At 28.3% G+C, this 288,358-nt stretch overlaps 1 protein-coding gene across 1 annotated transcript; it reads right to left on the reverse strand.

The window, feature by feature from the left end:
• Positions 1 to 22,023: 22,023 nt before the first annotated feature.
• LOC107446015 (cell adhesion molecule Dscam1) lies at positions 22,024 to 217,555 on the reverse strand. The gene is made up of 27 exons (XM_043052767.3): positions 216,239 to 217,555; positions 184,231 to 184,551; positions 138,216 to 138,377; positions 135,621 to 135,767; positions 134,334 to 134,627; positions 130,396 to 130,665; positions 128,338 to 128,748; positions 84,153 to 84,314; positions 80,365 to 80,655; positions 78,617 to 78,736; positions 77,983 to 78,156; positions 75,714 to 75,861; positions 73,773 to 73,921; positions 72,022 to 72,153; positions 68,024 to 68,185; positions 64,509 to 64,579; positions 57,247 to 57,481; positions 54,562 to 54,660; positions 50,486 to 50,671; positions 40,554 to 40,847; positions 38,685 to 38,855; positions 37,576 to 37,799; positions 35,804 to 35,867; positions 32,920 to 33,025; positions 28,534 to 28,646; positions 22,523 to 22,620; positions 22,024 to 22,310 (listed from the first exon to the last, which is right to left on the reverse strand). Exons 1-26 carry the CDS (start codon positions 216,288 to 216,290, stop codon positions 22,550 to 22,552), a joined length of 4,629 nt encoding a protein of 1,542 aa, XP_042908701.3. The 5' UTR covers positions 216,291 to 217,555; the 3' UTR covers positions 22,024 to 22,310; positions 22,523 to 22,549.
• Between the last annotated feature and the right edge of the window lie 70,803 nt (positions 217,556 to 288,358).

The raw sequence follows: 288,358 nt of genomic DNA on the forward strand, positions 1-288,358 counted from the left end.
CCAAAGTGCGTATAATTTATACTTTAATTTAATCAGTAATTTTTTATAGTTTAGAGACAATATTTAATTTTATTGGAAGTTTAGGTGATCTCATTCCCTACTTTCATAGTTTCATTTGGATTGCTTCGCAATTTGAGCTTGTTTCGCATGCTTATTGAAAACTTATTTAATTCCAGTTTCGTAAATTTTTGTTTAGACGAGATTTTTATTTAGAAAATTCCAACAAAATCAAAAGAGTCAACTATGCAACCCTGCCTGATTCTTACAAAAAACTGACTCTTAGGAAAATAATGTTAGAATAGCTTTTGCGGCTAAAAATATTTCATTACACATGGATACAAACAAAACTATTGTGTATTCCCCTAGTTTTAATAAAAAAGATGAAATTTGAGTTTTTGTAGTAAGATGAACGTTTGTAAAAAATAGATAATAATTGGCTTTTCCTGTAATTGATTTGATACTTTTCGGTTAGGCGGGAGCAAGCGAAAAATTGCCAAAAAATATATACCTCCAACAAATTGTTTTTATTAAATTTCTTTTTCTATTTCTTTATTTTATTTCTTTAAACACTGTACAAAATGACTGTTCACGAAAAAATTAAATAAAAAAAAGTAGAATTCAATTGCGCCCTGTTAATAGAAAATTAACATTGATTTTTATTTCTTTATAACGATAAAAAATAATTAAAAAATATTAAGGTAAGCGTAAAATATATAAAAGTTAAAAAAGAAGAAATATTTTTCAAAAATTTGTATTGTCTAAGTTTCAGAATTCGCATTTACTTTTTTAATCGAATAAACAAGTAAAAAACAGAATTTTCAAAATCAGTGAAAATATAACAAGTGAGAAAAACGGGAAAGAGATATTTTTGTCAGTATCAAAAACTTGCTAAATAAATATAAACTTCAAAAAAAAAATATTTTGATCTGGTTTTTCCAGCGAAAGAATCTTACATATGTAGTACCTCTTCTAACGAGGATTCAGCTTAGACTGTTTATTCTGAAGTTGATTGATGACAATAGTTTCTCGGGAAATTGAGAAAAGATATCGTTTACTTCAAAGAATGTGAAGTCTCATCGACGATGTTGTTTGCCTGTGAAGTGCATATGTAGCGATTTTACGTCTGAATTGATCCTCAAGTTCAATGTTTTCTTGAACCATCATCAGAGCACAGGTGCCTGGAGATGTTTATGCAGGAAATCGATCTCCAATGGATCTATTTCTACGGAAGTCGATTTCTTCATTTCTGAAAGAAATGTTTCCTCGTCAAATGTTTCAGAAAATAATGAGATTTCTTTTTTGAATATCTTTAGATGTATCTATCTGTACAGCAGTTTTCTTTAGACATATATATATATATTCTTACGTTAAGCACTTGAATTTAAAATAAAATTTTGATTAAGTTTTGATAAAAATCGATGCATAAAATTGGAAAATCGATGCGCATAATTTGAGTTTTAATGTATTAAAATGAGTATTATTTTAAACAATTGTTGTTAGTTTATTGTTGTTAGTTATTGTTAGCTGTTATGCTTTAGTTATAGAATACTTTAGTTTAAGATTTCATTGGAAGTGATAAAAAATAACCTAGGTTTTGATTTTTCTACAAGGACATAAATCAAGTTTTGAAGAATAATCTTGATAGCTTAATAAATCATTATATATTGTTTTAGACGAAGTTTTTAATTAGTAATAATAATATTGATAACTTTGAAAATATTATTACAGATAAAAATTGTTCTTTGTTTTAAAAAATCAAAATTGATCTTGACATTTAATGCATATAAATTTGTTAGGTTTTGATTTATCTACGAGGACATAAATCAATTTTTGAACAATAATCTTGATAGTTTAATGAATCATTATATATTGTTTTAGACAAAGTTTTTAATTAGTAATAATAATATAGATAACTTTGAAAATATAATTACAATTAAAAAATTATTCTTTCTTTTTAAAAATCAAAATTGATTTTGACATTTCATGCTTATAAATTTGTTAGGTTTTGATTTATCTGCAAGGACATAAATCAATTTTTGAACAATAATCTTGATAGTTTAATGAATCATTATGTATTGTTTTAGACAAAGTTTTTAATTAGTAATATTAATATAGATAACTTTGAAAATATAAATACAGATAAAAAATTATTATTTGTTTTAAAAAATCGAAATTGATTTTGACATTTCCTGCATGTAAATTTGTTAGGCTTTGATGTATCTTCACGGACATAAATGAATTTTTGAGCAATAATCTTTATAGTTTAATGAATTATTATTGTTTTAGATAAAGTTTTTAATTAATAATAATGTAGATAACTTAGAAAATATAATTACAGTTAAAAATTATTCTTTTTTTAAAAAAAATTATAATTGATTTTAACATTTCATGCATATAAATTTTATTTTGTATAATGATTTCAAAAATATAATTGCTCATTTTGGGTTTTAAAGGAAATATAAGCTAAAAAATATTTTTTCTGCAAAGGCATACAATTAACTTTAAAAAGTTATTAGTGATTTTTGACAATTCATTAACTAGCTTTAGAAAGAGTAATTATCTTTGAAGTGTATTCTTAGAGCTTTCTTATTTTTTTAACTTGTAATTAATAAGGAAACAATTCTTAAACGATAAGCTTAAAGTAAACACTTAGAAGTAATTTTGAAAGGCTCATTCATTAAAAATTTGTTTCGATACCAAAAATTTAAAATGTCTCTAGCTAAACATTTACGAAAAATTTAAAAACAAATAGTACTTTTTTATTATTAAAAATTTATTAAATTATTTAGTATTAAAAAAGCTATGAGAGCTATTATCAAAATTTTATCTGATTTTTATTTCAATTAAAAATGTTAAGATTCTAGAATCAGAATATCTAAGTAAAAAAACACAAACGTGGTAATAACGTTTCAGATAAGTTAAAAATATTGTTAAATTGTGCAATTTCAACTTTTAAGATCTCTATACAATTTACTTAACGTTTTTTCAAACATACTTAAATGTAGTTTCGAAAAGTTTTTCTTTCGATGACAAAAAAGCGTTTCCTTGGTGATATTTAAAAAAAAAAAAAATGACATTTCTCATATTTTCAGAAAAATTTTAATGTGATTTCAAATCTAATATTTTTGCGTTTTAAGAACTAAATAAAAAAATTTCTGTTAATTATAGTAGCGATTTAGCTTCGAGTACTTATAGCATTGAGGCATTTGTTACTTATCTGAAATGCTATTGGGTAATAACAATTCAAGAAGAACATATATATCCACACACGTGACCTATGACGTCAGTGCCAACTGATCGCTTGTAAGGAAAATGGCGTGTTAAAGTTCAGCTAAACTTCTCAACATAAATTTAAATGTTAATTGAACTGAAGTTAATTAAATACAATGCCGTATCGCAAATAAAATATGTTCAAATATAATTCTTTCTCATCTACATCTTTTACTTCACTTATATTTATTATTTACGTATTTTACTGTAACCGTGACGCATTGTTGTTTTGTGTGGTTTATGTTCTACGTGACTACGGGACGGTCTTTGTTTTAAGTTAGAAATATAAAGTGAAAGAATTGAAATCTTTGTGAAAGAATATTGTATGCGTCAGGTAAAATAATTGATACTTGAAGGGCGTGGCTTACTCGAAGTAGAATGGAAGGAATAGTTACTCAAGTAAACAAATGCCACGTTTCAACAACCAATCTGGATCAAGTTACCCACACTGCGTCACTTGCATACATCCCATTATGACGTTTCGAATGGGGCATAAAAAGGGATTAATGTTTTATTGTTACCAAGCATCAGTCATTTTTCAATTTTAAATGATTATGTTTTATAACTATTAATGTTTACGCTGAGAAAAAAAGTATTGCCAAAACTACCAGAATATGGTAAAGTATGGGAACACCAAAAAGCATGGTAATTTTTACGGAAGTGCTTTTGTATTGGTTTTAGTAGAATTAACAATAAAATATGCTTTTATAATGTATTATAAAACTGTTAAAAGTTTCATTCTAAAATTATGGTAGAATAACTGGCAGCTGTCTGTCCATCCGATTAACCTTAAAGTTTATGGTAAAGATAATTTTTTTCCCTTCATGGTTTTGAAACCATTTGCAAAAAGTATGGTTTTAAAACCATGAATATAAAACTAAAAATTTTTTTTAACATTTTGCAACTAGCATTTTTCAAATACGTAAAAAAAAACTATTTCACTAGACATAGGAGGTCGGCTTTTCGTAAGGTAATGGACATGGGTCGGTGCCGGACACTGGAAATTTTTTATGTGTATGGAGGAAATATTGTGGTGTTAATACTAGGACTCGAACTCCAGTTCTGCCGGTCACAAGATTGACAAATAAGCCCCCTCGGCTATGATATGTACGTAGTTGCAAAGAACTAAGTATTTTCATTAGGTGGTTTTAGTTGGTACTATTATATTCAGGTTGGTTAACCGTATTAGGTGAAAGCAGTTAATAAACAGTTTTTCTCAAACTTAATAGTTTGATTACCATTTCATTTATAGTTATATGACTACTTTGATTAAATATGGTAAAATAACCATTCAATAAATTGTTATTTAACCATTTTTTTCGAAAAATTTCTAACAGTGTACTTTTATCATGATAACCTACAGCATGGTAAACCTTTTATTTATTTAGATTTATTCTTCAGTTTGTATTTTTACTAAATGTGTGATAACTAGATCTAAAATGTTTGAAAATCAGAAATTCTGGTAAATCGCTACCATATGAATAAAAAAATTACCAAATAAATGGTTTAAATACCGTATATTTCGGTATTATTACCAAAAAAGTCTTAATCTAGAAATGATTTTACCAAAATTTTTTTCAAGATGTACATTTATTTATTTCTTATGCTTTATCATTATTCATAATTATTGCTCTAAAATTATTAATATGCCTTTTGTTTTTACAATTTATTATTATTACTGTTTGAAAAAACAAATTTTATAATTATTTTTCTCCAGTGCGCGCGCTAAGAAATAGGTTGTAGTTTATATTTAATGAACTCAATTCTTTTAAAAATTAATCGAACACATGTAAATTCTAATAGAAAAACGAAGTGACTCATTATTCATGAGTAAAATTTTTCTTTAATTTAAGAACGCATTATATTTAAAAGCCTAAATATTAATTAATGAAGTGCTTTTAGCTTATTACTAAGCTTTAGAGACATTCATATCTATGTCACGTCTATGTTATTACGTAAAGGGTGTATCCACATCTGAAATAAACAATAAATCACTAAAGTAGGTGCATCGCAGAAAACAGTCAATGCATTATTAAAGCAAATACATAACTGGGGGAAAATATATATTTTATCCTTGGTTCTGCTATAATCGATTTATTGAATAAATTGTTTACTTTATGTATTAGATATATAACGAAAGTAGATGAAATAACCAAAAAAGGAGAATGTATTTGCTTGATTTAGTTTTACTTTAATTTCACTTCGTGCAATTTAACGTGTATTTTAAGATATCCGACTAGTTTCAACACCTTTTTTTTGAAATATTAAGATAAAATTAAAAAAAAATCTAGTTAATTTGTTTTATTACGTGTAAAAACTTATAAAACTAGTGAAAAAAGTTACTATTTTATAAATGGCTATTTTTAGGTAAAAAAAGGCATTTTTTTGCATGTACGCTAAACACAGTATAAAATTTTCTATCGCTTAAAACTAAAAATACTCTAAAGATTTTTATTTAAAAGGCTATCTACTGTACTTTGAACTATTACCTTAGAAGCAAGTGCATATACTACTGAGTTAGGGATCAATGTAATTAAAAAAGCAAGTGTTTAAAAATTTTTGTATTTGCAAAAACACATGCATAAAAAATGAAAATTTACTTTTTTTTGAAATCTTAATTGTAGTTTAAAACACGCTTGCTATAATTGTAAACAGTCTTGAAAAATTGTTGACAGTTATTTTAAAAGCATGAGATATCATGTTTAAAGTGGTGTAAAATAGGAAAAATCTGATTTTGACATAAAGACTTTTTTTGAGATAAAGATATTTAAAGACTTAAAATCGTTAGTCAATCCACTTTTATCACGTTGAACAAAAACTGCTATAACTTTGTAAATAATTGCAGTAGAAATAAAGGTAAAGCATTTTTCGAAAGCTAAGAAAACAGGAATTCTAAATTTGGAATAAAATCATTTTCGAAAAATTTGACCAAAATCATGTTTTTGTACTAGTAAGATACCTTAATTTATAGAACTAGATATTTCATATAATCATGTATTTTCTTCATAGGTTATTTGTTGTTACTTGTTGTAGGATGGAATGATAAAGTTAAAGTTTTATAGTAACCGTATCTCAGCATGTGCACCGTATCGCAGCATCTTGCAGGTGTTTTATGGGGCAAAAATTTTAATAAAAGGATATCACTAAGTAACAAATTTTTTGTCGCTTTCATAAATATATTTGATCTTTTTTAATTCGAATGTGGGCATTTCACATTTGAATTTAGTTTTGTGTCTAAAACTACCGATTTTCTTTAAATGACGTTTTTAGTTCATTTTTCGTTGAAATATACAAGCTTAAAAACGTTATGTACAACGAGTATTAATAACAAACTTCAGGTGGAAGTGGGGCACATCATCATGATTAACATTGCAAAGGAATCGATGCTAGCAACCCAAGTGATTGCGCGTGGCTTGGGGAGCTTTCCTATTATCACTCGGTCAGAAGCACACAAAAAACAAACAAACAAAAAACTGTTCATATCAGGAAAGCGTCTCTAGCGGCATATCACGACATTTCCGGACATGGGTTCCTATGCAATTGTAATCCTGATGATGTGTCTTAACTGCTTTAGAAATGTGTTGTAATATTTATGTGATTTCTGGCTACGCATAACAGTTTTAAACTTGTAAATTTCGTCGAAAAATAGACTAAAAATGTCGTAAAAAACTTAAACTTGGAGAGAGCAACCGATTGCAGATTTAAAATCAGTAAGATAGCATAAAGGATCTTTTAAAAAAATGTTTTGCAAGAGAAAAAAAAATGTTCCACTGTGTAATTTTTAAATCGCCAACGTGAGTATTTTGAAACATTTATTCAAAATGCTGAATGTAATGGATTTTTATGTTACTTAAAAAAATATTTTGAGTAAAGATATACTTTTTTTTATATTTCAAGTATTTTATAACAACAATTTTTCAAAATGAATGAACTCTTAAAGTTAATTTTAACAGATCTTGTAAATGTAATGTGAAGATTAAGGTTTAAGTAAACACACCAGTATCATACGTTATAGGTGTGATTCAAAATAATTTAACTCAAATATTCTTCCGTGTTCGAGTTTAAGTACATATTAAGCTCCTTTAATTGAATATGTAAATGATTTTTATTAAAAATGTAAATAACGTTTTAAATAATTTTACATAAGTATCTTGTAGATTATTAAAACTTTAAATTACGTTTAACGAAACTTTTAAAACAAATATGAAGATAAGGTCTTATAACCTTAAATGATGTATGTTCGTATAATGCGTAATAAACGTGATTCGAAATCATTTAAATATATTTGAATATTTGAGATAAAGTATGCTGCAAAAAATTCCAGATCAAATTACAGTAAAAAGCAATTTAGATTATGGATTTTTACTTTAAAATTCATTTTTACCGGAATATGTTACGGAATAAATCTGATGTACCGTAATTTTTTCACAATTATAATAACAGTAAAATCAGTGAATAACTCTTATTAAATAAATAATTCTGAATAACTATAGCATAACATTTTACGGTGAAAGTGGATTTTACGGTAGAATGGATTTTACAATACTTTCTACGTTGCATGGAATTTTAAAGTTTATTTTAGCATAAATTCTTAACAAAAATGTCAACATAGAGATTCCATAATTTCAAAAAAATATCTGTTCGTATTACATGCAATAATTGTGACTTAACAATTTTAACAAAAGAAGTATATTACATTTATACTATATGGATTAAGAAATATACTTAATTAAATTTTAAATAAAATGTTAAACTTTTTTATGAAAATGATATGCTAGCTGCTAAAACTTTCGATATTATTTTTAACACACTTTCGTAAAAAAGGAAATGTGAAGCTTTTTAAGCCTCACCTCATGAGAAAGTATGCTTGAGTTTCTCTTTTGATTAAAAAATTTCACAATTTTGAATATTTACAAGTTTGAATTTCTCGCATTAACAGCGAATATTTGATTTAAACTTTGTTTGAAAAGATACTTTTTGAGATAAAAATGTTTTACGTCAAATACATTTACATAAATATATTTGTAAGGTGTAACAAGTTTTAGCATATTTTCTTAAATGAAATGTAATGAGAGAGAAATATTACACGCTTGAATCCCACTTAATAACAGCGATCTAAAATGACTTTACTTATAATAGAAGAACATTTGAGTTAAATTATTTTGCTTCAAAATATACCTTTTGACTAGCAAATTATTTTACATCAATACTTTTTAATTTTTCTAAGATATTCAAGCATTGATTTCTTTAAATAGATGCGCAAAACAGAGTTTACAGCATAAAATACTTCGCATTCGAATCACACATCATAATCAAAATAATCGATATAATACAACAAGTTATTTCCAGTACATTAGTGTCGAAAAATATAAATTAAATTCTATTCTATCCCTCCAAGTTTAAGAGCCATAAAAGCACTTAGAAAAGTGCTCAAAAACCCTTAAATGCTTCTTTTTCCCCATTATTTCTCCCACTCCAGAATTCCAGAATTCTTCGTTGATTACGGTGTCTTTTCGGTTCAATATCATGCTCATCACGTGAGAAGCTTAAAAGCGGACGTTGCATTTTAAGATCTCATTTCTTTTTCTTAATTGCAGAGGGGTGGTTTGAAAAAAAGAAATGAAAATTAGAGAAGAATATGTCTCAAGAAAATTCTCAGACTTAATCTTCGAGTGAGTGGTAATTTTCGCTCAGCTTCAAATTAGGGCTTCAGCCTTAATTTTGCACATCTGGCAATGGCTGATGGGATACTAGAGAAGTTCGTAATTGCTTTAAAATCGTCTGCGTGCGATTTACATTTTGTTTTAGAAGAATTTGGAATACCTTGTCGCATTAATGGTTTTTAAAAGTTAATTTAAATTGCGGCGTGAGCAAGTTGTCAGGCTTCTCACTCGTGATTGAAGAAAGCTGAAAATTGTCATATTCATTTACGAAGGAGATTAAAATATTTTGTATGTTCTTTTAGGTGCCAGAATTTGATATAAGTTACAAGATTTGTTCTTAAAAATTGTCCAATAATAATAAAGTATTTGAACTATAATTAGAGTGGATCGAAAAAGTATGTTTTTATGTTTTTAGAAATAGTTTGGCGAAATTGCAAACTACTATCATTAGGAACTATTTAAAATTAAATAAATATTAAGCAAATCTAATTTAATGAGTTCGGACACCTTAATTGGCGAAAATTAGTGCAAATATAACTAAAACTTCTAAAAATGAACTAAAACTACAGATTTTGTTGATCAGCTTGAACTAGTGCTTAAATGATCATTTCTTTATAACGATATTTAAGAACAACTTTAGAATTATAAACAAACATAGTCAGCCATCTCCTTGAAACCGAGATTTTCATTGGTCCATTAAACCGGCAGAGTTGAATCTTCTAGATTGATATTTATTCGCTTTTTTTTGTTCGCTCACTAATTTTGCTATATTTATTTTTAAATGTTTATGTTTTTCTCTCCATGTCTCTCAATTTATTGTTAAATATTTTTGTTCTTTAATTACGATTTAGAAAACTCTATATAAAACACTATATAAAAGTTAATTCTCTTAAGGTCTCTTTGTTTAACCTTAAATGCATCTTACATTCTTCTAAGGTTAATAGAATTAAAAGTAGTTACTAGTTATTATAGCCCTAAGGAAAGTACCAGTAATCGTATCTCCAAAAATTTCAAATATATCATAAACCTAATATATCATAGCCCTGAATATTTCACATTCGAATCACAAATGATAACTAAAATAATCGATATGAAGCAACAAATTATTTCCAGTACATTAGTGTCAAAAAATATAAATTAAATTCTATTCTATCCCTTCAAGTTTAAAAGCCATAAAAGAACTTAGGAAAGTGCTTAAAAAACCTTAAATGCTTCTTTTTACCCATTATTTATCTCACTCCAGAATTCTTCGCTGATCGCCGTGTCTTTTCGGTTCAATGTAATGCTCATCACGTGAGAAGCTTAAAAGCGGACGTTGAATTTTAAGATTTCATTTCTTTTTCTTAATTGCAGAGGGGTGGTTTGAAAAAGAGAAAGGAAAATTAGAGTCGAATATGTCTCCAGAAATTTCTCAGACTTAATGTTCGAGTGAGTGGTAATTTTCGCTCAGCTTTAATTTAGGGCTTCAGCTTTAATTTTGCACATCTGGCAATGGCTGATGGGATACTAGAGAAGTTCGTAATTGCTTTAAAATCGTCTGCGTGCGATTTACATTTTGTTTTAGAAGAATTTGGAACACCTTGTCGCATTAATGGTTTTTAAAAGTTAATTTAAATTGCAGCGCGATCAAGTTGCCCGGCTTTTCAACCGTGATTAAAGAAATCTAAAAATTGTCATATTCATTTACGACGAATAATAAATGTTTCGTATGTTATTTCATGTGCCAGAATTCAAAATAAGTAAAAGGATTTGTTCTTAAAAATTGTGTTATAAGGATGAAGTATTTGAATTAGTATTGAGTGGGTGGAAAATATAAAATTTCCTGATGCTTTTAGAAATAGTGTGGCATAATTTGCCAACTACTATCATTAGGGACTTTATAAAATTAAATAAATATTAAATAAATCTGATTTAATGTCTTCTGACACTTCAGTTGGCCAAACATCGTGCAGATTTAACAACAAACTCCTAAAAGGAACTAAATTTATAAATTCTGTTGATAAGTTTGCTTTAGCGCTTAAAAGTCACCATGAGAAGGAAAAATTTTTAGAATTATAAACAAATATATTTTGCCATCTACTTGGTACCGAATTAAGATTTAGCCATTTAAGCCGGTAGAGTTGAATCTTCTAAATTGGTATCTTTTCTAGTTACTTTATTCACTCATTAACATCCTACATTCTTTCCTACATTTATAATAAATTTTTCTTTTCTTCCCGTAATAGCACTCAACTTACTTATATTTCAGTTCTTCTATTTAGATTTTCCATCAAGGTTTTTTAATTTATTGTAAAATAATTCTGTTTTTCTCTGATGGCCTCTCTTATTAGCCTGAAATGTATCTTTTACTCCATTAAGGCTCCTTATCATTAAATGTCGTTATCGTTAAATGTATCTCTGTTCAGCCATTAAGATCTTTCTATTCATCATGAGATGCTTTTTATCTTCTACTAAGCTCTCACTATTAATCTTTATATTTTAATAATTAATCTTATTTCGCCTACATATTAAGTATTGCTAATTGCATTATTTAAAATTGTATTAAAAATATGTAAATAATATATTAAAACAGCATATGACGTCAAATAAAGAGATTAATGGCATTTTTTTTTATTTAACTGGCTTGATGGAAGCAAAGTTTGAATGGCATTAATAATTGTGAAAAATGATGGGGATGGACACGGCTTTTATAAGTTTTAGACCATCACACAACAAGATTCATCAATATTTATGTTGTTGTTTTCTGATGTTGCTACAAACTTCAAATCCAAACTTCAATTTATAAGATGTGTTGGAAGAAAAAAAACTTAAAATTTTCGACAAATTTGCAAACGAATCTGTAGAAGAACTTGCATCTCAATTTAGATTCTTGATACTGCCATACTTCATGTCGTGTATATTCTTTTATCAGGTCATAAAGAAATATAATAAAAGAACATACTCAGCATCTTTTCCGTCTGTGCACCGTAATAACCACTCTTATATAATTTTTTAATTAATTTTTTCATGTTAAAATGACGCAAGTTCGTATAATGTCATCCTCATAGATGGCTGAACTAGGACTCAACTCTCAGAGTGTGCACAGAAATATTTCCTCCATTTTAATATTTAAGAGGAGTTTCCACGTGACATATTTTTTGCAATCGTATATACTGCTAATCACACTGAGATGAAAAATTACTTACGTCAAGTATTATACAAAAAAAAATTACAATAGAATTTCTCGAATTTCTTGCTCGTTTTGTGATGCTTTAACTACAGATTCTTCACTGAAATTAACTTTGTTTTCAATGTTTTATCAGTAATAAGTTATTTTCTATTCTGCATTAGTTAAGAAGTGCATTCATATTTTGTTTTTCTAAAATAACCTAACAAGCATTTAATTGTTTCTTTTTAAAGTTCAGTATGAACTTCTTTTTTCAAGAACACAGAATCCTCTGCTTTAAGGTAAGAATAAAAAAAATAACTTATTATTATTTTAAATATAAATATTTCCTTATTTTTCTTATTTAAAATTTCTCATTATTTTTTCTTTTGTTTACTGAAAATACACATAACTGTATTATACATTAGAAAATCGCCCACAAAACAGCAATTCATTAAACAACAATTCATCTAAAGTTTTTCACTAGTAATATTATATTTGTAATAGTCAATTGCTGAATTGCCAAAGATTAAAGTTTATATATATATATATATATATATATATATATATATATATATATATATATATATATATATATATATATATATATATATATATATATATATTTAACAGACACTATACTAAGATCATCTGAAATTGATTAAGGATATTAAAATTGCTTTGTTAGATAATGTTTGAAAATGTCACCAAAGATGATCAAAATTTCCACCATTGCTTGCAATATGCGTTGCACCATCGGGTCATGGATTGGCTGACTAACTCTAAATCACTTGGATTTTGTTGGTTATCCTCAACAGCACAGACGATTCTTGCAACCATATTACAGATCTTGCATACGCAGCATTTTTCAGTGCACCCCAAAGAAAAAAGTTCATGCTGCTTAAATAAGGAGGATGTGGTGGCCAAGGATCTAATCCACCAAGTTCAATATATCTTCTGAACAACAACACCTAGAGGTGACCTTTCTGCTCTGAATCTTGGTGATGTCCCCTACCTCCACTTAGCTTTTCCTAATAATCCTGGGATACCCTGTATATAAAAACTAACATTAAATCACAACTAAAATGGCACGGGCCTGTTCTTGAAAATTTTGACTTTATATAAAATAACGCTTTTCAGCAAAAGGCATGCGTTTGTGATCTTAGATTTTATCCAAGCATTGAGAATCACTAACTTAATGCTTTTAAGTGGATATACTCTCCAATCTGGCACTTTGTTTAAAACTATTTCAAAATTTATTTTGCCCGTTTTAAAGTTATGACAATTGCTTCCATTAAGATTGCGCATAAAGTTTTAAATATTAGTTCTTGCTTTAAGTGAAAGGCATTCAAAATATGTTAATTTTTTTATTTTTCTTTGTGAAAGAGCTTAGATGAATCTCTTTGAAAAAACTCACTCTCCAGTTTTAATATTAAAAACACGTTTTTATAATCATTATTTCTACTGAAAATATTCATTATCTTTTGCGAAAAAAATTAATCTGAAATTTCTGCGAACGTTTAAAGCCTCTGATAACAAAATACTTTCCAGGCCGGAGGCAAGATGAGATTGTATTATTTATGATAACTTTTTTTTCTGCATAAAAAGTTATTTTCGACCAGCTATTTAAATTTTTTTCCTATCCTGTTTTCAATTTCTTGTGTGAAATAAGAGTCTATATAAATACTCAAGAATTAATTAAAAAATTTATGACTCAAAACATATTTGTTATGTTTGGTTCATTACATTTATATAACTTATATGCTCAACATAAATACAAGTAGACAATAACTTTTTTTTAGTTTTTAAGATTTATATTGATGTCTTGCAATATTTATATATTACACTCCTCTCTGTTACTAATGTTCGTAAAAATTGCAACACCATGAAGGAATTATCGGAAATTTATGAAATTTATTCCCCATAATTATTGATAGTGGTACAAATAAACGATCAAATTTACAAGAAAAAAAAACAAAAAGGACTTCAGAAATCAGGGATTTTATGTGCTAGCCACGCTGAGTAATGAAAGCTTATGCACGTCGTACATTCAATCAAACAGGTACTGAATATAATCTTGAGGAGTGGCATTCCATATGGCTTCAAATTGACACCGAAGTTCGGTCTTACTGTGTGCTCCATCACCTGCTCGAGCAAGACACCGACTGATGAAATTCCAGACGTGCGACATATCTGGGGAATAAATGGACCAAGAAAGAAGCGATACCAACTGTTCACTAAAGAAGACTTGTGAAATCCATTATCCTACATTAACACGGGCATTATCCTGCTGAAATACAACACTCGGAATGCATCGAAGAATGGCAAGGATCGCTGACTTCCCGATTTCCCTTATTTAACGATCACTGTTGAGGTTGCTTGCAGTTTTCACTAGATGGGATCGACAATTATACTCCAAAGTTAGCTCTCCAAACCATAATGTCAGGCGCTTGTGTGATATGAAGTTGGATAAGATACCATAGGAGCAGACGTTCTTCTCCGTAACATCTGACCTGTACTTTCACATCATTGTACTCCAGATTGTAGCTAGATTCGTCAGAAAAAGCAACTTGTTGTCTCTGGGAATGCCATGGACTGTGTTGCCGTGCCCACTGAAGTCGGAAGGGTAGGTGATTCTGGGACGAGAAGAATCCTGTCTGGAGGAATCTTTCCATGCATTTGATACTGCAGCAGATGGCAACGAACCATCGCGCTAAATAATCAAACACCTTTAGCCGTGCTCAAACGTTTTGCTAAATCATGAGATTAGGCTATATGGTCCATCTCAACCAATCAGATGAGGTTTCTATCATGTATTTAGATTTATAATTCTGATTACTCAGTACCAGCCCTGGAGGGCTCGCACTGATTCATTGGATCTGACGTCACTCAAAGAGATAAGATAATGATATGGCTAGGCATATAGTCTAGTATATGGGGCATATACACGGAACAAGCGGCTGATAAGGAGTCGGTTCTCGGTGAACGCATGTGCAATCACTTTGTAGCTTTAATTATTTGCATGTCTGACTTCACTTATAATTTCATGCCAGTTTGGTTCAATTTGCACTTTTTCTTGGTGTTGCACTTTTCAAAAACATGAGTGTGCTATATTTACATTAACTTTAAACATGAACAACGGTCAAAAACTAATTTTATTACCAAATAGTGAAAATGCATTGTAGACAATTCTCCTCTGAATAAGTTAGAAGGTAATTCATCATTCTTTACATTAGTTGCTAATCGAAATTAAATGGATAGTTAAATAATATATTTACATTTATTAGAAAAAATGAAAATAAAGAAGTAGTAATTAAATTGTCAGTGACTTAAAGGAGAACAAATTAGCATGAGCTCTTCACGCTAATTCTTTAAGATGAAGTATTACGAATCAGATAACAATATCGATAATATGCCTTAATTACAAAAGCTATATAACAATCCATTTTCAAGATTCCTGACTCGCAAATGAGTCTAGCAGGGTTCTTAGGTATTACTTGACGTAAGATATTGAAATTGATTATAAATACTCGTAAGATGAAAATGCATTACTCGTTTGCATTAACTAAGTTAGAGTTATCTTTAACTTATCAGTACAGCTCTCTGGTGTTGAAGGTAGTTTACTACGAAATTTCAGCCGAGCATAATTCTGAAGATTAGTGTTGATAATTGGATAGAAATTATGATCAGTCACTTGAATTCTCGGAATAAATCTCTGTAGGAATATCCTGAGATTTGCAAATTGGAGTGCTGGTGATTTATTCCATTCAAGTGATGTATTGTCTTTCGAAATGGTATGTAAATTATTGTTAACAAAGGAAATGGAGAATATTTTTGATTTAAAGTTACGTTTTAAAATGCTTGTTGATTATTCCAATTACCGTTTTGATAAAGGATTAAAGTACATTTTCAAATTATCTTTTTAAAATATTTAATATTTGTAAAGAATTTAGAAAAACATTTGCTTATTATTTCAATTATCTTTTTAATGCATACTTTTATTATTTCATTTGAATGCAAAAATGAATCTGATATTTTAATTAACTTAAATAACTATCAAGCTGTTATTAAATTGCTTAAGTCTTGAAGTGATAAATATCTTGTGAATAAGTTGGATACAGGAGTAAATTCTATTACACGAAATTGACCGGGCAAGTATGTCATATATTTATATTTATCCAAAAAAACAATAACCATCAAGCAGTAATTAAATTGTCAAACGCCTAAATTAGTGCTCATTAGTATGAACTCGTTGGATTTATTCTTTAAGATGACGTATTATGCTTCAGATAACAATATCGATAACATACCTTAATTACAGAAGCTATGTAACAGCTATCTATTTTAAAAATTCTTCACTCGCAAATGAGCGAAGAAGGGATTTTAGGTAATGCTTGATGTAAGATATTGATATTGATTATAAATTTTCATAACATGAAAATTCATTTCACTGTTGGATTAACTAAGTTAGAGTTGTCTTTAACTTATCAGTATTGCATTTTGATGCAGAGTGTAGTTTGCTACAAAATTTCCACCGAGAATAATTCCGAAGATTAGTGTTGATAATTGGATAGAAATTAGAATTAATCAGTTATTTTAATTCTGAGAATAATCCTCAGCAGGGACTTTTCAGATGTTTTCTAAATTACAGTGTTGCTGATTTATTTCCCTTCCAGTACATTATTGTCTTTCTAAATAGTAAGTTAATTACTGTACACTTAAAATATTTTTATACTTTGAAGGTTAATAATCTTTTTAAAATATTTCAATTTTATTTTAATCATCATTCTAAAGTATTCCTAATTATTGTTTTGGCATATATGTTATATATGTAATATGTTCTATATGTAATATATTACTAATAATAAGTTAATTAAAACTCAATACTAAGTTCTTTTGTTATTGTTAATAAAGAAACTATTTTGTGTAGCAATGTAATAAACTATTGTTTAATTTTATTACGATATAATTAAATAAATGTTTTTTAAAAAAAATTATTTCCTCTATCCCTTTGGAGGAACATTCAGAGATTTGCAAAAGTGAACGTTGGAGATATGTTTTTCCAAATAGTAATTAAATTATTGAGCACTAAAAAATGGTTTATGGTTACGATTTCAAAATTTTTAAAGATATTTTCTCACTTTGAATGAATAATTGTATTTATTATTTTAATTTTTATTTTTAAATATATTTTAAAATCATCCTATTGCAGTTCAAACTGAGTAATTATTTTATTCAATACTAAGAGGTCATTTCTAAGTAATGAATAAACATTTCTTTAGACATTTCTAAGTAAAAAAAAGGTTAATAATTTTAGCTTTGTATCGAACTATTGGATGGCATTATAACGCTTTACTAAGTATAAGAATAGTTTTTATAATGGAGTGCTTTTTTTATTTTGTTTTATTTTAAACTTTGAAGAAACAAACTGAGATTTTCAAATTGAAATGAAGATTTATTTTATATAAATAGCATATTGTTTTTCTACAAGTTAGTAAACTATTGTGAGCAAAGAAAATAGCTTAAATGAATGATTTCAAATATTACATTAAAATATTTCTTTTTATTACTTTCATTATTGTTTAAAATTTCAGTTTTCAATTTTCAATTATAATATTAGAATATTTAAATAGTTTCAGAGTATATATTGTTCTCTTTAATTAGTTTTATTTGAAGATAATTTGATTTGCTGTGTGATTAAGTCTACAACTGATGAAAGTTAGTATACCCTGTAAAAAATTCCGGATCACGTTACGATATAAAATACTGAAATTTTAGATATACGTTATCCGCAAAATTCATTTTACTGCAAAAAACAGTTTATAACATAAAATATTACACCTTAATTTTTGCAGTAATACGAGTATTTATTTAATGATTCAGTGATTTTACTGTAAAAATTTCGGTATACAAGATTTTTTGTTCCGTAACATGTTCCAGTAAAAAAGGATTTTTAGGGAAAAAGTACCGGCACTTATTCCCGGTACTATCACCTTATTTTGATTCGGAATTTTTCATACTGAACAAAAAGAAGCATATTAATCATTAGCTTTGAAACAAATTGCTGGAAAACTTTGTAGCTATTTAATTAATTACTGGAATGATTTTTATAATAAAAAAAAAACAACAACTTTAGTTCTAGATAGAAGTCTCTCGTAAAAACAGTACGTCCTATGTTTTTCGTTCTAGATCTGTCGAGAGTAAAAAATTTCTTCCTTTTAAATCTACTTAAGAAACGCAGTTTTGAAGAAATGATTATTTTTTTTCTAAATTTCTATTAATTCGTTTATGTAAGAAAGTGATATAAATTTGGAATGGAGAAAAAATAATAAATTCTGCTTGCAAGAAACCAATTTTAATTTCTACAGCTATCAGATATTTTTATTTTATTTTCAATGAGCTGTACAATCAGTTTTTCCCGATGGGCAGACCTAGTGCGTTTTCCAGAGGTGGTATCCACTGTTTCAGGACCACCACAATGGTGTGAGATACCACTGGTCATGTTAATTTGGACGTCTAGTTTCTGCCACACTAGATGGCAGCACCGAGACTCTATTTGGATGCTAAAGTGCACTAGGAATTTAATTTTGCCCGAAATGCCAAGAGCCAATAAGGCACTCTAGGGATCTTTTACATGCCGGATAATCATACGACATGGCCGCTGAGGATTTTCGGCATCCCGAAAATCCGGTGTCTGGGCCGGGGATCGAATCCGCAGACTTGGGCTCAGAAGGCCGACGACAAACAAACTGCGCCACCCAGCCACCTGCTATCAGATATAAAACTATCAATAAAAATTAAAGTATTGTAGCTAATCAGAAGGTGTGGAAAAATATTAGCATAACCTTAACATTGATTTTACGGTAACTTGGCAAAATAAATTCTTCTTTTAGTGGTTTAAAATTTTTTGAAGTTTTATTATTATCAAGCCCAGAGTTTTAGATAAAATTTAGGCAAACAAGCTTAGAGTTACACTTCAGTTTTGAACATTCTAACTAGTATGTGGTTCATATACGAATTAACTATGAACTACTTTTTGTTTATATGCGGTAATCAATGTAGCTAATAACATTCAGGAACCATTAAAATTCACTTTGTCATACAACACAGAATTTATATTAAAATTTGGGTATACTAAATAGCTATAAAGTGGTCAAAATTTTGATTCATGATAAGTATTGCTTGGCGAAATATGACTATTAACTTTTAGAGGTTCAAAATTGATTGAAACTTGCATTGCGCTGTTAGAATTTTCATTCTAAAATTATAGTAAAATAACTGGCAGCTGTCTGTCCATCCGATTAACCGTAAGGTTTACGGTAAAGAACATTTTTTATTTTGATGGTTTCGTAACCATTTACAAATGGTATGGTTGTAAAACCATAATTACAAAACTATACGGTTTCTTAACCATTTACAACTAGGAGCTCGGCTTTTCGTAAGGTAATAGGCATTGGAGAGTGCCGGACACTGGAAATTCTTCATGTGTTGAAGAGAAGGGAGGAAATATTTTGGTGTCAATAGTGGATCTCGAACCCGAGTTCTGCCGGTCATAAGATTGACAGATTAGCCCGCTCGGCTATGATAAGTACGTAGTTGCTAAGAATTAAGTGACTTCATCAGATGGTCTTAGTTGGTGCTATAAAATTCTGATTGCTTAACCGTATTGGGTGAAAGCAGTTAATAAACTGTTTTTCTTACGCTTAACAGTTTGATTATTATTTCATTTATGATTATTTGACTCTTTTGATTGAATATGGTAAAATAACCATTAAATAAATCGTTATTTAACCATTTTTTTCAAGAAATTTCTAAGAGTGCGTCATTACAACCACAGCTCTGATTTGAATTTGAGCTCACTACACAGTGAAAAAAAATTGGTAAAAATTACACTACATGAATATGGTGAAATTTTTCCAGCTTTATGGGAATACCAAGTACGATAATTTTTAGCGTAGTGCTTTGGTAATGACTTTTGGTAAAATTACAAATAAAATATGCTTTTATTATTATATTGGTAGGTAGTTAATTTTGGTTAAATTACTTTCTGAAAAGTAATTACTGCGAAAGAAACCATAATTTCTAACAGTTCTAATATAATTTGAGGTAATGCAAAAATGTTCAGTTAAGAAGTAAGCTATAAGCCAATGCCTACCTACCTTTAAAACTACAAAAATATGCCTAGTTCTGAAATATACATATACCTGAAAACACTGATTTAGATAAATAACTTAACTGTTAAATAGCTGACTGTCCCAACATAAAACAGAAGCGTGGAGGTAGTGAATTTAAATGTTGCCATAACTCCTGGGTTCATATCCTGGACAAGGCATGGGTGTTCCTTCATTCTCTGTACTATCTGTTCCTACTGTGGGAGCAACGTAGACCCATTTAATATGAGGCTCTTAATATGGGGGTTAGATTAGTTTATCAGCTCAGTGGATTGAAAAAAAAAGATGGTAGTTCCTTTTGGTGGCTTATAATCAGATTTCAAATGGAATGTTATCTCAGAAACTTTGTAATTTTAGCGTTCTCTAGTTTAGAAGATGATAAACTTTCTTCCGAATACTATGCCCCTCCACATACAAAATGAGGCAACTATGCAGCAGCAAGAAAATTTTCATATATCATTTATAAAGAGATAGTAAAGATTTCTACGAAAAAAAAATTTGGGGGTATGATTTCTTTAAATAGAAAAAGTTTATCTGTACCGTTGGGCTACGCGATAAATTCCACTACGCGACAAATTCTATTACATAAACTCTCTATTCAAAATTATGCCGTAATTTTTTTCTCCAAAAACAGAGATTAAAAGAGATAGCTCCCTTAATATTTTGATACTTTTTTCTAATTATAAGAAATTATTAACTAGAAGAGAGTCGAAAAAAGAACAATAATATTAATTTAGTAAAAAATTTCTTAAATTTTAAGGTAGGTAATGAAGTTTCGTTTCAATAAAAAAAAGTACCCTTCATGCGTAGGGGAGAGTGGGGTCAATTGTAACGTTTTTTACTTAACTATTTTTAACTAACAAAAATCCAATATATTATTAGTATTAATTGACAGACGAGTAAAGTAGACTATCCTCTACTAGAAAAAAAAATAAATATCTTATTTTAAATGTTATTATTTTAGTTATTAAAAATTTTTGACAGTCGTGCACTTGTTACAATTGTCCCCACTTACAGGGTCAATTGTAACAGTTCATAAATTCAACTAAAACATAGTTAATTATGCATATTATCATAGTTGTGATAGATTTTTTTATTGATCAAAATAGTAGTGATATTTTAGGAGTAAAAATAATAATGAGCAGAGACCTAAAGGGTTAAACTTTTAACTTTAAGGGGCTAAAAATTTTAATTTATGCTGTGAAAGGTGACAAATAAAATAATGCACATGCAACATAATATAAATGATATAGGAAACTATTGGTGGTTCTTTAAGAGTTAAGTAATGGTTTGTTACTTATTTTCAGCTGTTGCAATCGTCTCTTTACTTATAGTTACAATCGTCCCCAAGACGCGATTTGTTAAAAACAATGCTAGTTAATTAACAAAACTAATCTTTTTTTTTTAAATGTTAATTAAGATGTCCACTTGCATATTCGGTTAATAATTTTTATTTGTTTAAACAAAATTACTTTGTTACACTATAATATTCTAATACCAAAAAAAAAATACTTACGTAGCGTGAAAATATGTTTTGTGATGTAACTCGTTCAAAAGTACATAAAAATGGTTGCCAGCAGGGGTGTACATGTAGGGGTGTAAATACACCTTGTGCGCCACCTAGGAACCAAATCTAGAACCCGACACTCGAAAGTTTTGCTCTGTTACAATCGTGCCCAGTTACAATTGACCCCACTCTCCCCTACTAAAGAGTACTAGAAAGTACCCTCCAAATATAACTTAGACATTCTAATTGAAATAAAACATAAGCATAGTAGTTCAAGAAATTATTTATTAGATTAAAACACTTTATGCAGATCTGGATCCTTTCTAATTCCAATAAGCTCATTAACGTATCACATAAGCTCCATCAAAAACAATAACATATCCAGTTCACAACAGAACACATTCTTTAATCCTTCTCTGTAATTATCAAGGGTTCTCCAGCAATTGATGAGTATTAAATTTATGAGAAAATACAAACAAAATTCAAAAAGTTTATGTATATATATATTCCTCAGTTCATCACTTTATGAATAGTTTTGGCACAGATTTCTGTACCTGAAAAAATAAGATTTGGTTGTTTAATTTGTTTCATCAGAAATCCCTTGTTTCTTAAGAAATGTTAAAAGAGTCAATTTATATTAAAATTAATAAAGGAAATAAGAAAAAATTTAGTTAATAAATATACATTTTGTAGGTAGTAGGCTCAATAATTTTGATACCAAAAGGTAAAATTACTTGTTAAGAGAAAAAAAAATAGGTTTTCTCACATTTGATCCAATAATAATCTTTTCGTACTAACTGAGTACAGTATGATTTGCTGTCCATCGCTTTGATTCTTCGTATTGACAACTTTCATACGCCTTCCCTGAAAGTCAATCAAAAGGTACTATTTAAAGTTCAAAAATTGAAATTCTTTTAGTTGCATTTAAAGTACTAATAACTCATTATAATAAGTACCGGGTATACCAAAAATTAAAAAATTTTTAAGAAATCGATTAAGAAAAATGAAAGTTTTCATGCATTCTCTTTGGCACGCATTATTCTTTACAAAATTCGAAATCGCATTCAAAATTCAATTTTCTACAGTAGATTAACTTAAAAATTCTTCAATTGGCATGACAGTCCTTTGTGGGCCAGAGCCTTCCCTACAACTTTCCTCCGTTCTGCTGTTTTCTTTACGATTGTTCTCCACAGTTAGTAATTCTTAGGGTTTTGAAATCCTCTTCCACACAGTCAAGCTATCTGATCTCAGGCCTACCTCTAACTCCAGTTTCCATTCGTTTTTAATTGAAGATCTTAAACGTCAAGTAAGAAGGATCCATTCGAATAACTTTAAGATTAATTAATTGAAAAACAATTAACTTTGAGAATAGATAAGAAAAATTTCTGGTTTCTTAAGCACAATGCTGCAAGGCATATATTTCTATTTCCTCCTATGTTTCTTCAATTTTTTTATTCAATATGTTGGTCATTTTTTGATATACAGCAAAAATATTTATTTATGAATAATTTTTAAACACCTGCTCCATTTTTAATGGATGACTTTACCAAATATTAATGGAAAAATAATTTAATTCTTCAATTGCCTTCAATTTCTTTTAAAATAAGGTTTGTTTCGAAATGATTGGACTAATCAAACAAAATATAACAAACCATTAACATATTTACACAATTCTTTTTCTAGTGCCCTTATACTAGCCAGTACTGATTTCCACAAACAGTTTTATTACCAAAATATTTAATAAAGTTTGAAATATTTAGATTTTTATCTATTTCGCACCGACAATTATAAGAAAGATTTGCCCCCCCCCCCCGAAAAAAAAAAATCTCGCCTAAAAGTTACAGTAAATAATATTATTTTTTAACCAGTTAACTTTCAAGGCATTGATAAACTATGGTGAAATACGTTTTTTTATCAAGTGCTTCATAAAAAGCTTAATCAAATACAATATCTAAAAGAATCTGAACTGGAAAAAAATTACTATAAGAACGGAGATCGGAATATTCATTTATTTCGATTTATTCAAAGAAAGAATCATATATCATTTTCTTCTCTCTATAAACTCATTCACAAAAATAATAAAAATACAAACGAAAGAGATAAAAAAAAAACGAAAAATAAGTGTATACAGACGAAATGCAACAGAAAATTGGTTTGGTATTATTTTTGTTGGGTGGCTTCAAATAGAGACGAAATAAAAACGATGGTTTGTCAAAGACAGTCTTGTTGCCAAAATGTGATCTATAAAAATTGCTTTCTAAGCGTGTGACAGTTCATTTGAAAGACTCAAATGAAATGATTGATGCTGGGTAAACTCTATAGAATGGAGGTTTTTCGGTTAACTTTTTTTGTATTGTTTTTTATAAGATTTTTTTCATGAATTCATTAACTTTCTATCTGTTTTGACATATTTTGTGATGGATTTGTATTTTGTTCAATTGCGTGGTTGGTGTTAAAATATTGATTTAGTCGCAAATTATAAAATTGCTTTTAAATGTGTTAGAACCGTAATTTATTCGCAATTCCGCAAATTCAATTTATTGGCAATTTAAGAAGTGTTATTTGTTATGTATATGTTACCGTTGAAGAGCATAATTCAGTTATTTCATCGAATAACTAGATATTTCATGAAATAACTAGAAATGTCAAAGCATGTAACAGATGAAAAATTTTATACTTTGCATAGACATTCTATGAAATTCTTAATGATAGACCGTAACAGTAAAAAATAAACAATTTCAAAGTTATTTTGCAAACTAATTGATCATGAATAGTTAATATCTTTAGAAAAATACATTTTATACCTACTGTGGATGATTAATTGATAAATAGTCCGTAACAGTAAGAAATAAACAATTTCAAAGTTATTCTGCAAACTAATTGATCATGAATAGCTAATATCTTTAGAAAAATACATTTTATGCCTACTGTGGATGATTAATTGATAAATAGTCCGTAACAGTAAAAAATAAACAATTTCAAAGTTATTTTGCAATCTAATTGATCATGAATAGCTATTATCTTTCAAAAAATACATTTTATACTTATTGTGGATGATTAATTGATAAATAATAAGGTAAATCATATGATATTATTTATCATTGCTCAGATTGATAACTACGTTTTAGAGCAACGGAATAAAGTCTCACATGGCATTGCAAAGCAGCGATAAGCGATTCAAAGCTGACTAAAAGCAGCTAACATTGCTTCGAAATACTTTCGAGTGCTGCATTATATAATTTAACGATCAGAAAATCGCTATTCTATTGAGTACCTAGTTAAATCTTGTAATTTTATAGACTTTAACTGATTTGACTAGTTATTTTGTAGAATACCTAGCTATTCTATGAAATAACGGATTTCACACTTTAACTGTAACATATGTATAATAAAAATAGTGATAATATATAACTTAATTTAATAAACTTTAACTGATTTGACTAGTTATTTTGTAGAATACCTAGCTATTCTATGAAATAACGGATTTCACACTTTAACTGTAACATATGTATAATAAAAATAGTGATAATACACTATTTTTATATTACTCAGAGCTGATATTGAAAAAATTCTTAATGTTGAAAAGCAATCTTTGCTTCATTTTTTCTTACACTTTCAATTTATAAATGAGTTAAATACATTTTTCATTATTGCATTTATATTTTTTTTTCCACCAAATTTTAAAAAAATAAATCAATACGTTTTTACACATGCGCACAAGGCACTAAAAAAATTTCCATAAATTATTGTCACGACTATCAAATACGACTATCAACCAAGACAACCATTGTCATATACTTACAAATTGAAAATGTTTAATATATTTAAAAATGCAATTGATGCATCTGCAAAAGTTATTTAAAAATAATTATTTCCTTGAGATAAATTTGAAAAAAAAAATAGCTTTTGTATACATGATTTCATATTTGAAATGCTAAATAATTCTTAAATTAATAATTATGAGTATATCAACCAAATCTAAATATTTTACTACTTTATTTATTTTAAACTGATGTTTTATTAATTGCAGAATGTTATAGAAATTTAAACGCGAAAACATGGATTTTTTATGCAGGAGTAAAAATTAATAAAAAAATTAGTTTGCAAAATTTGTCTTCGTTTGAATCTTACCTTCTTTTCAGAGCATTAGTTTTTTTAAATAAATTTTTACTCTCCCTCCGAAGTAACATTAAATTTCTATAGTTGAAACCCCCGCAATTATATGATTATTTTAAAATTATTGTACTTAAAAGAAAGAGTATAAACATTTTGACTTTAATTGCTAAAGTCAAAGAATCATAATCACTTCATTTTTAATGCCGTGTGAAAATAAATAGTTGATATGCCAAAGAATTCGCATTAGATTTCTACAGTTATGACATCCATAATGATATGACTATTGCCAATTCATTGTACTTACAAAAAAAGTCAGACTGCATTGAGGCAAAATTTCGGAAAATAATTCTGTTTTAAAGAATAATTCTTCTGCTTCATGAGCAAAAAGCAGCGAAAAAACAGTGTAAAAATTTTGTCTTTGATTGTTGCAGTCATCAATTCATAATCACTTCATTTTTATTGCAGTGTGAAAATGACTAATTGCTTTCACAAAGAATTTGAACCGAACAGATATAACATTATTGACAATTCTCTATGCTTACGAAAACAAGAAAAAAATCATAATTATTTCTTGGCAACATTTTTGACGAATAATTCAAAGATAATTTTAGGAATTTCTTTCCGTTACTACGTATACAAGAGTTTAGTAAAAGTTTTTTTTTCTGCATTTATACTAAATTTGCAACAATTGCAGCTAACTAATGGTTTTATACTTAATAAAAATCTTTCCTAAAAGCCGTAAAGTGTTTAGATTAGTTAGCATTATGATTGACTTTGCTTTTAAGCATTATAATTGATTGGGGATTTAGTTTTGCTTATTAAAAGTTTAGTTACGATTAGCACCATCTAAATTGTTCACGCTTCATTACTTTAAAAGAAATTGAAAAAAAAGTTTCATCTCATCAGAGTAGATCCTGAAAGTAGTTTATATTCAGATTCCTGATTATTTGATTCTGATGATGATCTTATTCATTATAAGACTAAACATCTCAAATTTACTAAAATGATACTTTAACACGATCTTCCACTTAGCTCTTCATTTACGGAATGTTACAAAACTGTATACATTAAGTATTTTGACGCTAATGTGATGTGAAGCATTATTTTTCTAGACCGTGAGAGAAAATGGTGCTGCAACACTTAATTCAATTTGGTAAAATATTTTATACGTTGTTAGAGTAGCTAAAGTAATAATAAAACATCAAATATAGAATGTAGACGGAGGTCGAGGTATTTTTTTCGGATAAGTAACTTGTTTGGTTTTACTTTTTAATTTATAAAGTTTATACGTTTTTTTCTCCTTTATTCAACAAATTACTTTATTAAATTCTATTATTTTATTTTTTACCATTCTTTCTATAGTTGACAACAAATTTGCATTTGTGAGCTTTGTTTGCAACTTTTTTTCAAGAACAAACATTAATTCCGTGATGCCACAATTGGCATTACATATTAATTTCCTATCCTTTAAAATATCTTTAATTACTTAAGCTTTTTCATTAATAGAGCTATATATTTAAAATAAATCAAAGACTTAAGCTTTTAAAACGAACCTAAAATATGTATTCCTTTTTTTTTGTATAGATCAATGTAACGGATACTTTTTATTTCATTACTAACGCAGACTTATTAATTCACTGTCGCACCTAATCGAAAACAAAAATCTATTTATAGCTTTGTAATTCTAAATTTCTAACCGAAAATATGTTTCAGTTGCATGGTTGTAATAATTCTCATAAATTTGTTCGCGACTCGTGATCGCCAAGGTATTTTTTTAAACCCAATATTGATATGCGGGGTTGGCTTTGTATTGGCTATGTTATATTTTAATGAATCGCCAACTTTGGATCTCCTACCCTTGTTTCTCCTGTGTCCGTTAGGAATAATTGTATTCACTTTTAATTTCTAATTTGTAGCGACTGGGAGTGCCCTTTCGGGCCTCCGCATTCTCAATTTCTAACAGTCAGAAATGATATTCTGGCTGCATGATCTCTTGATGTGAGAGTATTCTGATTTGATCCCTGTAGGGGATTTCCTTTTTTCTGGATGTTGAAAATGGCCGTTATCTATCATACCAATTCTGCTTAATAAACAAATTTTCACTAAACGATTTAGATTTATTTCCTGGAGATGATCATCTTACCACAACCATAATTTTGGATGTATTTTTGTACGGCTAAGTAAAATCCATGATGAATTTTCCTATACTATCACGAATGGCCATCATCCCCACCAAAAATTCCGTGGTGATTAATGTTTGTAGACTGCAATGTAAACAATTCCAGAACTAATTGTGTTATTAAGTACCGGCACTTTGGATGTCTCACATGTAAAACCTATTTTACCGTAAACTAATATACAGTAGATTTTCACTAACATTTATTAAATTGTAGTGATTGAGTGATTTTACGGTAATTATATGTGTAAAAATGATAGTATATTAGGCTTTTCACTGTAATTTCATTCGGAACTTTTTGCATCTTATAATTATTCTAGAATGCTGAGTTTCAAAGTTGCGGTAAGGCGAGCAATATTTAAGGAGAATGTTTTTTTATAGGGTTTTGAAATAGGGTTTAGACAAATTTCTGGAGGTAGAAAATTAAGAAAGGAGTGGATCTTCTTACTATCATTCAAATTACTTTTAAATATTTGTTTACTTACATAGCCTATCGCATTCTGTTTCAGATTCTCTAGCCTCATCTCTGAATATTCTATCATCAGAAGCATGGACGGCATAAACAATATCTTCTGTTTCAGATTCTGTGCTAGAATTTCTGAGTGGATCATAACATATTAAATATACGCTTTGAAATAAAAAAATAGAAATGCACATCATATTTAAACGAGAATAGATATAAGGAATTAAAAATTTATTATATTTATGAATTGATAGTATGCAAGAAATTGAAATACTATATGAATGCAACAAAACGTTGCTGAGGAAGGTGGAACTGAAAAAATGAAGGAATGTTGGATTATTGGAGCTAATGGAAGAGATTAAGACGAATTTTATCTTAAAAAAACTTTCAAATTTCTACTAGCAAACAAGCAGGTTTTAAGGCTTTCAGTTTTATCTCCTACGGCAGTAATTTGCTGAATTTCGATAGTATCTGATTAATTTTAATGAAAATATCAATTTCCTACCCTAGGTTGATTGATTTTATTTTTGACAAGAATTTAAAAAAAATATATAAAGGCCGTTACTTATGTAGCTCCTCGTGTTTGTTAAAGATAAGTTATAATTTTTTTTTCATTAGAAAGTGAGAAAAAGATGGATATTATGTTGAAAATTGTATATTCAACAGAACCTCTAGTATCTGAAACTCTTTTATCTGAATACTGAAGTTGATACCGACGCGTTTTTAATGTATAAAATATTGCTAATGGATTTAAAAGGAAACATTTTTATACCTTGTCGTCAAAATCCAGTACATTAAATGAGAATAATACCTCAAGTTCTTTAGTTTAACTTTTAAATTTACGAAATTTACAAGCAATTTAATATTGCTCGATTCCTAAATATTTATAAATATTCAATTGAATGCAATATTCAATTCATAAATATCCAATTCACTGCAATAGACTACGATGACTTGGACGTCTATTCCAATTTGATAACACAACAATAAAAAAGTTCACTTTTACTAACCCCATAAGAAATAAAAAGAGGGGAAAGACAACCAATTAGGTGGGTTTACTCGGTGAAGAAGTGAGTCGATGCAAAAAGATTAAAAATCGATGTCACCTCTATTATCCGAATGTCCAGTCTATCCGAATTAAGTCAAGTGCTAATTATTTTGGATATCTTAGTTCCACCGTATTCCCTGTCATTAAAGAAAATATGAAAGAAAATATATGAAGGAAGAGATAAAAAAATAGTGATAAAAAAATGAAGAATGTATGACATGCATGTGGTAGCGCAGGAAGTGATTTTTTAACATAATAAATGTTAAGTCATCAGATAAATAAGAAGTTAAGAAACTACTGTGAGCATGCTAATTAAATCTGACACATTAATTAATCATTAAAGCCAGGAACCAATTACAATTGATGCAGTCTGCGTTTGCAAGTGTTATGGTTCACCACTTTACCCTTTCTATTAAATGAACCATAGATGAAGTTTAATTTGCTATTCCATAGACGGAAAGTTATTTTTACGCTCATAAAAAGGCCCGAACTAATACGTTTTTCCCAATATAGCGACCAAAATTTCGTTTAACTTTTTACATATTCCTAGAGCATTACTTCACAGACAGATGTTAAAAATTTTAGAATTTTCAAAACAAACATTAAACCGTTGACAACGAATTGATGGCAGCAACAGACTTCAGAATATGATTGAAACCATTATTTCTTTTGATGTCACTATGCAAATAAACGAGAAATATCTGGAATTCTTTAAGAATGCAGACAGAGGGACAGGTCAAGAGGCATTTATATTTATTCAATGCAGTCTTATGCATAATCTACGGTAAAAAAGACGATGGTAATATCGATTACTCCACATAATGGAACTAAAGACACACATTCATCTTTGTGTGGAAAGTGAAGTTTCCTGTATGCATTCACAACCTCTGCGAATCAATTTACAAGAGGTAAAATAATTTCGAATAAGTTTCTTTGTTTGTAAAAAATAATCACTCTCTTTCGTACAGAATTATAAGACAGAATTTAATCAAGCTTCAGCACGGGCTACCATAGACAAGAAATTTGACCTTTTAGTTGTCCAAACGTAATGACATCTTTTGTAATTTTTAATTCCCAGCTTAATGGCCCGCACGTAGTAACATCTTTCTTATTTCCTCCTTTGCGCAGTTCTCTTATCTCTTTATGTTCGTTAAGTGGGACTACTAAACAGATTCGTGCTGAGGTTTTTTCTTTTTTATGATATGCTGGTCCATCTCGGAGATAAAACGTGGTACTTACATTCTTCGTTATTTTAATTTTGCTTAGACTCAGCAGGTCTCAACACGTATGTTATTTACCGAAAATAGCTACTTATAACCAATTCAATATCATATGCTCAGAACAGAAATTTAAAAAAATGAAGGAAGTTGATATCGTAAAAATGTTTGTTATCGAAAAAAGAATTATTTATTTATTATGAGTAAATATACGATATGGTTTTGTGTACTTACGGTGCAGTGAACCTTGCGTTACAACACCCCTTTTCATTTTGACTTATATCAGGACATATATTAGGGTCGTTATATCAAGACCCGGCTGCATTTGTATATTTGACTTAACTCACCTTCTCACAAAAAAATATTGAACTATATTTTGGGAAGATGATTCATAAAGCAACTTTGCTTAAGAATTAAATTTCCGTATGGACCGGCAGGTTTTGGGCTCTGTCCATGCCACTTTTGCAAACCCATTTTTTTTGCATAATCCCATTTATGGAACCGAGATTTCACGAGTTTGCAACTCTCTTATATAAGCTTACATAGACAGTATCACAAAACCACTTACTGCATCCGAACTCTTTTAATGTTCATTCACCAAACCATATTTATTCACAGTTGTTTTGACTGTCAACCGAAAGTGTTCGTGCAAAAAAATTCGAGACCTAATGTGCCAAGGACATGTTGATTAGCAAAGCATTGCCTTCGATAATATTTTGAATTTAGGGAAATATAGATGTAAAATAGCGATAAATACTTAGTTACAATTTAGTGTTTATTACCCAAGTCAAAATTATTGATGGACCAAAATAATCTTGGTGGTAACCATCAATAATTCCATCATTAACCATTATATTTTTGATGATAACCAACATAAGTAACCAATACTTGCATGTGGGAATTCGAACTGATTTATGATGGTCCAACATAAAAAAACCAAAATTGTTCTGATGGTATATTCCTGAAACCCAACAAGAAACCATCATCGAAATGTATAGTTGGAACCATCATTGATTGTTGGTCCATGACAATCAAACTTCTCTTGATGGTTAACCATCATAGTATTAAAGTAGCATTTTCAATTATGGAAAGAGGGAAAGTTTGTTGGCATATCAAAAACGATGAACGCATAATGGAAAATGTTGGATGATGGTGACAATCAAATGATGTTGGATCATCATAAATCGCACTGAAATCTACATAAACCATCAAAATAACCATCATGGAAATGTATAGTTGGAACCATCATTGATTGTTGGTCCATGGCAATCAAACTTCTCTTGATGGTTGATCATCATAGTATTAAAGTAGCATTTTCCATGATGGAATGATGGAAAGTTTGCTGACATATAAAAAACAATGAACGTATAATGGAAAATGTTGGATGATGGTGACAATCAAATGATATTGGACCATCATAAATCGCACTGAAACCTACATAAACCATCAAAATAACCATCATGGAAATGTATAGTTGGAACCATCATTGATTGTTGGTCCATGACAATCAAATTTCTCTTGATGGTTAACCATCATAGTATTAAAGTAGCATTTTCCATTATGGAATGATGGAAAGTTTGTTGGCATATCAAAAACGATGAACGTATAATGGAAAATGTTGGATGATGGTGACAATCAAATGATTTTGGACCATCATAATCCAACATAAACCATCAAAATGTTTTGATGGGACAATCAAGAATTTTGAATTGGGTGAAAAAGCTCATTAATTTTAAATTTCACTTAAATTCTTATTTTGTAGTAATTTTTAATAAAAAGTATTAAAGAATATACTTTATACTTATTATAAAGTAAATTCTTCAATATACTTTATATATACTTTATACTATACTTTATTGGCGCAATATTAAATACTACATAATCTACAATAGTTTCAAGTAGATATGAAAATAAAGTCTTGAAAATGGTTGATATAGACAACATGGCAATAGTGAAGAAACAGAAAATAGATAAAAAAAAAAAGATAAGATGTGCAAAAACAAAAGAGAAGACATCAAAAGAGCGTATAAAAATAATTAGGGGCTGAAAACAAGAAGCACTATTTTTAAATTTAAGTGTCAAAGTTATGATCAATAAAACTAAGATAGTGCTAAAAATATGTGGCGTGAAAATGGCTACTAACCCATCTCCAGGTTCTCGCCAAGGTCTCTTTTTATCGAGTTTTCTTCTGCTTTTTTCGGAGACACTGTAAATAATTCTTTCCCTTCGAGACTGCATCACCTCAACGCCTGTGGGGAAAAATAAATATCGATTTCATGTTCAAAGAAAACGTTTTTAATCTTATCAAAAAACTGAAAATAAACACATGCCCTAACGTTTCTTTATTATTACTTCAGAAACACATTCTTTTATTTCCTGTTTATAAATAAATAAAAAAAATCAAGTGCAATTTTTTTTTGTAAGAATCTAAAAGAATAAAAAGACGCTGATTGTATTAGCAGAGAATATTTGAAGAATTTCATAGCTGATAAAAGATTGAAAGTTCAAGTTTCTTAAAGAGAGTATATGCAATAAAATTTTAGTTGTTTTAAAAGGTAGGATTTCAAGATATAGCCTTATGAGCCAAGAAAAAAATAATTTGAAAGAAAAAAAATATCTGATAACAGTAATGTTGTTGTTTTAAAAATTTATATTTTCTTATTTCTTGTTTTTAGTCACAAATAAAATGCATTGTCACAGCAAATTATAACTTTTAGCAATGTTTAAAATAGGTTTTATTATTCTGCCGTTTTGAAATAACTTTTAATAATATTGCCCGTAATATTGTCCAAGGATTTTAACGATATTATAAGCAATAAAATAGTAGTTGTTTTTAAAGGTGCGATTTCGAAATATAGCATTATGAGCCAAAAAGAAAAATACTTTTGAAGGAAAAACAATATTTGATAACATTAATATTTTCGTTTTAAAAATTTATATTTTTATATTTATTGGTTTTGCTCACAGATAAAATGCATTATCACAGCAAATTAAATATTTTAGTACTGCTTAATATAGATTATAATGTTCTGCTGTCTTAAAATAGCTTGCAATAGTATTGTTCATAATAGCGTTAAATGATTTTAAGGAGATTATTTGCAATAATTTTAGTTGTTTCGAAAAGTAGGATTCCCAGATATAACATTATGAACCAAAAAAAAAAAAGAAAAATACTTTGAAAGATAAAATTTATTTGATAACATTAAAGTTTTCATTTTAAATGTTTATATTTTGATATTTGCTATGTTTGCATACAGATAAATGTATAATACAGTAATTAAATCTTTGAGCATTGTTTTAAGTATAGGTTATGTTTCGCTGTTTTAAAATATCTAGCAATAATACTGTTAAAGGAGGATGTAGCAAAATTACACTATAATAAATGGTATCCAAATGACTAAGCACAAGTTTCCAAGGTAAAAGTTTTCTTTCTTGCAGTCCTAAAAATTTTATCACTAAGTTTATTTCGTCCCTGTCAGTGTCAATATTTTTCAGAACTGAGAACTGTCCAATCATCTAGATTTTGTATTTTTTTTGTGTTACGTTTTTATTTTTTCAGATGGTTATTCATGTCATGATTGGTAATTGTAGCTTAAATACTCAGGTATCTTTTATTTAAAAAGCTGAGAGGAAGAATAGTGTAAGTGAAATTTTTTTAAAAAAAGGATTTACATGAGAAAGTTCTTATTTCAGTTTTATTTAACTGTACAACATTGATTTAGTTAGCTGAACATAGATATCCTTAAAATATCAGTGAACGAAGGTTCTAAATTTCTTACCTCATCAGCCACGAGATTAAGATTGAATTATGTTTGAAAAAAAGGAATGTAATCAGCATTTACAATAATAAGAAAAATTACTTCAGTCACATCGAATCGCAATGTATTTATATTATATGTTTATTACACTATATGTTTATCATATTACATGTTTATTACATTGTATGTTTATTATATTACGTGTTTATTACATTATATGTTTATCATATTACATGTTTATCACATTATAGGTTTATTATATTACATGTTTATTACATTATATGTTCTTTTATATATGTTTATTATATTATATATTTAGAGTGATAAAAAGATAGGCAACGCTACTAATTTTAGTTTCGATAGCACAGTCAGACTGCTTTGGCGAAATTTTCTATGATGGATTTGCTTAAATGAGGCTATATTTTGTTGATACAGCACTTAGTTGTTTTCTTCTAGGTGAGGGTAGATCTAAGTTTGATGATATAAACTTTACATGAAATTAATAAAGCAAATAAAGTAAAGTAAATAAGTTAAATAAATAAATAAAGCAAATAAAGGAAACAAATGAATTGAATAAATTAAATAAACAAATGAAATAAGCAAATGAAATAAATAAATAAATAAAATAAATAAGCAAATAAAATAAATTATTAATTTACATAAATTAAATAAATAAATAAATAAATAAATAAATAAATAAATAAATAAATAAATAAATAAATAAATAAATAAATAAATAAATAAATAAATAAATACGGATTTAAATTGCTTGATGTGGGTAGCTAATTCTAATAATCAAAACAAGAAATGAAATGATCAGGGTTCCAGGAAATGTCTTAACAAAGCTCAAAATACTGCTTATCAATGAAAACGCAATGCTCTTGATTGTGCTTTTTATAATAAAACTGACCGTTTAGAAGTCTGCTTTTTTTAAAGAAAAAAACAAACATTTTAAGACAAAAATGATGTACGATTCGAATAAATTCCATGCATCTTTTGTCATTTTATAAACACACTTATTCTAGTCATTTAATAAATAAATTTTACTATGTAACAACAAATACATAAAACGTTTTCGTGATTTTTTTTACCCTATAAAAACCGAACTCAATTCATGTATATTTTTTTTATACATGAAAGCAAATCACAGAAATACCAAGATAGTTATAGTGGATAAATATTTACTGGGGATGATTTAAGACTTGTTTGCATAACTAAAAGCAACTAAAAATATCAATACGAAACTACAGGAAAAGTATGGGTAAATACCTGTATGATGATATGCAGGAAAATAAATGGCTGGGGACTCGTATTTTCCTTCGGTTTTCTCCGACTGAAAGACATGAAATATAGTTTCACCGACTTTGCCGATACATCAAACAGCATCTTCAGTATTATTGTCAAAATGTGCCCAGCATAGATTATTCGCTTCGGAGATAAAATATTGGGAATGGAAATATTGGATATGAGAAAAGAAGCACAAAAGTCGTATATTTATTTGGCGACAAGTATTTTATTCATACGTTATTTATTTGTAGATGGAAAAATCTCCCTTTTTTATTGACGTTTGTGTAAGTGTTGCGGCACACTGAAGTGCCATTGAATTAAAGGATATCTAAATAGTTCAGAGAGAAGTAACAGTTATCTTCTAGGAATACGTCACGAAATCAGTACAAATTAACTGTGAAAAATAGCTGTTCTAATATAATAGTCTTCAAAGTATTGTTGAAAGTGATATTTTTAGATTTTACTCATTCTCAAAAAACCAACATAACGATATTATTAATGTTTTTTTAAAAATTTATCTGAAGATGCAAAGTATTTACGTCAAACGATATTTATTAGTAGATGGGAAAAATCTTCCATTTTTTACTGATAATTTTGTAAGTGTTGCGACAAACTGAAGTGCCATTGAATTTCGGATATCTGAATAGTTCAGCTGAGAAGTAACAGTTATTTTTATGGAACAGGTTGTAAAACCTATACAAATTAACTGTGAAAAATAGCTCTCTCAATATAATAGTTTTTAAGGTATTGTTAAACTTGATTTGTAGATGTGATAGTTACTAATACTGGAAAAACTAACGCAATGATATTATTCAGATGTAAAATTTTATTTTTTAAAATTAATTTATGTTTGTTTTTAAGTTTTCCGGTAAATTGAAGAGGAATTTAATGACATTAGCATATTTAAATAGTTGATGTAAGGAGATCTTTCAGGTACACATATCAAATCTGATGTAAAATAACTATCTCAAAATAATAGTTTTAGGATATTATTTAACTTTATAGTTCTTGGGGTTGTTTAACAGTAAAAAGCACGCGTCAACAATTTTATTGTTTTGCTATCTAATTATGGTTGGTAATATCTAATTATGGTTGGTATTTTACATAAAAATGATATTTGGTTTTGTGAGCATTGTGTCAAACTAAAAGGGCATTGAACTAAATACATCTGGTTTAATGGTTGTTTAAAAAACCATAAGTTGCAAGTTTTATACAAAATAATATTCAAACCATTAAGAACCGTTTACTGTTAGTTAAAATCTTGTTTTCTCGAGATCTGTAGACGTTTCTTCAGATTTACTTAGACTAATTGGATATTTCTTTGGTTTATAGCTAAAGTTTTTTTATGTGATTAATTTATTCAAATAGTAGCTAAATGTGGTAGCAGATTTCTTAAAAATAGCTTATCATAAAATGACATGTCTTTTTATACGTTGTTTTTTAATAAGACAGTATGTGTTTAGAATGAAGCCCTTTGCAAACAATACAAGACAAAATCGGATAAAATCAAATTCAGAGAGAAATAATATATGAATTTAATGAATATGAATTTAATTTCATTTTCCGAATATGAATTTAATTTTCCGAAGTTTTTTTTAATAATTTAGTTATCAAAAGCGCACAAAACTCTATTATAATCAGTTGCAAACTTTTAAATCATTTTTTAATGAATTGGCTTAGTTGATGCAAGCTGAATATGCTTAATATATGTAATTTTTTTTCACATTAAGAATGCATAGAATGAACCAACTTACATTTCTTGGGGGATAAGGTATATCATACGTATACCCTGTTCTGGAATTTCCAAAAGTTCCTGTATTTTTGTGGCTCACATTAGTGTTTTGTACGCAATGCTCACTGTAGCTTGGTACCCGATGACTAGCGTAAGGAGCTGGATAATACGTTGGTTCTTGGTGACTATCATACGTCACAGCTAATGGTACATTTTCTGGTTTCACAAGGTCATTACTATCGACGCCTGTAAAAATAAAGTATTATATGTCAGCTTTTAAACATCTAATTCTTAGTTTGCTTACACTTAAGTATTTATAAAATGATAAAAAATGAAGATTAAGAAGGGAAATATCTGAACGTTAAAGTCTAGCAGAGAACTAATCATAAATACACTGTTCCCACTCGAATACCATAGTCAAGCATCACTGGTTGTGGCTAGTTAGATGGTGAGTGGCCACTTTGATGAGCCTGCGTAGGACCGAGGGTGCGCGATATCGGGCCTCTTTAAACTGTTCTACCGTAAAGTGCTCCACTTCAGGTCATCGGACTACCAACGAGGGTAAGCCCTTCCCTCTGTTGAGGGTTGAAATAGTGATGGATCATTCTCAGGAATGTTTCCCAAGCCATCGCCAATAGCCCATTGTGCATCTCTAGTGCAGCGTAAATAAATTTCCTACTTACCTGATAGTCCAAAACGATAATTTTTTTAAAGAAAGTAAAAGAAATAAAATAAAAACTCTTGAAATTCTGATACTGACAGCGTTTTTTGATTTTACTGTTTTTGCAAATGGTCCTCTCTTCACTGTGCAACCGCTCACCAGCCACCGCTTGCATTAACTCTGTCTGGCAGATTGCAATATTCATTTCTTCTCGTGCGGCACATTAAACCAGCTTTTTGCCGATTCTTTTCTTTAGTAACTACCGGGGGTGCGCTTTTAAGTGTTCTTCAATTTGTTCACTTTGGCACGTATGCCATTTTGCGTACGAAAAAAAGAAAAAGAAAAAATGTACTTCCATTGTTTTTTTTTGTAATTTTATATTTAGGTCTTAAATATTCTCATCAATGAATTTATTAAACTCAAATTAAGAAAGAGACTTCGATATTTTTGTAAATGAATAATCATCTTACCGTCCGATGTTCTGGGATTTCTGTCTGGTAACCTTCTTCTTGTAACAAAACAGACTGCGCACATGATGACGATGAGCACAATCGCTGAGCTTACAACGGGAACTGTGATTGTCAAGTGGCGATAAAATGTGCTGTTCATATCGCTTATTTCAGAAGGACGGGGTGGATGCTCTAAGAGAAATAATTTTTTTAATAAAATAACTTGTGTAATTAAATAACTTGAGTAAAAGTAATTAAAGTAGTTTCTAGAAGTACGAGGATCAGACATTTCTGCTTTACATCGAGTATCATGATTACGAAAGCAAAATTATTAGTAAAAAGATGAATGTATCTCTAAAATAATGCTAGTAATTTTATTTACATTTAGTTTCAAATTTCTGGGAAATAAAAATATCTCTATGTAATAAAAAATATATACGCCACACAGTCTTTAATTTGTTTTAATACATCGTCTTTTTGATTTGACATTTTTTTTCAATAAATAAGATTGCCACGCTGATTTACCGTCTTTATAATCATGTGTTGAAAACCGTTTATTTGAAATCTATTTTTCAAAAGGTTTGTAAAAAACGTAAGTGGAATTCAAGTTTCTATAATTCTTACGCTGCTGCAAAATTTTATTGTAAAATTACAGTAAAGTAACCGGAAGCAATCTGTCTATTCAAATTAACCATAAAGTTTACGGTTAATATCATATCTTTAACTTTAAGGTTTTGAAACCGTTTTTAATTTATGGAGTTAAAAAATCGTGAATACAAAACGATTCAGTTTTGTAACTGTTTACAGCTAGAAAGATTTTAAAACCGTAAAAATGATATTTAACTAGACATTGGAGTTAGGTTATGGTAAGGTTTTTCGTTTTGTAACGGACATTGGAGTTGCAGTTGAAATACGTTCTGTCAAATGAATCTGGAATATGGCTTAATTAGGTATCTAGGTTGTAATATCTTTCATGAGAGATGGACTAAATCTTTGTTTTGTTTCAAGAAACTTTGAGGTGTTGCCAGTTATGCGTGAAGCCGAGTTTCGCATTCTAACAGCCCAGTGCTGTCTATTGGAGAGTTGTCATGTCTTCATGTGTTGAAGGAATAAAAGAAAGAATGTAGCGTAAATGTTAAGATTCGAACCCCCGTTTAGCCGGCCATATCATTGATGGATCAGCCCTTTCAGCTGCAGTACGAATTCAATTTTTAAGGAACTAAGAAGCTTCATAATTCCTAGGTGAATTCATAAGGTAGGCCCAGTTGGTGGGGATAAAATTCTGGTCCTTTAACAGTATTAGGTGTAAACAGTCAGCAAACGCTTTTTCTCGCAGTTAACAGTTTGGATATCATATTTTTTATGTTTTTTTGGTTGTTTTGGTTGAAAATAGCAAATTTTTATTTAATTTCATGCTGAGTGTCTTTTTTTATTTATATAAAAGGAAAAGTTTTCTAAATCTCCAAAAATAATTTTTTTGTATAATTTTGCTTATAGGCTTGTTTTTTGGTATGGTGAATTATTAATAGAATTATTAATAGAATTTTGAAACTTTTCGGTCGAATTTTTTCAAATGTAGCTCCATTGTAGCAAATAATGCTTTTAAATCAGTTGATTACATATGTTGCTATGTTTAAACTACAGTTGAGGTAAAAAAAACAATGTAAAATAAGTTAACGGGAAATACATTTGCTATATTTACTACCTTACACAAATGTAAAATAAGAGCTATTAAAATGCCTTTTATTTATAGTTTCAATCTAAAACATAATAAACATTTCTATAACTTATAGATGCAGTATGAAACCACGATTACGAAAATTATCATACTATTATTATAATAATATTTATAATGAGGATAATTAATGTACAATAATAATTAGTACTTACCACCAGACAAAGTCAACGTTGCAAATAAATACTCTGAATCTGTCGTGCCCGCGTCATTGCGAGCTGTCATAAACAAAGTATACCAAGTTCCAGGACTAAGGTCAGTTATAGTTATATTTTGTTGCTCCGGTATAATATTATTGCTGACCAATGTCCATTCTGGTTGGCTGTTGGCTCGATACTGTATGACGAAGAAAGTTATGGGACATCCACCATTGTGCCAACTGTTTAAGTTGATGCACACGCTCGTAGAATTCACAGTAAGAAGTCGTTCTTTTTCTGGTGTTACCGGAGCTGGAAAGAAAGGAAATTTTCTCATTTTTTAAACTGATTCAGTTTCTTCAACTCATTAAAAGAGCAATTTTTTCAAGTAATATAATGTTAAAATATTTTTGTGAGTGTGATTGATTTAAAAACAAAATTTATTTAGTTCATTACATTAAAAAAAGGATGATCAAAACTACCAGAATATGGTAACATTCATCATGTTTCTAGCTCTATGAGATCATCAAAAAGCTCTGTAATTTTTGCTGAAAGGCTTTGGCAACGATTTGGGTAAAATTAACAATAAAATATGGTTTTATAATGTGGAACAAATTGGATAATTTAGCACGATATCTTAGAGCATGGAATAAAAACAATTTATTCGATTAAATTTCCTTCTCAGTTTTGAAATTTTTACTAAATGTGGATGAAATAAGAACAATAATTTTGACAAACAGAATTTCTGATAGAAAAGTTACCATATGAACAGAAAAATTACCTAATAAATGGTTTAAATATCACATATTTTGATTTTATTAGCAAGAATTATGGTTTATTTTACCAGAAATGTCATTACCTTACAGTACGGTAGTTTTATCAGTATTGTTTTCTCTGTCTATGTAAAAATAACTTGATTTTCAGATTATATTACGTACCGTAAGGATTGGGTCAAAGAATTGTATTTCTGTGCTTATTAATAACAGAATTAGTAATAACCGATATGTATGCAAATAAACTAAATGAGAAAGGATAAAATAAAAAAAAACAAAACATGCAAAAGGAAATTGTCCCCAGTATTAGTTTATATTTTGTTAAAGTTTTTTTCTGAAGTTTACAGCAGATAGATAGATAAATATGTCTTAAAATAGCCTCCAATTTAGCTTCCAATAGACATTGGAGAGAAATATACTTCCCTAAATATATTAAAGACTGTTAATTTGCCTTAATATCTTTAACAAATAATACAATATTTTCAAGTGGACTCTTAAGGCGACAATAATTTATTTTTGTCATACCTAAATCCAAGACCAGAGGAGCGTTATTTACATTATAAAACTAAATATTTCTTTTTATTTTCGTTTATTTTTTAAAATTATCTCAAAAATACAACTCTTATTGGACAGAACAATCTTAATAACTAATCATAATCAGTCTTACGGCTTAAACTGTTCTTATTTGACTCATTATTTCGTAATCGTTTGATATTACTTTGTTGTACTAAAGATATGTAGTTAACGTTTTACATTTATGGAACGATTAGTAAGTTGTATTTCTTTTCGTAATAAATTTTATGTATTACCTCTCAAGCTAGAATATGCAATGAAAATAATGAATACAAAATAACTATTTAGAATTGGAAATAAACATTAGGATTAGTTTACTTTTTACAATTCAGTTGAACAACCATTTCGGCAAACAAAAAACATTTAACTAGTTTTTATAGTTAAAAAAATTAAAGAAAAAGGTTGAAAGTTAAACTTCTGTAGAAACTGAAAAGTATCATTATGTTTAAATTTTGTTCTAAAAGAATCATAAACTAAATCTGTGGAGCCATAGATATGTTATTATAATAAAAATCTTGGGATCTTTAGATTGGATAATTATTAATTTTTATGTAAAAATTTATTTACCATCAAGAAATAAAAAAAAATATTGAAAAAGTGAGCAAGAGCAGAGACCTTTATTGCTATTTAAGGTATTTACTATTTTATGGAGTTTTCTGTTGGTTTAAGCAATAAGTACTAATTAAGTCACTAAAACAATTTTAATATGTTCAAGATAAGAATCTATGCAAATTAAAAAGAACATATCTAATAAAACCATGCTAAACATTTGATGCCTCATAGTTCACCGTATCTTCCACATTCCTGAGTTATCTTCTTCATCATAATATTCTTTTTATGATTCAGTTTACTTTATGATAAGTTTTAATGTTACACTGCCAAGTTAAAGCTTGAGTATTATCTTCATAAAATCAGATATAGTTATTTTCTTATCTAAATTTTAGAATTAAAAATGTAAGGGATATGCTTATGAAAAAAGAAGCGTTTTCTAATAGAAAAGGTAATTTAGAGAAGATAGAGAGAGGTTTAGAGAATAACAATTGGGAGAACTATACCTATAGATAAGGTTACTAATTGCTTAGCTTTTTTTTAAGGATTAGCGTAGCGAAAATGTTTTTTTGGAACTCAGCCAGAAATCGACTGTTAGGGCTATGTTGATTGTCGTGAAAATGAAATTAGCAAAATTGGATAATATTAGCTATTAATTTTAAAAGAAATAAAAACAATTCGAAATTCGCACTGAATTAATAGTTTCCGAATTTGTTTGCATCGATAATAATGAAGTGAAAATTTTGTTTCCTTGTGTGTATTTGTCTTATAACTCAAGAAACTGAAATTTTCAAATTTAGTTCGCTCAATAGACACTTATGAAAGACATAATTTTTTCATTATCTTACTAGGTGCCATTGATAAAAATGAGACTGCAGACGATTTTCTTTCTTTCAAATATTTTGAAGATTACGTCAGTGATGTTTGCTAGTTTATAACTCTCATCGAAAAAAATAGTTTTTTGCACGTTCCTTAATTTGCAATTTTTTTTTTTATTCGTTATGCTTTATCAGTGTGAACATGACAGAATTGGCTGATTACGGCACAAAATTAGTATTTTTAATGTTAATTGAAACCACAGGTTTATTTCGTTCATAGTGATGCTTTGAATGCATGAAATGCATATTTATAAAATGCATATTTTAATTATAAAATGTTTATTTTAATTTATATTAAATATATATTTTATTATAAATGATTATTTTAATGCATATTTATAAAACTACAAATAATTTAAAATCAACAGTAATTGAAAGATAAAATAATAAGCTATGTATTGAAAAGCAAAATTAATGAAGAATTAGCATTAATTTGTATAGAATAAACGTAAAAAATCATCATTCGTATTGACGTCACTGTTAATTGATTAAATATGCTATTAGGTAATAATTTAATCAAAAAAATAATAGTTATGTTCTAGGAAGCAAAATAAATGAACAAATATATCTACTCTTTTAGGGAAACTGTGTGAAATCGCTATACTGTTATTGACTCTAATGAGGTTTAATCAATTTTGCTAATATGTACAAATTGAATTAAAAAAAGTTGTGTACTAAAAAGAAAAATTATGATACTAATTCGCTTAAGAGAAACGTGAAAAAATCAAACTATTATGGACACCAAAGATGCATAGTTAGTTTTAGTAAACAGTAATAATTGAAATAAAAAAAATATGCTATATATAAATTTGCATGATTGCTGTCAATTTTGACCACCATAAGTTAACCTTAAGCAACAACTTCATGCTAAATAATTTTGAATATAGTTAATCGGGATTTTGATGGGATGAACTTCTGAAAACATGTTTCGCTTAATCGAACAACATGAAGCATTTGGAAAGGAAAAATATTAATAAATTTAAAAATTGGAATTATTTCTGCTTTATTAATTGTGTTGGTTTATGTCTTTCAGTTTTACGCAGGATTTTAATGTTTAGTTCAGTATTGACATATTGATTGTTTATATTGCTCCACCAGGCACGTAAAACGGGTAGTCAGCAAGTAAATTAATAAATTTAATGTGATTTATAATAAAGATAAGATATTTTAATCCATTAAATCTAAACATGTAAGTAATATAAAAATGATAAGATATTAAATAGTGAATATCAAGCACAATATATACATTAAGTAATTTCCAAGCCTCATAGACTTTTGTTTGAATTCGAGCCGACTTCTGCCCAAAATTATTTAATTTTGATGGCAGAAAAACTGATTTTAGACAGTTAGATGATCTTAAATAATTAAAATTATTTGTTCCCCCATCAAAAAGGGAAACAAAAGGGAAATTAGAAAATAATATTTCAAACACCTATGAGAAAATTGAGCAAAAAAAACTATTTTTATTAACAGAGTGGAATCAAGAGCTTTGACTATGTGCTCAAGTCTTGTATTTATTGGATTAGCTAATTTGACTACAAAACTAGTTCAATTCATTTAGGATTGTAATTAAAAAAAATCCGACTACACTTTAGTTTAATTGCGTTACTTTTTACTTCAATCAAATATTGCTTTTTTGTTAGTTAAACTAGTTAAAAATAGTTGTTAACTACCTAGAAATTATTCATAAACAACAAAATATTTATTAATAAAGGAGAGACAATATGAAAGGAATAAATAATGACACTTGTACATTTTTACCTAATTACTTCCAAGGGATGCTCAAATTGCTGTAAACATTGTTACTGACATTGTTACTTATTAAATAATTTGCATTGCTTCTTCCCCGATGATTTAAACATTGCAATCAAATAGAAATATTTGCAGTTTTTTTAAACAAAATATTAAGCAATTATCCTTGAACATGCAATTTTGAGAGAAAATTGCGAGTAGAAATTAATTTCTCCCGTCTCTAAATGGGACGGAATATTTGATTTTAATAAATCAACCATGTATGAAATCGACAGAAATGAATTGGAAACAATTGAAGATAGAATTCTAGGTATAAAGTATTTGGAACAAATGAGGTTATCCCAAAGAATGCTAGAAAAGGTTTCCGATAAATTATTTTAAGAGGAATTTATCGTCTGTTATGAAGATATTTATAAAGATTCTGTATATTCGTGCGATAAACATAATTTTAAAGCATTCTATGAATAGAATAAGGAATTTTATATTTTCCTTCGAGTGATTGTTTAGAAGTAAGATACAATGTTTGGATTGATTGTTTCTTTTTGAAAGTTAAACTAGTGAACTACTAGTTAATGACTGTTGTTTATAAGTGCATTTATAAACAATATAACGTTTGTATAAATAAAGTTGAAACAAAATAAAAAGTGCAAATGTTAGCATTTGTAATTTTTTACATTGTCATTGGGACTTTGTTTTTTATGCAAAGTAAAATTAATCCTCTTATATTTCCAAGCAAAGTGCGAGAGAAAATGAATAAAATAAAATATCTTTCTAACTTTCCATCTAATGATCAGATTTCCGCTCACTCCGTGAAAAATTTTGCAACAAAATTATTGGCACTTTGGGTGCTGTAAAATTCTTTTTCTCTCATAAATTTTAAAACGAAATTTCACAGTAAGTTTACGGTAATTCAGTAATTTTAAGGTAATTACTACTGTAAAAATTATTGTAATATTTATTTATTTAGAGTGATGAAGTGATTTTACAGTAATTATTACTGTAAAAATTGCGATACATTATGTTTTTTGTTATGTAACATGTTCCGATTAAAATAGAGATAACGGTAAAGAATATTGGGACCCTGAGTTACTAGGATTTAATCTTAGTGGTTTGAAGCGAAGACTTAGCATTAATTTAATTGATTTTTGGAGGGCAAGTTTTAATTAAAACACGAAATCAGATACAAAAGAGTACTTTCTCTGAATGAAAGTGCTTTTTTTCCCGACAAATTTCAAGTCAAGATATGAGGTCAGATATGCTATCTGAAAAACATGGTTGAAATGTTTTAGGTAAGGGAACCATGGACTCTTTAGCTTGAACTCCTAAATATTATTTCACCTTTTTGCGTTTTTTTCCACATATCCGTAATTAGTTAAGCTGTCAAAAATCTTTTGTACACAGCTTTTAAACTTGATTATCTAAACATAATTCCATGTAAATTAATTTTTATTACCGGTTTAATATTTTCTAGTACTTGATTTATCTGATTATGAAAAAATTTTAATAGTAAGGCCAAAACTTTTTTGTGCCAATTTAATGAACACAAGTTTAATTGAAAAATTATCTAAGGCTTGGAGAAATTGGTGAGATAATTCTTTCGAAAGAAAATTTCCGTAATTAATGAAGCATCTCACTGAAAATACTAGAAATACTCAAAAATGGAAATTAATATCAAGTGTTCCAATTTTCCGACAGCTTTCTTTCTTATATTTATGAGATTATAATATTTGGATTATAGTCACACCTCACTATTCAAATCCAAATCTGCCAAAAAAATGTAAGTTTATCAACGCTCATTTGTAACTTAAAAAGCCGTCTGCACCAATTGATTAACATATTTAAGGTTTTGCATGGAGCCATTAAGATAGAGTCCTAATACGTGAATATCCCATGATTAGACGCGAAGTTATTAAACTGCTCTTTTTTTATTTCCTTACAATATTTATTAGCAATTTCTATAAAACATAACTTACATTATTAGGTAAACAATGTGATATTGTAACATTAACAGTGCAACTTATATTGATGTGCATTTAATTAGTTAAAACGTTTCGTCTCATTAAATTCGGCATTAATATAAATAAGCAATTAGGTGCAATTTTCTTCATAAAAATACTGAGAAATTTTGTATGAAAATGCATTTTAGAATTCAAACATTTGGAATTATTTCTTCCAACAATAAATGAGACGGATTATTTGGATTTAATAAATCAACCATGTAAGAAATCGTCTGAAATGAAAACAGAAACTACTGGAAATCGAATACTCCACGATATAAAGTTTCAGTAGGAATGGGGTTTTTTCAAAGAATGCTGGAAAAGGTTTTCGATAAATTATTTTAAGAGAAATTTATCGTCTGCTACGGAGAGATTAATAACGATCTTGTATATCGTTCGATAAACATAATTTGGAAGCATTCAAGAAATAGAATAAGAAATTTAATCTTTTTCCTCGAATAATAGTTTAGAAAGGACGATTTCATGTTTAGAGTTTTTTTTAATGTTTACTCTCTCTTTACTAGTTTACTAGTTAGAATAGAAAGCAATTTTTTTCTTTGATAGCTAAACTAGTAAATGGAAAGAGCTGGTTTATTTCTACATGTCTTTTAAAAATTGTTTAAGCAATTTATAATACAACTCCGTGTACTTAATATATTATTTATTTAAGCTTGTTGAAATGTTTTAAAATGAATTATGCGAATCAACTCTTTAGTTACGTTTTATGTTTTTGTAAAGAAAAAAAATAATAGATATAAAAAGCTTAGAAAAGCTCTTTAAATTATAAAATGCTTTATTATATTAGAAATAAATAATAGTAATCAGCACTAGGAGTTTAGGCAAAATATTTAAACACTGAATTGGTAAACAATTTTCCTATTCAGTCAATTTTCCAATTTAAAATATTTTCCAATAATAATAATTGGAAAACAAAAAAGTAGCTATGTTTTAGAAAGTGAAAAAAACGGAGAAAAGGCACTTAGACTTTTAAGCTTTTTTACTCCTTTTTTGAATGAATTTTCAAATAATTACAATTAAAAAAAATAGCTATGTTTTAGGAAATAAAATAAACAAAGAAAAGGTACTTACGTTTTTAAGCTTTTAATGCTTTTTTTTAATTAATTTTTAAATAATAATTGGAAAAAAATAGCTATGTTCTAAGAAGCAAAATAATTATTTCTTGCTGTATAATTTCATTTCTGCGCATCATTTACTTATACGAATCTTGTGTATTGTTAACATTAAGCTGTTCTTAATTTCAAATATTGTGTCTCATTCTTCATTATTAAAAGCATATTACGCTAAAAATTGCGTATTTAAAGATCTGCAGAATATTTTTAAATACTGAAGCAGAACCTTTATATTGATCTGCAGCCTCATGGAGAGATTCAAAAATTTATTTGCCGGGAAGTAGTAAGTAAAATATTTCGTATTCAAATTTTGTACTTTGAAGGTTTGGAAGTCCTCAAAGGCAATAATGTGAAACACATGATAAAATAACTGCACTACTAAAGGAAAGTATTTGAAATTAATTAACTGAAACTTATTTTAAGAAGATGAAAACTTACCTTATGAATATTAAAGATAAGCTGTTAATTCTGGGGAGAGAAATTATTTTAATTTTCTGATTCTTAGATTATTCATTTCCAAACTCATTGAATAATCAATTATTTTAGATTTGCTAGCTATTTTTTAAACTATAGATATCATCTTCCTGTAAAAGAATTATCGGGGCTTTAAGACCTACAAATAACTTATTTAAGTTGAAAAGTTACAAACTTTTTTTTAAAAAAAAAGTTGCCAATTTGGCGAGTTTTACCACCTACATAAATTAATCAGAATAAATCAATCATTCTCAATTGGGTACTTGAAACTCGAGAAAAAGTGAAGTGATAGCCGGTCACCATTTAATACACGGCGATTAAATGGTGGGATAGTCACCATTTAATCCCCTCGTATTAAATGGTGACTGGATCCCGTTACATCTGTCGGAGTCACAAAGTCCTCCAAGTTCGCATGACAAATCAAAACCTCTGGGGGTACTGATTCAGGAGCTCCCTTGTCTTCTGGATTGGGTTTTAAATTACAAGCTTACGGAATTTAACATTGGTAGCCGTAAACTCAAATTTGGTTCGGTTGTTCAACGACGATTAAAATATGATAAAATTATGCCAAACCATGTGATTTAAATCAGATTTTAATGGACACTTGTGAGGACGTGTGTTGAATCTGATTGTCTTCTGAATCGACAAATGTCATGATTTACCATCAACGACGTCACTTGTAGGTATCCATATTTAAAAAAATAAATAATAAATTAGAGCCTAAATGAGGCAGCATTGAAGTAACATTTTAAAGATTAAAAAGTTGAAATTTCAGACGCTTTAACTTTTCAAAGAACTGTGGAATTTCCTTATACTAGAGGGCTGCGCCCCTTACTCGCTAACGCTCGCCAACCCCCGAAAATTGATACGCAATCTTATATGGTTTGCTTCGCGAATCAAGCTCGCTTCGATCGCTACTAGCTTTGGTATACATTGCAAATGCACAAAATTCTAAGAATTCAAAACAATCATTCAAATCCATATAAAAACTTTTTTTTAGAAAAAAATTACATCTTTTTAGTAAATACTAAGTCATTAAAATAAATTTCAATTCAAATAAATGACTGATTCAGGAGCTGATTCAGGATGATGGTAATTCGTTAAACCTATTAGAAATGTGCTATAGTATAATTCGTGATATAAATCAAAAATCGTCAAATAAATTCGTAATACATAAATTCGTGAAAAAAAGGGCTTTCGACAAAATACTAAACTAGAGATATATCGACAAAGACGACACACTTCTGCCTAGCTTAATAGTATGACATTGCCGCAGTTGATGCTCTTTGATTATTTCAGTTTCCGCTATTAAAAGCGCTATATGTTGAGCCACCTCAGCTAGATTTGGCATGTGACATTTTTAGCGGCAATCATTGGTCGATTCTCCGTGTAAGAGAAATAGTGACGTAAACAAAACGAAGCAAACGTTGCCACCGGCGGAAAAGAAATACAGCCAAAATTTGGGAGCCACGTAAGAGAATTATATATATTAGATTAACGTTTTGCTCCATTTTCCAGATCAGGATAGATTACTCTGGCTAACATAAGGCTGTCATTGATCTAGCAGTCAGACTGCAAAGTCATAGCAGTTGTAAAATAGCAAATTATTTGCAAAGAAAGCGTTTTTTTTTCATTTGGCGGCAGAGCCTTCAAAAATCGGCCAAAGTTTAGCGTATATTCGATTCTAGTAACTCATAACTGAAAGAAACATGTCGATAGGCGCTGTTACTATTACTAATATTTTTGAGTCATGAAATACCTACACGTAGAAGTTAAGTATACTCACAGTCACGTAAGGAGGGGGTAGAAAGGCTGGACACTTACCAATTCCATCTGTTTTGGCAGACAATATCTCGCTGTCGTTTCCGTGACCGGCGCTGTTGAAAGCGACCAAATAAAAAGAATAAGATGTTCCACATTGTAACTCGTGTAAGGTATAAGAAGTTCTTTCTCCAGTTAAATGAACTTCATTCCAGTCTTTGCCGTCCATTCGGTGGTGAAGAATATAACCTTTAAAGAAAACGAAGAAGAAACTTCACACTCCATTTAGCAATAAAACACCCATTCACGCAATCACGTCATAGAAGATTTTATTCTTTCTTATAGAAATGTATGAACCAACTGAAATATATATTTTTTTGCTCTCTGATAAGGTGGTGAAGATGTGATATATGCTTTGAGCATCAAGGTATTTATTAAACTGTTATACCTTCGTATTAAGGTAACACCATCTTTATACAAAGCCATAGCGTGAAAAATGTGACGTCACGTATCGAGGGCTTCCGTGTTGAAGTTAGACGAAGAAGCTATGATGTCTTCCAGTGAAAGAAAGATTTATTTTCTTTGAAAATTCTTTGATTTCATTTTAAATTAGTCGGTAAAACATAAATGAATATATAAATAATCAAAACAATTTTCAACTATGATGGTTTTTGATTTTATTTTGCAAATATAATTCATTAAAAATAATAATGTACAAGTAATAGTCATTAAAAAAACTACAAAATGGTATTCATTAAATAAATTGTAGCATTCATTAAATATACTGTGCATTTGTATTGAAAATTTCCGGATCAGATTGCGGTATTAAGTATGAGCACTTTAAGTACATCGTTCATAAAATCCATTTTACAGTAAAATATTATACCGTAATTTTTACAGTAATAATTATTTATTTAGAGTGATTCAGTGATTTTACAGCAATTATTACTGTAAAAATTAGGGTATATCAGATTTTTTGGTCCGCAGTATGTTCTGGAAAGAGCACTGGCACCTTGAGTTCCGGAACATAGCACAGTAATTTTATCCTGAATTTTTTACAATGTAGAAACGGTATTTAAAATAAGAGTTTGTTTCACAAAACTGAAAATTACTGATTAAACTTAATTAGATTTTGAAAGTGAAAAGATTTAACAAATATCAATACATAAAAATTTAATTTAGATAAAAATTTAACAAATTATCAATAAAAAATTTCTGTTTTGAAAATTAATGGAATAGCATCTTCATGTGATAAAAATTAAAGGAAAAATTAATTTTTCGTTTCCTGGGAAAGATTTAAATAACTAAATATTTAAATGAATTATTTATAAATCAATGTATGCAGAAATTGTGATTATTCTACATAAAAATATTATTATAATCATAATATGATTAATATATATTAAAATATGATTATTATTTGAAATAAATAATTATTTTAAATAAAAATATAAGAGTTTTGAAAATTCAATACATTACAAAGCATATTGTTTCTAGGCATTAGAAATTACTATTATAAAATTAGAATTTTATAAAAGAATTCCTTCATTATTTTTAATCCTTATTTAAAAGAATGAAGAGTATAGTAGATTTACCTCTTGTTAAAAATATATCTTAGCAGAGATTATGATTTTATTTTAATAAAAATGAAATAGGTTAAAATAGTTTTTTACTAAGATTGCTTTCCCTCTTTCATAATTTCATTATAATTTTGCAAGTAAATAATAAATTATTCATGTCAGAAGAAGTTGAATTAAGAAAAACACTGAAACATTTGAATTATAGAGTAAAAAGACATTGAGAACATTGCATTTAACATAAATAGTAAATATTTAATTCATGTGAAAAAAGAACTCGACTATTTCAGGAAATTAATTTAATGTTGTATTTTGCATTTTGCATATAATAAGTTTAATGCTTCGCGATATTGCATAAATTATCAAAATGTTGTTATGTTATATTTGTTATTTTAATAAATGTTAAATGTTAATAATGTTTCGTAAAATTACTCAGTTACGTATAAAAATATTATTAATGAAACTTTGAATATCGTATACCCTATAGAATAGTAAAAATAATATATCAAAATTGTGGATATTAAATCAATATTATTTGTACAGATATAATAGAGATTTTGAACAATTTAAATCAAAGTTTAGTTTAAATATGCATATAAGAGAAACTCAAACAGTCTACAAGCGTTTCAGAACTTATAGTGCAAATTTTTGAAAACTGAAGTTATTTTTTCCCCTATGCAATCACTTGTATTTACATTAGAAATTCATGATTTATTCTTAGAGAAAATTAATTACTTTATGGTATTAAAAACGGGATTGCCATCAAATAAACATTTATTTACATACTTAGAATTTTAAAAGCATACTTGAAAATGCTATAATAAAATTATCTTAATTTTCTTTTCAAAATCAGGAAAAAATGACCTATAGTTTGTTTATTACGAACAAAAAATTAATTAGTTCAGTTTCTCGGAGAAGCTTAATTTTATGTAGGGTAAAGAGTTACTCAGATCAACGAAAAACTAGAATATCGTCAAATATACATTTATTTACAAATTTAAAATTTTAAAAGCATACATACGCGCGCAATTTTATATAAAAAAAATATATTAAGCTTTTTTATTAAAGCCGGAAACATTGCTATTAGTTTATTTATTACTAATAAATAAAAAGACATGTCTAAAAACACATCTAAAGATATTTATATAATAGAATTGTCCAAATCTTTTTTAAAAGCAGGAACTAAAAATATTTTATTTACTACTAATAAATTATAAATAAATTGAATTTTTCCAAAAAAGTTAATTCTATTTAGGGTTAAGCGGTACTTAGCTAAACAAAAAACTAGATAAAAGATTTGTTTACATATTTAGAATTTTAAAAACATACACGCGCAATTCGATAAAGAAGTTATATTAAGCTTTTTTTTTTATCAAAGCAGGAAACATTACTATTAGTTGATTTATTACTAATAAATAAAAAAGACATCTAGTTTCTCAGAGAGAGTTAATTCTATTTAGGGTTAAGAGTAAAACAGTTCTACAATGCTAATGTTCTAATGTATTTGATAAAATGAAAAAATATAACAAAGAATAAAATCCCCAAACAACTACATCATGATGATTGTGCAACACAGTTAATCAGAATTATAATCATAAGCGTCAAAAAAATATTACAAAAATTACTTTTGTCAATTCCATTTTCATTCTGCAACTCCACAAAATAAGTTGACTTAGGAGACCACCATTAGTTACGTGATGATTAATGAAAAATATCAGGTGTAGGATTTCGATTGAGATAATGTTGATTAATAAGGTACTATTTATCTCTCTAAAAATTTGAATTGTGTTTTTGGAAAAATATATTGTTCATTTTTAATGTCTCTACAATAGTATTACTACAATCAATATTACTGCATTTCGCGGCAGGCGAACGTAGCTACAATGTCAAAATATAGTTACAAAGTTTGTCAACAGAGGGCACTGAAAATTTAAAACTATAAAACAATATTTACTTTTGCAGGTCAAACTACTCCATTTTAAATATTTGCATGGATGTCTTTTAATTTTGAGCTTAAATTTTTAGCCAGAGAGAATTTACAGCTTGTAACTGATTTTGATACTCGTAGGATGAAAGATTGGTTTATAAGCAGAGCGTAAAAATCTGTCTTTTCATTTTTTCTTTTATAATTTTATTCAAGATTTCTGTTACTTTTGGTACACCTGTTACTTTAGATATTACAATATTATTCATATATGATCTATATTTTCAAACTATTTAACTTTTAACTTTGAAACTAAATAAAAAACGAAAATTAAAATTATCTTCGTTGAAATGAAAACCATTTAATGTTTTCCAAATTGCCATCTAACTTTAATTTGCATTTCTTTTACATTTATTTACTATGTGTCTATAAGGCTCTTCAAAATTAAAGAAAAATACAGCTGCAAAATTAAAAGGAAGAATAACATATTTTATGAAGTTTGCATATTATAGTACGTTCTATTTTGTTATAACATTGATAAAAATCACATTATAAATTTATCGCATTATCAATCGCATTATTGATAAAAATCTTAACTTTTACTTTAATGTGCAAATACTTTATTGTTTACTACTTACCGGAAATGGGTGAATGAGGAGAAGTTTGTGGGTCCCAAGTAATTTTTATTGTTCTTGAGGTCGCATAGTAGGTTTTTATCACAGGAGGTTCTGGTTTGTCTGAAACAAAATATTTCAATGTTGATTTTTCTCATACATTGATTACATCACAGCGAAGATTAAAGTTGAGATTAAGTTAATAGAGCTAAACATGACACACCATTGATACATGGACGGGCGTGAATGATCAATATATTTTGCTTATTTTTTATTATATTATTAATTTTGTTAAAAATTTAATTTAGAACATTTTTTTTTTGTAAGTTGAAAGAAATGAATAAATTGTTATTATATATATATATATATATATATATATATATATATATATATATATATATATATATATATATATATATATATATATATATATATATATATATATATATATATATATATATATATATATATATATATATATTGTTATTGGAAGTTGTTTTAAATGTATTAATTCCTTTTTGAGTTTTTAACTTTGAGAAAAATTGAATATATTTTTAAAATATCACAACTATATTTTCCTTTTTTGAAGCTCTTGAAGAATAATTAATTCTCTGAAAGATTTTTAAAATACTGAACACTTTTGTGGACTTCATATAAACTTGAACTATATATACTGTAAAAAAAAAGAGATCCTATTACAATTTTTAATTAATCGTGGAGTGACGAAAAATGATAAAATATTTATTTCGCTTAAAACTCAAGAGTTCTGAGACCACTTAAAGCAAACTAACTAGTATAATGATTTAATAACTTTGATAAAAAATCTATTATTGTACTTACTCAAGAATAATTTTATATTAAACAAAACATGCTTTACGTAATGCTAGTTATAATTGAAACATCTTTTTTATGCTATTATCAAGGTCGCTAAAAAAAGGTATTTGATAGTGTGTTTCTTAAATTAGCAGGGGCAATATATTTTTTTAAAAATATGCCAAATACTTACAACTTCAAAGAAACAATATCCTTCGATCAAAGAAAATTTCATCTATATTTAGTAGCAATTACTATCTCTTACAAAAAGTATAAATAATTCAATAAATGAAATGAACAGCGGAAATTAACATTTACTTTAAGGCGCCTATTGTTCTAATTAAAAGTTTCTAGTTTCGGTTTTTTTTTATAAATAAAATATTATAAGCTAATGATTAAAGCTTGTTTAGTACTAATTAAGAAACTTATCAAGATTCATTTTTCCTTTTGAAGTTGAAATCTCGAAGCAATTACGATACCGAGAATTAAAAGATTAAAAAATATAAATTGGACTGCTTATTAAGATAGTGAACTTTTTATTACAATTTTTCAAGTATCAAAAAAATGTATCATTTGAAAAGTAGTGTTTTTTATTAATATTTTAAATCGTCAAGAGTAATTATATTACACACGAGGATAATTACTCCAACCTTTTTGATTTTATTTAAAATTTGAATTGAGAGAAAAATGTTATGTTTATTTTAGTGCTTTTAAAAAAAATAAACTTAAGTAGCATTTGAAATTAATATTCTGAAAATAAAAATGAAAAAAAAGAACGTTTTTCTTTGAATTTAAACTTAGTAGTGCTTTGGGTACCTTCCTAATAAGTCTCACATTGGGTTTTAATTAAAATAAACACATTTTGTTTTTCAAAAGTGAACGAACAGAATTTTTTTTCCAATAATATTTTATCTTATAACCTTCGTTTTTGCGTTACATGTATAGGAAGACCACGAGAACCTCCTACGGTTAGCCTGATGGCAAAGGGAGTCTAACACATGATCCGTCTATCACTGAGGATGTGTCACGTCTCCACTGTGGTCGGTGCAAGCCGAATGCGGATTCATATCTACCGGAAAATCGCTGGGATTCGAACCCGGAACACCTGACTGGAAGGCGAGCGCTCTATCCCCGGAGTCATCACGTCTCTTTTCAAATAATAAGCGAATCTCAACAATGCTAGGATTTTCGTTTAAATAATAACAATGCTTAACAATTTTAGAATTATTTTTAAAATATTAAGGAAAGCTCCACAATGTTAAGATTTTTGTTTAAATAAGGAATATCAAAAGTGTTAGGATCTTTGTGCTTAAATAATGAGCAAATATCAACATTGTTAGTATTTATTATTAAATAATGAGCAATTCTCAACAACGTTAAGATTTATCTTTAAATAATGAAAATTACAACAATGTTAAGATATTTGCTTAAATATTGTGCAAATCTTGGAATTTTAATGATTTAAATAATAACAAAGCTCAACAATTTTAGAATTTTTGTTTAAATAATAAGGAAAGCTCAACAATGTTAAGATTTTTGTTTAAATAAGGAATATCAAAAGTGTTAGGATCTTTGTGCTTAAGTAATGAGCAAATATCAACATCGTTAGAATTTATTCTCAAATAATGAGCAATTCTCAACAACGTTAAGATTTATCTTCAAATAATGAAAAGTTACAACAATGTTAAGATTTTTGCTCAAATATTGTGCAAATCCAATGATTTTTCTCTTTGCTTTAAAAAAATATTATTATTATTATTACTTTAAAAAATATTATTTCTTTATTTTTAAATTACGCGAAATTATACTTATATTATACGCGAAATTATAAGAAATTGAAAAATAAAATTATGTAGGGACAGAGGTAAAAAATTTAGTATTTATAGTGAAATTTACCGAATTCTAGAGTTCTCACAATGACAGGTTCTGAGGGTGGACCTGCTCCTCTACCATTATAGGCTTGCACTATTACATTATAGTCTGTTAGAGGAGACAATTCCTTGACGACAAAATGAGAAAAAACAGCATTCGAAATGTTGATGGCTTTGAAGTTATAAGGTTCTGATTTAAGATGGGGCTTGTATCCAATATAGTAGCCATCAATACTGTCTGGCTCATTATCCTTGGGTATCTGCAAAAAACGAGCCTCATTACTACACAAATTAATTTGTTTCAATAAAATGTATGAATAAACAGTTTATGATATAATATTTATGAAAAATGCATGATATAAAATAATATCAAAATAATATTATATAATAATATTATACACCGAAGAGCCATTACATTATGACCACCCTGCTTATTACATGTAGGACCACCTTTAGCCCTCAAAACGGCATTGATTCCACAAGGTGCTGATAGGTAGTCTGAGGTATCTGGTTCCAAGAGCTCACCAACTGGTCCTGCAATTCCCTCACATGGCGAGGGGGTAGCGTGGCAGTAAGAATTTGGTTTCCCAACTAGGACCACAAATGCTCTATTTGATTAAGATCAGGTGAATTTGGGGGTCAAGACATGACTTGAAAGTCACTGGAATGTTCCTCGAACCAATCCATGACGATTCGACCCTTATGACATGGTGCATTATCCTGTTGGTAAACACCATCATCCGCAGGAAAAAAAACTGTTGCTATGAATGGGTGAACCTGGTCTACAACTATGTTCAAGTAGCTTACAGACGTTAGGGATTGTTCTATAAGGATTATGGGTCCTAATGTGCCCCGTGAAAACATTGTACCTGGGCGAGAATTCATGAAAACCTTGGTGGGGTCATTGCTATAGATCGAGGGTGGTCATATTGTAATGTCTCTTCGGTGTATAATAGTATGATGTAATAATATTTATATAATAATATTATATACTAATATTTATATAATAATTATAATATTATATACTAATATTTATATAATAATTATAATATTATATACAAATATTTAGATAATATTTAAGAAAAATTTGTGAATAAACAATGAACAAACAACAACATAATGGGAATAGGCATTAAAATATCAAATCGCTTATAGCAGCGTTTCTCAACCTTTCAGTATTCGCGGCCCAGTTTTCAATCATAATTTTCATTGCGCCCCCCGCTTACAGTAAAATGTATACAACAATAATGTATATTGAGTATTTTTAATTGTCTTTAAATTATTTTTAACTAACTACCAAAACAAAAGTAAAGTAAAACTCAGGAGCAATTGAGATTGTAGAAACTATGTTTGGAGTTAATTTTTCAAAAAAATTACAGTCCATACCTCTTTCAAATTATACTGTTGCTCGTCGAATTGGTGATACAGCTGAAAATGTAGTGTCAGCTTTTCTCGATGTTGCGTGACAAAATGTTTTCAATAAACTATGAAGCAAGAGTTATTAATAAAGATGCTCATTTCATTGCCAATGTTTGATTTTGTGATAATATGTCAGTGGTAGAACTACTTTTCTGCAAATCATTAGAACTCAAAACAACAGCGCTAGCACTATTTGCTATTTTAAATGATGTTATGAATGATGCAAACGCAGAATGCAAAAATTGCACTAGAATATGCATCGGAATATGCTTGTTCAATATCCGGAAGGTTCGAAAGTATACGAGCACTAGTAAAACAAAAATCACCTCAATGCGCCTGGACACATTGCATGATCCACAGAGAAGCTTTGGGTTCGAAAGAAATACGTCCTGGTTTAAATATTGCATTAACTGCGAGTGTAACCATTTAAAATTATATAAAAATGAGAACCCTGAGATCGAGAACTTTTTCTGCTCTTTGTAATGGCATGGGTTCAGTACATTCAGAGTTACTATTTAAATGTGAGGCAAGATGTTTATCATGTGAGAAATTTTTGCAACGTGCTCATGAATTAAGAGAAAAAATCATCATTTTTTTTGAAGATAACAGACCGGAAACCGGGAATTTACACTATTGTTTATTTGCGATGAAATTGAGATACTTGGTCGTCATATTCGAGAAATTAAATAACTTGAATCTTAAACTCCAAGGAGCAAATACACATATGTTGGATACGAGTGATGAAGTTAATGCTTTTTGTAGAAAATTAGAATTGTGGGGCAGAAATTTAAAGCAAAAAAACCTAACAATGTTTGCAAATGTGAATAATTGAACTAAAACTTAAAAGGCTGAAAAAGAATATATGAAAGTTACGTTTGTAACCATTGAAAATCATTTAGCCATTCTGGCAAAGAATTTTAAAAAGTATTTTCCTGCTCATGACAAACTGCTAGCAAGTTACGAGTGGGTTAGGAATCCATTTCATAAGACTCCCGAAGGACTCTCAATTGATGAGGAAGAAAAATTCATAGACTTCACGACAAGTTGCGAAACTGAAATGCAATTTAGTAATAAATCACTATTTGAATTTTGGTAGAAGGAGGATTTTTCTGCACTGAAACAAAGGGCATTTCGCATTCTATTACCGTTTTCAATATCCTACCTTTGTGAAACAGGATTTTCTGCTGTGGCATCTTTGAAGACAAAATATAGATCACGGCTAAATATAGAAACAAGACAGAGAGTGGCTATTTGTAATATTAAGCCTCACCTCAAAAAACTTTGCTCTGCAGGACAAACCCAAGGAAGTCACTAAAAATTATTAATTTTTTTTAAAAATTTAGTATGTTTGATTAAGTAAGGTGGGTAAGCCAAAGGTGGCCAGTGCTCCTAACGTAGCCCCCCCCCCAAAGTAAAATGAAATTTATTTTGAATCATAAGATGTCCTTTCTGCATTGTAAATCTTGTATCTGAGGTGCACGAGGCTGAATTGGAAGATATTTCCTTGAATGGCCTCCATTGTATGAAGTGATTTAATTATTTGCAGTTGTCGTTCTAATTTCCAGGTGAGAAGATAATGTGTTTAAATTCTTAGAACTTTAAGTTATAATATGTTTTTTGAAACCACATTACTTTAACCACCTTTTTCTTTAACCACATTACTTTAATTCGAATTAATCTATCAGATTAATAGTTTTATGTCGTGCAAATGTTCCCAAGTGGCGCAACACTCGGGCCACCTGCGGAAGCAAACGTGAAATCTATAAAAGAGTTAATTATAAATCATTACGTAGCATATTATTTCTCAAAAAGGAATGTTTGAATTAAATGCCAATTGATTTATTTCGCTTTAAGCAAATGTGGAACTTTGGTATTTTTTTAATTTTTATAATATTGTGACGTTCTATGCACTTTAGTAGACTTTGCGATATTTTGTTTCAAGTTTTTTGGTTTGTTTGCATTTTAAAGTCCTTTTTCAGGTATTTTTTTTATTTTCGTGGTAGTTATGAATGTTTTTGCGGTCGATTCTGATATTTTCTTGCAAATTTGGGTATTTTTAGATTAGTTATGGGTTTAGTTAGTTAACTCTAGTATGGTTATTTAACTTTTACTTGTTGGCTAATCCTTCTGAAAAAATTAACTCAATAATTCTTGATTAATTCTAATGAGTGAACTCAAAAGAATCGCTAGTGACTTCACACAAGAACTATCAAAGTAAAATCAATAAACAAATTATACACTCTGAAAACAAATATCTTTTTTAAAGTCGGGAAACTTGTTCCTACCAGCAAGACATTTAAAGTGCCTTTTTAAAAGAAGTTTGCCAGTTCAAGTGTTTTTTCTAAAGATAATTTGAGTAAGTGAAAAAGTGATTTCAAAACATGGCTCACCTTTGGAACCTGTGCGAAACCTTAGGTGCAGAAGCTAAAATTTTAAAATTGTACTATAAAATAAATGAAATTTTGTTTTACAATTAAAAGTATACGTGATATATGTTAGAGATAGGTGTAAGATGTTACAGAAAAAATTCAGATACACAGACTTAATCAGAAAATTATAAAAAAATCCTTAAGGCCAAGCCACCCTTGGCTCCCCACCTTAAATTTTGATTTAATAAGTTGTTTCACTTTAATAATTTTTAAATATGTCAAAATGTATTTTGTTTTCTATGTATATGTGAGCTTTCCTTTCATCCAGTTAATCACTTTTTTTAAATAATATTTTCTCTTGAATATTCTCGCGCCACCCCTCTGGCGTGCTCGCGACCCCCTAGGGGGGCGCGCCCCACAGGTTGAGAATCGCTGGCTTATAGCTATGAAAATAGTTTTAGTGAAGATACTTTTTTCTGATTAATTAAATTATTATTGGTAGACTGTTAAAAATGTTATGTTTAAAATGGTAGAAATGCTATGGTACAATATTTTATGGCGAAAACATAGTTTTGCCAATTTTAAATATTAATAATTAACTTCAGAAGGAAAAAATATCTATATAAAAGTGCGAAAAACGGCGTTTTGATTCGATAAATTTTCGTTAAAAACGTTGTTTTATTTGTTTATCGTGCATAACTATGTCTGTTTATTATGTATATTATGTATAACTATCTGCAACAGGAAAATGTATAGTAAAATACTAAGTATGTCGTTAAAAAATTTTTGACAAATTATTCTTCTGTCTATTTAAAATTTGAATTAGTAACTGAAGAATAAGGATATTTTTATTATATTAAGTTGTTTATTTTTATAATAAAAGTATGACTTATTTTTGTGACGATTTTACGAAGTCATTATTTTTTCTACGCAAAATACGAATCATTGATTCAAAAATTATACATTAAATTATTAAGTGCATCAAAAATATGGCTTATAGATAAAAGAAATATTATTGACGAATATATTGGTTTTCAATTTAAAGTATGCCCTCCTACCTGCAAAATGAAGTATACAAGGCGTTCTGTAAATAAGTCTCTTAATGAGTATTTTTAGAATATTTATAAAAAGGAAAGCAAAAAGTATCCGCATTTGCAAATTTCAAAATAGAATTTAATATGGAGAAAATTAAAACACTATCGAAATCTGTCAAATTGCAGTACAGGAAAGTGGATGTAATAAGCAACTAAAAAAATATAGGATGGAATAGAGAGGAGTAGAAAGAAGCACTTTCAAGTTTCAACCTCCAATTAAACCTGTTTCAGAGTTTATTATATCCACTTTCGGGTATTATGGCTTGTCTGATTTCTGTAGAATTAGTTGTTTTTCCTTGCTTTTGTATTAATTTACTGCCGCTAACTAGTATACATTTTGATTTTTGTTTTTATCAGGATTCTTAAAATACATATATATTAAGCGTGGTTCTTACGGAACACCATGAGTCTTAAAATACCAGTTGACTTATTGCTAATATGAATAAAAGAATTTAAAAATACTTTGAATAAGTTATTTCTAAAATTTTTTTCGTAAAGTTATCATAGTAAATACATTTTGATAATCAGATATCTCAAAAAGGTTCTAAGCGTTATAATTTGTATTTAAAATCTCGTTTTCGAAAGAATAAAAATACTTATAACCACATGTAGTATATAAAAAGCTATTTTTTCATCATATTCATGGAACAATAAATATTTATTTAAAAAATTGCAATTTGTTTATGACAGTTTTCGATTAAGATGTTGAAATAACATGGACAAATAATATTTTGAAAGTACATTGATGCAAAAATAGAGAAATATTGTTTATCTAAGGTTATTTGAATTTAAATTTCTTTTTATTTATGAGGGTTTAAAGAAAAGAGCATTTCTACATGCATTTATTTATAAATAAATATTTTCAGTAAAAAAAAACAGACATTGATAAATCTGTCGCAAATAATTTTAAAAAAAATTTAAAAAAAAAGAGTATTTATTTCTATCATATTCAGTTATGTTTAGACAATAGTTTTGAAGATTTTTTCTTGGGAGTTTCATGAACTATTCAGATTTTTTATTTCGTTTTAAGATCTCTCTGATATTTTTATATCTTAGAATCAAAAATTAAAACTCTTCAAAATATTCTATATAAAGTTTGAAATCTAATAATAAAATATTCCGATTTAATCTTAACAACGAAACAATCTAATGTTTTCTGTTGAAAAAAAAGTCTATCAAAGTCTTTTTTAAGGCTATAAAATTTAGAATTCCCTTAAAAACGTTTGAATGAAAAATTTTCACTAATCAATAAATTAGTTAAAGTGAGCTAATACATTTTTTTTGGAAAACTGCAATAAGTTTTAAATTTAAATCGTTGGAATAATTTTATGCATAGTTTTCAATTTTTCAAGATGTAGCAGAATTTTTTAAAATTTTGATCCCCTTCCGAAGAGTTGTTTTTTCTAAAATTTTATCTTTACAAAATCGAATCAGACTTAATTTTAAATAGAAGATGAAACTGCAAAAAATTCCAAATTAAGTTACGCTAAAAAGTATTGGCACCCTTAATGCAACATTGTATTGAGTACCATAAAAAGTATTGGCACCCTTAATCTGTCTACTGCAAAGTTTACAGTTATGAAATTTTTTTTGCATTTACGGTTTTGATGACAATACACGAATACAAAATTAAACGGTCTTTTTAACCATTTACAACTAGAATGGTTTAAAAATCACAAAAAAGAAATTTAACTTACCATTGGATATCAAATAAACTATTGAATGTGGTTTAATTAGATCTGATTATTTCACTTATAGTAACAGATTGGAAATACTATGCTTTTTCGTGTTAAGTAGTCTAATGGTGCTGCCATCTACCAGTGAATAAAAGTATCGTGTTTTATTGGTAAAAGGTCATTAATTGGGGAGTGCAGGACACTGGAAACTTCTTATGTATTGAAGGAAATGGAGAAAATATTGTATTGTATGAGAATCGAATTTACAGTTTTTAAATCGCTTGCAGGTAGTTTGATTAAAATCTCGTGAATATAATATACGGTTTTGTAACCATTTACAGCTAGCATGATTTCAAAACCGTAAAATTGAAATTTAACTGGACTTTGGTCATGTTTGCTTTTCGTTTGTAAATAAATATTGCAGTTTGTTTGTAGTTCAGTTTAGTTTTGTCAAATGAATCATAGTACGTGGCTTTAATAGCTAAAGTGATACTGCCACCTATCTTGAGAGATGAGAAATACTATACTTTTTGTGTTAAGCAGCTCTGTAGTGCTTCCATTTTTGACATCTAGAGTCATTGGTAACACACTGAAACACTGAACTGAACACTTTATGTGTTCGTGAAATGAATAAAATATTTTGCTGACGATCCCGGGATTCAAACCCCAGTTTAGCCGGTCACTAGCTCCCAGGACTTTTTATATTATAAAAACTTTTTCTTCACTCACTTGCCACGTGATGTTGATTGATCTTGAAGAGAGGGGAAAAGCTTTAATGCCATGAGGTGTTCTTCTGGGAGCTGTAACAAAACACAAAATTGCATCCACCATACAAAAGCAGAACATAATTAGCATAATAACATTATGAATATATATAACAAATATAATATGGCTGAAAAAATAATTCAAGTTTCATTTAGATAAATATAATAGGGATAAAATTCCAAAAATTTGCAATAGTTGTTATTAAAGTGGTGACTATGCAAGCAAAGAACTGAAAAATATATTTGAATATCATGCAAGTATGATTTTAAGCAATTTTTGGTTTGTTTAGTTTTCTATGCACCAAAATTGTATACCATAATGTAGATATCTTCATTTGTTTTAAACAATAAAAATATATATATATATATCTATATATTTTTATATATTTAAATAAAATATCTATTTATATTTTAATACTATATAATAATTATTAAACATAATTATGTTACTCTTTATTTAAAAAAATCATTACCAAAGAGTATCAGTAAAAATTATCGATCTTTTTTGTGTTCCCATAAAGCGAGAAACATGGTAAATTTTACCATATTCTGATAGTTGTAACCTTACATTTTTTCTGTGTATTAATGACAAAAAGTACAATTAAATTAGGTTGTAGACTAAGTTAAATGCCGACTCCCTGAGATAAATTTTAGTAAAGATATAAAAAATAGATTGAAATGTTTAGAAAAGATAGCCTTTTTCACTTGTTCTCATAAACTTAATGATGTAACTGAGAGGACAACTGCTAGAAAAAAAATAAATGCAAGGAAAATTCAGCACTAAAATTTAGTTTAGAGGGTTATTTTGTAACTGAACTAAGAAGCATTTGTTGTACTACAGCTTTGAGGCAAAAACAAGCTCCTTTAGTCGCCACTGGCTACTGGGCAACTGAAATATCAAATGTCGATAAAAAAAAATGTATGCAGTCGTTGCCGGACCTCTACTTTTTTGTTGCTGCATTTTATAATTTTTCCTATGTAATTAATGAAATAATCAAACTCTATGCATTTTAAAATCTCATAAACATAAATATGAAATTATTATGAATGTTTTAATTAAAATTTTTACACTTGTTTCTTAAAATTTTCCTCTGTCTCAGAAACGAACCGTATAATGTTTACCGTATTTTGAGAAATAATTGAAAATAAATTATTAATATTATTTGCTTCAATCAGTTTTTCAATTGTTACAAATTTTTACTTTTTGACAAAGTGACCGCAGTTAAAACTTTTGCAACGGAACTCTGGACAATAGCAAAACTTTTTAAATTTTCCCAAAAATTATACTATGTAGTACTATACTTAGTTCACCATAAATGAAATAATAAAATAGTAATACTATCAGAATCTATTTTCGGGAATCACTTATTATTCAGACACTAAATTTAATCAACAATATGCTTTCTTATCCTAACGACATTAACTTACACAACATGTTAATTATTAAAAACAATTGATTGCATATGGCTGATTAGTTTTTAAATATTTCACGGGAAAATAATTTACAATCGCCGTTCAATTGAATTAATCGTGCTTGATGCTTATACGAAAGCTGATCCAAAAACAATATGATAAATTAAACCGTATTTTAATCAAAATAATTCATTTTTTACTCGATTAACTAAAATAAAAGACCTAATGTAAATGAGTTATATAAATTTTACAAGTGAAATATATATATCTAAATACAACTTTGAGTATATTACATTCCCAAAATTGAGTAAATTTTTAAAATACATCTCATTCGCTTAAAATATTAAGTCTTCAATCATTAAAGAGCAATTACAACGATCTCAGACATATGACAGACGGGAATACCTGTCTGAATTTAATGGTAAGTCTATATTTCAATTAGATATATGTATCGTAGCTTAAAGATGATGGAATCATTTATAAGTTGGAAATATAATTTTCGTGAAACAATTCTAACCGTTGAATGAAGATGTTTCAGAAAGATCACAAGAATGTGTCATGAATATTACATTTTTCCGGACAGAAGCATTCTTTCGTTTTATCGTACTAAAGGTTTCTTTGTTTCTTGAGAAATATTATTAAATATTTAAGGAAGCACTAAAGATAAGAATATTAAAACTTTCTCCTTTTGTTATGTAAATGTGGAGCATAGAAACTAAAGTAGAAGTTTCCAAATATATTTAGTTCTTTTTTTTCCAAATTTTTTTTATGTATCTAACACTGAAGTTTTATGTCATCTATTTTAACTTTCACTGAAATAAAAGTACGCATATAAATTTCAAAAAATTATTTGTAAGTATTTGTTATGAAATGTTTATGAAATAAATAAATATTAATTAATAGCTTAGAAAATTAAATGAGAAATATGACGAAATAAACGTTATTTTTTATTTTATAACGGTCTTTGAACTGCCGTACCAATTTTTTGGGTTTACGACTACTAACGTTCACCTCCGTAGCCAAATAATTTCGAACCTAATCCAGAAGACAAGAGAAATCCAGGATCAAGTAATGGGAGAAATTTGCCTTCATGGAGCACATTTTGATTGAACTAATGAGCATTTGAATTACATTGAGGGGAAAACCACGAAAACCCACGGTTAGCCTGATGGCAGGGGGACTTTAACTCATGATCCGTTTACCACTGATGATATTTTTACGTCATCTCTGAGGTTGGTGTAAGCGGGATGCGGAATTTGTTTCGAACAACCATCGCTGGTATTCGAACCCGGTTTACTTCTTTGGAATGCGAATGCTCCATCGCTTGAGCTCTCATGGCTCATGAAGGGCAGGGGTCTGTCCAGACATTTTGTGAAAGGTCCGGTTTTCGTGAAATTGTGAAAAAATTATTCACATTCTTTCAACCAAGGTCCGCTTTTATGAATTTGTGCAAATGGGGTCTGGTTACTGCAAAAAACTTTTTGAAGGAGTTTTTAAATTGTAAATCGATGTAAGATTACCCTCGGCACTGTAAAATTATAATAAAAAAAGTAAATTTTCAAAAATAAACAGCAATTGCTGCTTCTAAATTAGAGATGCAACATACAAATATTTGATATTTAGTCTATACTGCTGAACACTGAATATTCATTTCGGACGAATAATGGAAGAATCGTCTGTCGAAGACAAAACTTAATTCGTTTGCACCCATCTTTCTTATTTTCTGCCCTGGGAAGGGTTTATTCGATTAACAAAACAATAATGAAGATAAACAAATATGTGAAGGGTCTGATTAAAAGAAAAATCATTTTGTGAAGGGTCCGTTTTTATGAAAAGATATTTTGTGAAGGGTCTGTTAATGGACCCAAATTTCTTCTAAACAGACCCCTGAGGGGTATCCTGTTGCCATAAAAAAAGTAAAATCTAATTAATAAACTCAGCTGTTTCCAAGATGAAACATCTATAGTTAAAGAAAATTAATTGGAGAAAAAAATATAAATCGGTAATTATTATTTTTCTAACTACTACAGCGTCTTTGACGTAGCATCCAAAAGACTTTATACCTACGTTCTTCCAGTGTTGTAGCTGCTACTTCTGGTCCAAATTGGCTTTCCCCGAGAGAATTTTCACACTTCACGCGGAAAAAATAACGGTTCTTTGGTTTTAATCCTCGAATTACAAGGGATGTTTCACTGCCTGGAACTGTCAGGGGACCTCCACTGACTTGACCTGCGGAAAAAAAGGAAAGTAATAATGTTACCTCCCCTTTCTGTGGGAATTACATAGATTTATTCCTTTTCGCCTGGGGACATACTTATGAGTTTCTTTTCACACCCGTGTTGGAGAATTTGTTTTAGGGCGAAAGAAGTTTAAAAAGTAACTAAATACCTGAGAAACAGTTTATTGTTCAGCTATTATTATTTTCTTAGCTTAAAATACTATTACAAAATAGAACGAGTGAAAGTATAAAAGAGATTTAGCTTTGCCCATAATATTAAATCATGTTTTAGCGAAGAGTTTTTCAGAAAGGTAACATAATCATAAAATTTAGTTTTTAAAAGTATTTCCGAACTTTAAGGATTCCTTAAATATTAAATCATGCACTTTTGCAGAAAAATATGACAATGAAACAAAATATTTATTAAAAGTATTTCAGAACTTTAATAGTGTCGCTAGTATTAAATCACGTTTTAGCAAGGAACTTTTCAGAAATGTAACATAATCATAAAATTTAATTTTAAAAAGTATTTCCGAACTTTAAGGATTCCTAAAATATTAAATCATGTTTTAGCATTTACTTTTGCAGAAAAATATGGCCATGAAACCAAATACTTGTTAAAAGTATTTGTCAACTTTAATAGTGTCACTAGTATTAAATCATGTTTTAACATGAAACTTTTTCAGAAGTGTGATGCTATCATTAAACAGAGGGAATAAAAATACTTCCGAGATTTAATGTTACCGATAATAAAATCATATTTTGGTAAAAGACTTTTTCAGAAATGTAACATAATCATAAAATATACTTTATAAAAGTATTTCCGAACTTTATGGCTGCCCAAAATATTAAATCATGTTTTAACATATACTTTTGGAGAAATATGTCACTATAACAAAAATAGAGTTATTAAAAGTATTTCCGAACTTTAATAGTATCTCTAGTATTAAATCATGTTTCAGAAGTGTGATGTATTACAAAATAGAGAGGACTGAAATATATTTCCGAACTTTAATGTTACCTGTAATATTAAACTACATTTTAGCAAATGACTTTTTCTAAAGTGTAATATAATCATTTTAAGCTATCTAGAATATAAAATTATTTTTTAGCATGTACTTTTTCAGAAATATGGCACAGTAAGAGAAATGTGGCACGATAATATTTTTTCCGAACTTTTATGGTATCTCTAATATTAAGTTATGTCGTAACATGAAATTTATTCAGAAATGTGATACTATTTGGAAATAGAGGGAACAAAAAATTTCCGGAATTTTATAATTCTTATGATATTGAATCATTTGTTTTAGCATTGAAGAGTATATATCGTAGATCTCTAATAGTAACTACTTGTGGGCTGCGCCCCCTGCTCGCTAACGTTCTCCAACCCCCGAAAATTGCTACGCAATCTTATATGGTTTGCTTCGCAAACCAAGCTCGCTTCGCTCGCTACTAGCTTAGGTATATTGCAAATGCACAAAATTCTAAGAATTCGAAACAATCATTCAAATCCATATAACAACTTTTTTTTAAAAAAGAAATTACATCTTTTTAGTAAATACTAAGTCGTTAAGATAAATTTGAATTCAAATAAGTGACACGTAATTCGTTAAACCTATTAAAAATGTGCTATAGTATAAAATCTTAAAGCGTAACAGCACGACGAGACTCATTTTTCAATGAATAACTAATAACAATAATAAAACAAATAAATTCGTGATATAAATAAAAAATCGTCAAATAAATTCGTAATAAATAAATTCGTTAAAAAAGCGCTTTCGACGAAATACTAAAATAGAGATCTATCGGCAAAGACTACTCACTTCTGCCTAGCTTAATAGTATGAGATTGCCGCAGCTGATAGGGTGAATTTCGGAAGAGATCACATTTGATGGAATGGTTATTTCAATTTCCATTTTTAAAAGCGCTATATGTTGAGCCACCTCAGCTAGATTTGGCATGTGACATTTTTAGCGGCAATCATTGGTCGATTTTCTAGCGTTGCCATTCGGGGAGTTGTAATGAGGCTTTCTTTTGTCGCCGTGTAAGAGAAATAGTAACGTAAACAAAACAAAGCAAACGTTGCCACAGGCGGAAAAGAAATATATATATAAGATAGTATCCTATAGAATAGAAAATATAGATATCCTATCGATATCCTATAGATATCCTAGTATCCGTGTAAGAGAAATATATATATATAGATAGTATCCTATAGTAGTATCTATAGTATTCTATAGCTTCTCCCAGGAACTTATTTGATTGACTGGGTTTTATACTGAACGACTTCCAGTAGCATTTTGTTTATTGTTTCATATAGCCAGGACAGGACCAAATCTAACCGGCATTATATTATGATGGATTGGCAGCAATAACACAGATTTCCCATCACTAAGCAAAAATTAGTATAATGAAAATTCTTTGATACATAGTTACATAGAGTTACATAATTACAGAGAATACTTACAGGTCTATGTAATTGAGCTCTGGCTCATGAAAACCATAATAAACTAAACTTGGCTTGTTTTGAAGGAAAAAAGCTGCTTCACAAAATGAACGAAAAAAAAATCAAAAAGCTTTATTTACAGGTATAGTTTTAAACTTAATTTTTATGAGAAATTGTTATTAACTAAACTTAAAAATATTTTCTTTATAAACTGATTAAAAATAGTTTGCATCCTTTTTTATAAAATATTCAAGCTATGAAACAATCATCCGTTTCTTAAAAAAAAATCTCACTAAACAAAGCAATATCCTTTCATTAACAAAATATTCAGGAAAAGTCTTTGTTTTTCTCAATAAGGTTAATAATATAAATTTCACATTTTGGCTTAAACTTTTTTCTTTTACTGGAAAGTTCTTTTTTTAGGCCTAATGATTAATCGTGATAAGCTTGATGACTGTTCTTTAAGTATCATAAATATCATCCCCCCATCATTTTATTTTTTCTTTGTTTCTTCATCATTAATCATACATTTCATTACTTACAGTTCAGTTATTTTGCTAATATTTACAACGGAGCATTAAAGAATTTATAACAGCGGTTGAACCTGTGTAAACTAAAGTGAGATAAATGATACGAAGAGTAATTTATTATAAAAAATTGATACTTACCATTATTGTTATTTTTTACGTTGATACCTCTAAAATTTAAAGCAAACATATGAGTACAAAGCTAGTTATAGCCGCCTTGATATTTTCAAAGTTAATTTTTAAATTGGAAATATTTTATAAATAATTTTAGTTTTCTCTAATTTGTAAAAAAAATCCCAGATTTTTTCTGTTTTTTTTTTAATGTTTTATAAACCAGACAGACGAAGAAAAAAATTTGGTCTTTTTAACTAAATTTTCAAATTAAATTATTTTTAAAGAATTAAAAGCACAAAAAATATGCATGAAATTAAAAAATGGAAAGTATCAATGTATCAAGTTTTTGATTATCTTTCATAACTTAACATACAATGTTAAAATTTCCATTTCCAACAGTTACATTCGTAATTTGTTTTGATCAGCATTTCAATTTTATTACCAAGGAATCTTATTGTAGTGTTCACTAATTGCTTGCCTGGATGAAAAAGTTGAAGCACAAGAGTCAGAAGTGGCTATACTGCGCACAATCTGAACGCTTTTCTGCGTTTAATGTGAAAAATAAAACAAAATTATAAGATAAAGCTGCTAAAAATAAAGAAAAATTAAACAGACTGAAATAGAAAAAAAGTGTTTATTGAGAAATGTGATAGGTTTATGGGACTCGTAGAGAATTAAGGTAAGTGGGCTTTTGAATTTCTTGATTTGGACCAATCATACAGACATTAATATTAAATAACACACAACGGTTGTATTATACCTTCCAGCTGTCTCCACATGACTGTATATTGGAGAATGGGAGAATTCCCGTCAAATGGTTTGCTCCATGACACACGGACACTACGACTAGACACGTCATGCACTTCTGTTTTTTGAGGAGCGTCAGGAATATCTACATTCAATAAACAACTATCAATTATTACCATAATCAATATATTTTACTATATATTACAACTACAACTATTGGGACCAGTTAAGAGAGAAAACTAAGCAAAATTGAGTCTTTTGTTTGCACTGAAATATGTTATTTCCTATGAAACATAAACTACAAGCAGAAAATACTTGGAAAAGAAATACAATTAAAGCTACTAGAAAATATCAAGAATTTATCGTGTTTCTGGCTATATTTGGGAACACCAGGAAGTTCGCTAATTTTTACCAAAACGCTTTTTGTACTGGTTTTATAGTTAACAATAAAATTTGGTTTTAAAATATGTGATAAACTTTGGTTGAATATGGAAAAAATTGGCAATTTTATCGCGATGCTTTAAGGCATGGCACATACTAAATGTATTCAAAAGTAAAATGGCATAAACGCAATTTTGAACAAAATTTATGGTCTCAAACTTGACATGTAGGAAGAAATATGGGAGAGAACTGCTCGTTGGCTGAAGGCAGGATTTGAACCTAGAACCTCCAAGTTCGTAGTAGGATGCAACAGCAACAATTGTACTACAGAGTTCTGGGTGAGTTAGCTTTTTATTGTGACCACCACATGAAATACCAATTTCCAATTTCAATGATACGAAGTCAAGAAATCCGTAATGTTAATTTCACCTTTTGCTTATGTTTAAAAGCTTTTTAAGTGAATTAAGTGTGCAAGGAAGCTTCCTGATTCTTCCTGGACTGTCTTGCACAAGTATGGTAGTTGGAGCACTCTGCTACGAACCTAAAGACCCTTGATGGACAAGATAACTAAATAAATTATTAATTAAAAATTTCTTTCTATAAAAATTCCTGACAATGTAAACTATGTAGCATTTAGTTTCAACTTTAATGACTGCGTGGTGATAGGATTGAAATATAGATATATATTTCATGAAAGTTAAATAGTTTATTTTACTTTAAATATAATTATGAGAGACTTGTAGTTTTTAGATTTTATTGTAGTTTTTAGATTTTTAGTTTTTAGATTAGTATTCAGAGCTGAATGAATTTACTTAAAATTTTTTTTTGTTTTTTGACAACTTTAATTTTTAAAAATTTTCAAATATCTTATCACGAAGCTCATTGCAAACGTTTCTGTTGAAATTGAAATGTAAATAAAATATTTCATGGATTTTGTTAAAAAAATTTCTGTTTAAAAACAATTTTAAGAAAATGTATATTTCCTTCTTCCCTTTTGGATCTTTATTTAAGTAATAGATGAGCAAGTTAATTTTTAATTAAGTTTGATTCACGAATGCTTTTTGGCACAATTTCATTTTTAAATTTCATCTCTTAATCCACACTATTATTACTTGTGATAAACATAAAAACATTTGTATTAAATTAATAAGGACGATTAACAATTAACAAAGTTAATTTAATTAAGAAAGAATGTCATCAATTTTTTACATGTTAGCAAGAATTTTTATATAAAAATAGTTGTAATTTTTATCTTAAGGGCGTATAAGGAATGGAAAAAAGGAAAAGAAAAGAAAAGTTACAGGGTGTATTTCAAAAAGAAAGCAGTCATTAGTATCACTCATGTATGAAATATTCATTGGCGTGAAAAAAAGAATTCATTACCTTGAATTGTGAGTTGGATATTCTTGGAATCATCGCCATATTCATTAATTGCATCGCATGTGAACAAAGCTGAGTCTTTTTTCTCTACTTTATCAATAACTAATATGGACCTGCCGCCTAATGGTGTCTCTTCTGTTGTTTGAGAATACCTAAAAGTGGTACTTATAAATATGAAACTGGTACACTGTAAAAAAAAATTCCACAAAAAAAAGAAAAAAAAACATGCTTTTTACAGAAAAAACTGTTTGAAGATAAATACATTTTTTTTTCTGTTTTTAATCATCTGCATAAAATTCTCGTTTTCTAACAGACTTTTTTCCGAATATTTGGCAATTTTAAAGAGTTTTTCAAAAATGTTTTTCTAAATTCTTCATCCTAATCGTAAATAAACCAAAATTGTCAATTCAAGTTCCAGTTTTCGCCGTGCAGTTTTACTTACCGTAAGATAAATTTATCTTTTTCTAAATCATTTCACGACTATTTTCTATGCCTTTTCTCACTTTTCAGGAATTGCTTTGTAGTTTAGAACAATATACAAATAAAATTGTGATTAAAATACATTGTCAAATTGATACTCAACCTGATAATTATATGTCGTTAGATATAATTTTTCAATGTGGTAAATTGCCAAGGAATTGATATACGAGAAAGTCGATATAGTTTTAAAGGCTTTATAACAGTATTTTTTATGTGAAATGAACCGTTTTATACTGGCGCACTAGCTGACAGTCTATTACTGTAAATTTACCCTTTTTTTTACTGTGTATTTGTTAAATTTGTAGCATAGAGTGTACCTCACAAATTATTCTCAAAAAGAATTTTTTCCTCTAGGAGAAAAAAAATTGCTACCATAGTGGCATGTTTCCTAATTACATTTTAAAAATATAAAATATAAATATTTAATATTAGTTTAAATTAAAAATGTAAGTATTTAGTATTTAATCTAATAAAAAATCTCTTAAAATTGGTTAAAATTTTTTATAATAACTTAAAGCGAATATTTTTTTGAAAGTAGAAATATATCATAAATTTCTGATTTAAGTTCTTTAATATAAAGTTTAAAATGTCAAGAAACAGTCAAAAAATTCATAAGGAATTGAACTCTAAGAATCTACACAATAGCCTTATTTACGAAATTATTTGAAAATTTAAAGTATGCATGTTTCTTAATATAAGTTATGATATAAATCTTATTCGGAAAGGATGTTAATAATCTTAACTAAGAAATGAATAAAGAAATTAAAGTATGCGAATTTGTTGACTTGAAAACTTTAATCTAACGTGTAATTTATTTAATAACCTTACATAAGGAATATGGTAATAGTTTGTAAAGGAAATTTTAAACATGAAAATCGTACTCTGAATTTACATAATAAACTTACCTAAGGCATGGGTTGAAAATTTTGAATGGGCATATTTGTTAATAAAAATTAAGACATTAAAATCAAAAGTGATGCAATTATGTGGGACATCACTTCTTTGGGTGCCAATCAAACGTGACTAAACGTGACCAAAAGTAAGCAAACGTGACCGCACCGCCGTATTAAGTGAGACGGTGCGTCACGTTTGCTTAGCACGCTGTGTAAAACAATTGGTAGTAAATCTTTCTAGTCGCCACTAAATGGCGGTTTAATAAAATGGTCATGATACCACCTTTATAATAATATAAGCATATTAAACAACATAAATATAAGTAATTAAGTGAAAATTTGTTTTAGTTTTAAAAATTAAGAAGATAATAACCCTTTGTCTTGTTTGTAAATTACGTTTTTTTTTCTCAAACAAATTTAAATAAATCTCAGAGTGGACTTATTTCATATAATTTTCACTTTAGCAATTTTTAACTTTAATTTAGAAATAGAAGAAAAATTAAACTAATTATCTTCAAACTTTAATTAAACTAGGAAAATATATAGAAGAACTGAGGAAGAAAATACTTACCTTGTTTCAGTTGTTGCGTCTAGATGAGCCCCATTTTTCTTCCACGAAAATGACATGTGTTTGTCGCCAACAGCTATGCATTCCATCGTCGCTTTTTCACCTTTTCTGGCTGTCATCATGGCGTATTTTGAGACAAATTGTGGCGCACCTTAATGCAAGAGATTAATCCTAGTTAGATAACTTATTTTTCAAAGCATGTACGTTTTTACGTCTAATTTAAAAGTTATTCTAATATACTTGCTAGAATAATGACTTTTCATTCGCTTCGTTTAACATTTGTCATAATCATTCAGCATTTTTTGAGGTTAAAATGGATAGATTGTGAAGCAAATATTATTAATTATTAACAAATTACAATAAACGTATTTATGCGATTTAAAAAGGTTAAGTAATTCATGTGTACTTATATTTCCCTAGGGTCAAAAATTATCAGTTAAGTGAAAGTAAAAATATAATTTTAGCAAATGCAACAAATTTAAAAAATGTTTTTTAAAGATGTCATATAGTTTTTTTTAAAAATTATTAAATATTTTAAAAGGAATGGGAGGCTTAAAAGCTTGTGTACGTCAGAATTAATCAAAATATTCCACTTTGCTTCTTTTTTAAAACTACAACTACTTTATAATTTGCTTTTATACTTAACGAGAATTTATACATTTATATACTAAAATAAATTATTACAAATAGTAGACGAAATAAATTTCTGAAAAAAATATTAATAACATCATCAAACATTTTTTATCGTGTTTTGGCGACTGTTTGAATTTCTTTTACAATTAAATGACTCTGACAGTGAAATATATGCACTTAACTTAATTTGATTATAATTATTTGTTACCTTGCTAATAATTATTCTAATTTCATGTTATTTCTGAAAAGACAGAGCATTCGTTTTAACTTTTATCTAAATTAACTCTGTGTTTCATAGTATTAATCATGCTACTTTGTTGCATTTACTATTCAATAATGCAATTACAGTTAGGTATATTGTATTAGAAAATTTTTATATGTTTGGACAGTTGGAAATGTTTTGCACTTCAATTAATTAGATTAAAAGTGAAAAATTTCAAAAAAACATATCCATTTTTAATTAATTACTCTCATTATAGTTAATTAAAAATTATGATTAGAACTCTCATTACTGAAAATATGGAAAACTCTTCTCAGTTATCGCTTTCATTTTACTTTAATCGCACACTGCATGTAAGTAATTAATGTATTGAACCAAACAATTGTGCATATTTTCTAAAAACTTAACAAACTTGCGCTCAATTGAACCAGCATATCGAATTTCTCAAATCATTGACATTATGGTTCAAATTGGCCCTCATATTTTATTTTAGTCGTGCACTGCAGGTAAGTTGTTTTAAGCGTGTTGAACCAAATTGGTGTTTATATTTGCTGAAAACTTATCAAATTTGCCCCTAATAGGACCATAATATCGTCCTTCTTAAATCTTTGACATTATTTTTCAAATTGAAATGTAAATGAGAAGGAATTATTTAATTTATTACCTTATAAATGCTACGGCAATTTGCGAAATATAATCATATGGATGTTATTGCTCAACTTTAAGAATATAAAAATTTTCTGAGAGTGCAGCAATTCATAACTTGCTTGAATGTCTTTATTCACATATTTGCATATACCTCCATAAAAGTATGGATTTATGTATATATATGCATCCTCAATTTATATTGTGTTTAAGTTTCTCTGAAATCGAGCAAAAAATATAACACAAACTCAAATTTTTAAATATTACATGTTTTCTTGGTAAAAAGAAGGAAGTTAGATTCGGTATGAATGAAATATTGCACAACTTTTTAGTTTGCGTGCTGTAGTAAATTAAATTGAAGCGAAATGTGGCCATACGCTGTTAATATGATATTGACGCAAAGTGAAAAAGTGAAATTTGAGAGAAACTTAGTAAATTCGGTGTAACTGACTTCACTGTCTTTTTCTCCCGATACCTTTCTTTTTTTTTATAGCTGCTTGTTGTAAGTCTATAACAACGTTAGATATAGGAACTCTACCAAGCATGAAAACGATTGCATTTTAAACTCATATTGCTTTTGTGATATTCATCTATTCACCCCCATAGATGGCGCCACTGGTAAACAAGAACAATCGTACCCCCTCTGCCTTAATGGCATACGTCAACAACAACATCGATTCACCCATTTCCTAAACGCATCATGGATATTGTCTTAGAATTTTCCATTAAAAAAGGTATAGTTCTCAAAATAGTTTGTTTGATAAAGCAACTTACTGTGCACAGATAGCCTCACTACAGTACTCAAGCCGGAACCAACTCCATTGTTTGCCTCACACAAATAGTATCCTGAATCAGCTGTATCAACACTCTGGAAGTTCAATGATCCGTTGACCAAAATATGAACGTGGGAGCTGCTGACAATGGTTTTGAACTTTTCAGGTGGCTCACCTATAAAGAAATTCAGTTATAATAACCATTACTACAAAATGTTTCCTTTACGCTATATTGTATATAGTATTGATATTTTAAAATCCTGCTATCTCCAACAGTTATTCGTCACATTTTTATTATCTTTTTATTTTTTCTTCTTTTAAATATCATTGTTTAACTCTTCATGTACATGTAATTTTTTTTTCAGTTTCAATAAAAATTATATAATTGTATATCAAGGGCTGTAATAACATTTCAATTTTTAATAATTTATCATAATAAAAATAAAATGATTCAGTAATTTCACAGTTTCATGTGAGAAAAAAATTATGGAAAACTAGTTTAACTAAGTAAAAAGAAAGTTATCATTAACCGGACAAAAATTACTTGCAATTTGTTCTTGAATGTAATTTCTTGCAGATTTGAGAATTGCAATTTTCAAATTTATGACATGTAGATCAACAATAATTTTCCATACCATTTGATACTTTCCATCGCACATGAGGCAAGGGTACTCCATCTGCTTGACAGTCTAACCTTGCCGGACGTCCTGCTACTGCTGACAAGTCACTTGGTTCAATTATCCATCGAGGAGGGACTAGATAATTAAGAAGAAAAAAAAGGCGTTGTTTTGATCATTTTCTTCGCAAATAACACAATCATAAAACTGCAATAAACGCATGGTATTTTAATAATTTCTTTAAGGACTCGCTTTAAATTACTTTAAGGATTCTCCAAGCCCAGTAACGCAACGCCATTTTTTGAACTTCTGATATTAAAACTTTATTGTTGCACTAGTTATTCTTGTTGTTAAGTTATTAAAATGAAAATTATACAAATTTAAGGATTTCCCAAAAATATAAATACCCTTCTTCTTCAACTGAACTACAGCCTATTTGATGTCTAAATTATCTCAACAAGCTTTCTCCGATAGATTCGAAAAGACGCCATGGTCCAATAACGATTGATTAATCATGTCCTGAGGTCTGCTTACTTTAACCTTTGGGTTCAAGAACTTATTTTTGTTATCAATTGCAACCATTGGATTTACAATTTTATTTATCGAAACATCTGACGTTTTTTAAAATATCTGAAAAATTGTATTCCCAAATGGTTACCTCATAGTGGCAGCAGTAGTTCTTGGCATTATTCACTTCGTGTTACGCAATATCTACTTAAATTTGAATCAAGCCGCGATGGCTCAGGAGATAGAGCTTCCGCCTTCCAATGAGTTGGCCCAAGTTACAATTCCAGCGTTGGGTGGTTGATACGAAGTCTCCTGGCTCTTATCGACCACATTGCTGGCGTAAAATGTCCTCAAAGATAGACGGATTCTGAGTTAGACCGCCTTGCCGTTTATCTAACAATGGGAGTTTTCGTGGTTTTCCTCTCCATGAAACGAAAATGAGGTTTAGTTTTATCAAAGAGTCCTCCATGAACACTAGTTTGTCCCATTGCTTGATCCAGAAATTAATTTGATTTCTGGGGCTGGATCAAAATAAGGTTATGGAGTTGAACATTGATAGTCGCAAACTCAGAATTGGATTGGTTGTTTAACACCGGTTATAACATAAAGTAAATTACAAAATATCAAAAACTCAAATTTGAGAACTACACCAATAAAATTTTAATTGCACGTTTAACCGACATCCTTACATTAAATCATCAAAAATTTCTGAAATTTCAATGTGGAGCTAAATTAAATAACATAATAGTGCAACTACTTTTTCTTTTACAGGATGCTAAATTACATTTGATTACAGGATGCTAAATTTCAACTGAGAATATAGATTGGTAAAATTTCTTTTCACCGGTATATGTTACGGGAAAAAAATAAATTTTTAAAGTAATAATTGTAGTAAAATCATGAATCACTCCGATTGATTAAACATTACTTTACAAATCAAGGTATAATATTTTACGGTAAAAATGAATTTTACCGCAAAAAGTATTTTACGGCTGATTCAGCCAAAGTGCCGTTACTTTATACTGTAATTTGTACCGAAATTTTTTACAGTGCACTCGTATTATGAAGAAAAGTTTTCAGGCCAGACGTGGACTATACGGTTAAGGGTTTTGCAAACCTAGGTATGTGTCCACGTCTGGAAGAAAAGAAAAAAAAAGAAAAGTCTAAAATGTGTCTATTATATTATAGTTAATATTTGCAAGCTAAACAATAAGTAGTAATTAACGAAATTTTTAAGATAAATGAAAAAAAGCACACACCTTTTACAGTAAGCAATGCACTGTAAGATCCTGATGCAACGTCATTCCTAGCAATGCACGTGTAATTTCCGTTGTGCCTGTATGCTAAATTCTTTAATGTGAGGGTGGATACAAACCCTTCATCTGCATACACCACCATAGCATCCAGAGCTTCACCATCTAGCGGTACACCATCTTTCAGCCATGTAGTTGACAGAGGACCATCTCCTGCTACGACTATACAAGTAACTGCTGTTCTCATACCTTCATGAAGGTTTTCTTTAAAGGAAAAACTTGCAACTTTTGGACCAGCTGGAAAACGCAAAAACAGAAAGTTAGCTACCATCTACAATAAAAAGCAATATAGAGACAAAGTTTTTTTGTCGCATTAATCATTAAAATAAATGTAAAAAAAATATTTATATCCGAATGAAACGTACATACATTGCTGTGTTTTTTGACTCAATTGAGGTGAAGATTCATCATATCTGCATTTCCAATACTTTCTTCCAAAAATTGTCAATTTTTAATGTTTAATGGGCCAGACTGTTACTTAGTATAATAGTCGGTTGTTAAAAACTCTTCCGTTATTTAAAACCTTTGCTTTTCATCACACTAAGAAATGAAATTTCCACCATTATGAATCTTTTGCGAGTGAGGCAAACGATTTGCAATGTTTGCCATGGATGCTATTTCTGAGCGAAACCAAACTTTCAAAAATTCTGGATCAAATTCTGGTAAAAATAATGGAACTTTGAATGCATTATCCGTGAATCTATTTTACCGTATAATATTGTAACATAATTTTTATCTTAATATTTATTTAATTAGAGTTATACAGCAATTTTATGGTAATTATTAGTGTGAAAATTACAGTGTATCAGATTATTTGCTCCGTAATATAGTTCTATAAAAAAGTACTAGCGTCGTAAGTGCCGGTACTTTTTATCGTAATTCGATCTAGAATTTTTGACAGTGCAATACGAACAGAACTTTCTCGAGTTTAAGAAGTATTGAATTTAAGTCATGACATCCTGAAATAATCAAATTAATTTATACACTAGTTTTTTTTTATCTGCGCTTTGTTATTCGCGTTGAATCTTTCAGTTTTTTTAAAGTTACCTTAACAATTCATATAAATTTTAAAAAAAATTTTGAGTTTATATACCCTGTTCCCAACATTTGTTCTTCCAATTTGGATATCAACCTTCCAACTTTTCTGCCTTCCTTAAATAACAACATTTTTGATGATAATTTTTTTAAATAAAACATTAAAAAAATTCTGTATTCGTCCATTCGAATGCTGAAAATTGATCATTAGAGCGTGCGTTCAAATGTTGATTGTTGGAGTCATCTTCTATCTGGCAAACAAACAGATTTCGATGAATTTTATTACGCCTTCTTCAAAAATGATTCGTCAGATGATGAGGGTACATTTCTTCTCTCCTGGTTTTAATTTTGCTGTTTGACAACCAACGAGTGTACTTTTCGTTGGTCAATGCAGGAATACCCTATATATAGAGATGCCAACTGCTACGGAATCCACGAAAAAAAAAAGATAGAGAATTTCTAAAATTTGCAGATTTTCGGTAAATTTTTACAACTATTAAAGGTACGACATGGTACGAAAGGTACTTTAGTATAAAAGGTACTTTAAAAAGGTACGACATGGCTTAATGGTAAAAAAGTGGCGTATTATAAGCCTCTGAATTATTTAAAAGCAATGGTCAGTAAAAACCCTATAAATCGAATTTATTAAACCAAGAATCATATTAAGAGACTGCCATTCGAAAATATTTATTCCCTGTCCAAAGAAAGTTGCCATCTCTGTGTATATATCTGAGTTCTGACATCTAAAACTTTTACTTTAAAAAATAGTACCTTTTTTGTGTTTCAGACAAAATTTATCAACTTTGTTACGTTAAATGACTAGCTATTATTTATCTCTAAATTATCTTTTCCGAAAAATATAAGTGATATTAATAAAGACTACTAGCACAGCTTATCTAAAATTAAAACTCAGACAGTGTCATTTCAAACACTGCAAATGAATTTAATGTTTAACAGCAAACTTCAGAGAACATTGACGAGTTGACAATGAAAATATTCCATCCATAATAACGTATTCAGAGAGTTAAACTACGGTTAAACCAACTATAATTAGAGTCAGATAATTATTGTCCCTAAGTGAGGACTAATTTCTCTAATGGGATCCATTTTATGTTTGCTCCAGAAGCGCATTAACCGTCATTTAAATTTTATTCAATGTCATTTAGAGACAGGATTGTCATGCAACGACTTAGCTTTGAGAATAAAACTGGATTAGGTATTAAATAAAATAGTTAATGGAGATATGAAAGTTAAGGAACTCCACAACTGGATATTTGTAAATATTTGGTCAAATTATCGTCCAAAAGAAGATAATGTCTTGGCACATAAAAAAAAGAGTTAAGAAACAATTATTTTTATTTCTATTTTTTTACTAAACAAACTATAATAACAGGCATAGTTACACTGAAAAAAATATTGGTTTATAGTTGGCACTATTTTTAGTGCTGAGGTAAATTAAATACATTTTTTAAAATAGAACTTGCAATTGTTTTCAAGAACAGAACCTGCAAAAAATTATACAAAATCTTCGAAATAGTAATTGTTTGTAAGAATTACTGCAAATATATTACTAAAAATGTGTTTGTTTTTTGTACGAAGCGTTTTTGTGATGAAGTCTTTAAGTTAACTCTAATGCTCATGAGAATATGTGGTGTCAGTGAGCATTAAAAGTGAATAAATACAGAAATAAAACTGTAACTGGTAAAAAGTGAATAAGAAAAATACTGACTGCAGGCACTGCAAAATTTTTTTAATTAAATTTAAACTCAGCACCAAAAATAGTGGCAACTATATACAAAAATATTTTACAGTGTAGAAGAAATGAATTTAACTTGAAAATTAACAAGTTTAGCAGAAAAAAAAAGAAATTGGAATATTTAATTCTTTTAAAATTCATTTCTACAAAGCTAATTTTTGATTACTAGATTTGCTTCGTAAATTAGATTTAGAAAAGTCAGTTCAACCCGAGCACTCGAATGATGGCGCTCACTCTCAAGACTAACATTTTATTTCATTTTATTTGCCAAACACCTGTCACGAGTTAGTGTCTCTAGAATGAGCGTGGTGGCTCAATTGCTCGAAGTATGTCTACTCTCTTTACGAAACAAAATATGTTATCATTGAAAAATTTATCTTTCTGCTTCAGTTTCTTGAAATTATTAACTTCATAAGCTCCTTTTTTAATCAGTTCTAAACAGAAGATTAATGTTTCAATCAGAGTATGATAATCCACAGCTTTATTTATCGTTACGCTTACATTAAAGAAGCTCGCAAAGCAACCAGAGGAGGGAGTAGGTGAACGAATTGAGTATTATCAATGAGCTTCCCAAGTATTGAAAAATTTGCAATTTGTATAATAATGAGTATACAGAAGATTTATGCCATTCCATTTCTATGTAAAAATTTTATTAAAGGATTAAATGCGTTCGTAAAAAGTTGTCCAACACATACACATTTACAAAACAAATATTTTAGAGAAAAGATTTTTAAAATAATTTATAAATTTTAGAATATTAGCATCCAGTAATACCGACGTATGGATGAATTTATTTTGAAATACTTCCAGTAGAATAAATAACATTTTCTGCGATAAATAAAGATGTTTATAAACGTACAATTCCTGATTATCTTGAGAATTTGCGGAGTTTGTCGAGAGCGAAAGCATGTAAATTATTTGAACACATTATGCTTTAACTCACTTCTGATAGAGAATCTGAAAGTACGAGAGACCGGAACACCTTGTTGAGCTCGCACTTCACAACTGTAACGACCATCGTCAACAGTTGGCTGAATTTCGTTGATAACGAGCGTTCCATTTGGGAAAACATGCTGTCGCTGATTGGCTGGTAGAATGCGTCCATCTGCAATTATAAGAGGGAAACACTCTTCACTCTTTTATAAGTGGAAAGATATTAAAACTTAAATATGCTCAGCAAAGTTCTTTATCTAATCTATTGCACATATTTAATATGATTCTTGATGCATTAATTTTAAGAGGAACATTCAAAGCATACCCAATAATTCAATAATAAATTTAAAATAAATATTTAATAATAATAATAATAATCTTAATAATAATAATAATAATCCTAATAATAATAATCCTAATAATAATAATAATAATCTTAGTAATAATTCTATTAGTAATAATAATAATCTTAATAATAATTCTAATTGTGAAAATAATAATCTTAATAATAATAATCTTAATAATAATAATCTTAATAATAATAATAATCTTAATAATAATAATCGTAATAATTAAACTTATCTTAATAATAAATATATGAAATTATAAGAGAGGAGCATTCTTCATTATTTCGTGAGTGGAAAGATATTAAGACTCAAACATGTTTAACGAAGTTTTTTTTATCTAATCTATTGCATATAATTAATGTAAATTTAGATATATAAATTTTAAGAGTAACATTCAAAGCATACTCAATAGTTTAAAAATAAATTTGAAATAAGTAATTGTAAATATCATTATTAGAATATTAAAAATATTGTTTTAATGATTATTAGTAAAATTATTATTTTTATTACTATAATTATATAACAATAATTATGGTAATGATCATTATTACTATTCTATTAATAATATCAATTATTATTATTATTAAAACTATTCGTGGTATGAAGTATTTACCTTCATTACTATTCTATTAATAATAAAAATAATGATAATTAATATATACTCAATTTTAAGACAGAAACACTCTTCAATATTTTTAAAGTGGAAAGGTATTAAAACTTAAACATATTCAACAATGTTCTTTATCTAATCTATTACACATAATTATTATAATTCGTGATGTATTATTAAGAGTAACTTTCAAAGCATATATTTAATACATAAAAAATAGATTTAAAATAAATATTTTTAAAAATTATCATTATTAAAAAATTAAAATCAATATTATCATTATTAGTAAAATAATATCCGTTGCACTCTCCAGTGGATCCCAGCTCATGTTGGAATCGAGGGGAACGAATGCGCAGATGCCCTTGCAAAGAAAGCACGCGACGAAGATCAACCTCGAGCTGTCACCTGTGCAGATGCGAATGCTGTCGCCTGGCGAAGGATATACAACCAGCTTTTTAGCAAGGCAACAATCCCCGATCTAAACTGCCCAAGAAACCTCTCCTCTACAATAGCTAGGCTAAGCTCTATACATTTCAAAGGTATGAAGATCTCGCGCGCCAATATAAAATCCTATCCCATCTGCAAGTACTGTCCTCATTTGCAACTAACTCCAGGCCAGGTTTTTGACTGATAGGCCATTATCGGTTCCCTCTTTCAACTTGGAGCACCCCCATCGAAATTCTCCACAGCCATCGGGCTCCAGAACTTGCAAATCTTGTTATCAAGACTGTTGGAGGACTCTAATCTCTACACTAGCACTGCATGCATAGACACAACAACAACAACAGCAGTTAAATAATATTTTTTATTATTGTGATAGTTAGAATTTACATAATATTATTAGTACTATTAAAATAGTTATTGCAATTATCATAACTGGTATTCTATTTATTAGTTTGATGATAATAATAATAATAAGATAATAATTATTATATGTACTGAGATAATTATTATTGTACTGGTAGTTTTAATTATAATACTACTAATAATTATAATAAAAATTATAATAATTACTTTAATAATAATTATAATACACATTAATATTCGTTTCACAACAATGTAAGTTATAATACTAATTATTATTATCATTATAATGATAATAAAATAATTATTAGAATTATAATTGTTATTATTACAAATGTCGTAACTGAGGTTAATAATAATAATGACTTAGGTATAACTCACATAACAAATAAAAATATGTTGTACTTGGCTGAAATAGTATACATCATTTATTAATATCGTAAAAAATATGTGATAACCATTACAAATGCAATTAATAAAAATATTGTAGTGTATTCTAATCATCCGAAAATATATATTTTTTTGTATTAAATAGGGATTTCTAAATAAAAGTATTTTGAAAGAAGTTACTAGATTTATGTCATGGATGTATATATTAAATATAGCAACTTCTCCAAGACATTCAATTTTATTTCGCAAAATTTAAATAATTATAAAGTAAAATACGGATGCCTATCCTTGTAAAATTCAGCATCGCTTCGATATTGCCAGCTTAATATACAGCTACAGCTCGTCAACTGCCTGAGAGTTTAATTACCTGTTGTTGACATGACAGCTGACGCAGCAGGGGAGAAGTCATTCTCTCCTTCCAAATTTAAACCAACCAATCCCAGGCATCGACCATATTAAGACCCATTGACAGAAAGTGACAAACATGCATATTCATGAAGGTAGAAGTACTGAGCTCAAGATGAAAACGCAAAATAAATTATTTAAAATTAATCAAGATCTTTTTGGAGTGGACAGGTTGTAAAGGTGATTACTGCCAGATTGAAGTTTCTAAATAGCAAGCAAATATAATCCTGACATTGCTCTAAAATTCTCAAAAAATGATTTAGATATCTTTTTAAAATTCTATATTTAAAAGAAAACTATTTTTCACTTATTTTTCTCAAAGAATTAGCTCGTGCCAATGTCATGGCAAATCATAACGGATGTATATAAATGAAAATTAGAAAACTAATCCGAATATGCAGAGTTTAAAAAAACGTTTGGTGGAATAATTGGAATTTCCTAGCTTTTAAAGTTTTAATTGGCTAAGAAAATAAGGCATATACAGGTGCTTAAAAATGCTTTTGCATTAATATTTGCAAATGTTTGCAAATGTCTTTCACATAATTTGACGTTAGAATTTTTCAAAACAATTTCGATAATTTAGAATTATATATAACAGAATTATTTATTGCTGTTATTTACTTCGATTACTTTCTGTTATTTGAATTATTTATATTTTTGTTATTTCAATACATTACTTCTGTACTTAATATTTTGTTCTACTAATTCCAGTACTAGCAATTTACTTTTATTACTTTATTGAAATCTATAATTTATTTCTTTACTATCCATTTACCTATGCACATGTTTATTTTCAATTTGTTCATGTAACTTCTCGTCATACGATCAAATTTTTTAACCCTTTTATCTTTATGTGTCATTCTTGATTCTTGACTATAGCTCCAAAATGAATTTTACATGAAAGTGAAACTTTTTTGTTGAAACCTTTACATTACTTTTGTCTCACTGTGCATGAAAAGTTTTGCATCATTTGTCAAAATTAAAATGAATTCTAAGGAACAAAAACTATTTAATAACAGATGTAATTTATTTAAGTCTCTCTTGAGATGCATATTGGGCTATTTTATAACTGTCATTCAACAGCAGACTCAATCCTGGGTTTTTGACTACTAATGTTCAACTCCGTAGCCTTGTAATTTTGAACCGAATCCAGAAAACAAGGAAACTCCTGGATTAAGTATTGTGAGAAATTTGCCTTCTAGAGGGACTTTTTTGATGAAATTAACCCGCATTTGGGTTAAATGGAGATGGAACCACGAAAATATCTCATTGCTAGTCTGACAGCAAGGAAACTCTAACCCATGATCCGTCTAGGGATGATGGGTTTCATCCATGATCACTGAGGATATTTTTATACCAGCACTGGGATAAATGCGAGTCAGGTGCGGAATTCGTATCAGGCTTGTAACGACCACAGTGCTGACGTAAAATATCCTCAGTGGTTGAATGATCATGGGGTAGAGTCCCTTTGCCGTCAGGTTAACCGTGGGGAGTTTTCATGTTTTTCCTCTCCATGTAACGCAATTGCTGGTTAGTTCCACCAAAAAGTTCTCCACGAAGATGAATTTCACCCAATATGGATTGATTTCAAAATTACAAGGCTATGGAGTTGAAGCTAAGGATTGGTTTCAAAATTACAAGGCTACGGAGTTGAAGCTATGGATTGGTTTCAAAATTACAAGGTTACGGAGTTGAAGCTATGGATTGGTTTCAAAATTACAAGGCTACGGAGTTGAAGCTATGGATTAGTTTCAAAACTACAAGGCTGCGGAGTTGAAGCTATGGATTGGTTTCAAAATTACAAGGCTACGGAGTTAGTCGTAAACCCGAAAAATTGGGGCGGTTGTTTAACGACGGTTATAAATTAAAATAAAATAAACTAAAATCCACTGTGGGTGTCTGACAGACTACAGCTGCTGTAAAGTTTAGATTAATTGTTTGTGGGAAACGCGTTTTCTTATATAAATCGCATTATTTTAATTGTTTGCGCCACATGTATTGATGCAAGAAATAAATTTAATGTATCGATATATATGAAACCTAACACAAAAATGTTTTAGATCAATATTTTAGCATCATCTTCATAAATGTTCAGATAAACAATCAAAAATAACAATATGTATCATTTGAAATTTTTGAGAAAGCATTTCTTATATGAGGCTAATTAAATCTGGCTTGAACTTCAAAAATTGAACTTTTACTCGAACGAAAAAGCAATTACATAAGTTAGTTGTGTTAAGCCAATTTGAATTTTTAAACTGTAGAAACAGTTACCCAATTCCTTTTCACGATCGATTCCCTGAGGCTTGCTTTTTTGCAAATATTCCTTTTCTTTTTGCATAAACTTAAAATATAAAAAAAATTCTGTTTCCATTTCAAATATTCATCTCTAGTTCTCGAAAACCCAATCTAGTTTGTTTTAAGTGCATTGAGGCTATTTTTCCAACATCCAAAAAATCAGAAATATTTTGATTAAATCTTTTATTTTTAGTACTCATCTCATTTTGACAAAAAAGCGAATTAGGTAGAATGTTTATAATATTAAAAATTAAACTGCTCGATAGTGTCTTTAAAATGTTAATATTCTGAAATTTTTTAAACGCTAGTTTCTTTTAATGTACAACTTTTATATAAATGCAATACGAAATTTTGTGCGTATTTTTTTAAAACTTTTTATGAATTCGCAAGGTTTTTTAATTAATATTTGTTTTTAGTTCATTCTCAAATATTAAAATATAAGAAAATTCTACTTTCATCAAGAAAATAGTTTTTATATGAAAAGACTTTTCTCTAGGTTTTGGCATGAGTGAAAACAAAATGCAGTAGATTGAGCCCTATTTGCATTGGCACACGTAGAAGTGAAAAAATTAAATTTGGGATTTCTTAAACATGCGTTTATTTCATATGATACATATAAGAATATAACAAAATAAACTGAGCGCATTTCGCATTGACACGCGTAGAGGTGAAAAACCTTTAAATGGAGATTTCTCAATCACGCATTTTTTTTTTTTTTTGAATGATTCAAGTCAGAACAAAATAAATTGAGTGCTTTCGACATTGACACGTGTAGAGGTAAAAAAAAAAAGAAAAAAAAAGCCCCCAATTGTAAATTTTTTAAACTCTGAACTTTCTAGACTTGATGCCATTGATACTTGACTTGATGCGATGCTTTTTTTCAAAATTTCTTTACATGTAATGAACTAAAGAAATCTACATTGTAAATAATTCTGACTGAAATTCCGATCTCAAAAAGAAATTACTAAACGCGCGTATCGAATCACAAAATTTATTTTATTTAGTAATATAATTTTATTTCAGGAAATCGGGAATAATATGAATCTAAATACATTCGTTTCAATTTAATAATCGGTTCTACAATAAATTCAAACCCCACGAATTCTATTTTTATGTCGTGTTTGAATGTTTGTGTGGATATTTTTTAAGTTTTGATACATTTCTAATTTTAGAAAAAAAAGTATGTGAAAAGATAATTTATATAGTATATAAAGTTATTCATGTCTTCTAGTCTTACTCATATCATATAAAATTCATAATTCATATCTTAAAGATTTATTCGTATTCTTTAAAAATTAAATGAAATTTTATTATTTGAATCGTGCATTTTTATAGAAATGTATTTAAACTAGCTTATGCACTTAAAATATTTATATCAAAGAGTTTAGTACATTTTCAGAATTTTCATTCTAAAATTACGATATAATATAACCAACAACAATCAGTTCAATCCAATAAATACAAAACTTACGGTTAGAACATTACCGTTAACAAACCGTGCGTATGAAAGACCGTAAATTCAAACTATACGGTTTTGTAACCATTTAAAATTAGCATGGTTTTAAACCCGTAGAAATGAAATTTTACTGGACATTGGTTGTGGTTAAGTTGTGTTTTGTAAAGCAAACCCTGAAATGTCACTTTATTAGTTCTACTGGCGCCATCTATTATGAAGGTTGGAAAATACTTGACTTTTTTGTATGAAGCCGCTCTGTGGTGTCGCCATCTATGAGTGAGTAAGAGTTTCGCATCCCGATAGTCCAGGATCCTCAAATGAGGAGTACAGCACACTGAAACCTTCTCATGTGTTGAAAGAGAAGAGAAAATGTGGCATCAACTCTGTAATTCGAAATCCGTTCAACCGTTTATGAGATTGGTAGATTAGCCCCATTAATTAAAGTATGTACCCAACTGCAAAGAACTAAGTGGTTCTACAAGGTGTTCGCCACGCTATTATCACTATAAGATTATTGAGAATCCACTGTTGTGTTAGGCAGCCGATGATGGAAAATAAAAATATGAATTTATATTCGTGTCAAAAACTGGCTTAACTTCTATGGTGAGCTATGGATCTAGCCTCACCTAACTTTATTTAAAGCTTTAAGTTTATTTAACACCGTTGGCAACGTTCGGTTGACAACTTTAGTTGTAATTTGATTTTTAATTTTTTCAGCTTTACTTTTCGTTCTCGGCCGTCAGATCAGATGGTTGTGTTCTTGTTTTAGTTAATAAATTTAGTTTATGTATGAATAATATTTGTTTCTTTATGCATAACGCTCAATAGACCCTCGAAGACACGGGGGCCTAAAACTTCCTGTTTTCGAAGCAAGTGTTCGATTTTCATTGGATGTAGGACTAGTTGGCACAGATAATATATATATATATATATATATATATATATATATATATATATATTTTCTTTTTTACCGTATTAGACGAAAACAGTCAATTAACTATTCTTCCCACAGTAAGTTTGAATGTCGTCTTTGTCATGTGTATTTGACTGTTTTGGTTGAATGTGGTAAAATAAGAATTAATTACTTTTCCGGAAAAATTCTTATAATGAATGTTTAGAAAATATTATGCAGAATTATACGTTGTTGTTGTTGCTTATCCCCTTGGTCTAGAGCCCTAGACCATGTCGCATCAGCAAGTCATAGACAGTCTCTCCATCACTCATCAGTTGCCTCACAGAGGCACCAATGCAATCCAAGAAATGAGATAGAGAAGCGATGGCCGAGCAATGACAATATACATAAGTCTTTTCTTTCATTCTGAAGGTCAAACACTTTATATGGCCGGTTTTAAGTCTTGACAAAGCTGTTTAAACAAATCTAGGACAAGTGCACTGCAAGGATAATCCGGGGCATTTTGCGGCATACCAATCATGATCTGGTGGGTGCTTCCACGCTGAATTTACCTTAGCTAACTTCAGTGAGTGAACCTCAGACACTAGTAGTTTAGAGGAAAGGGGAGTAGCAAGTTCACTCCCTTCCTTGGAAAGCCGATCAGCAATCTCATTCCCATAAATACCCACATGGGAGGGGATCCACTGCAAGTGCACCAAGCCGATCTGAGACAAAGCAGTCAATTGAATTATACGTAATGTTATATTAGCATTTATTAAAAAAGTTTCCTGTAAGAGACTTGTTAGAATAAATATTAGAGGGAAACATTTTTAAGAGAAAGTGCTACGCCTATTATTTCCCTTTTGGATAACTTCCTAACTATTGTTGAGAAATATTAAAATATGTCTTTAATGAGATTTTTCAATCAAAAACTAAATCGTAAGAACGGGATTTTGTTCAGTATCTTAGAGCGATTCAGTATGCAGTATTTTCGAGCTAATTTAAACCGTTAATTTTTCAAAAGTAATTATCAGAATTATAAATGTAGACCTATCCTATACTTTTAGACATTTAAATTAAGGAAATTACTTAATTTTTTAAGTATTTTGCTGTCAATATTTTAGTCTGCTGCTTTTTCTTTATCTTTTTATTTTATTCTAATCCTAATTGTTTCCAAGTAAGCCAAGAAGAGTAAAAATAACTAGAACTATTCTTTAGAAAGTTGAAACTTTAAGAAAGTTTAATATTAATGATTTCTACGTGATTAAGAAATACTGTACATAAGTATGTCTCCTCAAACCAGGGTAAGTTAAAAGAAATTTCCTAGCATTAATGAAGCAATCCAGGTTTCGTTAATATTCTAGTACTTATTACTTATTTAAAAAGCATCTACTATTTGAAAAAATTTCTCATTAAAAGGGCATAACTACATTAGTTCAAACTTAGTTATCTATTTTATACTAGTTTATAATTACGACTTATACTAGTTATAATAGTTTTAAATGACGAATTCTTTGCATAAGTTATTTATTATTTCATTATTTAATTGTAACTTCACTGAAGATTTATTTTAAAACTCATATCTAACGATTTCTTTATTTCGTTAATCAGTTTCAGATAATAAGTCTTCAATTTTAATAACGAAACAGTTTTTCCAGAACTTTAACTATTCAAGAAAGCATTATCCCAATCTAACGATCAAGTAAACTTAATGTTTTAAAATTGTTATTCAAAATGGTTTTATAAGTTTGTCAGTACAAAGCTTCACTAAGTTTTTTTTCTCCTTTTAACATATAAGAAAAGACAATTTTAATTAAAAATTTTATTTTAACCGATACTATTTCTCTTCAGAAAAAAATGAAAAAAAAATTATGCGTGTTGATTTGATTATTGATATTGACATACATTGTAAATAATTCCACATGGAATTCCAGTATAAATTACCAGTACGTTGAGTGCCGGAATTGTTTACCATAAAATATTTCTTTACCGTAAAATTAAGTGATACAATTACCGTAAAATCATGTGATGCAAAAAGCTAGTATACCGCATTTTTTCCAGTAATATTTCTTGAATTATTTCAATTAAATTAATATTGCAGTACATCACATATATCATATTGCATACATATAAATATTTTATGATTATTGGAAAGACTGAGTTGAATTTTAAAAGCAAAGCTGGTTTCCTCTTTCTGGAAGGAAACTGCTTCATTTTTTTTATTTTCCAACTTTTGGATACTCAGTTTCAGTTTTAATAAACAAAATAACCTCCTTAAAATGACTTAATTTTATCAATTATTTTATAAATTTACCTTTAATTCGTCAATCATTAAGAATTAAACGAAAACTTGAAAAATTAACATGTATGTATAAAAAACTAATATGATAAAGTTAAAACTAAAATTTGTATATAAATTCGACACATTGTAATTATGCAATAAAATAAAGAAAATGAATTTAAAGCACAAACTAATTAATAATTCATAGAAAACAAATACCTTTACTGTTTTCTTTAATTCCAAAATATTTTTATTTCTTTGTTCTGGTGTGAAATATAATCTCAAACTTATTCTCGCCACCGGAGATTCTGCGTTATAATTTATGCGATCTTTTAACAGTATTTTCTTATGTGCCTAATTTATGTACCTTTTGGACAAAAGAATAAATGAATGTGGCTAAAATTACATATGCACCGAAGAAAGATCCTGAATTGATTGCTTTTATAATGAGAACCGAGGTAGAATGAATGCGCGCATTGCTTCGAAAAGCTTTTAGCTACTGGAAAACGTAACTCTTTATTATCAAAGCGTAACTAGGTTTAGTTAATACTATTTTTTGATGTTTAAGTGCAAAGTAATGGTTAATAAATGACCCTTTTAGAAGCTTTTCCTTGTTTCAAAGGGAGCATTTTCGAGATTTTATTTGAGAAAAACAGCATGAAAAATACCATCTACTGCATTGTATTTAATTATTTTTACATAATAAATCAAACTGGATTGGGGGTTACTATCAGAATGTAGCTCCAGTGTGAAGATAAAGATAAAGGAACAATTAGTCATCAACATCAATTCTTTGAGTATAATATTTATTTGAATATCAAAAGGGGCGCAAAAGTAAGGCCAGTTCGGTTAGAGGTCATTAAAGGTTATGGCGGTTGTTATGGGGCATTTGACTGTTTTATAAAAACTTTTTAGTGTGAGGTTATGGCTGTTACAAGCTATATCTTGTTGTGTGGTATTTGTTTAGTTATCGTGAATTAAGTGAAGATAAAGATGAGCAATTAGTCATCATAAATTTTTTGAATATAATATTTATTTGAATATCATAGGGGGAGCAAAAGTAAGGTCAGATAGATTAGAGGTCATTAAAGGTTATGGCGGTTGCTATGGGGCATTTTACTGTTTCATAATTTTTTTTAGTGAGAGGTTATGGCTGTTACAAGCTATATCTTGTTGTGTAGTATTTAGTGTTTAGTTATCGTGAATTAAGTGAAGATAAAGATGAGCAATTAGTCATGAACATCAATTCTTTAAAAATAATATTTGTTTGACTATTATAAGGGACGCAAAAGTAAGGCCAGTTAGTTTAAAGGTTATTAAAGGTTATGGCGGTTGTAATGGGGCATTAACTGTTTTAAGAAAAATTTTTAGTCCACGGTTATGGCTTTTACAAGCTATCTTGTTGTGTGGTGTCTGTTTAGTTATCGTAAATCGAAAGCAGGCTATGGATGTTATAGCCTAAGTATTTTTGTCATATGTTTCTGAACTAGTTGTTATAGATCAAAACGCATAAGAGTGAAGACTGATACAAGCCAATTAATTGTCAAATGGTGTCGGTTTTGTTATTGTTTATAAATAAAATCGCATTATCGCTTGATTGTTAGAATCTACGACTTGTTGAGTGGTGTCGGTCTAGTATCGGGGGTAATTTATTGGGTTGCTTAGAAAGTAATTTCGTTTTTACCTTATAAGACGATTTTCTTTTAGAGGATGCATAATTTACGAAGTTATATATTTTTCATTTTTGTCCAATACTTTTTCCCATCTTTCTGGCAGTAGCACGATTCCCAACTCATAAAACTTTTGTTCTATTCTGGTAAAAAAAGAAAAAAACTGATTCTGGTGATTTTTAACTCCCTCATTTGAAGTAAGGATATCACGGTCTAAATATTTTTGTAGAGACTTGAACAAGTATTGTTGACAAACCACTTCTCGTCCCTAGTGAAGATACGCTTCGAAAATGCATAATTTTCATGACGTTTGTGAGGCAAATCGCAGACTTCCAATGAGACGGCACAAACTACTTTCCGTTCGAGCATGAGGAACCTATGTGTCCAATGTCCCAACCATGTGTCCCAACACACATGGCATGAGGAATCCATGTGTGTTGACAAACCATTTCTCGTCCTCATTGATGACACGCTTCGAAAATGGATAACTTTCTAGACGTTTGAGAAGTGAATTGCAAATGAGACGACACAAGCTACTTTCCGTCAGAGCATGAGCAATCCATATGTCGAGCTTTGAGAATACACCTAGGAGATGAACGATTGATTTCAACTAAGTTTATCTTCCAGCGATTTCATGAGTTAGTGCATTCGCCAGTTTGCATGATTTTGTTTCGTTACTACAACCATTATTAAACATCAATTCATTAGTATATAAGACATGTTAACTCGAGGTGAGGTCGATCTTAAGGTACCTTTCGATAAATGAACTCTGGCATTATCGAATGCTCTTTCCGTAAATTGGTGACCCGTCGACGTGATATGAACTCGTTTACATCGAATGTAACGCCCACTTCGATGGATAGTCCTCATAGAACAGTTGTCATATTATTTGTGACTGCGTCATTGTGCTCTTTACGCTATTGCTTCCAAGTCTCAATTTTACACCCAACAGAATTTTGCACACACTCAACTGCAAATAGCAACACATGTGAGACCATAAGCATAACAATGTTCTTAATACAGCTCTCTCGGTCTTTCGCAAATACGGCAACTAGTGGTATCTGTTCATAGTCGTTGTTGTAGTTCATTTACGTTGCACTAGAGCTGCACAATGGGCTATTGGCGACGGTCTGGGAAACATCCCTGAGGATGATTCAAAGACAAGCCATCACAATTTTGATCCTCTGAAGAGGGGATGGCACCCCAATCTCGATAGCCCAGTGACCTGCACGCGAAGTCGAGCACTTTACGGTAGAACAGTTTAGCGAGGATCAATACCGCACATCCTCGGTCCCTATGCAAACTAATCTAAGTGGTTACCCACCCACACACTGACCACAGCCAGTGATGCTTGACTTCGGTGATCTGTTGGGAGCAGTGTCTTACCGATAAGTCCACTGCGGGAAGTATCTGTTCATGTAATTCTATCTATGATAAAATTCTAGTGGGGGAGTAATGTTAGGGGAGAGTTGTGGTGTAATTACCACTACAATTATTAACCATCAATTCACTAGTATATAAACATGTTCACTCCATTTGATTTTGAGGTACCTCTTGATAGATTAAGGTCGGCGTTGTCGAAAGCTCTTTCCCCACAATTTAGGGCCTTTATTGTGTCATCATCAGCCTAAACTGGCGAAGTGTATCTTAATCGAAGTTTTGCCGGATCAAAATTTTGAGAACCAATTTTGGCAGTGGCCAATATATGGGTCCATGACTTAATATCTAGTGGTGTCAGGCTAATTATGGTGAGCATTACACTGGAATGTAAACTGTAGCTGCATTCTAAAACCTTTAGACATGTAGTGTGAGTCCAAAATATGAGGATCGAACACGTATGAAGGCTATGAATGTCAAAATCTAATATATTTCCGCCCCAAGATGTCAGTATTTAGAGATCGAATTGTATCTTTTAGTAGTTACTGTATCTTTTAGTAATCGAAGTTTTGCCGGATTAAAATTTTGAAAACCAATTTTGGCAGTGGCGAATATATGGGTGCTATAGTCCATGACTTAATATCTAGTGGTGTCAGTCTAATTATGGTGAGCATTACACTGGAATGTAAACTTCAGCTGCATTCTAAAACCTTTAGTCATGCAGTATGAGTCTAAAATATGAGGACCGAACATGTATGAAGGTTATGAATGTCAAAATCTAATATATTCAGCCTCAAGATGTCAGTATTTAGAGACCGAATTGTATCTTTTAGAAATTATTGTTTTAAATATTTAAGTAATAAGAAAATATTAGACGTGGAAAAAAAATCAACACAGCTGAAAAACTTTCAATTAATTGATCCCAATTTTCATGTAATATGCGTCCCGCAGTGGGCTGATCGTTAAGACACGGTTCCCAGCAGATCACCGAAGTCAAGCATCACTGGCTACGGTCAGTGTGCGGGTGGGTGACCACTTGGATCAGTCTGCGTAGGGACCGAGGGTGTGCGGTATTGGTCCTCGTTAAACTGTGCTACCGTAAAGTGCTCGACTTCGCTTGCAGGTCGTCGGGCTACCGAAGCGGGGGTGCCATCCCCTCTGCAGAGGATCGAAATTGTGATGGCATGTCTTCGGATCATCCTCCGGGATGTTTCCCAGACCGTCGCCAATAGCCCATTGTGCAGCTCTAGTGCGACGTAAATGAACTACAACAACAACAACATCATGTAATATGCAGTTTTAATTTTAACAGGGTAAGACCTTAAATGTATTGCTTAACTAGAAATCATATTTTAAAGGAGGTAATTAAATTCAAAAACGTATTGTATCCTATTTCAGACGCTTCAAATATAGACAGTAGCTTCAATCTGGAAAATATGGTTACAATAGTTTAGCAGCAAGAGCTAGAGGAAGTTTTGCCCCTTGAAATATTAATTTTACTTTTAAAGTATTTTACTATGTTTACGAAATTATTTAAGGGAGTCAAAAAGTATTTTAAGAAAACTGCCAAACAAAGGGGCTCCCGATTCTTCACCTTAACTTTATTAAGCTTAATATTTACCGAATTGCAAGCAAACATAACTATTTCAGAATTTAAAACTAAGTTTACATTTTACAGATAACTATTAAAGCTTTTTTGTAATAAGATGTGATTTTTTAAAGCTAAAAAGTATGAATGAACCTCTGAGCCATTATTTACTTTTTAAAATTCTGTTTAGCTCACGTGTGCTGTTGGAAGTTAAAATAAATAGCGAAATTTTTATTATTTGTTTTTGATTTTTATGAGAATAATGTTTGATATAAAATTTAATTCACTGTTCCAATAATCTAAAGTAATATAATTGCAACTTTCTGTATACATTTTAAAGCAAAATTCATTACGAAATTACACTTCTTTTGTTTCTAAAAGGTTTTTGATTCTTATCTAATTTTACATTAATGAAAAAAGACTTTATTTTTGCTCTTAAAACTGCTCAAGCAAAATGTATCTTCATTTTAGTTGCATTATATTAAGTCGATTACTTCGAACCAATTAGAATTTGTAATTACAACATAAGTTTTAAGGAAACATTTTTTTTTAATTCCTTTTTTGTGAAATCTTAAAAGTGAAGCTTATTTACTTAATTAGCTATTTTCTTCTCATTTTTTGGATTAGGAAGACGTTATTATTTTGCAATTACATTAAAGCAAGGTTTTTTTAGGGATCTAAATGTATGGAAATTCTTAAAGGGGAAAAATTACAGCTTCAAAATCTTTATTTTTTTTAATGTTTCCTATTTATCATAAGAAACATGCTTTAGTATTTTATATGAAAAAAAAATCAAAGGGATAAGTACGCGTTTTTTTTTATAACAAACTAATGTGTTTCTATAATGGTTTCTGAAAATTATTTTTTATTTTAATTGCAAAAAACAAATTTCAATTTTGCGTAGAAAAAGTAGTACTCTTGCTTTATTTATAGAATAATTTTACGCTAGTAGGAGTTTTTACTATGAAAATTGCGCAAAATATACCTAATAATTCGAATCAAAGTTCCAGAATTAAATTGCGGTAACAAGTTTCTCTCTTAAAAATATGGTTTAAAGAAATCCGAATTTTTGTCCAATGTTGTGCGGAGCAGATGAACATGGTTGGTTCTAATGCCACTTGCCACACGGACAAGCCTGCTAGGTGAAACCGAGCAAATTTAACGCAAATTGTGCGATTCTTGTCTTTAAGTGGCGCCATCTATGGCCAAGAATTCGACTTCTGCCACATCATACGTTACACCTGTTTATAAAGCTGACCCATTCATACATCCATTCATTCATCCACAGATCGTAATTTTGACCTGAATCAGAGAACAATCGATCTCCCATCCAGTACCCCCAGAGGAATTGATTTGTTATGGAAACATGGAGGACTTTGCGACTCGACAGAATTTTTCCGTGCATCAGTCACCAACTACACGGGGAGTCTTCGGTCAGCTGGGTTCGAACCCACGAACTCTCGGACATGGGCCCAGCGCCCTACCGACCAGGCTATCCCGGTCTTACAACAGATAGTTAATGTGGATGGTGAAAAGTGAGGTAGATTGAGATAAGGTAAGACTCTCAGACTTTCAAGCTCTTATAGCTTCTCCAGATACGGGAAAAGGGTCATACTATTATTTCAATTTTATTGACCGAAGATTGTGTATACATTCGTGTGCATAATTTAACTTTTGGCTTATTTCGCTATTTCTCAAAAATGTTTAAGTGGATAGTATGTATGTTATAATGTGTTATTGCGACTGCCACTATATAGAGCTTCCTATTGTTCTATGTATTGGGGAGTACAACTATGGTTTTTAGAGCATCCTGCTACAATCCCGGTGGTCCTCTGCTTGAATCCTGCCAGCAGCCAATGAACATCTCTCTCAAACATTTCTTCCTTCACATTGCTTTTCCTTAAAAATGAATGTATGCTGTTTCAATGTTGAATGGCTGTCAAATTTAATTATTAACCTTTTTTACAGAATAATTATTATGAAAATCTTCATTTTCATTTACTGCGTAATTTTTTAAATTTAATAGGCATATTCATTACAAATTGAAAATTTTCATAATTTTTCAAATATCATGTTTATTCTTGTTATAGAAAATTCAGCCATAGTTATTAGTAAAGCTGTCAGCAAAGCACTTTGAATTTTAAAATAAAAAATGTTTTTGTGATTATTTGAGGATTTTTTCAAAAAAAATTTGTATATTTTAAAAAAATATATTGCTTAATGTTAGATTTTTAAAAATTTCAACCGCTGTTGTTTTAAATATTTTATGTTTTTAATGTAAGCAGTGAAACCAATTCTAAATCACAATACACTATACATAATGCCAAAATTTCCAGAATATGATAAAATTTACCGTGCTTCTGTCTCAATAAAAAAACAAAAAAAAGCACGGTAATTTTAACCGAAGCCCTTCGATAATGATTTTTGGTAAAATTTACAATAAAATATGATTTAATTAGCTTACCGTTTGGCAATAAACGTAGTAAAATTTGGTAATTTTATCATGATACTTTAGAGCTTGTTAGAGTTGCGTTGTAGTAGCAGAGGGTTCTGTGAAGGGCCATCTTTGCCATGGTGTTATCTACCTCTCTGGCCACGACTATCTTAAACCGATAGAAATTACGAAATGAAGTGTTTAAATTACTTATCTCTTGGTTTTATTATTAGAGTTAGGATTTTGTTTACTATACAAGTAGGATAATTTTTCCACATACTTTTTTTTTCGTCGTGTGCCTGTGATGCCAGAATTGGCATACACATATTTATTTTCTATCTTTTAAAAATATCCTTAATTACTTAAACTTATTTTATTAATGGAAGAATTACTTTTAAAATAAATCAAAAACTTAATCTTTTTAAGCGAACATAAAATATTTATTTCTTCTCTTCCAGATCAATGTAACGGATACTTTCTTTTTATTTCATTATTATGCAGACATATAAATTCACTGTCGCCTCTAATCGAAAACAAAAATCTATTTATAACTTTTTATTCTAATTTTCCAACGGCTAAATGTTTCGGTTGCATGGTTATAATAATTCACATAAATTTGTTGGCGACTCGTGATCGCCAAGGTGTTCTTTTTAATCCATGTGGACATGCTAGTTGGCTTTGTTTTTGGCTATGATATATTATGATAAATCGCCAAATTTTGGATCTCCTACCCATACTCTTTCTCTGTCCGTTGAGAATAAATATATTCACTTTTAATTTCAAATTGGTGAAGGCTGGGAGCCCTTTGGGCCTCCCAGTCTTAATTTTCTAACGGTCAGAAATGTTCTGGCTTTATGATCTCTCAATAGAGAGTATTCTTATTTCATCCCTTTAAGGGATTTCTTATTTTTTGAAGAAATGGCCATTTTCTAATTTACAAATTATGCTTAATAAAATCTAAATTTACATTCAACGATTTGTACATCATTTCCTGGAAACGTTATTGTTTTTATTAATTCAATATTGGCCAAAATGAACATTCATAATTCCACTATACATTAACCACGCCTAATGAAGGAAGCAGCAAAGCTTTCATCATTACAAAACTGGTGCCTTAAGACGGGGAAACGTATCTTTGAAGAAAATTGCCAACCATGTATAATTCCTATTCCTATTTGCATCCTGTTTGAAACTCCAGCCGATGTCAAAATCATCAAGATCCTGATAAAAATTTCCGAATGTCATCAGCAGCCTACCAGTGCGCTTGAAAAACGAGTCTTCTGTGCTTCTCATATTATTCCAAAAGATTGAAATCAATTTCTATGGTGTTTTTTTTTTTTTTTTTTACCTCTTCAAAAGTGTGAATTCCGGTTTCATCAGTTTCAGTATGTTATTCAAGAAAGTGTTTCTCACTTTGAAAAGATGAAAGTCAACTGTGTGTGTGTCTCTCAACAGTGAATTTTTTTTCTCTCTCTCTTTCATCAAAATCGGAGAGAAATTTTTTTACACAAACTGCAGTGCTTTTTTTTTGCAGTAAAATTTTTTTTAAAATTACACAATTATAAGATAATTGCATTTAGTGCTTTTCAATTTCTAACTGACTATTTTACAGATTCAGTACTTAATATTTTCAATGCATAACATTTTTTTAAAGCAATTATTTCTTATTCTCATTAAATATTTTTGGAATTAATTTTCATTTAATATGAATATCTTATATTCTATTTATTTTAATGATTACAATTTATTATTGCTGTTATATTTTCATTTTTAAAAATGATTATTATTTTTTCTTAACTTGATATTTTAATTGGTATAACTATTTTTCATTTTATATATCTATATATAATTTTAAGTTATCTGATTATTAAATATGTCTAAACGTAAAAACAATATAAACTTTCATATTCAACCCTTTGCTGGTGATCCAACCACATCAAAGTTTTTCTTTCTTCAATTAGAAGATTATGTTAAGATTAATTCTTTAGATGAAGAACAAGCTATTGCAACTTTTAGATCTTTAATCTCAGGCAATGCTTTAAAATTTTATATTGAAGAACCTTCATTGGTTAAAATGAAAACACTGAATGAAATAAAACATAAATTTTTGGATTTTTTTAGACAAGATGATAATTCATCTATTTTTGCTTTGAATAATATTTTGTTGAAACCTCAGGAGACAATAAGATCCTTAGCTCATAGGATAAACATAACTTTCCATAAAGTGTATCCTAACTTAAATGATTCAGATGCAATTGATACTTTAAAGTACACGCATCTAATGGGAGCTCTTCCTCATGATATTAAGGTCACAATTTTGAAAGAAAATATTAAAAGTTATGAGAATGCTGTTGAAAGAGCACAACAACTTCAGAATATAGACTCGGCTATTAACAACCAATTTAAAGGGAATGATGAGATCTTAAATCTAAATTCGGAAATTTCAAATTTAAAAGAGCAGATAAACAATATTGTTTCAAATAATAATGATAATAAAAATAAATGTGATGGAAATAAGAGACAATTTCAAAACAAAAATAGAAATTTTAAATCGAAAACTTATTCGAATAGTAGTAATTATCGTAAAGCCCCTTATCATAATAACCAACATACCTTTCGGCAGAATTTTTGTGTTTTCTGTGGCAAGCATGGTCACATTATGAAATTTTGTAGAGAATTTTTGAATATTTCTCAATCGGATGTGCAGATTAATCAACATAATAGAAATTTTCAAACTCGAAGGAACTTTAGAAGCAATAGATTTTATCCTAATAGAAATTACCAAAATTATCGAGATCACTCGTATAATAATCCTAACTATAATAATGACAATAGACAACAAACTTATCCAAATCCTAATGCCACCACTTTTAACCCCAATTTAAACTAAATTTTAGCTCAAATAAGGCTGATGCATTTGAGCTACCACCTAATATTGTGTCATCAGCTAATAATAAGTCAAGCATTAATGAAAAGAAAGATAATTTTACCCAAACAGTTAATAAAATAAAAATGCAAAATGAATGTTTTACTCAAACTAATGAATTTAATGAAATTATTGCAAATGTACACAATGAAATACCTAAACTACCCCTCATTAATGTACAACTTAAAGATTATTCTGTCCCATTTCTGATTGATTCAGGCTCTTCTCTTTCAATAATTTCTAATGAAACATTTAATAAGCTTAAACATAACATTAAATATAAATATATTTCACGTTCAGTTTTAATTAGTACTATAAACTCTAAGGTTTCATTTTTAAGTTGTATTCAAATCTCATTTAAAATTAACAACAAACTATACAAACATACACTTTTTGTTACACATTTAGATAATTCAGTTTTTGAAGGGATATTGGGATATGATTTTATGCTAATGCATAACATTCAATTGTCACCTAAGGGCAATTTTATAACAATTAATGGCGAAAAAGTACCATATTCAATGTACGGATAATGTAGACATTGATTTTGATGGAGATATTGTGTCGGATATTTGTGGAGAGATTCATAATGTAAATAAAATGTAAACAAACAAAATTTGGACACTAAACAAAATGGTCAAGCTGTACTAAATCATAAAATTTTGTTGAATCCTGAAGAATATATTTATGCTAAAGTAATAGTTAAGAATCCTTTGAATACTAATGTAATTTTTGAACCAAGAATAGACTATAAAAATATTGAAATTTATTCTTCAATACATAATTTAGAACAAGTTAAAAATTTTCATGGATTCTATAACAAAAATAATAAATATTATGCTTGTAATATTTTTCTTAAAAATAAATCTGAAGAGACTTTACATTTAAATAAAGGACAAGCTATCGGTCAAATGTATCCTATAGATACTATTCAAGATTATGACTATTCAAAATTAAATTTAAATGATTCTATTGCCAATAATCAAGAACTAGACCAAACTAAAAGACAGGAATTTTTAAATTTAATTGTACCAACAAAAGATATTGTGGATTTAAGAAAAAGGGAATTGAGAGAAGATGATTTCCAGCTAGGTCATCTTGATGAAGTAAAACAAAAGCAATTAAAACATTTATTGTTAGAGAATTATCAAGTTTTTTTCAAAATCTTTAAAGACACTCGGGCACACAGATAAAGTAATACCTGAAATTTCTTTTATTCATGATTATCCTATTCGCACTTTGCCATTTCCTGTGCCTCAAGCTCTTCAACAAGAGACACTTAAGCAATTGCATGAAATGGTCGAAGCAGGATTGATCGAAAGGAGTGCAACACAGTGGTCTTGCCCAATGCTTTTGGTTAAGAAAAAGAATACTAATGACCCCAAACAAAAACAAAAATTTAGATTATCTTTAGACCTACGATTAATTAACAGCATTGTTAAACATTCGGCTTACCCGCTTCCTAAGATTCAAAATATTATTCTAAATTTATCTAATTATAAATTCTTTTCATCATATGATCTTCCTAGTGCTTTTTGGCAATTGAACCTCCCTGAAGAATACCAAGATAAATTAGCATTTACAACCCCTTGGGGAACTTTTAAAAATAAAAGATTAGTTTTTGGCTTAAAAACAGCTTCTGCAACTTTTCAGGCCCTTATGGATTCAATAATTGAGGAAACTCGACTAGAGGGAATTTTCGCGTATCAAGATGATATAGTCATTGCAAGTAATTCTTTTGAGGAAACGGTAGAAAAACTTAAGGTTCTCATTTCTGTTTTAACTAAATATAATATAACTCTATCACCAAGTAAATGTAAATTTCACCTTCAAGAAATTGATTATTTAGGATTTAAAATATCAGAACAAAAAGTTTTACCAATTGAATCAAACATCATTAAAATTACATCTTTTCCTATTCCAAAAACTAAAAGACAACTTAAGAAATTCATTGGTGTTTGTGGATATTATAGAAATTTAATACCATGTTATGCTAAGCAAATTCAACCGCTAATTGATTTGACCTCCCCTAAAGTTAAATTCAAATGGACTCAAGAACATCAGAATGTTTTTAATTCTCTACAAGAGATATTTTTCAATAAACCATTTATAAGACTCCCACAATGGGATAGAGATTTTATTTTAAATACAGATGGTTCAAATTTTGCTATTTCTGGTGTACTTTTACAGGAATTTGATGGTAAACTGTCTCCTGTGTCATATTTTTCCAAAACACTTAAAAATGCAGAAAGAAAGTACCCTGCCATCAAAATCGAATTAATGGCTATAGTAAAATCAGTTTTGGCTTTTAAACATTATCTGTATAATAGACATTTTATTATTTTATCTGATAGTAAACCCCTTAAACATTATAAGAAAACTTCTTCTCCCATGGACTTAACAACTAGATGGTTAATTCAGCTAAGCGAATATTCTTTTACTTTTAAGCACATTTCTGGAGTCAAAAATGTTTTGGCAGATTATTTTAGTAGATTAGAACAAGAACCTCACCAACAGGACATATGTAGTAATCCTCAATTACTTCAAGTGAATGATGAAATATTTCCTTTTATTGAGAATGCAAATGATGAGGAACAAAATTATATAAATAATACCAATGTAAACAAAGACCCCCTTTTGGAAATTTCAAATCATACATTTTTAATTGAACAAAAATTGGATAAAAATATCAAGAAAATTTATAGCAATATTGAAAACAAACAATTCACTAAATCGAATCAACATTACTTTATTGATTCTGACACTAAATTATTAATGTATGTGCACATGGAAAATGATAGAGAATTTCCTGTCATTGTTGTTCCTAAATCCTTGATATCTAAAGTTCTTGCAATAATTCATCTTCCACATTTTGGAATTAAGAAAACTTACCAATTTTTAAAATGTAGATATTTTTGGTATGGTATGTATTCAGATACAGAAAATTTTGTTAAATCTTGCCCCAAATGTATGGAAAATAAACATCATAGAATACCTCACGCTCCTTTACAAAATAATTTTATTCCCAAAAGACCATCTGAATTTGTTTCTTTAGACATAGTAGGACCTTTTTCTAATCAACAATATATTTTAACTCTTATTGATCATTTCAGCAAACATTTAGAACTTTTTACATTAACAAAAATTACTACCGAAGCTGTCACTGATTGTCTTTTTGCATATATTTGCACTTATGGCAGACCTGATATGATCTTAACAGATTTAGGTACTCAATTTACATCAGAAATATTTGAATATTTTTCAAAATCATTAGGAATTAAAATGAATCACACTACCTGTGCACATCCTGCCGCTAATTCTGTTAGTGAACGGATTAATACCAGCATAAAATCAACAATAAATTCTTTAATGAAAGATGGCATAAATTTTAAAAATGCAGCAAGAATTCATAAAAACTTGTATAATGGTGCTAAGCATAGCACAACTGAATATTCACCTAATATAATACATTTCGGTCGAAATTTGTCCTTAATTTTTGATACTTATAATCCCGATATTCAAGTACAACAAATAGATAAAGATCATTATTTGGATAAAATTCTTTCAGATTTAAATAAAATGTATGATAAAACTTATGAAAATATTGCAGACGCCCAATGTAAACAAAACAAAAGTAATAATGAAAAATCAAAACTCAGATGCTTAATACCTAATGATATTGTGTATATTAAATCAAGGGATAAATATAACAAAAAGTTTTCTGGTCCTTACAAGGTTATTAAAAAGCATACTGATGTAACATATTCAATTCAAATGTTAGATAATCATCATGGCAGAATTTTTAAAATACATATTGATAGATTATTATTAATGAATAAAAGAAAGGAACATTTAAATGATAACGATAATGTCTCTAGGAATAATGATAATTATAAATCTCATTACAATTTAAGGAATAGAATCGTTTAAAAATAATTTTTGGTTTTGTGAATGAGATATCTGATTTTTCGAGTCTTTCCTGCTGTAAAGGCAGTAACATTTTGTTTACAAATATAAAGTAAAACATTTTTTTTCCATTCATATAAATATATTTTTATTTCAAGTGTATTTTCAATTTATATATTTACTATTTTTGCATTTCAAGTTATATATATTTTTTTATTTGGTTTTCATATGTGATAATGAAAACAGACTTTAACAAGTTGCAATCACAGTAAAAATTTTGGTGTAAAGATATTTTGTGCAGTTGAAATATGAAGAACTGTATAATTGATTAAAAGTTCAAGCAATATAAATATTTACATGAAAGAAATCGTTTACTCTAAGAACTCATCAAATTTTTATATTTCAATCTTTAACCCTTATGCACAATGGATGCTAACACAAAGCATTCTAGGATTAGTTGGTAAATAATGAATATTTTTTTGAAGTATTTTATAGGATATGTAATTCATAAATAATACTTGTATTTATATATATAATTGAATTTCAACCACATGCTCACATTTAACTAGTACTATAGTACATTATAAATAAGTTTGATATCTATATTGATTAAACTCTATCTCATTGTTGCTGTTGTTTTGCATGGAGGCATCTGTGCGGAATGATTTATGGTGATTTTCTTTACTAGGGCCCAGGTAATTAAATTCATTAAGTGACGTAGAGATAAGATTTTTTATTACAATGTAAATAAACATGAATAATTAATTCAATGGTAATAATTTTTTTTAAATTGAGAACAACTGTAGAGATTACATGGATTTTAAGTTGTAAATTATGTAATAACAATAATTTTTATTAACAATATTGGACATGTTACTCAGTCCTAAATTTTTTTAAATGTAAAATGAAATACGATAATATATTTATACTTTCCTGTGCATAAGAAAAGGGTTATTTAATACAAGTAATACACACCAAAATACTACTTTTTGATTTAAATACTTTTACTGTGAAAAGCTAATGCAACTTTTAGTGAATGTTTTTAAATGAGCTATTTAATAATTGTTTAAAATAAAGATAAGAATTCTTTTTGCTGAGTAAAAATATTTAGATGAACATAATAAAATGTTCAGATTTTTTTTCATGCTGAAATATATAAGTTTGAAATAATGGAGGCAAACAAAACTGAAGTAAATTATTTTTCTCAAGAAAAGGACTTGTACGAAAAGGTAGAAATAATAATATTGTAAGTTTGCTCTTCTCTCCGAGTTGAGAGAAATTAAAAATATCCTGGCCAGGTCATGACAATGCTCAGCAAATGTAGCATTTTAAATACTCAGCAAATTTTTCATGTATAGCTCAGAACATTTACATATGATATTTAGTAACTTGAGTGTTAAAAGTATATCTTAGAACTACAACTGTATGTTCGAAAATTTTTTTTGAATAATAATTTTACTTTGATATTTAATTATACATAAGTGTATATTTCATATTTTGTTCCTTGAATATATTATGTTTCAATGCATAAAATTTTTTTGTAACATGGGGGGAGATCCAATTTAAAAAAAAAAAAAAAAATATATGTATATATATTTTTTTTCTGTGTCCAGCGGGGATATATGTGATGCCAGAATTGGCATACACATATTTATTTTCTATCTTTTAAAAATATCCTTAATTACTTAAACTTATTTTATTAATGGAAGAATTACTTTTAAAATAAATCAAAAACTTAATCTTTTTAAGCGAACATAAAATATTTATTTCTTCTCTTCCAGATCAATGTAACGGATACTTTCTTTTTATTTCATTATTATGCAGACATATAAATTCACTGTCGCCTCTAATCGAAAACAAAAATCTATTTATAACTTTTTATTCTAATTTTCCAACGGCTAAATGTTTCGGTTGCATGGTTATAGTAATTCACATAAATTTGTTGGCGACTCGTGATCGCCAAGGTGTTCTTTTTAACCCATGTGGACATGCTAGTTGGCTTTGTTTTTGGCTATGATATATTATGATAAATCGCCAAATTTTGGATCTCCTACCCATACTCTTTCTCTGTCCGTTGAGAATAAATATATTCACTTTTAATTTCAAATTGGTGAAGGCTGGGAGCCCTTTGGGCCTCCCAGTCTTAATTTTCTAACGGTCAGAAATGTTCTGGCTTTATGATCTCTCAATAGAGAGTATTCTTATTTCATCCCTTTAAGGGATTTCTTATTTTTTGAAGAAATGGCCATTTTCTAATTTACAAATTATGCTTAATAAAATCTAAATTTACATTCAACGATTTGTACATCATTTCCTGGAAACGTTATTGTTTTTATTCATTCAATATTGGCCAAAATGAACATTCATAATTCCACTATACATTAACCACGCCTAATGAAGGAAGCAGCAAAGCTTTCATCATTATAGTGCCTTTAAATATTTTTTTTTAAAAATTGTTCTTCGTGTTTCCATTCCTAGGAGTAAAATTTTTAAATTGACTCCTTTTCGCAGGAATTTTCTGAATAGCGTTCTTAAAATATCGTTGCTATCTTTTCTAAATTTCCAATTATGTGGAAAAGTCGGAAATTCTGGAAGTGATCTTTCACCGAGAATAATTGGCATAATAACCGAGAAAGATTTCGGACAATTCTCCCTAAGAGGAGTCGTTTGTCAACGTCAGGCCATTCTTGGAGTAAATCGAAATTACTATCTTAAATTGCGGATCGTTAAGGCGGAGCGGTCCAGTGTAGTCGGAAGGCGGATAAAGCCACCGCACAAAGTGTAATCCTTTGCCAGCGGCAGGTTATTAGTCGCTTTGAACTTTCTTTGGTAAAGTTCTCTTTTCTGGCGTTAAAGATCTTTAAAACGGTGATGAGTTTGGATGCTGTGAGAAGCCATTGCTAGAGAATAACGGGAAAAATTTTTGAAACTAATTTACTTTTAATGTGATTCCTTATTACTTGAATAATTGTAGAAGTGTTTTAGTGTAAGTTTCTAGTTATGATACATTTGCTTGGAAAATATATTTTTAATGATAGTTTAAAACTAAAATTTTTGAAACTTTTGTTTCTAATTATCTTTCGAAGTGGTTTATAGTTGCTGACTGTTAACAAAAGCTTTAATATTTTTCTTGAGCCACATCGTCGTGCAAATTTTCTACAATCTTGATATGATGCCATATTGTCTGGTAATCAAATTTTATAAATTTTATTCTAAATTGAGAAGAAATTAAAACAAATTCTCTAAAAATGTCAACTAAAATCTTATTTGCTTTGAGTGACATAAAAATTTAAACAAATAAGAGATATTTTGATAACTTAAGAAATGATGCTAATCAATAAATCTTTTTCAAACGATGAAAAGGTTATGGTTTTATCTTAATTGAAATGTGACTTACGACTTAATTTTTGCATTTTTTAGATGAAATTTTAATGCTGAAACTGTGAAAAAGCTTCAAGTTTTTTTTCAGTTGTATATTGCACTGGTTATTTTGGTTTAGTTTGTTTTAAGGACATTCATTAAAATATTAATTAGAACATATTACTTTATTATTAAAAAATTAAACTACAGATATTTTTGATATTCAGATATTTTGAATATTTGGGAAATACCACATTACAGAAAAAAGTTCAAAATTACGCAGGTATTAAACGAAGCCCTGAATTCCCTTAATGTATTGAAGATGAAAAAAAAATATTTCTGAATATTAAATGCAATACATAATAATTGCTTTGATTATGCAGTTTATTTACATAAAGAAGATAATTTTTTTATAATTTTGTGTTATGAATCATCAGCCGATAAACTTGTATATATTATATCCAAACAAATATATTTTACTATATAGAAAAAAGATGCTATTCATTACTAAATCAATAAGAAATATTTAAATATTTAAATAAATTTTCGTTTTAATACCCTAGAATATAAGCTTATCACAAATAAAATTATCTACTCAGAATTTAAATATCCTGGCCAATTCTTTTTTTTTTTTTTAAATATTAGACGTTGTAATTTTGTGCGTTGCGTCTCTGTATTGCTGCTTATTTAAAATAACATGCGTTTTCTCGTGTCATTAGAGGTATTAAATATTTCATAGCTCCTTTAAGTCTTCCTTTTTTAATTTTTGTTTCATTCTCTTATCCTTTTCTCAAACAAAATAACCCTTAGCATCTTTTTCGATGTACAAACACCTAAGCAGAAATAAAATTCTAAAAATAGACATTTTCTCTGGAATGGCTATATCATTGACATAGATTTCAACGCGTTAAAGATTTTTTAATCATTATGTAACGTCTCTTGGGTTGTATCTTAAGCAATTTTATTTTAAACCTGAATTATAATTTGGCATATTATGAAATTCAATTTTGGTAAAACAGTTTGGCTTCATTATGCTGATTATAATAACTGAAAGTATGGACCTCTCTTAGTTCTAGTGACAGTTTTCCCAACACTATTTAATTTAAATTTGATATAAAAGTCTGCAGAACCTTTTGGTTTTGTACAGTGCTCAAGAGAAAAATACTCTGAATAACTTTTGATCTAGAGATCTGATCTTCACGAACTAGAATTCAATCTTAATGGTTCATAGGTGTCACCTGAAATATGCTACTTAATTAGTGTAGATGATATTTTAAGTTGCGAAATAGAACACGGAAACTAACTTTTTATGTATAAAAATACCTTTTCACAACGGATTTTTATTCCTCATCATCGGAATAAGTATAGTTTTATCTAGAGAGCAGCCAAAAATTTGGACCCCTATTACTTTTTGCGCATTTCACCATATCTCGAGAACTTTTTAAACGAATCAAAATGTTTTTGTTCATAATCATAGTATTTCTTTATCCTAAGATAATTTCAAGCATGAATAGTTTAACTTTATTTATTTATTTATTTTTATTTAATAATAGTTGAAACAATTTTGAATAGTCAAATTTTTACTTTTTAAGGAATGTAATTTTATATAGCAGAATAAAAAATGTAAGCGAAATTCGTTAAATTATTCTTGAGAAATCGAATTTTAAAAATATGATTAATGATTTATTCAAAAAATTAATTAGATCAATAATTATCTAGAATATTTCATTTTTTGGGCACTTAACACTTCTTATTACACACATGTTATTTGAACAGATTATTTTTGCTTTACAAGTGTTGAGTAAATCTGCGCAATTTTCTGGTAAGCCTTACTGAAATCATTCAATTTCAGAATAAAAATATTTGAAAGAAATTGAAAGTTAATACAAATAGTCCAAAAATGATTTATTAAAAGAGGATTTCGGAACCAATGGTATACTATATATATTATACTATTGGTTCCAATAGAGGTATATACTATATACTATTGGTTCCAATAGTGCATCAACAGTGTTTCTCTTTAACTGACCATCTTTTACAATTACTTAAATTACTAAATATCTATCATCTTATTAAAGTGGATATTAGAACCAATAGTATGCTATATATATTATACTATTGGTTCCAATAAAGGTTCATACTATATACTATGGATTCCAATAGTGCATTAACAGTGTTTCTCTTTAACTGACCATCTTCTACAATCACTTAAATTACTAAATATCTATCATCAAAAACAAATACTAATTCTTTTCCTTAATGAAAATAGCATACTCGAAATCAATTTATAACCTATCATGTAATTATTACTGCAAAATTAGTTAAGTAATAATTAGTAACAAAAATATTCTAGAAATTAATTTGTAAAACTATAGTTAAGAAGTCATGAATTTTTCATCCAAACTGATTAATACTTTCTTCAGTTTTTTTAATAATTTAAACTTATGAAAACATCAAAATGGATAATATGTATCCCAGAATATTCCATCAACACATTTATATAAAAAATTATTCCTCTATCTAATTAGAGATTTATTTTTACTTTAACGCATTACCTTTTCTAACTTAAATAAAGTGCACTTTAACGAATTTTGTAAATAAATTATCCAAAATGACGTATCGAGTTTTTTTCTTGAAAGTCAATATCTTTCCAGCTTATTATGTTATTTTATATGCATTTTGATCAGAAGCTTTTAAATGCGAATTAATTGAATATTCAAATTTGATTATATCTTGTTCATATTAGCTTAAGAAATAGTGCTTTGAATTTCTTTGATTTCAGTTAATAGCAATGAATTTTTCTTTTGATCTATTAATGAGAAGATCTTAGGAAATCTATAAGTGTGTGAATAAATAAAAGTGCAACTCGGGGAATTCTAACGTAATTAATTTATATTTTGGAAATTCTGTATTTGTTACAAATATATATTACTTTTAAGTGGAAGAGAGCCTATTTTATTAATTAAGAATCTATGTAATTTTTATTTCACGCTGTTAGGATTTTCAATCTAAAGTGACGGAAAATTATGGGCAGTAGTCTGTCCACCCAATTGACCATAAAGTTTATGGACAAGAACATTTTTTTACCCTTATGGTTTTGACGACAGTACAGGAATACAAAATTATACGTTTTTTTTAACCATTTACAACTAGAGTGCTTTAAAAATCACAAGAAAGAAATTCAACTTAACATTGGATGTCAAATAAACTGTTGAATGTGGTTTAATTAGATAGGATTATTTCACTTATAGTAACAGATTGGAAATACTAGGTTTTTTCGTGTTAAGTAGTTTAATGGTGCTGCCATCTACCCGTGAATAAGAGTATCGTGTTTTATTGGTAAAGGGTCATAAATTGGGGAGTGCAGGGCACTGGAAACTTCTCATGTATTGAAGGAAATGGAGAAAATAATGTATTTTTGACACTGAGAATCTAACCCCCGTTCTGTCGGTCATGAGATTGACATACTAGCCCTTAACAACTATAATATGTACTCATATAACATGTACTCATGTGCAGGAAACTAAGTGGCTTCATTAGGTGTTGTTGAAATTTTAATTGTTTATCGGCATTAGGTATAAATACTTAGTAAACGATTTTTTTCTCAGATAACAGCTTGAATACCATCTTATTTACTGTAATTTGACTGTTTTTTTTAAAAATATGGTATTATAAAAATTTAATAATTTGTTATTTAACCATTTTTCCCAAGAAATGTTTAACAGTGTTACAATGACAAAGAATTCTTTAATTTTTGTTTTAGCTATCCTCAAAGAATTAAAATATCAAGCGAGTGAGCAGTTATTAGAAGGCACGAGTAAACTTAAATATTTTCTAGTTTCAAAATAAAATTTATTCTCTCGTGTCGACAACGAAAAGCTGAAGGGAGCTATCAGTTGGGAAGAAAAGCAAGGCCAGTAGTATCTAGTTCATATTGACGAACAAATTGCTCTATGTTTTTGTTCGAATTATATTAATCAATTTACGTATGCTTAATATTAATTTATATTTATATTTTAGTTTCAATGATGCATAAATTCTTCATTTCGTCAATATAAATATCAACCAACTATGATTTTTTTCATTTTCTTATCTCTTCATTTGATTTATTATTCATTTTACGAGTTTATTTTGGGATATCGCAACATCAATATCACAACAGCAACAGCTATTCTTTCAAATTATTGGATTGATGATGGATAGCTGTAAATGAATATAAGTACCGGCTACAGTTTAAGCAATTGTATGGACAGTGTATATGTGCTTAGTGGAAAGTTAATTTATACTTAAAATTTAAACTGAAATTAAAATTAAATTATTTGGATAATTGAAATTATTGTGAGTTAATTTAAGAATAAAGAGTATGGTGCGCTCCCAAATTCTGAAATTAGCATTTTTGTTTATATAAACTAATTGTTTATATAAATTGAACTAAATGCTTATAAATCAAAGGTTTCAAGCCCTGAGAAAAAATGCATTGTCAAAGCAACCAGAATACGGTAAAATTTACCATATTTCTGACTCTGTGGGTATAACAACAAGAAGTTCTGTAAATTTGAAACCGACACGCTTTGGTAATGATTTTGGAAATCTAAAAATTAAATATGGTTTTATAATATGCTATAAAATGTAAAATTTCGTAGTATTATCATGAAAGCTCAGAGCATGGCATATAAAAACCATTTATCCGGTTAAATTTACTTTTCAGTTTTGTATAGTTTAATAAATGCCTGATACTAAGATCTATAATTTTTAAAACCAGTATTTCTGGTAAACCATTTACACAGAAACGCAAAACATTGCCAAATGAATAGTTGAAATATCATGTTTAATGGTTTTATTAACCAAAATTATGTTATTTTTTTGTCATTACCATATACACCGAAGAGCCATTACATTATGACCACCCTCCATCTATAACAATGCACTCGCCCAGGTTTTCATTGTTTCTCGCCCAGGAACAATGTTTTCATGAGGCACATTAGGACCCATAATCCTCATATAACAATCCCTGACGTATGTAAGCTCCTTGAACATAGTTGCAGACCAGGTTCACCCATTCATGGCAACAGTTTTTCCTTCGGGGGTTGGTGCTTACCAACAGGATAATGCACCATGTCATTAGGGTCGAATCGTCGAGGAACCTTCCAGTGACTTTCAAGTCATGTCTTGGCCCCAAATTCATCTGACCTTAATCCAATGAAACATTTGTGGTCCTACTTGGAAAACCAAATTCGTGCTGCTACGCTACCCCCTCGCAATGTCAGGGAATTGCAGGACCAGTTGGTGAGCGTTAGGTACCAGATACCTCAGACTACCTATCAGCCCCTTGGGGAGTCAATGCAACGGCGGATGCCAGCAGTTTTGAGGGCTAAAGGTGCTCCTACATGTTATTAGCTGGGTGGTCATAATGAAATGGCTCTTCGGTGTAGTACGTTGATTCTTTCTCCGTCGGGATTAAATATTTGTCTTTATTAAAACGTCGCTTAATTAGTATACAAGGTTAGACTTAAACAGATAAGAACTCAATGAGTGGTTAAAACGAGCTCGGGGGAACTGCATTGACAGCTGTGGGTATTGGCAAACGCACTGAGGAAGAGGCGTATTACTTTGTGTAAATTACAATGTTACTGTGCTATGCATTAAATGCTTATATATCAAGTGTTACACAGAATGTATGCTTATGTTTCATAAAAAGAGTTTTAGTGCAGATGCAATTTAAAATGCAGAATTATACGATGAGCAAGCGGAACAATCTGAAAGGAAGTACGAAAGTGGTTGGCAAGTACAGTGAATTGGAGGGGGTAGCAAGTTAGTTTAATTAGTTAATATACCTAGTAAACTTAAAAATGTGCGCTCCATACGTAGCTAAAAAAAGGGTAAAGCTCCGAATAATAAAAGAATTGGAAACATTTTTGAGGATTTAAAACTTCTTGAAAGGTTTCACTTTTTAAATGGTGGTTGATAATTTACGAGTCTAGGTACTCATATTTCACAAAGCGTGCCACTCATAATTCACGAATAATGGCGAAACTAGTTTGTTTAAAGTGCTCCGATTTAACATTTCATCTAACAGAGGAAATTATTAACTTCATTTGTTTGTCGAGGCAAATTTCATTAAATGCTTGAGGCTAGTGCAAGGATATAGATTAACAATATTGATTAGGACATAAAATAACAGAATGAGTAAATGAGTATTCAGTAATAATTAGGAATTATACATTCTGCTATTGGTACTATATAATGCATTTTTTCAGGGTTTGAATAATTATAATGCCAAAAATTCACTGGCATGTAAAAATTCATTTCAAACTTCTACTTTTGATCCCTATGTTTTTAATTTGAAAGTATTAATTACTAGAAATACCTCGAAATATCGATTAATTACCCTGTCAAACTATAATAAAAATCGCCAAGATATCAGATGGGTCGGACAAATGGAGCAAATGGGCTAGAAGATAAGAAAATCGCTTGAGATAATATTTTTTGTTAATAGTAATGTGCTCAGCATTTAGTCTATCAATGCTTTTTTATATCTAATATTTCTCGTTTAATAATACATAATATTCCAAATAGTACTTAGTGCTCCTGCTTTATATTTATAATACAAGTGCTGATGCAGATATAATTTTTTAATAATATTTTCTAAAATATATCGGAAATATGCTTGAGAGTTTAAAAGTTAACTTCAACATGTATTTTTGCATGTATGCAGCCCCATGATAGTCTTTTAAGATTTATCTATTTTTCGAGCTTCGAATTATATATTATGCATAGGCAAAGTATATATTAATTTGAATATTTCATTCATTATTTAAAGCTGTCAGACAGTGTAATATATTATGCCTGGTATTTTCTGTAATGTAAATTTATAAATGACATTGCATAGCTACATATAAATTGCATATAAAATATTCAGTAAAATATAGCATTACTTGATATCGCATTAATTATCTATAAATGTTCTAATAAATAGGCAATTGGAATTTAGTGAATTGTTGGTAGTATACATGGAGAATAGGATTTTCCATCGTTGAATGTAGTGCTTATAAATTTATATTTAAATAAATATTAAATTCATATTAAAATAATATTATTATTATATAAAGCAGCATTAGAATGTTTTTGTAAAACAATTCAACATGATGTTTAGTTACGTTATATCGAGATAAGGTTAAAGTTTAATTATTTTTATATCATGAATTCAATTAGAAAGTAAACCTATGATTAAACAGAAAACTAACGTATCTCTTTAAATTGACAAATAAAAGTAACATTTCTCAGCGTTTACACCAGGGTCCAACCGAAACATTTAATTTATACAATAATTTGTTTAAGAAATATTTTTAACACTATCTCTAGAGTTGAATTAATATTTTCAATCTCGAAACTTTACCGAATAATGAAATATCATTAAGATTACAAATCTTAAATATTTGCAGGTTATGCAAATGCTGTTATATATACAATATTTATGCTGTTTCCATAAATCAACTGTGTGTTTTACTCTTTCTGAAATAACTCTAAAATTACTCATGTTTGGTTAGAGAATGCGAATTTTAGAGAAAACTACTTTTGCCGTAAATGGACTAATTTTTATAACTATGTTTTAAATACTTGATGAATGCACATTTTTGTTAGGGTTAAAAATGGTGAAATTGTTTGGAATCGTGAATAAATTAAACGGTTTTGCCTATTTAATTATTTAATAAATCAATTTTTCTTAAACAATTTCTTTTATTTCTCTGAGACAATTATCATTTTATTACATCCAAGTTAAGATGTATATGTAATGGCCAAAAGTCAATGATGATACATCAACTACCACTAAAATATTAATAATGTCGATTACCCCCATCATAAACTTAAAGTTACAGCAATTTAAAAGCGTCATTCATTTTTTTTTTCTTTGTCGTATTCCTGTTTAGGCAGTGGGGGTGCGATTGTTCCTGTTTTTAAGTGGCGCCATCTATGGCCAGGAATTCGACTTCTGTTACGCCATTCACATAACCACAACCCGTCAATAGGGCGGATCATATTCACGCACATTCACACACAAAGGAGAAAGGACATAGAACACACAGAGAGAGAAAGAAACATCCATGCCTTGCCCGGGATTCGAACCCAGAACCTTTCTGATGCAAGGACAGTTCCCTGGTGTCATTCATTAAAATAGGGATTTAGTTTTCAATATTTTTTTATTATTATCAATATTTCTTTTATAAGTAAGTTTCTCTTTTTTTCATTTGTTTATATTTTATATTAAAAATAGCGTGAGTACCCAAATACTATATAGTCACATACATTTTATTTTCTATTTAATTTTCTTTCAATTACAGAATATTTCAATGAAGGAAATTAAGATATTACTGTTGCCACTGGCAAGATAAAAATTCGTCTCTTTTTCGAGGTTACGTTAAAGGTTACGTTATTCCTATATGAGTTCGAGGTTACGTTATTCCTATATGAGTATTTACAGATACCTCTACATGAAACCAATATAATTTTTTTAAATGGCGGGCACTATTGTCTATTGGTCTCAGAAAGTGTCAGAACTGCTACCCTCTTCTCGTTACCCAGTGGCCACCTTTGGCGAAGCTACGGCGGTGAAGCAGCGTCGCCCACGTCACACAGCCACAAATCCGTTTATAGGCGGGTCACATTCATACACACAAATGAGAGAGGACATGAAACAGAAAGAGAGAGAAAGAAACATCCATGTCCAGAGCGGGATTCGAACCCGCAGGCACTGGCTCCGCAGTCAGGCACGCTTACCGCTCTGCCACCTGGCCGGTACTAATATGATTCTAAATAAAAGTATTCTGATTTAATACAATATCATTTTGCTTTTAAGTAATAATTTGTTTTTTATGCTTTGTTAAATAATTGAAACGAAAAAAAGCATAACTTGAAACAATTCGCCACAAAACATAGATTTTTTAACAAATGTCTCAAAAAAAGTGAGAAACTTAAATCTAAGAATAAAGCTAGAAATTTTCAGTTCAGCTCGATCGCCGTGTTAACATTTTACTTACAGAGCATTTTGCTTAGTGTGATTTTTCTGGTATCAAAAACTGCTTTCATTTTTCTTTCCTTTTTATTTATATTCTGTAATATCCTGCTCAATATCGAAATATTTTTGGCTGTTCTTGTCTTTTTTTCATTTTTCCCCCAGCAGTTTTCCGGTTTACATCCGTTTATATCTCAATATTTAACAGGAAGTGCTTTGTGTACCAACCGAAGTGGGAAGCCAAAAAGAGTTTAGGAGATGGTTTCACATTCTAAGGGACCGGGTTCAAATTTCAATTTCTAAACATTTTATTCAATCTTGAATAATATTATATGGTTATTTGCAATACAAGTTCTTTTCTGCTTTTATATGTTTAAAACTGAATTATTCATGGGTTTTTCAGAATTTATTGACGATATTTATTATTTTTTTACTATACAATTAGAGTTACATGTAAGAAGTTAATATAAAAAAAAAATACGTATAAAATTTACGTTTTCAAAAAAGAAAATATTTAATAGATACAATAATAAAAAATAAATGTTCGTAGAAAGTTAATGCCCTTTTCCTTTAAGCTTTCAGTTTTTCCAATAATAATAGTAATTTACTATTATTATATAAGTAATATTATATGGTTATTTGCAATATAAGTTTTTTTCTGTGTTTATATGTTTAAAACTGAATTATTCATGGGTTTTTCAGAATTTATTGGCGATATTTATTATTTTTTTACTATACAATTAGAGTTACATATAAAAAGTTAATATAAAACAAAAAAAATATGTATAAAACTTACGTTTTTTTAAAAAAAATATTTAATAGATACAATAATCAAAAATAAATGTACGTTAAAAGTTAATGCCCTTTTTCTTTAAGCTTTCGGTTTTTCCAGTAATAAATGTAATTCACTTTGAAATTAATTTAAAATTAATCTTATATTACCTGAACAGTTTAATATAGTTGTTTATAACAATAAAACTATTTAAGAAGCCAAAAGGGGGAAAAAAGGACGAAATCTTTCTTATTTCAAATATCTTTCATTTTAAGAAAACTTACAGTGTTGCATAATTTTGTAAATCTCAGTTATTTGAATTTAAAAATAATTTAAATACTTATAGGAGAATGCTATATACTTTTCTGCTATGCTTTGTAACAGTTAACTTAAAGATAGCAATAGATTATCTGGATATCTTAGTTGTGAAATAACAATAAAACTATTTCTAAAAAAAAAATTAGCTTTTATTATCTTTCACTTTATGAAAACTGAGTTAAGCAATTTAATAAATCTGTCTTAGTTATCAAATTTTAAAATAAATTAATTTGTTTTAAAAATTTAGCACAATTTTCATCATGTATATCATTTTGACATACATCATGTATATTCTAATAGTTAACATAAAAATAACAATATATCACTTGAACGGACGATGTTCAATAACAATAAAACTACGTATAATATAAGGAAATAAAAAAAAAACTATTTCTATCTGAGTTTGGTAATTTAATGAATCTATCTTAGTTTTCGAAATTTAAAAATAAAGTTATTGCTTATAAAGTGTTGCATAATTTCCAGATTTGCATCTTTATTTTTGTAATAGTTAAATTAATAATAATATATTATCTTTACAGTTTGATCTAGTTCCCTAAAAATAATTTATTAAAAAAAGAAAAATAATGATTTATTTCTATTTACCTAATAAGAATTAACTCAGTACCTTCGCAACAATTTTTTTTAAATAAAGCTATAATCATTCATTTTGTGGATGCTTTACATGCTCATTTAACTTATAATCAATAATTTATCTTCAAAAAATAATGAAATTGTGTAATTTTTTTAAGAGTTTAAAAAAATTTGAAAAGATTCAAAATTTTTAAAACCCTAAGGCATTTTTATTTTAACATATTTTCAATTTTTTTTTCTTAGTGCTTACAATATTCATCTTAACAATTTTGTGCATTCATTTGCTGATATATCAATTAGAATATTTTCTTCAGATTTTTTTTGTAAAAAAGTAGAAAAAAAAGGTGAAAAATTCTTGTTAGGTACATATAACATGCTGTAAAAATTGTAGTACCTCATAAAATGCTTATTCCATGCAAAGTTTAAATGAGTGCATTATACTTAAGGTAAAAAAGTTTACTTCAAAAATTTATCTTAAATAAAAAAAGATCCTTAGGGATTTAGTTAAGATTAAAACACAAAAATTATCATCTATGAGAAAAAGTACTTTAAAGTCTGTCTGCTGAGCAAGTTTCTGTATTAGGCGAATCTAAAATTATTTATACCTTTTTAAAAAATATAGATAGATATATGATTTTTTCTCAGTGCATTTGAAATAGTTTAAAGTTTTATTATAACCAATAAAAAAATTTCGATCTTTTGGTCATCTTTTGGGAACTGTGACCCCTTAAACAATTTAATAAATCAATCTTTGTTAACCGAATTTAAAAATTAATTAATTACTTATGAGTATTAATTATTACTTTATTAAATGTTTTATTACTTAAAATGGTGCATTAAATCCAGCTTTGCACCTTTTATGTGATCATTAACTTAAAACTTATAATTTATTACGTTAACAGCTAACTCTAGTTTTTCCGTAGCATTAGATTGGTTTATGACTAGTTAATGATTTTAGTTAGTGAACATCTAATCAAAAAGAAAAAAAGAAAATAAAAAATTATTTCCTCTTTAACTTTGTGGAAACTAGTTCAGTTATAAAATTTAATTAATCTTTTTTAGTTGTAGTAATCAATTTGAAATTTAATTAATTGCTTATAAACTGTTTCGTAATTTCCAGATTAGCACCTCTTTTTGTAATATTTAACTTATAACATATTATCTTAGCAGTTTAATCTAATATTTTCTTTATAGAAGAAAAAAAAGATTAAAAAAAGAAAATAACCAAATATTTCTATCTTTCACTTTATGAATACTGACTGAGTTACACAATTTAATAAATTTCTACTATCGCCATCTAAATATAAACTAAATATTTATAAAATCGTTCATAATGCCTTGATTTTCTTCATTTTTTCTAATAGTTAAATTAAAAATAATAACATTTCTCCAGAACCTTTTATTGAAATACTTACAGTTTATCAGAAAATAAAGACTTAAGTAAGCTTTAAAATTATATTTCTAAAAAAGATAAGTTATTTTAATTGGATTATCTACTTTACAAAGAAATGAAAAGCGAAAAAAAAATCATGTTTGTCTGCATGTAAAATACCAATTAAGGAGAAGTGGAGAAGATAGAGACCATTTTCTTTCTGAAACAATCCTTTTTTGAAATAATGTTTTTGAAAAGGATTATGTGACTTTTCTTAACAATTTCATATTTCTTGATGTTTTGCGAATGCATGGTTAATAACTGAAAAAATAAAGCCTTTTACAAAGAGAAATGTATACAATTACTGTAAGAAAACCACTTTAAGATAATTGACTTGCTTTAAAAAGCTTGTTTTGAAACTAAAAAAAGATTAAAATATTAAATATAGAATGCCTGAAGTTTATAATTTTATTAAAGCGGATATCGGAATTAGATTTATAATTAATTTTTTTACTGAAAAATATTTCAATTAATTAATGTACTAAAGTAAAAAAAAAGTTCCTTTTTTTTTCTTTTTTAAAAATTGTTCCTCGGGAAATGCTCTGCACTCTCAGAAATAGACCTCTCATATTTGGCAATTTGGCAATCCTTGAGCTATTTTTCTTTTATTTTGAGAAGCATTTCTTTACGAAATCACGTGGTCCCGCAGTGGACTGATCGTTAAGACACGGTTCCCAGCAGATCATCGAAGTCAAGCATCACTGGCTGCGGTCAGTGTGCGGGTGGGTGACCACTTGAATCAGTCTGCGTAGGGACCGAGGGTGTGCGGTATTGGTCTTCGTTAAACTGTGCTACCGTAAAGTGCTCGACTTCGCGCGCAGGTCGTCGGGCTACCGAAGCGGGGGTGCCATCCCCTCCGCAGAGGATCAAAATTGTGATGGCATGTCTTCGGATCATCCTCCGGGATGTTTCCCAGACCGTCGCCAATAGCCCATTGTGCAGCTCTAGTGCGACGTAAATTAACAACAACAACAACGAAATCACGTGATTTATGACAAAACGCGAACTCTCAAATATGTGACGAAAATATTTCCTCAACTCGAAGGAGATTGTTTACTAGAATGACGAAACTTGGATGCAGAATAGACGATCGAAAATTAAGTGATGAAATAAGTCGATCGGCTTCTACGGTGGTCAAGGAGTTGACCTTGTATTAAGAATCCCGCTGCGTATATAAGTGTAATTTATCACTCTGTTCTAGCTGTCCTTGTGTTGTTAGGACAAAACTGATCCCCTTATGTGGTGCCAGCGATTCAGAGATACGATACATTAGACACTGCGAGTCTTTTTTTTTTTTTCTTCTTTTTTTTTTCTGAGGGGGAGGCAGTATTATGAAATATTTATTTTATTTTGACAAAATTCGTTTCCTTAAAGAAGTGACGATAGTTATTTTGTTACTTTGACGAAATCTTAAGAAGCATATACCAGGAAATAGTTTCGTCAAAAAGGTCTCATTTGTGTGAGTAAACATTTCACCAAATTGCGGAAATAACAAACTTCACTTGTATAAGGAAACGAATTTCTACAAATAAATTCGACTTGGTGTAACATAACAATCGACATAATTGATCAAGAAATAAAACATGCCGTTAATGAAATATTATTGAACTAGTGCTGTCCTGCCACAAGAAGAACTCAAAAGTAAACAAAGGTAAATTGAGTCGAATTTCATAAAATTTTTTAATCTTTTGCCGAAACCGTTTCTAGAGAAAACGCTACGAGAAAACATCTCCAGAATTGTAAAAACGGCAATCTTCACTTATTTGGGGACAAGAATTCTTCAAATGCATTTCTTCTACAATAAACGCAATCATTTAGAAAATACAACCCGCCGTAAATTAAATATTATTAAATGAGTTACTATCCTGCTAACAGGGTGGAGTTTCATCATTGTTTTCTTACTTCTTCCAAAATTCTAGGAAATGTTTAAGAAAATGAAAAATAATTTAACTAAGTCTCGGAGATAATAACTATTTTATTATTTCGTTATCTTCTAATTTTAAACACTTACGAAACAAATTAATGCAAACTTAAAGTAAATTTTACGAGCCCTCCATCAAAAAAGATCTATTTTAAAATAAATATTATTGCAAACTTTTATTCACTCTTCATTTATAATTAAGCTGAATTATACAGAATACTAAAAAAAAAAAAAAACGCTTTGATAATAAACAAATCTTTTAAAATTTTTATCTAATTGAATTTTAATTACATTACCATATTTCCCAAAATGTGATAATTGAAAATTTCTCGATCATAATTTATGCCCAATCTATTAGCGTGATGGAAATTTTCATTTCCTTCAACCAACAATAAAATTAATTATTCATGCGTGAGATCCAACCGCAGAAATCTTTCTAAGGACATCACATGACTTGCAGAGAGCTCACCAACACCCTCCCTGCGGCGGCAATATTTTTGGTTGGGGACAACATCCTCCACCGAAAAGCGCTGTCAAACTTAAACCATTTCCCCTGTCTTTGCCAGAAATTCCCTCCAAGCAAAGGCAATTTTAATGATGTACGAACTTTAGATGATCGCTAATGAAAATCCAAGTTTGACTTTTCGGGGTCAAAGTCAAAGTGGAAGTTTCTGCTCAATGCTTTGGACGTGATTAAGGACGTTTGCCGTGAGAATGATGCGCATCTGAAATGCTTGAAAAGGTTTCCAGAATTTGGATTGGATGAGAAAATGGTGACCTAAATAGCATAAAGTTACCTTTGCTAATGGTTACTGATGATTTCATTAAAGATTCATACATCAGCACTAATCTGAAAGATTTTATTTTATTTTCTTCGAGGTAATTAGTGAGCAGGAATTCTCTGTGGATCATTTTGATGATTTGAACTGTTTAGTTCGCAATGTTTGCGACAAAAGTTTGTTTTTGAGAAAAGTTTTCAGATCAAAATTGTTTAATATTTCTCGGTCAAATTGTATAAAAATCCTCATTCTAATGGAAGTATTGAAATTGAAGTTTAAACTTTTTCCTCGGAGGAGTTGGAAAGTGGATTTAGTTTTTGTAATTCTAATGGAAAAGTAATCAAGCAAATTCACTTGTTTCTTTTTTCATTTTTTTCATAGCGCCAATAAACTTTTTACAGGAAATCTCCTGAGTGATTAAAATAAATTTATTTAGATTAAAAACTGTTTAGATTACAATTTTTGTATGTTATAAAATTTAAATGTTTTTAAGCTTTATTGTTTTGAAGAAATTTTAATAATTTTATTTATGAGGAACTTTAAATGATTTTTATTTTCTTATTAGTTACTAGTTTTTTTCTTTCAGCTCAACATTTGACGAATCGAAATTCTTGCTTTTTAATTTTTTTCTTTGCTTTTGATTAATTAACTCCTTGAGGAAATTCTCTAGAGTAATTAAAAGAAAATTATTCAGTCTGAAACTTGCTTAATGTTAATTAAAGGGAGTTTCTATTTCTTTATTTACTCATATGTATAAATCTATCAACATTGAATTTAATTTTTAATTCTAATTATTTAGACTATATTAGGTTTGGTTCTCATGCAATTAAGATTGATCCTAGTCGGTGGAAATCAGTTCATTATATTCGAAGTTATGCAGTGTGTTCGCTTTTTTTCATTTTACATAATTTCATTCATCATCTTGTCTGGTTTATAAATACGCTTTCTGCAGTTATTTTTATTATTTCATCACCATGTAGCGATCATATTTATCTCTGCTCTTCCTGATGTTGTTTAAACTTTGGATAAAATATACGTAATCTCCACTGGTCAACGTTTGTGTCCTTTCTTTTAATGTGTTTTTATTTTTTCTCTTGTTGCAAGGGATAGTGAGCCACTCTCAACATAAATCTCTTCCACATAAAGTACGTAAAACAGTTAAAAAATTGTTAGGTTAAGTTAAACTCTCATAAAGTAGCTAAAGACTGAGAAAAAAAGTCCTGTAGTTCGAGGATAAAATCTGTTTTACACTTAATTTCCCTTACGCGTGTAATGTTAAAGGCATTTGTTATTTATTTAGAATTAGTTTTATTCAAAGGAAAATTTAATAAAAGTTTTAAAATCAGGGAAAACGGTCTATTAGAAAAATTCTTCATAGAGCCTGTTGATGTAAACATTTTATGTTAAAATAATTTTAAATTATAATAAATTAATTGATCAAGAAATCAAACAGGTTTGAATGTTTTCTTGAGCCCTGTATTCCTCAGTTGAGAATACTGTATTTAAAATCTTTCTCAATAATAAATTAAAAATATTAATTAGGATTCGTTTAATTAACATTTCAGCGGAAATGAGACAAAGATGGAATCTAAATTTGCCAAGTTTCTATCTAGTAAAGGAAGATGAAAAATATCAAAGGAAGTTTGATTACTTTATAAAACTTAATGGTGTTTCAAAAATTGTTTTTAAATTCTTCTCTGTTGCTTTCAGAAATCAAAAACGATTTGGTTATTTCAGTCTAGCCTTTCTCAGTTCTTATTTATAAAAATTTCGAAATCGTTTTTATTCTTTATTCGCATAAAATATTTAATTTCGATCCCTAATGTACATTCTTTGTTATTTTCTTTATAACAAGGATTCTAAAATCAAGATTCTTGGGTGACCATTACAGAAACTATAGGGGATTCAAAAGAAACTCTAATACAGAGTGTAACTGATGTAGTTTTCCATATATTTTAGTTTATACCAACTTATGTTATTAATTGGTTCCATTATATGTTTGATAATGTAAATTTTGTTTCTCTTTAATTTTAATAAATTATTGTTAAAATTTTTCTGAACATAATGTTCATGTGCTGCCACGCTTTTGAAAAATTCCCGTCTTACAATCGAGTTATACACAGGGTATTTTTTTCTTCATTTATGACATAGATTGCAAACTTAAGTGGTTAGTTAACCACTTAAGTTTGCAACCAGTAAAAACATACATATAATGTAACCAGTTGGTTGCATTATATGTTTGGTAATGTCAAATTAATGTCAATATTTTTATTGGGAAAATTATTTTTAGGTTTTAGTATTATAAAACGTGTTTAAAGTTTTATGAGCTGTCACGCTTTGGAAAAAGTATCGTATTATTATCGAGTTATACACATGTGGTAATATGCTGGGTGTTTCAATCTTCTTTATTTGTGACAGTATTTCGTAATGTATTAAGTTCTGTTATTACAGAAAATGCTGTATTTATAAAAAGTTCTTTTTAAATTGTGACTATCGAGTAAAGGGACTTTTCAATACGAATCTGAACTTTTTGGTCGACTTATTTCTCCGAAATCAAATCTATGCTTGGGAGAATTTTATGAGATTCAAAAATTTTGTGCAAAAAATAAATATCAAAATTATTATCACCTCTTTTCCATGTAATGCTGTCGAATGGATATCCTCCAAAGGGGCACGTGACCCTAAAAGTTCCCCCTGCCAAAGCTGTTAGGTTGCTCAACGGTCTTATGAACAAGGAACCGAACACATTCAATCGCCTAGAATGAGAAGTACTCCCAGCTTCATTAAAGGCTGTACATGTATACACGCCACTGTCTGTAACATCTGTGGATGTTATATTAACATAACTGATGACGTCACCTCCGCCACTGAGATAAGTACTGACAATGACACCTGGTCTTGTTGTGAGTGTCCAGATTTCGTCTAGTGTCCACTTGATTTGGGGAGCTGGATTACCACTTGATATGCATAACAGAGAGATGAAACTTCCAGGTCGGACTGTTTTCTCTGGGAATGTAAGCTTAAATAATGGTGCCAGGTCTAAAAAATAATTAAAAGTTATACGTTAATTTTCGGCATCGATATTGATAATTGGTTGACTTATCAAAAAGTTATGAACAAAACTGTCAAAATATGGTAAAAATTACAAAGTTTATGGCTTTACTTAAACACAAAAAATCACGGTAATTTTTAACGAAGCCCTTTGGTCTTGGTTTTCTTAAAATATCTCAATAATTAATTATAATATTACTAACACTAACATTTAGTTTTATATTATTTGATAAAATTTGGAAAACGTAATAAAATTTGGTAATTATATTCTGATAGATTATGCATGGCATGAAAACAATTTAGTCGATAAAATGAATTTTCTAATTGCTTTTTTTTACTAAATGTGTGAACTAGAATATTTAAAACCAGAACTTGCGGTAAACCGTTACCATATGAACGGAAATATTACCAAGTGAATGGTACAAATGCCATATATTTTGGTTTTATTATCCAGGAGTATTATTTTTTTTTAAACCAGAAATATCATTATGCTAATTTTAAATTTGTTTCTCCGTGTATTAGTAATAAAACAAAAGACAATTTGCGTAATAATCCTTAAATTTTCTGTTCACTTGAAAAATTTGCTATTGGTTTAATTGGATTAGAAGACAGTTTAGTTTGGTTTAAGTAATTTTGTAAATTCTGTTTGATTCCAAATTCTATTTACAAAACACTTTAAAAAATAAAATTCATATATTTATTCCGTAGTTTTAAACAGATAGGCCAAAATTAACATTAAATGTGCAGCAACTAATTTTTGTAACTAAGTTTTTTATATTAATACCAAAATCAATTATGAGAGAATTTTAAAAATTTGGCTTTCGGGGCACTAAAAAACCCAAAATGCTAAATAAATATCCGGAAAAATTCAATGATAAATTGAAATAAGCTATTTAAATAATATTCTAATTAAAATGACTTTTGCAGCATATATTTTCCTTAGCTGAATTAAAATTTAAACTAAAAATCTTGATAGCTACTTTTAGTCTAAAACTTAAATGTTTTACAATTTTGATCGAAATTTTCATGAGTATGCATTTTAATTTAATATTTTTTTTTTGTAAATATTTACTGTATTTGATTTGTAGCGGAAACTAATATATAGATAACTACTTTTAATTTTCTAACTAATTTCAGCAACTTGCTCCGCTCCGTTTCATTATAAGAAGTTAAGATCTCTCACGACCACTATAAAGTGATTAAACTTTTCTAACACATGAGTTTTTGAAGGGAATTATTATTTGCTCAAAATGAACTTTAAAATTAATTCTCAGAGACATTTTAAAATTTGGTTTTTGGTCAACAAGTGAACTAAGTATCTAAATAATTTGCTGGAAAAAGAACTATTCGATAAAGCTCCAATTATTTCTTTAAATAAGCACATTGATAGTTCATACCAATTGTATTAAAAATCATCAAAAGTATCTACTTTAATAAAGAAACTTTTTTTTAAAATATTTACTTCAGCTGACTAAAATCAAGATGGTTACTTATAGTCTTCTAACTAATTTCCGTTATTTGCGCTGTTCTACTTGAACCCTAATAGGAAGTTAAGATCTCCCGACATAGCCATAAAGAAACAAAACTTTTCTAACTAAAGAGCATTTGAAGGAGAAATTAGGAGAAATACTTCACCTCCAATAACGAGTCTGGCGGCCGCTTGGGAGGAATACACGTCCCTATGGACAAAACACTGGTACATTCCTGAATCCTGTCTCTTTAACTGTCTCAGTTGAAGGGAGGTGGGTGTGGGGAACTGGACACGGGAATTGGCAGAGATAAATCGTGTGTCCTTTTTCCAAACGACACTGCCAATTGGCTGACCTTCCACTGAACAATTGAAGAGGGCAGTTTTGCCAACATCTAGTTGCAACTCTGGAGGTAAAAGAGCCACTCTTAGTGGTTCTGGAAGAACAAAAAAAAAAAAGAAAAAGAAGAAGAATCATTACTTGAAAAAAGTAAAATAAAACATTTGGTTGAAAAAAAATGCTAGAACAGAGAAAAGAATACCATACCGTTAATTCACTTTTATGCTAGGGATATAACTTTATTTAAGAGACTTAATTGATAATGAATTCAAGAATTCATAAAGAAAAAAGTGAATTCAAGTGACATTTTTCTGAGTTTTGATATTTTTAGGCTAACAGTTGGTAGGTTGAGTAAAATTTGACTTTTATTCTCGTTTGCAATCATCATTTTGGAGAAATCTTTAAGAACTTATAACTTAACTCCCTAAAATTTAAACTATCTGTGCCCTGGCATTCTCCTTCTTGGCGTTTTAATTTGGTGTGCAAAGACAGATTTTCTACGGTTACTCGTTAACTGTTTATAGCGAAATATACTTGGATCATTTTTCCACTCCAATAACACTCATGGACTCTCGCATGGATCATTCATCCTATCGATCTTCGGAACTAAAGAAGTTAGCAAAATAAATAAATGCTGCATAGTTAATAAGACAAAATTAAGAAATTTATCAGATGATTCTAAAATATGTAATAGATGTTACTTGCAAACTTCACTCTCTTGAAATTAAAAATAAGTGAATAGAAAATGCTAAAATTTAATTCATGTAAACTCTCTTAAATATGAACATAGAACTAATTACTTACGCTAATTCTAATTTAAGAAAAAACTCATTAGTAAAGAATTTAATTATGAAATTAATTACTAATCAAACATATAGTAACGTATGTTTTTTGAAACCTGAATTTTGACGAATAAACATCAAAATTACTTATTATCAGTTGAAAGCACACCTTAGAAGCATTTTTGGGCGGACTAAAATAAACCTTTCACCAGTAAAGAATTAGAAACAATAGTGGATTTAATCATCTAAATAAGCAAAGAAAATATTTCTTGATTCTTAAAATCTGGAGATTCAACTCAGTTGTGCCAGATAGAAAGTGTGAATAAAGATATGGGGCTGGGAAAAATATTAAGTTTGTATCCCATGAACAAGACTTAAAAAGGATGGCTAGCTGATGTAACAAAAGATTAAACCATAATGAAAATTACCGACTGAAAATCTTAGATTTAGGTTTGGAGCGACAATGTTAAGCAGGCCAATATCCAATATGAACTGTACCACCATAAAAGAAAGAATTTGGATTAATAAATAACATATACAATTTTAAAAAGTTTAAAACGTCTGTTTGATTTGATTGTAAATGTCTAATTGATGAAGCAGTAAATTTCTAACTGCATAAACAACTTATTTTAAAAAGTGAGGAAAATTATTGCATTTAAAATTCTTATTTCAAAAAGATAATAATATTTTTTTTGTAAAATATTCTTTTCTTTCTAAGAAAATATATTAATTTTTATAAGATACTAAGTGTTAGGAGTTAAAACCAGGTAGCAATTATAAAAAACACTTGCGATTCCCAAAGTTAAACAGCAGACAAATAACTCCTAGAACATTTATATGGGCCGGGATAGCCTGGTTCAAACCCCGTCGGCCGAAGATTCCCCGTGTAGTTGGTGACTGATGCACGTTAAAATTCTGTCGAGTAGCAAAGTCCTCCATGTTCCCATAACAAATCAACACCTCTGGGGGTACTGAATTGGAGATCGAACGTTGTCTAATTCAGGTCAAAATTACGATCTGTGGATGAATGAATGGATGTATGAATGGGTTCGCCTTATAAACAGGTGTGACGTATGATATGGCAGAAGACGAATTCTTGGCAATAGATGGCGCCACTGAAAAACAAGAATCGCACACTCTGCCTTAAATTTGCTCGGTTTCAGCCAGCAGGCTTGCCCGTGTGGCAAGTTGCATTAGAACCAACCAAACCAACCAGAACATTTATTTAATATTTTAATTTTTTAAGTTAAAGTTGTATCACTCAATTAGCTAAATTATTTACCTTCAATGATAATCTACTAAAAATTCAAATCTAATCCAATGTGTGAAGAAGAAATCCAAATGCTTCTGTTTTATGCCCAAAAAAATCTTTAACGTTCATAAATGGGATTCTCAACATCGGTTACTGACACAAAATTTATTTTCCTTTGATTCACATTCTAATTTAGCTCTGATCGATTCCTTTGCAAGAAACCTCATTAGATTCTTATCTAGAACTACAAAAAACGTTTATTTCGTGTTCAAAGCACCCTCCAATAAATATAATTGGATTTTGCTAAAAAACAAGACTTAATTACAGCTAGATTTTTATGAACAAATGAAGATTTAAAGTCAGATTAGTGAGAAATATTTTTTAGTTTAATATTTCTCTATCAGTTAATAGTGTTTTTACGGTTTCTGTTTTTATAATGGCCTGTTTTATAATTATGACTTTTAAATGAAGATATGAAATTTAGATTATAATAATGCATAGGAAACTTGATTTAATGAGAAAAGTTTATTTTTTTTAGAGTTTGCATCAAAAAGAGTTATGTTCTTGTGAAATTGCCTGAACTAGAGAAACATTTTTATTGATGATAACATAAAAAAAATATGTTTTATGCTTTATTCAAAATAAGATTTTAATTGAGAATACTATTACTAGTTATATACAACATATTATCAACGAAACATAACATTATTTTATCCCAAATTATTGGCAGCTAAAATGTAGAAGTGTTTTTTAAAGAAACAAAAAAAAAAAAAAAAAAAAAAAAAAAAAAAAAAAAAAAAACACTTGAAAAAATTTTATTAACAAATTGTTAGTTGGAAAAAAAATTAGATCGGAAAGCTTTGATCAAATTTAAGCTAATAAAATAGTAATAAAAATATATTATATACAATTGTTATGAAAGAAAAATAGAACCGTTAGTGCCGAGATCTTTCTTTCTGATAATTAATAATTATATTTGTTAATCGTACCGTTGCTTGTTTTTAAAATTTTCCTATATTAACTTTTTTAAAAAATGCTTTGAAAATTTTCTATCTTTTCATTTATAACAGCAAGAAGAAAAATCAACTACAACAATACATACAAGAGAACAAACTCAGGGTGAAATAAACCGTAGAGATCATGAAAAGCAGCTGTAGCAATAGTCTATAAATCCAAAAGGCTCCTGACCTCCCAGTAGCGACCCAAGAAAAAAACGTAAAGCTCGGCAAAGGATAAGATGATCACAGAGTCTGCAGATGGGACTTGAAAATGACATTTCTAAATTTAAAATTGCATATCTTTTTTCATTGCAGTTTTGTGTGAAAATATGGGGCAGTTCTTTTTAAAATGTATCGGTTTAAAAAAATACATACTACATTTTCCGCTATGTTATATTTAATTTTTGATATATCATTTCAAATTGATATTCTTATTTTTTCATGAAAGAAAAAAATAAGAATGAACGAAAAAAATTTGATGAAAGAAAAAAATAAGTAGAGAGAACAAATCTGAATTTTATTTCTTACGCATTCTAATTGAGATACAAAAACATAATTATTCTAATATAAAAAATATAATCAATGGAATTATTTAACAGATACAGATGTCAGAATACAAATCTCACTCAAAAATTCATATTCTTGTGTCCCGAACACCTTATAATATTTTTTATGTATTTTAAACTATCTCTGTTCTTCAAACGATTTTTTTTGTAAACTAAAAATTATTTACCTTCTACGAGAAGTTCCAATTCAGCCCGGTCTTCACCCACAGAATTGCTGACATGGCAAGAATATCGTCCAGCATCAGATATTCTGACTTTATTGAATATGAGAACACCGCCTTCTTGTCTAACTGAGGGATCAACATCCGACATTATTCTCTGTCCAGCAATCATTCTATTCCAGCGATATAGCGGGACCGGATGACCTTGTGCAATGCAGGACAACGTAGTCCGTTGTCCAGTATTGGCTTTCACTCTGATTGACCGATGGATAATTCTTGGGGGTTGATTATGATGCGGGTCTGAAACAATTATATTAGATTAGCAAATATTGAAACAGTAACAAAAACCGAAAAAAAACTTACCACTTTCAACGAAAGGTTGCAAAGTGTTCCCTAAACACAATTATTTATATGGTTTTTTAAAACTTATATAATTAATTTGAGATACTAGATATTTATTAGTTGAACTCGGAATTTAAATTACAGAAAATCTTTGAGACAAAGTTCAAACTTTAATAAGATATTTCTTCGTCATTCACCATCTCAAATTATCTTCATTCGAACTCTTTATTCCTTCTCTTCATTCAGAAAAATCCCACCATTAAATTGGGAATAGTTAAAATGCTAAAAGTGCTTAATTTCGTTACAATTTACCATTCAGTGGGTCTGAGCATCACACAAATGTTAAATATCGCTCATATTTCTTAGGTACGTTATTGTAAAATTTGAATTTTTATGAACTATCTATCAATAACAATATAAAATCTCAATTAGGTTGCTGTAAATAATCGAAGCTAATTGAATATTCCAGATATTTGCAACTGCCCCGTCATTTTACCGTGCACCAGCATAATTAAAGACGTCTTCAGTGTTTATTGATCCTCGTGACAGTTGTCGTAATGCAATAAGCCCACATACTTTTAGACTAATTCGGGAATATATCATACATATCACAATTAGCCTTATTTATTTAAGGCAGTTAACAAAAAACCAAGTTCAGTCAAGGTTCATTACAAACAGCCTTATGAACGGCTTATTGTTCCAAGCCTAAGCAGATATTCAGTCTAATTTTATAATTATTTACAAATGTCTTAATTTTCTTAAAATCATATAGGCTGGTTGCAAAAATCTGAAAATTTCTTGTAGGTTAGAAATTGCTGGAGACTCTGTCCATTATCCTCGTACACGGTGAAAATTCCAGAGACAATTGCAAAGAACTGAATTTTTCAAGTATCATAGAACTTTGACCCATGAACTGCATTAAACGCAATGATAGGGAATAAAAATGCTCACCAGTGACGATGATCTTTGAATAGTTCATGCTCACTTTCTTTTCCCTCGTTATAGCATTTTCCGCATGACATCGATAACTAAGAGTGGCATCTCTTTCTGATATATCACGAAAGTATAAATTTCCATCTTCTAGTAATCCATATTTTCCTAGTTAATAAGATAAGAAAAAAAAACGAATAAAGTAAAGTTAGGTGAGTCTGTGGACAATTCTGCGAAATCGTAATAGAAATCTCATTATTTTCTTTTGCTACATTATACATGAATACTATTCGTGAATAATTTATGTATATTCACTTAATTTTCATGCATGTCTATTGATATTTTGTTGTTATGTTCTAATTTAATAAAACCAAGTAAATTCTTTTGTTCAACCGGTCGTTAGAGTTTTGATGTGATTGCGCACCTGGGTAGGGGAAATAATTCTTGATAAAGAATGCAACTAATTCATTTAAAATAATAATTGTACCTAAATGTTCTGGATGAAAGATTTGTGTCAACAAATATTATAATATTTAAAGCGAATTTTTCAACATTTTGATTTAAAAATTAAACAAATGAAAGAATTAAAAAAAAATTAAATATAAAAGAAATAACTTGTTGAACTGTGTTAGTTATCTTTAATAATGTGCCGTATTTTTTTAGTTTCTCTTCTGGCTACTCAGAACAAAATATAATTTTTTATAGTAAAGGAAAAATGCCCCTTACTTCTTTGGCAGAAGATGCACAAATACTTCATTTTGGTAGGAGTGACTGGAAGATCTTTGATTTAAGGTATCCGGCTAGTTTCGACAATTTTTTTTAAAAATATTAATAAAAAATTTAGAAAATTATAGTCTAATTGTTTTTTTCTGTGTAAGAACTTAGGAAACTAGCAAATTTTTTTTATTATTTTCTTTAAATGGCCATTTTTAGGTGAAGATATTGCAGTTTCTTGCATTTCGCTAACCACTGGAAAAAGAAATTTCTACTGCCCGATGCAAAAAAAAAATTTTTTTTGAAAGGATTTTATTTAGAAGGTTATTAGCTATGTTTTAAACTATTATCTTGAAAGCAAAAACATATACTACTGAGTAAGCGGTCAATATAATTAAATTATAATAATTATAATTTAAGCATATAATATAAATTTATAATAATAATAATAATTTCCGCTCTTGTCTTAGCGAAAAAACGTAATCAAAAATAAAATTTTACAGTTTTCTCTTAGTTCAAAGGAAGTCTGCTATTATCATAAACACTCCTGAGAAATTGTAGACAAATATTTTAAAAACAATATGAGATATTGTGTTTTAGGTGGAGTAAAAGGTAAAAAATCTGATTTTGAGAGAACGTAAAATTCATTATTCTACCCACTTTTATCACCTTGCACAAGAACTGCTATAACTTAATAAATAATTGTGCAAATAAAAGTTAAGTATTTTTAGAACGCTAAGAGTACAGGAATTCTATATTTATAATAAACTAGATTTCGAGAATTTTGTCTAAAATCATGTTTTTGTTAGTGCGCTTTTAGAATGGCTGTTTACAAAAAAAAAAGAAAAAAAAAGAAAGACATTGTGGTACATTACATTAGACATAGTGCTATTGAGAAATTGCTTAATTTTAAGGGATTTTATGCAACTGCAATTATACGGAATGTCCGAAAAGGGTTATGAACGTACGTTTAAATACTTATATTCACTTAGTATGCGTTGTAGTACGCACCATTCATCATAGTACAGAGATATTGAGAAACTGTTTCATTGTCAGGTATTTTATACAAATAAATGGAAGTTCCGAGGAAATGTTATGAATATTTACGCACTTGTCTCTTACAGAACAAAACGATATAGCTATATTTTTCTTTGACGCTCCTAATAATAAAACTTAGAAGAAATGACACTTAGTTAATCAAGTATAGCCTGCCTATCACAAGAAATTCCCTAGGTGATCGTCTGAAGCATTGTTGGTGTCAATATTTTGGCGAGGATCGGCGCGAGAATCATCAAAATCTCTTCTCTCTAAAATAGCGTATTTTTGTTTCCATAGCAACAGGCTGACCCAAATTGTGCGGCTGAAATTTAAATGAAGATAAATGTAGCAGACACTTTAGCAATGTAGTGTTAAAACTAACTGAAATTTCATCAAATACATTTCTATCTCTTATCGCAAACCTCTCGGTCGGTAGGGCGCTGGGCCCATGTCCAAGAGGTCGTGGGGTCGATCCCCGCTCTCCGAAGACTCTCCGTGTAGTAAATGATGACTGATGTACGTTAAATCTGTCGAGTCTCAAGGTCGTTCATGTTCTCATAACAAATCATACCTCAGGGGGTTCTGATCCAGGAGTTACCTTGTCTTCTGGATTGGTTCAAAATTACAAAGCTACGAAGTTGAACATTAGTAGTCGTAAACCCAAAATAGGGTTGGCTGTTCAACGGCTGTTATAAAAAAGAGAAAAGAAAAATATTCTCTCCGTGGGCTATCTCTTTGACCAAGATTGACCTAATTCTGTTTTGAAAGTGTTGTTTGCGGTTCAGATATTTTTTCATATGTAAGTTTATTCAGTTAAAAGAAATGAAATATTAAATTTGAAAAAAAAAAAATAATAATACTTACCGCTAATCATTCCAGGTGTGATTAAAAAACCATCGACCCTTTCCCACGATGTTACTTTGACGTAATCTTTGACAAAACTTGGTACGGAACAGCGTAGTAATGCCATATTCCCTCGTAGCACGAATTCGTCAAACAGGTGTATGTCATACCTTTGATTCACAACTGCAAAAAATAATTAAAAATTTAATTATCATCATAAATTATTTTTCAAAGTTAATCAAATGTATGACAAGCATAATTAAGTTCAGTCATTGCAAAAATAATAAAAGCATTATGTCAAGTCGTAACTAAGTTGAAATTCGAAAATATACTAATAAAAGAAATTGTGAATCTGTACAGTTTGGATTCTTAATTATTAAAAAATTTTGAACAGCCGTATTTTTGAAAATATGGCAACAGTATTTTACTCAGTGTAGCTATAGAATATTTGGGCTCAGTAATATTATTATGCGAGGGCTGTGCTTTAATTAAGAACCGTTTGAAAATAAAAACCAAACTAAAGAATATTTTCAGGACGCAAATTTATTTTCTGATTCTACATAAGTTTCTCTTTTTTTCTTCTTCAAAATAGTGGCCAAGTTTTCTTAAACACTTATCATACCTTACAACTACACTGCTGGCCACCGTAAATACAACACCCTGAAGGAAGCATGCAAATAACATGAAACTTACAACATACATTAGCGGAGGTGAGATATGCAAATGATTAGAATTTCAATTATGCACAATTTCAATTAGAATTGTACAAATGCTGAACAGCTGCGTTATGCACCAAAACACTGGTCCTGCACCGGGTATTATGGTTTGGGGCGGTATTGGATATCAATCTCGCACTCTTTTAGTACGTGTTGCCTGTACTTTCAACAGCCAGCGCTACATCTCCGATGTGCTGGAGCCAGTTGTCCTTCCTTACGTTCAAAGCTTGCCCACAGCCATATTTCAACAGAATAATGCGTGACCACACGTGGCACGCATTGTCCAAGCGTTCTTCGTCAATCGCCAGATTGAATTGCTTCCCTGGCCAGCTCGCTGATAGAAAACATTTTGTCCATGATTGCTCAACGATTGACCCGATTACATCCCCAGCTGCCACACCAGATCTACTTTTGCAACGTGTGGAAACTGCTTGGTTTGCTGTACCCCAAGAACAAATCCAAAGTCTCTTTGAATCAATGCCGAGGCGTGTGGCCGCGGTGATCTCCAACAATGGCGGCTACTCTGGTTACTGATTTTGGCAGGAAGCACACTTCACAGAAGTTTATAAATTTAATCATTTGATACTTGGTCAACATGTTATCTACAAAATAAATTTTGCTGTGATATCACTTGTCTTTCTTGGGGTTGCAATTTGTGTTGCCAGCAGTGTAGATTTAGATAACCTTCTTCATAGTAACTTGCCACCTGCTTCGATAACCAAGAGGTCACGACCGTTTTCACGTCTTTGCCATCGTTATACTGGTTGCCACTGGTTATTTGTTAAACTTGAGTATTTTAAAGACACAGAACTGATCGTACAGATTACCTACACAGCTGTAACCGAGCACACTTGTTTCCAAGGAATGCCTGGACACGACGCAAGCACTCGTTGCGACGGAAGCGTCACTTATTAGTGTACACAATAAAACAGCCCTTACTTGAAAAAATAGCCCTCGTATTTACTTTGAGCCTTTAATCGAAGCTCTAAGTATATTAGCAACAATGTTCTGAAAAAAATATAGGTCATAGCTTGATTAAAAATTGTACTTTGATTTTCAGCTGGAAAACTTAAGTGCAGAAATTTTTAATTTAACTTAATGAAATGTTTACCTAACATTAAAATAAAAAGAAAAATGTAGCATTTTATAATGATATTTTTTAATTAATAAGTTTTACCCTACCTCATGGTGAAAGCATAACCTAATTAAAAGATTGACCTGAAGCAATAAATCTGATGAAAAATTTATTCTTTGTTTCGTAGTTATAATTTTAAACTCCTTGTTGGAAATTCTGAAACTTTTAAGCTTTTTAATTTTTTAAAACTTTTTACATTTGCCATTATCTTTGACATCTTTTCTTTAAAAAATTTATTGCTAATTGGTGGTTATTTTCGTAATATTCATGAAAAGATTATTAGTTTTATGCTAATTTGTTTTTGTAGAGTAATTTCTATGTAAATAAAATTCTTTTTCATTTTCTTAATTGTTTATTGTGAACCGACAAAACTTAATTCGACAACATATGATGAATTTTTGAAATGGCTTGTATTAACGATATTTAATAATTGTTTTTCTTTTTAGTAAAAAAAAAGAAAAAGAAAAGGAAAAAATTCTTAAAAAATTCAAAATTACTCTTTGAAACATATTATGATATGATATACTTACAATTTTGGGAACATGTTATTTTTTTTAAAAAAGAAGTAAAAAGTGGTAACATAATATATTTTATTTTTAAATACAATTATAAAAACATATGCAACGGACGCAATATTTTATTAATATAATTATATTTTCATTCATATTTATTTCTTTTCAAGCTAAAGGTGGTAGGTAAAAATAAAAAATTATTAAATTTTTTTTAAAATCCATATATGATTTGCGTTTTTATACATTGGCAATTTGTTGAGGAGTTAAGGTGATTTGCTGTTATTATTAAATTTTGCCTCTTCCCTATTTACCTATTGGGGGATGGAGAATAACAAAACTTTTTTTCTTAAATAGAAGAAATCAACCATTATTCTTTTGGCAAAATCTCTATATTATTGAAAAATATATTGACAAGTAAAATTCTTACATTTTATTCATTCATTAGACAGTCCAATACTCTTTGTACGTGCATATATCATTTGTGGAGATTTATGGATGTTTTTTCGAAACGCATTTTCATGCAACACATGATTTTTTGAATTTATATAAATTAAAGAATTTACTAATTCAATGAAAACGTATTTTGACGAAGCAAATGAAAATCATCAAAACGAAAAGCTAAAAATGAATATAAGATAATTTAAAATTAGTTAAAAATTATCGGAATATATGGTTGGTAAATTGAACAATTCAAAAGAAAATGAAGAAAACTTCTCATTTTAGGTGTAATATAATAATATAATTCGAAAATTAATAAGACATATTCTAAATAAGAAACTAAAAACACCTATTACCAATAATGCGACTCTAAAAACTACAAATATATTGACCGAATTTTAACAGAAATTTTCAAAACATTACACCAAAGACAAAATTACGAGTTATAATAACGCATGATGGGTAACTAAACGTAACATGGAGATAATAAAATGGTAAACTAAACAATACCCGAGAAAATGAAAAAAAAGGCATGAAAAGTATGTAATGAATGTCATATATGTAGTAGAAAATGCAATTTAATTTTGTGAATATAAAAGACAGTAAAAATATTAAAATATAATAAAAATGAAGAAATAAAGATGCGATTTAATATATATATTTATTTCACAGTATGCTTTCATAAAAATGATTAAACTAAAATTACTTTGGGGAGGAAAAAAAAATAGAACTCTTTTTCAATAACCCTACCCTGACCTCGTAAGAGATAAAAGTTACTCTAATTTTACGCTTTTTGTGAGAAACAAGTTTTTTTTCCTGTACCCGCATCTTTTTTATATCCTTACAAGAACAACGCAACAGTTCTAGTTAAGAGAGTACTTTAGTTAAATGGTACGTGACATACGGGAAGTAAATTAGAAATCGATTTTACAAGAACAAAAAGAAGTTGTGAGAATAAAAGTTTTAAGCATTTGTTACATTAATTCTTTTAACCATTACAACTCTTCCATTCCGAGTTAACTTTTGTTTTGTACATTGATTAAGAAAAAAAAAAGTCAATTTGTTGAATATAATTTTCGATTTATGCTTAAATTATTTTACTTAAAATGAATCGCTCATCGTGAGAAAAAAAACTTTCAGGTTTATGTATATTCTAAAGTATTTTCAAAATTAAACTCTATTTATATTATGCAATATATATATATGCCGGCCAGGTGGCCGAGCGGTTAACGTCCCTGACTGCGAAGCCATAGGCTGCGGGTTCGAATCCCGCTCTGGGCATGGATGTTTCTCTCTCTCTCTTTGTGCTGTCCTCTGTTGTGTGTGTGTATGATGTGTGAATGTGACCCACCCTAAAAACGGATTTGTGGCAGTGTGGCGTGGGCAATGTTGCTCGCCTCCGTGACTTTGGTTCACAGGTGCCCACCGGGTAACGCGAAATGAGCAACAATTCTGGCATAGTATAGGCAAAGATTCAAATTCAGTGCCTGCCATTGGAAAAAAAAATATTATGCAATATACAAAATTTTCATATTAGTTTTAGTTTTAAATATTTTAAAACAGGTTTTTTTTGCCACCACTTTAAGTAACAACCATCAAATTTAAAATATGCATTTTTATAAGTTAACTAAGAAGCTAAGCCCATCGCTTGCTGCCGTTCCCCAGTTCAGATATTAACCTCCTTAAAAAGGTTTGTTGCTTCTTTACCACCAGAAATTACGGTAAAATGTACTGGCACCCTGAGTGCAGCATCCACGAAATCCGTTTTACCATAACATTCATTTTTATCTCAAAATTTAATACCGCAGTTTTTATAGTAGTATTTACTTACATTGATATTGAAATTACATTGGAGTTAGTGTATGCCAGGTTTTTTATTAGGTAATGGTCAGCGTAGTTAAAGTTGTGGTTGAGTTGTGTCTTGTTAAGTGAATGGAGAAATGTGGCTTAGTTATCATTCTAAAGGTGCTGAGTAACGTGAGAGATGGGACATATTAGACTTTTTTGAGTTAAGCAGCTCTGTCATGCTGCTATTTAAGCGAGATTTGTTCTCTTGCAGTCCAGTTTGACCAATTGAGGAAGAATTCGACAATCTGAAAACTCTGCGTTGAAGAAATGAAAGAAATATTGTGGTGTCATAACTGATCTTCGAACTCCTGTTCAGCTGGTCATGAGATTGCTGGACTAGAATTCTCTGCTAAAATATGTATCCAACTGCAAGGAACTAATTGATTTCATTAGGTGTTTACCATATAGTAATTAATTATATGATTATTAGATATCCGTTGTTGTGTTAGGTATCTGATGATGGAAAATAAAATATTAATTCGTAATTTCTTATCACATATCTTAGCCTTTCAGCTTTCGACGAACGAGTCTCCTTGGCTTTTGTCTTAGTGTGGATAAAATTCTGATTGGAGAAAAACAGTCAATAAATGAAATTTCTCAAGGTTGATTACCATATTTTTATGTTTATTTCACTGTTTTGGTGGTAGAATAATGTTAAATAATAAGGAAATAAAGCCTCTTGCTTTTTTTCCATTCGAGATCCAACTTGAACTGTTGACAATGAAATAAATGTTTGCCCATTGCATAAAATATAAAAAAACTCAAAAAACTGCACTTTATCCATGAAAATCCAATTTTATAGTTTTAGTTGGAGAGTATTCACAGCATAAAGTTTCATGTTAACTTCAGCACATTTAATGATTTTAAACGAATTTCATATTTTGATATTCATTTTATGAAGTTTGTAATGAGGTAGTGTGAAGAGGTTAAAGGCTGCAGTAAATTATATTTAAGTTTATTAGGTCATTACCATACAGAACGATAATTTTACCAAAATTTGCTTCACATTGAAAAAAGGCCTTGGTAATAATTATAAAAATTTATATCCAAATCACGGTTCCCTTCTGTCGATTTTCGTTAGCGTTTAAATTTCAACACCGGCTTTTTTAATGTTATAAATGGAGGATGGTCGCTTCTGTTAAGCGATCGAATTTTAATTTTATGACTTTTCAAAATGTGATTTCTCAGAAAATATTCGACTTCACTCATTTTTTTCCCTTTTAAAATTCATTCTTTAAAATGATGTAAAAATTTATGTGTACCTTATGTGTACCATTTTAAACATTTTTCGACTATTAATAAATAATATTAAAAAATTAATAAATATTTGTTAAAAGCTGTATTTTGCAGGTAATTATCTTCGGATAAACGAATTTCATAATCTTTTCCAAAAATTCATTCAGTTCGCTTTAAAAGTTTTCGAGATCTGATGAAATACGCAAAAAAGTAAAATTAACATTAAGGGTTCTAAACCTCGGATCATTTTTCTGAACAAACTATTGAGACCATGTTTCTCATATCCCCTATATTTTGGGGGTCAAAATTTTATAAAAAAAAGGGTATGCTTATAAGAGGTATGTATAAAAAGAGGTATGTTTATTTAGAGAAAGTACGTTTTCTGTCTGATTTCGTAACTTAAAATATCGTATGAACTTATTAATTAGTATAGTCACTTCTTTGAATCTTGAGGATTGAAACCTAGTGAGGATCCGACCATTAGGATTGAACCATTAGGATCTTGAGGATTGAAACCCAGTGAGGATCCGCCCATCCGACCACCCTAAATATCAAAAGATATTTAGGGTGGTTGCATATATCTTTATCCTTTTCCATTATTCTAAATTTGTTTTTTAATATATTATCCTTAGCTTTTGTTCATCTTATGAACTTGCATTAAGTGAAAAAAGAAAAAAAAATATAATTATTACATTGCTTCATCTATTTTCCATTTTATTTTTAACCAATTTTATATGGAACTAATTTTTCTTTCAAATGATATCCACCAATATCATTATAAAATGTGGTGAATAAACAAATTATTCACTTCATTGATTTCTTGCCTTTTTTTAATAATCCAAGGGGAAACAATAATTTCTATGTGATAGAATTATTTACCAACATGATTTAATTCAATTATCCATCTGCACCATCTCCCTCCTTCATTACATTTTTATCTCTTAATCTTTTAACAATGGCCCTGTGCAAATTACCACAAAAAAAAAAATGTACATTTATTCCACTAAGCTACATCTTTAACATCCATTTTCGATTGTAATTCCAATAAAAACCAAATTTTAAAATGTATCAATTAAAAAAAAAGCATTCATTCTCCTTTCTAATAAAAGCCCGAAGTATTTTAACATTTAGAGACTTTCACTCAAATGCTTAACAGAAAATTTCTTCAATTACCATAATGCCCATAAAAAGAGAATTATTCCCTTAGATGAAATTAGCTCCATTCTGAGGAAATTCTCATTTGGAGGTTCATAAGCTCTTTTGTATGGAGACTAATCTGTATAGGATTATAGTAATAGGGAAAAGGATAAAAGGAGATCTAGAAAAAAAAGAAAGGTAAAGATATGTTAATGAAAAGGCCGGCTGATGAAAATGTCTTTAGTTCATTTCGTTTTTATTGGGTTTACGTTTATTATATTTCCTTTCTTTCAGAAAGGTAAGCTTATTTTACGCTCTGCTCCCGAGAACATTAATTCTCTAAAACGCTTTTGGCAAAAATTTGAATCGCTTTTGTTTACTTGAACGGCAAGTTGCGAATAAGAAAAGCTGAGTTGTCTCTAAAATGAATTTTTAATAATAAATTATATTTAGTTAAACGTTAATAAAGTAATAGATTGTGTTTTGAATTTTCCGAGCATATCTCAGGAATAGTTTTAAAAATACGTATAGTTTGCTTAATTTAATTTACATATTACTGTTTACTTAAAGTTTGTAATATATTGCTGAAAGTAAAACATTTGCTTAACTTTAATATTGTAAAAAGTTAGCTAGAGAAGCGAGAGTTATTAAATTAAAAATAACTGAAGTTACTTTTTTATTTGAAGGAGTTTTTTTCTTGTAAAGTGTATGTATCCTAGCAAATGTGTTGAAAATAAAAATTAAATTAGAAATTGTCAGCGTGCTTTTATTAACAGAATTATGCTAAAATAAATTATTAAAAAAATTTGTCTTTCAATTTTATACGAGAATAGAGGTTTTGAAATTTGAAAAAAAAGTAAAATGTAATATATTTGCATTAAATATTCTGAAATAATAAGTTACTTGATTAAATATATTCATTAGGAAACTTGTGCGCTAATAACCTGTATAAAAGTATATTGACAGAAACTACTCTTTTTAGTAGGTATCACTTTAAATCTAATTTAACTAGAGATATTAGTAGTCTAAACTAAAAGTTCTTAAAAAAACAGTACGATTAAGAGCTAAATTAAATACTTTCATTTTTTGTATAATTTCAAAATTTTTATGTTTTATCTTTTTTACTGGAGTAACATTCATGAAACATATTCTTATAATTTAATAATACTCTACCAATAGCTGTTTCTAAAAATAAAAAAAAAGCATTAACTCTCTTTCATTATTTAAAATTTACTGTTAGCGAGAAAAAAGATAAAGCAATACATTTCAAAAAGTTTAATAGTTTATGAATTACCAATTTTGAAAGCAATTTCTAGCTAATAAACTCAGAACTTAGAAATTGTTTTTTTTTTTTTTACCTAAATTGCGTGCATTTCACTAAGTGCAAACTTTTAAAAAAATTAAAATAAGCTTCCGATTATTACAAATAAGAGGAATATAATTTCATGAGTAATCTGTAAAAATTTTCGGATAAAATCACAGTTAAGAGTATCGGCACTCAACGTGCGGGTACTTTTTACCATAAAATTCATTTTTACCGTAATTTTTACAGTAACGTTTATTTAATTAGAGTGATTCAGAGATTTTACGGAAACTGTTACTGAAAAAGTTACGGCATGTCAGCTTTTTTTGTTCCATAACATCTTCCTGTAAAATTAATTTTAATTTTACATTAAATTAATTAATTAATTAAATAATTTTACAGGAAGATGTTATGGAACAGAAAAAGCTGACATGCCGTAACTTTTTCAGTAACAGTTTCCGTAAAATCTCTGAATCACTATAATTAAATAAACGTTACTGTAAAAATTACGGAAAAAATGAATTTTATGGTAAAATAACTTTTTTGTACGATACGCCTAAAGTGTCGTTACTTCATACGATAATTTGATCCTGAATTTTTTTACGACGTAGTTGGCGATATTATCTGCTAAATCAAAGAGTTAGCTGCATTCGATATTAAACATCATAATAATAAGTGCACAATATTTTTTTAAGTGCTTTAAAATTGATAAAATGTTTTTTTTCTCTCCATAAAACATGAAACTAGAGGCTGAAAGGGATACAATTATTATTTAATTCTTGGAAAAATTCATCAATTCTCACAACCCAAGAAAATATACTTTAACGAAAAGGTTGCAGGAAATAAATCTAATCTTATTTGAAGTTAGTAGTATACGTCATTCATAAGTATATTGCACATTTCTCTACACTGATGTCAATATTTTTCTTTACGTTTTTTGTACTGAAAAAAAAACAAGCTCCAACAGAAAGTACTTGAAAATAAAAATATTTTTATTTACGGGTACGTGACCATTTAACCATAAGAACCACATTCAAAAACATACCTATTGACGGTATACAAGCACATCCAAATAAGTTTTCTTCAGAAATGTAACTTTGTTTGACTATTCTGAGCCTGGATCAAGACATTTTTTTATTAAATTCAAACTTAAAATGATTTTTAGATATTATTGCATTATTAATGCATTTGTTTAGAGTGTGCTCATGATTTAAATGATTATTAAAAGTTAAAACTGATTTCAAAAATAAGTCATATTATTTTAGGCCATATATGCTGCCAATGACTTAATTATTGACTCAATTCTTTTTAGTAATAAATAAGTATTTATAGTAATAATTATTTTTAGTAATGATAAATAAATAAATAAAATTATATAAATAATCGAACTTCATTAAAATATGTAATAAATAATCACTCTTGTTCACAATTACCTACATCGACTCTAACATAAAATATTTTCAGTATTAGTTAACATCTATATCTAGGTCAAGCACTCAAACCATTAAAATCACAACTTTAAGACAAAATCCAATAAACAGATTAAAAACTATTCACACCTTCCGTTATTTTTTTTTACTTTGTGTACTGTGTTTATCTTGGCATAGTGGAAAAAAGCAGGTATGGTTAATAAGGTGGTACAATTTAGCATCATATTATAAAAGCAGCAAATTTAATCGATTTTTCTTTACAGATTAACTTTCAAACTAACACTTTTGGTTGTAGCAAATTCGTACTATATTAGAGCTTAGAGGACTCTATAAATATATTAAACCTAAAAATTTACCGAGAAGAAAATATGGTTTGAAATTACCAGAGTATGGTAAAAAAAAACACACCAAAAAAGTCAGTAATTTTTACCGAAGCACTTTGCTAATAATTTTGGTAAAATTAATAATTAAATATGATTTTACAATACGTCATAAATTTTTTCATCAAACCTTAGAGTATTGGCATAAAACATGTCATGGTTAAATTTAATTTTTAGTTTTGTATTTTTTAATAAATGTGTGTTAATAAGAACTATTTTAAAAACCACACTGGTAAATCACTCCTATATGAGGGGTTAAATTACAGAATGAATGGTTTGAATACCAAAACTTTGGCATTATTAACCGGAATAACACTGTTCGAATTTTCATTTTAAAATTATAGTAAAAAAACTAACATAATTTAGATTATTTGTCTCTTTTGTTTGAATATGGCAAAATAACAATTAATTAAATAGTTACTAAACCGTTTTTTCCAGGAATTTCTTCCAAGGTTTTGTTTAGCAGAAATGTCATTTTCATATATTACGATAATTTTAACGGAATTTTTTCTGCTTCCAATAGGCTATTTCTTAGATGTGAAAAAAACTATCTTTTCTAACAGGATCTGCATAAATAGTTTTATTCGTAGGTACTTAGAAAAAGCCACTCTTAAAAATATTCATTTTTCTAAGCGATTTTCTAAGCGGTATGCAACACAAAAAAGACTAAAATAAATTAAATTATTAGAATTGTAAGCAATGGAGAAGCAAGAGTAAAACAAGCGGAAAACAAAATCGGTTTTACAATGCCGTAATTCAATCTATAAATTTTTTCCTGGCATTGTATCCTGTATATTTTTGGAATTGCCCGGCCGGGGCAGTATTCAGCCGACTGGAAGGGATTCAATTTAGAAGGATCACCTCTTTCTCTGCGTGCTTCAAATTCCGTTTATTTTGTTACCAAAAGAATGAAAAATAAATTCATGGTTGGCTGATATCAAAAATTCCTGCGATACCAAAGCGAAACGATTGCCTTTTGATAACGTGAACTACTTCCAGTTTTTTTTTCTACAGAGTTGTGTTTTCTGTGTGCTTTGATTTTCTTTACCGTTTCTTTTGATTCGGATGGAATATTTGAAAAACTATTATTATTTGAAAATTAATTCACTTTGAAATATATTTAAAAAGAAATCGAATGCTTTGCAAACTCTTCGTTTCTTTTTTGAAAGAATTCTATAAATTGTATGGATTCTAATATTGAAGTTCATTTAGATTTTCTCCATTTTTTACTTCGATTTGAGATTAGACTGCATTGCATTTTCTCTTCTTTTTTTGTTTACTCTATATTTTCTCATTTCTTTATTTTCTTTATTTTTTGCACTTTTGATCTTTTCATTTCGTCTTTGACTTGCGTTAAAATGTTAGTTATATATCAGTTGACTTTTAACGTAATGTTTCAGTTAAAATTTTAAAGTTTGAAAATCTAACATTAAAAATTTTTTCTTGCAGTTTTACTGCTTAAAGAGTCTAATTTTTTTTTAAAACTTCAAATAAATATCAATGAAAAGTTATTTTTGTAAAAATTAAATCTTGATTCTATTCTGATCTGAAAAGATTTAGTTTGTTTCTTAATATTACAAAAAATAACAATAATAATTTAAAAAACTAGATTGGTGCATTCTAAGCAAACAAAGAGATCAAATTAAATCTCTTTCCATCTTTTCTTCAAAGGTCTTTTTAGCCATTTTACGTATAATCACCATTGGAAGTATACTTATCATCAGAAGTTAATTTTTATTTTAAGGAAAACTGTCATTTAAAATCTAACCATGTTTATTGTTAAAGGACTAAAAAAAAATATTAAATAAAACGATTGAAGTTGTTTCTGGGACTGGTATAGTGAAATAATAGACGCAATTCTTTGATCATCCAATAATACTCTGTAATTTCTAGAGCTTGCATGGGCTGTTAAAAATCCGGATCAAATTGCGGTAAAAAATACCGACACTCAGTTTGCCGGTACTTTTTACTGCAGAATCCATTTTTACCGAAATATCTTACGAAACAAAAAAAAAACCCGATTTACTGTAAAATTTACAGAGATAATTATCGTAAAATCACTGAACTAATCTTATAAATAAGTATTATTATACTAATTACGGTATAATGTTTTTAAAGGTAAAAACGGGTCTCACTAAAAAGTGAAGTCTTACGGTAAAAGGATTTCACGGTATAATAAATTTTACGTATAATCCACCCAAAGTACTTCATAGCGTAACTTGATGCGGTATTTTTAACTGACTGGTCCTACGAGGTGCCATCGGAGTTTAGTGGAGGTTGTGCTATTGTCCTTCAACTTGTACTGAATTTAGTATCGATCAATATTTATATACTACGATTAGAGAAATTCTTTTTTGAAACATATAATTTCAGAGTTTCATTTGCTAAAAATATATATATTTTATGTCATTTTGCAATAAATTACTCTTAAAAATGAACTATGCAGTTTTGAGGGCCCAGAAATTTAATAGAAAGCAAAAAAAAAAGTAGATTTTAAAAATGCTAATTTTTCTCCACTTGCAATTTTATTTTAATGATCTAAAAATTGATATAAATAGCTGAAACAAAATAAAGAAGCGGGTTACCTTAGAATAAAACGTTACATTTCTATTGATATAAAACATCATATCATAAGCATTTAATAACATGCGAAATGATAAATTTTTTATGGGAAAAAACGGTAGAACTTAGTCGTCAACCCACTTATTTAAGTTTGTACCAAACTTAAGTTTTAACAATCTTAATTCTGCGAAAATTAAAATGTCCATCATGAAGTTCAAAATAAATATAATTTCTTTAAATGTGTGGCTTATTTTATTTGCAATGCTATTTTAACGGGTTCTGCGCAAGTATTTCTAACGGGATTCAGAAAAATGTAAAACTATTTATTGCGATCAAACATAGCCATAAACCCATACATTTTCTGTCATTGTCTACCACCTCGTTTCACTTTAATAGCTATTCTCAGTTTTAGAGAACATGCCATTTGATTTCTGACTTACAAAAAAAGAAACTCTGTTCCACCATTTCCCAATTGTATCATTGAAGGTAAAATACACATTGCCAAAAAAGAAGAAATAAAAACAATGCCAGAGGGAAAACTGTTAAATAAATCGTTTTTTATTTTGCTTTCAGACGAAGTAAAAAAATAGGAAATAACTTCAAATACCAAACGATAAAAAATTCTTGGAAATAGCTTTGCTGTGGCAACGGTAGTTTTCCCCGGAAGTTGTAAAAAAGTCAATGAATTTTAAATTTTCAGGCAATCTATGGCCACACTTTATATGAGGACGCAGGTGGTGTTTGTGTTTGTAAAAGATGTGCCTCGGTGATGTTATGGGAGGGAAAAACTAATGTCCTGTAAATTTTGTGTTAAAAATGTCGCATTTGTTCCCATTTCGAGAATAAATATTCGTCTTTTAAATTGCCAGAAAAGTTCGAAGGAGCATATTTATGCTTAGAATTTACGAACGAAAATTTATTTGCATTAATATAGTTTTTGAAGTAAAAAAATGAGAAACAGTTATGTTGAGTAAATAATAGTGAATAAAACGTAGCTTTTTTGGACTTGTATTTGTATTTAATCAAAAATAATTGATTGATTATTGATAAAATTTTTATCCTAACAAATCAGCTACAAATTTATTTTTAAAGAGCAGATGCGAGTTATAATTATCGTAATACACTGTGAAAATTTGAGATCAAATTACGTAAAAAAGTATCACAGCTTAGGGTGAAAACTTTGCGAAAAAAATATCTAATATATCGTAATTTTAGCAGAACACTGCTACAAATTTCACAAAAAATGGTTAAATAATAATTCATTTAATTGTTTTTAATCATATTTAAGCAAAACAGTCAAATATTCATAAATAAGATGGTTTTCAAACTGTTAAGTGCGAGAAAAACGTTTATTAACTGTTTTCGCCTAACACGATTAAACAACCAGAATTTTACCACACCAACTAAATTCATATAATGAAGTCACTTAGTTCCTTGCAGCTGGGTACCCCTTATAGCCGAGAGGGTTAATACGGAGTGAACGGGGTTCGAATCCAGCGTTCATGTTTCTTCCATTCCCTTCAACACATGCAGAGTTTTCAATGTCATGCACTACACAATTTGTGACCCTGGGCTATTAGAATACGATTCTCTCATTCATGCATAGATGGCAGCACCACAAAGCTGCTAAACTATCTCCAATGTCCAGTTAAATTTCTTTTTGACAGTTTTGAAACCATGCTGGCAGTAAATAGTTAAACCACATAGTTCTTGATTTTTTAACCATAATAATTGTAAATGATTTCAAAACCGCAAAGTTAAAGAAAAGTTCCTTACCATAAACTTTGCGGTTAGTTAGAGGGACAGACTGCTGTTGGGTTTCTTACCATAATTTTGGAATGGAAATTCTGACGGTGTAATATTTACTCTAAGATAACTGTATCACTGTTATTAAATATAACTTTTAAAATTGTGGTATAAAATTTTACATTAAAAACGGATTTTATGTACAAATGGTTATTACGAATGCTGCACTCAGAAGGCAGAACTGTTTACCGCACTTTAATCTAGAATTATTTACCATGTGGAAACTTATTTGTTGATTTTTTTTGAGAAATATCAGCGAAAAATAACATTATGAATAAATTTAAGTGCAAAAAAAAGTTTTCCATTCGAAATATTTGAGTATTTAAAAACGTAATTACGTTAAAATAATTATAAAGAAAAGCAAATTTAAATTCTAAAATGCAAATTTTGAAGTAGTTACTTTATATAAAGCAAAGTTTTACAAATTAAGAGTATTTATTTATCATTAAACTTGTCTGTAGATTTTAAGATATTAATATATAATTATTCATTTTAATTATGATTATTTACATTTATTCATTATATACAAAACATACAGATGAAAAGAAAATCTAATACATTAAATATTGCGACCCTTTTTTTTTAACAATCGAAGTAAAATCTTTTAAATGTAAGTCAAAATACATCGAAAATAGTGAGCTGCTAATAGAACAAGCTAAATTTAGTTCGCAAGTACTACAAGTTTTCAATATTTTCCATTCAAAATATTTAAATTTGTATTAGTCTTGTTTTTCTATAAATATTTACTAGAATTTTACCTGTTGATTATATAATATTCGAATGTATCATTATATGAAAAATCCTATATCGGACAACAGTTATGCATTTATGAGTTATAAACTGATTTTTAGAACTTGATTATTTCATAAGGGCAAATGACATGCAGGTTTTAAAATTAGATTTTTCAGTTACTAACTTTAATTACTAGGTCAGTTGTTTAGCTGCGACAAAATTATTTAATTAATCAATACAGGAATTGCTGGAAATAGTGCCAACTGACGTCATTGAACAATCCACAATGACGTAAAAATAATTCCCTGATGATTTCGAGGATAGCAGGTACGTTTTTTGGTGTCTGACGATGCAAGAAACTGCTGAACAAACGAAGTCTTCAACTAGTCTACAGGTGTTCATAAACTAGTGCTTTTTAAGGTGACCACAAAGAAAAACCGGGTGAACATGGAGGTCAACCTGTCAGTACTATTTCTATCTTTCGTGGTCTTTACATTCTTAGTGTGGTTTTGACTTCATATTCTATGGTAAGAATTCATTCTTTTGCTGTAATTTATCACGTTTCTGAATTTGTCAGATGAATTTTAGAAAATCTGAATATAAGAAAGGTTTTGTATAGTGTTACGGTTTGCCACTAGCGCAATTTGAGTTTTGCTGAGCCCGCGTAAAAATTTTACTGCCCTTACGTGGCCCTTTAGTTCCGAAATAAGTCAAGAAAATGTTCTTTCTTTGAATAAACGTACTTTTTTTGCTCGACAGTTTCCGATTTTTGGCTTCCAAAATAAAAAGGGCTTCTCGAAATCTGGGAAGTATGGTCGTCATAAGCTTGATCAGGAGAGCACTCCAAAGTTTGATCACTTTAATGTTAATTTTGCTTTTTTCTCCGTATTTCTAAATTCATCGGAAATTTTACAAGCTACTTGAAAAATTTTGGCTCAAAATTATAAAATTCATTTAATTAAAAACAATTCTACACAAAAACTAAATTTTAGCAAATATTTATTATTTTTTATTTATTTTATGTAATAACAGTCGAAGGAATTTGTAAGATATACAATTTATTACATCACTTTAAAGTATGTAATTTTACATGGCAAAGTGCAAAATTTGAGTGAAAGTGGTTGAATAGTTCCTGAGAAATCGAATTTTAAATATGCGATTTCTAAAAATTTTGATTTCTTGGGAAATATTTTATCGATTTTGCTCAAATTTTGTATTTTGCTATGTAAAGTTACAAACTTAAAAATGACGAAAAAATTTCATATCTTGCGATTCAAAATTTTTTCGGCAATTTAATAAATTAATGTAAAAGATAAAATTTTCCAAAATTTTATTTTGCATGGATTTCAAATTAATTTTTGCATCTTTGGATAACAAATATTATACTTGTTTGCAAAAATTTTTCAGCTCACTTTCGAGAAACACAACTTTTAACTTTCGAGAAACACAAAACATAAAATTAACTTTGAAGGGTCCAAACTTTGGATCGCTCTATTGACCAAACTATGGGGACCATATTTTCCGCATTTAGGCGTCCCTCAATATTTTGGGAGTGAATCCGTTTAAAAAATGCAAATCTGTTGAAAAAGAAAGACATGTTCTTCAGAGAAGGTACGTTTTTGTGTCTGATTTCGTCACTTAAATTATAGTCAGCAGTAATTAATTTGTATATTTGAGGTAACCCAGGAGAAATCCGATCCTTTGATTGAAATTTATTCAACTTGGTTCGTGTTTGCGATTCAAAATAAAGCAGCTTCTATTGCTTGTAAAAATACAAAAAAATAATAAAATATACTTCTATTGTAATTAATGAAACTTTAGATACTTATAAAATAATTTAAAAACCTTTGTAAAAATTGTTTTCTTATGAGTAGTTAGTTATAGTCCCTATTGAGTAGTAATAGTAGTTAATGAGTAGCAGTCCCTGATGAATTTTTACCGCAAGCGTTAGTTGGTTTTTAATACTTTTTATACAATTATACTAAGTGTATTAAATTATGCAAATAAAATATAGGACATTAAAAAGTCATAAATTTCTTTGTACTTTAAAATTGAATTTAGGTGAGAAACGGTTTCCTTATGATTAAACCGAGAGGACGAGCGGAGGTTTATTTAAGACTTTATGAAATGCATAAGTTCTTGTTTCTAGAAAACTAGACAACTGTCCATCCTTTTTGAGGTTTTCCTCCTTATTTGCCTTTTATGAATAATTATTAGTTATTTCGGACTCTTTTTCTCCCTCACTAAATGTTTTATTAGTTACTGGGGTCATTGAATGACCCCACTGGTTTTTCCGGTTGTTTTTGTTTGTTTACTAAGCTTTATTAAGTTACTTTGCTTGTTTACTAAGTTCAGAAAATTTTTGCTGTGATAAGTATTAGAACTGATTTGCTATCTAACACAAATCCTCTAACTAATATATAAAAAAGAACGACGTTACCTAACTGTTAATATAAGACTTTGCTACTTCACTTATTAGTGATCAACGTCTGTGAGGTTAGAATTAGAAATAATGAACTACAAGTTCGTTTATCCGGGTTAATTACAGATAAGAAACGTTTTCCTTTCTCGGAAACGGAGAGTTCCCCTAATATTATTAAAAAAATGATTGCAAAACTAAAAATAATTTAATTTCAGGTACTAACAATGAATAGAAAATAGTAGGCAGATATATCCTTAATTTTCTAAATATATTTAATTGTAACAATGCTATATGCAGCTTTTGTTTACTGAAAATAAATTTTATTATGCATTTTACGAAAAGAACAAAATAATATGTCTCATCTCTTTTAATAATTAATTTTTATGTAATTATGCGCTTTAATTGTCTGAGCTTATGAAACAAGAACATACAGAAAATATTTTATAAGAATTATTTTTTTGTGAATATGTATTATTTTAAGTTATTCCCCCTATTTGAGATATCATTTGTATCTAAAATTCAGAAATACTTTTAAATTAATCATAATTTTTTAAAACAAATTTGAAACAGAGAATATAATTTAAGAATTTCAAAATGTTTTCAAAATCAAGAGATCTAAAATCGTAAATTGAACTTAAAAAAGCAGATTTCGTCGTAACAAAGCTCTTGTTTATGCATTTTCTTTAAAATTCTACAATGCAACTTACCGTGGGGAATAAACAGGCAGGTGTCCCTAGAGTTATATATAATCCCGTATTTCCTCTTTTTTGGTGTATAAATGTGGAGAAAATGTAAATGAGGAGCGCTTTAACCACGTAATGGCGTAGATACTTATTTTGCATAAGAAATTTTCAATTTAAATTCTAGAAAATCAAACTTGAAAGTTACACTTTTTACGTTGCAGTAAAAGTAATTATTCAAATTCTTTGTAATGAGGTATGACAAAAAAGATTCTTAAGATTGATACTTCAGATTTAATTTTTTTAAAGTTTTTCAAAAGTTTTTAATGCCATTATTAGAAAAAAATATTTAAAATTACGGAAAAAAATATTTTTACAACGGTTAGTTAAAAATATTTTTTTCTCTCTTATTAATACCGAAAATTATATTTGCATAGCGTTTTAAACATAAATCATGAATAGAGCCTTGATTGCAGAACAGCTTCTCTGGGTAGAAAAGATGGCCACTACAAAATGATGTTAACCATTAAGGCATTGGTCTCAAAATTGAGGAATTTTAACATCAATGACCAAAAACTGCCTGTATTTTACAATTTTATAAACATTTTACTGGTTTGAATAAAATTTTCATGTTTTATTTAGGTTTAGTCGGGAATGCATTTATTAATAGGTGCATTTATTTATAAATTTACAATCTTACGCATGTAAATGATTGATAAATTCCTTTTTAGACTCAGTATTTATACAGTTGTGAATTCAAACCATAATATTCTTCACATTAATCACCTGCATACATTGACATTTACAATCAAGCGCAATTTGGATAAAATGTTAAGACAGTAAAAATAAAAGTTTATTTACATGGCACATCAACCATCTTGATTAATGAATTCGATTGATCAATGAATCAAACCAAGCTTTAAAGTATTTGAGCTAATTTGTATACATTAAGGACTTTTTTTAAAAAAATAATCAATCACAGTACTGATAATTCGAAGAAGTGGCAGTCACAGATCCTATATATATATATATATAACGCCATTTTTCTTTACAATAACTGGCTTCAGTGGTACATGTTACTGCCATCTACTGGCAACTGCTTTAATTAAAACTTGAATACTTTCGTTATAATTTCATATGATCTTTTTTGCCGTATTCGTCTTCGTTTTTTTACAATGTATATATATATTATTACAATGTATATATAATATTTTATATATATATATATATATATATATATAATAAATTTTGAGGTAATGTCAATAAAAAATATCTATGAAGTGCCCCATCAAGCTAAAAAGTGCCCCCTGTCTAACTAGCAATTTATTCATCAGAGAGTAATTGTGCCAGTTTTGTATCTGTTTCAGAATAAGCTTTATAGTATTCTTTAAGATGATTTTTCTCAAGTGCTGCTTTTTAGAGTTTTGATACTGTTCTTACCGTTGTGCGATATATTTCTCTCCTCTCAATATTAGACAAATAATAAATTTCATTTTGAAATATCACATTGTTCTAGAGTCTAGAATAAATAATGCAACACGAAGAAAATTTTTTGAAGGTAATTTACCTAACAAAATTCATGATATTCAGCTAGCAAACATAGTTCCAGAAAAAAATTATCAGAAATATATTTGTCTCTTGCGCTTAAACTTCTTATAAACACTTTAAAAGAACTTATTTTTATTGGTTTCATTGTTCAATAAAAAAGCGTACAATGAATATAATTTAAAACATTCGGCTTACTTCAGAAATAATACTATTTCTAGGAAACAATATTTGATCGTAACAATTTTCTTGCTTTGAGCCCTTAATGCATTACGTTGATATCAAGCATACGCTCAATTATTCCTTACCTCATCAATCTTCCAATATCTGCTGTAATACATCTTTATCGGAAAAAAGGAAATTGTGAGAATAACATTTATCCTTTTCCTATTATTTTATGCTTTTTGAAATATTAACATAAAGAATGAAAAGCATAAGGATATTGCAGATAAAATTTTGAATTAAACAATAAATTATAGAAATGCTATAATACTTTCAACCTTTTTTTTCTCCATTTTTCTACACGTATTGTTTCTTAACTATTGCTCTTAAGATATATATATATTGAAAATTTTTGCCAGAAAGTAAATTAAAAAGATGCACATTGGAATCCTTGAATTGATATTTCAAACGAGAAAAACCATTAGAAATACTAGATTGTGAGCAGTGGAAATTTTTTAATGCTTAAAGAAATAGAAAGAAGAAAGGTGAATCTTTGATTCAATTTGATTCGGTAATCACACTGGTTTTGATATTTTAATAAAAAATTTATAATGAAACTTAATTTGGGAAAATCAATAATTTAAATTAATTAAATTTCATTAATTAAATTTAATAATTTAATGAACTTAAAATTGTAATTATTTAACGCCTTACAAAATTTAATAAATTATAATTATAATTAAAAAAATAATAATAAGTTGAGAAAATTAAAAGACGAAGAAATGTTATTCTTCAAAACATTTTCAATGTGATATCAAATTGTTTCTGATATTTTAAAGCATTAAAGATTAAGAAAGGTGATTTTTTAAAACACATTATTTTGATAAAAGTGCATTTGATATTTTTGATCTGACTTTCTTCATAAATTTCTTCTAAGACTCTAACATTAGTTTCTTCTTTTAAATATACTAGTTTTCTAAAAATGTATTTGTAGTTCAAAAAGTAATAATATTTTTGAATTATAAATTGACGAGATTTTTATGGAACCCCTTGAATATTGATAGAATCAAAGTCAATTCAATGTAACTTAAAGTACTACATTGTTAATTATTCTAAAAATTATTCCGACTTGCAGGAAAATAGAATCTTTTAACGGAAATAAAATCTCATTCAGTAAAATGGAAATTTTATCTAGAAAATAAAAAATTTAATCTAGACGTAATACGATCCTTTGTAAAGAAACTGGAAAATGGAAATAAAGTACAAAAATATGGTTGTAAATTCTAATAATTCTACATTATAAAGTTTTTTTTTTCGTTGAAAAGTGCTGAATAAATGTACTATAAATACTGCAAGGCGCTTGGCTGAGGTTTAATTCTGGGTTTACACATGAGCATGGCATAAAAACCATTCATTCAGTTAAATTTCTAGACAATATATATATATATATATATATATATATATATATATATATATATATATATATATATATATATATATATATATATATATATATATATATATATATATATATATATATATATATATATATATATATATATATATATATATATTAGCGCTTGATATGATCCACTATTAACTTACTTTCGCTTTCATTTTGTTTTCGTTTTTAATTCGGTTTTCTAATTTCCTGTGTTTAGGGCGTTGCTCATTGAGCCTATTTTTTGGATTTCAACAGTAATAGATTGAAGCAATTATATCTTTCCTTTTTTTTGTTTTCCGGATTTTTGATTTTTTTAGAATAATATAAAATAAAAAAAAGTAATAAATAAGAAAAATATTTTTTTTAAATACTTTTAAAAAATAATAATTTTAATATTTTTTCTTCTCTTGTCATTATTTTTTATAATTTTCCATATTTTCTCAATTTTTTAACTTACATATATACAAAAAACCACAAATTTCGCTACCATAGAAGTACGGTAACTTCTTTCACTAATCTAAAAAGAAATTTTTTTACACAATTCTTACGACAAAATGAACTTACAAATAACTTTTCATTTCTTCTACTGTGACTATTTGCATAAAAATACATCATTCTTAAAATATCTGAGCAATCAATATTATTTAGGAGTTTACTTTAAAATAATGATCAAGACAAATGTTTACGACATTCTAATGATGAAGCATCAAAAATATTTTACAATGTATTGACTAAACATCATGTGGATAATTTTTAGTGTCATAATAATATTAAAAATGTAGAAAATAACTTCTCATCTCTTTCGAAATGTTTTTTACTATCTTTATAGAGTATCGAGAGTATTTTGTAATTTAAATATCATGTAACAATGAACAGTAATGTTTTTTTTTAAATAAATTTTTTTCAAGTTTTGAACTCATAGAAAAGGGAGAAGCATTTGATTTTATTTAAAAATTATCAGGAACATTGACGTTTTGATACTTCTGACAATCACTTAATAATATTATCCTTAACAAAATTTAAATTTACAAATATTAAGGATTATATTTAATCCTCTGAACAATAAACAAAATCGCATAGAAAAGTTAATTTTACGGGTAAAGTAAAGAAAGCGGTTTAAAAATATTTTGATTATTACAAAATTTGAGCTATGAAGAATACAAGACAAAGAAACTATAAACCTTCATATGAACTAAATTAGCTGTTCGTGCAACTTTCTGCTCACATATAGGTTTAAAAAGAAAATGATTATTGTTTCATTTAATGTAAAAATATGGTAATTGAAAATTTAAATAGTACTTCTTTCAATATATTTGAAAATTTATATAAAATTCAAAGTCTTATTATTTGTTGTAAAAATAAGACACATTATCAATCAACTTCTTTTCTGTTCAATTTTCTGCAGTTATCATTGTCTATTTAATTACATTTTTTTCAGAAATTAAATTCCAATGACTTCAACTTGGCAACGTAAATTAGATGCTAATAGCGAGAGCTATCTATGTCATGCTAACAGTGAGAGCATTGGGATAAAAACTTTCAACATTTTCTGTTTGTTCTTTGATTTAAGAAGAAAAAAAACAAAAGAGGTAAAATAAAATCTTATTAAAATTACTTTTTTTTACTGTCATTTTTATGTGATTTCATTCAAATTGCTATTTTTAGGAAGTTTTATTTTTAACTGTTATCATATATATTTACCGTTAACGTTTAGTGATATTTAGTCCTCTATTGTAAATGCTTGACGAATGAAAGAATAATTTTAATGGCAATCATCTCGTGAAGTTAACGAATCAGACTTCAGGCCCAATTTAGCTATTTTCTAAAATCTGCTGTGATATATTTCAAGATATCTAAACTAATTTTGAAAGATAATCGAAATTTGATATTCCAATGGGATTTTGCAGTAACTCGCTGCGTTAAAGGCATTCAAGTAAGTTTGAAATCTTTCTGCCTCATTTTTACAGCACTAAAATTACTATGTTATTCTATAAACTGGAAATCATTCTATTTTTCCGTATTATTTATCTTAAAATCAGATTTAGCTGAACCTCATATCATTTCGAAATGACTAAAGCATTCTGTGTACAAGGAATGGTACAAAAAATTAGTGAGTGAGTTGCGGTTTATACACTGTTGGATATTTCTCAAAAAAGGGTTAAGTAATAATTTATTTAATAGTTATTTTACCACATTCAAACAATACAGTCAAATAACCCTAAATGAGATGGTAATTAAACTGTTAACTGTGAAAAAAAACCGTTAAATGATTGCTTTTCACCTAAATCGGTTAAACAAACAGATCTTCATCACAACAATTAAGCAAACCTTATGAAGCCTCATAGTCTTTGCAGCTGTGTGTGTATCATGGCTCCAAGGGATTATCTGTCAGTCTCATGATTGACTGAACTGGGGTTCAAGCCTCAGTGATGACACTACAATACTACGTTTCCTTTAACACATATAGAGCCATGAGTGCAGGACACTGCTCTCACCAATTTGTCTCCTGCACTTCCCAATGCCCATTACTTAAATAATAAATATATAAGATAATCAAAGAGCCTCTCCACCAACTCTTTTATATTAGCAAGAAACTCCTATTACCTTTGTCCAGCTAAATTTCGTTTTTGGAGTTTTGAAACCCTGCTAGTTCTAATTAGTTAAAAATCGTATAGTTTTGTATTCACTGTCATATAACCCTACTAGTTGTAAACTGTTTCAAAACCAAAAAAGTACAAATTTATTGTTGCCTGCTATTTCACCACAATTTTTGAATAAAAATTAATTTCCTGTTTTTTTCCTACCCTTTAAAAAAAAACTCCTATTTTTTAATCATTAAACCTCTGAAATTGTTAAAACACATCAATGCAAAATGAACTAATAATGCTACATAAAACCAAAGTGGAAAACGTATTTATTTGATTTATAATTATAAATTTATTTATTTATTTACCGAATTTTTGAGTGTCAAAATAAATGATGTTTACAATTTTATGAATAATTTTATTTATGGAATTGATTTCGATGTTTTTAATAAATTATTTTTTCTCATGGCTTAAAACGTAGCTACTTTTTTATAATTAACAAAACATTTTTAGGTAGAGTATTTTTTTTTTTTATTTTCAATCGATTTCAAGTTATTTTATATTAATATAATTGAGATGTGAATTTATTTTGTTACATTCAATTGTATTTTGGATAAAAGCTGCATTTAAAGAGAAATTATATTGACAATGAACATAAAACTGTTTTGCTATAGAATGGTAGGAGTTATATTTGAAATAACATATTTTTTATTAAATTAATTAGTCAGTAGCAGTATCTATAAAGTTTAAATATTTTTATAGCAGAAAAGCTCTTAATCCCACAGTATTTATTAGTATAATAACCTGTTCTATTAAATATTATAAGTGCTAACATTCAGTTGAATTTTTACTTAAATAAACCTAACAATTTCGAGACTTAGGGGATTTTTAATAAGAAAAATCTTGTTAAAAGTCTTTATTACTGAGTGAAAATTAAAAATCTTTGAGTGGGTTAAAAATCTTTCTTTGATATTTGTAAGGAATAACATAGCAAAGAATCTAATTCCGTCAGTATATCGTAACATAATAAACTGCTCTATTACACTAAAAGTTAACATTTGATTGAATTTTGTTTGAAGATCTATCTCAACAATTAGAGGACTTTTGTTTTAAAAACTCTTTTTTATAAGGCTTTATAAGTGAGTGAGACTTTCTATTTATTTTAAAATTATTTGTTAGATATTCGTAAACCATATGAAACCTAATACCTATTTAAGACATTATAATATTATATTCCCAAATATTATTATTTCATAAGCAATACAATTCAATTCCAGGAAGTATAAAATCAAATATTAAATTTTATTTTGTATAAATAACGTAGGAAAAAATAAATTACATTAACAATGGGAGGTTTTACATGAAAAAAAAAACACTGATATTTAAGGACTTTGTTAATGTGTGAGATCTCCTATTAATTTTAAAAAAATTCCTTGACATTTTTAAGCCACAACACAGCAAAAGAATTAATTGTGCTTTATGAAAGCCATGTCGATCACGTCTAAACACGTTTATTACAGAAAAAAAGAGTTCAATTGTTGTACTAAACTCTTAACCATGTTTAGCGTGACATGGTTTTGTACATGTTTCTTGTAAAGTCTCAGGGAAAGGAGAATCTGCTTGTGACAGGTTATATCCGTTGTTTAGAAAATAGCAGTGGTCTCTCGGATAAGTTATGAGATAGGGGTCATCTGGTCAATGGAGTCTTGGCACGAAACATTCGATTTTGTCAGTAAAGGATAAAAAGAAATTCAAACGTACAAACTATACTTCTCTGCCTATTATTGTTTTTTTGAAAGAAGTTCTTTATTTAGACATGTTTTTCCGAAAATTTGATTATGAGAAAACTATTTTTAAATATCTTGGTTAGTTTTATTTTAAAAGTTTCTAATGTTTCTTTGTTTTCCGACAACTTTAATAATTTTGCATTATTTATTTTATTTGACATTCTAAATTTTTTTGAATAATTTTGGTTTGTTCTTTTTAGATAGTTTTTATAATTAATACATTCATTATTTTATAGATTTTATTTCGTATACATTGTTTTATAAAAAAAATTTCTAATGTTTCTTTGTTTTTAGAGAGCTATAATAATTTTAATTCTTTATTGTATTTTACATACTTAATTTTATTTGAATAATTTTGGTTTGTCTTTTGTTTCAGATAGCTTTCAAAACATAAAAATTAAAAATATTTTATTTCATATTTTTTTTTCGACATTTTATTTTGCATTCATTATTTTATAAGTTTAATTTCGAATGCTTCTGTGTTTTGGATAGTTTTACAATTAATATATTCTTTGATTTGTTTTCAATACCTAATTTTTCTTGAATAATTATTATTCTTACTTTGCTTTAGATAGCTTTTAAAATACAAAAATTTGAAATACTCTTTTCATATAATTTATTTTAAATACTTTATTTTACATACTTCATTTTGGAAGATTAATTTCGAATTATTCTTTAATGTTCGACAAGTTTACTAATTAATACATTTTATTTTTCATACTTTATTTTATTCTTTCATACTTTATACTTCATTTTATTTTTCATGCTTTATCTACTTTTGAACGATTCTTAGTTTTTAGATAGCTTTAACAGTTAATAGATTCTTTCTTTATTTTATTTTATTGTACATAACTTTATTTCATTAGAATAATTTTGAATGTTCATGTGTTTTTAGGTAGTTTTAACAGTTAATACATTATTTATTTCATTTATTTTATTTTACAAACGTCATTTTACTAGAATAATTTTTAATTTTCCTTTGTTCTTAGGTAGCTTTAACAATTAGCGCATTTCTTTTCATTTTTTTTTATTTTAAGCACTTAACTTTATTAGAATAGGTTTCAATATTTTTTTGTGGTTAGGTAGCTTTTACAATTTAGAAAAGTATTTTTTTCCATTAAAATTAACATGTTCATAATACGTTTTGTTAGAAAATGATTTCCGTCACTTAACAATAAATTACTAATATCCTCTGCACATTTAGCAAAAAAGATTACGATAAATTTTAATTTACTGCTTTTTAACCAATTACCCGGTTATTAACTTTGGTGAATGTGTATTTTTTAAAGAAAAAAGAACTTTAGGACCTTGTTTTCTTTTGAAAAAGAAGAAGAAAGTGCCAATTGTCTTGCTATTAATGGGAGAAATCCTTTTTTGTTTCCAATGATTTCATTTCCTTATGATAATTTTCTACAATCTGAAATATTGTTTTCTCAAGTAATTGCCTGGATAAAGTCTTAGCTTATTATCCCATTATTACCCCACAATACTTTTTCTAAAATGGTGAATCATAAAGTTAGGAAAAGAATTTCCATAAAGTTGACATTAATTATTTTTAAGGCGTATTTCTTTTAAGGTTTTTTGATTGAACTATGTATTCAATCAAAGCATTTACTTTGGTAAAAAAGAGGCGCAAACTTTTTGTACCAAAACCACACTCTAATATATGTTTATTTTTTTAAGTTCAATAAAAATTTGAATTTATTTCTTTGTATAGTGTTGTACTATGCAAAATTCCATGTTAAATTTGACACATTTCTAACTTTGTCTCACTGAAGAGGCAGGCACATTTAAAACGATGTAGTTGATCATGGGCTTAGGATTGGGTACCCTTATTGTTGATGTATCTACTTTTAAAAATTATTCTACAAAATAGTTACATTTTTCACTTTGAAATTATTTCTCTTAAAAATAATATAGCAAATGCAATATTAAGAATGATTTTATTTCCAGAATCTTGAGAACTTTGGATTTCTATAATGTTTCGATATTATTACGCCGAAAAATCTCGTGAATTTGTTAATCGGTTTTTAAAGTTGAGTTAATTTGGCGAAATTTAACATTAATATTGGACTGGGAAATTTAACAATAATATTGGACCCGGTCCCAATTGGATAATTGGAATTGTTGAGTTTTAATCGTTAACTGATCTAGTCACACACTATTCTACTTTCTAATTAAATGATTTATGCTTGCTGTTATTAACAACTAGCATAAATGTACAAACAAAACCATATATTTAAAAAAAATGAAAGAAAAATAGTTTTCTTTCTTTATAGCAACTGGTCAGGCAGTACAAAAAGAGTGTAGAACAAAAATATTTCACATAATAAAATTAATACCAACACGCATTATACGAATTTAGTTATATATTCAATTTGTTAATTAAAAGCATAATTTCGTGTAATCGAAAAAACTCGTTTGTTTCGTGCTAGTTAGTTAATTAAATAAATTTAAATCAAAACATTCATTTCTTTTCCTGGTGCTCTTGGAGTTTGCTCGAAAATTTCCAATTGTATCTGTAAGTACCTTTTACCATTTTTATCATTGTGGTTTGATGTTTACAAATTTATTTCAACCAATATGATTAGTAACAGTTGCTTATGAGGGATAACTTTTACTGTTTTCCTTCATAAATTTTAGGAAATTACAGTCTAAATTAGCGAATTTTTCTAACAAATAATAATAATTAGTTTTATGATACTGGCTTTTTTCTGACTTTGTTCCAAATTTTAAGTAACTTTGTTTTAGTTTAGCGTTACTCTGCAAAGAATCATGAAGGCATTCGACACTAAACCAAGTGATTCATGAAATTTTACATCTTTCATGTTCCGATATCGATAAGAAAACTATATGAAAAAGTAAAAGAGAACATAAAAAGTTGACCTGGCATAAACCCAATATCATTTGTTCTCATATTTTGACACGAAGGTACCCCCTTTGTTTTGGGAAATGATTTTTCTTGTTACCAAAACCGACACAAAAGGTGATATTCGAGAGAAAAATGCGAATTTTACGCCCACCCTATGTTTGAATGGACGTATTTCATTTTTTAATATTCACTCATGGGGAAAATTTGGGTATAAATAAATTTATAACAATTCTTTTTTCTGTTTATTTCAGTTCACTTAATAAAATGAATTTTTTAAGAAGGAGAAAAAGCACTAGAATTAGATTAAATTTTGTTTTTATGTAAGGGTTATCAGACAAAGTTTTATTTTTTTCTCAAACGAGTATATTCTTAATGTTTAATAAATATAAAAAATAGTGTTCCCATTCCTTCTATGAGTTATTCTAAAAATTAGAAAGGAGTTGAAAAATTGCTTCTTTTAATTTATGATAGAACTGCAATTAATAATTACAAGTTACTAATACTAACATACTACCAATACAAATACTAACATATTCATTACTACTAATACTAACAGTAATCGAAACACTAACAGTAATAGTTGGTAATTCTGTTTGCAGTAATATTTAAAAAAATTTAGTTTCATGATTTTTTTAACTTCGATTATTTTAGTTTTACTTCTGCATTTTTGCTAACAGACTTTTGAAAAGCTTCAAAAATCTATTTCTTTAACTTACACGCTTTTCTTTTTTTCAAATATTCAAATATATCAATTTGTTTTCTATTGAACTGAATTTATATCTATTCTTGAATTTATTTATACTTTTGAACTAAACTTAAATTTGATGAAACATGTAAAACTAAGTTCATAAGAAATTTTTCTCGGTTTATTAGGCAAATCTTATAAAAATGACTTTAGGATAAGAATATCTATCAAAATTGAATAATAATTAAAATATTTATTTAAGAATTTAAAGCAAAATCTAGTCCCAAGTGATGCTTTCTTTACAATTATCACTACTAAAACTAACACTAATGTGTCTGTGCAGATTCTGTGCACGTTAAGTCTGCACCTCAAATTATTCAAACACTAGCTATATTTTTAATTCGTCTTTGCTATTTTGATATAGAAAATACTATCTCAAACTTTATTAATCCCGAATGCCATTTTTACGTTAGGTGAATAATTTTTCCTCTAAATTATGTTATAATCATAACTTGCAGTTTTTGAAATATATTTTAATTAAAATATTATTAAATTTTATCCCTAAAAACAGAAAACAGTTTTTATATGATATGAAATATATTCTATTCTAGTAGAATGTTAAATGTTATTGTTCTATTCTAAGAATATATTCTATTCTAGTTGAATGTTAAATAGTTGTATCAATATTTAAGAACATTTTCGGTGAAAAGTTTCCTTGGGTTAGTATATATATATATATATATATATATATATATATATATATATATATATATATATATATATATATATATATATATATATATATATATATATATATATATATATATATATATATATATATATATATATATATATATATATATATATATATATATATTAGTATTCAATGTTCTGTAGGATATCTCAATTGTACAGACGATCTTCCAAAAATTTATAACAGGAAGAAAACAGTTCTTGCAGAAAATTGATGTAGTAAGGCATTAATTTGTGGTAAAGCATTTAAGTTTACCGAGCTTGAATTTATTTTAGCTTATAAATGTTTCGACAGATTCCTACATTTTTTTTTGTTGCGTTACTTGCAGCTGTTGCGGCATGAGATTGTGGCTGACGACTGGTGCTTGAAAACTATTGCAACGAGATTTCATGAATTGAATTAAAAATTTTAAAAGTAATGACGTGACTTTCAGCTGTTTGCTTCTGTGAATTGCAGCTTTACTGCTTACAGTGCCATCTGTTGAAAAGTTTCGAATTTAACTCAGTAGCTCTAGAAGCAAGCATTAATGTTCTGGTACATAAATTGCTGCAATAATCTTTTATTCATTTTTAAAAATATCAAATCGTTTCCTGTTAAAATTTTTTTCAAAATCATTAGTCTTATTTGAGATATTTACACACTGATTCACTTTAGACTTACACTCTGATTCACTTCATACCAATTTACCCATTTAGTGGGTTATCAATTCTTAAATCTACGTATTTACTGATTTGCCATGTCACTGATTAAGTTATCACTTATACACCAACTCATCCATTTAGTGGCTTGCTCATTCTAAATTTTTCGTATTTACTGAATTACCAGGTCTATAATTTTTCTTACTATCTTACGCTGGTTCTTCGATTCATTTTATTACTTCCCTTACTTATATTTCTAATACATTTTGCAATATAACAAACCACCCATAATGACAGTTGCCGCAAACATATGATAATGCGCCATTAAAACTAAAATAATTCCCTCTCAGAACTACGTGTACAGAAAGAAGACTTTAAAACACATCTGTACAAAACTTATCGTTACTAGTCAAAGTAAAGCAGTTCTGCGACATCCCATTTTATGTCAGGGGAAACATGGATTTTAAAATTCATTTAATCTAAGTTTCCTTCTTATAATGGATATTTAATGACTGAAGGTCATCAATCATAACTGAATGATGTCCGATTGTGGCAATAAGGTCATCATTGCACAAAATGCCAATTTTACTTGCCAGCCAAGTTGGCACCCATTGATCTGAAGGTTGATGAACGTCATCTTTCTGTCCTTTGCAATGAAATTGCAATACAGTAATCACAGAGTTATCAAACCGGTTTGATTTACATGCAAAAACTGAATGGCAAAAAGAGTTGAAAATGTTTGCAAAATAAAATGCTATGCACAGTTTGTAATTCATGCAAAAGAGTGCTCTAAAAGCTGTTTGAAGTATATAAAAAATAGTGTTGAAAACGTTGCTTACTATTTACAAAATCTAAATGTGTAATTTCAAAATACCTATAATAATTGTCATAAGAATCTTAATACTCTTTGTGTAAGGTACTCATAATTTAACTTTTCAAAGCTTACATTAAGAGATTATGCATGGTTTCACAATAAACCATCATAAAATTATCACAAATAAACTGCATACTTTCTAAATAATCTAAATTACTTTCACCCATTAATGAATTACTGAAATTGTTTACTAGAAATTAGCTATTGAAGTATTTGAAAGGAAAACGCCAAGTTGAATTACTGTACACTCGAAAACAAACTATAAAGTTTTAATAAGATCTGAATAAAAGAAAATTCATTAATCAAACGATGTTCTAAATTAAAATTAAATCAACTTAGTTATATGTAATTTAATTAGCTTTACATAGTAGATTTATTCCAAGAATTTTAAAGGAATTTGAATTACCTAAGGTATGAATAAAATATAAATTGCCGTATTAACTAATAGTTTTGCAAGTTTAAACATGATCTTATATTTTTTTTCCTTCATTCTTTTTTCAATACTTATTATCATTTATGTTACTTTCACAAACCTAAAAATATTTTAGTAATTAATAAATTATTCAAATATTAATTTAACAGAAAAATTAGCGAGTTCAATTAAATGTTTTGTTGAATCAAAATGTTAATGAATTTCTGAGTAATTCCTAATGTCAATAAATTCCTTTTTTTAATTTCCTAAGTAATGAAATTTAATTAAATTATATAAATGTATCAGAGTACAGGGAGAAACAAAATAATATCATCTTGAATAACTTTTGTTTTAATGACCAGATTTATAAGTATGAAAAACTGATTTTGAAGCGTGAATGCTTTTCATAAAGATCATATATATATATATATATATATATATATATATATATATATATATATATATATATATATATATATATATATATATATATATATATATATATATATATATATATATATATATATATATATATATATATATATATATATATATATATATATATATATATATATATATATATGTATGTATATATATATATATATATATATATATATATATATATATATATATATATATATATATGTATGTATATTTATATATATATATATATATATATATATATATATATATATATATATATATATATATATATATATATATATATATACATACACAAAATGTTTTAAAAAGTTCGTAATATTTTTGAAATCTGAAGCTTTAGTCAGATGAACAGTGAAAAATAGCTTGTTGTATATTGCTCACTAGATAAAAAAAACGTGAGTGGGAACATGTAAATTTTTTAGGGTTTTGGAGATTTAACAAATAAGTACTAAGATAACCAAGTGAAAGAATGGTTCTGACCAATGAATAAGTACAAAGTTTCCCAGTTAATAAATACTTGATATTATAATTATATTGTATTTTTTTGATGACCTATAAGTCATACGGATACCTGAAAAACGCCGATTATGGCGTAAAGTTCTTTGGAGAACTTTACGCCATACTCGCTACGCTCACTATCCCTCGTAATTGCTTTTCTTTAGAAATTCTGCTCCGTAAAAAATTCTGGTAAAGTTAAAATCATGCAAGATAATAAATTCTTTGGTAAAAAGTAAAAGTAATTCCGATAATTAAAACAAAAATATGCGGTATTTAAACAATTTATTCTATAAACTTTTTGTTCACATGACAATGGTTTAGCGAAAAATAATGTTCAAAATTATACTTATTTTTACTACACATTTAGTAAAAAATACGAAACTGAAAAGTAATCTTAATTGAATACATGGTTTTTATGCCATGCTCTACAGTTATCAAATTGTATCCCATTTACCAACTTTTGTCACATGCTATGATGCCATATTTCATTGTTTTCTTTACCAAAATCATTACCAAAGTGTAAAAAAGAGTATTGAGATTTTCGGTGTTTCCATAGAGACAGAAACAGGGTAAATTTTTGGTAGTTTTAACCGTACTTTTTTCTCTGTGTTGGAGGTATTTGAGATTTTTTGCGAAAAATCAAGTTTTCGTGAAGTTGTGAAATTCGTGTTAACTACTCATAATTTTGCGACGGCGAAAATATGCACGATTCTTGAAAATGCATGCGACTCTTTTACTGATTTTGTTCAAAATCACACAAAATAGATTTTTTTAAAATCTGTATGTTGATTTCTGTTGTGTGAATGTGGCCCACCCAATGAACTGATATCTGTGGCAGTGTGACGTGGGTAATGTTGCTCCCCTTCGTGACTTAGGTTCACGTGTGTCCACAGGGTTCTTCTACACGGGTGTCCACTGGTACCTATCTTAAATGAGCAACACTTCCGGCATCTTCCGAAGCGAAGAATGAGAGTTCAGTGCCTACCATTAAGGAAAAAGAAGCTTTTTCATAGGATCCTTTCTGTGAAGGTTCTGTTTTACAAAACATAATAAAACATGATATAGTATAGTTACGATTTAAATTAATTGAAGTAAATAAGGAAATAGATCATTACATTAAAAATGAATAAAGGATCGTATAGTTGAAAACATTGTCCAAGTGAGTTACCTGATCCTTCGTTCCAGAAGGATCTCCAGATTTCGCAGCTGGTCAGGTGCTTTTTGAAATTGAGTAATAGAGGGCACTTAGTTCAAATTGCAAAAACTTCTCTTTATTCAGTAGATTTCATGATGGTTCGCTTTGATGGAGCTGGCTCCCTTTATATGGCATCTAATCGTTCATGTAGAACGCACATTTTCTGTTGACTGTTACCATGGAAACTCGCCAACAATTGGCGACAAGGCACACGTGTTGCGCATCTTACTTTGCCAAAGTTCAAAATTAAACAAAATATGATTTACCATTACATTTATTTGATAAACTTGAAATTTAAATATTTTACATCTTACACATTAAAAGGGGTGAAGTACTAAAAATTTAACTGGAAGGTGAGAGCTTAAAAGTTTCAAAAATGAGAACGTTATTTCTCTCATACCGTGGCTTCCTCAACTGACGGCAAGAAGGCACGCGGAAAGGAGCAAACTGCTACTCGGTTAAAGTTAAGTTGGGAATAATCGATATAAAAAAATTAATTGAACAAGTTAAATTTAGTGGAAGCCTATTGTGGTTAAATGAACAAAAACTGAAAAAACTATTGAGCAGTAGAATAACAACGCACGTGTGATGTAGCAACATCACACATGACAAGATTTTTTTGATTAACGCAAAATGGCCCATGGAAATTTTTGTTTTAAAAGCGTGAACTAGAAATGTCAGCGACTGAATTTTTCAAGAGTTGACTTTCAAAAACAAAAATATTGACAAGAGACCATTTTTGTGATAAAATATTTTGCAAAAGATTTGTTTTAATGGTAAACTATTTAGTGGAGGGCCCATATCAATTAGAAAAAAAAGTTTTATTTTTAATGATCTGTGAACGGGTCCCAATTTTTCAAAAATACCTTTTAAATTAAATTAGAAGTTCATTGAATTAGGTTTAAAAAATTGACTTATGTTAAATATTGAATATTAATTATTATTTCGCATTAAGCACTTAAATCTTTTCTGAGAAAAATAAATATTTTGATTTAAATATCAGAACTTGTTCTTGAATTCTTCGTAGACACTCTCATTTCCACTACTTAATTAAACCCTTTGAGCTATCAAATTCTTTTTAATTTCATTTTAAGTTTGATAAATTAGCTCATAATATACTTCAGGAAAATAAGAGCCAATTTCCGATACAGAGCCATAATTACTTTGTTCAGAAGCATGGAAAAAATGCTTCCCTTGAAGCACAAAACAAACTTTTCCCTAGAAACAAGCCATATAGAGCGATAATCTTCGGAGAAAATGCAGAATTTTGGTATTTTTTGGGGTAAAAAGGATAAATGGTTGGGGGTATCCTCTAGCTTCAGCAGAAGGCAATAATTTTAGAATGATGAATGGCAGTATTTGGATAAAAATAGAAGCTTCTCTCTTCTAATATGATTCTTTTAACGCGTTAAGAATTTTCTGAGAATGCGTCAGTTGCATTTTCTGTGTAAGAGGGATGATTATGGCTTTGGAGTTAGTGTTATTAATGATGTAAGATAAATCTTAAATTTGAAACTGTTTGCGTTGTTGTGCGTCAGCTGAAGATGTATGATGTTCTTAGATTTCAAGAATGAGGAAAACAGATTATTATTGCGATTTTTCGTTGTGTAATACATTTTAAATAGCTTCTTTGAATGTAATATTGTTGTAGCAACAATTTCAACGAACATGGGTTTGATTGTCTTGCAGTCGGTATATAATTTTAGAAATCAGTTTTTGGTTTAAATTTTTATATAGTAATTACAACAAGACAATTTTTCATAGGATTTAAATGAATTGGATTAAGCTCTTATTAAGGAGTGCATAAGAAAATTCTAAATTTAAAATGGTTAAGAATGATAACAGAAAAATAGAGTTTTCCCTACACTGTAACAAATGGTTATTCAAATTTCACGAAGCTTATTTAATTTTTGACGAAACCGTCTCCTGGTTTGTGCTCCGAGCTAAAATTTCATCAGAGTGACGAAATAACTATCGTTACTTCTTCAAGGAAACGGATTTCACCAAAATTAAGTTTTTTTTCTCTTTAGATTGCACTTTATCATGGGCACCATATAGGTGGATTTCTGAAGATGTATGATACTCTTAGATTTCAAGAATGAAGAAAAGAGATTATTATTGCATTTTAATGTTTAGTAATATATTTAAAATGGCTTCTTTTAATCTAATATTGTTGTAGCAATAATGGTAGGCGTTTGTTTAAAATTTCGTACATGGGTTTGAATGGTAACAGTAGTTACTTAAATTTAGAAATTTCGAAAAATTAAGTTTTTTTTAAAACTTTTAATGCAATATGTCAAGATGATTTAAAGTTTCAGATCATTAAGTTTCTATTCGAGAGAGCATATTAAAATTCTTAATTAAGACCAAAAATGACATATTTTTTTTCGCCAAAGACCTTGTTGTGAATTTGGTGAAAAATTTTCGATTGGTTTCCTTTCTGAAATATTGAAGAATTCATCCAGATTGAATTAATTATTGATTGAATGAGGTTTTTTTCCTTTCAATCACAACTTCAATAACAAAATTCCTTTAACAACTCTCGAGGTATTTGTGAATATAAATTATGTAAACTTATCTAAAGTTTTAATAAATTGTTCCTAATTAATAACTTTGAAAAAACGTCTTTAGAAATTATAAATTATTCCATCTAATGTGCGTAATTTATCACATTTACAGAAAAACATGGTTGTTATTAATAACATAGAATATTATTTGTAATAACCAGATTCATTACGTCAACCGCAGCATATATATACAATAGAAACAATATTGGAAACATTAAAATATATTAATTAGAGAAAATACTACTTTTTATGGTTAAAAAAACTTATACTAGCTGTAGGGAACATCTCACTTTATTAAAGTGGAAGGACAATGAGACATGAAATTAATTTCCTCTTTCAATATAATTTTTATTAGATGCTTATAACATTCATGATCACTTAGCATATTATATCATGCAGCATTAATTCGTTGAAGATTTTTATAAAGAATTTCATTACTTTAAATGAAATGCACTTACAATAACCTTTTAAATAAAAATACCTCATTAAACTGTGTGAAATAGCTGATTTTTAGTACAGTGCAAGTCAATGGCACATATAGTTTTCAATGCAATATAATTCAAGCTATTGAGTTGGATTTCACATACATTGTAATATTTAAGGGTAGAAAAAGTTGTTTAGAATGAAAAATTATTTATGAAAATAATTTAAAAATACAAAAAAATCAATTTCTATTAGTTTGCAAAAGTTAACGGAACATAAACTTTCCAATGCTACATAATGGTCTTCATTTCAGAAAGCATTTAACATGTGTTCCAATATTTAGCAAACGGTTAAGAATTTTAAATGCGAACGGAAATTATTTCACGGAATAAGAAAATAAACAAAGCTGAATAATGAACGAAATAAAAGTTTAAAATGAAAAAAAGTGAATGCGGTTGTGAAATTCCTCCAGACGTTAACTTAATGGATAGAGACGATTCCCCGCAGAAAATCGTTTTTAGGTTACTTAGAGAAGACATCCTGGTGTGTCATAATTCAAAACACTTTACAGTTTCAGCACTTTAACAAAAAATGACGAAAATAGCTTTTGACATTTTATGTCTTAAAAGGATTTCTTTCCTTGGCATTCAATAATGCGTTTTTCAGGAGAAAGTTCGAAAATAGAAGAGCTTTCATCGGTCAGATAGTCATTTTAATGCTAAAAATTGTATTAACTGAATGTAAGAAAGCCATTGACTTGTGCGAATTCACTTTTTTAAAGTCAATTGGATAAATTAAATTCGGGATGAAATATTTTAGAGAAATGAATGTTACATTTGGAAATGTCGCAAACGTAAATTTTCGGATATGTAGTTGCACTAAACTATTATCGAAGTTTATTTTTTTTTACCATTAGAAACGAAAATATTTCTTTTGATATAATTTGTATTTAAAAATATTATTAAAAAGTTATTGAAACTTTCAGACATTAGATATAAAAGTATTTAATTAAGAATCTTCTGTTTTTGGAAATGTATTTGCGAAACATTAATGAATGTCAGTTTTTTTTTAAATATTGTAAAAAAAAACTCAAAACAGCGTCGAACTTTACTAACAATAGGCTTCACAGTGCAATTTTATTGCTCTCTCATAAAGGCGATAGGTTAAACCTTGTTTCCTTTCAAGTTGACGTAATGAAGTTTAAGAAGTACGATTTTTTTTTAACTTGCAAACTTATAGCGAAATTAAATTAAACCATGTTTCCCACCGAGTTAAACAATATTATTGTGATACCAAATTTAAAAAACTTATTATAACTTATTTATTATAACTTTCAAACTTATAAAGGTATTTAATTGAACCATGTTTTAAATCAAATTGAACTATAATATTGTGAAGTTACGAAGTCAAATCAAGTTACGAAGTATAATAATTTAGTTCAACCTGCCAACTTATAGAGATGTTAAATTGGACAATGTTTTTGCTCAAGCTGAACGATAACATCATGATATCAAGTTTAATAAGTACGATAAATTTGTTCAACTTGCGAACTCAGAAAAGTATTAAATTAAACGATTGTTCCGTTGAAGTTGATAAATAATATCGCTCAATTAAGTTTAAAATGTATGATACTTTTGTTTAAAGTACTCCCATAAAAAGATTGCAACAAATTTATATTCAGATATTATAGTCTAAGCCACAATTACACACTTTCTTAAAAGTAGAAAAATACTATTTTACACACATTTCGTAATAGACTGTAAAATAATATTTATATTTTTTTAACATCAAGTACTGATACGAAAGTTATTTATGACGCAACTTGGTAAATTTTAATTATTTTCAAAGAGCTAATTATTATTAACAGTAGAAAGTATTAACAAAATTATTAGAAGTACTAACATTAATAATTATATCCAATTATGACTAAAACGTAAGAATTTTCCTAAAAATGTTAAATAGAATTTTACACTTTAGAAACATGCAGTTAGATGTTACTTATATAAGTTCTTTTCCTTCATGAGATTGCATTGTTAGGTGAAAAATTGGCTAAATGCTTGAAGAAAAGAGTTATCTGTAGCATTATCCTCATTTATTTGAGTATCTGGTAATGCGACCTATAATTGGTCCTTGCAAGATCTTATTAATGGTTGGCACTTTACTTAACGTATCGTATGTTCACCAAGTGTTAGGGCATTCCGATAAGAGATTCTTACTGCAACTCATTGTTAAAGAAGAGAACTTTATTCCTTCCAAATCGATAAGAAGAGACCCCGTGACTTCAGAAGAAATTGCTGACTCTGCATCCAAGAAATATTAGTGTCTTATTTCATTTTTTTATTTAAAAGATATAAGACTTTCGTCTTAGATTTTTGAATATATTTTTTACATTAGTGAAAAATGCATTTTTTAAATTAAAATAATCTCTGTAAACTTGAGGCATTGTGTTTTAAACTTAATTCAATACAAATATGATAATCTAATTATTAAACTTATCAGAATTTAAATTAAATTGATCATTTAAATAAAAATTTGTTATTAGTTAAAATTTATTTTAAAGTGAATACTCAAGCTTTCGGTGTAGCAGATTTGCTTACCATAAGATAATTTTATCATTTTTTAAATCATTTTACGAATATTTTATATAATTGCTCTGACTTTTCCGAAATTATTTTGTGAATTTGAACATCATACAAATAAAATTGCAATTCGACTTCATTGTCGAATTGATACTCTAGCTGATAATTATCTATCGTTAGATCTATTTTTTCGATAAATTAAATTGTCAGACATTTCTATGAGGGTAGGCAAATATAGTTTCAAACAATTTTGCACTTTAATATGATTTAAATAAGTGGAAGTTTTCAGATAAAGACACTTAAAATTTCTCTTCATAACTAGGTGATAGAGTTGCTGTGACTCAGGGGACAGAGTGTTCGCCATCCAATCGAATGGCCCGGGTTCGAGTTCCGGCATTGACTGTGTATACGAACTCAGATCTTGGCTCGCACCGACCACAATGGATATTTAGTTATTTAATAGTTTTTTTTGTTGTTAAAATAACACAGTTTTACTTAAAATAACAGTATTTCACACCTTAAAAAAGTTTTTAAATAACGGTATTTTTCTGGGGAAAAAAACAGGTTTATACTGGAATATTAACTGATTATTGCCACATCAGCTGACAGTTTTTTTTCTGTGTGTTTACGATATTTTTACAGTAAAGTATTAATTTGTAAATAGGAAGATTTATTAGAGAAAATAATTTTAAATACAATAATTTTTAAGAAACGTATTTTTGACTTTGTGTATTGTGCATATTACTCATATGATAACTAATTTAAAAAAGTTTATTTTTTTAAACTCAAATCATACCCGAATAATAATCTTCAATAATTTTGCTTACAATGTCATAAACTGATGAAACAAAAAGAATTGTATTTGAAAACAGTTTGATTAATTTGAAAACAAAATTTTAAAATTTAATATCTCAATGCAGAATATATGAATAATATAAAAATCTAATTTTAAGACAATATCCTAGTATTCTTCGAAATTTTGAAACTAAAATATTTAGTTAGTTCCACTTAATTAATTAGTTAATAATTAAACACTGAATTATTATGTTTTGCTGCTTTTAATTTCATTAAATGTATTTAAATCGAACTTGAAAGCTAATAAGAAAAATACGGTGAAGAATACTTTTGATACATTGCTATAATTTATAAGTAAGAAATATTTAGATATAACTAATTTTAAATTACTGTGAAAAATAACTCGTGTTATTTTACGAGGTATTTCGGAACTGTCTGCAAACAGGCAAAACATACTGAGACAAAACACTGAGTAAAAAGTATTAAAAAGTTATGGAAAAATTAATCAAGTTTTTGGCTCTACGGGAACATCAAAAAGCTCTGTAATTTCTAACAAAGTGTTGTGTTAATAATTTTTGTAAAATTAACAATAAAATATGGTTTCGTAATATGTTATAAAATTTGGTAATTTTATAATACCTTAGAGCATGGCATTAAACCATTTACTTGGTTTGAATGATATCATTAACCATTTAACCATTAAAAAGTCGTGAATGTTTTATTAAATGTGTGATAATAAGAAATTTAGTTTCGAAAATCAGAACTTCCGGGAAACCTTTACCATATAAAGACTAAAAATTACCAAATGAATGGTTTGAATACAGTTTATAATTTTTAATATTATTTTACTAGAATTATGAACCAGAATACTTATTAATTAGACTTATGCTTTCTTCTAAATTTTTTTTAGAATTATTACTATGCTGTAATTTTACCAAAATTCATTTTTCTGTATACAAGTCTAACTTAACTTTAATATCGTTAAATTTTGCTGAAATTTAAACATGGTGCTAAGTTCAGCCTTATTATTCTGCAGGATTACAGGATTCAATTATTCAATTTGGAGGGAAACATGATTCTGTTGGATACAATATTTAAGATTGAAACAATTTTGTATCTTATAATTAAAATAATAGGTTGAAAATAGGTCAATCTGCAGAAATGAATATATTATCTTTAAACTATATTGAGTCATGACCATGAGTATTTTCCTTAAAGTCGCAAACTATATCTTAATTCTGACGCGCAACAAGGATACAGATCTTTAATTCCAGTACTTCGTATTATATTATTTAAATTATGTATTAATATAACTATTTCATAATGACTGCTTTGTAAAGGCCATACGCATTTTTTTAAATCGTTATCAAATTTAAAAAAAAGCAAAAAGTATAGATATTGGAGGGCGCAAACTAATATTTAAGTGAGGAGAAAGTAAAATCGATATTCGATTAATTACTGTAGAGAAATCAATAAATTGATAAAAATCGGAAAAAAAAATAGTTGAAGGTTGAAACTGAAAGTGCTTCGAATAATCATTTTGTTGAAGTGTTCACCATTAGAGAAAATCACATGTCGTAATTAGGGAAAGATAATTTTATCTAATAAATCAAAATGGTTCAAAAAGGTAAAAAAAGCCTAAAAGCACCATCTGTCGGAAATGTTGAAACATAAATAGAAATTCATTGAAAAATTTTTGCCTTGTCCCATCAATTTGATCTGAGATATGCGCTCCTGAATTGTTTTTCTGATATAAAATAGCTATATATTTCCTTAAATAAAACTCTCATATTAATTCAGAACAAAATCAAAAGTATCGAAAGCAATTAAAATCATTTTTGAGAAGTTTAATACGCTTATTTTGCTCAGTTATTTTCCGTAATATTGACGATCAATCAAGTTATACAGGTAATAGATTCCTCAAGCATTATTTCTCAACTCTAAACCATTTACTTAAGAGTGTTATTTATTTTAATTAAAATATTGCGAACAAAATTAATCAAACGAAATAATTAACTTAAATACTTAAAGCATTTTGAGAACGGGTATTAATAGCCACTTGACAGATTTTATAAGAATTAACAGCCGCAGAAGATGTTAATTAAATTGAAGTTGCCTTTTATGACGGACGTAAAAGTTGAAAGTCTATATATAATGAATTTTCAACGGAGAAATGGTCACATGATTTCATGTCTTGTTTTAGATTTCATATTAATATTAATTTTCTCGTTATTTCCATGTTATTCAAAGAATAATTAAAAGTTCCTAAAGCTTATATTACACTTCTAATATTAGTTAGCAAAGCTTATACCCATTTTTTTCTTCATTTATTTCATAAGATACATTTTCGATCCTTCATTCTTGTAATTTCACTGAGAAGAAAATATTGGTAAAACTACCAGAATAAGGTCAAGTTTACCGTGTTTCTGGTTTTATGGGAACACTAAACAGTACGGTAATTTTTAGCGAAATGCTTCAGTAATGATTTGTGCAAAACTATTAATAAAATATTGTTTTATAATGCGTCTTAAAATTTGGTAAATGTGGTAATATTTGATAATTTTTTCATTTTACTTTTAAACATGTTATGGAAACCATTTATTAGGTTAAATTAATTTTTCTGTTTAGACTGTTTTACTAAATTTGTGGTAATATGAACTTAGAGTAAACTAGAATTTGTGGCAAACCGTTATAATAATGTTAAAATCGACAAACTAGTGCCATAAATACCGCATATTGTGGTTCGCATACTAAACTTAAGTTTTTTTTTCCTTTTCCTTTTATCCCCTAAAATGTTTTTATCATACAGTACGGTCATTTTACCAGAATTTTTTTCTCCGTGTTTTATTTCCTTTTTTCTTACATTCCCCAATTTACCCTTTTATTCGAAAAGGATAAAATAAACACGATGAATGTTTTATTTTTCCGATGCAAAAGTTTGTGAAAAAAAGTTGAGTTATTTAGAGTCTCAATTTTTTTTTATAAAAAAAGATTTCATTATAATTTAGATTTATAATTTAAATAATCAGCATTACGATGCAAATATAGAGTATACTTGCATGTGATTATAAACTTTTTCAAATAAAGACTATTAAAGCAGTTGTAATATAATTAATTTTGCAAAACAATTTTTATTAAACTTTAACGTCGTTATTTTCTCATCATCACAGTTTAAAACGGGATTCAGTTCCTTTCCAAACTCAAACGGACACGCAGTACATTTTTACAAATAAGAATCATCCTGTATTTTTATATCTAACATCAATCACAACAAATTCATTTCCAGCAACGTTTAGATTGGATCTCATTGATTTAATTTGCTTGCAAATCATGTTAAAGTTGCTTACAATTTCTTGTAAATGTTTCTTGTTTGTGTTTGGTAAAGATGCATTGTCAAATAAGCATCTAATTTCTTGAGCTAAAACAGAGTTACAATATGATTAGGTTACACATTTTAAACTTTTAAAATGTGAATTTTTTTGAATTTTTGAATTTTTTTTTTATTAACAATAAAAAAATTTTCTTCAAAAAATAGACAGCATAAAATAATGTTGTTAATTGTACTTGTAGATTGAAAAAAAATTCCATTTCATGTAATTGCCACTTTAAAAAATATTTTGATATATTTTTAAGAAAGTAAGCTTTTTTCCCACCTCGAAATCTTTAGTATTTTACTGGTAGTTAAGAAAAGAGTCAAATTGTTTGGCCATGTAAGGATAATGAATTGAAGAGGAATCTTCATTTGATTACCAGTAAAATCTACAGATGGCGTTGGCAGTGCCTCTAAAAGGAATCTGAAACTTTTCTTTTTGACTATTTGCAATTTGAAAAGAAATGAAGTGATTCTGACCAACCAAGTGATTGAAGTCAAATTTATTTTGATACCGTCAGGGACGCCATTGCGCGTCAATCGAACCTGATTGGCTTCGGAATCTACGAATGCCACGATTTACCTACCATGATATCATTTGCAGGTATCCAATTCTGATCATTCGATACGATTTTTTTGAAATAGATTGCTGTAAACCATTTAGCTTGAAACTTCATTCTTCCTTAAATTTTGTTTCTGTTATTAACTTGAATTCCTTTCCTTAAACAAAACAAAATCTCTAAACCACCTATTTAGGATTATGAACTTCGATATAAACAGATGAGCAATACTTCTCAATGAAAGCTTCTCCATTAGTTTAGACTCAGAAAATGGGTGGGAACTTAATAGAGAGATTACGTTGTCTAACTTGATTGTTGACCTGAAGAAAGTGGAAACAAAAGACATCTATAATAGAGAAAATCTAGAATAATGACTTTAGAGTGAAATAGTGAGAGAGGACAAAATCTGGGTTAATGCATATCAAGGTTTGTGGAATCTATGTTGAAAATGATGACTTACTAAGTTGGACTCTTTGTTTGTTACCAGAATACCTTTTGAATAATTACGAATCAGAAGTTAAGTACCGAAAATATAAAAACATGCGATTATTTAAACTGACGAGTGTAAGTAATATTCGCTGGTAATTTTGTGTCCTCACCTCCTTAGCCACACAATAATAAGATATCACAAAATCTTAACTTTTTTTAACTTCAGTTGAAACCTCCTCCAGAGTTGAATTGAATGACAATACAAAAAGTATGGGTTTGAGTCGTCATTTTTGTGGATTCTGTAATGAGTTGTGTCTTTCTTCTTCACTACATTGTCGTATTACACTACGACAATGTAGTGTAGAACTAGGCTGTAGTGTCAGCACTACAGCCTAGTGCAGGCCAAAGCTTTCTCAATTAGCTTCCTCTAGGTTTGAGCTAGATTTTTCCTCCTGTTTATTCCCAACAATTTTAAGTCCTTCTCAGCACTGTCCAACCCTTTTGTAGCCAGTCTCCATCCTCTTCTAGTTGTATTGTGTTTTTAGTAGGTATAAATGGCGTTAAACAATTTTTAAAATTGTAAAAATGTCATGAGAAATTTAAAAAAAAATATTTTAGCCTGTTTTTAATTTATATAATATGTGGATAGCATAACTCAAGGCAAGTAAATGAAAATGGGAAATCCAGTTACTACGCATTATTTCTAAATTTAAAAATAAGACAAGACCTAAGACTGCTCTTTACTAATAAATAAATGAAAAAATATACTAATAAAGGAAGAAATTAAATATATCTTTCGCTTAGGTGGCTGGCTTACTTCACTGTTGTTCAAGTAAGTGATTTTATTTTCAAGAAAAAAAAATAAGTAAATAAAAGATTTATTCATTACTAAAGTAGCTCATTGAAAATGAAAGAAAGGTGATTATAACAGAAAACTTTTTAGTTTCAAAAGCCTAAAATTTCCTTAAAACCGGATAAAGAACAAATTCGAATCGATCATAGTTGAGTTGGTTAGAAGAAGGGTGTTGACGAGTAATTTGTAAAACAGTTAGATTAGGAATATTTTAATGAAATAACTCACCAGCTCTAACATAGACATCCCGGCTGGAAATAGCACCAACTTTATTGGTTGCCACACATCTGTATACTGCTGCATGGACATCAGCTCTGTATTCGTCAGCTGAAAAAGGTGAAAAAACTAAAGCACCGTCATGCCGAATGTGTCGAAGGCCCATCACATCCTGGAGTGTCTGCCCCTCATTCTTTATCCACGTGACCACCGGAGTAGGTCGACCATCAGCCAGGCATGGTATCACAGTTCCACTGGAATTCGAAAATTCTGATTTTGCCGGAGGTTCGATGGTGAATCTAGGCCCACGCAATTGTATATCCAGTGGATAAACTGAAAAAAATAACGATTTTTTTTATTACGTGTTGTATATAAACCACTTTCTAACATAACAGACGGACAGACTTTTATGCGTACAAGGAAGGTGCACATAAAATAACGACAAGTTTTTAAAGTCTTTAAACGCGAAATTAAAAGTAATGATAATTATTATTGTTATTAACTCCTTAACGATCGGTCAATTTTCAAGAAAATGGTCATAAAAGTGCCTATTTTGCTTAATACACGTATTTGATTAGTGCTGACAACTAGTTTAAAATAAACTAATTATCTACAATTACTTTAAAAATATCCTGGTTCTGCCATCTGGTGTGTAAAAAGAGAAATAAATTGTTTTCCGGACAAAAGAAATGACTTAGTTTTATTCTTATTGGCGCGTTACTACTGAACACTCCAGCCCGGAAATGTCACGGGAGTGAGTAGGAAGGGGTTAGGAAAAATAGTTTTAATATTTAAAGAATGCTGTGCTTCAAATGTAATATTAACCTCCGACCTGACTGTATGAAGCTCAGAAAGCTAACCTTATGTCTGGAAGATCTCGGATTCGAATCCCGGACTAACATGGATGTTTTTTCCTTCTCTTCACTGTAGTATCAATCCTTCTTACTGAAGGAGCAATGTTGGCCCTCACCCTCTTAGCGTTAGTTCTGTCTCTTTCTGAACTTGCAGTTGCAAGCTTTCCTGAAACCAAAATCCGGTTTTTCTCATGCTATTTAGTGGGAGAGTAGTGTTTAGCAGAAAAAATTTCTTACTGTTTTACCCAGGATCTTAAATTTTTTAAGGGCATGGTGCCCCTTAAAAAGTGGTCAACAATTCTACCCTTCTGATACCCGAATGGTGAATATCAATATTCAGTTGGGTATGGAAGAAAAAGTATAATATTTAATTTTTAGAACATTAGAATGGCAATCAGTCATATAGGAGCTACATTTGCAACAAATGCTGGTTTTTACGGAAAAAGCTGTTATTTGTCGCGTCAGTTGACAAATGCTCATATGTATTAATTATTAATTTATAAATTTTTTTGTTGATATTTTGACTGATATTTTGACGTATTCTTGGAATACAAGCACAGCATGTTATTTATTATATCAAAAATTATTGTGAAAAATAATAAAAGCAAAAGTCGGAGCATTTGGAGTTACAAAATAAATTTGAACGTTTTTAGATTCTAAAAAAATATCATGAAATATGAGAAAAAAAGGAAACATTACAGTAAGGCTATTGTAATAATAAATTACAAACTGTTAATCGATTATAATTTTAATGGTTAATCTAGTATATTGGTGAGGGAAATATTTTGTTTTTTTTAAACCAATAATTAATTATCAGAGTAGGATAGAGTTTGATAACTAATTAGTTATCAGAGTAGGAGAATAGTTTAATGTTAGTAAAAATATTTTAATCCGACCTAAACTAAATTATTAAAAATTCGCTCAAATCTAAAGAAAGTATTAATATAAGCATTTCTTTTCATTTACGATAAGAGTAAACTGCGTTTACTTTAAAATTACCTTCTGAATTATAGCAAGAAAAAAGAGAAAAAAACATTTGTACTAATTTGAAAAGTATATTAGTTTAAGATATTGAGATTGTACAAAACTATTTATAAGAAAAGAACTATATATCAATATCTCACACACGCTTATACATAAACGTCTTATGAAAATTATTTGTAGTGAATATTCATAAGCTAATAAACTATTTTAAATGATTCATTAAATTCATTAAAATATACTTTTCATTTACTTAACTTAGTCGAGATCCATATGTTGAGATTTGAGATTAAACCTAGGCGTTTCAAATTATAATGAACGATCTAATTTGACAAATTTAATCTCTTAGTGATCTCACGTGTTGATTGAATCAATTAATGCCTTTTTTGTGTTTTCATTAGCATCAACTCGCCTTTCAGAACGAAGTCAATCTTTAGCATCAAAATGATCGGATTAAAATTTGGCAAATCGGTTTTGGTACTGCTTATTTTTAACGCATATTCTTCATATATATCGTATGATTTTTTTCTTCTTGCTTTACCGTTCTACCATTTTATTGCCTTTCAACGGGGTTTTTATCTTTCCGTTTGTAAAAAAGTAAAATAAGTCGGAAACTCTGCTTTTAGCTTACATTTTTGACAGGGCACCAACCGAAAACTACTGCGTAGGATTAATTAAACTTTTTTCACACGCAAACCTTGCGATATCAGCCCTCAAAATAAATAATGATTATGCGGCTTAAGTGTGGAGTAGGCTGTGGCGAAATTACTTTTCGAACATCTCAGTATTCTCCGTATAATTTTTATTTTTAATATAGTTTATCATAAAAAGTCTAAAATTATTGAAAAAAAAATTTTTCTTCACATTTTTGAGCATAGTAATTTGAAGTAAAATCACTTAACCGATATCAAAATAATTTTCTTTAAATTAAGCCTTATTTTTATAACGTGATATGCGTGTAGATTTCGAAAGCATACTTGGTATTAAAATTTCATGCTTTAAACAACAACATTCTCACTTCCCGAGGAATACCAGATTATAGAATTTGTAAACTTATCACTGTCAAAGTTGTTTACTTGGGCCAAATGCATATTGCAAAAGGCTACGTCAAACTATGCAGTTTTAAATGGCATGTACGAAAATAAATTGGTTTTAAACTTGCATACCCGATCCATCAGAGAGAAAAGAGAGCTTTCTGATTAATGACCATCTTCTCCCAATAAGTTCGGAGCAAAGAAAATGTCAGGGATCTTTATCAGAAGGAACTGATTGAGTCATTTATCACCGATTCTTGATGCGGATACGCCGGAGTGTTTTCTTATCAGTGGTATAATGATCTAAATATTTCATGAGATACGGGAAAGAGAGAAACAAGAAAACAAAGAAAATATGAAAAACATTAACAGTTTCTTGGAACACTGACAAGAACTGATTTATTAATTTTTTTAAAAAAATAAAATCCAAAGAGTATTTGCTTGAAAAGTGGCTGGTTTTTGAAAGAAAAATTATAATCTTCGATTCTGACTATAGTGCTTTATTTTTCAAATAAGAGTAAAGCTTAACTGAAATTCAATTACATTGCTCTGATTTAACTTACAATAACAATGTAAAAGTGCTTTATGTTCTTGAGTATCGTATAAATAAAACTGTGATTTGACTTTATTGTTAAATTGATGCAATATCAAAGGAAATTCTCACTATCACAATTTCTTGATAATGCGACTCACGAGCTACAGTGGCTCATGGTACAGAGCGCGCGCCTCTCAAGGTGGTGGCAGATTCGAATCTCAAGATGGTAGGTCGATACAGACTTTTCTGCCGATATAAAATCTTTGCAAGTACAGATTTACTTCGTAACTTTCACGAAGAAAAAAAAAATATTTCAATGCGCTTTAACTTGCTTAATTTTAATATACTTATTGTATAATTGATTAATTAGATTTAATTTTGTTTCAAAAACTTGTTTTGTTACGGTAAAAAACCAGCCTGATTCCGGATTTTCATTGTATTTTGTACGGGCAGAACTTGCCACTGAATGGTGAAAAGCCATTCAGATTTACTTCATAGGTTTTACGATTTTGTCCATAGATGGCGCCAATGAAAAACAAGAAGTGCATCCTCTGCCTTAAATCTGCTCGGTTTCACCAAGCAGGCTTGCTAGTATGGCAAGTGGCATTAGAACCAACCGAACGATTTTGCACAACCAACAAAGCTGCTGGTTTAAAATAGTAAATTTTAGTGGAATTTTTTTAATATGACGTACTAGCCTCATATTCGCTATTTTAAGATTGGTAAATTTGCGAAACATGTTTTTAAATGAGTCTTATGATATAATTTATATTTGTAATTTTTATTTGCAATTATTGCAATGAATAATGGAAATATTAATATTTTAATTGACACTATAAGTCCCAATAACGCTTAATTAAACTTACTTTCCTGTTGAATTAGTTTAAAGTTCAATTTATCAGTTAAAAAAACTACTGTTTAAGTATATGAAACTAACATTATTAATAAAATCATTTTGTTTAAACGACCAAGTTTAAACTTAAAGAACTATAATAAAAATACAATCCATTGTATTTAATTCATACTTTTGGAGAATTCAATTTAAAACCTTTGGAATAACTCTACAATGTAAAGATAATTAAGTTACTAATAATCAACTTGCGAAAGTCTTTCGAACAATGAAGAATGTAACCAAAAAAAGTTAGCTCCTTTTATTTGATTGGTATAAACGTTATAAAAAATTAATATTTAATTTTCTAGTATAGTGTATATCGACTTGATACTTTCTTTCAAAGTAATTTAATAAATAACCACAAGGGAGAGCATTTTCAACAATGGTATGTAATAATATTATTAAACTGTGGAAGTTTTTTTTCTACTTTAGAAGGTATTTAGTTAATTCGAGAAAATTTTCTTAAAATTAAAATAAGTTTTCATATTATCATCTTATAATGTTTAAAATGAAGGGAATGTTTAATTACGAGTTAATTTTACTAATATTATCAAGATTTTTTATGACTGTTCGTTACACAAGTTAATGGTAGGAGAAGTGATGGTTTTTCATAGGTTTTAGGCTTTTTATAGGCTTTTCATAGGCTTTTTTTAAAATTTTTAAATTTTTTATTACTGCAAAATCAATTTTATTTCAATCTTTTTTACTTTATTTATTATTGGTAGCTCAGTTTATGGCAAGAGTTTTGTGCATTGAAAAGTAATATTAGCGAAATTTCAAGTCAATTAAGAACTTTACACCTCTATTATTATTCTCAAAACGTACATGTTATGGGAATAGTTACTTTTTTAATAGATACTTTTTTAATAGTTACTTGTTTTACATAATGGAAAAAGCTTCTTTAACCACCGAAAATATTCTCCACGTCTTTAGGAATTGATTCCTCATACTTTTTATTATATTTGATAAAAATTGCATTATTTTCTCTTTTTTACTTAAACAGTGTTTTACAAGTAAAAATATAGCAAATGTATTTAACTGTGATATGGAATTTTATTATTCTACTCTGCTTTTATTACGCTTTTTTGATTGTGTTTTAAATAAGAAGTTTTGAACTCAGAGTTGTTTCGTTATTAGGACGTAATAGTATAGTATTACTTTATAATGCTGCAGTTTACGATAAACTTATTTAAACTTGTTTGAGTATTACAGTTATTACAATTTTCGGTTAACTTTTTTTAATACCCCTTAATAGTTTCACAAAATTTAAAGATCAGTAAACCAATGAAACCTATTAAAAAATTACTTAACAACGCAGTAACTCGTAATTATATGTTAATTCCATTTTAAACTTTTCTAGCAAATAAGTTCAGATTTGAAACTTCCTATATAAAACATCTCCTCAAAATTCTAAAATTCTAATGATACTCTATTCTTCAAATCAAATTTCAAATTTTGATTTTGAAATAAAAGAAAAAAAAACTCTTTATAAATACGTAAAAAACTTTATGATTTTTCTGAAATGCAGATAGTACTAGCTAATTTCAAGAATGCCACCAGCAGACCACGTAAGGAATATCTTAAAATGACACCTAGCAAGGAAAGGAAGAGAGGGAGAGCTAATCTAACCAGAGTAGGAGTAAGAACTAAAGCTAAATAAATTAATACTAAGCAAAAAGTTTAGTAAATGCTTAAAGCCATCTTTATTTGGTTTTTGTAATATAAGACAAAATGCAATTATGAAATTGAAAATATTCATTAAGCTAAGGAACTTATAGCGTAAATAATATGAAGAAAACTAATTAAATATATTTGTAATACGTATATGCAACTAAATTATACACTCTCATTATTAATTTTAGAATCTCTAAATAAATGAAGGCTACGTAATGGGCGAAATAATCGAGTGTTTATTTCCTACATAAATAAAGACAGTTAAGGCACATTCAGAAGTGATTTAATTACTTTTAGCAATTTCATGTTCAAAAAGTTTTCCTTCACTTTCTAATAAAATGATGCGACTGTTAAATTGCATGTAATTTAAATTAAAATGTTAAATTGCATTTTTGAGAGAAAATATATCAACACGCTCTGAATACCCTTAATGCGTGCTTGAAAGTTTTATATTTATTTCCAATTATTAAATAATTATCTTTGGCAATAAAAACGATAGTTATAGACAGTAATCAGCAGTTATTGAAGATTATTACCGTCGTCTGAGTTTTGTTTGAGAAAGATTCCATTCAAATATAACGACCCTATTTATCCGATCGAAAAGTTGTTGACTACACCGTGCGCATGACTGTCTGTTAAAGGTAAATTTGTACGAGTAGTTAGGTCGTTATGGAAGATAAGTATCATTAAAAAAAAAAAGACAATGATCTTTAATGTATTTGAAATGATTGTTAACGTGAAGAGAAAAATCTCGAATTATGATAGTTTCGTGAACTAATTAATTTTGTTTATTGTGATTCGACAAAACGTCTGAGAAAAAGACGTTTATGACAATTTGTTACAGAAAAAGGCGATTAGTCTAGAGATTTTACAGAATTAACGGTTATTATACATAATCAAACGGCATTTAAGATAGATATGAGAAATATCATGCTGTATCTGTAAAGGCTGAAATAACGCAAAGCTTCATAATTTAATTTATAATCCTCGTCGAACAGCCGACTCAATTCTGGGTTTACGACTAGCAATGTAGCTTTTTAAATTTTGAACTTAACCCAAAAGACAAGGAAACTCTTCGGTCAAATATATGGTCAAACTATTCTTCGGATAACTTTTTGATGGAAAGAACCCTCATTCACGTTACATGGAGAGAAAAACCACGAAAACAAGATTGTAAGGGATATCCCAGATCACCATCACTGGTATGTCACAACGGAAGAAAGAAGTCACAACGTTCGGACTATGATTCTCCACAGTAAAAAAAAAAAAAAAAGGAGAGAGATACCACAGCATTCGGACTACTAAACTCCGCAGTAATGTAAAAATAAGAATGATGTCGCAATGGTTGGACTACTAAATTTAGAAGTAAGGGGAAAATAATAAAGATGTCACAACGATCAGAATACTAAGGATTAGATTTGTTAATGATAAATCGTGTTTAGGACTTCTCTCTTCTAGAATGTGTTGGGCTAACGTTCTATCGCCCTGAGCCACCGGGAATTATATAGTATTTTATTGGCAATCGCTATCAAAAGTCGTTAAACATTGCTAAATTATTAAAAGTATAGTTAATATATTTTATCTTTCTCTGGATATAAAGCAAAATTCCAAATAACAATCCAGATTTAAGAATTATTTTAACAAGTTTAGAATTTAAGAATATGAATTCTACAATTGAAATATATAACGTTTCAAATACTGTGAACGAATTAAAATCGCATGGAAATATACAGTTACGATATCAATTGAAACATATATAAAGAAAATATAAATTTATTTAGTTTAGATATCATTTTTAATTAAACTAAATAAAAAACTCAAAATATTATGAAATATTTATCAATTCAGTGTCTATAAAAAAAGTGTTTTTCAATTCGAAAAAGTGGTTTTTGCAATTTTATAATACGAATTTTGAAATTGTCAGGAAAAATAAATAGAATAAATGGATTGAAAAAAATCACTGATGAAACTGGTCATCTGGTTTTATGGAATTTTTTTCTTAAAACTATTAATACCTTTAATACTGCAAATGTTCTGAAATATGTAAAAGATTCGTAAAATATGCGGTACAGTGAATCGTATCAGATAACTACCGTTTGCATATTTTTTATCGTAATTATTTGGCAGTATTTATATAGATTATCATATCGTTTGAATTATTTTGATTTTCTTAGCATTCTACTTTAAAAATGATCAAGTTCAATTATTGTTTTGTTCTACAGTTCACAAGGTGAGCTTCTTCTTGATTTCAACCGCTTTTAAAGTGAATTTTTCTAATAAAATATAGTAAATAATATAGATTATATATATGTCTATATTATTAAGAAATTATATATATGTAGATATAATCTCTTAATTGTTTATTTAAACAGCAAAAGTTTTTAAAAAAATTAACTTTGCTTTTAACATACAGTAAATTTCTTGATTGAAAAATAAATAAAATAATATTGTAAGTTTTAATTTCATTTAGCTTTGATATTATTTTTAATTAAGTAAAGTAACTATACTCCGAAGTTACATGAAAGCTTTATTGAATCAATGTTGAATAGAAAGCTTTCAAAATGATATTATCAATGTTAACTGAATGTGTAGGGATATCTTATTTTCTCTTTGAAAGCTTATCCAAAAAAATTCGAAAGTAAACTCAGGAAATAAAATAGCTGACCTTCGAAATAGAGACTCCAAAAAGTTATTTTTCTTCGGTGAATAGTCTTTTGTTGGTTTGGTTACATGAAAGATTTTCTAAGTGAAAACTGAACAAAAGAGGATTTATTTTGTTCTTCAAAAGATGTCAGCAAGAAGCCATTACTTTTGTTTTTAGCAAACTGATATATGAAAACAATGTCGGTTCTCTTGTTTTACAAGTTTTAAGACACGATTCTATTAAGTCAACTGCAAATAGATGCACTAATGTGAAAGAATACAATGAAGCATGTAATCACTGAGAATATACCATTTAACATTGTTTAAACAAGAATATTTGTTGCGAAATAATTGGATGTAGTAAATAAACTGAACTGTTATTTGAGAATAGAAGTAAACTATATTGTAAAATATAGAAAATGTTATACATTCACCGTAAAATCACGTTATCTGTCTCATTAAATAATTATTATTGTAAAAGTTAAGAGAGAGTGTAAATTTCTTTTAGACGAAAATTTTTTTAGAGTGCAATTTCCATAAAACGCGATTTTAATCTTTTCTTACTTAAGAAAATATTTTGCAGGTATTAATGGACATTTAGAATGTTTAAATACATAATAATTCCTTTGTAAAAGATTTTGTATTGAATCTCAGAGAGTTAAAAACGATACTATTATAAATGTAATTCATAATCGTAATATGCTGTTTCATAATCTGAGACATGACACAAAAACTTTATGCACTATAAAAATTCTGGATCGAATGAGTGATCCTAAAATGCGTCATGACACAAAGACATTACACAAAACCTTTATGCACTATAAAAATTCTGGATCGAATGAGTGATCCTAAAATGCGTCATTACTCAAAGACATGACACAAAAACTTTATGCACTATAAAAATTCTGGATCGAATGAGTGATCCTAAAATGCGTCATGACACAAAGACATGACACAAAAACTTTATGCACTATAAAAATTCTGGATCGAATGAGTGATCCTAAAATGCGTCATGACACAAAGACATGACACAAAAACTTTATGCATTATAAAAATTCTGGATCGAATGAGTGATCCTAAAATGCGTCATGACTCAAAGACATGACGCAAGAACTTTATGCACTATAAAAATTCTGGAACGAATGAGTGATCCTAAAATGCGTCATGACTCAAAGACATGACACAAAAACTTTATGCACTATAAAAATTCTGGATCGAATGAGTGATCCTAAAATGAGTCAAATGTGTTAAGGTAAAACGTACCGGAACTTAATGCGTTAGAACTTTTTACCGTAAAATCCATCTTTATCGTATATGATACAGATCGAAAATTTGATCTACAATAATTTGCACAGTAATAATTATGATAAAATCGCTGAATCACATTAATTAAATGAATATTGCTATAAAAACTAAGGCATAATTTTTTACGGTAAAAATAGATTTTATGGTGCCGGTATTTTGGATCCGGGATCTTTTACAGTGTATTTAGATATTCGAGAAATTAATAAAACTAGTGGGCTGCGCCCCCTGCTCTTGAACGCTCGCCAACCCCCAAAAATTGCTACGCAATCTTACATGGTTTGTTTAGCAAGCCAAGCTCGCTTCTCTCGCTTCTAACTTAGGTACATTGCAAATACACAAAATTCTAAGAATTCAAAACAATCATTCAAATCCTTATAACAGCATTTTCTTTAAAAAAAATTACATCTTTTTAGTAATTACTAAGTCATTAAAATAAATTTGAATTCAAATAAATGACATGTAATTCGTTAATCCTATTAGAAATGTGCTATAGTATAAAATCTTAAAGCGTAACAGCACGACTGAGACTCATTTTTCAATGAATAACTAATAACAATAATAAAACAAATAAATTCGTGATATGTATCAAAAATCGTCAAATAAATTCGTAATATGTAAATTCGTGAAAAAAAGCGCTTTCGACAAAATGCTAAAATAGAGATCTATCGACAAAGACTACTCCCTTCTGCCTAGCTTAAGGTTATTTCAGTTTCCGCGCTGCATGTAAAAGCGCTGTATGTTGAGCCACCTTAACTAGATTTGGCATGTGACATTTTTAGCGGCAATCATTGATCGATTTTCTAGCGTTGCCATTCGGGGAGTTGAAATGAGGCTTTTTGTGTCACCGTGTAAGAGAAATATATATATAGATGTATTGCAAATTTTTGCAATGTAATAACAATGATAGCGAGATGCTAAAACATCATAAGCTGATGTTGTAAAAAATTGTAAAAAATTCTGGATAAAATTCTGCTATAAAGTACTGGCACTTCAGGCGCATCATCCGTAAAATTTATTTTACCGTTAAATTTATTTTACCGTAAAATCCATTTTTACGTATTACACCGTAATTTTTTCAGTAAAATTCATTTAATCAGATTTATTCAGAGATTTCATGGTAATTAATACTGTAAAAATTACGGTATAGTAGATTTTTTTTTCCGTAACATGATCCGTTAAAAATTAATTTCATGATAAATAGAACCGGCACTCTGAATGTTAGTACTTTTCACCCTAATTTGAACCGGAGTTTTCTATAGTGTAGTGGCTAAATCATTAGCAGGACAGCGTTGATATTTAATTGTGTCCCTAGTTTATGACCCCTTCAGATGGTAAGCAAAAGTGCGAAATTCAGATTGAAGCCTACAAAAAATAGGCAAATTAGCCTTGTTTATTGTCAGTTAAAAGACCGAAATAATAAAAGACTAAATGGACCAATTTGGTCACAGAACCCTAAATCGAAAAAGAATACATTTGATAGACTGAAATTTGTTGGATACTTTTACTTTGATAATCATAACTATAAAAACTCTCTATTTCATTAGTACTTTTAAGTTAAGAGAAACATCATACTGTTTTTGCTTAAATGTGAAATGGTACTCTAATTTTTTTTGTATTGCGGCACTGTAGATATGTTTAGTATTTCTGTACAATCGTGTTTAGTGTCTTTCTAATGAATTTGTAATTATTCTGATGAATTGTTAATGAGCTTATTTGCTTACATTATCTAGTAATGGAATGGTGCATGGAAGTTTTCGAATTTCCTGATCCTGTAGCTCAAGGATTGGAAGAGCAATTAATTAATGGCATATAGGAAGAACGTGTAAGATTGCGTTTCATTTCTGGCAAATTTTATTCAATGCAACGAATATCATATAAAAATCATAATATTTCATTTACAATTTTTTTTTGAAATTTCATGAAACTCATGTGTATACTCCCTCAGTTATATTTTTTTTATTGTTATTACTATCAAGTAAATGTTTTTTTTTCATTACGAAAATGTCTAAAATCCTATGAAAAGAGTAGAGGGAAAAAATGACTAGTAAAATTTCCTTACTGTATAAATTGACATTTCAGGTGAAAAACTCTAATTCTGGTATTAAAAACCGAAATATGCGGTAATTGAACCATTCATGAGGTAATTCTTCCGTTTATATGATAAAGGTAACCGGAAATTCTTATTTCCATAATGATAATTTTTCTTACCACGCGTATAGTTAATTCAATCGAAAAATTGTTTTTATATCATTCAATATAAGGCATCTTGAAAAAATTACCAAACTTTTATATCATATTACAAAATAATATTTTGTTTTTAATTCCATCCTAATCATTACTAAGTATCTTCGGTAAATATTACCAACCTTTTTGTTTCAATAGATCCAGAAACATAGTAAATTTTACCATATTCTGGTAACTTTGACCATACTTCTTTCCTTCGTGCATCGTAACAGAACATATTAAATAATCAAGTCTCTTAATTCTAAATTAATTGAAATCAAGTTTATATTTTTACCAGTCCACCAAAGGATTCTAATAAGTAATAAGAGTTCAAGAAATCCAAGGTTCATTTAGTTTTCATACTTATAAAATTAAGAAAAAACATGTTTTTTTTTTTTAAATTTAGTTTACTAAAGTGAGCATTGAAGTTCTTATTATTTTACCACAGGAACTTCAAATGTGTAATTCAAAGTTCTCATATTCATCAATTGAGAAATTGCCTTTATTATTTAAATGTTTAGAGACACAATATTCAGTTTTCTCAAAAAAAAAAAATCTTTTTAAGAAAATAATAAAATAATCTTAATTTTTTTAATGAAAAATTTAAAATTTTTTGCAGTTATATTTCAAGAAGCGATTAAAAAGGTAAGGAAAAAAAGGGCATATTTTTTAAGTTATCAATTTCTTTTTAAATAACTATATTCTTACACATATGCAACTGAATAAGTAAGAAACGAAGTTGGGTCAAAGTTGCATTATTAAGGTGCTTCAGGTTTCACTATTTTATATTATGTAAACTTAATTTAAATATGTGAAGTTGTATTTGAAAACGAAAAAAAAAACAAATTGTTTAATTTATTGAAACTTAAATTATATTTAAACCTCTAATCATAGTGAAGAAAATGGAGTGTGAAAGTTATTATTTTTTTTATCAGTAATCCGTGTTTTCCTAATTATAAACAAATCGAGGAAAATTTTCAATCAGAGGAGTTGTCGATTTAATAACTTCAACAAATAGTTTTCTCTCAGGAATTTGATTTGCATTAACACAGAATTATGTAGATTACACGCTAATGTAGTGTGTGATTAGTGCATAATGCTTGTAGACAAAGTTCGGATGTTTGGTAGAAGAGAAAGCTTAAAGTAATTAAGTTTAAGTACTACTAAACTTGGATGCACCTGGCAGTGATTTATCATCCGATGATAAGGTGATAACCCCGTGTATTAAAATAGCAAATATGATAGCAAATATATTTGAATAATTAAAAAATAAAATAAAAAAAGCAATATAAATAGTTAACAAAAATATTTATAGTTAAATTTTTTTTATCTGAGTGATCTGTATAAAAATAATTCATAAATGATTCATGAAAATAATGGGATAACAATGAGTTTAATTTATGCTAGTGACATACCTGGAACTTGAATCATTTTTAAGAATTCAGATACCTTAGTACTAAAAATGAGACCCATCATGATATTGACCTAGAACAATTCTAAATTCTGAAGCATTTTTCAATAAAGGTAAATAGCGTTTCTGACGAGCTTTGTTTTTCAAGTCCCATGAAAGGTGACTTAATTAGTTGATTTAGCTGAGCCATCTAGTGTGCAAATTAGATAGTACTTGATTTTGACATCCAGGGAACCAGAAGGTGAGAAACGGAACGTTAATGCTACCAACTAAGGCTGTTTGGGAGAGTTTTGTCCTTCTGTACTCCAGGTTCACTAATAGTGAAGATGGTCAAATAGATATCACTTGTATGTACACCGAAGAGCCATTACATTCTGACCCCCCTGTTAATAACATGAAGGACCACCTTTAGCCCTCAAAACTGCTGGCATTCGCCATGGCATTGATTCCACAAGGTGCTGATAGGTAGTCTGAGTTATCTGGTACCAAGAACTCACTAACTGCTCCTGTAATTCCCTCCCATTGCGAGGGAGGTAGCGTGGCAGCACAAATATGGTTTTCCAAGTAGGACCACAAATGCTCTATTGGATTAAGGTCCGGTGAATTTGGGGACCAAGACATGACTTGAAAGTCACTGGAATGTTGCTCGACGATTCGACCCTTATGACATGGTGCATTATCCTGTTGGTAAACACCATCCCCCGCAGGAAAAACTGTTGCCATGAATGGGTGAACCTGGCCTGCAACTATGTTCAAGTAGCTTACAGACGTCAGAGATTGTTTTATGAGGATTATGGGTCCTAATGTGCCTCATGAAAACATTGTTCCTGGGCTAGAAACCATGAAAACCTGGGCGAGTCCATTGTTATAGATGGAGGGTGGTCATAATGTAATTGTTCTTCGCTGTATAAGGGAATAAAGGAAAGATATTCTCTCCAGTTTGAGAATAGAATTGTCAGTCAACCAGTCGTAAAATTGAAAACTTATCTTTTTTGGATAGTATTTATGAACGGCTTTGAGAAGCTAAGTGGCTTCATAAGATTTCACCGCATAACTTAGAAAAATAATTAACAAAGCAGCCATATTTGATATACACGGCTTTAAAATTAAAGTATGAAAATTCATTTTTTAATATAAAATTCGAGTAATTAAATTTTACTAAGTATTGTGAGAAAATTATTATATATACATATTTTAATGCAAAATAATATCAATGGACCACTTACTTGGGGAAGCTTTAAAAACGATTTTAGAAATTGTGTTCAATGTTACGAAATTTTCTGCTATGTAATTTTATGACTTAGGAATTTGCTGAACGGAAGTATTGTATACTAAGTCGCTTCCGGTGTCTCACAATCCCGATAAGGCAACTAAAATACATTAATCAATAAAAAATTAACTTTAATGTAATTTGTTTCTGAAAAAAAATAACCCTTTATTTAGAAACGTGCACTTCATTTTAAAATAATTACACAAATAATTAAATTTAAACAACATCAATAAAATAGTTATATGTAAGTTCTAATATATATCTAGGTTTTTACCTCACATATCATTGATTGCTAAGGTAAATATGATTATTAAGTTAATATTTTCCAGTATTAATTTTTCTTATCCAAACCATGCAAACCATAAAATAACAAATTTAACTAATTTAAAAGAAAAATATGATTCATTTGAATTGCTAATTTAGAAAACTACAGTCACTTATATAAATACCAAAGGTGGAATTTAATTTGATAAAAAGCAGTTGAAAGTCGTACACTTCAGATTCAAATTATTGTAATTAAAAATGTTAAAGTAAATATGTTTACCAAAGAAAAGTGCTTGAAACTGCATCCTTTAATTAGCTTTTTGCAAGAAATAGTTATTCAGTTCCAAAATTGTGTACATAACTAATTTATTTTATAAAATTGTTTGTATGATCACTAACAGAAGAATAAACAAATATAAAAATTTTTAGAGATAATTTAAAGTATTGAATCTATTTACACTATATTAACATTTGCACTATTCCTATTCTGTTAGCGGTAACTATATTTATCAGTATAATTTATGAGAATTTTTTACATCATCTGAATTTGTTTAGTTAGCAGAAACCACGATTCAAATTTAAAAGCTTTTCTTAGTTTTTTTTATTATTACTAACATTAATCTGATTCTAACAGCCAGTTAGAATCAGATTATTTATTATTGCATTGTTTATTTTGTATGTTCATAGTTCTAATAAAATGTTTTAGGCATTTTGTTCGACAAATATTATTATGATTTGAAATTAGTATCTAAAATAGATAAAACATAAAAAATATTATAAACACCGAGAAAAAAACATGGACACAGCTACCAGAATATCGTAAAAATTTAAAGTGTTTTTTGGCTACACGTGAACATCAAAAAGCTTAGCAATTTTTACCCAAGTGATTTGGTAACGGTAATTAACAATAAAATATGGTTTTACATTATGTGATAAAATTTGGTAAAAATGGTAAAATTTGGTACTTTTATCACGATATCTTAGTGCATAGCATAAAAACAATTTATACCGTTAAATTTACTTTTTAGCTTTCAATTATTTATTAATTGTGTGGTAATACGAACTATATTCTTGAAAGCAAGAATTTCCTGTAAGCCTTATTCATATGAATGAAAAATTTACGAATTGAATGATTTAAATGCCGAATATTTCGGTTTTCAATACGAGAATTATGTTTTTTTTTACAGACTTATGTTTTTCTTAATTTTTTTAAACTTTTACTAGAATTTTTATTAACATACAGTACGGGGATTTTAAAAGAATTTTTTCATCGCGAAAAACACTTAAACTGATATAAGGTTGGAAAATATGTTTTCTCTTATTGATTAAATATTTTTAAATGTTTAAAAAAATCGCTTTTGCTAAACAATTGTTACTTAAACGTTTTTATGTAAAAGATAATTAAAAAGTTTTACAAATATATCCTAAACAATCTAAAATAGTCTTTTTTTACACATTTTAAATTATCGTACGAAACATTTCAGATCGAGTAAGTTTATTCAGAATACTCAATTTAGGTTTTCTGTTTACTTAAACTTAATTTTATTTTTGGAGTAGCATTAACTCAAATATTTGCGAGGTGAAGAGTCAAAGTTAATTTTCTCAATCCAATTAAAACTTGACAGGCGTCTTTGGTTCTGTAAATCATTTGGTTTTGAAGAATAAATATTTTTTCTGCTGCCTTAAGCTAAGACAAAATTAAAAGATAGTACCTTTCATCGATATTTTTAATATTTTAAGAATTAACAGCGGGAAATAAATACCTAAGGGGAAAACTATGAAAACTGACTAATAAAATATATCTTGTGTAAATGTATTTATTGCTTAGGAATAATTTATTTGGCAGAAAAATATTAACTGATTGTTTGAATGATAATTGGATAATGAGAATGATAATTGCCGGAATATTGAATGCTAATCCATTTAACACATTTTATTTTACAAAATACTGCAATATTGCTGGATTCATATCGTTTTTAAATTAAATAGGTTAATTATGAATGAAAAGTTATTTATAAATAATTACTGTGTAAACAATAATTAACAAGGAGAATTTTATAAAAAAATATATTTAACAATTTTTCTTTACAATTGAAAAAAAAAACAATCCTTTCCCCATTTAAAGAAAGAAATTAAACGTGATTCTTAAATCAAATTGACTTGTAGTTTCTTTTTTAAAAAAAGTCATAGATATAACTTCTTTTTTAAAAAGAAACTTTAAACTCCATTTCTGACTACAAATATTTAAAATAATATTTTGAAAACATTTATTGAAATGATAATAATAAATTGAAATGAAATTTTTTTCTGCTGCATGAGAATGTTTAACGAATCTTGGGTATTTGGTCCGTCACTGAATTCAAATCTGCAATCGGTTTTTCTTTCTCAGTTGCAGTTTTCTTTATATCACATTTTTAGCCTGTTTTTTGTCTAGATGTTAAAATTCGAAAAACGTCATAGATAACAGGGACTCGCATAAATGTTGTGCAACACTTCTTGGGGAGTTATTAGGATTATTAGGTCAACATTTTTGATGGTTTTCCATCATTGATGGACCAACATAATCTTGATGCTAACCATCAATAATTCCATCATGAACCATTATATTTTTGATAGTAACCAGCATAAGTAACCATAATCCCAAAGTAGGAATTCGGATTGATTTATGATGGCTCGACATAAGAATAGCAAACTGTTTTGATGGTTTGTTTATGTTGAACCATCAGAAATTTCCAACAAGTTTCTTAGAAATCAAGTGCTGGAACGATCATGAACAACCATCATCCCAATGTAGGAATTCGAACTGATTTATGGTGGGCCAATTGTTTTGATGGTATATTCCTGAAAGCCTGCAAGAATTCCCACTAAACCATTATGGAAATATATAGTTGAAACCATTATGGAAATATATAGTTGGAACCATTATGGAAATATATAGTTGGAACCATTATTGAAATATATAGTTGAAACCATTATGAAAATATATAGTTGGAACCATTATGGAAATATGTAGTTGGAACCATTATTGAAATATATAGTTGAAACCATTATGGAAATATATAGTTGAAACCATTATGGAAATATACCGTTGAAACCATTATGGAAATATGTTGTTGGAACCATCACAGCTCATAACGGATTGTTGGTCCATGAGAATCGAACTTCTCCTGATGATTAAACATCATAGTAGTAAATTAGCATTTTCCATCCTGAAATTATGGAAGTTTGCTGGCATTTGCACGCATAATGGAAAATATTGGATGATGGTGATGATGTTGAACCATCATAATCGCACTGAAACCACCATAAACAATCAATTGATGGGACCATCAAGAATTTTGACTTGGGTAGTAACCCATACCCAAAAATGACGTAATAATTCGCTAGGGGCTCTTCCCTTTAAAGAACTGTTACTTCGTGTAACTGAAGAGTTCATAATTGGGAAGTGTCCCAAGCCCCGTACGATGATATTTCCGGGCTTGAATTCTAATGCAATTTTAATCCTGATGATACACCCGAGCTCCTCTGAAGTCTACACGACATTTTCACAAACCTTTGTTATAATAACATTTTTAAATTTGTACATTTCGTCAAAAAATAGACTAAAATTAAAATCTTTATTTTTATTTCAAATTTGAATCCCTACACCTGAATAAGCTAGATCATTCATTTGTATAAATAAAACAAAAAAATTATTCCCCTGAGTAATCGGAGTTTATATAAACAAACTGTTTGTATATTATTATTTAATTGTAGTTCTTAGGAATTCCTTACACTTTCACCCACCCATCTCTTTTTACAGATATTTTATGCAAAGTTATTTATAACTCAGAAAAAAAATCAAGTTTCCAAAAATTTTTCAGATAAAGAACATAATTTGATTAATTGATTCAAAGTTGATTAACGATGGTACTTAATTCTATTCTTCTTAGTTTTAACATGATCTTTCCACAGATAATCTCATCAACTAGTTGAAACCTTCCCTTATACTATTTTCTTTTTAAAATAAATAGTTTTGCAAAGGAAAGAAAATGTTAGCTATTTCTGATAAAACTATATTTATATAATCGCTTCGAGAAAATTCATTTAGTTTGTACGAACTTGAATTATATTTATCATTTCTACAGATAAATTAAGAGTATATTATTCAATATTTGAAAATTCAAACTGTATTTTAAATCATTTCTTAACAAATACTGCAAACCAATTCACAAAGATATAGTGTAATATTTTTGATTCCAAACAGATGACGCTACTAAATCTAATCCACTATTTCAGATAATAAAATATTTTAAGAAATCAATGCAAGAATGCAGATTGCATCCCCCACTTTCACAGATGATTTATTTATGATAAGATCAATACTTAAAATTTACATACTCTTTCAAGTCTGATACATTTTTCACTTCATTATAGAAATTCATTAAATTGTTTTGTTATGGTTCCAAGGTTGAACAAATTGTTTGCTCCTCATTTATTACATTTCCAACTTTCATAAACTATTTTAGACAATAAAATAGTTTAAATATTCCATTTGCATGTGTTACACGAAAGAGCATTGAATATTTTCAGTAAATAAATGATTTGCGTAAACATTAATCTTTAAAATTTACATTATTTATCAAAAACAGCTCATATCATTTGATTACACTCACTCTACAAACTTATTAAAATTTTCCTTTGTGATTCTTAAATAAAACAAACTTACGGGCATTTTTAGTTTTTCCCGAATAAAAAGTTTGTTCAGTTTTGCTTTAATGTTAACTTTTACAATTCTCTTTATAAAATTCCTATTTTAAAAGGATTGGATTTTTTGCGTTTGTAATCTCGTTAAAGAATCAATTTTTCTCTATTCTTTAGAAATGGGTTTTTCAACGATTTTCGATACTATTATTCTCAGTTTGGCCCCAAAGGTAAACTCACAAAATAATTTTCGTTTGCCTTTTCTACGTGACACAAAGGGAAGTGTTTAGAGATGATGGAATGAAATCTTAGCTTAAGTGAAATGAAAGTTAATATTTTTTAAATATTAGTTTTTTAGTCTTTTGTTATGGGGAAAAATATTCGATAAAGATTTCCATTAAGATCATACAATGAAGTAACAGTAAAGAATTTTCCTTTATTACTTGGAATTTAGCTTAGAGCATTAGAATATTTTACGTAACAGTCACAAAAAGGTTGCATTGGATATGCTAATTAAATTAAGAGTTTGTACAGTAACATTTAGAAAAAAGATTCATAATTATTTTTTACTTAAAATTGCTAAACATAATATTTACTAAACTAACCTTCTGAACCATAATATTTAATATGGTGATAAATTAAACCATATTATTTCAATAAGCAACATAATTTTTTCACTTGCATGAATATATCGTGGTTAAATTTAACATCTTAATTTAGTTATGGCAAATTCACATTACTAGGAGGCTCCGCCCCCTGCTCGCTAACGCTCGCCATCCCCCGAGAATTGCTACGCAATCCTATATGGTTCACGCCGTGAACCATGGCTTGCTGCGCTCGCTCGCCAATGAACACAATGTTCTAGCACAAAGACATAATATATTATCATCAAAGACATAGTATTTTATCATCAAAGACATAGTATTGTACTTATGTAGAAGAATTCTACCAATGTTCTTATTGGCTTTTAAAAAAGTATATTTGCTATTTAGTTTGTACATGGTGAAAAAATAAAAACATTAGCTAAATAAGAAACATATTAGCAAAATAAATTATCAAATATTGCATCACTAATATTCTGCATTTTAAAGCGCGAAAATTCAATGCATAAATAAACGCGAAATATAAAAAAATTCAATGCATTCAATACAAACACTTAAACGTTTTTTAGACGTTTAGGTAGCTCCCAGTAGAAAAATATCAATTCAACAGCGGCCTTTTAAAGCATTCGCACTTCAACTAATTAATTCCTAATTGAGTTTAAATTAAATATTGTCATGTTTTTAGTGCATGAATCTGAATTGAACAACCTGATAATGCTCACTCTGGTTATTGAAATTAAAAATGAAAACTGGCAATTAAAAATGAAAACTGTTGCCATCGCGAGAAAAGAAATATCATCGGTTTTATTGATACATACATACATACGTACGTATTAGCGTTTTATATAATATAGATGTTTGATTTAAAATTATGGCTCAAATTTGAATAACCTTTTTTTATAATAATAATCATAAATTATATAATATATGTATAACTGATAAATTAGTTTTATGTTTTGTATTGCAATGAATTCTGACGATTATATTAAAAAGGTATAACACGTTGGAAAAGACCTAGTTAAATTTATTCCATTTTTTTTACATTAGTTGGAACGAGTAAGCATTACGGTCATAAATTCGTTCCTGGCAGGTGACTAAACAATCGGTGTGTATAAGAAACAAGAAGAATGTTAAATCTGCTGTGGCTATTAGTCCTCCACTTAGTTGTTGCATGAAAGGTACGAGGGAGAGATGCCATATCAGGTACAGTTTATGTCATCTGACTAATCTGAAATATAACATGTTACTGAAGCATTAAAGTATATGCATTTGGGTTAATCTTCTCCTCTTGGGCATTTGGTCTGATTATGAGAAGGTTTCGTAACTTTTTAATCCACTTAAAGTAAATGGTGGTTAGTTTTAGTAAAAAAGTAATTCAACAAGGAAGTTTCTCCCTAGTGAGCAAATAAGGAGTTACTCTTGAATGATGATAATGCAAACGCAAACTGAGTGATAGGATAGTATCAAAGCTATCCCCAGTGATAGGAGTATCAAATGATAAATTCTATTTTTCTGCTTCTTCCATGAAGAGGTTTTCGTGGTTTTTACTACATAAAACAAAAACTGTATTCTTTTCATCTAAGGATTTCTCAACGAATGTGAGGTTGTTCTCACTTGTGCAAACGTTTTTCTCATTTCTATGATACATCCGTCAAATACTCTCAGTAATTGATGGTTAAAAATTCAACTCTTTTCGCTGCCGGGCAGGCTATGAGAGGTTTTCTCTTAAAACATAAATCAAAAACACAAATACTTGCAGTTTTCCTTTAGATAAATGTTAGATATAAAAACAATCATTTCCGTGATTCATATATTCAGTTGATTTATAGGGATTTGATTAACGACCACGTCAATCTTCATCTATCAAAAAGTATCTCAAAATAGAATCAATTTAGCATGTCTTATATACTAGTGAATTGGTATTTAATATTTGTAGGGGTGGATACGCCACATTATGCTCGATCACAAATTAGTATTTAATTAGTATTTTATTATTATATGCCAATGTTTGTAAGAGGGGTTGAAATTAACTTCATTTTGGTTTTAGATATGCCTGTCTTAGGGGTAATAAATGACAACGTAACAAGTTATCAAGATTGCTCACACTAGCCCCACTACACGAGGCAAATTCAACCTTTCTTAAAGAAAATAAATATCGAAAAACTAAAACTAAGCAACATTGTAAGTCTAGATATAAACCAGAAAACAGTAAAAAGTCAAAATTATTGTTAAAAAATTCTTCCTGAATTAAAAATTATATTTAAAAAGGTTTTTTTAATGGTTCGTAAAAAATGTCCTTACTAGCCCCACTCGCCTCCCAACACACATTGAAATATATTAAAAAACATTCCTGAAACATTTATTACGAAAAGAAAAATACTTTGTCTGAGATTGTAATACAATTTTGCAACTCTCACTTCAAAAGGATTTTAAACACTTAAAAGCACTGCAAACTGCAGATTAATTACTTATTATATTTTGTTTCTTGAAAACGTAATTTTTTGAAAATTAATTTTCTCTAACATGTTTAGGACTCGCTGATGATTGCGTTAGATATTATTGATAGTTACTAATATATCGAATATAGTAGTAAATATTTATGGAAAATGTAAGCACTTTTAAAGAGTATAAATATTAGAGTGCAAATATCCCGTCGAATTATCTTGGCTTAGAGTAAAATAAATTTGGTTTGAAATGTAGACCTTTTCTTACATTTCAATATAGTGTCTGAAATAATTCAAGTGTTAAACTTGAAATCCAAAAAAATTTATAAAACAAGCATTGAAAAAAATATTTCAATTAAATTTTTCTTAGAATTACAATTCGAGATGCTGTTTGTTTCAGATTATAAGTAGATGCAGATTTTTTAGTAAAATTAATTTTAAGGTATAATGTTATTTGTAATAATTTACTGGGGTTGATCAAAATAATTCACTGCCTGCAAACAATCTTTGTTTTAGTTGCAAATGCTTTGGAAAATTTACAAAACTGTTATCACAATTTGATATATTGTGCTTGAAGTTTTCAACAGTAATATATTTTTTATTCATACAAATTTTGTATGAATCAAAATGAGTACTGGCAGCTAAGAGAAGATTTACAATTTCAATACCATTATGATTAAAAAAGCATTATTATATAAATATTGCAATCTTACAGAATGTTAAAGCAATTGTTAGCATTAAAGCTAAAAAGAAGTTATAAACGCTCATTTTGTTCAATTCGAATTTTGCATGAGTAAAAATGGCATCATTTCAAAAATCTGCAGGCATGATCTTTTGAATTGGGCCAACAGTTTTGCCATGTAAAATGTTTTAAAAAATTTGCTGCAAAGCGAAAAATTGTTCACATAGAGTTAGTATAGTAGTATTTCTCTTGTGTAGATCAACCACCGGATTTCTGACGGAGATGCAATAAAAATTATCCACCCTGTGAATCTTTTCCAAAACGTCTTTTCTAATTAAAATTACAAGGTATGAGAAATGAGGAAAAACGGAGCATCATATATTGTATTTTATTTAATCATATTGTCCATTCTCGGGCAATACTTTTCGCCATCTTTCTTGCTGTTGAATAATTCCATGCGTATGGAATGTTTGTTCGTTTCAAACAAAAAAAAAAAAAAAACAAAAAAAAAAAAAAAGAACTGAATCCGGTGATTTCTGGCCTCCTGATTCAAAGTAAACGTCTTACAGTTTAAAAATTTGGAGAACTTGGAACACTGTTGTAAACAAACCATTTTTCGTTCTCAGTGATGGTGGGTTTCAAAATTTGATAATTTTCTTGCTTTTTGAACAGAAAATTACAGACATCTACGCAATTACGCAAAATTCTTTTTTTAAGGACAGTAGAAACCCGTATATTGAGTTTTTTTTTAAATCTTTTTTTATATCAGTCGTTGAATTGAAACCAATTTTTGGGTTTACGACTACTTATGTTCAACTCCACAGCCTTGTAATTTTGAACCAATCCAGAAGACAAGGAAACTCCTGGATCAGTACCCTCAGAGGTATTGATTTGTTATGGGAGCATGGAGGACTTTGGGAGGACACGGGGAATCTTCGACCTGTGAGGATCGAACCCATGACCTCTAGGACATGGGCTCAGTGCCCTACCAACCAGGCTATCCCGGCCCGTATATTGAGGTTTGGATTAAATCTTTGTTTTTTCAAATAATCATGAATGTTCGAATTCAAAAAATACATTGTCTTAGAGAACTAACGAGTTGTTATTAGCAGGTTTGTATTAATTAATGCTTTTTTTGTGTCTTCATCAACTTGAATTTGCGTTGAGAGGTCATGCATTTTAATGGAAATTTTTCCGTTCCATAATTTTGCAAATAAGTTTTGACACTAGCGTAGTGCTAATGCATCTTCTCCATGCACGTCAGGTATTAATTTTTTTTCTCGAAGAAGCATTTTTACTTTTTCGATAGAGAAAAGGCAAAATATGTCAAAAATTCTACTTTTTAACTTTCAACTTTCTATATTTGAAAGGGCACCATGTAAAAACTACTCCGTAGTATCAATCAAACTTTTCACTAGCAAAACTTGCTATATCAGCTGTCAAAATATAATTATGTGACTTAACTGTGAAATTGACTGTGATAAAATGTAATCAGATCATCTGTTGAGAAAAAAAGGAATTACTTTCCGATTACTTCAATAATTTTAGACCTTACTGACAAATTTTCTAGCACTTCGATGCAATCTTAATGATTCATAGAGGGACATTTTACTTAGCTTTTTTTCTTGTATATAATTTATGTTAGAACGAAAAATGTTCTTTATTTCTTTACAGCTTTTTTCTCTCGAAGATTTCAGATTTTTAATCAGATTTTTAACAAACAAATTATGGTTCCAATAGACCCAGAATCCGTCAAAAGTTTAGATCTCTAAATATTAATTTCAATCTTCGTATGCTTTGCTATTATTACAACTAACTAATAAGTATATTTTACAAAATTCCCTTATTCAAATATATATCAATGGTACAATTGAAATCAGAATTACTTTTTTTTATTATTTATGGTTTAAATTAATAAATGTTGAAAAAATTTAGTGTATGGTACATAAATTCATATAGAGAGTTTAAAACTATATAATTCTAACTTTCAAAATCTATATTTTATAAAATCACTTCCTTGAGAAATGATAAGTTAAAATTACTTAAGTTTTATGACTCAGAATCAATTCAGTCAATTTTCCTAAACTTCTGAATTTTTCATTTAAACTTACGTAGATTAAAATAAAATAAAAATTTAATTGTCTTAGAATTGAAACAATTTTTTGACCACGAATAAATTAACCAATAACAATAATACATTTTACACAAGACTATCGCTGAATGTGAGAATTTTTACGATTGTGTAATACTCTTTTGATTTTCTTTAACAGTCTCAGAGTTATGGTGAAATAAGCAAAAATTTAAATTACCATTAATAGACTTAAATTCCCGACGCCAACAGTTCCTAAATCACGTGTTTACGACGCCTACAGGAATCGTGATTTTCATATTTGGCTAATCTACATATTTTTGTGACAGATATCTAAATTTACGGAGAAAAACTGTATTTATTCAGACAATGTACATTCTTGCATCTGTATCGTAATTTGCACAAACCTCTCGAAACATTAAGTTTGCATATTGTTTCATGAAAATCCGATTCTACTACTATTTTATTTTGCACATAATATGTTATTCATGTGCTAGTTACTTTCTTTTGAGAGAAACAATATTTTAAAATATTAAGCCAGAAATTAGATTAGCAGGGGGAAATTGTAAGCTTAATTTGCAACGAAAAACATTTGTTGAACAACAAGCTTATGTTTTTTTGTATTATGGGTTATTTTATTCGTTTTATCTAGATATAAATAAACAGTTTTGATTATCATTTCCTTCCTCCCGATGAACATATTCAAATATTTTTCTTTCTGCTGAGACCATTTTTGTACTCGATCATAATATTTGTTTTTTGAGTTATAAAAATTTAATGGTTATTATTATGGTTATTTAGGAGATTTTAATACATTTTTTTTCTCCCTTTTTTGTTTCTGTTTTGGAAAAAAAAGGGAAACTACTGCTTTTATTACTGGCCATTGCTATCAACTATATCGCTATAATCGGTAAGCTAGTCAAATCTCTTTTTTAATTTTGAAAATTCAAAGTAATTAAATTTTCTATATTAACAGTCTGGTGAACACAATTTCTCTTTGATTAATTCAGACTTCTGCATTTGGAAGAAAATCTATTGAATTCGATACATTTTAACTTAAAACTAATTAAAATTTATCTTTCTTTCAAGTACATTACCCTTTATAATAAATTCAGTTGTTTTGAAGGTATAAATCAAGAAATGTATAATGGTTTGCTAATCTATACTTTTACGTTCTCTAAAGCTAACGAAAGATTATCGTTAAATATTCTAAGATTTAGGCGTAGAATTTGCAGAATAAACGTTACTCTAAATATTTTAATATTTTATTAGTCCATTATATAAAGTTTAAAATGTAAAATAATCCAATTATTTTGATATTTGGTTAATAAGAAGTGAAAGAGACAGTCCGTTCGAAATCTTTTTAGCAATGGAGCTCCTTAGTTAAAGGATGATAATTATGTCTAAGTTTAAATTAAAGATTCATAAACTATAATAAAAGAAAATCTCAAAATTAGTATTCTCAAAATGTCTTTTTAAAGTAGAAGAAAATGGATAAAAAATATAATTGGGTGTAAATAAGTTGAAAAAAATGTTGAAAACCATATGAATGAGAATAATACAGTATTACTGTAATACACACGGAAGCAAAAAACGTATATAATTTTTCAATAGCGTTTTCTAAAAGCAGAAATTTTCATTTTCTTAAATTTTATAATTTCATTGCTTTTAACGGATTTAATAAGTTTTTAGAATATGTATTATAAAATTACTTTTTTCATGGGATTTTTTCCCAATTCAAACATACATGATGGTTTCTAAGGCATATTTTGTAAATGTCGTCTTTTCTTTTTTAGTAATTTTCAATTAGCTTTGGTTTGGTTTAAACGAACAAAATGTGAATAAAATAATTATAGAGTCCGCGTTTGACTTATACATCCGGATTTTTAAAAAAAAAATTAATCCTATTTTTATTTTTCATTTTATTTTTAAAATCAGTTTTTTGTTATTTTTTTCATTATTATTTCCCCCCCCCCCCTCTTTTTCATATGTCTATAATTTTCCTATGTTTTATCTTCATTTTGAACTTATCTAATGAGATCTGCTTACTTGCAGCTTATACGCAATAAATGAAACTTATTGCTTTTCTTAACTTTCCTCGTGTTTTCTTGCATATATTTATTTTGTTGTATATATATATATATATATATATATATATATATATATATATATATATATATATATATATATATATATATATATATATATATATATATATATATATATATATATATATATATATATATATATATATATATATATATATATATATATATATATATGATGAAACGAATAAAGCCAAATATTATTAGTCTTACTGAAACTTATCGTTCAAATTTTGCAAAGCATTCTTTTTTCTACTTTTGAATAGTACTTATTTCGAGTTTTTTCTCTTAAACTTTTCGTACTTATTTCGAGTCTTTCTATAAACCTTGAATATTATAATATAATTAGCTTTATTCTCTTAAGTAAATAAAGAAACAAAAATTAATACCTTATTTGGCTTGATCTCTCTGAAGTGTAAAGTATGAAAATAAGTGGAAGAAAAAAATAACGCTTCCTTGCAATTTTTGACTTGTTAATGTTAATAACCTCTAAAAAAGAAAACAATATGATGTCTATTAAGTTGCGATGTAAAGTTCTCAAATGGATACAATGCAAACATTGCACTTTTGTGCACAAAAATATAAAACTTTCCAAACTATCAGGAGCATTATCTCGTATAAAAGTAAGCAATCCCTAATTTGTCTAGACTGTCTCCCAATCTCTATTCTTTTTTCATCAAAATATGACTCGTATATAATCTTGAAATATTTTTAAGATGCTTAACAGTTTGGCAAAGAGGAATTTATTTTGATCATTTAAAGAAATTTTTTTTACTAAATTTTACAGCTGATTAAAATTTGTAGATTTAAAAAAAAATTATATTGAGATTATCTTTACATGTAACTATGCAGTCAATTAAATAGGAAATCACATTTACTGTCTCTTACCAAATTGTATTACTTTATGGTAAGTGAAATTTTATTAAGTCTTTATAGACGAATGCATAAAATAATTGTTGCCTATCTAATAACTTAAAGTGAGTTTTAAAATTTTTTATGTTTGGCAAATAAATACATTAAATAATTATATAAAAATATTTTTAGCTGATTAGTGTAGTATCAAGTTCGTGTCTTATTCGAAACTTCATTCAATACACGCATTTTAACAAAATTGAAATGTTTACAAATTATGTATTTTCAATTATATGTCTTTATTTGTATGTAACCTAATTTTCAATTTTTTTCATTTGATTTTCAGAGCTTATTGGAAAAACGGTTTTGATATCTTGCACTAATGAACGTACTTATTTCTGAAACTTTTGTAGAGTTTGCTGAGAGACAGGTGGTATAAAATGATTTACATTTCCCAAATATGGATGTTTCCCATAAATACATTCTAACATTAAGCCTGTTGTTTACAACAAACATCACAATTACTGCACATTTTTCTGCAATTTCAAAACAACCTTTAAAAATATTTCATTTATTTATTTATTTATCACAATAAAAATATTCCATCTATTTATTATGATAAGAAACAAACTTTTTCAATTGATTTAATTGTCTTGTTTAAAATGATGAATAAAATTGTTGTATTTTTCAATTGTATTCCTTTATATTTTTAAATATATATATATATTTTAAAGGAATACTTCTGAGATCGAAAAAAAATAATGATGTGAATAAATTTAAATACCTTGAATTTTTATCATGACAAACAAATCTATAGGAAAAGTTATACTACAACAATTGTGAATAGATAAAATCACAATTTAAACTAATGTAATGTATTAGTTTGAAAAATAATGAAGGTATGCTTTTTCAAGTGCTTATGAAAAACAATAAAAAAAATGATATGGATTATTTTACTTCAGTGATTGTTTGAAGTTCAGGATGAGAAGAAATAATTGGAATAAATTATAAAATTAATTTTTTTATCTACTTTTAAAATTTTAAATTGTTTTATCTATATGTATATTTCTCTTACACGGCGGCAAAAAAAAGTCTCATTACAACTCCTCGAATGCCAACGCTAGAAAATCGACCAATGTTTGCCGCTAAAAATGTCACATGCCAAATCTAGCTGAGATGGCTCAACATATAGCGCTTTTGAAAACGGAAACTGAAATAACCAGAGAGAGCATAAGCTAGGCAGAAGTGAGTAGTCTTTGTCGATAGATCTCTATTTTAGTATTTTGTCGAAAGCGCTTTTTTTCACGAATTTATTTATTACGAATTTATTTGACGATTTTTGATTTATATCACGAATTTATTTGTTTTACTAGAATTTATTTGTTTATGAAGGTTTTTCCATGGCAATTCACTTATTTCAATTTTTAATAGACTTAATTATAGCCAAACTTTTAACCTTTTTAAAGAGATATCAGTTTTAGAAATTTTATCTTAAGATTTTATACTATAGCACATTTCTAATAGGTTTAACGAATTACATGTCATTTATTTGAATTCAAGTTTATTTTAATGACTTAGTATTAACTAAAACGATGTAATTTTTTTATAAAAAAAAGTTGTTATGCGGATTTGAATGATTGTTTTGAATCCTTAGAACTTTGTGCATTTGCAATGTACCTAAGTTAATAGCGAGCGAAGCGAGCTTGGTTTGCGAAGCAAACCATATAAGACTGCGTAGCAATTTTCGGGGGTTGGCGAGCGTTAGCGAGCAGGGGGCGCAGCCCACTAGTGTTAAATATTTTTCGAGATACACAATCAGTTATGTTTTAAATGTTATGCTTCGTTTTCAGTAATGTGTCCCCGGTAATTTAAGTTAGAAACACTTTAGAGTGCACTAAACATTTTCTGAATGTTTTGCAGCTTAAAAATGCCCTTACTATTCTCCAGATTTACTCACGAAGAATTTTCCATTTTTTCGCCTTTAGATTTGTGCTAATATTAATAAGACTTTATTATCCCTTAAAATAACAGTGTAAAAATGGGATAAAATACTTTTCGAGATGTTGCAGCCTATAGTAGTAACCTTTGTTGCTAGATTTCTGCTCAGCATTAGGAAAGGGGAGGATAATTTTGAAATATTATGTAAAAAAACGTTACAATTAGTTATGTTTTCAGATTTCATTTGAAACTTTGGTTGTAATATACCGATAATTATGAAAATTTTATTATTTTTTCTTCTCATCCTGCATTATTGTTTATTTAATTTTATTATTAGTTATACTCAGTTTTATTAATTACTCCAATAAAATATTTTGAAATATATTTTCAACTTCTACAACTACATTTGCATCATTTCATGGCAACTAAATTTTAAATTGCTGCTGATAATGATTCTAATCCTTTTTATACTTCGATTTGGGTCATAATAGTTATAGTTTAACCAAATCCACCTACAACTGCACTGTGAAAAATTTCAATCAAATTACGGTTAGAAGTACTGGAAATGGCAAGCGGAAAGGATGCTGCACTCAGGGTGCCTTTAAACTGAATACAGCATCATTAAAATGCATTTTATTGTAATTTTCACAGTAATATATACTTGATTAAAATAATTCAGTGATTTATCAGTAAACATTACTGTAAAAATTACGGTATTAAAAATTTTTGTTAAGTAAAATTTTACGGCAAAAATGGATTTTACTGTAAAAAGTACTGGCAAGTTACGTGCTGACATTTTTACAGTATTCTCTTGTAAAAAAATATTATAACATTACTCAGATTTGTTTTAGATAAAAAATATGTCTTTATCCAGAAAAGAATTTGAATGTTTTGTATTCTTACTTGCAGTTGTTCATTTGTATTGTGTTTACAATTGACTGTTAACCAAAATTGTGTCAATTGGCATTCAAAATTTGCTACTTCTTTCGCTTACTTTCTTTTTTCATAAATCATTTTAAAAATAAAAGTTTAATTCGGTTTTCATTTTTAACTAAATTTATTAGACATTGAAAGAAACAGTTTATTAGGTTTCCTTATTAGAGAAACAAATTATACTTTTTCTCGAAAGTAGGCATTTAAAAATTTCGGTATAAAATACTGGCACTTTCGGTGCATCATCTGTAAAATCCATTTTACCATGAAGTTTATTTAATCGTAAAATCCATTTTTACCGTATAATATTTGTCCGCAAATTACACAAAGATATTTATTTAGAGTGTCTTTTAGTGATTTCACGGTAATTGTTAGTATAAAATTTACTGCATATCAGATTACGTGTTCCGTAACATGTTCCGTTAAAATTAATTTTGCGGTAAAAAATTGTCAATTTACCGTAATTTTTTACTCAATGGCGTGCAAAAATTATTTTCTATCAACATGCATTTATTATTTAAAGAATTTGTTAGATAAAAGTACCACCTATTAAAACAGTTAAAAATTTAAAATTTTTTAATGAAAATACAATCTAAGAAAACTCACCAAATTGAAAGACCAATGCGATAATAAAAGTGTTTATCCAAATCTTGTTCATTGCTTCGTTGAAAGTAAAAACAGATAGTTTTAAATCCAAGGTTTGAAGCTGATATAAAATTCTTCTCTACTACGCAGAGTCTAAAATAGATTATTATTTATTATGAATGAACAGACACCTGTGAATCAGACTTGAGAGTTTAACACTTTTCTGCTGAACAGAGTACAGGAAGTTAGTTGATCTTTTATGATGATTAGTAAAAATGAAGCTTACTGTATATCATAGAATGTGCAGTATGCATATGCAAATTTATTGGCTCTAGTTGGAGTAGAAATTTTAAGTGCATCGCTTGTTTATGCAGTTCTGTGAATTGGAATAAAACTAAATATTTTCAATTCTTGCATTTCTTATTATTTGGACATTAACTGAAAAACAATCTCAATTAAATGTAGTAGTTTTTAGGAAATATTGTATCAAACTCAATATTTATTTTCTGTTCAGGAGAAGTAGCTTCTAGAAGGTCATCAAAAGTTGGAATGCAATAGTTTTTATGGCTGCAATATTCTTCCCAGTTCGAATATTCTTGCCGTTGAAAATTGTTGTAAACCATTTTTTAATATACATATAAATTAGTTTTAAAGAAACATAGTCAAGTTGTGCATACTTTGGCAATTTTTTAAAACAATTTTAAACATGATTAGTTTATATGAATTTAAATCGTTTTATTAAACTAGAGTTCAACTTCTAGAATAAAAATTCAAATAATAAATAAGTGCAAAGTTGCACAGTTTCATATTGAGCAATCATTATTAGTTCAAAGTTTTAAATCAGTTAATTTGACAGCGTTAAAAAAGTTCATCACTTTTTCTCATTCTTTTATATCGCTCAAGTTTTGAAACTTTAATCGTTGTTAATTGCGTTTTTTTCTATTTTAAAACATAAACTGTCAAATGTAATAAAAGAAATTTATTTCCTCGCGAAATGAGAAAATAAGAATATCATTTGATCATTCATAAGAATAAGAATTCATCAGATTTCAAATGATCCATTCCTTTCAAAAATGCACACCTTAATTACAAATATCAATGATTATAAGGATTAAAAATTAATAATATTAAAAATCTTTTACGCAATAAAGCTTATTAATTTTTTTTCATAATTTAGTCGTTGTTTATATCTGACCCCTTGAACTAAAACAAAAGTTTTGTCCTGAGCAAAGCACACGTGTTTTCAATTCCGATTAAATATTAACAGATTTTGTTTCGTGACTGTCTGTGTCCACTGCACAAACGCAAGTGAAGTACCCTGCCACACTGACTATCGACTTAAGCAGTCGATTTCTGAGGTGAAAATAGAGGGGCTGTGAAGAGACCAACGCCCTCTACAAAGTTATCTTTTCTAGATGCTCTAATAGGTTAAGAGTTGCTTTGTGAAGTATCTAAGTTTTGCAACATTAACTTGCTCAGCTTAAGGAAAAATAATCAGATTTTTTTAAGAACTTTTTTTTTTCGCAGAAAACCTTTCGAGTCCATTTTTTCGGCTATTATGTCCGGATAATTGCTTCTGCTCTGACTTTCAGAGTTCAGAAGCACATACAGAAGAAAGAACTTTAATGGCGTTGAACTAAGTACACGCCAATAAAAAAAAACGTAAATCTTGCAAGTAAAAATTTAGGTGCATTTTTAAGGTTAATTTGCTTTTTAATTTTGTCGATGTTATCAAACATAGTGTATAATTTTAAACTTAAAATATCATTGTTTTTATTTGTTACAATCATGCAATTTTATTTTGTTTTTATTAAACAGGGTCTCATGAGTGCGAAAAAAGTTAAAAATCGAATAACTTTTGATCTAATGATAGGATATTCACACAATAGGTTTCAGTCTTAACGGTTCCAACGGTTTTTAATCCATTGACCTAGTGTGACATATACGTCACGGGAACTGTGAGAAACAACCCTTTTACAAATCAGAATTCTTCTGATTTGAAAAAGGACTGTTTTCACATCACACATATTTGTTACATTTATGCTATTTTAATTTGTTTTTATTAAGCAGGGTCTCATGTACAGTGTGGAAAAATTAAAATCGAATAACTTTTGATCCAATGATAGGATATTCACACAATAGGATTCAGTCGCAACGGTTTCAACGGTTTTTAATCCATTGACCTAGCGTGACATATACGTCACGGGAATTGTGAGAACAATCCTTTTACAAATCAGAATTCTTCTGCTTCGAAAAAGGAATGTTTTCACATCAAGAACATTTTTTTAAATACTTTTCAAAAATCAAAAAGTAGTTAGCAGAAGAAAATATTCATTTATTAAAAAAAAGAACAACTTTTTTAATCGGAGCTTTTTTGCGTCATGGCATATAAAAAATCATGCTTTAATGGAGTTACGAAAACAGACACAAAAACGTACTTTCTCTGAATAAATATACCTTTTTCTTATTTGTATTTCTGACAATATAATTAAGGGAAGTAACTGCTATCTGGGAAATATATCCCAAATATATTTGTTAAAAGAGCTTTGGAAAGTTTAGATTAGTTAATGTGCTTTCTACATTTTGTCAATTTCACCATGAATTGAGATCTCTTTAAGCAGATCGAAATATTTTGCACACATCAAAGAATTCGCTTTTCAAAGACAATTCGATGCAGAAAATATTTTTTTCAAAAAGTATTTATTAACTTTTATTATTTTATTTAATAATAGTCTAAACAATTTGAGAGATATCAGGTATGCAAATTTTTTACATCATTTTGGAAAATGTAATTTTGTTTGGCAAAGTACAAAATTTGAACGAAAATGGTCAAATAGTTCCTGTGAAACCAAATTTAAATTTAATGCTGTAATGATTTTGATCTAATTGCAATTTTTCTATTTTTTTAAATGAATGAAAAATCTCCAGCAAGAACTATTATATTTTATAAAAAAATTGTACTCTGGTAATGCTTCCTTGAACTATAATATCTATCGTGTAATGACTGAAAACAATGCTAAAATTCTAGAACAAAAATTTGTATACTTTAGCCTTCGAGGATGTTGATTATTAATAAATGATTTGTATTAGCGTATTCTTAGAGTAAGTCTCTAACTTCTAGACAACTCTATCTAGCAATCTAATACAAGTTTTCATTCTAAGGAACAGTTTTATTGTAAACTCTATATAGCAAGATAAGATATCATGATATTACGGAAAAGATAATAAGGCGAAAATTTATTACGTGAGTAAACAAATTGATTGCACTTTAAAACTATGAATCAAAACATTAAATATGGGAAAATTTACATAAATAATTATCTCTGATTAATAATGAAGCACAGAGGAATTTTTGTTGAGAATTTCAAATAATTTAAGTTTTTTGATAATTGATGTTAAAAATTAAAGATGATTTCTTTTCAAATGTGCAACTCCTAATTAGTGTTATATCATTAAAAGATTATATTATAAGATGTAAATTTATATTTAAAATAATCTATTTTATAATATTCTAATGCATTTTCATTAATATCTAAAATCTATTTTTCAATTTCTTAGTATTTTCTCAGCTATTCTTATTATCGATCTTTAAATTTTGCATTTATTGCTAAAAACTTGGTTAAATATAGTTAACAATAAAATTAGAAAGCTAGGTTAAATTTCACGGAGAAAAAGACTCTTAAAATATAAAAACATTTCTTTCAATGATTTTAGTCGCTAAATCAAAAATAGGTGGTATTTAAGCTATTCTTTTAGTAGTTTTTTCCATTCTTTATGGTAGAGGTTTACCCGAAATTCTTGTTTCTAAAAATTATGTTTTTTTAACACACTTTTTGAAGAAAAAAAAAGTCCTAAAAAAAAGTCCTAAAGTTTTTGTCCTATGCTCTTAAGTGTCATTCTTTTACCAAAATGTTCCTTAGAACTATGATTCATAATTTGTTTGAAAATTTTTAACGATTTTATGACCATGTCTTGTACTAAATAAAATAGCAATAATATGTTTACCCTTCTATGGTGTTATTAAAATGGGGAGTTAAGAGATTGTTTGGAGGAAGATGACTGTTAATTATTTCTTTTCTTTACACAGTTTTCACATATAACATTGGGAAAGAGGATCTGAATTGAGATTTTAAATGTTTAATTAAATCGTTTTGAATGACTTATTGTAGAAAAATGTTACAAAATTTTTCAATTCTTTTGATCAATGGAGTATGTAACTCCTGAAACCAATTGATTAAATATAAAATTTAGTTTAGTTTTTAACAAAAGCCAATAAAATTTTTTAAAACGGGTAAGAAAAATTAAAAAATTTAAATAATGAGAGTTATTAATTTTCATGGAACTTTTGACTCGCATTCAAAAACATTGCTGCGGCATTGTTACGATTGAATTAACATTGTTACAACTGGAGGTTTTAATAGACGAATATACCATGCAATATTTAAAAAAAAATTCAAAATGAATATTTACAAAATATGTTTTCCACATTTTTAAATCAGACGCTTTAAAAACAGCAACAACTAATCTTTCAAAAGGGGAAAAATATTTTATTCTTGAATAAGATGCAAGATAAGATTTTAATTTCTTTTTTTTCTCATATAGCATTTCTGGAGAAGCTTAACTAAGAAGGAATTTTTTTTTTCATAATTGTTTCTCATATTTTTTTTGCTTGACAAAAAATAATATAAAAGTTTAATTCTAATATCTATGAAGTACAACTGCTTGGAAATTAGAATGTAAACAGATTTTCCTTTATTCACCTATATATATATATATATATATATATATATATATATATAGGTGAATATATTCACATATTCACCTATATTATATATATATATATATATTAGTCCATTTTCAATGAAACTTTAAACTCTATCATTCTATCCAGGAAACCGAAATAGACATTAACCATGTTGAAACTGCGATTCATGAAAACAAAATAAGTAAGTAAACAGGAATAATTAGCGGGGACATAAAGACAAAAAATCTTGTATTTAATCACCTGCCATATTAAGTCGGGAAGAAAGTAAATAATCTCTTAGTGCACCTGCACACAGCTTAATGTTTCCCCTAAGTAATGTAAAGTGAGTGGCATAAAGGAAATATTTTAGGGATTAATTGAGAATAACAACGCAGCTAACAAAAATTAAGTGGAAAAAAAACTAGTAAAAAATCTGTTATATGCAAAAGAGATTATTAGCGAATTACTTTTTATCAGGAAAAACAGTTTGATATTTAATTGAGTAACACGACTTCAGAAGTTTTTATAAAGATGATAAGATTCTTTGCTTTTTCTTTTCATGAAAGAGATAAAAGATATTTCTGAAAAGTTTTTTTAAGCGGAAATATGCTTCAAATAGAGTACTGTCATTATTTTGCTCTGTAATCCAGCAATCACTTAATTTGTTGTTTGTCCTCATAATCTTCTTTTTTCTTAACTTCTCTAATGCATTTTTTAAAGAGTACTTTTATGACTTTTAATATTATTGATTTAGTAATTAATTTTACTAATTTAGTCCAATGAAATTTTTAAATATTAATTTCATAACCTTTGATATTGTTTTTTATAGTATCTATTCAATTTTTATTTATTTATAAATATGTTATTTTAATTTTTATGATTTTGTATTTAGTTTAATTTTTAGAAATCTGCAATAAAACATTATAACTTCCCTTCATGTTATAATTCCATGTTGCATTTTGTTCTTTACATTTCATCCTTGTATACATAACATTGAAAGAAAGATTTAGATAATACTTTCCCTTCCCCATAGACTTGGAAGAGTTTTCGCTATGGTTAGGAATATTATATAAACAGTTTTATGTTTCAAAGCCGTGATTCTTACTCAGATCAGGGACATTATAAACTAGTGCTTGATGTGAATAATCTATATTCAGATGCTAAGTAAAATCGATAATTTAACACAATAGCTAAAAGTGTTTGAACCTCATACATCTTTGTAATATATCTTAACTTCCTTTTATATAGCTGCAATAAAATTTAAATGTTTCTTAACAATTTTAAAAAAAATACTGATAATTGTTCCTAAATATATTTAATTCCGAAAACGAGGCTGAACCCCCTCAGGACTGGTGGATGAATGAATAAGTGCTTACGCAACCCCTCCAAAATTCCGAGTTAATCTGCAATAAAGAGTGTGTATACGTAATAAGTAGTAGTACAAGATTACCGTATTGCAATCAACTCCGTGTGATCAACCATGTGCTGTCAAAATCACAAATGTTCGTTATATATATAATGCTATGTACCCTAAAGGAAGAATCACATGATCATATTACATGTGATTACTGTCCTAAAGGAATTAATGAAGATAATTGGGGATTGGTAAAAATATTTTGTAATTGAAATTAATTTTAATTATGGTTCAAAAATGATTCCCACGGAAATATTACAGATTTTGTTGATACATATTAATCGATACTGATATTATCGTTGATCTATTGTTTATTTGATCTTTATTATCTTTGATCGATTATTTCAGACAAGCCTTGTCAAAATTAACAAAAAATGCGTGTCTTTTAATAATAGGGTAAATAATGATCACCTAAGTTTTGTTTTTAAAAAACACTATTTTTTTTTAAATTTGAGACATGGACAAGAACTTGGCTTGTACACATACTAAATATAACTACATTTACTTAATAATACTTTTTGTTTAATCTAACGAAATAAGTATCTTTTAAATTGCTTTCTGTATTTCCCATTACAAAGATGGGTTTCAAAACGTGCACATTTCTGCAAAGATCCCCCTCCTTCGCTTAATAATAAATATTTTGCGTTACTTTCTTTCTCTTTGATATCACAGTAGTGTAAGCTCTTATTTAATTGTTCCACATCTACTGTAAACATTATAATTGATTATAAGAAACTATATCAAATGTTGCCTCCTACACATGGAGTAATTATTGATCACTGGGATAATTCCTGATCATTGTCATTTCTTCTCATAAATAGTATATAAAATAGTTAATAAATAGCTAATTTTTGTTCTTAAATAACAGTTCATATTTATTAAGTGGAACAACCATAAAATATATTTTAACTGTCATCACAAAATTTGTTTTTAACTGTATACGAGACTGTATTCCGATTTGCCCCATTTCTGGTTTGTCTTACCTTGCTTCTATCTTAATTTTATGTGTGTAAATTGTTAGAATAATTCTTAAGTTTATAAATTAGCCTAGTATAATTGTTAGAAGAATTTTTAAGTTTATAAATTAGCCTAGTATGAATATGGAGAGAAATTATAAGCCTAAAAGGGATACTAAGCTTCCAGAAAGCAAAATTAGGGAATTTCTTTTAATGATTGAAAATGAAAATTTTAGTGTAAGAGCTGCTGCCGGAGCTGTTGACATACCTTACTCAACTTTACACTTTCCCTTAATGAAGTTAAAAAATCCAGCAAAAGCAACCCATGTGGGAACTCTCTAATATTTTTGCCGAACATGGAAATAAGTTGGCTGATTGCCTAAAATGTATGGCACGATGCAAAGACTTTTGAAATTTAAAGTGAAATTTAAAGAAAATTTAAAGTGTTAATCTTTCTCCTTGCTTTTAAATAGATCGTTTTATTAGCTGCTTAAACATATCTTTTTTGTTTATTTGTTTGATCTTGATGTCTTATTTGTTAATTACCATTATATAATTATTTTTTAACAGCCCCTTTGCGATAAAAACTGGTGATCCCATTACCCCAGACGTGATCAGGAATTATCCCAGAAATTATCAAGTCCAGGGGTAATTCCTGATCACTAAAAATTTCAAATATTTTAAATTCGAATTAGATTTTCAAACAAAAGAAGGTGGCATAGGACTCATCTCATATAGCCTCAAGCTTCCAGTAAATATTAAAATTCAATCTTGAATAGTTTTTTCACAAAATAGATGTTTGCATTTTTCGATCAGGAATTACCCCAGGTCACCCTACTAGTAGTTTTGATTATCTGAATTTTCATTATCTACTTTATAATGTAAAATTTCAGGGAAAAGTACGAAATAAAAAATGCTTTTTTTTTAAACTTTTAACATCTTTCAGCATTACTGAGTAGTGTTAAAGAAACTAAATTTATGTATGAACATAATTCGGTTCTAAGAACAAGTTTTTTTTTTTGAATAAAAAAAAATAAAGAAAAAAAAACGAAAAAAAAACTCATAGAAATAAGAAAATGTGATTTTCTTATATAATTAACAAAATTGCAGAGCTTCGATTACAATTTATAATAGTTCTCAAACATTCAGCAAGAATCCCGAATCTTAACCTTGCATCTTAACCGATACCTTGAATCTTAAATATCCAGCATATGCTCCTTTCACTAACAAGCCTATTTATCACTGCACGTTGCGTGCACATTTTGCTACTCTCTGAGTACCGTTAAAACTCCCTCATTTTGTGCAGAAAGAATTCTTTTCACGTCTGTCAAGCAACCGGAAGAAAACTGTTTGAGGAAATTTCTTCAGCTGTCAAGAAAACTATAATGAATGATAAAACTGTCATCTTGCATTTCTCATAAAGCGTGTATTACTGTGCTTGCATAGCGATTGTTACTTTTAACACGCGATTTCAAACATTTTATTATGATAGAAACATTTCGTTGGTTGAAATAACTGTTAATGTTTGTTTTGGTTTGTTTGTCTCTTTGGTACTTTTCGGTTATCCGGGAGTAAGCAAAAAGTCACCAAAAATGTCGGCGTTCATCAAGATTTTTACTTTATTTTTTATTATTATTTTTTATCGCTTATCCGGGAGTAAGCAAAAAGTCACAAAAAATGTCGGCGTTCATCAAAATTTTTATTTTATTTTTTATTATTATTTTTTATCGCTTATCCGGGAGTAAGCAAAAAGTAACCAAAAATGTCGGCGTTCACCAAAATTTTTATTTTATTTTTTAATATTATTTTTCATCGCTTATCCGGGATTAAGCAAAAAGTCACCAAAAATGTCGGCGTTCATCAAAATTATTATTTATTTTTTATTATTATTTTTTATCGCATATCCGGGAGTAAGCAAAAAGTCACCAAAAATGTCGGCGTTCATCAAAATTTTTATTTTATTTTTTATTATTATTTTTTAAACACAAAATATAAAAATTAATAAAATAAAAAATTTAAAAAAATATTTCAATTTTTTTCCAATCGGCTTACCAAAATGTACCGCTTTTTCATTACAATAACGTAATATTGAGACTGATTAATATGAATTAATAAATGATTTTGAAATATGAATTAAAGAAAAAAAAATATTACAAAATTGTAAAAAGAAAAATGTTTAAATTTTACCCTCACTCTTTCATAAAAAACAAGTTTCAAACTATTTCTTCATTGCAAACAAATATAAAAAATTCGCAAACTGTCTGCCTCTATGTTAGAAATGTATGTATTCTCAGATTTACTTGTTTTGGACAAAACAAATCGTTTTTAATCATTTCCTATTTATAGTTCTTGATATATCTTTAAATTTTCTTTCAATTTGGTACTCACTCTTTCGTAAAAAAAAGTTTCAAACTATATCCTTATTGCAAAAAATTATAAGAAATTTTACTCAACATTTATTATAGAACTAAATTAAATTATGCCTGTTATTAATTAGAGAGTTTAAAATTATAAAAAAAGAAATTGTTACGCATTGGCAAAATGGTTGTTGTCTAATTTTTTTTGGAAAAACAACTTTATTGTGTTTTCATCTTGGACATCTTTAACTGTTAATCCTGAACTGCTCGGTACACAATTTCACAACCATTTTTGAAAGCAGCTGAGACACATTTTGTTTACATTCTTTTGATGACTGAATAGACATTGAACAGCCAATTGAGATCAATATTAACATTTCTGGATTGGTACAATGTTGTTTGAAGGAGATTCTGAGCTACATCATAGACCCGTTTTGGATTCACAAATTCATACATGAAATATGATTTGAAAGCTAGACTTTTTTTTAAAAATTTTACATGAATAGTGAATGAATCATTTATATTGCGTGGAAGACAGTCTATGGTCTTGTGAGAGTCATTGGGTACGTTGACAATGATTCTCATTTATTGTAAAAAAAAACGACAAATACATAATACGTCTGAGATAAGTAATATTGTAGTCTGTTTTGTACAGTTTAAATTTGATAATAAATTTTATGAGAAATGGGAATTTAAATTTCGAGGTATAATGGTGTGTGGTAGCCTTCCGTTCATTGACTAAAATTAATTTCGAACGAATGCACAACCCAGTTAATTGAGATTTATGATAGGTTGAAAATCGACAATTATTATTTTAAAGCTAACTGTATTGTGATTGAACGGTACAGGAGCTATTCTGTTAGTTTCTGTGATGCTGAAACATGCATAACATATTACCTAACATTTTAAGATTACTAATATTTCTTTTAATCCTTTTCTCAGTAAATAAAAATCAATAATATAATCTGTAACATTTTTATACCACAACCTTGAATTGAGTGCAGATTAAAATCTCTTTTTAGAGATTCCCTCTACATCGGCCTAACATATTTGCATATAATTCGATAACCGTTACATGGTTGCAGATGTTTTGATTTCATTAAAACTCTCTATTATTTCTCACGCTTTCTTATTCCGCCAACACATTTGAATGAGTGAGGCTAAGAAAAAGAACCTTGGCATTATATTTAATCAATTTATAGCCAATACATACTTCTCTACGGATTCCGTATCTTTCCTTATCTTGGTAAAAACTGTTTTAACTTGCACATGACACTCGCATTTGTAATTTTTTGGTGGACGGAAGTGTCTTGGTGGGTTTAATCCTGCTGCCACACCTTCCGAGCTATTTTCTAAATTTAATAATTTATATGTACACAAAAAAGAATAATTTTTACTTTGAAGCACCATATGATTTCACAATAGCTTGCCTACATCACTCCAGAATAGAATATGGACGATTGGAGATACGCAATCTCTTTTCTCCAATTAACGGTACATCTTCCAACTCCTTCAATCAAGAAAATTTCCAGGGTAGCTTCTTATACGAGTATTTGAGAGTAACTGGTGATGGCTATTTCTTCAAGTCAATTTTCTTTTTTTACCACATTGTCTTAGGTCATCATTAAATTTACTCTGAAAGTACCGGCAACCTGAGTGATGGTAATCATTAAGGTAAATTTCGAAACAGATCTTACGTAGTTCGAAAACAGAACAAAAGTTTCCATATATATTGCATAATTTTATGAATATTTCTTGAAAAAACTTATAAGTATACATCCATGCTATTTTTTAAAGATAAAGATTCCCTTTACATTTCATAAATATTTCTTGAAAACTTGTAATACTATGAATTGGTGCATAATTTTCTCCATTCTATAGTGCTTACGCATCTCAAAAGTTTCCCTTGATATTTCATGTATGTTTCTTTCAAATTTTAGTAACAATATTGATATTTTTAAAAAAAATCTTAAAAGAAAGCTCATATACTTATACAAATATTCATATAATTGTTTTAGACAAAATTAAGCTTTGAAACCTTTTTTTGAGTTTCTGAATAGTTTTAAAAGCTACAATTTCAAATATTTAGTTAATTAAAAACTTTTTGATAGATTTTATATCTTTAAATCATTTTTGACCAAACATTGGGGAATTTTTTGAACAAATATGATTTTTTCCTACTTAAGATTGAGGAATAAGTTTATCTTCTTATAATAAACTAACATTTTTGATATATTTTTTGCTACATCTCTAGTTTTATAATCGAGTTTATATTTATAGATGTAATAGTATTATAGAGTCTATAAATCTAATATAATAGAATCAATCGATCTGGTCTTATAGAATAAATAGTTTACATTAATGTGGTTTTAATTACTGTTCTTTTGAAAAATTACGTATAAATTTAATGTTTAGAAATTTAATGTTTAGATAAATTTCTAATGTTTTAGTATAAACGTTTCAATTTAAATTATTATGTCTTTGAAGACAAAAATGTCTTAAAATGATTGTATCTGCAAGGAAACAAAATAATGCAAATGTTTATGGATGCATTCAAGAAGCTTTGCATTTGCTAAGGAATAATTTATGAGATTACATTGATGAACCGTTTATGAAAAGTAAGTTAAGGTTGATTTTAAAAAATAAAACTTTTTAAGCATATTTTTATTATTATTAATAATTTGCTAGTAAAAAAATTATATTTTTTATTATTAATTGGGGTTTGCTTTGCCCTATTAATTTCTTATAAGAACTTTTTCTCCTTGTTTGCTGCATTTTTAATAACATTCCTGTTTATCAGAAAACATTAGCTCTCGATCTGCATGATAAAAATTAAAATATAACAGTTCAGCGATTTATATATTATTAAATATATACCAAATTAAAACTGCGGAAACTCTATTAAATGAGTAATTAACTTATTTAGAACATTTCTTCTAAGTATGCGTTAACATATCGTAACAGCTCATGAGTTTATTTTTTTTCTAGTGCGTTGAATAGAACAAGAGAAAGATTTTTAGCATTTTTTTCCAAAAAATACTGATTCTTTTTTAAGAATAGACTTGTAATCTTCTACATTTTATGACATAACTAAAGAATTTTACTAATACGAAATAAAAAATGCCAAAAATGCATCTCAGAATTTCAAAGAACATATTTCTTAGACAAAAAACATTGTGCGGAAAAATTTCATGGAAAGTTCCTAAAATAAAGAACCATTGATTTTAAGCACTTCTACTTCGACGAAAAATAAGTCATAAACTATATACACTAAACATTTTCCAATGTACGTATTGATAAATCTTTTTGTAACAACCCATATTTTTCTTTCATTTTCTGGCAACGCCCAACTAAAAAAGAAACAGCTTCTACATTTGTTTCTTAAAAATACGTATTCTTTTGAGGCAGAGACTTGTAATCATCCTCCTTTTTCACCAGAACTAGAAATTTCACTAATGCTAAATAAAAGACGCCAAAAATGCATCAAGAGAACTTAAAACAAACAAAGAAAATATCTAGAAAGGTAGGATGTGGTAGAAAAAAAAACTTTTTTTTGAAAGGATTTACTTTTCTGGCAGGCGTCAAATTTCAGTTCTCGACGTTTCCACTAATGTTTTTTGTTTGAAATTCTTTTCCCACTACGATAAATAAGATTAATTCAGCTGGCTCACTGCTTGAAAACCTTTAGTTTTCTCGATGTAAATTTATGTTGAAGTACTTCGCAGGCGAAGGGAAAACCTGCCATTTTCTCAAAACTTATATTTAAAAGCAAAATCGCTAAAATGAGAATCGCTAGAGGAATTTTTTTATTTTTAACTTATTCCAAATACAAATTTGAATAAATGCTCAATTTATCTTACTTTCCTTCGTGTGCACTAAGTTTTAACCAATAGTTTGCATTTAATTTCGAAAGACGTGACATAAAAGTAATGCCTTACTAAGTGTAGAAAATATTTTTTAAACTCTATATACAGTATTTGGTAATATCTGCAATTTAATTAGGAAGAAAAATACTATAACTGCTATAGAAGTTAATTCATTTTTAGAATAATTAAAAGAAATTAATTCACTCATCTAATAAATTTTTAAATACCATATGATTTCATTTAAATATGTTTTGATTTAAAATTTTGAAGTATAAAGTTTTATATTGGAAATCACTTGCGTTGTAAAACTGATTTAAAAATAGAAATACTCAGTGCACTTTCTATATATAACAATATTAAGGAAAATTTGAAAATTGAATTTTGAATTATAAACTTACATCGTATTGTCTTAAAACTATTATAATTATTTTAAGAGATTATTAATAAAAATATCTTTAAACAATTAATTAGGTTTGTAATGAACATAGAACTTCAGAAATAATCAATTGAATTTATGCATTGATGATGCATGAGATTTGTATTTTGTTTAATGGGAGGCATAAACTCCTAGGTATTATCACAAATGCTTGGTGTAAATTGGAAATGGAATCATATTAACGAAAGTGTACTTAAGATATTTACCAAGAAACTTTGATAAATCCGGTAAATGCTAGAAATTACTAGACTTACCAGACTTTTATCAGTAGCATATACATGTATCATTTTCAAAATAGAGAGGCATGTTGAATGAAAAGACTTCTCAATAAAACGATATTCGAAATACTACTTATACATTTAGCTGTAACTGATGCTTTAAAAAATACTACACAGGCATTATTTTCGAAATATTAATTTCTATGTATATGAAATTACTAAAAACTTGCTGTAACTTAATTTGAATGCTTTAAATTCTTACTTAGAATTATATATTTTTTGAATTCACTGGATACGTCACTTTAAGTCACTGGATATCAAAAGTGTAAGTTATTTTAAAAATTACCCTGTGTTAAGATCCACTAACATTCTTAACAGTGCACGAAAGCTGTTTTATAATTACTTAAGATTATAATTCATTCATTTAAAAATTGATGCGATAAAGTTGTTTTTAATTCATGCTGTTTATTTTTGATAATAAATATAAAATATGACTGTCGTACTTTTTAAGAATCATACACTACCAACTATGATAAATTATGTTGGAAAATATTTGCTTTTATAGTAGAATCTGTATAAATACAAATATTTTCTAGTTCAAGGAATCTTATACAATTTTTTAAGTAATCATGAAAGTTTTGTATTATTTGATGAGATATACTAAATTTTGTAGTAAAAACTTATTTTTTATGTCTGTGCATAGTATTATTTTTTTATGAAACTAGTAGCTTACTATATTTTGGAAAATATTTGGTTTTGCAGCCTAAAAGAAGTATTTTTTTGAGGAGTACGTCATTATTTTGTAATGATAAAATACTTATCCTCCAGCATTTTCATTACAGAATAATTAATTTAACGATGTATGTGTTAAGAGTGCTAATTATTGTTTTCACTAAGAACTCGATATAATTTAATAACCATTATAATTAATTTGACGATGTATTTGTTAAGAGTGCTAATTATTGTTTTCACTAAGAACTCGATATAATTTAATAACCATTATAATTAATTTAACGATGTATTTGTTAAGAGTGCTAATTATTGTTTTCACTAAGAACTCGATATAATTTAATAACCATTATAAATTATTTAACGATATATTTGTTAAGAGTGCTAATTATTGTTTTCACTAAGAACTAGATATAATTTAATAACCGTTATAATTAATTTAACGATGTATTTGTTAAGAGTGCTAATTATTGCTTTCACTAAGAACTCGATATAATTTAATAACCGTTATAATTAATTTAACGATGTATTTGTTAAGAGTGCAAATTATTGTTTTCACTAAGAACTCGATTTAAACAGAAACTCAAAGAATTGATGTTTAATTGTAAAAAGAATAAAAAAAACTAAATAAGTGAATCTTTATTTATCATTATTTTATTAAAATTCGGTATTCTCTATTTTAAGAAAAAATAAATTCCTTAATATATTCATTTATAAGCATAATACGTTTCCCCAAAATAATTTGTTACTTTCTTCAGTACCTTGCATTCCATTTTATTATTATGTACAATAATTTCATTGACAAAATATGTTTAAAACATCATTCTAGCATTATAAGCGAAAGGAACTGAGGGAATCAACGGTTCATTGAATTAGAGAATAAAGGAATGAATAAATTAGTTTTTACAAGTTAAATAATTAACAAGTTACACACGACAGTTTTATTTGTACACTTTTATTTGTTTACCTAAAACATTGTAAATTACATTAGAGAGAGGAAGTAATTAGGACATTTTTTTTCAAATTTGACAAAAAACGCTATACATATATTAAACGTATTAAATATATATATTATATTAATAACACTTATTTGGACATACTAGATACTAGATCTTGACTTACAAAGATGTTTAATTTTTCCATAGTATTTTAATTTTGAAGTTTGTTTTCGTCCACATGAGCCCCACTGTAGTGCGAGCAAATGTGATAACTTGTTAAATAGTCATTTATTACAACTTAGAAAGGTTTATCTAATGCTAAAATGAAATCAATTTAAATCAAACTGAGAAGAAATATTGAAATATACTAAACAAAATATTAATTTGTAATCGATAATTTCACCATTCTTTGAAAGTCATTTTTAAGGCAAATAAATATATTTAAAAACCTTCATTCAATTTTGCTCATTTGGCAAATTAATAAATTAAATATCATTTCAATTGATAAATATTTGTTTTTGGAATTTTATCAAGCGAATTGAAAAGACAACTTTAAATGTGTATTAAGATACAGTCCTGGTAGTTCCATCAGTCACTAGGAATTGAAATTTGGTTGAGATTTTGGTTTGATATAGTTGAGAAATTTTTTTTTTCTCGGAAAAGAGAAATTCATGATAGGAAAAAAATCTATCCATCTCCCTCTTTTATTTCTTAAGAATTGAACGTGATAATCAATAAAAAACCTTAACTCTGCAATTATAATGTACAGCACTGTTCTTTTTTAAAAAAAATTGGCTAGCATAAGGTTCTTATTGAGTCAGAGTTGTAAGGAAGAGTAAATTTATTTGTATTGTTCTAATATCATTATGATTTAAGGTATCTGGCTAGTTTCAATATCATTTTTTTTAAAAAATATGATCAAGGAATTTAGAAAAAAGACTAGTTTGTTTGCTTTATTCTGTGTAAAAAATTTTAAAACTGGCAAAAAATTATTAATCTTTCAATGACCATTAAGTAAAAATAAGTCTAAGGAATTTTTTACATTTACGCTAAACACTGCAGAAAGATTTTTATCGCTTAAAAAAAATCCTTTGAGGAGTTTATTTATAAGGCCATCAACTATGTTTTGAACTACTATCCTTAAAGCAAGTGCATATACTACTAAATTAGTAATCAATGTAGTTAAAAAAATTTAAACAAATTTTCCATCTTCGCGAAAAAACATGAATAAAAATTGAGAATTTCTTTTTCTCTTGGTCTGCAGTTCGAAACATGTGTGCTGTAATCATAAACTTCATGAAAAATTATCGACAATTATTTTAAAAACAGAGTGAAAAATCGTGTTTAAGGTGTATGACACTGTGAAAACAAAATTTTCGAGATAATTGCAATTAAATTCTTAATTTCATTACTCTAATCACTGTTATCACCTTGCAAAACTGCTAATACTTTGTAATTAATTGGATTAGAAACAAAGGTATAGTATTTTTTGAAAGCAAAGAGCACAGGATTCTAAATTAATAATTAGCTGAAAAAATTTAAACTCATGGTATAACTTTATAATAAACCCTTAAAAAAGATCTAAAGCTAACTATTACACAAAATAATACCCTTAATACATGTCCACACTTGCTCTGCCACCTTGCGTCTATACCAGTTCCGCTAAGACATATGTTTGCTTATGCGTATTGCTAATTACTTGAAACAATACAGAACAAAAGTCAATATTAAAATGAATTAAAAAACGTATGATTTATAACATAATATCACATGCAGTTGAAATTTTAAAGATAATTTATGTTGATGAAATAATAAAGAGAAATTTTGAAAGTTACTTCTGAACCATTAAAACCTTATTTTACAAATTTATGCTTAAATATTCACAGTGTGTTAGTTGGAAGTGTACAACAGTCTGGCAAATTTATGATATTTTACGAAAGAGATTCGTCCAGTAAATATAAAAAAAAAAGTTTTCAAGACGTCCATTTTAGCCGCAAATCCTCACTAGTCTCTCTTTCCTCTACTTAAAAATAGATTTGATACTTTATCGAAATTTTAAGACATAAATCAGTTCATCAAAATACACTCACACTGTTAATAGAATGATTTTACTTTCTAGCTTTTCGAATAATAAAAATATTAGGTGAACTCATTTATAGTATCATTTAAAAAAATGAACAGATTTCTCTTTCCTTTTCATGCCAGTTTTTGGCACTTTGATAAATCATCCATTTTTTTCGAAAACATTTAATAAATGCTAATCATTTTTAAGAAAGGAACTTTTGACAAGAAAATAAAGTGGGAGAGTTTAAGTAGCATGTTTTCAAAGAACCAGTCATTAATATTCCTTGGAAGTTCTCGCAAAAAAACTACTTGGTTTATTTCTCTTCCTTTGTCTTGGGTTTTAAAATTATGACAGACTTATATCTAGGAAATAATCTTTATACATCAATCGTTTTAGTTTCCTCAAATCCATCAATCATGCAAAATTAGATATTTGTGAATAACTGCTATTTACTAATATGGGATTGAATAATTTCATTGGTCTAATATTGATCACGTTATTGATTTTTTATCCGAATATGAACAGTTTTATTTTAAATATTACAGCTAGGATAAAGCAAAGAAAAAGAAGACAAAATAAATCAGAAATAATAAAAAAAATATAAAACGAAATGCTCTGGGGGATATGAAGGCTTGTTTACAAAATATATGAAGACAAATAGCTATTACCCCCTATTTTGTCATAGCCTGATTGACATTACCTGATATTTTTTTTCCTAATAGCTTGTTGTGTAGAACTTATTAGCGAAACATGATTGAACGAGCTACGTAAGAAGCCTATGATAAACCTAGTATGAATAATAAAATGTTTAATTTCATCCACCGTCAGTGTACATATTCAAACAACTTATACATATTCAGACATACATATTCATACATATTCAGGCATAAAATACATATTCATGCATGTTCAGACAAATTAAATAACTTTGTTGCAACTTCTGTAGCAGTATTAGTCTCCCACGTTTAGCATATGAGGAAATATATAAAAAATAAAATGATATAGAATTAGGTTGTTGATTATTTTTATGCTAGTAATACATATATTTGGCAACCCTCCACTTCAGACAGTCTTTGCAATCCTTGTTTTCATATATTTTTTTCTTATCTTTTTGAATGCCTACTTTACCCTTAAATTTTGAACACGTTTTTTCGAAATACACTGTACAATAGAAATTTTTTCACTAGAGCAACTAAGCTGCGAGTACAAGAATGTTTAAGAGGAAAATTGTTGTTCTTTCAATTTTCAAATTGAACGAGCAATCTATATATGATTAATATCTATGGGTTGTTTCATAATATCCACGATTAGTACATATTTTTAAGTGTTTTGGGAAAAATAGTTTTTTAGGTATTAAAATTAAGGTTTTATGGTTGAATTTGAAGCCCACCCTATTCTCTTCGGATAATCTTTGCGAATCTGTTTTCATGAAATTAATTCTTATGTTTTTTGATGCCACCTTTACCCTTTTATTTTGGACGCGGTATTTAGAAATACCATATTTAATAGAAATTTTTTTCACAGCAGAAACTAAGCGTTCTAAAAATAGCAGTTAAAAAGAAAATTCTATATATAATGGTGTTTTGATTAAAATAAGGTCAAGAAAGCTAGACTTTATTAAATATTTCAATAAGGGAAACGTGAAGACACTGCAAAGACCTAATGAATTATTACTGAAAAAGACGTTGCAGAAAACACCCAAACCAGTTTGGTTGAATAGTATTTGGAAGAGTTTCTAATAGTCCATTTCCTCCACTGTCAGCAATCGAGCATGTTCTGATATTTTTAGTTTCCTGTTTTGATATTTTTACTTTTATCTGAGCACTAAGTCAATAAATTTTGGTTGGGTATTCATTTTTTAATATTAAATATCACTTTGCGACTTCACATGTTTCTTTCTTTATATAATTTCATTTATAAAATTTATTAAAAAGTTAATATTAAGAGAGATAATTACGGATTGTCAGGTATGTAGGAGTAAGTAGGTGATCTTAGATGTTTCATTAGTCGATGCGTCTTACACAAAACAAGAATTTGTGTCTGAATTGCGACGATTAACTGAAGATTTTTAAATGAATCAAGAGCTCGAGTCCTATACAGACGTTGTCTTTACATCAAGTATATAATAAATAATCTTAATCAGCCATTCCTACTGTAATTTTTAAATCTGCACTGTGAAAAAACGTATGGTCAAAACTACTTGAATAGCGTAAAATTTACAACTTTTCTGGCTCTGTCGAAGCACCAAAAAGTTTAGTAAATTTTACCACAGTGCTTTGGAAATGGGATTGGTAAAATAAAGAGTAACAGGTGGTGTAGTAATGTGTGATAAAATTTGGTAATTTAATCATGAATCGTTAGAGCATGGAATAAGAGCCCTTTATTCTATTAAATTTGGTTTGCAGTTTTGTATTCGTGTGGTAATAAGAACTATAATTGTGAAAATTAGAATTTGCAGTAAACCGTTAACATATGAATGGAAAAATTACCAAAAAAGTAGTTTAGATACAGTATAATGCAGATTGTTTTTTGCTGAAATGTCAGTCCTTTTTGCATGTCCTTTTTGTCCAAATGTCCTTTTTGCAAAGGATATTGTTAATTTTGACAAAATAAAAAGCCATCTTGTAGGATTTTACTTTAAGGTAAATATATTAATTAAAGGATTAAATTTGAATACTCATGCAAATCAAAATTTTAATTTTCATCAAAAAAATTTTCTGAATTTTCTATTTAAGACCTTAAAACCACCACAGTCTGATTTTAGTTTAAAATTAATATTTTTAAGATGCTACCATCAGTATCACAATGACATAGGAACTTACATATAATGCAGCACATCAAATACAACTTTAATTGGAACATCAATGTAATATAATTATACTACAATGAATGATGCAATACATTAATATTAAGGCAATATAATTTCCTTCTTTAAGAAACGTATGCTATTTTAGTTTAAATGATATTTCCAATAATCCTCTCTAAAGTACGGAGCTGATTCCGAAATTACTTTTCAAGTGCACACATTACGAGCGGTTCGGAAATAAATGAATAATTATTTTAAAGGAAAAGAAGAAAAAAATAATCCACGTACTTTTGTAATTAAAAGAAATCAATAAAAACAATTTATTTTTAAATCGCAATATGGCATCTATCAGAAAAACTCATTAAATTCGAAATCCGTAAGAATTGAGGCATTGCGTAATTATAATTGAAATAACGGCGGTGGATATTTAAAATTCTATTTTGTTCCATTGCGTTACATTGGTTTTAGGTGGGTATTGCAATATGGATTATATTTTGGAAATAATTAATTGAAAAGGATTTAGTTTGGGAATAGCAGTTTTCTTTCTTTTACTTACATTTCTGGGATAATTACTATCTTTTGTGGAAGGATACTATTAGTTTTATACTTATTAGAGTTTAAGTAAGATATTAAAATTCATGGATTTTAGCTTATTATATCGGCATTTATTGTTAAAGAACTAATAATGGAAACAAAAAATTGACTTATAGCAAGCATATAAAAGCTTAATTAGCTTTTACTAAGATTATATATTTTTAAAAACATCAGGCATATAACTAATTTCTTAAAAGTGAAATTACTGAATTAAATGAAATGTTAAGGAAAACCTTTTTCATTCAGAAAAATATTAGTTAAATAGTACCAATACTACTGTATACTTTTGAATATAATCGGACATATATATACACCGAAGAGCCATTACATTATACCACCCAGCTAATAACATATAGGACCACCTTTAGCCCTCAAAACTGCTAGCACCCGCCGTGGCATTGATTCCACAAGGTGCTGATAGGTAGTCTGAGGTATCTGGTACCAAGCGCTCACGAACTGGTCCTGCAATTTCCTCACATTGCGAGGGGGTAGCATGGCAGCACGAATTTGGTTTGCCAAGTAGGACCACAAATGCTCTATTGGATTAAGGTCAGGTGAATTTGGGGGACAAGACATGACTTGAAAGTCACTGGAATGTTCCTCGACGATTCGACCCTTATGACATGGTGCATTATCCTGTTGGTTAACACCATCCTCCGCAGGAAAAACTGTTGCCATGAATGGGTAAACTTGGTCTGCAACTATGTTCAAGTAGCTTACAGACGTCAGGAATTGTTCTATGAGGATTATGGGTCCTAATGTGCCCCATGAAAACATTGTTCCTGGGCGAGAAACCACGAATACCTGGGCGAGCTCATTGTTATAGATGGAGGGTGGTCATAATGTAATGGCTCTTCTGTGTATATACAAAAAAACGTACTTTTTTACCTGATTACTATTTAATAGATTTCTGACCCCAAAAATATAGGGTAAGTCGCAACCTGATAAATATGGTTTAGTTATGTTTAGGATAGTTTGGTCAGAACAGCGGCTCAAGGTTTGGACTCCTTAATGTTATTTTTTATATTTTGTGTACTTTGCCATACCTCGAATCGAAAGTTAGTTATTGAAACAATTATAATTATAAACACACCGTTATAAAATTATAAAACAATTGTAAAACAATTATAAAATTCGTTTATGCAAAGACAATTCCATGAACATAAATAACTTACTAAATATTTATTATTTTGTACTATTTTATTTAAAAATAGTCTAAAAGAATTTGATTTGTAAGCTGTACATTCTTTTAAATCATTTTAAAGAATGGAATTTTGTCTGGTGAACTACAAAATTCAGCAGAAATAGGTCGAATAGTTCTTTATTCACTAAATTTCGATTTCTCTCATAATTTCAATTTTCGTAATTCGATTTCCCTAAATCCTGTTTCATTTTAACGCCGTAAGAGACTTCGACAAATTTGTTTGATATAATAGTTCGAGTTAGAGACATTTACGTACAAAGTTCAAACAATATTTCTGAGAGTGTACTCTAAGAAGTTGATAAAATATTTATTTTAATTTTATTAAAACATATCAAGTTTTATTTTTATTTTTGTACGTCAATAATAAAGCTTGTCATGGCCATTACACTCATGATTTATCCTGTTTAAACAATTAGGAAAGATTAACAATAAAATTTTATTCAGAATATGGAAACCTAGTTTCAAAATCTTAACATATTTTCTAGGAAACATAATTAAAGTTCAACGCTCGTTAAGCTTAAGCCTGGTTAAAACTCTTTAAACCTCTGAATTACATTGTTTTAATGCAGAAATATTGAATTTTAAATTCTATGAGAGGAAGACTTTAGGTAAATAAAGACTAATTTCATTAATTTCTAAAAGTAAGTTCCGTAAACCTAAGTAATTTTAGTTAGAGAGTATCGATCTGTTTATTAAATGCAACAACAGAAATCTAATAAGCATATACTTTTTTAATTCAAGTTAAAATAAAGAGTTACCTTCAAAATTGAGTTTGAAATTCTAAATTATAATTTTATATTTTTAGCTAATTAAATTTCTACTTAAAATAGGAAGGAAAAATCTAGAATAAAGTGTTATTTCTTCATGTTCAAGTCTGTTAAATCCTTACACAAATTAATATCTCTTAGAGCGTTATGAATAATTAAATTTTAAATTTTACATATTTTATAAAAGGGGTTAAAAAGGATAAAGGTGATAAATTAGTAAAAAGTTAAAATAAAATATAAGAGCGAAAAAACCAAAGAAAATATTTTAAAAAGCTTCCGTTACATTTGTGTGATCTTATATATTGTTCAATATACAGTTTTGTAGTGCTTTATATATATACGAGGGTTGTAAATTAAATAGGTGCACCTTAACGTTGAAACTCACAGAAGGGCGAGCATGCGCAAATAGGATATGGGAGCGGTGAGGTGGCTCTGTTGTCGATGTGTAGCGTGCAAAAAACAGTCGATCTGCTTAGAAGGGCAGTTGTTGTGTGGCGTTAAAGTGAGGAGTTTCGTTTCCATCGCTCTAAAGCATGTTTTCAAAAGGTGATCAGCGGTCGTGCCTTAAAATCGAGGTTGCTCGTGGCAAAAATGCATCAGAATGCTATCGAGGATTAGTGGAAGCCTGTGGCGCAAATGCTTTACCGTATAAGACAGTACCACGATGGGTTCAAGTATCTCGTCTTTTTTCGTCATTAAGCCTTTTGAAAACATGCATTAGAGAGATGGAAACGACACTCCTCATTTTAACGCCACACAACAACTACCCTTCTAAGCAGATCGTCTGTTTTTTGCACTCTACACATCGACAACAGCGCCACCTCACCGCTCCCATATCCTATTTGCGCATGCTCGCCCTTCTGTGAGTTTCAACGTTAAGTAGAGTTGCCACTATTTAATTTACAACCCTCGTATATATATATATATTGGTAATTTTTCAGTTCCTATGGGAACGGTCAATGAGAAATTAGAGTTCTTAGTAGCACATTATTAGTGAAAGATACGAAACTGAAAAATATATTTAATCGAATAAATAGTTTACTTGCCATACTCTAAGGTTTCTCGATAAAATTACTAAATTTTATCACGAATTATAAGGCCTTATTTTATTTTGAATTTTCCCAAAATCATTTCAAAGCGCATTGGAAAAATACCCAAGCGTTTTAGTAAATTTTACCATTCCAGAAGCTCACAGAAAAAATATTTTTCTTCGCAAGATTTGCTTTTTGGTTAAAAAGAATAGATACTAGGAACGCTTTTTTACAAAAAAATATTACGCTTGTGATTTTAAATCTTTAGCCTCAAATTTCTATATTTTTAATGAAGTACAGATAATTAAGTGAATGAATAGTCAAGGTTCAGATCTTTTTATAAAAGATTGCTAGATTTTCAATCTTTAAGATTACATTTAAACAATAATATTTATCCAGTAAATAAATAGGTTTTTAAGGTTAAAGATTTAACCTAGAAATATAAAAACCTTTATTTCTAGTTAGATGTATTGTATGTACTCAATTAAAAATAATGATTTTCCACGTTGCTACGTGATGTACGTAATACTAATTTTACACATTTTATGCATTATAAACCACTGTTCTAGTCTTAACAGTACGCAAAATATATACTTCCCTAAGCCCTTTTGTTTCTTAAATAGCGTTTAAAATTAATTATGCAAGAAAAAATCATAATATATAGATGGTTCAGTCCTAGTTATAATTACTAATTACAGAGCAAAAAATTTTTTCTTCAGAAAAACGATGTAATTTTCACTACGTTAAAAAAGTAACAGTTTTTGTAAAAATAGTTCAACTAAATAACAAAGTGAATTAGTAAATAAAAAATTATCAAAAGTTTTTTCTCTAAATATATTTTAATGAAGTTCCTTGACTAGTTCATGGAATAAATGATAAAACACTATTAATTTTAAAATTTACTAAAAAATTCTTAACTAGCAGTTTAAAAAACATATGGGAACAAAAACCAAAATTGAATTAAAATTTCAAACTCCTTTTCCTGACCAAATTATATTTCTCAGCTAAACAATTTCAAAGAAGCAAAAACATCGTCTTTAAGAAATAGCATTTCTACTTGATAATATATAATTTTAAAGCAACCATTTTGTCTTCGTCATTATAAACATGCTTAAAATATTGTAGTTTGAAAATTTTTTCTTTAATACCGGTGAAAAAGACTATAAAAATGCTTTCTTTTGGAATATAAATTTTGCGGTTTCTCTTGTTACTGATGCATCAGAAACCAAGAAAATCCATTTTTGAATGACAGTATAGAATTTTTTTTTTTAAAAAATGCATCTAAAAAAATCTTTTCGGAACATCTGGTGGAGGAAAATTTTTCTTATGTGACAAAAAATATAGAAAAATCGATTCGTTCTGTTTTATTTAAAATCAGAAAATTCTGTTTAAAGTGTGTATTAACTCACACACTATGCTTTTATACGCTGGTATAAATATTTTAATGAAGTGGATTGATTTCAACCAAATATTTCAATGTAATCAGATGTATTTAAGAAAATATTTAATCACCGAAGAAGTTGGGTGATTAGGAAAAATGCATTTTACAACTTAGAAAAATGATTTTATTGATCGGCCATTCTAAAATAAGCACAACACTTTACTTTTCGTTTAATAGTTACTGTGGTTTTGGTAGGCCAATGGTTAACGAATCGGACTTTGGTGCTAGACTCCACTAAGGCCCACGCACCTAGTACATGCAATAAATGTACTCGTAAACTCTGTGCAATCTGTAGTACCTTAACAGTACCTTGGGTACAGGGATCTGGAGAAAATTTCCTCCTCCTTTAAATATATGTTTAAATTGAGGAAATGGCTTCACAAAAATTGTGATGGCATGTCTTCGGATTATTCTCAGGGATGTTTCCCAGACTGTCGCTAATAGCTCATTGTGCAGCTCTAGTACAACTTAAATAAAGTACATATGGTAAGGGGATTAAAAACCAAGTTAAAAAGTTTAGATATTAAATGGCCGAATGGATAAAATGTAAAGTATTAAGATTTTAAACAATTAAATTTTACCAAAGAACAAAGCGTGCACCGACAGGTCAGGCGAAATACATCCTTTAAGAAAACAATAACGCATAAATACTTAAGTTAAAAATAAATCATTACTCACCAGTTAAATGAAACAACCGCTGAATGAAACAAAATAAAAAAAGGGGAACAATTTACATTAACTGAAACACCTATTTGGCTGAACTCCATCACAAAATCCAACACAAGAAAAATAAATAGGCATAGTTAACTGCATAACCCCAAAAGAAAAAGTGTGAACGGAAAAATTTTATAATTTTATAACCGCCGTTGAACAGTCGGCCAAATTTTGGGTTTACGACTATAATCAACTCCGTAGCCTTGTAATTTCGAACAAACCAAGAAGGCAAGGAAACTCCTGGATCAGTTTCACCAGAGGGATGATTTGTTATGGGAACATGGAGGACTTTGAGACTCGACAGATTCAACGTGCCTCATAAACCATTTACTACACGAAGAGTCTTCGTCCGGCGAGGATCGAACCCATGACCTCTTGGACATGGGCCCAGCGTCCTACCAACCAGGCTATCCCGGCCCTTGAACACAAAAATTGAATGATTTCTATCATGATGTCATCTGTTATCACTTTTTTTGCTAGTATTCTTTGGCGAAAAGGTTCGGAAGCAAATGTGGGCCTAATTAAAGTTTAAGGATCAACTTAAAAATAAGTTGAATTTGACAAGAAAAGGGATAAAAATTAATGCCAAAATTGACTTGGCTAAAGGGGCGATGCTATACGAAGAATAATGCTCTAGAGCCTTCGATTTTTACCGACAAAGGATTAAAGTCACTTGAAGGTAAGAGCCGGACTGCTGGTGCAAAATGTTTTGAGGGAGAGCACACAGTTATTCTCACTAGAAAATGATACTAGGTTTAAGATGATAACAATACAAAAGCGATATCAGAGGAAACCATTAGCAAACTAGGAAATGCCAAGGAAAATTTTGCGAAATAAAATAAGAATATTGTTGCATTTTCTTGAGAAAAATTATACTAAGAATTATTCAAAATACATATTAAGTATTCAAAAATTAATATTCTTATAAACAATTATTTAAATGATAAACAATTCTTTATAATATTTAAACTCAATATTGTGTAAGAAATATTAAAAAAAAATTAGCTTAGTGGACACACAAACTACATTACATTAAATTGATAGTAATTATATCAGAATCATTTTTCTTATTTAAAAATTATAAATTTAACAAAAATATACTATATTAAATTAACGTAAAGATATTAATTGCCAAATAATTAACGTATCTAGATAAAAATGCACAAAATAAAATGTAATAAAATATTTTTATGTTATAAACAAATATTCATATGTGGTATCAATGCTACAGTACATACCTAATTTTAGTAAATAGTTTTATGCTTTGTTTAATATTTATTCAATTAAAGGATTTTCTCTGTAATCACATTAAAGTCGAGTATCACTATTTTATTAATCTCTATGAAAAGCAAAATTATTTCCCGCATTTTAGTAAAATATCTATTCATTAATACATATGAAATATCTATTATTGAAATATCTATTTAGTGAAATATCTATTCATTCAACAATAATAAAGTGGTACTTTACAAGTAGCATATAATTTCTCTATAGAATAGGTAAATTATGAACACTAAAAATAAAAGACTTTTTGGACTATCTAACATCAACTCAAATTCTTTCTTCATTCATGCTATTTGTACCATTATTACTCCTGTGATGGCATCTTTTTTGCATGTAAGTACATTTGGTGCAAGAATACTGGAACATTAAGGCAGACCGTTACCTTTACGTGTTCTGAAAACAAATGAGGAGGCTCTATTTGAAAACAGGTCGTTCATATCCTTTGAGTTTTAACTTCGATGTGTATAAAATGAAGAATTTTATTTCTTCGAGAATACTTTGTTTGGGAATAACCTTCTTTCCTATTTTTTTTTTTGGGGGGGGGGGGAGGGACTAATTCATTAAATGGTTTTTGGATGTATTAAATGTAATATGTTCTAAAATTTTGGGAATATATGTTCTTGCCGAATGTATTTTGATTATTATTGTTAATAAAATAATATTTTGTGCACATTACTAAATAAATTTATTTTATGCTTTATTTAAGTATAAAAAATTAATTCAACCCAGCTTTAACAAATGAAAAGAAATAGCGTTTTTGTTTCAGTTTTATCACATTATGTTTCATGTTCACTACGTCAATACTAAAAATACACTAATTTGAATCGTGAGGCTCTGCAGTTGTATACCTTCAAAGTTAGTACGCTTCATGGGTTAATTAAACATTCGTTTATGCCTCGATTCAGAAACCAATCAGGTTTGACACACAAGCATGACCTCACTGAGAGGTGTCCAATTATATCTGATTCGAAAATTGATACAACGTGATATTAAACTAAGCCTAAATGCTGCAATGTTAGCTCGTCAACCACGTGATTAGGCACAACCATGTGATTTAAATTATTAAGTAACGTATTTACGTATTCTTAATCTCGAGTCTCAAGTACCCTGTACTTTGTTCTTATAGACAGTCATTTCGTCAAGAAATCACGTGGTTTTTAATAAAAGACAAACTCTCGAATGTTTAACGAAATTAGCTTTTCATGCGTTTGTCTTATCAGTGTTCTCTGGGCGCAAACTGATATTTAAACTAATTGATTCATATCAAAGATATTCAAAATTCTAAGGTTCAACTCTTGGCTACGATTCAGTACTCACTGACATGCTATTTATTTCATGTTGTATATCTTTTCCAATTGAGTAAATCAATGTGTAGCTTTACTCCGAATTCTTTTAAAAAATGTTTTCCGAGACAAGTTAATTTAACGCTTTTTTCAATTTGACGAAATGTTTGCTAAAATTATTTTAAAGTCAAAGTGTTTCACCAAAAAAGAAGAAAATTTCATGAATTTCGAGTATTTAGTTTTGCAAAGTGTCTTTCTTACACTTGCCTTCCAAGGTACAGATTCTGAAACCACCTATGTAAAGATACTGATACTAAATCCTTCCATGTATAGATAAAGATATAGATATGGAATAAACGGATGTAGAGATAGAGATACTGAACACTTTCATTTACAGATACATGTACTGAAACCATCCATGTACTGATGCAGATACGGAATAAACCCATGTACAGATACATAAACTGAATCTTCCTAAGTAAATATACAAAAACTGAATCCATTCCACGCATGTACAGACAAAGATACTGAATTTGCCTATAAACAGATATAGATACTGAATCACAAAATTCACAGATACAGATATTGAATCTTCCCACACAATCAAAAAAATTTTTGTATAAAACCATTAAAAAAATCTTCAAAAAATGTGTAGTGTTTTCGAAAACCAGTAGCTTCTGTAAAGGTAAAAAAGTCTTTCCATACAATTCAGGTTAAATAAAAAATTCACCTTCATATAAGCTGTAGCTTTGATTATCTGTATTTTAGCCATAGTTTCAATAAATGCATTCTACCATTATTAAAGTTGCAGATCAGTTTTCTTGAAGGCTTTATTTCAAAGTATTATAGCAGAAGAATGAAATTTATTTATTGAGACAGTTTCATTCAATTAATGCAGTTTTTAATTGGAGAACAAACATTTTAAAAACAAAGAAATAGCAATTTCCAAGTTTTTGAGAGCCATAATTTCGCTAAACTAGATTTAAGAAGAAAGTATAGTTTCTGAAGAGATTTATGTATTTGTTGTGTTATTTCTTAGTTACGTTGAACATTGTTTTAGATCATCGTACATTTTTAAAACTTTTGTAAATCGTATTTATTTTTATTTAAAAACTAAGAAAATATTTCAAAAATGTTTTCCCAATACCCACCAATTCGATATTATTAACATAATATCGAAAAAATACAATTTTAGGCTTTGCTATGACTGTTTAAGATTGTCTGGATCATATGTTTAGTGCCCTTTCGACGCTAACACGTGCAAAGAATTAAAATAGAAATTAATAGTTTAATAATCTGAAATTAAAATATATTTTTATTAAACACCAGCAAAAGAATAAAAACAATAGATCAAACTAACCATATCAGATAGGTTTTTTTTTAATCTAGGATCTTTTAGAAAAACTAAACTGGGAAAGTCAAGGCAAGAACAAGGGAAAGCCACTAAGAAACATTATTTTTTTGAGTGAATTATTCGAAAATATATTGAATGACTAGACTGTTTCGAGTGAATTATTTGCTGTGTTATTTTGTCTTGAAATTATCTGCACAAATCTATGGTTCAAAATAATAAATGATTACAGATTATTTATGATTACAGGTACTACCCCATATCTGGCCATATATTTCAAATTAGCTAACATTTTTATTTAAGACAACACACGGCGCTTATGAGTTTTAAAACTCCGCCCTCAATTATTTGTACCAATTACATCTACATTAAATAATACACTGAAGAGCCAAAAAAACTGGTACTGGCATGAGTATGCAAATAAAGGGTATGGAGCCAATCAAAGTACAGCGCTGCGATCGGCAACGCGTATATATAAGACAACGAGTGTCTAGCACAGTTCTTAGATCGGTTACTACTGCTACAATGCCAGGTTATACAGATTTAAGTGAGTTTGAACATGGTGTTATAGTCGGTGCACGGGAGATGGGACATAGCATCTCCGAAATAGCAATGAAATTTGGATTTTCACGTACGACCATTTCACGAGAATACCGTGATTATCTGAAATCCACCAAAATCCCCAGACATGAACATATTTGGGATGCCTTGCAACGTGATGTTCAGAAGATATCCCCACCCCCTCTTACTCCCACTGGTTTATGGACAACCCTGGAGGATTCATGGTGTCAATTATCTCCAGCACTACTTCACACATTGATTGAATCCATGCCACGTCGTGTTGCAGCACTTCTGCGTGCTCACGAGGACCCTACACGATATGAGGCTGGTATACCAGTTTTTTTGGCTCTTCAGGTATATGTGTTGGATTAAAATCTTAATTATTGCACGAGTGTCTCATATTAGAAAACATTCTATACACATCGAGTATGATTTTTATTTTATTTTAACCATTTGACACGTTTTGATTGACTATTTTATTTAACAATAGTTAGCCATTTTGACTTCATGGTAAATGGGCTTTTTGATATCTTTTTAGTAAACTATTTTACTTTACAGTAGTTAGTTAATTTTATTTAAAAGTAGATAGGGCATTTGACATTTTTAGTTAGTTATTTTATTTGGCAGTAGTTAGCTATTTTTATTTGACAGTAGATGTGCATTTTTGTTAGCTCTTCTACATAAAACAGTTGTTAGCTATTTCTATTTTACAGTAGATAGGCCATTTGACAACTTTTGGATAGAAATTTTTGTAAACAATTATTATCTATTTTTATTAAACAGTAGATGGGCCATTTCATACTTTTTGACCAGGTATTTTAGTTATAAGTAGTTCTTCTTATTTAACAGTGGATGAGCCTTTAACAGTTTCTTGGTAAGCTACATAAAATTGAAAAAAATGAATAACGGGATGGCATATTGCATTAGTTCTATGTAGCACTCTATGTTATTTAATTCTATGTAGTTTTTTCAAACTTATTTCGTCAGATTGTGACGACTAAAGCATTTTATGTGACGTTTCTGTTACGCTAATAAATAAAAATAAATTAATAAAAATGTTTCTCAGTTTGATTTAATCTCATTTCTTTTATGGTATCAATTTTCATTACTTTAAGCTTTATATTAAATTAATGCTAAACATCGCTTTAATAAATGATTTAATAAATGATTTGAAAAAATGTGTAATTATGCTAACACTTCTGGTGATATAGGTGGAATTTGTAAAAAAGGTATTTTCAAGTTTAATTCAATAGAAGTAATCAATTTTCTTAGCAAGTTCAAAAAGAGTGAGCTTAGTGTTAATAATGAAGAAAGCCATTAGTTGTCCCAAAAGACTGATAAAGATTCGAGATAATACAGCTTAATTGATTCCTTAATTAACAAATCGTCGAAGCTTAATTTTTCCCATGAGAAAAAAGAACTGATTTTCCGGATTGCTGTGTTATATATAAGAGAATATTCAAGAGTTAACACTTCTATTAAGTAGAAAAATGTTTCAAGTTTAGTATATCAATGCAATCTACTTAAGCCATTAAAACTTCCCTTTCATGATTTTTTCTTTATAAAACAGTGTTATCCCACAATATCTTAAATTCTACTTTCAAGTGAGCATTGTTAATTGAATAAATGGGAAATGAATCGATAAAAAACTATTTTATCTGGTTCATTTATCTAGATAAGTATATGTCATGTCATTATAAGCATGAAAGATATTTTAGCTTTTTAATTTCATTCATTTAACTTTATTTAATCCTCTAATCTCATTTCTCAATAAATATTAGTAATACATATTCATTGTATATATATATATATATAAACACGAAGAGACAAAAAAAAGAATTAAAGAAGAGAGGAATTTAAAAATTAATAGCTCTTAAAAATTCGAAGGATGCAAAGAAATGAATAAAAAACACAAAACTTAAATATTTTTAAAACAAAAAAAGAAAAATAACAAAAATTTTTTTTACATTTTTAGAAGATATATAAATATATTATGTCGATGCAGAAAACTAAACTAAAAATACAATTTTCATTAGATTTTATTAGTTGTTGGAGATATGATTTGTCGATTTAAAGTTTTAAATTTTTTTTTTTTACCTTGAACAAAGCTTTTGTTGAACTTGCCATTTGTGTTTTATTATGCAGGTATTTAAAATTAATCGTCCGGTAAAAAATACTTAATTGCCATTGCTCAAAAAAATTGAAGCGTTTTACCTAAATCAGAATGTTTATAATGATAAATAAGAAATGCATTACTTGAGAAAGGTGACAGGAAAAATCCTACATTAACCATTTTCTGTGTTTCCATAAGGTATAAAAGAAATTAATCCCTTTGATACTTACGTCCAGTTTAATAATTGGCTTGAAGTGGCAGATAAATATGCTGCCGGGATTAAATAGGGATAAAAATGTTTTGAAGAGAGAAGTAAGAACAAGAACATCATGTATTCAAAAGAGATAGAAATAAAAATATCTCTAAAATATATTTGACATTTAATTAAGACCCGACTTATTTTTTTTAATATTTATAAAGTAATTACCATAATGTTGTATTTGAGAAAGAGATTAATTGCCTTTTCTTTTAAATTTTTTCTTCAGTTGCTGTAGCTAACAGAAATAAATAAATCAAGCAATTTTCGAATTTGTCTATAATGCTTTAGGATTTAGTAGTTTTTATTTATTTTAGAGCTTTCGTATTATCTATTTTAGTTTAAGTAAAATAAGTTTTTTATTTGTTACAAGAAGGAAAAAGCTTTGTCCCATGTTTAAATTAATTGTAAAACAAAGAAATTAAAACTTTGCCCTTACGATATTTAGAAAAATTTTGAAATGATGAAATTTGACCGTTAATTTATACGGTCATGTTCCTAATTTGAGAAAATGAAAATCCTAGAACCTGCAATTGTAATGAAAGTAATTAGTAGAGTCAACAGCTAAACTAAAGGGTCAGCTTCGCGCAGCGAAAAAAAGTTCCTAGGTTTAATCTTAGCTGGCATCTATGAACAACTGCCCTGGACTACCTCCTCATAAGTGGCAACGTACAACGCTACTTCGCCTAGTCCTATAGTTCGACTTGATTCGACAAATAAATAACCTGAGTTATAACCTGAGTAATGATAATAAAACAAAGTTTTATTATCATTATGCAAATTTATGACCAGTAACCACACATTTTACTATAAAAATTACCGGCAGACTGTTACTTTTATGATCATTATAGCTTTATGGGAACAAATTTATTTTTACGGTCAATGACAGGAACACTTTTTGCGGTTTACAGACAATAATTTAGTGGTTAAATATTTTAAAGTGTGCGTTTGTTGCAAAATAAATTTTGAAAAATGCGTAATTTAGCATTCTTAAAATTCTCAATCTTATGTCTAGATGAGAAATATTTTGTTTAAAGTTCCAACATGAAAGTCGTATAAGTACACGCAGATGCATGCATTATACATGGGTCCCGCAGTAGACTGAACGTTAAGACACGGTTCCCAGCAGATCACCGAAGTCAAGCATCATTGGCTGCGGTCAGTGTGCGGGTGGGTGACCACTTGGATCAGCCTGCGTAGGGACTGAGGGTGCGCGGTATTGGTCCTCGTTAAACTGTTCTACCGTAAAGTGCTCGACTTCGCATGCAGGTCGTCGGGCTACCGAAGCGGGGGTGCCATCCCCTCTGCAGAGGATCAAAATTATGATGGCATGTCTTTGGATCATCCTCAGGGATGTTTCCCAGACCGTCGCCAATAGCCCATTGTGCAGCTCTAGTTTCGACGTAAATGAACAACAACAACAACAATTATACACGGATTTACACAAAACTAAACTGTTTTTTCTTGTCATTTTGAGCATTATTTTTAAATTATTCTCTCCTCCAAACGTAAACGAGTGCGAAAAATTTGCAATAATATTGAAGTTTGTAGTATTGATGAGTAAAAATGTTATTAATTTTCACTGTAACAATTTTTTTCAAAAAAAAAAAAAAAACATTCTAAAAAATAAAATAAAAAGTAGTCAACAAAGTTTAAATTTTTTTTGTTTAAACCAAGGAACAATTTGCGCGTGTAAATTTGTTTTCCTCAAAAACCAAAACGCTTTCAAAGCTTGTGTCATTTTTTAAACCAAGAGTGAGGATTTAAAAAGAAAAATAAGAAATAATAAACCTTTCTTTGCAAAATAGCAAGCTCGAAGTATCATAACAGACTTTTGGCGTTCCCAAAGTTTCCAATTTTACGCCTATTTGCTGACTCGCAGTAACCATGTGGTTTAGAGATAGCTGTAGCGTGAAAATTCCTTTGTAGTTTTCATTTTCTCTGATAACCTCGGCATCTGTTCTGACATTTTATGAACTTCTCTTTTACTTCGCTGTTTTCTTTAAACTACTTTCCCTTGAACTTACTTTTTTTTAAAACTGAAATATGTCTTTTTCAGGATTATTTCATATGTTTTTGAAGGTATTTTTTTTAATGGAGCTGTGGGTTTAAATTCTTGCTTTTGTTTATGAATTGTGAAAGACTGTTGAAGAAATGGTTAAAACCGTATACTATGTTTCAAATAAAGGTTAACTCAAAAAGAATTTATTCTTTCTTTTCCAACGATTCTTTTTTTATCTAAATGTTTAACATTTCTTTTCGATCTTTTAAATAAAACAATCTTATATACATTTACTTTATGTGTTCAAAAATCATTGTATCTTATATATCTTGCACGGTGACAAAGAAAGTAGTGGCGGAAAACAAAAAGCTGGAACAAACTGAGCTATAAGTTGGTAAATAAAGCAAACACATTTATTTTGTATTATGCTTTCATTATACTAATGCAGGTTAAATAATAAAAATTTTATTCATTATAATTATTTTTATTGAGTATTATCTATGGAGTTTTTTTTTCTTTTCAAAGATTAGTCTTCAATTTCAGTTCTTCTATGACTTGTCCTTATTTTCAACTGCATCTAACTAGCCAACCTTTCTAATAGTTAGGTCATTTATCAGGGATATGTCAAAGTTCTGAAAATTATAATCGAGTTTTTAACAAAGATGTGAAGCTTTAATCGTAATTACATTTGTAAAGAATAATTCGTTTTGCAAATTTTTTTCTGATACATGTTATTTATACCAGTTTAATTCTTTTTATTTAATATCTGATCATCAACTAAGAGATTTATTTTTAAAGAGGAATTAGTTTTAAAGATTTTAATAATTGATTTAAATTCTTAAGATTTTGCTCAATGACTCCTTTCAAATATTTTAAAATTATTTCGATGCTTTAGACACAACTTATTAGTTTAGACGCTGTGAAAATTGTTATAACTTACCATTGAAAAATTTTCAAACAATACTAAATAATAAAATATATTAAAATTATATTACAGAAAATAGAATTGCATTTAGATGTGTGAGTTATGTAAAAAATATTTGACCCACATGTATAAACATAAGTTATATTATTGTTAGGAGACCTTATTTTTCTATTGGTTCTCCTGGTTAAATTATTAGGATTACTGTTTTTAGATTGTGGTGACTCCATTGTTTTTTAAGTGTCAAAACTCCATATACTTTAAAAATATTTTAGCAAGCTTACATTTAGAAGAAAAGGAATTCTCGTGTCTAGCTTCGCTTCAACTTTACTTATTACTTATCTTATTTCAAATTTGATTTTCAAACCATAAAATTTGCTTCTTAAAACATAAAAATCCATTTTTAGATCAAAAGTTAATCAGGAAGTGTCACGTTTATTTATTTATTTGCGCTTTGTTTATTTGAATAAAACAGTGTACCACAGAATAGTGAACAAAAACACTGAGAATTACGATTAAATTGAAAAGAGTTATTGTGAAGGTTGGTTTTTTTAATATTTAGATGACAGAGTTATTTTACGTCTGCATTATTATTGTAAAACATTATTGTGTATTTTTAACATTATTGTGGAACAGAATAAGCATTATGATGTGTATGATGTATTATTATTGTATTCTGATGTAACACATATATAAAACATTTTTGTAATTTTATATGCACTCTAATCTCAAAATAAATTCTAGTAAATCTACCGTAATGTATGCAAGTGACATTTCTGACTGAAAAAAAATCATAATTGCAGTTGATAAAACCAAATATGCAGTATTTAATTCAGTCATTCGTAAATTTTCTGTTCGTATGGCAGCGGTTTACCGGAAATTCTGGTTTTCAAAAATTTTATTCTTTTTGCAACATATTTTATTATTATTACCATACAAAACAGAAAAGTAAATTTGACCAAATAATTGTTTTTGTGCTATCATGATAATATTACCTAACTTTATCACATATTATGACGAAAATTTTACCGTTAATTTTACCATAATTATTATCAAAGCTCATCGTTAAAAATGATCGAGTTATTTGGTATTCTCATAGAACCACAATTATGGTAAACTTGCCTATATTCTGCTAGTTTTGACGCGATATGGTAGATATATTTTTTTGATTTTCATAAAATTAATTTCTTTAGCATCAAAACATGAGTGGACCTGAAAATCAAACGTAAGAGCTGAAATCGAAGAATAATAACCTACTACACTTTAGAGACTGTGGAACTTTATAGAGCAACTAATTGCAGTTGAAGTTAATGGAAATTCTGAATTATCATTACACGAATTACAAAGGATTTTCGATAAATAGAAAATTATTTCCACAATTTCACTCAATTTAAATTTTCTCTCTCCTTTATTCACGCTTCCTCGATACAAACTTTTCTATAACAGAAACATGTTCTGATATAAATATACATTTCACTTTGTTGTAAGCGATACAAAATCTGCTACTGCGGTTTTCTTATATTCTATAAGTTTGAAAATAATATTTTTAGTATTGATTAATCCAAATATATTAATTCATAATCATTAAATACTCATCGTTCACACGTGCTTAATGGTTATAAATTGCTATTGAAAATTCACTAAAATAAAACTTGTGATTAAACACAAAATTTGCTTCTGATGCATACTTGATTTTTAATTATTAAACTCTTATATCCAGCATCATTAAATCAAAATATCGCAATTTATAATTACTAAATGTTAATGAATGCTGTAAGTTTTTCAGTCGCATTTTATGATTATTAAATGCTTCGAGTTACATTTAAAATAAAACTTGTGATGAAATATAAATTTGTTCACGGGTGAACTTTTGTATTCATATTTAGTTAACCCTTTTTTTAATTGAGAGCATTCCAAATATATTAATACTTAATCACACTCTAAAAAATTGCTGATCAAATTACGGTATTACGTGGGTGCATTACCCATAAAACCATTTCACTTTAAAATTCCCTTTAGAGATAAAATATTAACCCGTAATTTTTTCAATAATATTTCTTTAATTACAGTTACTCAGAGATTTTACGTAATTATTAATGCAGAATTTCAAAGTTTTGTTATGCAACATGTTCCGATCAAAATGGATTTTACGTTAAAAAGTATCACCATTCCTTGTGCCGGTAACACATTTGACGCATTTTATCGTCACACATTTGATTCAAAATCTTTTACAGTGCTTGAAGTATCGGTGCATATCTCATGTTACGAAACCATACTTTACGATTGTCAATTACTTTTAAAGAAGCAGCGCATAAACTCTATAATTGAATGCAAAATATCTTGAAAGGAACTATTATATGCATATTTAATAAACTTTAAAATCTGTATAATGCATTAAAACATTTGAAATACCACATTCCATGAACGCCAGCAAAGTATTTTTTAAATAAGAAAAATTAGAATCGCCTTTTAGAGAGCTTGCCAGAATGTAACAATGTAAACAAAACAAGCCGTTCCATTTTCTGAAAAAGAATGTAAACAGTGGAAAGAATATTAATGACGGACTTTGGCTCAACAGAAATACAAAGCGTGCTGCCATAAATGAATAGTTTTATATTATCTTCCTGACAAATTTTCTTTTTTGAAAGATGATAATCATTTATCAAATGTGCTTTTAAAATGAATGGTGTGCCAGGACGATAAATATTAGCTAAAAGCAAGTGAACATTTTATTCAATTAAATGCGTTTGCAATATGTAAGTTTCTAATTGATTCATTATGAAGTGAACTTTGGGAGGATAATACTAAATGAAATATGACTATTTATATGCATTTAAGCGTACAGTAAATGTTATGTTCAAGTTTTAAACCACGACGGGCGGGTACCAAGTTAACTTGCACATTTACAAATTGGCGTTTTCAGAAAAAAAACAAACACTGAATTTATTACTTACTGACATAACTTAGTTTGTTTTTATATAATTGTTGTTTACTACCTAATTGACCAAAAAACTACCGAATTAATTACTTAAAATAATTTTTGTTTACCTAATTTTTTTAAACTTTAATTGATAAGATAGTTAACACCTAATTAATAACTAAATCAATTTATAATTTAAAACCTCCGAATTACTTACTTAACAAATTATTTGACTTAGTTGTTTTTAAATAGTCTTTTTGTTGTTTTTAAATAAATATTTGATCGACTTTTAATTGAGGCAAAGTTCGTGTAACAAATTATCCCATGGGAGCATATTTGTGTTAAGTGTTTTGGAGGGAAAAAAACCCAACCAAATTAAAGTTAATTACTTAATTACTTAATAACTTAACTTGTAATGTTTCATATATATATGCAGCGAGCTGGATTAAAGCAGATCAGAAAGTAATATTTCAAATTAAAAAGTATTTGAACATCATTTTTGGGAAGCAATGAATTATTTAACCACAAAAACGATAATAATAAATTACTTATTACATAATGAAAATTACATTTTCATGAACAAAATATGCCATTTTTGAACAGATGAAATTTAAACTCTCAGATGTCAGATGAAGTAACGATTTTTTGCAAATAATATGCTCCTTTTAAAACTGATATGAGTTTGAAACAGTTTTTTTAGACTAACTAGACTGTTTATTCGATTCAAGCTCTTGTATTCGAGGAAATCGGATGATTCGCTGACACTATTTAAGTTCTGGAATGTCACTGATTGGTCGGAGATGAAAATCCTGAGCATGCGCATTGTTCGTATTCAAGATTATTAAAACCATACTTACATGAAAGCAGAATTATAAAATATAATCGAATAAAATCATAGCACCACAACTGGATGCTAACGTATAAATTTATTCCGATTAGAATTTATCAAAACAGATACTAACGCTCGCTGATGTCATGAAACTTTAAAGCTGTTTGGTTAAAAAAGGAAAAACTTAGGTAGAAAGAACTACAACAATCTTGCTCAGTCTTGGTTCGATAAGTTGCACTGTATAAACAGGCCTTTAGGTCGGATTTAAAAACCTATCTTTAGCCAGCATCCGCTACGCTTATAGTGGAAATGGCTCAAAACATAGCTTGGAAGAAAATCTGCAGTTTTGTGAAAACAAAAAGGATTTGAAACACTCATTTTTTAACATTTGAAACTTTAATTAATCACTTCATTATCAAATTTATAAGAAATTTCAAAAATTGAGAAGTAATTTTTGTTTTAATAATTTTTCTCCAGATGTAAAAATCTCGCCTCATTAGTGATTTATTAAGTTATTTGTTCTTTCTAAAGCTAAAATATTAAATAGCTAAAAAATAGCTTAAAGGCAAAATTTTAAATAGCTAAAAATTGTGTCTTTGTCTTATATTTTCCTTGGAGAATAAGCTTCAAACAACAATACTAAACTCATATCTGATTATGTTAAAAATTAGCAAATGAAGTTTAGGAAACAATATTTTTCATTTTTGTTAAAAAAAATTTGTTCTGTTACTTTAATATGCACTAAATTAATGTGTTCAATTTATTTCCATTTGTCGTATAGTATTTGGAATTGAATAATAAATAAATTAATAAGTTTTCAGTTATACAATTTTGAATAAGGTATGGAATAAATAAAAAATGAACACTCCTCATTCAAAGCTAAAATAAATATAATTAATGGGGAAATATAAGTTTTGACACACAATTAATTTTTAGAATTACAGGTAAAACATATTTCTTAGAGCATGAAAGTTTAAAATATCCTAACTCGATTTTTGAGTTTTCGTAAATCTTAGCTGCGCTTAAACTTATCAAGTGTTGAATAAATTTATTTCATTGAAAAGAGAACTTACGTTAAAACTAGGAATAAATTTTGTCTTAAATGTTTGTGTTTAGCTGTTTCATCACAGAAAATGTTTAAGGAAGCATAAATTAAATATGCTATGCTTGGTTAAGTATTCAAACTAATTTATGCGATTAGAATTCTGTTAATGAATAAGGAAATTATTTTGCTTAGAATAAACGAAAGAATTTTCCTTATTCATATTTCTTCAAAAGAAAAATATGCATTTAGCAGTCATAATGAAATATTTATAACAAATTTTGAAAAGAATTAACTAAAATTTTGGTTTTTCTTTGTGAGCACAAAAATTTACATTTGAAACGAGAGAAGATTGTAACAAATGAATGCATTTTAAAATGTGGGTATGATATTTTTAATAAACATAATATTTTATGATTAATTATTTCATAATTTTCTTTTTCCTTCTCTAATTTTCAGGCGAAAAAATTGAATGAATCATATGGGAATTTAAAATATTAAAATGTAATAAATATTAAAATAAATAAAAAATTCTAACTAAAAAAATATTAAAATAATTATGACTCAAAATATTAAAATTGGTAAAGAACTATTAATTTATTTATAGTTTTAAAATTTAATATGCCGGGTGTATAGCAAAATAGTATTCAATTTGAAAATTAATTATTTGCCAGCAACATGAGATTTAAGTTAGAGATAAATGATAGTGAAATATAAAATGTAAAATTTGACAGTGAAATACAAAATTTGTTAATATGGCATGTATATATTTGTAAACTAATGGTAAAATTTATAAGTGTTAGCGCTATATGTGTTTTGCATTGTGCTTGTAAAAATACATACTTTGGCTACAGAAACATAAACATTTAAAATGTCATTCTTCACTTTAGATATTTTTAAATAGGGTCTTTGAATGATGATAACAGCTTAATATACATTTTTCATTTATTGTTACAGTTCTCTACAATACCATCTGTCAGAATTTTTATAGGAAGGAATTTCGAAAATAATGTAAGAAACTCAAAGAGTTCTCTGTTCGTAATTATTATGCCAATCTTTAATATATAGAGAGCCGTGGTAGCTGAGGAGACCTTCGAATGAGATAAACCATGTTCGAATACCAAGGATGGTTGGTCTATACGAATTCCGCTAACGGCTCGCACTGCCAACAGTACTAACGAAAATTATCCTCAGTGGTAGACGGATCATGGGTTAGAGTCTCCTTGCCATCAGGCTAACCGTGGGAGGAATTCATGGATTTCCTCTCCATGTAACCCAAATGTAGGTTAGTCCCATCAAAAAGTTCTTATCGGATGCTTCTCGCAATACTTGATCCAGGAGTTCCCTTGTCTTCTGGAATTGGTTCAACATCACAAAGATACTGTCAGGAGTCTTAATAATTAAAGCTAGCAAGACTGACGAAAACATGGAAAATAATAAACAAGGTAAATGTATTTTTATTATTATTTGCTTTTTTAGAACAGATAGAGACTGGCTTTTGTTTGGAGGAGAATGCTACCATTTATAGTCGTAAACTCAGAATAGGGTTTGCTGCTCAACGCCGGACATAAAATAAACTAAGATCTTTAATATATTATTTTATTATCGGATATTTTCTGGTCTTGCAACAATTATCTGAATGCAACGTAAAAGGAGTTCTGTAATGACCACCCTTAATATATGCTTTTAAATTCAGTATCGAAATTGAGATTCATAAAGGAAAACACATTGGGGATTTCAAATTAATATTTAATTGCGAAAAAGAATGGAAATCTAACAAATAACAGTACAGGAAGGTGAATGTAAAAAAAAAAACGAGAATATTGGTTAAACTGCGGGATAAAACAGTTGGAATAAAGTTTGATTGTTAAAAACACTTCAATTTTATACTTCCCCAATTTAGTCTGTTATTACCCTTTTTAGAATCACCTACGTTTACTGTGAATCGCCAAATTTAGATTTTTTTCTTTTGTTTTTTCTTCGCTTAAACATTAATTTGTGAAATTAATGGGTTTAGATTTCCTCTTAAATTTTAAAAATTATTCTAAAAAGACATTAGGTCTTCTCCTTTTATGTAGATTATATTCGGCAGAATATCACGTGTTTCATACATACACATTAGTAATCTGAAAATTACATGCTTGAAATAATATAAGTAAACATAAAATAAATCATTCTAATAATTGAGAATTCTACAAATATGGAAATTTTAAGTTTAGGCTTAAAAAATTTGAAAAGAAGTTTCAGGCTTCATTTGGTTTAATTAAATTATGAATGAAAACTTTTAAAATAAAGTCCACCTCTATTCATCTACAGATTTTTAGAATCTAAAATTCAGCTTTCTCTATAAATGTATCTATTTTTAAATTTCCTAGTGAACAGAGAGGGTAACAAATCACTGAAGATTTGTTTGCTTTGCGCAATATGATGTATAATGTATCAGAGAGTAAAGCTTCTTTGTGCAAATATTGCTTTCCAAAACAAACACATTTAGCTGGAGGGATAAGTCTACAATCACCTGAAATTTCCCACTTTCATTCCAGGGTTCTTCTCTTTGTCAATATTGTCGTTTTGGATTATAAAAGCTAAAAATGATTTTCTTGAAAGCGACGGTATTGTTAAAGTTTAACACGGGCTTAAAAGCTTTTCATTACTTCTTTTGAAAGTAAATTATGGTATATAAAAGGATTATCAATTTTTTTATGTTATAATCTCGAAAGACCTTTTGAAAATGGAGTTCCTATTGAATTAATTTTGCATGTTTTTATTTAATCATTTAAAAATGTATTATTAAAAAGACATGATGATCTTTTTTCTCAGTAATTGCTCTTTTATATTCTATCTGGTGTATTCAAATTATTATACAGGCAAAATTAAAAAAAAAAAACACTTATCTCATTGGCTCACTTTTAATAGTTTTTGATCTGTTGTTTAACCATTGAAATTTATATCTTCTTTTTGAAGGATTATATTAAGAAAAATTAAATACCAACATTAGCTATATCAGTTTATAAGTGTTTTTAAAAAAGTGAAATTTTTGCATCCAATAAGTTAAAAAAAACACGGTTTTCATGTTTAAATAAACGTATGCTGTTGTTAAAACAAACATTTCTTTCCTTATTTAAATATTTTTAGACCATTTTCAATAAGTTTTACTCAAAATTTGTATTTAATACCTTCAAATTAAGTAGTCGAAGAAAATTCACATGTATCGACCAAAATTTTTATACACATAATATAAACATATGTATTGACCAAACTCAATTTCATCCTGTTTTAATATGTTATTAAAATTAATAAATACTTTATTAAAAATAATTAAACTTGAAAAGATGTGTGCAGAGTAGTTTAGTTTTGTATAATAATAATAAATTAGACGAAAACAGAGTAAGAACTGCTAAAATCATAAATTTGTAATTACAAGACAGGTATTTCAAGTTTGATTGTTTATGAAGCATTGCATCTACTACACTGTAAAATATTCCGGATAAAATTACGATAAAAAGATCTGACACTATGGCTGCAGGTTCTTTTTACCGTAAAATCCAATTTTTACCGGAACATGTCATAGAAAAAAATTATGATATACCGTGTTTTATTGTAATAATTACAGTGAAATCACTGAATTACTCTGATTAAATAAATATTAATAGAAAAACTGCAGAATAAGATTTTACGGTAAATATGGATTTTCCGTTAAAAGCAAATTTTACATATGACGCAATTGCAGTGTCAGCACTTTATACCGTAATTTGAATCGGAAATTTTGATAGTGTAAGGTCTTTCAACAGAATACATTTCATTACACATTCCGTATTTTTGTTTTTACACATAAGAAACTTTCTTCATCTTTAAAATTTCAACGCAAGATGCATCCATGCTTGCCAATTAACTAGACAAACTAGACATACTAACTAAAATCTAATGTGTTAGGAAATACTTTAATTTCCTTTTAATTTCAGAACCTAACGATTTAATCACGACATTTTCCACTCTATGAAATGATGGCTAACTAATCACGAAATAGAGCAAGAAATGGTGGTGATTAGCTGTAAGGAAAATGCAGCTTAATTCTTTTGAAAATATCCTTTGCTCTAAAAGTTATTCTATTATATTAAGCAAATTACATTTTTATCGACGTGTAATCAATGTGTCTCAGAAGAAAATGAATTACTGTATAATAAGAAAATTAATGATTTATCGTGAAAAAAACTTCTATACTATAACTTATCGTTATTTTGATACTAATTACGGGTTTTCTTCATTTTATTTCTTAGAAGACTATAATCAGTATAGTTAAGAATATATTGGGTTTATACATTTCTTTTAACTGCAGAAGTTTTAGGAACATTTTTTGCTTTTTATATATTTTATTTTATTCGAAAAAACTCCTTTTTTAATATTTTAAATTCTATTACCATTTTATTTCTATTTTGTTTCTACTCTTTCAAAGCACAAGAGCTGCTTTAATTTTTTCCTTCGCTAAAAATAAATTGGGTAGTTTTATCTTTCCAATTGCAATGAAATATAATTGATGCTAGAATTTCAAATTAATTCAAATATTATAAGAATATAAGTAAAAAGTACAGCTTGCATTTAAATATACTTATGGAATCATCATTTATAACAGAGCATTTATTGCATTTGTTTTGATAGACTATAGCAAAGTAATTAGCTAATATACGCTGATTTGTCTCTCTTTTTAATCGATTACTCTATTGTTGTTTGGTCCATTCTAAATTGCATATTCAGATTATCATTATAAGTTTAATTTATTTGTTTAAATATGATTACTTTAATAATAAACTCCGACATTTTGCTGTGAATTCAGCTGATTCCAAAAGTAAATATCAAGCACAAATAATTTTATATTTTGTTTTCAGAACTCGTCTCTAACTATAAATAGATTGAGTTTGCTTGAACAAGATTTGGTTGGATATTATACTTTATGCATCAAAAACCTTTATTTGCTAATTCCTGTGTGTAAAAAGATACAATGCAGAAATAATCTATTTCTTTAAAGTTGTAAATTGGGGCCAATAAGAAAAGTGTAAGTTAACTTACACTGTAAATTAAATTTCACCAGTGTAAGTTAACTTACACTGGTGAAATTTAGTCGTCATATTGAATTATTTGCAAGAGGAAGGAGGTTAAAATTAGAGAATATATAGTAATTGCTTTAAGGCCAAGTTAACCGGCTTCATTCCAGCCGTCCAATTAACTGTAAAGTTTACGAAAAAAAAAATTCTGTCAAATTGCGAATTGAAAAAATTTACAACTGATAATGCTTAAAAAATCCGTGAATACAAAACTATACGATTTTTTAACCACTTGCAACTTTCATGGTTTCCAAATCATAAAAATAAAATTTAAGGGGCAATGAAGTTACATTAGAGTTAAATGCTAGGCTTTTCGCTAGGGAATGGATTTTGGCATATGGAAGTTCTAGTTATTCTATCTTAACTTAATCTAGACATTTTCAGTGTGCAATCAAATGACAAATACATATTAAGTTGTCCATTTTCATCTTTTGATTGATTTTATGACATGCTGAGTAGATCGAGTAAATTATAATGTCACCAATTTTGAAAATTATTTCACCAATTAGTAATGTTTTTCTATGAGATTTACAAAAATGCAGAGTGTATATTAGAATGAAGAATGCCAAAGAGTCACATATGAATTCGATATGAATGAATCTACTTAAATTCATGATTTGTTGATGTTCTATAATGTATAAACATTATAAGCCTTTTGTCTCATTAGTAGTTTGCAATGCGCATTTTGTCATTTCACTTATTCCATTTGAAAGTAGTTTTTTTAAAGAATATTTATATTTCGTGAAAAGGAACTGTGGCAGGAGAATTTTTTAAAGGTCTATATAAAAAAAAAATTAGCTATAAAAGACAGCAGAAAAACAATTGACATCAAAATAAATGTTACTAATTATACAAAATAGGGATTAGTCATAAAAACAATAATTTTTCATTGCACAACTAAGTAAACCTTTATTAATATACTCAAATATAAATTAGTAAATAGTTGCAAATCAGCAAATATTTATCTATCTAAATTAACCAAACTTGAAACTATAGACTAGAATTTATTAATTAATAAGTAAATACTCATTAAATAGTTAAATGAATTCTTTTGCTAATATAAATTAATGTTCAATCATGAAATCAGCAAATAATTGTTATGTATATATCTAAACAATTCCTAATATTTACTCATTAATCATTAAATAGTTATGTCGATAATTTTTCCTTGCACAACTAAGTAAACCTTTATTAATATACTCAAATATAAATTAGTAAATAGTTACAAATCAGCAAATATTTATATATCTAAATTAACCAAACTTTATACTAGTCACTAGAATTGATTTATTAATAAATAAATACTCATTAAATAGTTAAATGAATTTTTCTGTTAATATAAATTAATGTTTAATCATAAAAACAGCAAATAATTGTTATGCATATAACTAAACAATTCCTAATACTTGCTTATTAATCATTAAATAGTTAAATAAATCTTTATGCTAACATAAATTAATGTTTAATCTTAAAAACAGCAAAATAATTGTTTTATATCCAACTAAATCATTCTTTATATTAATATAAATTAGTGTTTAATCATAAAGAATACCGATAACTATTAGATTTTTCAATCAAGCATTTTCTACACTAAGAAACATGTCGAAATATACATAAAATCAGCGAAAGAGAGTCACTGATAAATGCAACTTTAAACTGTAGACTGGAATTTATTTATTGATAAAAAAATACTCATTAAATAGTTAAATGAATTATTTTGTTAACATAAATTAATGTTTAATCATAAAAGCAGCAAATAATTGTTATGTATATAACTAAACAATTCCTAATGTTTACTTATTAATCATTAAATAGTTAAATAAATTTTTATGCTAACATAAATTAATGTTTAATCACAAAAACAGCAAAATAATTGTTATATATCCAACTAAATCATTCTTAATATTTATATAAATTAGTGTTTAATAGTAAAAAATACAGATAACTATTAGATTTTTCAATCAAGCATTTTCTACACTAAAAAACATGTCGAAATATACATAAAATCAGCGAAACAGAGTCCCTGACAAATACAAGCGAAGGATGTGGAATAATTTAGAGCTGATAAATTCATAGTTATGAAGATTTATCAGTGTGGGTGTGAGGTGGATAAGAATTGATTGATGAGAGAGTGAATCTCTCTTCTGATTAAACGCATTAACGACTTTATTGGAATAGCTCCTTTCTGCATAAGTCACATGACAGAAACTGTAATAATTTCTGCGGTTGTCAAATTTTAGCTTACAAACAAAAAACATCAAATGTAACGTGGAATTTCGGTATTTGACAGAAGTTTTCAGTGCGTTTTGTGATATTCATTTGAAGTGTAAAATTTATTTAGAAGACACTTCAAATATTCTTAAATAAATCAAAACGCTAGTTGATATCTTAAATTAGTTTAATCAAACTTAAAATTTGAAGTTCTGGGGGATGGAAAAATATGTACCTCGTGCCCGGTTATGTAATATGCTAAATTTTTTTTAATAAATTTCAGTTCCTTCAAACCAGATCAAAAATGAAAAAAGTGAAAACGCAAATTATATTTTTAATTTTATTTATTTATTTATTTATTTTTTGCAGAAAGGTCATTACTATACGAGTAAGGTAAGTTTACCAGTGAGTGAACCAGTCTGTGAAGAATATTTTAATTATTTTCAAAAATAAAATATATTTTAACTCCAGTGATGATTTTCTATTCTCCCAAAAAATATTGTTTGTGTTTTATACCTGGTAGGTTTTAATTCGGCGTTTGTTATTAATATTTTCTCTAACTAAAAACAAAGTAATATTTCATTTATTTGGTTCCATTTATCCATATAGAATTGAAATATGATTATGTTTGCAATTTATTAAAAATGATATATCATATATCCCAGTAAAATCAAAGGTAATTCTAAGGAAAAAAAACGGTAGTAGGATTTAATATTTACGGTGATGTTATGCTGTAGAACCGCATTTGATTTTTCGTTGATTTGGATTGATCCGAAAATTGGGTTTGTTCTTGGTAATATTATATTACTTTTAAAGGGTCGATTTAAAAATTCAAGATTTCAACTCAGTGATTTTTATAACAAAAATATTAACAATGATTTTATGAATAACATTAATTTTTTTAATTGAAAATTAGAGAAGGCTGTTAGATTGCTATAAAATTTCTAATAATTAAGGATAAAGTACAGAACTAATTTTAATTTTTAATAGCCATAGAGTAAACTAAATTAAATTTGCCTATGCCAGCAAAAATAGTCTAGATAACTCAATTTTTTCCTCAGAATATATTATTTTATTAACATAAATAAACATAAAAATACATTGATTTTGAATGAAATTTATTTATATTTGTTGTATAACCTTTGTTTGTAATCAAAGTTTGGAAAAGTATGTCTATTTTATGAATAAATAAATATTACTGCAAATTAAATTCTATTTATTGCATATAAATATTATATATGCCTATTAAATATTGCTTAAATAAGTGTTTTAGAAGCATTAGTATTATATAGAATAAGTTTAGTTAAATTAAACTTAAAAGCATTTCTTTTATAGTATATGTCACTAATGCAGATATTTTCCCCTTTTTTCATACTTATATCAAAAAATTTATAATCATTATTATCGGCATGATAACGAAGTAATATTAATTCCCTGAAATAAACATTATTTAGCAATATTCCATTTTAAAATATTTAAATCAATCTCATATGAAAACAAATCTCATATTTAGTTTGTCATTTTTTTATCATAATTGTAAAAAATATAATAAGTTAGCCACAAATGAAGCCAAAGGAGATTCTTTAGGAAATTGGAATTTCCCCCTTACTTTCATCTGTTATTTTATATATATATATATATATATATATATATATATATATATATATATATATATATATATATATATATATATATATATATATATATATATATATATATATATATATATATATATATATATATATATATATATATATATATATATATATATATATATATATATATCTTTTCCATTTTATATTTTTTTTCTAAAATTATTGATGGTCAACTTTTTAAATTATCCAGTATAATATTACCTTGCCCACATCCGTTTCGGGCCCATCCTTGGTAACTAACAAATCAATTTACAGCATAACAAATTACTTCAGCAATGCAGTAAGAACGGCACTTTAAATTCCTCTAGTTACACTCAATTCGCGCTTTTGTTTTCATATTTTGTAATCTGGCAATCATGCTGCGAAAATATTTTTAAACAATTCCTGAAAAATTTCCCGTTCATGTAAGTACATCGGATTTCGCTACTCGCTTTAGAGATTTTGCTTAATACTGCTTTTTCTTTTCTTTTTCTTTTATTTTATATTCGGTTTTTACGTGTTATTTTTACTTATTGTGTTCTATTTTATTTGTTGTAATTTTCGTAAAAAATTTTTTTGAGTGCTCCTCACACTATTGTATTAATATATTTTGCTTTGGCTATGTTGATGCAATATCCGAAAGCACCCTTTTTTGCGGATATAATCGTGTGAGCTGATGAAAATATTATATCTTTTATTTTCCAGTTTTTTTGAAAAAATTTCATCCTTTTTTTTCAACTCAGTTGTTTGTAATTTTTTTCATTATTATTCCCCCCCCCCTTTTTCATTATATATACATATATATGTATATATATCATTATTTTAAAACATTTTCTTTCGATCAAATATAGAGATAAAAAAATATGTCGAAGATTAAAGTTTTTAAATCGAAAATTTTATAAAGTATTAATTTAATATATTCCTGATTTAAAAATAAGCAAGCAAAAAGTTTAAAATTTAAATTACAGAATGAATTAAATCCTGCATTATTGCATTAGTTTTTAAATAAGATTTGTCTTCCAGACCTTATTATACTGAGAAGTAATACATGAAGTAAATATAGGAAGTATGACATTTTTGATCACGCTTCTGCATATATTATTGGAACCATAATTTCCTCATTAACTGCCCCTTCATATTTAAAAAGGTCAGCAAACCGATTCCGTTTAAAAAAAAGTACGTTTTTCCAAAAAAAGCACGTTTTTGTATCTTATTTCGTATTTTAAACAATCATATGCACCAATTTATTAGAGTATTTAAGGCTAGAACCTCGCTCCATAAAGATTGAATATTAGTGAGTGAAAATCATGATCAAAAGTTATTCAGGGTGTTCATTTTTTAATTTTTAAAACTCCACTACATACTCTTTTAAAATTATTTCATAATTCCTAAATTAATTTTTTGTATATACATATATCTAAAATGAGCAGAATTAATCTGTTTTAAATAAATTGCATTTAAAAGTTAAAGAGACCTACATAATCTTTAAATTATTTCGAAATATATTCCTTTTTTAATAAAAACATTTTGCGAATTTTCTTCTTTCTGACTTATTTCATTATATTTTCCGAATGTTACTCTTTCCTCCGTTGTGTGAAAAATTTAAATCATTTAACTGTGCCAAAAAGAAGATACTATTCCTATAATATTCACCCCTAGGACGCGTGGTTGATAAATGATTCAATCATTGCTCGTTGATAAAGATCCTGACATTCTCTCTGTTCTATTTTCTTTGAGATCGTTTATCTGAAAGTTTTCTTTCATTTTGATAGATTGAGTTTTCCCATTCTAAGCAAATGTATTTTTGCTCATGCCTTTTTATCCTAGATTATTTTTGTGTGTATTGTATTTAATGTATTTCGTTAATGAAGTACGTTTCAGCTGTTACGTTATGCATTTGGGATTTTGATGTTATTTTCTTCAATGGAGTTTTGTATTAGTGTTTAATAAACGCTTTAATTGAATTCATTGCTTAGAATTCTTCAGTCAAAGATTAATGTTTTCTATGCAAAATCTCCCATCTTCACCCATTTAAAATATATGGTTTAATTATCTTTGTCAAATGGATATAATGCTATTTTGGATTGCAAAAAAATTATAGTTAGGTGCAACATAATAAAAATAATAATAATGAATGCAAAGGAAAACTTTCAAATTGTTAAACAAATTAAACTAATATTAGTGGTGCAACATAATAAAAATAATAATAATGAATGCAAAGGAAAACTTTCAAATTGTTAAACAAATTAAACTAATATTAGTAAGTTAGTAACTTTTCAAATTTTAAATTAGACTTAGATAGGAAAAGAAAACTCAAATTAAAAAAATATAGAAAATTATGAAAATGAATTTGTTAAAAAGAAAGCCACTTGAAAAATTAAAGTTTTTAAAACTTTAATAAATTTAGGAATTTCTAAAGTTTTAGCAAGTAAATATGTTTCGCTGATTTAAATTCTTTTTTCAATATGTTTGATTTTGAAACTGTTTTGCAATTTTTTTGTAATAATTATAAAAAAATATTTCCAAGTAAAATACTCTTTAGATAAAAAAAAAAGTTTTATAATTGAGTGACTAAACTATTTAACTTTTTTTGAAAATTTCTAGAGATACGGGTAAATACGAAAAAAAAATCAAAATTAGCATTCAGGGAAAAAACTTTCACTACCCTCTTGTCTTAACTATTGGCCCGATATTTTTCAGTTTCAGATATCCAAAATATATTGAGGGTCAAAAACTCTTATGTATCACAAAAATGAGTATTTATTAAAATAAAGTACGTTTTGTTCCAACGTTTTTAAGCTTTAATTAATTTTATATTTGTCGGCTAACATTTTTTTCGAATACGTAAGGTAACCCTCTCGAATCACTAAGATTGAATCTTATTATGTAAAAATCAAATCACGAGATCAAAAGTATTTAACATGCTTCCTTTTATACAGTACGCTTTTTAATCCGCAGTCACGATTTGGTCGCATATGAAGTTTATGTCATGACAAAGAAATAAAAACGCATACTCCGCAGTGTATTGGATTTATAGGTTAAAGTTATTACAGAGCTTTGTGAGACAAAATCATCTGACAAAGTTTCACGATAATCAAATTTCTTTTGCTCTTTGCATAGCACCCTAAGAGTACAGAATAAAACACGTGAAAAAATGAAGCGTGAAAACATATCAAATGAATTTCTAAATACCACAGAGTCAGTGAACATCAAGTGTGAAATGAGTTAAAATACTTTGTGGCAAGCTGTTACTGTGAACTGTATTTGAAGACATTGATCGAGTAGATAGTCGGAATAAATGTTGATAAAGTTATATTAATTTAATTTTAGTATGAACTGCTCAATTCATTTTAAATATGTTTTGGATTATATAATTTTTCTTTAGAGCAGTTGTATATGGTATATTCTGCTTATGCACCAAAGAGCCATTACAATTTGACCACCCTTCCTCTATAGCAATGGACTCGCCCAGGTTTTCATGGTTTCTCGCCCAAGAACAATGTTTTCATGGGACACATTAGGACCCATAATCCTCATAGAACAATCCCTGACTGTCTGTAAGCTACTTGAACATAGTTGCAGACCAGGTTCAAACATTCATGGCAACAGTTTTTCCTGCAGGGGAAGGTGTTTACCAACAGGATAATGCACCATGTCATAAGGGTCGAATTGTCGAGGAACATTCCAGTGACTTTCAAGTCATGTCTTGGGCCCCCAAATTCACCTGACCTTAATCCAATAGAGCATTTGGGGTCCTACTTAGAAAACCAAATCTGTGCTGCCATGCTACCCCCTCGCAATGTGAGGGAATTGCAGGACCAGTTGGTGAGCGCTTGGTACCAGATACCTCAGACTACCTATCAGCACCTTGTGGAATCAATGCCACGGTTTTGAGGGCTAAAGGTGATCTTACATGTTAATAGCAGGGTGGTCATAATGTAATGGCTCTTCGGTGTATACAAACTTCAGTTTCACATTTATAAGTTGCTTTTATGTGGTTTTTTAGTATCTTCGAAACAGTTAAAAAGTAGTGCTATTCAAAAGAAATAAAGGAATTTCAAAGGTTATAAGAAAGTAGTATATGACACCTCATTGCAGAACAAAAAATGTTTATAAGTATTCAAGAATTATATTAATAGATAGAAATTATTTTGCATTTTTTTTAATAGGAAAAATGATCTAAAAAAAGAAATGGAAGCTATGGGCAAAGATCTTTCCTTCCTTCCTTCCTTCCTTTGGAACTCTTAAAAAACCCTTACTAGTGATAAAGGCACATTTAGTTTGAAATATTTGGGCAATAGATAAAACTTATAAGAGTTTACAGATTTATAACATGTAGGCGGAATATGTATTTTTAGAATTTGTTCCTCGTTCTTCTGCATCTACATGATGAGAGGAAAATGATTATTTTTATTAAGAAAAAACTAAAATATTAAAATATATCTATATCCAAATATGTCACAGTTTTCCATTTTTTGGAACATTTTTATTGGTCGGAATATCAAATCCAATTTTTCTACATTAATTTCATATTTTTCGGATTATAAAGATATTTTTTCCCGCAAAATATTTTTGTATTTCAAATTTAAGGGGTACTGAAAATATCAATATTTACTGATAATATGTGTTTTGCTTATTCTTCTATATTATAACGTTTCCTATTTTTATTATTTTCCAAATTAAGGGTTTAAAATTAAATAGTTGATTCTTTATTACAACTTAATTTTTGGGATTTTACCTTGAAAGGCTTCATTTCAAGAATAGCATATTTAAATCAGTGTTTAAATTTATTAAAAGTTTAAATTTTTTTTTTGGCTCGAATGAACTTAATGCACTATAATAAATTAAAAATAAAGATATTCTTGAAATACTGTACAACTTGTAAGCTGAATGAAATATGTGGTGCATGCATAAATTGTGTTTAATATATCAACTTGTTTGGTAACAACAATATTAAATTACGGCAGTGAACTCGCCAAATTTGTTATAGCAATACGTCTTCGATTTTAAATACGATTTTGAAAATAATTATTAAGCAATGTTTTTTTTTTGTTTCCTAAGAATTCATAAGGAAATATTTGGATGTGGGAAGTAGGGATACAAGCGCAAACAAACAAAAAATTATATCAGATTTTTTAAGAGAATAATTCCAACTTTCCTAGAGAAAACTGTTCTATGCCAAAAAAACAGCAATGCTTACGAAATTGCGATTACGTTAATAGGCAGCAGCGAGCAGGGGGCTTATCCACCCTGTCATAGATCAAAACTGAAATAAAAAAGCTGGGAAATATATATTTAAGGCTTATAATGACTGGCTAGTTGCATTAAAAAGTAAAATTGATATTTGTTTGCTGCTAAAAGTTAGCAAAAAGCGACGGTTATTTCAGAGCATTCAAGTAATGACGGCTTTTCAAGCATTTTACCAACTTCTGCACACTTATAACTATATTTTCACAAAACAAAAGCTCCGCCTTTGTTTTGAAAGTTTAATTTACTGAAAAGTTGGGAAATAATTGCATCTTATTGTCATTATTTGGTAAAGGAAACAAAATTTCTTCCTTATTGTTTGGAAAAAGCACTCTCCGTGACCAGTGCAACAAAAGACTATCCAGAATAGGAAAATACTCACTATTAATACCCATTCAGAGCGCTTTTGTCTTGTTTTCTGTCATTTTTCTTCATTTCAGAAATGAAGAAATATATTAGGTACTTTTTGAAAAAAGTTAAGCTCATTTTTATAGATTCTATAATGATTTAATGAGTATTTATGCTGGAAATTATAATGAATCATGATTATTGCTTAGATTTGATGTTATTTTAAAACAAAACGATGCGGAAACTATAAAAGAAAAATTGCTTTATTCTGTATTGGTATCTTTCCGGCTCAAAGGAATGTTTTAAGAACTGTTAATCTTAAAAAAATAAAAATTCGTAAATATAAAAATAGCACTACAATAAAAAAAACTTTTGTAAAAATAAACAACACTATTTTTATGCAATTGATTTTATATATTATTCCAAATTTTAATGGATATATTGGAGACAAAATAGCATGCGGTCTTTCCATCAAACTGAGGGTTGGATCCACCTAAAAAAAGTCTCTACTAAGGCTATTTGGTTCTAATACTTGATCCAAACATTTCCATGTCTTCCCGGTCGGTTTTAGAATTACTAGGCTATAGAGTTGAAAACTATTAATTGTAAACCTAAAGGAAAATGGGTCGGCTGTTCACTGCCAGTAATATGATAGAAAAATAATAAAAACGTATAGGCTTTGATAAAGTAGGTTCGTATGTTCTTCATACTTAAGTTTTAAAGCTTTATGAGAAATTTAAACTTAACTAATACCCTTGAGATATTAAGCCTTGATCCCTTAACTTGATAAATAAGCAGCTGACAGTGGTTTTATTTTAGTATAACTGTCGTTGAACTGCCGACCAATTTCTTGCTTAAGACTATTAATGTTTTTTTTTTCAAATGGCAGGCACTGAACATTATTCTTCGCCTTCGAAGATACCGGAATTGTTAATCATTTCACGTTACCCAGTGGGCACCTGTGAACCAAAGTCACGGAGGCGAGCAACATTGCCCACGTCACACTGCCACAAACCCGCTAATAGGGTGGGCTACATTCACACATCACACACAACAGAGGACAACACAAGAGAGAGAAACATCCATGCCCAGAACGGGATTCGAAACCGCAGTAATTGGCTTCGAAGTCAGGCGCGCTAACCGCTCAACCACCTGGCCGGCACGACTATTAATGTTCAAGCCTTTAGATTTAGTGCCCCATCTAGAAGACAAGGGAACTCTTTGATCAAATATAGGGATAGATTTGCCTTCATTGGGGACTCTTTGATGGAACTAACCCGCAATTGCGTTACACGGAGAGGAAAACCACAAAACCTCCCATGGTTAGCCTAACGGCAAGAGGACTCTGACCCATGTTCTGTCTACCACTGAGGATATTTTACGTCATCATTGTGGTCAAGTGCAGAATTCTTATCGACCAGCAATCACTGGGATTCGAACCCGGTTCACCTCATTGCGAGGCAAACGCTCTATCCCTGAGTCATCATGGATCGGTCTAAGTGTTTAGAAGGAAATTTTAAACACATCAAATGCGTACTTTTACCCATAAAGTAAGAATCGATTCATGAAAAAGCAAAACAGTTATAATAGGAAACGCAATAAAGCATTTAAAAATAATATCAAATAAATTAAATATTTAACGTTCTTTTTTTTTTTCAAATTCTTTCGGTTACAAGAAATTCTTAGATTTAATTGATATACGAATCTTATTATTTCTCAGTCGTGTGTCTAACTAGTTATTTTGCTAACTACTTTCTGTAACAGAGAAATATAATTATTTTATAAAATCTGAATTCTTCCCCATTCCATCTAATGACAGACAACTAATTTAAAATACTTGACTAATTTAAAATACTTGAAATGACACTATTTTCCCTTTTTAATGACACGTTTTCAATCTAACTACAGGCCCTTTGATAAAACTTTTGCTACCCAAGATAGCCTTAGTTTGATAGTCAGCCTGGCGGATAGAGAGATAAATTAGGCCGTTATATTTAATGATATTCTCCGTAAAACAAGCTGCAAATGACAGCTATAAACCTCTGATGGCTGCCGATTTTTACCTGTAACTTCAATTTTTAACGACAAGAATAATTATCTCGAAATAACAGCTGGAGGTTGTTATTTCAAATTAATGAATTCAAATTTCTCTGAAATGCGCGTCATTGAAAATATTTTCGGAAATATCTCAAGATCGGTGCTGTTATAAGAAGGAGACATCAAATATTTTAGAGTTTGGAGAGGCTGAGAACATTTAAATGAGTGTTGAATATGCATTAGCTGTTTTGCCTCAAAACTGAAATTAAAATTTCATGTTTCCGTTTATTGAAACTCTTTTGGAAAATTATGATTTCAAGTAAATTGACTCAAACATAGCTTCAGAACTTATTTTATGCTTACATATTTATTCTTATTATATTTTACTTAATGCATTAGGGATTGATTGTTTGTTTCTAATGTCCTGGTCTGAGACTGGTGTCCTGGAACTGGTGTCAGTGATTGTTTGACTTTTTTAATGATTGATGCAATAAACATGTGTGCACTCTCCATTTATAATACAATTCGTATTCAAAACTACTCATGGGATAATTTTATAAAATATTTTATTGGATGATTAATGTGTTAAGGATTGATTCTTTGCATCAGCTGTTGTCATGAGAAAAAATACATAATAGGAACTGGCATCAGATATTATTTGACTTTCTAAATGAATGGTGCAATGAAAAAATATTGAATAGAAAAATACTTAAAATGAGAGTAAATATTGTTTGAATTTTGAAACAGAGTATGCATTAAAGACTTTTCATTTATCATACAATTTGAGTTCAAACAATTTATGGGTTAAATTTCTTATAGATAACGTTTTACGTTATGGGTTGATTTCTTCAGTCACTTGATATTGTGGAGGAGGAGTTAATGACCATGGCAACCTTTATCTATCAAAAGGTACCTCGTGATTGAATAAAGTTAGCATGTCTTACATACCAGTGAATTGATGTTTAATTTTCGTAGTGGTAGTTACGCCACAATGCTCTGTGTGTTTTAAACTAACAATATAGTTGAAAATTAGATATTCAATAGATACAAAATTTCGCAAAAACTCTCTTTTGAAGTTTGTCATCTCTTTTGTTGACTAAATTATAACACATGTTTAATTTTTATAGATTTCTTAAAAATGCAGTGCTTAATTTAAAAAAATATATTTCTGTAAAATATAAATATGGTTTATTTGAAAAGTCTTGTCATTGTTTTATGAATACATTTGTTATGTCATGTGGGATACGTTTTTGCAATTATTAATACAGTTATTAAACTGTTATGATCGTAATAAAATTTAGTAAATATGACGCATATATAAGAAAAAAATCTTTATTGTGTCCGTTATTAATGATTTCAGATGGTGACAGATTCACCAAAACATGTGAATCTGCCAAGAAATCAAAATTTCTGCTGGAAAAACCAAAGACTTGAATAATTTGTACTTTAAGTACTGCAATATAAGTAATATTTTATATTCAAGTTGCTTAGAAATTCGATAGTGTGATACCGCAAAGTGGCAATCTGAGGTAAATAACTTCAAGCATAATGAACTATGGTTTTTATAATTTTGCATATACTTTAGTCATCAAAAATAATCTAAGCATTTGATAAATGCTTATTTTTAAAAGAACACAACAATACTTGTTCTGTTTTTTTTTTAAATTTAAAAACAGGACAGTATGTTTCTTTGGCAATAAATTGACCCTTACTCCTTAATAGATCACAATTGCACAATCCATTATGCTATTGCTTTGAATTTGTGCAGCCGGGATTTAGTTCTGGGAAATGAAGAATTTGATTGAACGGATATGAAAGCAAAATGTCTTTAATAGTGAAGATTTAAATTTCTAAAAAAAATTCTGATATTGATGTTTCTTCTTTATGAAAATATCATTTTAGAGTGTGTCGAAATAGGAGAGTTCAATTAAGTTAATTTAACAAACAAAAATAGTTAATTAATTAAGCGTATTAAAAATACATAGCATCTGCCAGCGAAAATTTAACATTAAAAGAAATTGATACCAACTACAAATACTAGACAGAGGTTCAAAAGAAATAAAGAACGAAGATAAATAAAAAAAAATACTTGTCTCCTAACAGGTGACAAATTTTAAGTGTAGTAATTGAATACACTTTAAAGTAAGACGTTATATTTTCTTCTCGCTCTAACTGTAAATATAATTACATTTCCAAATCGAGAAAGGCATTGCGTAAACTAACCTGTTAAAGTGGATATTATTTCATTTTTATCACTCATCTTTGCTAATCATTTTTATTCAGCTAAGCAGCTTAAAATAATACCTGTGTTTAAAAATTGATATATTGAATGAAGAAAATGTCGTTTTTTTAAAATAAGAAATACAATACTATGTTCTCTTTTCCATAATTTACAAATCCCAAAACTATAATAAGATACTTTGCAAAGGAAAATTTGTCCCTTTATATTTAGATTGGTAAACTATGAAATAAGCTTAGACGCATTTTATATTCTGACTTAAAACACTTGCCTAGAAGTTCAAGATTACCCAGATATTTTCACACTTCACTAATAATGAAAAAATAATAAATAATCTCAACTATTTTGCAACACATATTATTGCAGTTATTTACCTTACACTTAAATTTAAAATTATTCCATGAAATTATTCGACAAAATAACGCATAAAATTATTCTGTAATATGCGAAAAGAATGCTAATATTCGATAAGAATGCATAATTTAGTTTAAAAAATAAATTAATAAATGAAGCATCTTTTAAATTGCAAAAACTGTTTTTTTCATTAAATGCTTGGAACAGTATAACATTTGTAAAAATTAATTCTTAAAAACGTTCATTTTGTTTTCAGAAACATCCATTTTTATATAATTTGCGTCTTTAGGAGTTTATTTTATTATACATTTACATTGTTTGCCATATTGATTATTTCAGAAAAGGTATTAAAAAATCAGCTTTTTTTGTTCTGCATTTATTTTGCCATTTAATAAGTGATAAAAAACTATTTTACGTTATATTATTCTTTCTGTGACAATCTGTGTATCAATTTTAAATTGCTTATTCTGTTACTGAACCGTTATTTTTAAAAAGCAAATTAAAGCTTCTTTTTTCTTGTTAGAATCAAAAATCTATATCCGGCAAAAAAAACTATTTTTATTCAGAAAATATTATTTAGTGTCTGATTTCATGACTTAAAATATTTTAGCATAAATTGTTTATCTATTTAAGTTTAAATCTTCGAAGCACTAAAACTGCTTTTTTTCAAGAAAATCTAATCACTAGATAGATAGTTATGAAGATGTTCCAGTCAGCACTTCCTAGCATTATTAGTATCTTCATTAATTTTGTAGCATTTCTCTTCCTTTTGTGTTTCAATTGTTATGATAATACTTGTTTATGGTATTAAAGTATATGTATGCATTTATTTAGTTTTCTTTGAGCTCAAATGCATTTACTTTTTTCGTTTTCTCAAATCAATTATGAAGACAAGTTACCGAATTTTACTTTTCAATACGAAATATATTTGCTTACATTATGAAAGCAGCATAAACACGTTTCTAATCACATTTGCTTTTTCACTTTCAATTAACTAATTTTCATTACAATTCAGCTATCAAATAGTATTTGTAGGTTACGAGTTATGAAACTACTTACGAGTTTCTGGAGTGCAATTAATAACTTCTAATTTAAGTAAAACTTAATACTACTCTATTAATTACCAGGACGTTTCGTGCATTAAGAAGTAATTAGAAGTTTTTTTTTCCCAAAGCTCGCAATTACTGCTCTAGACTAGAAAAATAATCTCACTTATCCCGACTAATTAAAGGATAGGATACTTAAAGTTGAGATTTTTTTATTTATTTCGTGCATCGTTTTTGATATGTTTCGGAAATCTCTTTATTTCCTGAATCATAGGAATCATAAGAAATAATGTATTTTGTAATGTAAAGTGTGTTATAGACAGAAAATCACTCTTTTTTACTGACTTCGGAGTTTTGTTTATTCTGCCATTAAAATAACATTCTTACCTTTTAATCCATCGCAATTATTTTATTATAATTTGTATCTATAAACCGTGAGAATTAAGTAGTTTTCGTTTGATTTTTAATAATTATATCTGGAATAATATATACCTTATAATTTTCATATACTTTTCCTATTTAACGTTCAATAAAAGATGAACAATTGAATAGTTTTTGTTTATAAATTAATGAATAATAAACAGTAAATTTTAATTCTTTCAATACTTTTTGCTGAAAGCTATAATGTTTAAGTGGTTATAATAATAAATGAAATGAGCTTCTCGAAAGTTGTGTTGAGTTTCATATACATTTTATAATAATCGTCTTTATAATGGATCATTTACATCTATCTGGAAATATTAACTGAAGACACATTTATTTCAGTGTGTGTTATATTTAGCATGTATGTCTTTCCTTTATAAAAAATGACTCGCACAATTTTTCTTTTAGTTATAAATATAGTTTTATTTCATTTTTTAATGTACCATTTTTAATTATTAAAATGCAATTGTAATTATTATTTGGCAGATTTCTGCAACCTCACAATACTTTGTCACCTATTACATATTGATTGTCAAATACAACGCAAATTAGCTTAATTATAAAGCAGTTTTTCATCTATTACAAGCGAAAAAAGCATCAGGCACCAATAACAACTTTAAAATCTTTAAAAACCTTTAATCCGCATCTTTGCATATCTTAAACATTTTTGTATATTTAACCTTGATATTTAGATACGATATTTCAAAAATTCATTAGGTATTTTAATTATTCATTAAATAAATATTCTATCCATATGGAAACTGTTCTCCGGGAACTCTAATTTTCAAAACTATAGAGCTTATTACCACAGATTTAGTAAAAAAACTCAAATTAGGAAAGGAAATTTAAACGAATAAATGGTTGTAATACCATGTTTAAAGGTCTCATGATATAATTGCCAAGTTTTACCATATTTACCAAATTTTATCACCTAATACGAAACTGAATTTACAGTTAATTTTACTATAATCATAACAAAAGTGCTCAAGAAAAACTACTCAGATTTTTGGAGTTGCCTAGAGCCGGAAGCACGATAAATTTTAGAATATTTTGATAGCTTAAAGAATACTTCTTTTTCAGTGTGTGGTGTACTGCGACGTCATTTTTACCTTTCCATAATGCAATAGCAATAGCCTCTTTTTATTTAGTTAATTTTTATATAAGTCAAGACTATGTTGGGTTCATTTATAGGGTAAAAGGGAAAAAGGGGGATTTTTTTACTTCATGCAGTTCTCAAACTTTTAAGTAATTCATTAAATTTATAGTTAATTTTTTTTTCTTTCATGATTGTGCTAAAATGTGTTAATGGTACACGATGAATAAAATAACCATATGTTTTCCACTTAAATTATGTAGATCTGCTTTAAAGTGCATTTAACTTTATAACTTTGATAACTACAGCAGCGTCATCTAGTTTACTGAAACTGAAAATCGACTGAACCCTGCATACAAAAAAAGTATGCCAATATTTCCAAAATGCATAGTAGATTCAAGCGAAATCTTAAATTTGATACATTTTTAAAAGGAATTTAAAATGTTAAAATTCTTGAACTCTTAAGAATATTTTGAATAACTTTCCACTCATAATGATACTACTTACTTGTATATGCTACTTACTATGAAATGCATGTTTAGGATAAAATATATATATGTAAATAAAATGAATAAAAATAAACTGAAGCGAAAAGGAAATTAGATTTGTATTTTAAACAATACATACAATTTCCAATTTCTAAACATAAATTGGTTTTATCAAACTAATAATTTACAGAATACTTGTTCTATTAGACATAAACTGGATATTTAAAATGCTTGAAAAAATGAATTTTATTTTTATTTTAAAATTGATTACCAACACTTATCTTAAAAGACCTGATATCGTAAAAAAAGATTTTCTACTTAAATTGCTAAAGCGATATTTTAAGCGAAAATAATAAAATAAAATGTAAAGTATTGCTTTAAAATAATGCATTATGATGCGTTCAATGAACTATTTTTGCCTTTAGGTATTTGAAATTTCCCAACTGTATACTTCTGTTTTAAATGTACTTCATGAAATGTAACTTGATAAAAGAGACAAATCACAGTTTATCATTTAGCGACTAAACTGGAAAGATAATCAGTATAGTCAGGCATTTTAATCAATATTATAGCATATTGAAAAGGTGTATTATGTGCTGATTAAATGACGAATAAACTGAATATAATAATTTATTCAAAATTCATATTCATATAGAGCTGAAAATTTTCATAACATTTTATAATATAATTTTCTAGAAATTTAAAGAAGGAAATACTGAGTAAATAACGGAATAGTTAGGTTCCCCAAAGTATGGTTGCTCAATTACTTTAAAAAAATGTAATATAACACGTTAGAGTATAATTCGTTATGAGATATGATTGTAAACTGTTATTAATATCAGTAGACTTTTCCATCCCCCTCTTGCTCCACCTAAAAACCCCCGGGATTAAATCTCATTCACTTTTTTTCTTAATAAGTCTGTATGTTTCAAGAGGAAAGAAAAGCAGAGATATTTTTAATAACGAAATATATAAGTTTATAGAAGAATATTTTGTAAAAATGTAAATCGTGATGAAATGAAATATTAAATATATCAGATAAATAATAGACTACACTTAAAAAAAAGTAAACTCAGAAATGTAGAACGAAAAAAATACAATAAGAAGTAATAAATGAGAGCAATGTTACTCTTCACTAATATCTAACAATAATTTTATATTTTATAACAGTACAATTTGGAAATGTTTTGTATATCTCTTCAGTTTTTTTTATGTTTTAAAATATGTGATAAAATTGTTAAAATTTATTTCTGGCTTCGTCTGATCTCTCTTTCATTACATTTATAGAAGTCTTGTTACTTTTGATTTCAGGACAAGAGCGAGCGTATAAAATTAAGATCTCGACAGTGAGAAAAATTATTTTTTCTACAACAGTGATAAATAGTCATTATTAATAGCTGAAAAAATCTCTAAAGCAGCATTTTAAGTTGTAAATTGGAATTTGGCATAAAAACTCGATTTAAATTCATAAATGAAAATGTCTCATTTTACGCGTTTCACTTTAATATATGTAGTTGTATTTATGTGGACAGTACATAGATAGACATATTTCTTACTGTAAGTTTAAAAATTGATAATTCTGGAACTAATAATTGTTTCCCTTGTAGATTTTGTTACCCACCTTCTTAATATCAAAATCCTAAGCGTTTAAGTCTTTGGGCATCAAGTTAAAATGTAACGTTACCGAAGCAAAGACGCTAATATTCCTTGCGATTTTTTAATATATAGAGAGTACAAAAAAATAAAATAATACATGTCTTACAAAACATGTTAAAATTCATGCTTTTACCACTTAAAAGAAAGAAACCTCAGGTTCATAATTTAAAATCTACATATTTTTCACTCTAACTAGAAAAAAATTATGACTCATTTAACCGCAATTACAGTTTTTATACCAAGTTGATGTTTGTAAGATAACCTGATAGTTTCAATATTTTTTTTGAAAATAGTAATCTCGAATCTTAAAATGTAGTTCATTTGCTTTATTATGACTAAAAACATACAAGGCTATCAAAAAAATATTATCTTTATTATTACTTTCTTTTTCCATGGCCATTTTCAGGTAAAAAGTAATGCATTTTTTACATACGCGCTAAACCCTGTAAAAAAATTTCTATCGTCTAAAACAAAAAAAACCTTTGAGGATTTCACTTAGAGGACTATGAACTATATTTTGAACTATTATCTTAAAAGCAAATACATATACTACTGAATTAGGGATCTATGTAATTAAAAAAGCAAATTTTAAAGTTTCCACACTTGTCTTTGCGAAAGAAGCATGCATAAATATGAAATTCTACTTTTTTCTCTTAGTTCACTATACAAAACATGCGTGCTATAATCATAAACACTCATGAAAAATAATAAACAATAATTTTAAAAACAACATAAGATAACGTGCTTAAGATGATGTAAAATGCGAAAAAAATCTGATTTTGATCTAAACACAATTAATAACTTAAAATCATTAGTCTATAAACAGTTATCACCTAGCACAAAATCTACCATAACTTTGTTAATAATTAGAGTACGGGCAAAAGTCAAATGTTTTTAGAAAGCGCAGAGTATAAGGACACTAAAATTAAAATAAACAGTAACATTCGAAAATTGCTTATGATTTGAAATTAAGTAAACTATTTTTATACGTTTATATTCTGTGATTATATCATTTAAAATAAATGTGACATATTTTAATATGATTTTTCTGTTTGCTCTTTCTGTAAAATACTTTTTCTTATGATTTTAAGAATAAAAAATAAATTCTTCATCATTAATATCAATTTTTATTATATTTTCTCCCTTATCAAAAATAAAAACGGTTTATTTTTTAAAAACATTTTATTCTCGTGAACGATATAGAATTTATAGGTATTTCACGTTATTCATCATTTTTTCCTGTTGCGATATGGCAATTTATTTTAACTAAATGGAAAAACATACCCTGTCTATTCTCTTTATTTTGAAAACAGATTGAAGCAGCCTGCCCACTATAACTCTGTTCTTTTAGCAATTTTTTTTGTTTGGAAGCACTTTAAAAATGTGTATAGGAACATATCCTAAGATCAAAAATGATTATTTGTTTATTGATTTTAACATTTATGTTATTAACAGAACTCAATATTTGGTGTAAAATCTAATGCGTGCGAGGAAAAACATATAAAGTTTAGTGAGTTAGCTTAGCTATTTTAATAGTGTTGTTAGTTTAGTTATTCTAATAGTGTTGTTAGTTTAGCAATTATTTATAGTTTAGAAGTACTGTTTTTGATACTTTAATAATGTAGTTATGTTTTATGATATTTAAAGCAATTTTCGTATTTAATAGAAGAATATTAAGTTATGCGTATATTTATACGGTTGTATTATAAAATATACAAGTGCATATGTATATAATTCGAAAAATTCTCCAAAACTCTTTACATATTTCATCCAACATGTCAGAAAAAACATAGTATATAAGAAAAATTTTTATATTTATGAAATGCCATGAATTGAAATATAAACGTCAGTATTTTAGTTTTATCTTAATGTGTTCCAATTTGTGGAGCATGCGAATAATAATACCTTACAACTACTTATTTTGTTTCTGTTTTGCTTCTACAGTTGCGACTTATTACATTTAAACTCATTAGCAGATTTAAAATTTTTTTTATTAAATATGCAGATTCAATCAAAATTTAGTGTTTGTTTTGCTACTTAAAAAAGTTATTAAAATCTCTTATGACTTACATAATATATAAACAAAGCTTTGTATATATGATAAATAATAACTATTTAAAAATGTGAATGTGTAGTGAAAACATTATGAAGTCTTTTATTTTTTTTGCTATATTCGTGCAATTCCGTTATTGTTTTTTCCTTCTTGACCTTTACATTGTTAAATATTGTACATTTATGTCGAAATTCAAACATTTATTTTTAAGAAGAATTGACAAAGAACTGAGTTGAAAGTAATACATTTTGAATGCTAATTGTAGCTATGAATAGTTAACATTTATTTAGTTTCTAAATGGCTTCACAACCGATAGATTCTTGAGATAGTACTGCAGATTGTTTGGAAATTTGATACATATTGTTAACATTACTTTTCTTTATTTTCTTTTTCTTATAGTCATGAACTATATTAGACACAGAGAGAGTATCATTAACATCCTAAGTGACCATCCACCGTTTAACATATTTTACTCTTAATTTTTCTTGCAGCAAACTTTTTGTGACTGAGCCAAATTTCCTTCTCTCTAAGTTTGTGAATTTTGTTCGAAAATTTTTCACAAGAGGGCGCTAAAGTAAATAAACGTGTGAGTCCAAGATAATAATTGCTAATCACATCATGATCGAGTTTGCAAAATATCTTGATAGAATAAATTGGATTTTCAAACCTTTCACCCTTTATTTACAGTCACATTCAGTAATGTGACATGCAGTGCGGTGATTTTACGCTATTTTTTATTATTTTTACGCTATCATTTCTATTTTTCTTATGCTATGCTCACTGCTACTCGATGAAAAACTTTTGAAATTAAGCTGGGAAATCTGGAAAGAATACTTTATGTCCTACCACATGTATTTGCTGAAAAATTTCTATTCTGCCATTAAGCTTAGCCGCCTCCATGCTGTGAATCAGTCTGAAAATTTCATATCATATATATTTTATATTTTTAAATATATTTAATATCCCATGCTCTAATTGAAATAACAAAATAGCGAATCTCAGAAATTTTAAATTGGAATAGCACGCAACCTTTCACCAAAATAATAGTTATCCATTAATCCTACTTTAAGTAAAATAATGATCAAACTTTTGGAACTAAATTTTCTTCAAAACATATCTGAATATTTCGATTCCCCAATAAAGATGACATAACCTAAATGGATACATCGAACAGTTAGACAAGAACCATTAATTGAAGAAAGACATAACTAGAAAATTAGATTCCATATTTTTATAATAAGAATGATTTATTTTGTTGAAGAAACGCGAAGAAAAGATCTTTCAAACAATCCTTGAATCAAGAAGATATTCGGCATATTAATTAAAAAAGGGCTGCATTCTAATATTTATGAAGAACTATACATTTGATTTAAATTTAAATGGAGAATGATTTGCATCCAAATTAAAGAAGTAATAGAATTATTAAATTAAATGAATGAAATAAAATAAATTAATGAAATAAATGAAACGAAATAAATGAAATGAAATAAATGAAATGAAATAAAATAAATGAAATGAAATGAAATAAATGAAATGAAATAAATGAAATGAAATAAAATAAATGAAATGAAATAAATGAAATGAAATAAATGAAATAAATGAAATGAAATAAATGAAATGAAATAAATGAAATGAAATAAATGAAATGAAATAAATGAAATGAAATAAATGAAATGAAATAAATGAAATGAAATAAATGAAATGAAATAAATGAAATAAATGAAAGGAAATGAAATGAATGAAATGAATGAAATGAATGAAATGAATGAAATGAATGAAATGAATGAAATGAATGAAATGAATGAAATAAATGAAATGAAATAAATGACCGGAAAATTTAAATTTTACACTCACCTCTACTACCTAACCATGGCAAGGGACTTGGCTCTATTTCCTGGGTACAGGCATGGCAGAAATATTACTTAAGTTTTTGGCCGGTCAGACGACATAGGCAGCGGCTGAACTGGTATCCCTCTCACTACTCCTCCATACCACAACCAACTAGATAATCACTTAAGTTAACCAACACAATAAATAAAACGAAAATAGTTTTACTTTTTTTAATTAATTATTATTACTTTTCTTATTTATTATTATTATTTTTTATTTATTGTTATTATTTTTTAAAGTAAAATAAGCAAGTTTTAAAAGAATTTAGGCTTTTTTTTTTAATTTTTGTGCTGCAAAACTCGAAGCGCAAAGGTGGGAAAAGGCGCGACATTGCCGTGATAAAAGTGTGAGGCAAAACCCGTTTATAGTAGTTTAGTAAATTATCCCATCAAAATTTTCTTTGTTTAGTGTCAGTGGCAGGATGTTCTTGCTCTCAGCCAATTCATATTAGTCAAAAACTACCACAAACAAACTATTTTTCTTGTTCTTATGCATTTTAAAGTAACCGTAAAAAACCCTCTTTCTACTCTCTATAGTTTTAATTGGCTGCAAATATACTTATATGACATTATGAATTTATATTAGTATATATTGTACCTATTAAAAATGGACAATGATGCCAGTAGTGGCTGTTTAAAAAAGTAATTAGGCTTATTGGCAACTTTTCAATGACTTGGTACGATTTTTTCTGTAGTTTCGCTTTTTAGCACACAGCTTATTTTTTTTTTACTTCAATTAGCACCTATTACGAAAAGTTATTAAGCATCGTTTAAATCTATAATATTGTGACGATTTATAAACTTATCTTAATTGAATTATAATGATTTGACCTTTAAGTTTGTTGCTTAGAACATACCGCCTTTCCCTATGTATCAGACAAATCCTTATTTTTTATTACTTGACAGCAAATTTCTGGTATGCCAGACTTAAAAGTCGACCGCTGACAAAATCAAATAAGAAAATTTTTAAAAGTAAAATAAAATTTTTAAAATTGATTATGAAGTATACAATATTTTCGTAAGTAAAAAATATTGTTCATTGTGGAAATAATTGAAAAAGTATGGAATTTCGATTTTTTTCGATGAGAGTTATTTTATATATCATGATCTGTAATCGTTAAATTTATAGTTTTATGGTATAGTTTGAAAGCTCTTGTAGTGTTATATTTCTATTTCAAATTATTTTGAATAAATCTGAGGCACGCAAAGTTTATAAAATCACAGGCATTATTATTTTATTTTTTGTGAATGTAAACTGCGCCTTGCTAGGAGGAACTTTAATTAAAATTATAATGTTCGATATATTTTGATATTGAAGATATAGTAAATGTATATATTTGCCCTCATTCATGATATGTCTTATGACTGAAATTAAATATGTTTATAACTGTATAATTAATTGTAGGTGATTATAAATACTAAATAATATAGTGTCGTCAATTTGCTTTGCATTTATTTAACCTAAATCGCATGCTGTAGAAATTCTAAGTACCTTCTTTTACAAATTGTCTGAACTTTTATTTTTCTTTATTTTTTCGAACGTTGCTTAAAGTATTATTTCGAAAAGAAAACACTTAATATGATAAGAAAAAGGGGAGATTAAAATTGCCTGAATTTAACATATTAAAATAGTTATCAAGGGAGGTAAATTGATATAGTTATTTCCATCTATCACATTGTTTATGGCTCATCGATATTTAATGATTATCAAATGTCTGACTTTATTACCGGTATGTAAGCCAAAATCCTGATTTTCAAAACAAAAATCGGGGATTTGAGAACTCAACTTATACTTCAGGATATATTAGTTGGATTAATATGGAAATATGTATATTTATATACACACTGTTAAAATTTTTATTCCAAAATTTTGGTAAAATAACTGGCAGTTGTCTGTCCATCTGATTAAACGTAAAGCTTACGCTGAAGAACATTTCTTTCCTTTATGGTTTTGAAACCTTTTACAAAAAGTATGGTTATAAAACCATGAATACAAAACTATACGGTTTCTTTTGGTGATTCTATTTGGTTGCTTAAGCAGTTAATAAACAGTTTTTCTCAATCTTAACAATTTGATTACCATTTTATTTATCGTTATTTGACTGTTTTGACTAAATATTACAAACTAATCCTTTAATAAATTGTTATTTAACCATTCTTTGCGATATATATATATATATATATATATATATATATATATATATATATATATATATATATATATATATATATATATATATATATATATATATAAATATTATAATATATATATATATATATATAAATATTATAATATATATATATATATATATATATAATATATATATATATATATATATATATATAATATATATATATATATATATATATATATATATATATATATATATATATATATATATATATATATATATATATATATATATATATATATATGCATACCATTTTTTAAACTCCTGCTAATGGAAAAAAAAGTTTTTAACTCCTACCTAGTCAATATGATTTTCTGTGCTTATGAGATAAAAAATAAAGAGAATTGAAATAAAATACTTTGAAATCATTTTCAGCTGATTTATAAATTTTTTTTATCATCCTTAAAAGTAATTTTATATTTTGTTTTGTTAGATTCAAGGGCTCTCCTGTATGCTCGTTTTAACCCGTGAACCAGCTGATCAACTGAGCAGTTCTTTCAGATTTATTAGCTCGCTCATTTCACTTCCTTCCTCAGCTTTCATTGGGATGAATATCCGCAAAAGATTCAACAAATAAAGATAAAGTACTCGTTCATTGTGTGCTAATTTAAAATTTGTAAATTATAATTCCTTAAAATCTTTGTTTTAAATAATCACGCAAGTAATTTGAATTTAACATTTCAAATGTCATTAAAATATAATCGTAAAAATATTATCCAAAGTTATTATTTTTTCGGAGCTATGTGACGGCTAATTTAGCTTAAAATAAAAAAAAGAGATTATATTTTTTTTAAACAATTTCTTGTTACAAATCTGAACTCGATAAATTTAAGTTCTCATACATTTAACAATTTTTGCTTTAGTAATTTTTCTCCCAATGAAATAGATGTATTGTATGAAATCCTAAGGAAACAAAACAGCAAACAAAATAAAAACTAGAAAAAAAGCTATTATGACATGAAAAAATATTTTCTGTTGAATAAATTCTTATTTAAAGAAATGCAATTTTATATACCAGCGACAGCGCTTGTAATAAATTCAGAACCAAAAATAAACATTTGCCATAAATGTAAAATATGTCCACAAACAAACACCTTTTTCTAGGAAGAATATTTCAACAAAAATAAATAAACTTATTCACGTATTCGATGGGTAGGAAAATATGATACATAATATTTTTCTTTAGGACATCACCTATTTTGTCGCTTCCAAAATAAAAAATGGGATCAAGAGAAAGTGTGGGGGAGTAAAAAAAAGTTTTTCAAAACAAGGGGGAAAAATGCATCAAA

The sequence above is a fragment of the Parasteatoda tepidariorum genome, chromosome 10 (assembly GCF_982258835.1).
Source record: "Parasteatoda tepidariorum strain Cologne lab strain chromosome 10, Ptep-v5.0, whole genome shotgun sequence".
Lineage (NCBI taxonomy): Eukaryota > Metazoa > Arthropoda > Arachnida > Araneae > Theridiidae > Parasteatoda > Parasteatoda tepidariorum.

What these genes read in the sequence shown, in the direction of transcription:
- LOC107446015 (XM_043052767.3), bottom strand. Translation starts at nt 216,290, where the DNA reads ATGAACAAGATTTGGATAAACACTTTTATTATCGCATTGGTCTTTCAA. An exon ending in TGTGAGAACTCTAGAATTCG is followed by an intron (nt 54,661 to 57,246) that starts GTAAATTTCACT and finishes ATTTTGTTTCAG; the next exon opens with ACAAACCAGAACCTCCTGTG. An exon ending in AACGTTGACTTTGTCTGGTG is followed by an intron (nt 38,856 to 40,553) that starts GTAAGTACTAAT and finishes TATTTCTCTTAG; the next exon opens with AGCATCCACCCCGTCCTTCT.